Genomic DNA, 288358 nt, shown 5'->3' on the forward strand with positions numbered 1-288358 from the left:
ATGTGATTCATTTATTGTTTACTTCTACTTCTTCAGCCAAAAGATAGCTTTCTTATTAAACAAAAGTATGAGTGAATGAGTCAAAAGTCATCACATTCCAAGAGGGAGATGCAAATCACTCAGGAGCCACCCAATGACTGGACAATGTCAAGGTTTTCTTACATGGATTTGGTATGCCCTCTAAAAAATGGGATGAAGCCACAAGCTGTGGCAGGTAAATTAACCCAAAACAAATTAGTCCAGGCTTCATTCTCAAGGGTTTATAGCTATCTAGGATGAATAAATTAAGATGGGCCTCATGGAAGTAGCTTGTATTAATTAGGTCTTTTGCTTATAAATAGACTACTTGTATTCTGTTTCTAGTACTGCTACTGGCAATAGCACCCAGAACACTGCGATGAATTTCATAGGTTTCAAATAGAAGTTTTGTGAGCTGGACCTAATATGGGAGTTGCCCTAAGCCATCTTATGAATGATACTGTTATAAAATGATACAAATATCATGCTCAAAAGTAATAAAAGTGCTTTGAATTTTTCCCACATATTGCTCAAATGTGACTCATCTTTTTCAAAAATGGCAAATATGTGGCACGAGGGCCAACTTCCCATGTCCATGGCAAGCATTATTCAATGTCTCTATGTCATTCTTTCCCACCATTTCTGACTGGGCCTCAGAATCCTTCTTAGCACAATGCCCTAGACATGATGTACCAAGTGATCAGAGAAACATGAGTTAGAACCTAAATTTCAATAGATTGGTGAGGTTTAAGGGAGAGTTGTTTAAGACAGAGTGGAAAAAGAAATTTTGGAGCCACATGCTTTCTCTATGATTGCTAGTATTAACTGAATGCTTATCATCAGCCTAAAATGTATTAACTCATTTAATCCTCACAAAAACTCAATGTAGGAGATATTAGTATTTTGTTTTTCACCTGTAGAATTGGGATAATGAGGTCGAAAGAGGTTAAGAAACTTGGTGAAGAGTATACAGCTATTGTCAGAGCTGGGATTACCCAACACTTCTGGCTGCAGACACTATACTCTGAACCATTGGGATGAAAAGAATTCAAAGAGATAAATAATACAGAGAGAATAGAAAGAGAGTAAAATCATTGAAATGAAAAAAAAAGAATGTAAAAGGATATGTGGGAAAAGAAAAAGATCCATATTTATAATTTTTGATAGAATTATAGATAGCTGTGTTTTGAAAAATGTCTGAGCATATATACAATTACATATATATGTGTTCTTTGGCTATTGGTTGTATATCATGGCAGACTTTATATATATATGTGTGTGTGTGTGTATGTGTGTGTATGTGTGTGTATGTATACATTTTTCTCAATGTTAACAAAGAGTAGCAACAACAGGACATGTTAACATTTTCCAGAATATAAGAAGACACTTTACAATTTGACCTTTTCCAATCATTCTGGTGAAAGTCCATTTTCTGAAGAAGAGTGAAGGGTAAATGTCACACGGCTGAATCACAGACTACTAAAAAGGTTAAAGCAAACACAGAGCATTGCCACAGTTATTTTAGCCTGAGACATAATAATAAGTAAACTTACTTTATTTTGAAAAAATTGTTCCTATGGTGGTATAACAGTATATTTTCATAGACAATAATTAGGACAAAAATGCAGGGACGTGAAATTCCAGACTCACTTCCTGAATGTCAGCATCAAGGTTTTCTTTCATTATTTAGGAAAAAAAAAGTGTGCTTTCTATGCATTTGCCAGAGGATATACCTCTCTGTCAACTTTTGATACACTACTCCATCAGTTTATCAGTGTGCAATGATGAAAGCCTTGTGACTTCCAGGGTGGACATTAGAAAAAGAAGAGTGGTTAAAAATTCATTTGATTCTATACAAACCAGTTGTTACGATCTGAATACTTGTGTCCTCTCCGAGTTTATATGTGGAAATCCTAACCCCCAATGTGATGGCATTTGAAGATGGGGCCTTTGGGAGGTGATTATGTCATGGGGCCAGAGCTCTCATGAATGGGATTAGTGCCCTTATGAAAGAGGCCCTCTAGAGGCCTCACTTGCCCCTTCCTTCATGGGAGACACAGCAAGTGGACACTATCAAAAACCAAAAAGTGGGCCCTCACCAGACACTGAATCTGCCAGCACCTTGATCTTGTATATCTCAGCCTGCCGAAGAGTGAGAAATAAATTTCTGCTGTTTATAAGCTACCAAATATGGTATTTTATTTTAGCAGCACAAATAGACTAGAATACCAATCTTTCTCCTGTTTTTTCTTCAGTGTTCCAGGTAACATTATACTTACTTAGGAAGTGTTACAGTCGTTATGAATATATGATCTCCTTAGTAGATATAATTACCTTTACCATTGAGTAAGGTGCCTTTTGATGTGTAATTTTCATGAGATTTTGAAAAATATGAGCCACTATTTCTATGATCTACTTATATTGGATAAATTGATTATCCATCAAATGGCACTAATATTAAAAACAAAAAAAAGAAATGATCATACAGTTGGTCAGTGTCTCTAGCTATTTACTCAGCTACACAAAAAGCTCTAATTTAAAATGAAATATTTTTGATAGGTCTTATCATTAAATCCATCCCAGGAAAGTGTTTTTGAAAAGTGCTTCTGGAAACTTTTATAGCTGTAGTTATGAACACAGAGTAAGGAATAAAATTCAAGCAATCATTCCAAGATTCATGAAAAGAAAAATGAATTTACTTTAATTACCAGGTCTTTTAGAGAGTCTCTGCTGTGTTGCTCACCTCAGCTAGCCACATATAGAAGTAAAGACTTGGACTAGCATTCCGTGTTTTGTATAACAACAGATAACAGCTGAAGTTTCAGTTTCCATCCATTTTAGGGTTCTGGGCTGCACTCCTGCACAACCTTGGATTAACTTGGAAACGTGCTGTCTGCATCAAAGGGTAGAGACTCTGAAGTGTAGGAATTCATATTCAGCACCATTCACCAGAGCTGCCAGGATGACTGGCATGATGCTCACAAACCTTGCTTGGCACATAGTGATGAAGGAGGGTTTCAGAGCCAAGAGGGAGATGATATTTACGTGTTCAAATCAGAACTGATGTGGGGCATGCTTAGATCGTGCCACCTGGAGAAACATCATCAGTGTCTGGGGCTCTTCCTTGGTCTGAAGCTGGTAATCGATCCTGACAGTGATTTCATTAGGGGACTGGCTGGCAGGCAAATACTGATATATAGTCTCTCCATTTTAATGGAAAATTCAGTTTATTTTCACTATTCACATGGCGATAAAATTCTTTCATACTGAAACAGTCCTGGAAGGGATAGACTGTCCAAATAAAGTGAAACCATTTGCTCCTGAGTCAATCCATTCTCCTCACTGACTCATAGCCATTGAATTTACCATTGCTCTTCGAAGAACTCCCTAAGTGTCCCACACTCATGGCCACCTCTTGGTTTTGCTCATACTATCCCTGCCAAGAAATATACATCTCCATCTTTTATTCTTTTTTATAACTATCACAGGGTTCAGGACATGCTACTTGAAAATATGGCACCCCAGCATATTGAATATTTTGAGCTGAAGGAATTCAAGAAACAGCAGAAGCAGGAAGGTTATTCTCACCTTCCCCTCACCCTTCTCTCCTAAAGCAGGTGAGAAATTCTTTCCCTAGAAAGAATTTGAAAAATATGAGCCACTATTTCTATGATCTACTTATATTGGATAAATTGATTATCCATCAAATGGCACTAATATTAAAAACAAAAAAAAGAAATGATCATACAGTTGGTCAGTGTCTCTAGCTATTTACTCAGCTACACAAAAAGCTCTAATTTAAAATGAAATATTTTTGATAGGTCTTATCATTAAATCCATCCCAGGAAAGTGTTTTTGAAAAGTGCTTCTGGAAACTTTTATAGCTGTAGTTATGAACACAGAGTAAGGAAGAAAATTCAAGCAATCATTCCAAGATTCATGAAAAGAAAAATGAATTTACTTTAATTACCAGGTCTTTTAGACCAGGTCTTTAGACAGGAAATTCTTTCCCTAGAAAGAATTTTCTGATCTTCCACTGAAGCAGGTCATGAGACCCTCATTCCAGAAGTGTCCTTCCTATACATGGAGGACAGGAACCTCCTTATTTCTGAAGACACGGGGTCACAGAGAGGAAACACACACACACACACACACACACACAGGCTTCACATCTCTTAAAGCCCCAAGCCTTACTGGCTTATTGACTGTAAATAGATTTCTGTACACTATATTTAATCACATCAGTGTTTTTTCAAAGATTCTCAACTTTACTCAGACCCTTAAAGGGAATGTTAGAGATAGACCATCAATGGTTAAAAGAATAAAAGACTCTTGTTGTAGAACCAAATAGTAAGAGAAGAATCTGAATAGGCCTCGCTAAGTTCCCACCGCTTCAGTACCATTACATAATACCCCCTTGTTCAATTCCACTCTTTGTCAAACTTAACATAAAAATACATAAGTTTAAGTGTTTGAGTCTTTCTGAAGTCTCACATGTCACATAAAACACGGTAAATAAATTTGTACACTTTTCTTTTGTTAACCTGTCTTTGGTTATAGAGGCCTCAGCCATGAACATAGGATGAGTGAGAAAGATATACTTCTCCTCCCCAATATCTACAATCCTTTTGAAACCAAATCCTCTCTTAACCCACAGCCTTCTTTGCCTTCTTTGCCTTCTTTGCATTAGGCAAAGTCTTTTTCCCTAGACTGGACATATAATGGAAGCTAGGGTGTTCAGGTACCACATAATCTTCCTCACCTAGAAACTTAAATATAAGCTACGCAATGAGACGACCACACTTCCATATGCTTCATCAAGACCTACAATAAATGCGAAGCAGGTATAGTGTTCATTCCTGGCTTTGACACTCCATTTATAAGTTACCTAGCCTCTAACTCCCTCAGTTGTCTCCTTTCCAAAATGAGAATAATGATAGAATTTACCTCATACAGTCATTGTAAGCATTAAGTTAGATTAAATTTGATAATTCATAGAAAATATTTAACATTTCTCATGCTTGTATTAAGGCCCATTACCCCGTTTGGTTGCAAGTACCTTGAGTTCAAACACTCATTTTCTTCTCCTTTCAATCCCTGGTAGTTTTAAGCAGACAGCAGATTCTGGTAATTTCTTTGATATGCCTCATAAAATCATACTGAGTTTGTGCTATTTCTCAGTTTCAAGTAATAAGAGCAGCAGAGAGGAAACCCAGGCATTGATGGACAAAAACAGGGACTTTGTTCTGTTCCTTGGTGGTCGATCTGTGGTGAGACGGTGAAGAGTAGGCAGGGCTCAGCCTTCGGGGAGCAGCTGTGTGGTCACAGTGAAAAGCAGCGCTGCTTCATCCTTCTCATGGGTGCATGAACCTCCAGAAAGCATCCACTCAGAGGGGAGAAATAGGACAGGAGAGCAACTGGGATAAAAATGTTTCAACTTATCATCTTAGTTTCAAAGATGAAGCTGACTGCGACGTGAAGGTAGGATTTAAAGCCAGTGGTCTTGAGACTTTTCCCATGCTTATGGCCATCTTTTGGCGATGTGCCTGTAATTAAGCTCTTATCAGAATTCTAAAAGCTTTCTTAAAATACGTTTTATTTCCTTTTTCATCTTCCAACTTAGAAGAAATGTCAATTATTCTAAGTTGGAAGATGAAATTCGAAGAGATGTCAATTCAGTTGCAGTTTGATGAAAATCTGACTTCAGGACATTAATTTGAAACATAAGAGTCACCAGGAGGGTAGTGCCTTTTGCTGAGGAACCCACAGTCATGCCTGTTGAGTTTCCCAAAACTTACATCTTGTCAAGTCAATCCAACTTAAAAGACACTGAGGAATCTGAGTATCTTTTCTTGAGTCTTCTGGAGTCAAGCCCATGTGCTGTCATAGAGCACCCTTGGGATGACGGTCCATCTCTCGCGTGGCACAACACACACTTTTTGTGGATGTTAGATTATTTTAATTTGCTGATAGTGCATTCAGTATGAGGTTGATTTTTTTACAACTGCTGATTCAAATACTGTCACAAAATATTTGAAAATCGATCTTTATGTATCACCAAGTAACTTCCATAAGTAGTATCCACAAATACAAAATCACTGAATATAAATTTTCAGCTGTATTTTCTGATCTGGTTACATAAATGTTCTTTGATTTAAATTAAGCCAAAGTTGGAGCTAAACAGATTTTCTACAACCATTTCATCTTTAAGATGAAGTTAAAGATTTGCATTTGAAATCTCCCATTATTGAATTGGAAGTAGCAATTCCAGTTAATGTCCAGCATCCTCTGAATGCCAATGGTCTTTGAGTAAACATATGAACCTTCATCTCTTTTAGTTGTTTAAGACACCACTTCACACGATCAGTAAGTAACAACAACAACCTCTTGGTAAATGCACATGAATGCAAATTCCTGTTTTATATATTTGGGTAGAAGAATAGCACATACTGAAAATAACAGATAAGTATTTACAAATTCCCATCTTATTTTTCCCCTTTACATTCAATGGCTAAGTGTGGGAATTCATCTGTAAATGCTCCCAGAAATGGCACAAAATTGTGCTATAATGGAATCAAATAACCACAGTGTTTGGGGTTTTGATTTTTCTCCAATAAAAGGTACTTATTTAGACAGCAATTTTTTAGTCACAATAAAAATTTATAACATAAAGAGCTTTTGTGTGTCCACATTAGCCACAAAATAAATAGGGCAAGTACTTTATGTATGTGTGTACACATTTACACACACACAAAACTGGACCATGTTTCCAGGGTTCAGTGGAGGAAAAACTTTTTTCATTGTTAAGTGTGATGTTTTCAAATAGATGAATCAGAAAATTTTACATAGATGTAAGCCCATTTTGTATGAACAGTATCAGTCATGTGCTTTGAGGGATAAGTAGGGTAAATGGTGTTTAAATAGCATTCTAAAGAAAGGACTAAAGCATTCTAAAGGCCCATGGACTACTTTTTCCCAAATTTCAGAGCTCGGCGTCCCGAGCAGGGGATCCACAGAGCAGGCAAGAAAGAACCTGAAATAAACTTCAGAGGAAAAACCGCATGGGGAGTAACGTGGGTCAGCCCCTGTCCGCTGGGACCCATTGTCAGGCAGACACTACATGGCAATGACATCATCACAACAGTTATATCCAAGAAAGCAGTTTATAAAACAAGCACCAAACAACTGGGCATAATTTTCCTCATTATCTACAGCTTTTACCCTGAACAATGGAGTTTAATCACCAAACAAATTAGATACTACGGCTCCAGATGATAGGATGGGCCAAGTTATTTAATGTTTTCTTGTTTAAAAGGTGGGCATGTTGGCACTTAAGAAAATAAATCAGAAAATAATATGGCTTCAAGTGGACAAATAAATATGAATTTCTAAGGAAGTCTTCGCATTATCTATTGGTTTCCTCTTGATTTGGTTCCATGGATAATTTCTCTCCAAGTTCTCTAATAAGTTCTGCTAGGTCTTCCGTATTCTGAGATTTTTCTTCAAGGAGTTCATAGCGGAGACTTGAGATGTCCTGCTTAATTTCCTTCAGTTCCCCTTTGAAAGCAAGAGTGATAAGAAGTCAACTATAAATACGCAATGCAGAAAAACTAGTGACTGTGGGACAGGAGGAAATCAGCTCTAATTTCACACACAATTTTATTTTGAATCCTTTGAAAGGAAATAACTTCCTAATTGAGCAGGTTTTTGTTTTCTTAGCTGAGTGTTTTGGTGAATGAAGAGATTATAGCAGAATGATAACAAAAGCCCTCCTAAAGTAAGTTAAAACGAAAAGGTGGTGAATGATTCAGGGGTTGAGGCAGCAGCCCCTTCCTTGCCTTTCCCACCCACTTCCTCCTCCTTCCAAATCCACCATAAGAATGAGAGCTTTTTATCTAGCAAGTGGCACCTGTCCCCACCTGTGGAGAAATAGCCTGTTCCCCACTCTTTAACAGAATGGTGGTTGGTGAGATCCTGTTCTACTTTTCCCCTTGAAGTTCACTCTCCCTGTGCGCATCTCTGCAGCTCTCCGGGCACTCTGCGTTAGGCCCCGGTCCTGACTCACATTCAGGGGCTGATTTGCTTCTGCATTCAACTCACCTTCGTTCACTTCATCACTCTCCTTATCTATCTGGGCCTGCAGTACATATCTTTTAATGAGCCTTTTCATTATTTTCTAGAAAACAGAGAAAAGAGAAATCTATGTCAGTTTCAGGTTCATAACAAATCTCTCATTTGGAACAAGTTGCAGAGTCTGCCTCCCTGTAGTGAGCCCTTTGGAAGTGATGACTGTCAAAGACTAAGATGATTCAGCCGGGATGCATGCGATCTCCACATTTTGCTTTCCTTTTTAAAGCAGTTTTCACATCACCTAGGCTAATGACTCAAAAGTGAGTTCTTAGAAAAGAATGTTTAGAGCAAGTATGTAATCCTTTATGTCCATTGCTTGTATTTTATTTGAAAAGTATTAGAGTAAGGCAGTCTTTCAGTGGGGTAGGTAAAAGATGTACACTACTGCTCGTGGAAATGGGAAATTAAGCTAATGTCCACTCATTTAAGCCCCACATCTGACCCACCAAAAAATGGAACCAATTTTTATTTTAAACTTTCTATTAATTTAGGAATGCTAGTTTCAATGTAATGTATTTTTCAAGTACCTGGGCTTCTATCATGCAAACATTGCTTTTACTATATATTTTTCATAAAAAGAAGGAGTCTTAGTGGGTGCTCAGAAAGTCTTGATGGATATAGAACTAAACAAAATTTTACACCTGAGCCAAGGTTAAATGCTAGATAGTAAAACTCTACTTTCAAGAATCTATTCTAAAGATATGATTTAGTACATTAACAAGTATGTTCATAGAACTAGCTAGATAATAGACAAAAATGAAACTTTAAATGTCTATCAATAAGGAATTATTTTTAGTAAATTATATATTTGTATGAATTATTTTTAGTAAATTATATATTTGTGTGAAGGAATATGATACATTCACTGAAATTAATAGGAATATATATTTTGTGGAGAGAAAATCACAAGCTAAAAACTATTACTCATTATATAAGTATTAACTCATTTATATAGTATTATATATGCATTTTATAATAATATTAAAATATATGTAAAATTATGCACATATAGACATATAATCAGCTGGCAGAATTTTCACCAAAAGCAAGCAGTCTTTGTTTCTCACTGGTGGAATGTGACATGAATTTTACTCTCTTTTTTATGTTTTTTGTAAGGTTTGCCTTTTTCAATGAACATGGAGACTCTCAGATCTGTGATTCCAAGACTTTATTTTTTTAACTTATATATCTCTATCACCTACAAAATGCCTGGTACATGGTAATTAATAAATATTTGTTGAATTAATGCATTATTTGATATTGAGAAAAATATCCTGATACTTTAAAGAATCACATAGTTCAAGAACCAAATATTACAAATAACTAGTCTTATTCCTTTAAAAATCCATGCTTACCTGATATTGTCTTGGAGGATTATTGAAACTATTTAAATGGAAGTCTTCTGAGCTCCTTATACTTGGTTGTTTATTGTGCCCAACCTGTAATTTGAAAAGATTTAGAAATGGATTCCTACTTAAATTTTCTTTTAAATAAGGTAGTGAGATTAGTTATCTAATGAACTAATAGTCTTATGTACACAAATTATCTATATGTGTAGTGCCATTTATCTTGCTTAATATTGTGTCTTCAAGACAAATCAGTGACATTTTAGGTGTGTTCGGTTTGTTAATGGCTATTAGAGGTTGTCTGAGGAGTCTCTTAGACTTTGTGGCTGCCAATCACGTTGTCATGAGAATCACGCGTTAACCTTCTCACAGATGGTAGAGAAAGAGTCAAACAAATTGAGGAAATAATGGTGGTGATCTCAGAAGTCCATTGATGAGGGATCAACAGTGCCACCTGATTAACTAAGACATCCACACCTGCAGCAGGGTCTGATGTGGATCCTGCAGAGACACCAGGGTAAGACTGTGGTGGAACAGAATTCAGTTGCGAATAAAGCTCTAATTAATGTTTGAATTTTAGGTACTGTATACTATCCCATTTGGGCAGCACTTTTCCAATTAAAATACATTTACCCAAATAGGCAAATAACAAAAAATTAAGGCAATCTGCAAGAAAGCATACCATATTAACATGCTAAGAGGATGATTTAAAATCTCCTTAATGCATTTTCTAAAGGAAAAAAACTGGTTTTACAAAGAAATAAGTAGAAGAACTGAGGCAAAACAAGCAACTCTACATTTGCATGTTTATGATACACAACTGTTTTCTAGGGGAAGAGACACCTCGACACTGTCTTCAAAGATACGCAATGATTCATATTTCCTGGTGACATCTATGTGGCTGTAAGTAAAGCTCAATGAGACTGAATTAAAATCCTTGCATTCACTTCAGTGCTTTGCTTTGATACTTTAAGTAGCCACATACTGAATTAAAACAGCTACTCAGACATTCATCTATATATGCAAGTATATATTGAGGGTCCTCAAAAATGTAAGGTGCTGTGCTAGGCTCTGTGTATAAATGAACATAAGCAATTATGGTATAGCTGAGTTACGGTAATAGCTCAATTATGAAAAATATGGCAAGATAAGATTAATAATAAACAATATATAAATTTGAAAATAGCATCTTTTTCATGTATCTATTTCCTTTTTCTTTTACTCTAAAAATGTCAGTGTCCATATATTTTTACTTATACTGAATTTTAAAACCACTCTGATAAATTATATAATTCATCAAATTAACCAAAGAGAGGCAGTTTAGGTTCTCAAAAAGAGCACTTGAAGGGAATCTGAAGGATAAATACCATCTGACTTTGCCACAAGCTAGCCATGGAACAGTAGGCAAGATGCTTCAACTTTCTATAACCTTGTCTGACGATGAAGGAAGTGGTCTACCTAGCTTCTGTCATTCAAGCCCCACTAATTTATGAATTTGTGAAATGCATAAAAACTTCCACATAACATCTTAAATAATATAATGGGAACCCTGGCTTTGAAACTATGATTTATGCCTTAAGAACATCATAAAAGGTGAAGACCAGTGTGAAGCTCCCACTAAGCCCATTATGATAAAGCATGCAAGTGAGGACAGGCTCATAACCATCATGTCTCTGATTTATTTACCATCTATTCATTAACTAACCATTGACATTTTGGGCTAGGTAATTCTTTGGTGTAGGTGGTCTCCTGTGCATTATGGAATGCTTAGCAGCATCCCTGGCCTCTAATCTACAGATTAGATGCCAGTCACAGCTCCCACCACCCCCTATTGTGCCAACCAAACATATCTGCAGGTATTATCAAAGGCACCAGATTAGGAGTGGAGGGCACAATCACCCCTGGGTGAGAATCACTGGTATAGTTAAATGGTATAAAACTAAATATCTATAAACTCGCATGAAGCATTTTTATGTGACTAGTTTTTTTCTAAGTATTAAATACCAAGTTTCAGATGCATATATAACATATTTTATTTTCAGAAAAAAATGCTAGTCAGTTTCTAATACATCATAGAAATTCAGTAAATGTTTCTTAAAAAACTTAATGATACAGGGAAGAGTAAACCTATCCAATGGTGCAAGGAAGTATTATTACCACTTGGTGGCAGAAAATCCTAATATATAATTGTTTCCATGTACAATTATTTAATGTCTGGAAATCCAAGTCTGCAACACATTTGTACATAAAAGAAAATTCAATTGGAAAACTGAATAGTATTTAAAGCTTAGGGATTTGGGTATTTACAGATGGTGCCAACACGTATACTGCCATAGAGGTTGGAAGTGGGAAGCTTGTTGACTATAAGCAAGAAGGACTGGATGCAAGCTTTGTTCCTAATATGGAAATAAACACTCTCTCCAATTGTGAATGAACCATTGCCTGCCCCCTTTGTTAATACCTTCTACCACATTTTATGCATTCTTTATTCATTTTCTTTTTCATTTCTTAATAATTAGTTTGATATTAACATTTCTCATCTTGTAGGTTCATTTAGGATTAGAGTGAGCAACACTAAGAACTTGTTTCTAGAATTCATTAAAAAGAACAAGTAATCTTAAGTCTTTAAAGTTTCTTATATTGCTGGATATAGGAACAGTTCATGGAGTCACTTATTTCTCACAAGCATTAAATGTCCTGCAGCCAGGAACAGAGCAATGAACTGAAAAGGTATGGACGATATATTCAGTCAGCAGTGAATGCAGATATGAAATGAAGCTGTGTTATACAGTGCTTATAAACATATTGCTCTGAATCAAGTGGATGTTTGGTTCAAATTCAGGCTCTGTCACTTGTTTGAAATGGGACTTGAGGCAAATCATTTCACCCCTATATCCTTGGGATCCTCAGATATAGAATAAGGAAAATAATATTACCTACCTCCCAGAGCTATTGCAAGAATTAAAGAGATGGGGTATAGAGAATATATAGTTTGAAATACACTGGACATTCTATAATTGTCAATAGGTATTATTTTACAGAAAGATAAATATCTACTATGTGGCTTTAGGTCTATTTCGTGGTTAACTTTAATCTACACATACCCCTTTACTTATGATGGGGTTACGTCCTGATAAATCCATTGTGAGTAAGTTGAAAATGCACTTAATACACCTAACTACTGAACATCATAATTTTGCTTAGCTGACCTTAACCATACTCAGAACACTTTCCTTAGCTTACAGTTGGGCAAAAGCATCTAGCACAAAACCTGTTTTATATTAAAGTTATTATACAAAATTTGAATCAACATTCAAACTTTGAAGTACAGTTTCTACTGAACACATATTGCTTTCACACCATCATAAAGTTGAAAAATCATTAAGCTGAACTCTGGTAAGTCTGGGACTGTCTGTAGTCAATTCATCCTAGAGATATTTTGCCAAATATTACTTTTTACTGATGTGCCCAAATCCATGACTAAGTCCTTCAGGGAATGAAATATTCAGTGATTCCCACATTCAGATGAGCATTAAAATCTCCTAAGCTCTACCCCACATGGTTTAAAAACCTGCCCTAAGACGACAACTGGAATGTGATCTGTTCAGAAGTTGGAACAGGGCAGTTATTCAAGAAGTTATCTGGCATTTTCAGGTTTACACATGTAATAGACTATGGAAGAGATCAACTTTTAATTTATGCTATCCTTTCAGACTGTATATCTGAAAAGCTAATGCTAGCAACCACCAAACTCAGTGACCTTTAGAGTTAAAGGATATGATTGAAGATAATGAATAGGTCTGCTTATTATCTGAAAAGCTAATGCTAGCAACCACCAGTCAGTGACCTTTAGAGTTAAAGGATATGGTCGGAGATAATGAATAAGTATGCTTACCTTGTTTCAAAATGTATTTTTATATATGGTTCATCCTACTGATATCTATGGTGCACCTGGAGCAGATGTGAAGGCAGTGTTTGTGCAGCTAACTAAATACTTTAAAATTCAAGAGGTCGGAGAGAGAAGACTTGAGTGAATCAGAAATTCACTTACCATCTTAGATGTAGATGTTATGAAAAAGATTAAGCACAAGCCACATGAGTTGGGTAGGAAAGAATGAACCATCCGAGTTTTTCTTAGTATGTATACACTAGGGCCAAACCATCTCATTAGCAGTGGGCAAAAATTATGTGAAATATAAATGATTGATTGCCTTAAAAAATCTTCTCAGGAATATAGTTTAATGTCTGTAGTAAAACCAAGCCATGTGAAATGTGTCTCAAGTTTTGTTCACCACAAGCTCATATGGCAAGTGGAAAAGAGATACTTGTGTTGATTTAAGCCTCCAAGAATCAAATGCCAAGACTGAGTTGGAAGTATTGAGATGTACCAAGGATTATACCTATGAGAGATAAAGGGAAGTGGGAACGGGAGAAGGTGGAGAAAGCCTCTCCACTGTGAGGCTCTGCTCACCTGTGAAAGAGGGAGAGGTAAGACGATTGTCTGGGAAAGTCAGTCAGCCCAACAGGGAACGGCACATCTCCATAGCTGCCACATTACACACTTACACAAAAGGCTCTCTAGATTGTTAAACTGACAGTGGAATCAACATTTTATTCCAGACTTCACAACTGAGGTCAGACATCACAGATTTAGTATTTCTAAAATACTAAACAGTTTTAAGCTATGATTAACATGTGTTATTGAAAAGTGTAACTCTCATTTACAATATATAATATACATTTTGCTGATGATTAAAATAAATTTTAATTTTCCACATTTTTAGAAAAGCTACAGGGAAAATAAAATTATTTGATTTGATAGATACCATAGTTTCTATCATAAAGAAAAGGCATTTTGATTTTATTTTAATTTTTCTCTTATCTGTCCAGTGACTTATTATACATCCTTCATGTTTTCAGGATGAGTATTTTCTTACTGGAAAAATATAAGATCCAATTACACTGACCTATCTTTGCAAAAAATTTATTGGGTTTTTTACAACCAAATAACAAAAAGAGCTATTTCTTTATAATATGAGTATATTACATTTGCGTAGTGTTTGTGATTTTCAAAGTACCAATTTAATCTTTCCAGTATGCTTGTGTGATGGGTTGTACAACTTGATTATTTCTGTTTTATAGATGAGGAAACTAAGGTTCAGAGAAGTTAAATGAATTGCTGAAGGGGCAGAGATGTACATTTATTATAAGATCTCAATCTTCTGAGTACTTAGTTCAATACTCTTACCGTATCAATTTCCAAAGTGCAGTTTTGATAAGGAAGGAAAGCAGTGAATATAAAATATTGATCAAACATAGTGAATTTTATATATTCATATTAATCCATTATATGTTATATGTAGTCAATTGTATATTATATGAAGTCAGTACATGTACCCCTTGGTATCCATGGGGGATTGGTTCCAAGACACTTCTGAGCACACCAAAATCCACTGACGCCCAGACCCCTTATAAAAAATGCTGTACTATTTGCATATAACTTACTCATAGCCACTGGTATAACTTAAATCATCTCTAGTACTTACAATGCTCGATATAATGTTATGTAACTGATAAATATTGTTATACTCTACTGTTTTTTAAATTTGTATTATTCTTATGACCATATTATTTTTCATGTTTTTATTTAATATTTTTGACCCGTAGTTGGTTGAATCTGCGAATGCAGAACATATGGACATGGAGGGTGGACTGTGTGTGTGTGTGATATTTAATTGAAATGCCCTTTGCAAAACTGGAAAACAATTTTGTCATATGACACATTTTGTAGATCATAAATGGGAGTTAGGTGGAAAGGAAAAGAGCCATAACCATCTCCTTGGAATATTCAATTAAGAAACAGTTGTCTGCATTGTGAATGTACTTAATGCTCCTGAACTATATGCTTAAAAATGGTTAAAATGGTAAATTTTATGCTATATATATTTTATAACAATGAAAATAAATATAAAAAAGAAGTCAGTTGCCTGTATATGCCAACCCCAAGGGTTGCTATGAATATTTAGGTTTTGGAGAGGGACACTGTTATTCTTGAGACTAATAATTCATAATCTCTTATCTGTAAGAAAACATAATGGGCCATATTGTCAGTTATAACACAACTCTCATAAGAAAGACTAAATAATATTACTAGCTGAAATGTCACCCCTTTCTTTTTCCTTTAAGCATTTCAATATTTAAAATACATAGAGTGAAGTTAAACTTGTAAGGTAGACTTAATTATATAATGCTTGGTACACATGTTACAAATGATTGGGACCAAACAGTATGTCACCAGGAATAATTGAATTCTTTTCTGAATATATCCACTAACTAGGGAAGGCTTTGAGAAATTAAATCATTTCACCTTACTCCAGTTTTCTTATGTGATATGTGCAGATAATTTAATTCACACAAACAAAAGAATTTACTAAAATGTCCTAGCAAATTATAAAATTGTTTGGGCCAGACACGGTGGCTGATGCCTGTAATCCCAGCACTTTGGGAGGCTGAGGTAGGTGGATCACTTGAGTCCAGGAGTTTGAGTTCAAGACTAGCCTGGGCAACATGGCGAAACCCCATCTCTACAGAAAATACTAAAAATTAGCCAGGCGTGGTGGTGCTCACCTGCACTCCCAGCTATTTGGGAGGCTGAGGTGGGAGGATCACCTGAGCCTGGGAGGTCCAGGCTGCAGCAAGCCATGATGGCACCAGTGCACTCCAGCCTGGGTGATAGAGACCCTGTCTTCAAAAACTAAAATGAAATAAAAATAAAATATTTTGAGTTGAATACTTTTTGGAGATAAGCTATTTCATATTCTTTCAGTAACTTTTTCCCCTTTATCTTTCTGTCTGTACACCTTTCCTTCTGTACATTCACGCATTCTTTCTTTCCACAGACACTTGCAGGTACCAAAACTATAGAAGTATTAAGGATCAGAGTTAAACTAAGACATGGGCTCTATCTTCCAGAACCCACACCTTCATCAGTTAGTTTGCCTCTTCCTGGTCTGGGAGATTGATTAACCCACCACGACCAATATGATTTCACCAAGGAAGAGGAATGGGAGGAAGAAACGGGCATGTGAGTAGCAAAATATACTTCCTACCATGTTCCTTGCTAGGTATGTCATTTCATTAATTTAATGACCCTTTGAGGCTGTAGTAACGACAAGTGAAGAACTCAGGCCTGAGAAGGCCATAAAACGTATCCATGTCCATTGCTGGTAAGTGGTGGGAAACCAACACGACCCTGTGTGTGTGTGTGTGTGTGTGTACTATGTATGTGTGTGTTGCTGCCAAACATACCTGAAAAATGCTAATTTTGTTGCCATTTTGCAAATATCTACTGACATTCAAATTCATTCTGATATTACAATTCTCCATTATTGTTTCTTTTTTTATACTTTAAGTTCTGGGGTACATGTGCAGAACGTGCAGGTTTGTTAAATAGGTATACACGTGCCATGGTGGTTTGCTGCACCCATCAACCCGTCATCTACATTAGGTATTTATCCTAATGTTATCCCTCCTCTAGCCCGCTACCCCCTGACAGGCCCCAGTGTGTGATGTTCCCCTCCCTATGTCCATGAGTTCTCACTGTTCAACTCCCACTTATGAGTGAGAACATGCGGTGTTTGGTTTTCTGTTCTTGTGTTAGTTTGCTGAGAATGATGGTTTCCAGCTTCATCCATGTGCCGCAAAGGACATGAACTCATCCTTTTTCATGGCTGCATAGTATTCCATGGCGTAAATGTGCCACATTTTCTTTATCCAGTCTCTCACTGATGGACATTTGGGTTGGTTGCAAGTCTTTGCTATTCTGAATAGTGCCACAGTAAACATACATGTGTGTGAGTCTGTATAGTAGAATGATTTATAATCCTTTGGGCATATATCCAGTAATGGGATTGCTGGGTCAAATGTTATTTCTGGTTTGAGATCCTTGAAGAATTGCCATGCTGTCTTCCACAATGGTTGAACTAATTTACACTCCTGCCAACAGTGTAAAAGCATTCCTATTTCTCCACATTCTCTCTGGCATCTGTTGTTTCCCGACTTTTTAATGACCGCCATTCTAACTGGCATGAGATGGTATCTCATTGTAGTTTTGATTTGCATTTCTCTAATGACCAGTGATGATGAGCATTTTTCATATGTTTGTTGGCTGCATAAATGTCTTCTTTTGAGAAGTGTCTGTTCATATACTTCACCCACTTTTGATGGGTTTTTTTTTTCTTGTAAATTTGTTTAAGTTCTTTGTAGATTCTGGATATTAGCCCTTTGTCAGATGGATAGATGGCAAACATTTTCTCCAATTCTGTAGGTTGCTTGTTCACTCTGATGATAGTTTCTTTGGCTGTGCAGAAGATCTTTAGTTTAATTAGATGCCATTTGTCAATTTTGGCTTTTGTTGTCATTGCTTTTTAAGTCTTTGCCCATGCATATTTCCTGAATGGTATTGCTTAGGTTTTCTTCTAGGATTTTTGTCGTTTTAGGTCTTACATTTAAGTCTTTAATCCATCTTGAGTTAATTTTTGTATAAGGTGTAAATAAGGGGTCCAGTTTCAGTTTTCTGCATATGGCTAGCCAGTTTTCCCATCACCATTAAATAGGGACTCCTTTCCCCATTGCTTGTTTTTGTCAGGTTTATCAAAGATCAGATGGTTGTAGATGTGTGGTGTTATTTCTGAGGCTTCTGTTCTATTCCATTGGTCCATGTATCTGTTTTGGTACCAGTACCATGCTGTTTTGGTTACTGTAGCCTTGTAGTATAGTTTGAAGTCAGGAGCGTGATGCCTCCAGCTTTGTTCTTTTTGCTTAGGATTGTCTAGGCTATGTGGACTCTTTCTTGGTTCCATTTGAAGTTTAAAGTAGTTTTTTTCCAATTCTGTGAAGAAAGTCAGTGGTAGCTTGATGGGGATAGCATTGAATCTGTAAATTACTTTGGGCAGTATGGCCCTTTTCATGATATTGATTCTTCCTATCCATGAGCATGGAACGATTTTCCATTTGTTTATGTCCTCTCTTATTTCCTTGAGCAGTGGTTTGTAGTTCTCCTTGAAGAGGTCCTTCACATCACTTGTAAGTTGCATTCCTAGGTATTTTATTCTCTTTGTAGCCATTGTGAATGGGAGTTCACTCATGATTTGGCTCTCTGTCTGTTATGGGTGTATAGGAATGCTTGTGATTTTTGCACATTGATTTTGTATCCTGAGACTTTGCTGAAGTTGCTTATCTGCTTATAAGGAGATTTTGGGTTGAGATGATGGGGCTTTCTACATATACAGTCATGTCATCTGCAAACAGAGATAATTTGACTTCCTCTTTTCCTATTTGAATACCCTTTATTTCTTTCTCTTGCCTAAATCCCCTTGCCAGAACTTCCAATACTATGTTAAATAGGAGTGGTGAGAGAGGACATCCTTGTCTTTTGCCGATTTTCAAAGGGAATGCTTCCAGTTTTTGCCTATTCAGTATGATATTGGCTGTGGGTTTGTCATAAGTAGCTCTTATTATTTTGAGATATGTCCCATCAATACCTAGTTTATTGAGAGTTTTTAGCATGAAGCACTATTGAATTTTGTTGAAGGCCTTTTCTCTATCTATTGAGATAATCATGTGGTTTTTGTCATTGGTTCTGTTTATGTGATGGATTACATTTATTGATTTGCATATGTTCATCCCAGGGATGAAGCCAACTTGATCATGGTGGATAAGCTTTTTGATGTGCTGCTGGATTCGGTTTGCCAGTATTTTAATGAGGATTTTCTCATCAATGTTCATCAGGATATTGGCCTGAAATTTTCTTTTTCTGTTGTGTCTCTGCCAGGTTTTGGTAACAGGATGATGCTGACCTCATAAAATGAGTTAGGGAGCATTCCCTCTTTTTCTATTGTTTGGAATAGTTTCCGAAGGAATGGTACCAGCTCCCCTTTGTACCTCTGGTAGAATCTGGCTATGAATCTATCTGGTCCTGGACATTTTTTGGTGGGTAGGCTATTATTACTGCCTCAATTCCAGAACTTGTTATTGGTCTATTCAGGGATTCAACTTCTTCCTGGTTTAGTCTTGAGAGGGTGTATGTGTCCAGGAATTTATCCATTTCTTCTAGATTTTCTAGTTTATTTATGTAGAGGTGTTTATAGTATTCTCTGATGGTAGTTTGCATTTCTGAGGGATCAGTGGTGATATCCCCTATATCATTCTTTGTTGCATCTATTTGATTCTTCTCTCTTTTCTTCTTTATTAGTCTGGCTAGCAGTCTATTTTGTTGATCCTTTCAAAAAACCAGCTCCTGCATTCATTGATTTTTTTGAAGGGTTTTTAGTGTCTCTAGCTCCTTCAGTTCTGCTCTGATCTTAGTTATTTCTTGTATTCTGCTAGCTTTTGAATTTGTTTTCTCTTGTTTCTCTAGTTCTTCTAATTTTGATGTTAGGGTGTCAATTTTAGATCATTCCTGCTTTCTCTTGTGGGCATTTAGTGCTATAAATTTCCCTCTAAACACTGTTTTAAATGTGTCCCATAGATTCTAGTACATTGTGTCTTTGTTCTCATTGGTTTCAAAGGACATCTTTATTTCTGCCTTCATTTCATTGTTTACCCAGCAGTCATTCAGGAGCAGGTTGTTCAGTTTCTACGTAGTTGTGCGGTTTTGAGTTAATTTCTTAATTTGACTGCACTGTGGTCTGAGAGACCATTTTTTATGATTTCTGTTCTTTTGCATTTGCTGAGGAGTGTTTTACTTCCAATTATGTGGTCAATTTTAGAATAAGTGCGATGTGGTGCCGAGAAGAATGTATATTCTGTTGATTTGGGGTGGAGAGTTCTGCAGATGTCTATTAGGTCTGCTTGGTGCAGAGCTGAGTTCAAGTCCTTAATATCCTTAATTTTCTGTCTCGTTGATCTGTCTAATATTGAGATTGGGGTGTTAGAGTCTCTCACTATTATTGTGTGGGAGTCTAACTCTCTTTGTAGGCCTCTAAGAACCTGGTTTATGAATCTGGGTGCTCCTGTATTGAGTGCATGTATATTTAGGATAGTTAGCTCTCTTGTTGCATTGATCCCTTTACCATTATGTAATGCCCTTCATTGTCTTTTGTTCTTTGTTGGTTTGAAGTCTGTTTTATCAGAGACTAGGATTGCAACTCCTGCTTTTTTTTTCTTGCTTTCCATTTGCTTGGTAAATATTCCTCCATCCCTTTATTTTGAGCCTATGTGTGTCTTTGCATATGAGATGGGTCTCCTGAATACAGCACACTGATGGGTCTTGACTCTTTGGCCAATGTGCCAGTCTGTGTCTTTTAATTGGGGCATTTAGCCTGTTTACATTTAAGGTTAATATTGTTATAGGTGAATTTGATCCTGTCATTATACTAGCTGGTTATTGTGCCTGTTAGTTGATGTAGTTTCTTCATAGTGTCGATGGTCTTTACAATTTGGTATGTTTTTGCAGCAGCTAGTACCAGTTTTTCCTTTCCATACTTAGTGCTTCCTTCAGGAATTCTTGTAAGGCAGGCCTGGTGGTGACAAAATCTCTCAGCATTTGCTTGTCTGTAAAGGATTTTATTTCTCCTTCACTTGTGAAGCTTAGTTTGGTTATGAAATTCTGGGTTGCAAATTATTTTCTTTAAGAATGTTGAATATTGGCCCCCCACTCTCTTCTGGCTTGTAGGGTTTCTGCAGAGAGATCTGCTGTTAGTCTGATGGGCTTGCCTTTGTGGGTAACCCGATCTTTCTCTCTGGCTGCCTTAACATTTTTTCCTTCGTTTCAACCTTGGTGAATCTGATGATTATGTGTCTTGGGGTTGCTCTTCTCGAGGAGTATCGTTGTGGTGGTCTTTGTATTTCCTGAATTTGAATGTTGGCCTGTCTTACTGGGTTGGGGAAGTTCTCCTGGATAATATCCTGAAGAGCGTTTTCCTATTCGGTTCCATTCTCCCTGTCACCTTCTGGTACACTAATCTAATGTAGGTTTGGTCTTTCCACATAGTCCCATATTTCTTGGAGGCTTTGTTCATTCCTTTTCATTCTTTTTTCTCTAATCTTGTTTTCATGTTTTATTTCAGTAAGTTGATCTTCAATCTCTGATATCCTTTCTTCGGCTTGTTTGATTTGTCTATTGATACTTGTGTATGCTTCACAAAGTGTTCGTGCTGTGTTTTTCAGCTCCATCAAGTCATATATGTTCTTCTTTAAACTGGTTATTCTAGTTAGAACTTTCTCTAACCTTTTTTCAAGGTTCTTAGCTTTTTTGCGCTGGGTTAGAATATGTTCTTTTAGCTCAGAGGAGTTTGTTATTACCCACCTTCTGAAGTCTACTCCTGTCAATTTGTCACACTCATTCTCCATCCAGTTTTGTTCCCTTGGTGGTGGGGAGTTGTGATCCTTTGGAGGTGAAGAGGCATTCTGGTTTTTGGAATTTTCAGCCTTTTTGCACTGGTTTCTCACCATCTTTGTGGATTTATCTACCTTTGGTCTTTGATGTTGGTGACCTCTGATGGGGTCTCTGAGTGGACATGCTGTTCCTTTGTTAGTTTTCCTTCTAATAGTCAGGCCCCTCTGCTACAAGTCTGCTGGAGGTCCACTCCAGACCCTGTTTGCTTGGGTATCACCAGCAGAGGCTACGGAACAGCAAAGATTGGTGCCTGTTCTTTCCTCTTGAATCTTCATCCCAGAGGGGCACCTTCCAGGATACACGGGGGTCAGGGACCCACTTGAAGAGGCAGTCTGATCCTTAGCAGAGCTCAAACACTGTGCTGGTAGATCCACTGCTCTCTTCAGAGCCACCAGGCAGGGATGTTTAAGTCTGCTGAAGCTGCGCCCACAGCCACCTCTTCCCCCAGGTGCTCTGTCCCAGGGAGATGAGGGTTTTATCTATAAGTCCATGACTGGGGCTGCTGCCTTTCTTTCAGAGATCCCCTGCCCAGAGAGGAGAAATCTGGCAGTCTGGCCACAGTGGCCTTGCTGAGCTGCAGTGGGCTCTGCCCAGTTTGAACTTCCTGGCCGTTTTGTTTACACTGTGTGGGTAAAACTGCCTACTCAAGCCTCAGCAATGGTGGATGCCCCTGCCCCCACCAAGCTCGAGTATCCCAGGTCGATCTCAGACTGCTGCTGTGCTGGCAGCAATAATTCAAGCCAGGGGATCTTAGTTTGCTGGGCTCCGTGGGGGTGGGACCCACCGAGCCAGACCACTTGTCTCCCTGGCTTCAGCCCCCTTTCCAGGGGAGTGAATGGTTCTGTCTCACTGGTATTCCAGGCACCACTGGGGTATGGAAAAAAAAAAAAAAAAACAACTCCTGCAGCTAGTTCAGTGTCTGCCCACACAGCCACCCAGTTTTGTGCTTGAAACCCAGGGCCCTGGTGGAGTAGGCACCAGAGGGAATCTCCTGGTCTGCGAGTTGCAAAGACCGTGGGAAAAGCGCAGTATCTGGGCCGGAATGCACGGTTTCTCAGGCTCAGTCCCTCATGGCTTCCCTTGGATAGGGGAGAAAATTCCCCAACCCCTTGCGCTGCACAGGTGAGGCGATGCCCCACCCACCCTGCTTCGGCTTGCCCTTTGTGGCCTGCACCCACTGTCCAACCCGTCTCTATGAGATGAACTGGGTACCTCAGTTGGAAATGCAGAAATCACCTGCCTTCTGCGTCGATCTTGCTGGGAGCTGCAGACCAGAGCTGTTCCTATGCGGCCATCTTGCCAGCAATCCTGTTTTTGTTTCTTCCACTCACTACTTCATTTATTTCAAGTTATTTTTTTTCTAGATATGCCCATTTATGATTTTTAACTGGACCCCTTCTTTATTTTTTGCATTCTTTTTATAGGGCTTTTAGGCCTAGTATTATTTCTCTGTCCTCACTGGATTAATATCACTACCAAATTATGTAGTATACTTACTCTTCCTGCTCTCTAGTAATAGCAATAAACATAATAAATAGCTATTACATACCCACTATGTGCCAGGCCCTGTTGTCAGAACTCTACGGTATTAAGTAATTTAATATTCAAAAGAACATTTGGATGTTGGTGTGATTACTGCCTACATCCTGTGAACAAGTAGAGTCTTAATGAGACAACATTCTAAGTACAACACACACAGGCATGCATTAGAATGGCAGAAATTGCTCACAAAATATTTGAACTTAATTCTGTGTTTCCTATGTATTCTATTCATGATAACCATCATCATGAGAACATGGGTGGTAGGCTTCTTCTGTAAAGAGCCAGATAATAAATATTTTAGGATTTGTGGGCCACATATGGTCTCTCTCACATATCCTTCTTTATTTTTTTCACAACTATTTAGAAATGTAATTTTTTAAAAATCTCTAACTCTTAGTCTGAAAACAGGCTGAAGACTAAATGTGGCCTGAGGCCTATGGCTTGTTCACCCCTAAACACTAGCCTCCTAATCACTAAACTATCCTTTCTAGAGTGAAATGACTTTGTAGCTCTGTTATATACCTTATTTTCCATTTCTTAAATTTCCTTTATTGGAATCATTTTTAAATGCAATCTAGATTCACCTGGATAGGCAAGCCAAACAAAACTTGTCTGAACAGCAAGAATGTGCCAATTTGCAATGACCCTAATCTGCTGACTCTCTTGGATGACCAGGGACGATTTCCACTTGCCTTCTTGTTGTCTTACTCTCAGCCCGTGCGGCCCCACTGCTGTGGCAGGGCTCACAGAATTCATGCACAGGTCTCTCACCCACGTTACCTCCCACTGCAGCCCTTCTCACCTGTGATATTGTTCTTTGGAAGTTCTTCGCAATCAAACTTCCTAATCTTAACGAGGGCTAATGGCTTAGGTTTCCCCTTACCTAAAGCTCTCCTTTGTTTTCTGATGTGTAATGGGTAATGGTTGACATGCTAGTGGAAGGGATGGTTAGAAAGGAAGCTGGGAGGTTGGATATCAGATAGGCCTTAAGGGGATTCCTATGTTGTTGGGGGCGGTAACATAACCAGCTTAACAAAAAAATGGTATCCCTGTCATTTGCGTTCCATGGGATGGCCATATATCATAGTTCTGGTCAATGAGATATAACAACAGAAATTGTTGGGAGATTCTTCTAAAGGTGGTGGCAGATTCAGCTAGCATCCCCTACTTTTCCTTTGCCCTTACTCCTACATGCCTGAAAAGTGGGTATAATAGCTGAAAGTAAAGCTGTCCTCTTGAATCTGACTATGACAAAGAATCCAGGAGAATCACAGAAACTCATGCCTGGTAACAGCCCCATACTGCCTAAATCTGGAGAGTTAAATGAGACAGGGAAAAAACAAGTGTCTTGTTTAAACCACCATGATTTGGATTTTATATTACTATGTGTAATTGAATGCAGGTCCTACCTGATACATTGCCCTTTTCCTAATCATTCCTTTATCATTTCCTTTTAGCAACAAGCATTTATCGTTCTCCTACTATGTACAGGCCACAAAAAAGAAAACGTCCTCATCGTTGAGGATTTTGCTACTCTCAGTTAAGTAGCTGATAGATCTCTAGAGTACATTGTTCATTATACACGGTGTCGACCACAATAGCCATTAAGGTCCCACAGTGCCTTTTTCCATCGCTTCTTGATTATTGACAAATTAGGAGGCACTGGGGACCATGCCTGCTCTCTACCTGAGCTGCAAAGAGTGAAGTTAATCATACCCTACATCAGGTTCCTGACAGATTCGTCTCTTAATATTCCCTTCTCTGGATCACTGGTTTTATATTCCATCACCATAAGTATATATAAGTATGTGCTTAGTATATGTCTTAAATATACATGCTATTCTTTTTTGCTTATCAAACATAGCTTACTTCTGCTTCTCAGTAATGGAATTGTTGAGAATTGTTAAAATAGTTGAATTATTTAATGTGTCTGTTCTCTGCTTCCTAAAATTGCTTCTGAACATCTGTCCCTTTCTTTGAAAAGATAAGCCCGATCATGTGTGTAACTTCATATTTTCAAATATAAGCTTACCTGTTTTTTGTCAAGAGATAATTTTGAAAGGTCTTCATGACTTCCTAAAATTCCAAGTTTCTTTTCTTCATTTATCTTTTAAAGATAGATAGTAAAATGAGTATAACTGCATAACCAATTTCACTCTTCATTCTGTATTTTAAAAGCCATTTCGTCTAATTCCCCAACAAGTTTTAATGAGAGAAACATATTCTTACGGGGTTCCTCCCTTTGCAAGTGCTTGCTTAGACATTTCCTTTGGACTCTGAATTCCCTCAGGTTGCAGTTCTAACCGGACCTGTAAACCACTCATTTAATTAAGTAAAATAAAGGAAGGGAAATTGTTGCCACTCAATCCACTGAGTTCTGTAAGTTATACTTCTGGAAGAATATCATAGATTGTATTTTTTCCAAAATTCCTACACAAATTAATCATAATTACATTTAAAGAAAGCTTTAAAATTCTCAAAGCACTTTTATATACTTATTTGAGTTGATCTTCAGGATGTAGATATAATTTTTTTCACATATTATAGTTGAGGAAACTAGGACTCAGAGAATGTGTTACTTACTTGAGCACCCCAAATAGTAAATGGTAAACAGTGCAGGAATTACAGCATTTTCCTTTTATTTAATGATAGAATCTTATTGCAAGGAAACTTTATAATCATTTGGCCCAATCGCCCACTCAGTGTAAGAAGGAAAAATCTTCAATACATTTCCACCGTCAGCCATCTGGCATTTATTGACTTCTTACAATGGTGGGAGGCTCACTACTTCTAAAGGCAGCCCATTCTTCTGTTGGGCAGATTTTCTTATTAAAAGTTTGCACTTATATCGAATTAAAATTTAACTATTTGAATTTTTGACCCATTGCTTTTCTTCCCATTTTTGAAAAACAAGTGTACTTCCTAATTAAAGATGGAAATTACAAAGATATTTTTAGTCACTTTCAATCTTCCTTTTTCAGAAGAAACAGCCAGCTCCTTCAGTTCTCCCTCATATGACACTTTATCCATATGTGTCCCATTCTGGTCCTCCTCCTCTGGATACACCTGGTATCTCAGGGCTCCTTCTGAGTATAGAAGTCTAAATGCTCAGCAGAGATCTTTGCACAGCATAAGCCCTCATCTTCCACCTCCAGTGAGATACAAATTCCACATGTTCCCTAAACATATCTGAACATGCTGCGATCGCCCTACTGCCTCATCTAAGCACTAAATCTTTTTAATTTTTTTAAAGATTGCATCGATTTGTGGGATTATTATTTTCAATCAATGTCCTTAGCTCTTTCTTTCTTGAACTACTTATTGCCAAGCCTGGTCTCCCAAATTGCATGTGAGCAACAGATTTCTGAACTTTTCAATGTGGAAGTTATCTAAGAGTTAATCAAGTTGCCCCCCAATCATAACAAGCTGCTGCCGATTTACCGGGCTATATAAATTGAAGGAAAAGTGAGGGACATGTAGCCACAACAGCAAAAAAGCAGCCCAGAATAGCTCTTCTTTCAGTACTCACTCCAGATAACATATTATTTTAGTTATATTTCATGAATTTTTCTTACATTCTTTTAAGTTGGAAATGTCCAGTGTGCTCATGTTGAACAGACACAAGCCAAAGGACTGTGCTGTGTGAAGTGACTGCATGTGGGAATGAATGGACATGTCATCAGGAACTGCTTCTCTTTAAAGGGATGTGGCATAATGGTTACAGCAGTCACAGAATTTAAGAATACAATAAGTTATCAAGCTAAGTTACCTTGTTCATCTCTGCATCTTCCTGGAAACCTTTTTTATGGCCCTGGAACAGCTCAGAAATCCATTTTTTAAGCTTCAGTAAGAGATAAAACAGGGACTTTGGACTTGGCACCAGATTGAAGGGTACAGGAAGTGTTCTCCCCTCCTCAAAGTAGGAAAACCAGAGTTTGGCCCTTGCAAATTTCCATTCCACATCAGCATCATCCTATACAAATACACATGACAGTTCAGCAAGGAAATGCATAAACAGAATTACTGGGATGCTTTTAACATTGTGTGGTTAGATGGAGGACAATGCCTATAAACACTCTCAGACCCCAATGATCGTTCCAAGATTTTTTCAAAATGTTAACATTCTATTCACATATTCTTTCTTAAATTTGTCTAAAATTTTGACAGTCTTGCAAGACTATTAATCTCCAAGTTCCCATGTGTTTATAAATACCTGATAGATATAAATGTATTTTCCTACTTTCTGAAAAACGCTATGAAAAATTATTCTCTCTTTCATTCTGAAATATACCACTCATTTATTTGGGACACAGATCAAGATTTCTGGAATAAAAATTTACACTATTAATCTCAACTTGAGAAAAGGTCAATTTTGAATATCACTCAAAAAAGACTTGGAGAATGATGGTATTCATAAGCAATAATTTTTTGAATAAAATATAAATTCATGCTGATATAGTATTTCTAAAGTTTTTTATTAAATCAATATCAAATCAGCATTTCTGCTTCTTGTGCCTTACAGCCCCATGACACCTTACTGATGTTGCATTTGGAAGCAAAGAGTTAAAATTTTCCAGATTACTGGTCAAACGAGTGCATAAAACAGGGAATGAACAAAGGGCGAAGAGCAGTCCATACTTTCATCCCCATTGCTGAGTTAGCCCTTGGAATAGTTAAAACATGAAGGCACAAATTATAAAAATGTGTTGAGATTATACCTCAATTTCCTGGAATGAACTGTTGATCATGGCAATTAACATATTTAGCAAAACAATGACCATTGTAACATTATAGACTCCATAAAGAACGTAACCAATGTTTTCAATGAATTTGTGGTTATAGTTGATGACCACTGATTTCACTTCAGAAAGTCCAAATATAGCCCAGAACAGTGTCTTAAAACTCTCTTCAACTCTGGGGAAAAAATAACAGAAGAAAAGAAATAAGAAAGTGTATAAATAAATAACAATATTACCATAATAAAAGTGAGTTGGTTTAGTGTCTGCAAATTAGTGAGTATAAAAAAAAATTCTTCACTTCTCTGAAGCTCACTTTTCTTTTCTGTAAAATGGTTACAATAGGATTGCTGCAAGGATGGGGTAATATTGTGCATATGAAGTACATAATCATAGCTCAATATCTAAATACATAAGCACTCAATAAGTGCTATTAACATAATTTCATAACCACAGATATGAACAGTTAACCCATAGCTTTGGCAATGGAATTGTTAGAATCCTTTTAGGTTTCCTCCTGATATCTATTGGATATGAGTAGAAGTATATAATAATCATATACATCTTAATGGAAAATACAATATAAACAGACAATGTTACCAAAATCACTGACATGTCTTAGGTAGGAATTTCAATGCTTTAGGCCTAATTATTGACCAAAGCTAAGCCAATTTGCTTAACTCAGGTGGTTTCATTTCCCTGGCAAACTGTATTTTAGAGAAATACGGAAAATAGTAGGCTTATGTTTCAGTTGTTGCTTCTTATTATAACACCGAAGACCTAATATTTAAATAATCTATTCCAAACACACTTTATTAAAAAAAAAACACATGTCCATGGTGAACATAAGTCAAAACTCTTGCCACTATTGATAAGTCAGATCTACTCAGTGATAAGATCTGAGAAATTCAATTAGGAAAGCAGCTGTTTTCATAGTTAGCATCCCCAGGAGTCCCCTGTAAGCAGGAGGGTAAGGGAGTTTAGAGCAACAGACCCTAGAGTCAGAAAGCAAGGGTTACACCCTGGCTGTTCCACACACAGCTATGGAATATTCAGCAAATTACTTAATTTTTGTGAATTTCAGTTTCCTCTTGGTGAAATAGAGATAATAAAGGCAAGCATGCAAGGTATTTACCTGGCTCTAAAAAGGTAAGTTATTATTTAATATTAGAAAGCTTCCTACATTTTAGAGTCCCTCCAACTCATTTGTAAAATCCCCTCATTTTGCAAAACAGGAACTAGAGATGAAGTCTTTACCAAAACATTATTTATCCCATGGACTTACATAAACACTGTTAAACTAATATTTATTTAATTTGCAATAACTATCATCAAAATATCTGAGATCACATACGTTGTGAAGGCTTCATTTTGTTTTGCACCAATGTAGTAGGAGTAGAGATTGAACATTCCAATCATAAAGGCCACAAACACCATAATGAATATGACCATGAACTTGAAGATGTCTTTGACGGTTCTTCCAAGTGATATCTGCAGAGGTCCAAAGCTTTCATTTGCTGGTAAAATATAAGCTATCCTAGAGAAACTTAAAACTACAGCAATTGCATAAAGACCTTCAGATATTATTTGAGGATCAGAGGGGTCCCACTTTATCCTGGCTAGGAAAAAGCAAAGACAAAGAGTTGTGTGAGTTTCTTCAAGTTGTTTATTTAGGTAACTTCTTTTTCTGCAAAAGAAATACAGTTACGTTAGAATCCAGTTTTCGAATGGAACTCTCCTATCTTAAAGGGCTTCTTAAGTGTCTGCTATAGTTGAGCTTCTTAGTTTATTGAGAACATGACTCTCCTGGTTGGCTAGCAATTTCCCATAAGGGGATAGCATAATAGTTAAGAGTTCAGACTATAGACTCAGTATCTGTAAAAATTCATGTATATATATGTACGCACACACACGTATAACAAAGAACTTATGCAAACTACTTCTCTTAGTTTTGTTCCCCCATTTTTGAAAATGAGATAATATCCCTTCTAACTCTCTTGTCTTTGTGAGAATTCAATAAGTCAACATATGTTCAGCATTTAGCAAGTGCCTGGCACTTAATAAATGGTAGCGTTTATTATTCAGTCTTAAACTATAATTACACTATAATATAATTTTAGGCTTGTGGCATATTTGTAGTCATTTAAATTTATTAGGAGTAACTTTTATTGGTCTCTCAAGTAAGTCTATTTTTACCATAAAATTTAGCAATTATTCACTTATGATATTTTCTGGCATTATTACATCAGGTTATCAAAAATGCAGTTAAGATACCATTATGAAGAAAAATACAAAACAGTGTGCAAGAAAGGGGAAAAACATAATTACAAATTTGTAGTTGCTTATTTGCTAAGAAGTGGAATTAGGAAAGGATAACAAGAAACTAATAAAAGCAGTTTCCTTTTTTATAGTGCTTTGAATATAAGTATTATCCACAAATAGCTTTGATTTTTTTAATTAAGTGCATTTTTAAAAATCTTAAAATTAAACATTAAAATAAACATTAATAATAATAATGGAGCCCTTATGTGATATTGCCAATAAACTCGCAAGTGAATGTTAACTACTTTCTTATCAGAGGGTTTGAAATGAGTATTCAAAGGGAATATATTTTCCCCATCCAGGTTTCTACGAGGTGGTAGTCTCCTTAAGTAAATAACCGAACCAATTTCCATCCCTTAGTCACTTTCTTCCTGGAAAGCTGGAACGACTTATCTGATTGCTAAACTGGGATGAATAACTGGACATAGCTGGCTCGGCATTACCTTCTCTCTCTTGGGGATTCTCTGGTCCTCCATGGAAGATCTCTCTTGATTGGACACTTGCTGCCATCCTCTTTTTGTGGGGAGGACTGCCCTGGCCCATTGCTATCTAGAAATTGGAGGATATGTCTGCCTAATTCTGGGGTTCGTTATTACTGAATCCATGAGCTAATAGAACTATGTCATCCACCCTGGATTTTATCAGTGTTAGAGGTGATGATCTGGCCTCCATATTAATTTCTTGTTTTATTCCTCAACTAATTCTAAGCCTGGTTGGGAAACAGTGGTGTTATTGATTGGGGAACCTCTCAGAGATCCCAACAATTCCTTTGTTTTCAAATACTTTTTATATATCTTAAATGAAAATGGCACTCAAATGTGAACTTTATTATATATATTTATGGTGCACAACTTGATGTTTTCATATATGTCTGTCTACATTGTGCAAAGATTAAATTAAGCTAATTAACATATTCATCACCTCGAATATTTACATTTTTGTGGTAAGAACATTTAAAATTTACTCTTTTAGCAATTTTCAAGTATACAGTACAGTACATGATTATTAACTCTAGCCACCATACTGTATATCTCCCTTATTACAAGCTTATTACAAGCTCCCTTATTATAAGCTCTAACTAATAAGTTAGAACTTATTTATCCTATCCGTGTACCCTTTGTAAACTTTGTACCTTTGACCAACATCTCCCCATTTTGTGCCCTTTACCCCAGCTCCTGACAACCACCATTACCTTCTACCTCTTTGAGTTTGACTTTTTTTAGATTCCACAAATAAGTAAGATCATATATCATTTGTCTTTCTGTGCCTGCCTTATTTCACTCAGCATGTCTTCCGAGTTCATTCATGTTGTTACAAATGACAGGATTTTCTTCTTTTAAAAGGTGGAATAGTAGTCCATTGCACATATGTATACACACACACACGTGTGTGTGTACATAGACATATATACACATGTATGTGTGTATATATATACACACATATACATATATACACACATACACGTATATACACACACACATATATGTATACAGAGAGAGAGATACAGAGAAATAGATCAAATGTGAACTATTCTTAATTTAAAAAGAGGGAAAAATAAATCCAGGACATAAGACATGTATGTATTCTCAATGAAGTTTGATAATTAGCCAATTGATCCAAGAGATAAAGGGAGATGAGTCTTGTGATTAAGAGAGTTTTCCAGCGAGTAGAAAAATCAAAAGAAGAAGCGGAAAGCATGCTTCCTCACATATAGATGCTCATTCTTCAGATACAGATGTTGGAAACTAACAAACAACTTTATGAGAATTGGGCAGTAACCGAACTACTACTGACATCTGTTTTACAAGAAAATTCTGCATTTTTATTTATATTGACTGTACTGTAAACTCACCCAAATTGTAGTATTTCACATTGTCTCCCAATGTTACTTTCGTCAAGTCTTTCAAAGTATCATTTGCGTCAATGATGCTCTGGGCTTTGGAAGCATGCCAAAATGCCATGAATCTCGCAATGAATGATGCTGCAAAAATTGCTAACATTCCAAAATCAAGCATATTCCACAACTCAAACAAATATTCCTTGGGGCCTTGAGTCCAGATTTCTTTACATTCAGCCCATATCATGCCTGCATCAGAAAGGGGTTAAAATATCAATTCAATTGCATTCAGTCTTAGCTGTTCTATAAAACAAAATATGTTTGAAAGGTCTCAGCCTGACATTACAAAACCCTTCAAAGTTTGGTCCCAGCCTACCATCCCACCATAATTCCCATATCCTCACAAATATCATAGTCCAGAAATATCAGTGCATACCTGAAAGCAATTTGACAAAGTTCATTGAACACCTTAAAATAACAAATGTCCTACTGATCAATTAATTCCACACATAAAAATATATTTAAAAGATGTTTATTGTAGGATACTTTATAATAACCCAAACATACCCACACACTCAAAATAGAAGTAAAATGGAAGTGGGACTTCCACAGATGGAGTATTATGAAGCCATTTGATATGATATTTTATTAATTACCATGGGACAGTGACCATGAGAATGTGTCTCAGTGACATCCAAATATAGGAATTTGATTGATCACAGGCCTCACCTACTGCCTTCTGAAAACAACTGCCACTTTTGTCCAAGGCCGTGTCTCCCCGTGGCTGCTCTCAGCCAATTACTGAGGGTGCCCCTTCTTAAGAGACATGGGACTCCTCTCATGGCTGACTTTGGCTCAAAGATTTCATGACAGCCTTGCCAACCTTTCCTTAGACTGTGTAAAGATCTAGGATGCTTCTACCCAACCTTCCTGCCTGCTCTCTGTCCCTTGGGGTTTGACTTGTATCCCTGCCTGAGAGCCTTTGAGACCTTTCTTAGCTCTCTTGCCATTTCCTCTCACAAGAAATGTTCCTTAATAGAATTCCCATTTCCCTTAATAAACCTGTTGAACATTTAATCTTTGTGCCTGCTTCTTGGAGGACCCGGACTAACATACACTGGAAAAATCTTTATATTGTAATGCTAAGTAAAAATGTTTAAAATGTTATGATGTATGGTTTATGTTTAAAACCAGCACAGTGAAGGCCTAGATGAGATGACAGGAACTTATTAATAGTAGTTGTCTTTTTCTGGTGGAATTATTAATAGTACTGCATATTTCTTCAAAATTTTAATGTAGCATTTAGGAACACTGGATTTGAGATCAGGCTACCATGGATTCGAGAATTTGTTCTTCCATTTGTCAGCTGTGAAGTCTTTGATAAGGTATTTAAACTATCTAAAACTCAGTTTGTAAAATGGGAATGATATTGGTTTATTCCCACTTCATTGGATTGTTATGAGCCTTAAATAAAATAGTTCATGTGAAATACACAGCTCAGTGTCTGGCACTCGGAAAAAATTATGACTAACATTTATTGAGTGCTTACTATTTAAAATTTTCCATGATTGGCACATGTATTTTTTTCTTAATTTGAAGAATCCCACTTTTTAATTAAAAAGAAGTTGCTGGTCTCGAACTATTAAGATACTCTACTCTACTCTGACATCCTGCCTCCTACTGGAGCCATCTGGAGAAATACAACCCAAACTCCAACAACCGATCAAAACTTGCCTCCATCAAGAAGTCCTTCACAGCCTCGAGTTGAAATTAATCTTCTCCTCTTACCCTCAGCAACCACCTGCCTCAAATTCTCACATTTGTCCTAAATGTCAATCAATCACAGAACCTGCTGTGTGAATAGCTGCAGAGCCCTGTGGGGATTAAGGAAATGCCCCATCTCTAATTTCCAAGAGCACATCATGTGCCTTTTCTTAAAGCCAGCATTAAATGCAGCATAGAGGACATGGATTTAAGAGAAGACTTCATTACTTATTTTGAGTTGTTTCAAGTTAAGAGGGGACTAGGATTGAATTCATATATAATCTGGGGGATCAAATTTGTAACAGGAAATATGGCAGTTTTATTCCCCCTACTGTGTTCCCCGGGTTCCTGTCAGCCTCACTAGGAGATGCGGATGGTTCAGAGTAACAAGCGTGGGGACTAAAGGGACATTTGAACTCATGCAGTCTAGTTGTTTTCAAAGCTTCCCCTCCTCTTGTTCCTCCCACTTTTCCATTTTCTTTTCTCTTTCTCTCTTTAAGAAATAGAATTCTTGGCACAAATGATGTCTTCCTGAAGCTTAAAAACTAAAACAAGTGAGCTATTCTGCTTGAAGGAAAAGTTCCTGTCTCATTTGTCCTGAGGACCCCTGAGAGCTGCCAAGGAGAGTTTGAAATCCCACATCAAGTCCAAGCTCGCCCCAAGCAGGAGACTTCACAGGGATCAAGCCTCTGCTCATATAGATCTTGCGATAAGGTGCTTAACTAATTCTGAAGGCTGCTCATGCCACTGTTGAATTTTCAGAATATTCCTTCAACGTGGATGCAGTGGTTCTATTTTTGCTCTCTAGAGAGGTAGCAAATGAGTCAGCTCCCTCTGCCTTCAAATTTCTTTTTACAAAAAACAACCAAAAAAACCCACCTGTGTGCTCAATAAATCTGTTTTTCTCTAGCAGAGGCAGGTTAACCATGAAACTGAAGCTTCAAGATGCCTTTACTTGCCCAGGCTCCTGCTAAGTCCTCACTTTGTCTTCTTTTTCTCTAAATGGGCCCCTCTGAATAAACAAGCCTCAGATTCCACTGGGTCTTACCCCATGCCTCACCCTCTAGGGTAAGCTTTCCCAGCCCCCTCAAGTGCTGTTCTGAAAACCACTCACTCTCCTAACTAACTGCTGTGCTTGAAACGCTCCTTAGTTTGCCAGTTGGCTGCATGGGACCCGGGGCCTGCAGATGTTGTCTCGCCATTGGGTAATTACTGCCCTCGACTGCCATCCTTTCCTTCTGTTGAAGAGTCAGCCCAGGACCGCATCTGCTTTCTCAGCAGCTCAGACTGGCCATTAAGTGACAAGTGCTCCTAAGGCCCTTTTCACCAGTGTCTTCAAGCACGTCCTCCTCCCTGTGTTCCTGCTACATGTCCTCTCATTGATTTGAGCTCACTGTTATGCCTTGTCAACATCTCCTAACACATCAGTTTTGTCATTTAGCCTTTCAACTTTTTGTCAACTAAAAATTAGATAAATTTGCTTTGTGACTAATAGTGTCATCCTCTCCCTCAAGCCCAGATAACACACCCAACATCTCATCTAAGTAGGCCACTTCTTATTAACATTTCCAGAAAGTACAACAACTTTCTTTCAAGAATAACTTCAAAAAAGAAAATAAATACCAATGTCAGAAACTGAACCAGGAATGTAACATAGGCTACAAAAGTGTCAGCTATCCTGAGTTGTTCATTATTTTCCCTTTAAATAAACACTGTTAGCTAGTCTCTGAAGTCAAATACAAAGGCTGGTGGGACAAAAGTTACAAGGAAAATGCTTTTGATTAAAGCCTCATTTAATATTCCTGTGTTCGGTTTCTAAGTGAAAAAGGAAAAAATATATATAAAGTTTAAAATAAAACTGAGACGGCTGGGCACGGTGGCTCACGCCTGTAATCCCAGCACTTTGGGAGGCCAAGGTGGGCAGATCACCTGAGGTCAGAAGTTTGAGACCAGCTGGACCAACATGGAGAAACCCCATCTCTATCAAAAATACAAAATTAGCCAGGCATGATAGTGCATGCCTGTAATCCCAGCTACTCGGGAGGCTAAGGCAGGAAAATTGCTTGAACCCAGGAGGCGGAGGTTGCGGTGAGCTGAGATCGCGCCGTTGCACTCCAGCCTGGGCAGCAAGTGTGAAACTCCGTCTCAAAATAAATACAATAAAAAATCAATAAAACTAAGACTAGTATGAGGAGAATAATTTATGGTCAAGAATAAAATGAACGTGTTATATAAAATATAACTCACTGAACTCATGCAGTCTAGTTGTTTTCAGAGCTTTTCATTCCTCCAGTTCCAGGCATGATATTCCTTCTATATTCTCCCTCTTAGAGACTGCAGTCACTACCTACCGGTCCAAGGCAGAACCCACAGCTCCTCCCTTCTGATGTGCAGTCATCACCAAGTTGGTTGGAGTTTACCTGTTAGGGTGCTCTCAAGTTTATACATATTTTATATATAAAATATAATATGTTCATTTTATTCTTTACCATAAATCGTTCTCTTCATACCCCTTTATATAAAATTTAATTTTTAAAATCCTTTACCCCTTACAGAAAATTTAATTTTTCAAAGTTTAATCTTGTCCTAAAACAGTCGTGTTTTGCCTGATAGGAAAATAGCACTTCTATGTAAAAGTGACATATAAATGCTTAGTGAAAAGTTGAATAATAATTGTAATTATCTGAAATTTCTTGAACATGTCCATTGTGCCAAGCACGGTATTATTTACCTTACATATACTAACACATAAATATAAACTATGAGACATGGGCTTTTAGTTTAACAAGATAAAGGCCATGCACAAGTGATTGTTTATTCTTATTTTAAATCAGATATTAGAAGTGAAATATAATTTCTTTTTCTAGTCTCATCAATTAAATTAGAAAAGAAGTAGAATAAAATCAAAGCCATCTTCTGTATCCAAGATTTATCATTACTTTGGTGATACAATTCACATTTTATGCCACTATCCATATTTTTCCCTAAAACATATTCAGGAAATGAAGTGATTTGAAAGTTTTGAATAACTCAAATGCTATTGAATTAAATTTAAAATATTCCTATGGTAATTTGAAAAATGCTTCTTAATATTTTGATTGATCATCTCATCAAGCTCCAGCATGAAGCCAAGAAGACATGACCTGCCTTAGAAGTGATACAAAACTGATTGTCAATGCTTCTCCAGGTCCCTAGAGAGGGAGGTGGGATGTTGCGGGGAGGGAATGGAGAAGCCTGTGGATTATTAAAGGATTTATATGAAAATCTCTGAGCCTAATTTTCTTTACATCTTGCATATATTAACCCTACATGATTTTATGCATAGTCAGGGCCTTAAGTACCATCTGGAATTGAGGATTGCTGGAACTTTATTCAAAACCCAAATACTCCCAGGGATCATACTTTTCTACTACTGAATGGACATTTCCGCCTTGAAATTCCATGGGCACTTCAAAGTCAGTCATAACCTAAATTTTATCAGCTTTTCATTCCTCCAGTCCCAGACATGATCTTCCTTCTGTACTCTCCCTCTTAGAGACTGTAGTCACTACCTGCTGATCCAAGGCAGAATCCACAGCTCTCCCTTCTGATGTGCAATAATCACCAAGTTGTTTGGGGTTTACCTATTAGGGTGCTCTCAAGTCCTTTCCCCTATCTCCTGAGTTCCAGGCCTCATCCTCCTCTCAGGGAGCACTTCCATTGAGTCTCAGCCTCTGGACTCTTTAAAGCCACCCTCTATCTCACAACCACTGTGACCTTTCTAAAACATGATCAGATCACATCGCCAGTTGCTGAAAAGCATCCTCTAGCCATTTCTCCACCCTTATCTCCCATCACTCACATCCATAAATGCACCTTGGCTCCTTCTCTGCCTAACTTATCATATTTTGAGTGTGCCAGGTGTTGCCATAGTCCTACATCTCTAATGTTCCCGTGCCTTGTAGTATCCTTGTCTCCCAAACAGGTCTGGTTAACATTCTTTTATCCTGAAAGTACCAAATTGAAGATACTGCCCAGGAAGGGCTTCTTGCCCCTTCCACTTCACATCCCACCTCAGATTTAGATGCCCAATCTGTGTATGTTCATAATATCCCAATAACTCAATTATAGCATTTGTCACATTGAATTTTAATTATTGATTTACTTACTGACCTGCCTCCCAGACTTCACTTCCTTGAACACAGGGACTCTCTCATCACTTTAGTATCCTCATTACTTAACAAAGGCACTTAACAGCCACTGGATTTATTTATTCATAAATATCTAATTGAAATATCTTTCCTGTTTGCATTGTATTTAATGGCAAGCTACATGTATGATTGATTCTAAAGACAAATAGTATAGCAACTAAGACCATATTCCTTCTATTCCACTTACCACCCAACAGGCCTAAAGAAAGTTACTTGATCCTTAGATAAATCCTATAAAACAGATGTGATTATACATTATAGATTAGAAAACTGAGGTGCAGAGAAATGATGTGATTTGATGTATATAAAGTGCTTGGAATAATTCTTGGCACATAATAAATGTTCAATAAATGCAAGTGGCTGTTAGCTTCAATTTCTATCAAATCTCAATGTAAAATTGTGGTTGTGTTTAAGCTTGAAATCACAGCTCTCTCTCAAAATATGAATAGTATAATAGCTTTGTGTCACTGGTGGGATGTGATTGACACCATCCCTGTTGGTTTTCTTCCTGGGTTTTTCTTGGAAATGCAAAAGGCACACAGCATGTGAGAAGACTATGGCACTGATAATGAACCCAAGGCAACTGTACTTTAAGAACACAAAGAAAATTATGATGTGCGGTGCATTGTCTCGTGCTGCATATATTTGTGTAACTGATGTGTGAAAGAATCAGTGTCATTCAGTCCAGCTGCTAAGACTGCAAAAAGAAAACATGACAGAAAATCAGTCTTTACCTATTACCCAGGATATAATGAGCATCTCCATCCATGAGAAGCAGGATGTTTTCATCCTGAACAGCTGTTTTGCATTATCTGTGCTGGTTTCATTAGGAAGGAGTTTTGTGCCTTCAAATCTGTCAGCTGCATTCATGACTAGCAGTCCCAGAAAAATGGTGAAGGAGGCTGCGTGTGCTACAAACTTCATGAATGGTCCACGCATTATCTTCCCCATCTGCCACAACACACACCAAAATAAAATCTTAACTTTGTTTTGTACACTTTGCAAAACACACATACATACATGCAAGAATAAACATCTGCATATTCCAATGATCTCCTGAGATAATTGTTTATATTTATGTAATTCGTGATAGAGTAATATCTTTATGCTGTTACAAAACTTTGTTCACATTCCTCACCTACATGTGCTGATGTTCTTGATTAATAACTAAATACATGTATTTTTCTAATAAAGGATATTTAAATTCTTAAAATATATAATATTGTTGACAAAATATAGAGCATAATAATATCAGCATTATTCATATAAAGCAAACTAATTTAGTGGGTCTGAGGTATTGAGGAAGTGGCAATGAAAATATGAAACTGAGTCTACTTTGCAAGGTATAGAACCTTGGTGGGTGTCCTCACATATGCTTCATTGACAGGCATGCAATTCAGGCCTGAGTGGATGTTGTTATTTTGGTGATCTTGTAAATGCAGTAAAAGTCATGAGTACCAAGAAGAGAACTCCCAGCTGAGGAAAGGGCAGCAGGGCAGTTCCTACAGTGTATTGGAACAATCTCCTGGAAAGACACTGGATTTAAAGTTCAACATTTTAGGTTCAGGTTCCAGTTTCATTCCCTCATTAGCTGAGTGACAATGAGCACATTTCCTAAATTATGTGAAAACCAGATTCTTTATATGAAATACGGGGACAATAAAAGCTAGTGTGCCTTTTATAGTACAAGATTCATTTCTGTCTAAGATGTACAGATCTTCACCTAGGCAGAGTGAGGATCTAGGATATGACTAAGGGGTCTGGACATCCTCTGAAATGAACAAAACTTAAGCTGTGTGTGCAGTTTCCCCCACCCTTTAGGAGATGGTCCATAGCTTTCAACTGCTTTTCAAGTGAGTTTATTATTACAGAAAACTTTACAAACTAATAAAATACAACCAACACTTAGTTGGCACTGTTTTAAGTGCTTTACACTGTTAACTTGTAATCATTATAACAATTCAAAAGTTGTGCACTCAAATGCCCACTACCGGTGCATTCAAATGCCCACTTTGGATGAAGAAACTGAGGAAGTGAGGTCAATAAACTTGTTCAAAGTCACATATCTCATAAGTGGTAGAGCTGAAACTTGAACCCAGGCATTCCTGTTCCTAAGTGAATACTTCTATTTGGTTTACAGAGTAATTTCATACTTTCTCATCAATAGGCCTACATATGTAAATTATTAGGAATTATCTTTTAAGAGTCAGAAAAGATAAATGCTATCATGGAAGGAACACAATCAGTGTTCTCTATTTCCATACCTTTATTTGTCTATATGGTTTTCAAAATCATAAAAATTAGAGCTGGAACCAATTAACTTCTCTTGACATTCTGAATGTTAGGCCAGACACAGAACATCAGGAGATATTGTATTGTATCTCCCTTTCTCTCTCTCACATGTGGCGTGTGCAGTTGTCCCTAGGTATCCATGAGGGATTGATTCCAGGTCCTTCCATGGATACTAAAATCTAAGGCTACTCACGTTCCTGATATAAAATCATAATATTTACATATAACCTAGGCACATCTTCCCATATACTTTAAATCATGCCGACATTACTTATAATACGTAACATCATGTAAATGCTATGTACATTTTTGTTATAAGATACACTTTTAAATTGACATATATTTGTACATATATATGGGGGGAACATAGTGATGTGTCAATACATACAACATATAGTGATTAGATTAGGGTAATTAGCATAGCCATCATCTCAAACATCTATCATTTCTTTGTGTTGAGAATATTCAATATCCTGTTTATAGAATAATGCCAAAAGAAGTCTGTACCTGTTCAACACAGACACAATTTTTTTCAAATGTTTTCAATCTGCGGTTTGTTAAATCCAGGGATGCAGATACCACAGGTACAGAGGGCCAAAGAATACACACACACACACACACACACACACACACACGAGCTTTAAAGCCAATAGATTCTAGGATTGCAGAGCCAATCCAAAGTTACTTTGTAAAAGCTTACTGTAAAAAAATGCTTAGATAAGATCACCTACTGAATTGATTCAAGGAATATTTTTTGTTTTTTTTTTTTAGATCCTTTTAAAATCAAACTCTCAAATAATCAAACGATGGCAAAATTAAAACAAATGGTAGAAAAAGTAAGTTTGGTTTTCTTCTGCCTATTGTCCTTTGCTATTTTTCTTTTTAAATATAAACAGTTAAAAATAAACATCAATGTTATATTTCCATGATATGTTTTACATAAAACTTTAATTCTATAATGTTTTATGTATGATTTATTTTAACCGTGTATTAAAGCAAGTGAAAATGTATTGCAAGAATCCATATCTTTCTCATGGGAAAATCCATTATAAATCCTAAACCATTTTTTTTTAAATTCTCAATTTATTTGACTGTTTGAGGAAACCTGGGATTAGAGGCAATGACTGTTAGTGAAATTCATGAAAAAGTTATTTATCACCTGCCTGGTTCCAGGAAGAATAAGAAGCAGCTTTCAAGGACATCATACAGTAGAGCGTAAATTAAAATAGAACCAAATAAATAACATAAATAGAAAACACAAGGTTGGGGACATAAAATGGAGTTGAAATAAAGCTATCTACATTAGAATGAGCCACAAATCTGAAAACTCTGGAACCTTAGTTTAACTGTCCTGAACACCTCTAAAGTCAATCTTCAGTTTTCGGGACAAGGTGTCTGATCTGTGTGCCTGGCCCCTACCTGGCTTCCCTTCTTTCTCCACTGGCCTACTGACCTTTACATAACATTACTCTTCCTTTAGTTTATTCTAAAGGCAGTATCAATCTAGCCATCTTCTTCTGCTTACTAAAAGTCTTAGGGTATTTCTTGGTTTGTTTGTTGGTGTTTTCTTGTTTTGTTTTGTTTTAGCAATCAAACAAAAAGCTGGTTGCCTAGAAACTAAAATGGGCATGTTTGAAACCTCATAGCCTTTATTTTTCTTACAAAAGTTGAGAACTGTATTTCTCTTTAAACTGAGGGAGATTTTGGCATCTCTCACTAGACTTTAGGAATTGAAGTGAGTTATCCTTTTTGGTAAAATTTGCCATCTATGTACTCTGGGATATAGACAAATTTCCAAAAAACAACTGTAAAGGAGGAGAGCTAGATGAAGAAATTGAACAACTGATGTACCTGGAAAATTACTGAGGGTAAGCATTGAAATAAATACTTGTCTTTAAATATGATATGTGATACTCTTTTTAGGTATTTATTGATGACTAAATACCTAGCTACTCAACACCACATAGAAATGAAAAAGGTTGAGACTAGGTTAAACTAAAATGATTTGTAATTGCAGTATGACTATTCTTATTGTAATGAACAAAAACAATTGATATTTGGATTACAGTAGAAGAAAGAGATCAAACAAAAGGGATTTTGGAATGGGGAAAAAAGTAAACCAACTTTTGTTTCCTATAGCAAAACCAACTTTAAACAGAAATGGGGACTCAGTCCCAGTGCATAGGCCTGCAGTTTGATCTTATTGATGTTCATGGATATATTAGAAAATCCAAAATATTTTAAATATATTTGAAATAAAAGCACCAATTTAGCTGAAGCAATCCCCTCCCACAAAAAATCCTGTGGCCTGTAAAGCATATTTATGTTCATTGCAAATGGAAAACTGTAAAATAGATTTTATCATCATGCTTCAAAGATAAAAACAGTAAAATAGGTTTTGGATAGGAGAAAAAAATACCTTGACAATGTCCTTTTAATTTGATTATTTGCCTCAGTGTTCATAAACAAGGATGGAAAACAGATGCCAGAAAGACATATGGCCAGGGAAGAAGAAATAGTAAAGGAAATCAGTTTAATTAGAATTCAATCAAAATTTAAGAAATGTGTAACTCTAAGGACTGCCAAAAATAGTCTGTGTCAAAGCACCAGACACTCTGGAATACATTATGCTTTCGAACACACTGCTTATGGAAAAGGAAAATTATTCAGTTTAGGAAAGAGATTATAATTTAACTGGTCACAGAATGAGAATAGGGATAATTCAAAAACTCCCCCCATCTTAATTCAGTTTAAATCTCAGATGACTCAGGAAATATAAGGAGAAGAACAACAAAGAGACTACCTACATAGATATAACTCATGTTCTAGGGAGGACAATTTAGAAATGTATTTGTCTAAATTTAAGGGGTACCAGTGCAATTCTGTTACACTAATATACTGCATAGTGGTGAAGTCTTGGCTTTTAGTACACCAGTCACTCAAATAATATGCACTGTACCCATTAAATAATTTGTCACCACCTGTCCCTCTTCTGAGCCCGCACCTTTCTAAGTCTCCAAAATCTATCACTCCACCCTCCATGTCCATGTACACACATTATTTTTCCAGGCAAAATGTCATTTTTAGTAAAAAGGGAAAAAAATTCAACTTTCTAGATGAAAATCTATACTATAGATGTCATTTCTAGTAAATAGCACTATTTTCATTTTATGTTCCTCATTTATATTATGAATCTGAGATACCAAATTTTGGCCTTATATATTTTAAGGGGAAAATATCTATGATGATGGATTTTACTTTCATGAGAAAATGTCCAGTTTCCTGTAATTCCTATCATCACTAGAAATAATTAGGATGTTTCCACTGTCTAAAAGGCTTTGCACAAGCTTTCTAGCATGAGTCATTTTGAACAGTCCTAATATGGCTAAAACACCAAAAATATGACAAAGTAATTAGAAAACAATATGTTAGTAATGGTGATGTTTGTGTTTGTGCCCACATATTACGAATGTTTGAAAATGAATCATGCCCATGTTTAAGCACTGGAAGTAACCCAACTGATAGTTCTTTCTACACAGCACATTAATAGATAGTCGAAAAGACATTTAGCCACTAAGCTTCAGAATTATTTCAATCTGCCTCTCAGAGTTAAACAGATCCAGAAATGTGGCTTCAAAAACATGAAGAACAGGCTTGTTAGCAATGCAGGACACAAATTTCTCTACTTGTTAACAGAATGATAGGTCAATATTTCTCAAACCTATCCTGTCACACTAATGAAAGGCTAGATCCATCTGAACATAGCATTTTTACCAAAGCTTGGGTAGACAGCTTTTGCTAAGAAAATAGGCTATTTTTGCTGTCAGGTTCTGGTGTACTTAGCCCCTAAAAAATATATATTCTTTACTGAAACAAGTATTACTTTAGTATTTACATGACTGCCTTTTATTTAAGATTTATCTGGTCATATTAGCTAAAATAAATACAAGACAAAACTTTCATCTCAAATTTTGCCAGAGGAGAAACAGAAAAAGTGCTCATCTTTTAGGATGTCATTTGAAATATATGCTCAATGGTACTATGACCTCATTAAGAGATATAAAAGTATATGCATAGATGTACATAGAGAAAAGAGTAAAAGGAAATTAATGTAGTTACTGAGTTTCCTTTCACACATTAACAGTGGTGATATTACAGGTGAATTTTATCTTTTCCATTTTTTTTGTTTCCTATAGCGAACATGTATTATTTTATGATAATAAAAGCAATAAAAATTATTTAAACCCAAACAGGAATTATTTTGTAATGTTAAAAACAATAAAGATTACTGAAACCCAACTATAATTCCCTGAAATTTTCACTTTGGAGATAAGATTTTTCCCCAGTTAAAACATACTTCTAGTAGATAATAGAGGTCCAGGCTTCACATACATACCTTGCTGCATGGAGCAAACCAGTAAATGAGAGCCAGGAAGGGCAGTCCAATGGCAACAGCAAGGACCACAAGGAACTTGACCGCCATTGTCTGCTGTCGTAAACCAGAAAGATTCTCATACCAAATGGAGAGAAGTTGCTGTTGGCAGTTTGGATGAGCTACAAACTAGCAGGGAATTGACAAAATATTTAAGTTTGATTAGAGAAAGGTTCAGCATAAACGATTTTCATGTGTTCTAATAGTTCCATGCTTTCCAATGAAATATATTGTTAGAATTAAAGAACAAACATAAAACATCAAATTAACAGGCAACAAACAAATGGCAAAAAGTTCAAATATGTTTTACATAAATTTGAAGATTTCAATTTATCAAGCTTTTCCTTTATGACAAACAAGCTTTCTTTCAAAGCACAGAAAAAATGTTAATTGAATATTATAAAAAGATTAATCTAAATTTTACATACGGCTTTTGTGATTATATAGTTTTTTCATCTAGAAAGAGATCAATATTAACTCAGTTGCCTAAATACTTTTTTAAAAATACCACCTTTCCTGCATTGACCTAAAATGTCACACAGTTTATACTAAATTCCCATTTGTATATGGATCTGTTTCTGGACTGCCTGTTTTATTCTACTGATGTCTCCTTTTATTCTTGTGCCAAAAACTCTTTCACTTAAGAAGACTTGAATTTTCAATATTTATTTTTTCAGGGAATCTTTAAATTTTCATGTATTTATTTTTACAACTGAACCATACATATGGCAGAGTTAATATACAAAAAGCAATATCCCAAAATAAAAATTGGTAAAGAATATTAAAAAGTTACAATATTTAATATTAATATTAAAATATTACAAAGGACAGGTTATATAAAAGAACTACAAGTGAATCTTAAGGGTGGTTAACCTCAAAGGTAGTTTGAGAGGTAGGTAGAAAATGGAGTTGAGTCTAAAACAAGATGGAATGTTTATCTACTCAGAATGGTAAAGTTGGATAAAACCCACTCCACTGTGGGTGGAAGAAATAAGCCCTGTCACACACTGTTGGTGTGTATGGAAACTGGCACACCATCTTTGAAGGGAAACCTAGCAAATGTTTGGAAACCTAAAAATAAAAATTTGACATATTAATTCCACATCTAAGAATTTTTGTTTACAAGTAAAAGTCATGCAAGTAAGCAAGCTATATCAACAAATATGTTTACTGTATAAAAAATAAAAATCTAATAACAAAAATCTGAAAATTATAATAAACATCCCTAAATAGTAAACAGATTATGTGAATATAATGAAATCACAATGCAGCCTTTAAAAAGATAAAGTGGACATTTATTGACTGTTATATAAAGTTGTCCAAGAAAGAAATTTGTGTATAGAAACATAACAATGGTTCATTATTCTCCATTCAGAACTGGAAAAATTGGGAGGAGACATGTTTATACTATTTGAAAACTTACCATAAGCACATAGTACTTTTATTAGAAAAATCTACCTTTAAAAGCTATCTATCTATCTATCCATCTATCTATTTATTTTGAGACAGAGTCTCACTCTGTCACCCAGCCTGGAGTGCAGGACATGATCTTGGCTCACTGCAACCTCTGCCTCCAGAGTTCAAGTGATCCTCCTACTTCAGCCTCCCAAGTAGCTGAGACTACAGGTGCACACCACCACACCCAGCTAATTTTTGTAGTTTTAGTAGAGACGGGGTTTCACTATGTTGCCTAGGCTTGTCTCCAACTGCTGACCTCAAGTTATCCACCCATCTCAGCCTCCCAAAGTGCTGGGATTACAGGCATGAGCCATTGTGCCTGGCCAGCTTTTTAAAAGATACCTCACATAATCTAAGAAAGTAGAGAATGGGGCCAATGCTTGAAGAGAGAGACTAAAAATATTTCACAAATAAAAATGCAGCTGGTGGAAAGTCTAATGCAGTGAATTGAAGGCATTATTGGAAAACAGCAACAAATGGGAAATCAGAGTTGAGTCTCAAATAGTGATGTTCCTGTCTTATAACAAATGTTTTAGAATTTGGATTCATAAAGTCATTGTTATATCATTAGCCCAGTAAGAAAGTGGCAATCCCTGTAAGATTCTATATAAATACGCCTAGATTTTAAAGACTGGCATTTAGTGTAGGTAAAGTGCCTCACAACTAGTACAGATGCTTATGATTTGTTAGAGAATCATGCCCAGTGCAACTGTTTATTACAAAATCCCGACTGGGCGCAGTGGCTCAGGCCTGTAATCCCAGTACTTTAGGAGGCCGAGGCGGGCGGATCATGAGGTCAGGAGATTGAGACCATGGTGAAACCCCTTCTCTACTAAAAATACAAAAATTAGCCGGGCGTGGTGGCGGGCACCTGTAGTCGCAGCTACTCGGGAGGCTGAGGCAGGAGAATTGCGTGAACCCAGAAGGCGGAGCTTGCAGTGAGTCGAGATCGCGCCACTGCACTCCAGCCTGGGCGACAGAGTGAGACTCTGTCTCAAAAAAAAAAAAAAAAAGAAAAGAAAAGAAAATCCCAGCTCAATCTAACAATATCAACCCTTTATCCTTATTTAGCACCAACAAGAACCAAAATAATGTAAACGGGCTTCATGCCTGACCTTACTTTTTTTACTTCATATTTAATGGCAAGTTTTAAACGGCTGAGATTTGGGCGACCATGATCACCACTCTGGAGCGTTTCAACATCCCCATTCAGAATGGCCTCAACTTCTTCAGTGTTTCTGCACAGATCAAGGAGTCCAACAACAAAGTCTTTGCACTGCATTGACAGTTTTTTGTAGTCATTCTAGGAAAGACAAAGCAAAACAAAAGCAATAATGGAGAATACCCCGTTTTACTATGCTTCAGGGACTTGAGGGATTTTACACTTCAAGACAAACATTCTTTTTTTTTTTTTGAGACGGAGTCTCGCTCTGTTGCCCAGGCTGGAGTGAAGTGGCGTGATCTCGGCTCACTGCAAGATCCACCTCCTGGGTTCACGCCATTCTCCTGCCTCAGCCTCCCGAGTAGCTGGGACTACAGGTGCCCGCCACCACGCCCAGCTAATTTTTCTATTTTTAGTAGAGACAGGATTTCACCGTGTTAGCCAGGATGGTCTGGATCTCCTGACCTCGTGAACCGCCCGCCTCGGCCTCCTAAAGTGCTGGGATTACAGACGTGAGCCACCATGCCCAGCCCAGAAACATTCTATTTTTAGTTTTACTGTTCATTTATCATATTTCAATTGCAGTTTCTGCTGACCTCTAAAATATTTTAGCACATGAAGATTTTCTTCATACCCTCAAAAAGGAAATTTATCTAAAGCATAATCAAAGTTATTTAAAAAAGAGTATGCTGGCCGGGTGTGGTGGCTCCTGCCTGTAATCCCCTCACTTTGGGAGGCTGAAGTGGGCAGATCGCTTGAGCCCAGAAGTTGGAGACCAGCCTGAGCAACATGGCAAAACCTTGTCTCTAAAAAATACAGAAAAAATTAGCCAGGAGTGGGGGTGTGTGCTGTCAAGTCCCAGCTACTCAGGAGGCTGAGATGGGAGGATCACCCCGGGCAGGTTGAGGCTGCAGTGATCCGTGATCGTGCCACTGTCACTCCAGCCTGGGCAACAAAGCGAGACCCTGTCTAAAAAAAAAAAAAAAAAAAAAAGAGTATGGTAGACCAAACTCACCTGTTGATTCAGAAGAAATATAAAATAACCAACTTTTTCCACAGCATGATCATAGGACTTTGCATAGATCATCTCCTTCATGGGCACAACTTCGTCAGTTAGGCATACAATATACATTTAATAGGTCTTTGGAAGACCTTGTAAACTGCGTTAGTAAACTTGAGAAGCATAGAACATTTGGAAAGTTTCCAGAGAAGAGCAAGTACATGTCTATTTAACAGATTTTAATTGAAGAACTTTATATGGCAGGCACAGGGTCAAAAGATGAAATCTAGACATAGAGTCTGCAATTTGAGATTCTTTTCTTTAGAGAAAAGAAAGTTTAATGAAACACTGTTGTAGTTTTCTAGTTTGTTGCTGATGATCTAATACTCTATTGGGAAGACTTAAATCATGCAGGTCACATTCAGATTACCATAAACTCATGTCATGCTTCTAGAGGGCATCATTTTACATCTTCATTCATGCTTTTCTAATATTTCCTCCCTCTATTTTCTTACACTAAGACCACCTATAACCAAATGCTAATCAAGAAAGCCTATTAGCAGGGGTGTTCAATCTTTTGGCTTCCCTGGGCCACATTGGAAGAAGAATTGTCTTGGGCCACACATAAAATACACTAACACTAATGATAGCTGATGAACTTTAAAAATTTTCACAAAGAAATCTCATAATGTTTTTAGAAAATTTACAAATTTGTGTTGAACTGTGTTCAAAACCATCCTGGGCCTCATGTCCAACCCACATGTCCTTGGCGTGTGGGTTGGACAAGCTTGAGCTAGAGCTTGTTGTATTACAGGTGGATGGTGTTATCTCATTTAATCTTTACAATTGCTCAGGTTGAATTATATGTCCAAAATCATGCAGCTAGTAAGCAGCAAAATCAAGCTTTAAACCTAAATCTGCTTGGCCCCAAGCCTTTTACCTTTGAAATAATGCCACTGTATCTCTCTTATTTGTAGAGTACTTTTCTACTTTGATTTTTGAAACAACGGAGGCGGCAAGCAGGGCAAATACTGTTCCCATTTTGCACATGAAAAAACTAAGGTTCTCACACAGCTTCAATAACAGACTTTTCTTTTAAACCCAGAACTGCAGATTTAAAGTTAGTTGTCTTCTCTTCCTGAAACCAGTGTGTTGTAGGATGAAAAGATTTCTTTGGAAAGTTCAAGAGAAATATATGTGATTCTGGATGTCAGTCAATAAGGCCATATTTGGGGGGTGTCTGTATGGAGAACAGCTTAATACTAGGTATGTGTAAGGTACCTACTTGGGCTCCTTTCTGTAAATCATGCCAAAAGTGAATATCAATGTAGTTTAGTAACTGCTAAACAGGCTACAATCTGCTAAACTGCAGGTCCAAAAAGATTCCAGAAAAGCAAATTAATAAAGCAAATTGTGTCTTACCTGAGAATGTCTAGCTGAGAATGGCTCAAACTACTTATAAACAGACATCTGGGCAGATATTATATAGAGTGTTACAAGGAAACGGCTTTGCCCATTTTATAAAATAGTCTGTTAGGGCCATGGGGACAAAGTCTTAGATACAGAGGTACATATTTGTCCGTGTTCACTATACTACAGTATAGTAGTTACGACTTGGTAGTTTAGAGCTGGATATACCTGTAATCAATCCCAACTCTTCTACTTAGGAGCCATGTGACCTTTAATAAGTTAGAACCAGTCTATGAGGTAGGGGTTCTTATTACTCTCATTTTACAGATAAGAACATTGAGGCTTAGTGAGATTAAATAAGTATTAAAGAGATTATGCATGCCAAGGACTTAGCATGGTTGTGAGCATTTAGCAAGCATTCGATAAAGTGTAACTACTTTATTTTATATCATCAAAGAGAAGATCTGAAAACAAGCCATTTCTTGACATTCAAAAAATACCATGGAGCTAAGACAAAATGTAATGCACCTCGCTTCTCTTGAATGTAGAGTTCAAGTATAGTGAATTCTTGGTCCTTTTAAAAGCAACAAAGTAATTGTCAAAATCAGTGCTCTCCAGAATTCTAAGAAAGCTCAGATATATTTAGATATTTGAAAAGAAAGTATGATCTTTCAAATGTAGGTAACACTTTTTTAAAGCAGAAACCACATGGACTGAAAAAGTAAAGTGCAAGAGCTTTGTGGTATTTAATAACCTTAATCTATAAATTTTTGTCCAATTCATCACTAATTCCTAAGACATTTTCTTAGGCAAAAATACCTATTTAAAAAGGAGAGAGAGAAAGAAAGAATAAGACTATGATTTTAGAAATATACACTTTTTCTACTTGGGAAATCATTTACAAATATTTTCATATTTTAAGTTATTGATATTACTATTAATTCATATTTTAAGTAATTGACATGTAAGCTCACTCAAATAAAATGTTGGTGGTAGTTCATTAGCCAGAATGCAGCACTATGATTTTGGTTCCTTGAGAGGAAGAGTGAAGCTGATGGGTTAACTTAATTCTGGGTCATGTCTTTGGATCACACACCTACACCATACATTCATTAATCAGATATGGGTACTTGCCTATTAATCTTTGAAAAGTTGAAAAGACATAACTCCTAGTGGGCTAATGAAACACAGTTTAGAAACTATAAAAAAAAACCCTGTTAAAATGGTCTTTTAAAGGTTCCTCTTAGTTGGATTTTAAATAATAGATGTTATGATTTGTGATTTTAATCTCTGGCTCTTCTTTCTATATAAAGAATGAAGTTTACTTCATAGAAATTAACAGGGTAGAGAAAAATGTGTGCCTTGATTCTCAGTAATCTACTAGGTGGGCTTTGGAGATGGCAGACCTGGGTTTGAAACTTACTAGCTATGTGACTTTAGATAAATGATTTAATCTCTTAAAGCTTCTAACCCTCATGTTTAAAAAGGGAGTAATATTAGTACCCATGAATTAGGGTTGCTGTGAAGATTACACAAGACAATGAATGCCAAGTTCCTGGCACAAGGTAGTGCAGATCAATGGTAATTATTACTACTATTGTTTTCATTATTTCACAAACAGTATCTAGCTCTTTGCAGTCCCCATCACAAAGCTATGCTATCAAATAAAAAGTCATGTTGGAATTTCTGGATATTATCTGCAAGTGTTGGAAATAAAACAATTATTCATATATTTTCACAACAAATATTTTACACACAGCACTGTGATAGATACCACTCTCTTACTAAGATGGGAGTTTATAAAATAAGATTATATCTGTGAGGAGTAAGCATGTTAGTCCCTTCCTCTTTCTCACAGTCAGCAATAGAAGCACTGACACTCAAGAACTACCTGAGACTGGGTAATTTAGAAAAAAGAGGTTTAATTGGCTCATGGTTCTATAGGCTATACAGGCTTCTGCTTCTGGAGAGGCCTCAGGAAATGTATAATCATGGCGGAAGGCAAAGGGGAAGCAAGCACCTTCTCCATGTGGCAGCAGGGGGGAGAGAGAGAGAGAGAGAGTGAAGGGAGAAGTGCCACACACTTTCAAACCATCAAATCTCATGAGAACTCACTCACCAGCATGAGAACAGCCAGAGGAAAATCCATCCCCACGATGCAGTCATCTCCCACCAGGTCCCTCCTCCAATTCAACATGAGATTCGGGCAGGGACACAAATCCAAACCATATCAGTAAGACAAGTGTATTATACTATGATATATACTGTGTTGCACTGGCCAGCCATGCTTCTTGGGACCAAGTGTAACTCTGGGGCTCTCCTGCTCCTCAGGATAACTGTCACCAAATGGCACATTGATCATGGAGCTCTGTGGTGATGATTAACAAGCACCTACAAAGCATCTACTATGTGGGGTTGTGAGGATATAAAAGTTAATCAGCCACTATTCTGTAGAAAGGGTAAAAAGAAATGGAATACAATTTTAAAACAAGAATTGAAGAAAAACATTTTCCTAGATATGTCAGCCTTTTTCTACTGATTGTTGCCATCAGCAGTGGCTGCTTAGTTAATATAGTGTTTGGTTATATACACTTACTATAATGTCTGGTTAGCTTTTACTCTTCCCTTTGCACAAGAATTTTCAGGTCCCATTGAAGCTACAAAGCTTGGAGAGCAGCAATGAAGGTAAACAGATTGTTTCAGGGGCTGGGGGCTGGGATTGCTCATCAAGCAAACTGTTGCACTTAACTCCCTCCCTAACTGTTGACTTGTCATAGACCTACAATCCTGTGAGAATGAAATTTTCTCTGCCCATCTGTTTCAAACTACAATAGGACATTCAAAGCCAAGAACACACATACACACACCCCCATATCACTTTACTGCATTTATTTGTTTATGTTTCTGCCTCTCTTGAATAGACTCAATATCCTTCAAGACAAGGATTATATCTTACTCATCTTTGAATCCTCCCAACCTAGCATGGTGTGAGGTATGTAGTAGGTAATCAATACATTTTGCTAACCGATGTAAAGAAAGGAACATAGCTGAATAGAAAGCATACCTGGATTTGAATTTATGCCCTGCCACTTAAATAACTATATGATCTTGAAAAGGTTATTTCATTTTTGCTGGCCTTCTCCTAATTTCACGTCATTATAGACAACTTAAATTCTGCTATAACATAGACTGTAAATAACAGAATAATTCATAAAGCTCAGCTAAGGTACACTTTCTTCTTCCTCTTTGGTCAGGATCCAAGCCCTGTTCTTCTGGAGCTGTGATTCTGCCTCGCAGACACCCTTTGTCACCCTGTTAAGGTCTGATAACACTCAAACCACCTTTGTCCCAACAAGAAGTACTTTTCAAAGCAGCCATTTTCTTGGAGGACAGTTATCTTTGAAACAAAGCCAGGCATTTTTTGAATATTATACACTAGAACATAGCAATGGTCTAAAAACAGACACGGCGGGAGTTTCTCTACCCTTCCTCTTTCTCAGAGTCAGCAGCAGAGGCATCTGGAGGGCCATGTGCACATCCATGCGCAGACCTCTAGGAAGATGTAAAGGAGCTGGAAGACCTCCAGAAAAACTCTCTATCCAGAATGACAGAGAAGAGGACAATTCCTGCTGTATAAAAGAGGGGATTTTTTTTTAACTTTTTATTTTAAGTTCTGGGATACATGTGCAGAACGTGCAGGTTTGTTACATAGGTATACATGTGCCATGGTGGTTTGCTGCACCTATCCACCTGTCATCTAGGTTTTAAGCCCCGCATGCATTCGGTATTTGTCCTAATGCTCTCCCTCCCATTGCCCCCCACCCTCTGACAGGCCCCGGTGTGTGATGTTCCCCAAAAGAGAGGATTTTTAAGGGGAATAAAAGGAAACATTGTGTGTTACTACAAACAACCTAAAAGGTAAATAGGTTCAAAAAAAGAGGGAATTAGAGACATAAGTCATAGGCACATATTGAGAACGAAAATGAAATTAAGAATGCTGGGGAATGTATTTGTGGACAAGACCATCCCTGGTATTGATCTCCTTGTCTTTAAGTCTGTTGTCCCTTATTTGAATTAAAACTCAAGTCAAGGACAGAAAGAAAGAGTTTTTGCTGTCCTTCTTTGGTATCAAAACCAGTCAAAGTTTTGGGTTTTCTGTTTTTTACTGACTTTGTGTTGCCAAACTTGTCTTAACTCAATTTTAAGCTTAAGATGGCTGAGGTCTCATGCTACCAAAGCCTAAAACTATTTATAAAGATTCAATATAAAAACTGAATTTGAATGGGTAAAAATTGTATTATGTTTTCCCCCATTTTCTTTAAAAACCTGCAACTCCCCAACATCTCTTGGTTTTCTTCTTGTTCCTGTGGCTCCATCTAATTGTTAGATTTCTCTGCTGAGGTCTGGGGCCACCTCTGCTTGGAACCAGCTATACATGTGGTGATACGAGTAACAAAAAACTTAGGCCTAGAAGGTTCTAGGCACAGGATAAAACTGCCTCAGAAACCCAGTAACATCTCCCATGGTCTCTTTTGTTAATGCACTATGGGTTATTGTAGTAGGGGACAGTTTGGAAGGTGCTTAGAAAAGCAAGCTATGTATTGGAGCTTACAAAATCGTTATGAAAAGTCACATTCTCTGTCATAAAATAGATTAATCGTCTTCAAACAGAGGTACATGAATACTTTCCAAGCGGCTGTAGAATATGGATAATTTTTAGGGAATCAATTTGCAGATCTCCACTTTCCTAAAATAGATTTCCTTGAAAATACGTCTTTTGCTCACCCACCCACCCATGTAGCAAGCAAGACAGAGTCCCCCTTTAAACAACAGAGAGAGCCCCTTTTATATTATCCAGCTACTATAAACCCTGAAGGGCTTCCTGTATTTCCCTGAATAAAGACACATTTCTGCTGAAGATGAAGCTTAATGATAGAAATGCAGCACCTTGGCTCATGTTGGGATGTTCTGATTTCAGACGGAGAGGGCAGGGTGGAGACAGAAACAAGGGCCATTTTTTATGACTTTGCCTCTTCATTTGCCAACAACTGTCAAAGAATGAATGCTTCTTGAGTGAGAGTCCAGAAAGAGTTAAGCAAAGACAGCATCAGCAGGGAATACTGAATACCAAACAATGCTTTGTCATATATTGAAATGTAAATGATGCCTTATATTATTCTTAATATCTTTCAGATGTATCATTCACTAGAAAAGAAAAGTATCTCAAACAGGCAAAGCAGAAAAGCTTAGTGAGAGTGATTCTTTTAAATGTGACTTGGAATGGTTTACAGAACTCAAAATTTTTACAGGAAAATGGTCTAAACCCATGGATGAAACTTTTATGTGATTTCTTTCTGATTTAGAATTTTAATCCAGTAAGATAGTTATCAAATCATATCTAGAAATATTTATTCCAACTACTATTTATCCTCTTTTAATTTTATTCCATAAAACCTTTAATAATTTATATATCCTATCAACAAAGACAAAAATAACATACTGGCTGCCATACCAACTAATTTTTAGCTACATATATATATATATATGGTGTATATATACATTATATATATATATACATTTTTCTTTCCTTAAATATATAGCCAAAGTGTGAACATGATGAGTACCACTAAAAAATACATCCAATAAGAATTGTGTCACGTAGTTAAAATTTATTTTTCAAAATGTGTATTTTTTTTTCTTTTTTTTTTTTTTGAGACGGAGTCTTGTTCTGTTGCCCAGACTGGAGTGCGGTGGCGCAATCTCAGTTCGCTGCAACCTCCGCCTCCCAGGTTCAAGTGATTATCCTGCTTCAGCCTCCCACGTAGCTGGGATTACAGGTGCGCGCCCTCATGCCCAGCTAATTTTTTTGTATTTTTAGTAGAGACGAGTTTCACCATGTTGGTCAGACTGGTCTCAAACTCCTGACCTCATGATCCACCTGCCTCGGCCTCCCAAAGTGCAGGGATTACAGGTGTGAGCCACCGTGCTTGGCCCATATTAATTATTTTTAACAGCTGGGTTGATTTTTGTAGTTTTTGATCTAATATACTAATAATAGATATAATGACAACTCTTTCCAGAGTATTTTCAATATCCAGAGTCTTTTAGCAAGAGGAAATGAAACAAATTCTAAAACTTCATATATATGTGTGTGTTATATGTATTTATATATGATACACATGTTGATATCTATATAAAGGGATTTTAAGAGACTTTACAATAATAAAAGGTTATAATATGAGGAATCACATTTGTGAAGGAAGTTGGACTGAAAATATAACCTCAAGGAGTAAAAGGAAAGATGCAGCTATTCTGAACATTAAAGAAGATGTTGTTCGCTTTGTTGATGGTTGGCATGAAATCACTACAGCATTTAGAGTCCTTTGCATATATCTGAAGGAGAATTGAAGAGTTCTATTCTTAAATGGCAATATGTACACCATGCAGAAATCATATCCCTTAAAAATATTTATACTTACAGAAGACAAAAAATAGATATCAATTTTAAACTGTGCGAATGAACACAGAGTTTTTCAAACATCTTTCAGATGGAAAGGGAGCAAAATACATACATACATACATACATTCATACATACATACATACCATGAACAGGGAGGATCTCCTGTGGCCAATACAATCTCTCAGGTCCCTGTGAGGCTGACCAGGCCTAAGCTATCCAGCCCTCAGTGACTTTTATTTCCTGAGACTCTAAGGGAGTTAACTATTTAAAAAGACTAAACAACAAAAAAAAAGACTGAAAGGATATGTGCTGGCATGTTTGTAGTGTATCAGTGTTTGTTTCTTGATGGCCAAAATTAGGAATGATTTTTTAAACTTCCTTCATTTTTATATTATTATTTTCTACCATGGCTATATATTACTTTAAAGTAAGAAAAAAGAAGTTATTTTTAAGGGTAGAAGCAGCAAACTCAGCAGCAAACCTCACCTCAGAGACATCAACTTCTCTATTCCTGTAAGGTCCCACCCTGCTATAAACTGAGACTGGGATGCTGGGACAAGAGTTAGTGTCCCAGTAGCCATGGGTGGTGGGGGAATGTTATTTCCCTGTGAGTTTACACACAAAGGCAAGGGAGGCTCACCCTTGTATGCAGCAGTTCATCTGCTGTCCAAACTAATCTCAGAGAAAAAGAATATTTGTTTTAATGCTTGATACCTGGCAAGGAAGAAATCTTTTCTTGTTTGTTTTCGTAAAAAGGCCTTAAAAATCAAGCCAATAACTGCCCTTTCTCCTTGTGCAGTAATTTTGAGTCGGGTTTCTAATTATAACAATTGTCAAGTTCTAGGATATACTTTATAAAAGCATTTTTTAAACTGCTACTCTTGTTTAACAGTAATCTAATTTTTGAAAGTGATTTTTAAAAGACATTAATAACATACTCCTAAATACATTTATGTTTTCAGTTAGATTTATCTTTTCTTTGCCTGGAAACCTTCACAGAGGCAGAGCATTAGCAAAAAGGTATGCATGTCCAGAGGTTCTAGGTAACTGCTCAAGACAATGGAGCAAATAGGGAAGCATAAATGGGAGGAAAGTGGCTAATCCATACACTTTCACACTGATGAGAGCAGAAAGAAGGGTGTGATGAACAAACAGAAGAATGTCCAGATCTTTACGTCTTCATCATCGTGTGGAGGCCTCAACATTTTGCAATGCATTTAGGGACCATGAAGAGTTTACAATCTGGTTAAATGTGATTCTTCCCACCTTTGAGCCACTAGCCCCCTCCTCACTCCATAAGGTCATGCCTAATATGATAGTTACTACACACATATCTTTTCTATCACATTGGATCATAAACTAATTGAGGACAGGATTGCTGACTGAATTGTTTTTGTATTTTGTACTACCTCACCATCCTCATCCTCAACTATCCCCAATAAAAAAGAGCAGGGACTCAAAAGATGTAGGCCAGTGAATTAATGAACAAATAAAGAATATAATAGTCTTCAGTGGTTTAGAGAAAGCATGTAAACAAGGGTACAGTAACAGAAATGTTGAAATTAGGCAAAATTAGTAATACAGATTTTGAAAATAATTAATATTAATCAGAGTTCAAAATGTTTTAATTTGAATCAGGTGAACATCTCTGTGTCCTAAGAGTCAAGCGAAAATTAGATTAGAATCTGAGACAGGGTTGGAAGGACCATTTACTTGTCTTGCCCTGTTAGCTGCCAGGTAGCTGGAGGAAAAGCACATTCCTCTACCTTGGGAGCCAAGCACATACTGAGCGTTTCAGTAGCCATTTTCCTCCTTCTAGCCTTTCTGGATAGACTGTACCTGAGGATAGATGGACACATGACATCTGATACTGGGGTGAAACATCAGTGACAGTGGCACCAAGAAGCTGCCCAGGAAAGACTGGGCTGTAATCCCTCAAGAAAAGAGTATAGAAACAAGCCTTCTCTCAGCGTATAGAATAGAAAAAAAATGAAACCAATATTCACTTTTGTAAAACATTGTAGTTGATGAATCAAACCTGTTTCCAACCTGCATTATTTAGAAAAGGAGATAAGTGCATCATAAGTAACAATGATCCATGGTAAAAGGTGACGGGCACTAGAAGATCAGAACTACGTCAAACAGGTAGAGGGAGTTTAGAGATACCTGTGGGGAAGATCTTAGCTAGGGATGCAAGCTTTCATCCTCTCCACATGGACCACAGCCCATATGGACAATGGCAGCATCTGACACCATTTATCTCTCCAGATACCTCTTATTAAGGGATTGACTGGTCAAAGTTCTAATTTCCTACTATTTCATATCTATCATCTTTTGCTTTTGCTGGTACACCTTGGCCTAAAATATCTTTTCCCTCATTCTCTGCCTTCCAAAATCCTACTTGTTCCACCATATACAGCTGAAATGCCATCTTACACATAACTTCCCTGCAGCCTAATAGGAATTAAATATTGTTTTCTCTGAACTTATAGAGTATGTTGCTTTTACCTCTACCTGGTAGTTTTGTTTATTTTTTATTCATGTGTGCATTTGTCTCTCAAGTCAACTGTGACTTCCTTAAGCTTATTTTTCTTTCTGACCTCAACAGCATCTATCACTGTGCTCTGAACATAGAAATAGTGTTTTATGGGAGGAAAAAGCCTAGGCTTTTCAGAGTGCAGTATACCTGGATTCTGAACCCAGCTGTGTCATTCCCCATTTGTTGATCTTGGGCATTAGTGAAACTTTCTATGCCTTCATTTACCCATCTAGACAGGAACTAATAATATCTTCTCAAGGGGGAGGAATAAAGATTAGACATAATAAATGCAAAATGTCTGGCAGACAGTAGAGCATCACTAAATGGTAGCGATCACAACTTTTGCTACAATGATTATAATAAAGAGCTTGTTGAATAAACTTATAAAATGACCTAGTGTCCACAGTAACTAGCACAGTGCTGAGCACATGGTGGAAGCTGGTAAATACACCTTGACTCTGGCTTGTGGAGGGTGAAGGCTCTATTGTTAGTGACCTACCTTGAACTCTTTCTCAATATTGGCCAGAACTGCCAGTTCATTGCTAAGTTCTAAAGCCGTCATGACTGGATCTTCACTAGACAATGACAGGTAAGCCGGACTTGCCAGGCCTTTATAGGCATTAATCCTAGATCTGGAGTGGCTAAACGAGTCATGCTTCTGTTTCTGGTTGCAGTCATTGCACTTACAGAAATAATCATGAGGCCGTTCAATCCTAGCACCCTTCCGCAGGAGGGTATGCACGATTTCATATTCCTGGCAGTGGGCAGCCAGAATGATTGGAGTCACATCATGGGAGAACCGTGTCCCATCTTCATCATAGGCATAAAAATCATCTTGCTGGAGTTCAGACTGGCTAGGGCTGGTTGCTAACCTCTTGCCTTCAGCAAAAGCTGGATGACTGAGAATTGCTTCCACAATCCGAACATAACCTTTACTAATAGCTAGAAGCAAAGCATCCCCAACTCGAGAGAGGTTTTCTTTCTTGAGAAGAAGTTCTGTAATTTCCAGATGCTCATTGGCCACTGCCAACTGTAGGGCATTCTGGCCCATGTAATCCACACAGTTAACGTTGAGTGAGTGGCATTCTTCTAACATCTTCCGCACCACTGGGATGTTACCATATTCAGCTGCATCTAAAAAGCGTTCCTCCTCTATTGAGAGGCTTGTTGAGCGATCACTAAACATGTATGCTGGTCCTCGATTAGCTAACCTTCTCCCCTTCTCACGGAGAACTGTCTGCCGCCGGTGAGCCAGTCTGTTGTCAGATCCCCGGCTGCAATAAAACAGAAAGATTGTAAGCAAATCACATTAAGAGCATTTTAGTGTGCCAAATGACTTGCCATTCATCTAATACAATCCTCAAGTATATTAGATGTTGTCTCATCATCTCTAGACCTACTATATTATAAAATGAAGACGCATTTATTTGTTAATGGATTCCAAGAACTTCACGTCTAAGAAAGCCAAGCATTTTGCAGATTTTAACATTCAAATTTGGGGTGGAGACTAGCATTTGCCATAATTACTCTGTGCCATTCAAATAGAAACTAATGTACTATAGATGGTGTAGACTTAGGAAAGATGGACCCTCTTATCCATAATCAGTCACAATGTGATAGAGAATATAAGACTACATTTTAAGAAGTAGAGACAATAGCAAATCCATTCAAGTTAACAAATATTTATTGAGTCCCTCTGATGCCAGGTCCAGGAACTATATTAGGTCCAAGAAGGCCAATAGTGAAAAAAATAAAAGATGCTTTTTCCTGTCTCTACAACTCTGATAGACTAAAGGGAGAGATGGGCAATCAGCATATTGCTTTGTTATCAGCTGCTTAATTATAATGATAAGTCTATAGTGGGGCATCTGTCCCAGATTCTGAGAGAAAATGACAAGCTGAAAATGGAAGGATGAGTAGAAGTCGGGTGAGAGTGTACTTCAGGAGGGTGAGACAGGGGTTGGGTATAGGTAGAAAGTTTTCTCTAGCAGAGGTATCAGCTAGATGTTAGAGTATAGGTTTCATTAATATGGGCAATAGATGCTTGAACTCTGCTGTCCTAAAAAATCACTGCAAACTGGAGAAAATTGTAATCAAGTTGTCAGGTAGGAAAAAACACTTTTGTGGTGCAGGCAGTGGTCAGAGCAGTGGCCAGCCTTCAACGTAATCCTTCAATCTGTGATAAGAAGGGAAAGTGAGCTAGGTGCTATGGCTCATGCCTATAATCCCAGGACTTTGCAGAGCCAATGTGGGCAAATCACTTGAGCCCAGGAGGTCAAGACCAGCTTGGACAACATGGCAAAACCCCATCTCTGCAAATAATAGAAAAATTAGTGGTGCATGGTGGCACATGCCTTTGTCCCAGCTACTCAGGAGGCTGAGGCAGAGTATCAATTGAACCCAGGAGGTCAAGGCTGCAGAGAGCCATGACTATGCCTCTGCACTCCAGCCTGGGTGATAGAACAAGATCCTGTGTCAAAAAAAAAAAAAAAAAAAAAAGGGAAGGGGGATGTGATTCTTCCTCTGATCAAAATGCTATAACAAAGATTTTTTCGTTATTAATTCATAACTTCGTGTCTTAAGGTCTTTTGAGCTTGAAGAGATCTCATTACAATTAGAGGTTCAACTCTTACCAGTATCACTAACTGAACCCAAAGAAGGCATGTTTTTGCAGAACTGGAACAGGGCCAGGTTATAGGGGAGGCTAAAGAGAAAGAAAAAGCTGTGATAAATGAGTATTGTTTCTTCTCTTTATGAATGTTCCAAGATTCATCCCTCTTTAAAAACGGTCACAAACTTCCCAGTATAAAGAGGACAATAAAAAGATCCAAGGGCCTCATAAGCTATCTTTCCCTCCAATATGTTCAGGTCTGGAGAATCTTAGTTGCTTTCCCTACTGGCCTTTATCACATCTCCAGACAGTGCTGTCTGTGGCAGTGTGATGGACAGGAATAGAAAGGAAGATAGTAAAGTTTCAGCAACTCACAAACAGATTTTGCTTCTTGGAGGAGGTTGAAGAGTATACCGCCATATTCACAAATATTTTTCATAGATTTTCATTCAACAGTGACTCCTTTAACTATCCAAGGCCTATTTAAAATCAACCAAACTGATGTTTTTTTTAAAGAGACAACTTTGTAAGTTTCAAAAATGACATTAAGGGCCAATATCAAGTTATACAACCTAATAATAATTTCTAAAATAGGTCATTAGATAATATATATGCAACTTTTATTATAAGAGAATAGCATCTGTAACTATTTTGTCCCATAGCTATTACTTTGTTTTTAATTCCATTTTTAATTTTAGTAAAGTTATACATGTACATATTTTAGTTTATTCTCTCCATGTCTTGATCTCCAGAGGTAATACATTTCAATTTAACTATTTTAGCTGGTTATTTTATAATTTTAAATGTTATAACCATATAGCTTTGGTTATATCGTTACTTCTTGATTTTTCAGGTTTGGCATTACCTATGGACTTCCCATTACACCATACCTTCATGTATCTCTCTCTCTCTCTCTCTGTCTCTCTCTCTCTCTGTCTCTCTCTCTCGTGCACACACACACACACACACACACACACACACACAGACCCCTTTCATGGTCCCTTACCATTCCAGAATTGTTATGAGTTTTTTTTAGATAACTATTTACTGTTTAAAACATGATAATTTAAGTGCTAATCATAGCTAAGTGCTATACTATAGTGTCTTTTCAGGTACAGCTTCCCTATAACCTCAAACCTAATAGATAAAAATTCTCTTCATTTTCTCAGTGCTCTATATACATATGACTAATTCAATCAAACTCTCTTCTCCATCAATATAAGTCTTATTTTAATACATTCTACATATTATGTGGGTATTTTCTTTTTCAATTTTGGAAAATCTGGACCACTTGCTGTCTAGACTTGATGCATGTATGTTATCTTTGAATATTCCTTTGGTATCATTCCAAGGATTCTCTTCACTTTGCTTTTGTATTGGGGTCCTTGTTTTCTGTATCCCAGATCTTCTTTTATCTGAGTTGACTTCTTTGTTCTAGTACAGCACATCTTCCAACAGCTGTCTAATAAAGCATGCATAGGTGAATTTTTAAAGAAGGTGTACATCTAAAACTGACTTTGTCCTAGCTCTAAACTTAACTGATAGTTTGGCTGGGTAGAGAATTCAAGGTTGAGGATAATTTTGGAGGCCTTGCTCTAATAAATTATAGTTTTGTGGCTACTATTGAGAAGCATGATGCAGTTTTGATTCTGGATATTGTCTTTGTCTCTGGTGTCCTAAAATTACATGGTTGTTTATTGAAGGGAGTCTCTTCTCCTCCACAGTGCTGCCCATTTAATCTGGAATAAAAAGTGTCCTTTACTAAGAAATATTCTTGCCCTATTCATCTGATCATTTTGTTTCTTGCTTTCAATGTACCATTTCTGGAACTCCTTCTTTTTGATGTTGGACATCCTGTAATTGTCCTTTAATTTTCTTATCTTTTCTATTTCCAATTATTTATGTTCAATATTATTTATTATATTCTGGGAAATTTCTTCAACTTTAGATTATATCTATGAAAACTGTTATTATATTTTTAATTTTCAAAAACACCCTTTATTTTCAAATGTTACTTTTTATAAGACTTTTCTGCTTTTAAAGGCACAAAAATTTTCTCTTCTCTCTCTGGGACATTAAAGATTGCACAGATCACAATTTAGAGAACTTATTCCTGAGTTGCTTTTTTGTATTTGTTTGCTTTGGTCTCTGTATTTCACAGTAGAATTTTTCCTCATATAGCTAGTGATTCTTAGTAGATATTCTTTGCTTCTTTTTAAAGAAATATTCCTTATAATGTCTAAGAGAGTATAATTTCCTCTTATAAAAACTAGAGTGAGCCTAATGTTGGTTTTGGCAAAAGGTGATGTCTGAGTTAGGGTGAGTTTCTAGAAGAATCACATTATTTCTGAGTTAACAAGATGGATGAGGTAGAAGAGACAGGAGATCATCAAGGTTTGTTACATGAGGAACCATCCATCATCTTCCTGCTGAAATTCTTAACCCTCTTCCTTCTCTCTGTCATTTTTTCTGGCTTCCACTAACCTCTTTAGGCTTTCACTTCCTCTCTCTTCTCTTCTGTATTTATTGCTTTGCATAGTTTCTATTGTAGACAAGAGGAAGTTCAAAGATTAGGGGGAGAGACAGTATCTTCCAAACATGGAGAATGCTTTGAAAAAGAAAAACTGTAAAATTAAGGGAGAAACAAAATAGGATCAGGGATCTATAAAAGTAAGATGAAAGCACTGAGAGTGAGAACTTGCAAGATAAGTTCTCATGTGACTAAAAAATGACACAAAACTGACACAAAATAGTGACATACGAAAACATCAAGAACAAGCCTCAATTTTTTTTCACCCATTAAAATGGGAGAAATAATTATTCTGACCTATCTTTTCACAGGTAATTGAAATTATGAATGTGGAAAGCATTTTAGTTTGGATTTAAATTTTTTTTACAGCCACATCCATAAAAATAAGCACATATATAGCACTTATAAAAATAAGAAAGACACTTGTACTTTATCATTTTTCAGCTTTCAATAAGAAGACCCATGAAAAAGACAATGACTGAGATAGTAATTGATATAAGTTGTTTTGTCTTTTTTTTTTTTTTTTTTTGAGACAGGATCTCATTCTGTTGCCTTACTATAGCCGCAACCTCCCAGGCTCAATCAATCCTCCTTCCTCAGCCTCCTGTCTAGCTGGGACTAAAGGCACATGCTACCTCACCCAGTTAATTTTTGTATTTTTTTTAGAGATGGGGTCTCGCCATATTGCCCAGGCTGGTCTCAAACTTGGGGGCTCAAGTGATCCTCCCACCTCAGCCTCCCGACATACTGGGATTACAGGTATGAGCTACCATGCCTGCTGTTTGTTTGTCTTTTTAAAGAAAGAAAAATAATAATTAGCAACTTTATTTATATCTCAATTTTTAATGTGGTTTACAACATTTTATTTTTTCATCCAATACTAAGTTTACATTGAGCTAAATAGAATGTCTGAGTTGTGACATCTTTTATTCTAAAATTTAAAAATAACAATCTATGATTTTCCTGCCCATTTATTTGAAAAATGACAAGTTCTACCCTGGCAAGCCACTAATCCTAATGATGTGTCTTATTTCCTTCTAAATTACTACGGCTTTTCTACCTATAACTTCTTGAAGGAACAGCAAAGATATTTCTGTAGAATTTTTTTTTTTTCAGTTTTAAAGCATCTTCTTAGTTGTTGTGACCACACATATTAATCATATGCAATGATATAATTTTCAGATACATTTTTATAAAAAGGCCTAGATTATCATAATCTCTTTAGCACTCTGTCAACTATACATGAGTCTGTGACAGAATTACAACTCAGTCATTCTGTATCTGAAAAGTCAGAATGTATCTGATACATTTTTGTTTGTTTTTGATTATTTTAGGAACATTACAACTGCAGGCACAATGAATTTTTATTTTTTAGGCATATTACAAATGCAGGCACAATGGATTCAGCACCCCTTGCATGAGTAGTAAGACACAGTAAAAGTTGCTTGTATGTTGTTGACAGAACAAAACGCATGCTTTGCTGGTCTCCTTATCTTTCTTAACTGCAGCCTGGAGAAGCAATAAAAGATTCTACTTGTATTTTTATGTCGCAAGTGGTGTTGCTTAATCCCTGCCTCTCCTATGCAAAAGCAAAATGTGAAACAACTTTTTAAGTAACAGGTATTTGAAAGCAATTCAGGAAAGATACTAGATGTTACTAGATTATATTACAAACCTCTCTGCAAGTGGTTTTTATAAAACTATGTTGTAGAATTTTACATTAATAGCAAATGAAACCTAGCAAAATCATCTATGAAAAAGAGGAACAACTCAGCCCATAGCTCCATAGCACTACTTCAACAAAAGACATTTTCATCTCAGCTAAACGGCACACTTTTCAAATTCAGGTCTTCTATTTACGAAAATATTTATTAAGAAATTTTCTTCACCCATTTAGCCACATTTAGCATGGTTAAAAGCTTAGTAACCTATATTTTCATGTCTGTATTTTTACAAGGTGTTTATCACAACATATAAATACTGGTTCTAAGAAAGAGTAATTAGCCACCACCCCTATGGCACTCAAATGTAGATTAGGTCATGAAAACCATGTTTTTACATACCTCATTTTCCTGATCCTTTTAGTACTTGTTGCCCCAGACAGTGAAAGGTGGAATAATCCATCTCTATTGAAAATGCCAGCAATGCAAATTAGCTTCTGAGTAGAGTGGATTGCATGGCTGAGTCCACAGCATGTGTAGTAATTCTCTCTACTTCCTGTTCAACTATGATACACTTTTATAACACAGAACTGCTTTTATACAAACTAAGCTCCATGTTAAGTACTTAGCTTAACTTTGACTTTGTGCTTTAAAAATCCTTACAAATATTTTAAAGCACAATTCTATTACAGCAGAAGTTCTAAAATTGTAAATGGAATGTAACTATTCCAGGCAGTGTGGTCAGCCACAAGAGTAATGTAGATTCATCCTAGGAAAGTAGAAATAAAAGAAATTCCAGAATTTGCATTTTATTACATGCACAATTATCAATGGGAATAATTAGACTCAGCTATTTAGAGATTAACATTATACACAACTAGCAAGTTTGCAAACCACTTTAGGGAGATGAATGAAAGAAGTCATTTGTTCTCATTTTACAACACTGACACTGTTTTTGCCCTGACTACTTAATCTCTGGGCACATACCCTATGCCCTTCCTCTGGAGTTGAGGAAGCAATAAACAATTAAAGTGGTTTTCATTAGTCCTACGAGAGCTATGATGATTTTGCCTTATTCACACTGAATTCACCCCTCTTTGCAGAGGGACACATTGTAAACTCTCAGTACATAACTGCGGAATACATTAATCCCTCCTGTCAAAGGAATAAAGTTTAGAGCCTGTTCGTTCCCTATTAACCTGACTGCAAATGACTACAATGTACAACCCTACACAGAAAAAAGGAACAAAATCTAAAGGTTGAGCCACAGTGTGTTCTAGTGTATATACAATATTTTATATTCATTTCAAATAAGTAGTGAGCTCAACAGGGGACAAAGGAAGTTGAAAGCCATGTTTTTAATGGCATCCTTGTGACTTGTTCCTGATCCAGAAGCAGAGATTTTCTTGACTTTAAAGACAGAACTAGGGCCGGGTGCGGTGGCTCACGCCTGTAATCCCAGCACTCTGGGAGGCCTAGGTGGGTGGATCACCTGAGATCAGGAGTTTGAGATCGGCCTGGCCAACATGGTGAAACCCTGTCTCTACTAAAAAATACAAAAATTAGCCAGGCATGGTGATGGGGGCCTGTAATCCCAGCTACTTGGGAGGCTGAGGCGAGAGAATAGCTTGAATCCAGGAGGCAGAGGTTGCAGTGAGCCGAGATCACGCCACTGCACTCCAGCCTGGGTGACAGAGCAAGACTCAGTCTCAAAAAACAAAACAAAAAAAATAAAAATAAAGGCAGAACTAATATTTTCTCACCCTGTTCTCTCTCCCTCTTGTTTGCATTGTACATAGAGTGTGAGCACCCATCTTCACAATGTACTACCAAATCCCTTGAACTTCCAGATAGTCTTCTAGATAGCAATTCTTCATTTTGATTCAATTAGTTTCAACTCTCCCCATGAACTCTTCTCATTTCTTCAAATACTAACTTTCTGTTTGATCAGTCACACTACATCACAACCTACCTTAGTATTCTATGAGTGAAATGATAAGAGCCTGAGCTGCTTGTCACTTCCAGTCGGGAGCCAGCAAAAGTGTGACTGAAAAATGTCAGGTGCATGTAACAAATTTTTGGTTTGTATCATCAATTGATATCTTGTGTGTGTAAATTAGAACTCAAACTGTGTGAGAGAATGAAATTGTGAGTAAATAACAGAAGTTATAGGAACTTGCCTTTTTATAAAACAACATCTGAAATGTCATTGTTCCCTTTTAGTTTCTCCTTGGTGGTTTAATTTATTTCATGTGTCATGTCTTCCTACTTTGAAATGCTCTTTGGAAGAGTTCTGGGGCCAGACATTTATGGTGAGAAAAATTAAGGACAAGTTGAGGGAAACTGAGAACTGAGTCCTTGGGGATCTGAACTTGAGAAAACTTTGGGGAACCTTGCAAAATATTTGGAAGAACAAAGCTTTAAGAACAAAATAGAGTACTCTTGGGAGTATTAAAAAGTTTCTTCGTAATACCAGCAAACTATATCCAAATTATCTCATCAAAGAAGAGGTTTCAACTCTTTGCTTCTATTATCAATGACTGCCATAATCATGTGTATTACACAAGCACGTTTTCCAATTCCACAAATATCCTCTGCATAAGATAGATTCTGGGGAGGAAAAAACACACTTCAATTATAAGACAATCTAAAAAATTTAATGAAAACTCTAGGAGTATGTGTGCAGAAGTTAGGGAAATCCAACGTGGCACCGTGCAGTGCCCACATCTAGGACAATGTAGGCTTAAGTCTGAAGGGGCATAAGGAGGGAACAGTTACCAGAACAGGATAACTATAAGACAAGGGACACTTGACAGTGGCCCTGACCTTTTATGAAGGGTGACAGCCTACCATCAAGGAGAGAGCCAAGGGAACTGATACTCTGACCTCACTCTCCTGCCCTCTGATATCCCACAAGTGCCTCTGATGGGCTGAACTCAGACCAGTGCTGGGGGACAAAGAAGCCCATTGATGCAGTCCACACAGGTCTGCATTGGTGTTATTGCTACAGTCAGAGAACAGTATGCAAAACATGAAGAGTAGGCCAGGAGGACCAAGCCAACAACACCCAGCATATGCTCTAGATACAATAATTTGACTTTGCCATAATTAACTCCTTGCTCGGGTGATGGGTACACTAAAATCTCGGAAATCATCACTAAAGAACTTATCCATGTAAAACACAACCTGTTCCCCAAAAAACCTATTGAAATAATTTTTTAAAAGATTTTAAACTACTAGAGAGAGAGAGGAAAAGAAATTACTGATGAAAACATATGCACCAAAAAAATGGTAAGTGTATTTTTGATGATGAGTAACTACGGCATCATCAGTTCATGCCTTTCTGAGCTTATTTTTCCCTTCTTTAAGCTGTCAAGAAAGACACCCACATTCAAGTTCATGCAGTCCATTATCTTAAAAAATGAACTTGTAACTAAGATTCATCCATAGAAATTCTAAGTTGATGTTCATATGAGGCTTAGGATGAACAACTCTGATGTGGAGGGTGAGAAGAAGGATAATCTGATGTCATAGAAACATTCAAAATGTGAAGAGCACAAGCTGAAGCTGCTGATTCCCAGAGATAATGGTGCTGAAGAAAGACTTTGATAATAGGTCTGGAACATGCTCTAACTCTCCACAATGGGGGATAGCTCCAAATGCTCACAGTACAGGTTTCAGTCTATATGACACTGCTATGTGTAATAGAGTACATGGATAGAGAAATTGGCAGGACCATGCAGCATATAGCTTTCATTTATTGAAACCAAAATTGTGAAATGCTTTTCTTTGCTGATGTGATATGATTTCAGACATCATTATCAACCCTCACACCCACCACCACCACCGGGATCGTAACAGTTCATTCATTCATTCATTCAATTCAAATATTTACTGAACCTCAGCTTCAACATGTTCTAGGGCACTGTGCTAGGCACATGGAGGTACAGCCACAAAAAAATAGGGTATGGCAGAAAAAAAGAGAATAAGCAAAAGATTACAGGGTGATGAGCGTTACCAAAAAGGAAGTAGTGTGGCATATAAATGATTAGCAAGCAGTTTTCAACCCAATCTGAAGGTCAGGGAAAGCCTTCTGAGGACATGTCACTTAGCCTAAGAATGAAGGAGAGTTAGCTGAGAGGAGTGAAGAGGAGACTCAGCCCACAGGCAGAGAAAATCACAGTTGTATAAGTCAGCAGCCCAGAAAAAAACCTGAAAAATGTTTATTATGGCTGGAACACATAAGAGTTCCCACCTCCAACATGACTTCTGGTTCCTGGCTCAGTTTAACTAAAGGTCTAGCACTCAGGTTTAGAAGCTAAACATCCAATGATAGTCACAGTTTAGCACTTAGCACTTCTACTGTAGGGCAGAAAGGTAATCATTAAGGTAATTCCTTAACAACTCAGGATTCCAATTTAGGAGATTCAAGCTTCAAAACTCGGAGACTGGATTGCCACCCCAAAAGGTTTTGTTCTGAAGGGTTTGGAGCTTATATAATTCAAGATCTCAAGTTGAAAATAACTGTGGACAAATTGAGGGAAACTGAGAACTGAGTCCTTAGGGACCTAAACTTGAGAAAACTTCGGGGGAACCTTGCAAAATATCTGGAACAACAAAGCTTTAAAGAAAGACAGGCTGAGTTGGGAATCCTTACTCTGTCAGTTACTACCTGTGTCATCCCTCTGAGCCTTGGATTCCTTAACTGTAAAAATGGAAAGGGAATAGCATCAAGGATAGCAGTTACCTGTTAGGGTTAGTATGAAATTGGTGATTTGTGGAATTCTGCTTAAGGTAATTCAATGCCTCATCTGTCACGGACTTTAAATCCTTCTTAATCATAATTATTCAAGACTTTCCAGTTTGAAGATGTTCTGCTTAATAAAGGAGATAGAAACTAAGAAATCATTAAATGGCTTCTCTTCGTTTAATGCCAGCTGTTAAATCTGCACCATGTGTCCAAAGAACACAGTTTGACCTCATTTGTTTTTTTTTTTGTTTTTTCCCTTGCTGTGATGTCAACATGGCCAAAAGGGCATGATGTTTTTAATCTTCAGAACACTCTGTGCTTTGTTTCGCTACCACTGTTCTTAAAGTGTGTTCTATTCTTATACCTTCATCTCTGACTATATATTTCCCTTTCCCTTCTTACCTGTATTCTTTAAACCTGAACATATCTTTGAATTCCAGTGCCAAGCACAGAGCCAGACACAAAATGTTTTATGAATCTACAAATGAATAAAAAAGCAATAGAAAGAAGAATATGAAAAGAAAAATGAATGGAGAGCACCCTAGTTTGTCACAGTTTTAGGAGTTTCTCAAACTATTTTACTCCATTTCAAGAACCTTTTTAAAAATTAGAATTTCACAGTATTTTAAACTAATTTTTACTTGTCATAAAGTGAAATGTACTTATCCACCCTAAGTAAAAATGAAATATAGCAACTTGATGGAGTTTGATTTTGAGCATACTAATTACATCAAGTAAATTATAAGTTTATTATATATTTACCCCTGTTTCTCTAGCTTTATCAATAAAAATATTATATAAACTGGTAGGTACACATATATTAAATTAATTGACTAAGGCTAGGAGGATGGAAATTGATATTTATTAAAAGTTTTTACTATGACCAAATAACTTTATAGGTGTCATTTTATTTAATTTTCATGGCATTTGGTGAGGTTGGCTTTGTTATTTCATTACATGAAGAAATGTTTGGAGATCACTCCTGAACAGGCATGGCATATATAAGGAAAAACGTTTGGGGGCTTTTGTTTTCTGAATTTCTTTTAAAATGCAGCTGGGGAAAAAAAAAAAAAGCAGAGTTTCAATATCCCCTCCCCAAGAACTGTGAAAATTTGTGGATTTCAACAATACCTAGGATTAGTTATGAACTGATTGATACATAGAAACTTCCCTAAGTTCATGCTAGCAATGCATGGTAAGGCAAGACTGTAAACCTAGGTTTGCAGATGTCCTATTTCATTTCTTAAATCTTATTTTTTATTATTGTGAAGCACACATGCTGAAAAGAACTACAATTTTAAGATTAATAACAAAATTAACACCATTTTCCTACCCATCCCACTTAAGAATGTGATCACTGATCATTTTAAAGACCTCTGTGTGCCTATTTAAATTACTATCTTCCCTGAACCCCAACCACCAACCATTATCTGGTTTTTATGTTAAGCACTCTCTTATTTTTTATAGCTTTTCCATCTTTGCATGCCCTAAACAATACAAATTAGCTCAAAAAAAGTAAGTACTTAGCACAAACTTGGTAGAATAAGGAAGGGAAATACTGCCACTGCTATACTCTTAGAGGAAGGCTCCTAACATGAGATAAGCAGAGCAGAACCTGTGGTTCCTTATCTGGCTCCAGCTTCCCTGAGAGTTTGCAAGAGCCCCTGTAGGTTGGTCAGAGGGTGACCATGAATTTCATCCTGGGAACACAGGGCTCCTCAGAGCTGCAGCAGCTGGCTGAGTAGCCAGCATGGCATCTGGCCATGCATCTGCTGCTCTCTACTCTCTTCTCTGCTACAAAAGAGCAGGTCAGAACACATTACCTCAGAGGTGAGAGAGGGCTCACCCTCATTGAACTCTTCCACATCGCGTTTAGGAGTAAGGCTGTCAATCAAGGTTTTTCACCATGTTTCCCCTTTTGCCCACATTTTTTTAAAACCAATTTTACAAAAGCAATACACTGAACTACGCTGAAAGCTACATAATATGAACAGCCAGTAGCTGGAAAGCTACCCATTATGTTGAACCAGAATGGAATTTGTCTATATCCATTTGCAGCTGTATTCAGCTTTCAGGGATGTGATCAATGTGCCTCTACTTAGAATAGTATGTTCAAGCTATAAAAGTTATATGACTTCCCTAAAGGAAGGTGAAAAGGAAAACAAATTCAGTGAAACTAGTGAAGCCATTGCTTTGGTACACCATAAAGCAAATCTTGTTGACTAAAGCCTTGGTGTTTTGGTATAACATCAAAGAAAAGTTCTATTTTCCACGGACAAGTTATTCTTATCTTACCCTTTTTCTCTTATGGTAAGAATGCTCATTTTCAGTCTTTACAGATATAACTCAAACCATTTTTACTAATTGTATTTTTATTCCTATGCTAGTAAATTTAAATTTGAGAACTCTGCTGAAGGCTCGTGTTGCCTCTATGCATCCTACTCGGTGATTCTTTATTACTGCCATTAGTCACTGACTGAATGCTAGTTATTGAAGCGTTTGCATGCATGGAATATATTTCTGCATTACTTCCACTTTACCCACCAAAATAATAATGATAGAACCACAAATTGTAAGTACCAGAAGGGTATTTAAAATTGTCTGTTTCAACCTTGTCACTTTTCAAGTACCTGCTTTAAGTTTTTCTAGAGGAGGGAATATATAAAAATTATTAATTATATAGTTAATTTCTACCTGAAGAAACCAAGATACAAACTAACTTGCCCAATGTTAAACAGCTGCTTAGAACCCTGAGCTGTTAAATCATTTTTATTTCAAAATGCTATTACCTAAAAACAAATGTTATTCAAAGGAAATTAATTTCTGGTCCTGTTAAGGAGAATTTTCTTATGATGAAGATCCAATACAATAAACAACATATTGTTCTCTAGATATTCCCATAGCTGGTGTTAAATCTGTTCCCATTTATACTGTGGCCAATGAAAGCAGAGAATTGGCCCAGATTAAAAAGTTGTTTGAGTCAATAATCCTCAGATCTTAGCTGGAGCCCAGAGTTGTGATATACCGGTATATCTGCTCATGAGATGTTATTGTGGAACTTAATCAATAGAATCAGCCAGATTTTTGCCACCATTTCAGTTCAAAGAAAAGCATCATTTGCCCTCTTTGGTCTTCTGTTTCCTTGCTTTTAAAGTAATCTCTCTCTGCACAGCAAAGGATATAATCAATAAAGTAAAGAGTCAACCCACAGAATCGAAGAAAATATTTGCAAACTGCCCCTCTGACAAGGGATTAATAACCAGAATATATAAAGTGCTCAAACAACCATATAGGAAAAAAAATTAATAATCTAATAAAAAACAGGCATAATGTTTGAATAGATGTTTCTCAAAAGAAGACATACAAATTGCAGATAGGAATATGAAAAGATGCTTAACGTCATTGATCATCAGAGAAATGCCAATCAATACTACAATGAGATGTCATCTCACCCAAGTTAAAAAGAATTATATCCAAAAGACAGGCAATAACAAATGCTGGTGAGGATGTGAAGAAAAGGAAACCCTTGTACAGTGTTGGTGGGAATGCAAATTGGTACTATGAAGAATAGCTTGGAGGTTCCCCGAAAAACTAAAAATTGAGCTGCCATATGATACAGCAATCCCACTGCTGGGTATATACACAAAAGAAAGGAAATCAGTATATCAAAGAGATATCTGCACTCCCATGTTTGTTGCAGCACTGCTTACAATAGCTAAGATTTGGAAGCAACCTAAGTGTCCATCAACAAATGAATGGATGAAGAAAACGTGGTACTTATACACAATGGAGGACTAGTTAGCCATAAAAAAGAAAGAGATCCAGTCATTTGCAACAACATGGATGGAAATGGAGATCATTATGTTAAGTGAAATAAGCCAGGCACGGAAAGACAAACTTTGCACGTTCTCACTCATCTGTGGGAGCTAAAAATTAAAACAATTGAATTCATGGACACAGAGAGTAGAAGAATGGTTACCAGAGGCTGGGAAGGGTAGTGAAGGTTTGGGAGGAGTTGGGGATGGTTAAGGGTACAAAAAAGAAGAAAGAATGAGTAAGACCTACTATTTGATAGCACAATAGGTTAACTATAGTCAATAATGACTTAATTGTGTATTTAAAAATAATGTGAAGAATGTAATTGGATTGTTTGTAACTTAAAGGATAAATGCTTGAGGGGATGGATACCCCATTTTCCATGATGTGCTTATTTCACACTGCATGTCTGTATCAAAACATCTCCTGTATGCCATAAATATATACACCTACTATGTACCCACAAAAATTTTTTAAAATAATTTTAAAAAATAAAATAAGATAAAAAAAGCAACCTCTAAGGACCCTTCCAGTTAATACAACATTTAATTCTATTTCTCTGTTTTAACTAAGTGGAATATTTACCTTCATTTTCAACAGCTTTGAGGACACAGACTAAGCTAAATAACCTAGTCAGGTGAGAACTTGGTGAAAACATGCTACAAAATGATGTTCTCTCCAATATCTGCTTCACCCATCTTGTTCCTTATGTCAGCTAGTGGCACCCCAATTTTCTAGTTACTCAGAAAAAAAAAATCATGGTGGTGTCCTGGGCTTCTTTCTTTCATACTCCAAAACCATTTAATCAGGAAATCCTGCTTATTTTTCAAAATTCTGAGCTGTATCTCAAAATGTATCCAGAATCTGAACACCTCTTGCTACCACCCTAGTCCAGGCATCTAGATACTAGATTTAGATTCGATGACCTGAAAGGCCTGGCACAATCTGATCTTTACTGAGTGAGGGGGCCAGAGAGTTAAGAGAATCAATACAATCTCACCTGTACTAATTCTCTTAACTTTCTGACCCACTCACTCAGTCTCTCTGCTCCAGCCACACTGATCTGCTTGCTCTTCCTCTACGTACCAAGCTTGCTTGTGCTTTTGCAGTTTTCTCTACCCTCTGCCTGGAAGCTCTTATCCTGATACCTGAGCACACACTCTCAATTCGTTCAGGTATTTCTTTACTTAGAAGTCACTTACATGGTTTGGATTTGTGTCCCTGCCCAAATCTCATGTTGAATTGTAATCCCCAGTGTTGAAGAAGGGGCCTGGTGAGAGGTGATTAGACCATGGGGGTGGATTTTCCCCTTTCCATTCTCATGATAGTGAGTGAGTTCTCATGAGATCTGGTTGTTTATAAGTGTGCCTCACCTCCCGCTTCACCCTCTTCCTCCTTCTCTGGCTATGTAAGAAGTGCCTGCTTCCCCTTCGCCTTCCACCATGATTGTAAGTTTCCTGAGGCCTCCTCAGCCATGTTCCCTGTACAGCCTGCAGAACCTCTTTTCTTTATAAATTACTGAGTTCCAGGTAGTTCTTTAGAGCAATGTGAGAACAAACTAATATAGAAAATTGGTACCAGAGAAGTACAGCATTGCTATAAAGATACCTAAAACTGTAAAAGCAACTTTGGAACCAGGCAACGGACAGAGGTTGGAATAGTTTGGAGGGCTCAGAAGAAGACAGGAAGATAAGGAAAGGTTTAGAGCTTCCTAGAGACTTGTTGAATTGTTTTGGAGGGCTCAGAAGAAGATAGGAAGATGAGGAAAGATTTGGAACCTCCTAGAGACTTGTTAAATTGTTGTGACCAAAATGCTGATAGCGATATGGACAATGAAGTCCAGGCTAAGGTAGTCTCAGATGGAGATGAGGAACTTATTAAGAACTGGAGTAAAGGTCATTTTTGCTATGCTTTTGCAAAGAGGTTGGAGTCACTGTGCCCCTGCCTTAGGGGACTGTGGAACTTTGACCTTCAGAGTGATAGATTTAGGGTATCTAATGGAAGAAATTTCTAAGCAGCAAAGCATTCAAGATGTAGCCTGGTGGCTTCTAACAGCATTTGCTCATATGCATGAGCAAAGGAATGATCTGAAACTGGAACTTGTATTTAAAAGGGAGGCAGAGCATAAAAGTTTGGAAAATTTGCAGCCTGACCCTGTGTAGAAAAGAAAAGCCCATTTTTCAGGAGAGGAATTAAAGCTGGCCGCAGAAATTTGTATAAGTAAAGAGGGACCAAATGTTAATAGCCAAGACAATGGGGAAAATGCTTCAAAGGCATTTCAGAGACTTTTGTGACAGCCCCTCTTATCGCAGGCCTGGAGAACTAGGAGGGAAGAATGGTTTCGTAGGCCAGGCCCAGGGCCCAGCTTCCTTGTGCAACCTCAGGACACTGCTCCCTGTTTCCCAGCCACTCCAGCTCCAGCTGTGGCTGAAAGGGTCCCAGATATGTCTTAGGATGCTACTCCAGAGGGTGAAAGCCATAAGCCTTGGTGGCTTCCATGTCATGGTAAGCCTGCAGGTGCACAGAGGCAAGAGTTGAGGCTTGGAAGCCTTTGTCTAGATTTCAGAGGATGTATGGAAACTATTCGATGTCCAGGCAGAAGTCTACTGCAGGGGCTGAGCCCTCATGAGGAACCTCTACTAGGACAGTGCTAAGGGGAAATGTGAGGTTGGAGCCCCCACACTAAGTCCCCACTGCAGCACTGCCTAGTGGAGCTGTGAGAAGACAGCCACTGTCCTCCAGACCCCAGAATGGTAGATCCATTGACAGTTTGCACCGTGCATGTGGAAAAGCCACAGGCACTCAACACCAGCCCTTGAGAGCAGCCATGGGAACTGAACTTTGCTGAGCCACAGGGGCAAAGCTGCCCAAGGCCTTAGGAGCTCACTCCATGCATCAGTATGGCCTAGATGTGAGACATGGAGTTAAATGAGATTATTTTGGAGCTTTAAGATTTAATAACTGCCCTGCTGGGTTTCAGACTTGTACAGGGCCTGTAGCTCCTCCCTTTGGCAGATTTCTCCCCTTTGGAACAGATGTATTTACCCAATGCCTGTACCCCCGTCGCATCTTGGAAGTAAGTGACTTGTTGTTTACTTTACAGGCTCATAGGCTGAAGGGACTTGCCTTATGTCAGATGAGACTTTGAATTGTGGACTTTTGAGTTAATGCTGAAATTAGTTAAGACTTGGGGGACTGTTAAGAAGGGATGACTGTATTTTGCAATGTGAGAAGGACATGAGATTTGGGAGGGGCTAGGGGCAGAATAATATGGTTTGGATTTGTGTCTTCACTCAAATCTCATGTTGAATTGTAATGCCCAGTGTTGAAGAAAGGGCCTGGTAGGAGGTGATCAAATCATGGGTATGGATATTCCCCTTACTAGTCTCATAATAGTGAGTGAGTTCTCACAAGATCTGTTGTTTAAAAATGTATATCACCTCCCCCTTCACTCTCTTCCTCCTTCTCTGGTCATGTAAGATGTGCCTGCTTCACCTTGCCTTCCACCATGATTGTAAGTTTCCTGAGGCCTCCCCAGCTATGCCTCCTGTACAGCTTGCAGAACTGTGAGTCAAACCTCTTTTCTTTATAAATTACCCAGTCTTAGGTAGTTCTTTATAGCAATGTGAGAACAGACTAATACAGTCACCTTCTCACTAAGGCCTCCCCTGGTTATTATTTAAAAGTAAAATCTCAACCTCTAACATTCCAGGTCTACATTCTCTTCTTTACTTTTTTCATCTTATCACTAACATCTGTACATTTTACTTATTTATCTTGTTTATTGTTTGTCTCTTTCATAAGAATGTAGGTTCTATGAAAGCATTTATTTTCCCCCAAAGTATTCCCAGTGCATAAAACAGGGCCTGCACCTGGTAGGTTCTCAGCACATATCTGTAGAATGCATGAAAGCATGCATAGAAATAACCTATGTATCTATGTCTGCAAGGAAATGTTAGGCATAGCTTCAGTGCCAGCATTATAATAGAATTATTTGAGAAAATCTATAAAATTTGTAAAGCTCTATCAGACTAAGTAGAAACAAAAATGATAGAAAACACAAATAGCCAATACCAAGAATGAAAGAGATGGTATCATTACAGAGTCTAGAGATGTCAGAAGGATTATAGTATATTGTGGACTAATTTCTGCCTATACATTTGACAGCTTGAATGGGCAAAAGACTTTTAGATATGACACCAAAAGTATGATCCCATGAATTTAAAAATTTGGCAAACTGGGCATCATCAAAACAAAGAACCCTTACTCTTCATGCTCTGATCTACCAAGGCACTTTTTTAGTATTCTTCAGATTTAAGGTCAACTGAGTCTTTCTGGCAGTGGTTTTAGATCAACCTGTGGCTGTTCACTAGCTGTCTTTACTTGTCCCAAAACAGGTCAGAGTGAAAGCAAGGAGCAGGAGGATGGAGACCTGCATTAGGATTTAGCAGAGTTTTTTCTTTTACTGGTCAGAGTTATTTTGAAATTGGTGATTCTCTGTCTTCAAGTTATGCCATGGGCATGACACCTGTGAAGTTTTATTTCTCCTTTCTTAGTCTATATCATTTCTAAGATATATGAGAAAATGGAACTGAACAGTTGCCATTGTCTTCAACTATCTGTAATTTTCTCTTATCTTTCTTATAAAACATTTTAAATCAATAATAGCAGAAATAAAATATAGATTACACTAAACTTTGTAGACTAAATCTTTGAAGAAACCAATTTCAAACTTCACTGGAGGGTAAAAAAGCAAGAATTCCACATTTTCTCTTAGTTTAGACAGGAGTTCATTTCACAGATACTTATTGTTAGCTGAAACTGAAGAGAGCAAATTGAAAAAGACTAAACCATTTCAGTGGTTCTACATTTGAGATAAAATATATCCAATCTCTACTCAAACACTTTGCTCCACTTACAGTGATCATTTAAGGCATGTACATACAAGTAGGAAACAAGGCTGTTTTAAAATTTTTCTATTATTGCATAAAATGATTCAGAATGGAGAGGGTGATTCATGTGAAATTTTCTGCTCTTTTCCCTGCCTACATTTTAGTAAAATATATTGCCCCCTATTATTCCTCTCACCCTGATTCTTCTGTGGTTTTAAAATTATAATAGCTGTTAATTTAGGAGGCATTCCTCTGAGAGGAACAGCCATTGTCTTTGTCAAAGTCAACACAGGATCACCCATACATACTCAGCTGCCTACATCCCACTGTTTAGTCCACATTCCTCCAATGTAAAAGTAGCCTCTCATTCATTTTACTTTTTGTATTCACAACAGCCTTCCATTTTCAAATTTGGGATTATAGGTTGATCAAGGTCCCTTAAGTGAATTTACCAACAAATGGAGAGGCAGGGGCTTCAGCCTCAACCAGGCCATTTTTTTATTTTTTATTTTTTTAGACAGAGTCTCACTCTGTTGCCCAGGCTGGAGTGCAGTGGCACGATTTCGGCTCATTGCAAGCTCCACCTCCCAGGTTCACGCCATTCTCCTGCCTCAGCCTCCCCAGTAGCTGGGACTACCGGCACCTGCCACCATGCCCAGCTAATTTTTTTGTGTTTTTAGTAGAGACGGGGTTTCACTGTGTTAGCCAGGATGCTCTCGATCTCCTGACCTCATGATCCACCCATCTCGGCCTCCCGAAGTGCTGGGATTAGAGGCATGAGCCACTGCACCCGGCCCAGGCCATTTTTATCCCTTAAATTTTAATGTATTTAAATCACAAATGTAATTCTACCATTAAATATAATTCTACCGTGCTGCAAGAGCTTTGATTTCAGCACTTTGTTTTTTCCATGTCAATATTCCCCATTTATCAAAACAGTGAGTAGTAGGTAGTAGGTGGTATGATATGTGTGTATACAATATGATACATAGACTTCATTTAAGAAAAGTAGACAGCAAAATTTGATGCAGTGTTATCCATGGAAGGAATAAGTACAGGTGATTTTATCTTTCACTTGTTTTGTGTCATTATTTTATGAATTTCCTACAGTTTGCCTGCAATACTTTATAAATAATACATTTTTCCTTGATACAAAATGTAATGCTGCTTCAATTCACTTTCCAACTATTTCTCTATTTCTATGCCTTAGAAATACATTAGCAACAATCAATCAAGTCTCATTGCCTCACTTGAAATAGCCTTTGCGTTAAGTAGACATCTTAAAGGAATTGTTGAAGAGATGAATATGTTTAAAAGTCTGGTGCCAGTTGCATTAGCCACTGATTTTTTCATAACCATGAAAGAAACAATTAAACAAAATGAAAAGTACCAAAGTACTATTGTTTTGGAACAAGCATGTAATGGTCATTAGCATATCTCTTGCAATGGAAAGGCAAGGTGGTAGAGCATTTTGGCTTTGGAGTCAAATGGACTTTGGCTCGAATCCTAGCTTATGAGTTATTAAGAGTGTGATCTTGAGTGACTAACTTAATATCTCTTAGCTTCAGTTTCACCACCTGTAAAAGAGGAACATGAATACCAACTGTGCGATTTTAATAAATAGGAGAAATTTTAAAAGTAACCAACAGCAAAGATGCTTAGTCTTAGAATTTTCAGGACATGGTGATGAATTGAATGGAAAGGAGGAAGTAAAGGGAAGAGACTAGGACAACACTCATAGTTCTGGCTTGGATGAACAGATACAAACTGAGACCTACAGGATGAGTATGAATTAGCCAGGTAAACGTTCAGTAAGAGGAAAGAGACTATTCTAGAACTTGGGAGTGCATGAACAAAAGGCAGAAGTTAAGAGAGAACATAACACTTTTTGGAACTCAAAGTATTTTGATACACTTTGACAGTCAAGTACAACAGGGTAGCTAGAAATTAAGATGGAGGGAAAGGGCAGCCAGTCATGAAGAAACTTTTGAGTTATGATGCAATGTTTGTACTTTATCCTGAGCATAATGTGGAGACATTGAAAACTTCTAAATCATATTTGAAGTTGAGAGGATCAGGGTCAGGAAGCAGGATGACCAGGCAAGAGACTATGGCTACAAGGCACAGTGGTGGCCTAAAGGAGGCATCACTAGCGGGAACTAAGAGAACACATCAGGAAAACCTTCCCTGATTCCATAGGATGGGCAGGGCAGCTCCTTTTCTTTGGGATCCACAGTCCTTTGTACTCATGGCCCTCATTGCAGAGTGCTTATCACAGTATATTTTAATTACACGGTAGAACAGATTCCAACAGGGCAAGAGATGTGTCTTGTTTCCAGTCCCTCATGCAATTTCTGGCACCTGAAGAGTTGCATATATGTACATTAATGAAAGGGTGTAAATATGAATCTCTCTTTCTTTGTCCCTCTCTTTTTAACAATGACCACTCATAGGCATGACGTAGACCCCTCTAATTAATGGAACTGTTTCCTCCAGCAGAGAGAAGACCACTGTTATTCTTACAGAAACTCTCAGTGCTAATATCCATGCGAAACGGTATTACATGCTGAACATTAAGTTAAATATGGCACATTTCCTGACCTCAGAAACTTTTATATAAGATATGTGCTTCGAACTTAAAAAAATAAATTTTGGCATAGTTTAGTTTCTCTTCCTTCTTGTAAAGTCAAGATCAATAAGTATAGTTGTTTTCTTACTGAGTGAATCTTTTCAGATGTGTTATTCCTAAACTGTCTCTTTATTTGTGTATATAAATCCTCTCCAGAATTTTCTGAACATTAGAGGATGATTTAATTAAATAGTCTTGGCCTGGCACAGTGGCTCACACCTGTAATCCCAGCACTTTGGGAGGCCGAGGCGGGTGGATCATGAGGTCAGGAGTGTGAGACCAGTCTGACCAACATAGTGAAACCCCGTCTCTACGAAAAATACACAAAAAATTAGCTGGGCGTGGTGGTGGGTGCCTGTAATCCCAGCTACTTGGGAGGCTGAGGCAGGAGAATCGCGTCAACCCGGGAGGCGGAGCATGCAGTGAGCCCAGATTGCGCCAGTGCACTCCAGCCTGGGTGACAAAAGGAGACTCTGTCTCAAAAAAATAATAATAATAATTAAATAGTCTTAGTTCCTGGACAATAGAAAATGTATTTTTAAAGTATAGCTTATCCGGTCATGTTTCTGGTGAGCAATACTATTCACTGTATGCATAAATGTTAAATGAATTAACAAGACTACAATTTCAAAAAATATTGTATAGCTGCAAGACTGTGTACTATTTTATAAAGCACACTACTAACACTGGAGAAGAAAAACATGCTGGCAATATGAACAATTTTAATTATTTATAACTATTCAGGAATAAAATTTCTATTTTTTTATCATTTACTGCAATGTATTATTTGCCTCTGAAATGTATACTTCCTCTTAAATACCAAATAGGGTTTCTTGGTTTGACAAGGCTCTGTTGAATTACTGCCTCCAAGTCTTGATTAAATATGTTTATGTTTTCACTAATTACTCCGAAGTTTGAAAAACAATACTTGAAATCACTATATTCAATTATAATAGAAACCTCTAGGACACTTAATAATTTAATGAAGCAAGTCTTTTGCTTGATCATTTTATGCCCATAATGATTTGACTGGGCTAGTAAGTGTTCTTACATAACATTCAAGGAAATATGGATTTCAAAATTTACATTTTTGATGACACAGTTCCAATACTGTATCCTAGGTTAACAGGAGATTATATGCATTTGTGAAGTGTGTGTGGTTGGGGGGTGGTGTGCACACATGCATGTTATTTAATTCTTTTCATGGACATTTTGAAGCCTTTATAAAAACAATGGTATAAAATTTGAATTTTGCTAATTGACTTTATAAAGTTATTTGCAGAAAGACATTTTAAAATAAAGCAACTAAATAATTGATTTTTTTTCTATAGTTCTGATAAAATTCATAATAGTACCTTTTCTGGAATGTGATGGAGTGTAAAATATTTTTGTCAGCCAGGCACAGTGGCTCACGCCTGTAATCCCAGCACTTTGGGAGGCCAAGGTGGGCGAATCATGAGGTCAGGAGTTTGAGACCAGCCTGGCCAACATGGTGAAACCCTGTCTCTACCAAAAATTTAAAAAATTAGCTGGGCATAGTGGCGGGCACCTGTAATCCCAGCTACTCAGGAGGCTGAGGCGGGAGAATCGCTTGAACCTGGGAGGCAGAGGTTGCAATGAGCCGAGATCATGCCACTGCACTCCAGCCCAGGTGACAGAGTGAGACTCCATCTCAAAAAAAAAAATATATATATATATATATATTTGTCTATGTCTATCTGTATATCCATATCTATAAACAGATTTATGTCTATCAATATGAATAAATAAATCTATGTTAAATTTACATATTCTTTATTATCTTAAAGAATGTGTAATGGGAAAGGTAAAAGTCAGATTAGTGGAGTATTATCTAATCATTAGAACTTAAGATACTGACATGGAAAATTGTCTACCACATGGGAACCGGAAAAACAAAGTAGATCATAAGGTGGTATATGCAATATGGGAAAAGTTTTCAATCAGCAATATTGTGCCTTGGATAAACCTCATTGCCTACACATTGCAAACCTCATTGCCACTGTCACTGCACAAAGCTTAATATATACAATATGATCTTATTTTTTGATATGATTATGAAATACTTAAAATTATCTTTAAACAGATATTACTTCAGAGGGTTGTTGGCATCTATATTACATGAGGCAACACATTATAAAGAGTTGCACATAATATGCACTCAATAAATGTGTATATTACTATTGTATTACTGTTTTTACTAACTCTTATGTGTAGTCTGCTTTCTCTTACAGAAATCTGTGCAGATGCAGGACCATCACCTTTGCCATGTGGTACTTTCTTAGCCAGTGCATATCTGAAAAACATAAACATGCTTAGCAGTATGAGGTAAGGATTAATTGCACCAAGAAAAATTCATTGGGCCAAACGTAATTTCAACAGACTGAAAGATTCTTAAACGTTTTCTGCAAGGCTAAGTTGACCTAAGAATGCATATGGAGAAATAATTTGTAAAAAATACTACAGGCCAATCGGCATCTGGAATCATGAAAATATTAATGATTCTTCCCAAGCCATATATTCTGGAAAATTCCAACTAATGAGTGCACAGCCGCATTAGCAAGCAGGAGACATGAACAGTGGATAGGCACCATTTTTCTCCTTTGAACAACTCATGAACTGAATGTGAGTTGAAAGTAAGAAATAATAAGTGCGTTTTCTAAGGAATTCCCACATACTTTAAATAAAGACTTCTGGATCCACAAGACTTCATTTTGTGACACACGGGTTCACAGATCAAACGGTTCAAAAAAGCTTCAAACTTCACTAAAAGCCTAGAAAGATCAGAAAGGATGAAGGGAGTTCACTGCCCAATACCTGCTCCTGAGGATGGGAGTAGGATAATGCATATATAGTCAATTAACTAGGAGGGATGGTGAGACATAGAAGAAATGAGAGTCCAGGCTAAATATCAGGGCAGCATCTTGGCAATGAAAGCTCCTGCCTTTGGAGCACTCCCCTAAGGGAAACAGTAGATGCTGCTGCTTCATAAAAGGAATTAAATTGCCTGGATAAAAGCATGAGCATGCACTGAGTGATCTCTTGCCCTTTAACTAGGACTTCGGACATACATAGTACTTCAAAATTGTTTGTTTTAATGCAGAATCATCTGAAAGCAAAGTAAACCAATGCTAAAGCCTGGCTAGAATAGATCGTCCTACAGAATTTGATAATCTTGGAATTAGGAGGGAACTTAAAAAAATGCACTTATTTATGAAATACAGATACTGCTTACTATGTACATGCCACGTACAATTTTAAACATGATTTTATAAATAATAAGTCAATCACGGTTGGCAGGATAATGGAATAGGAGGCCCCCTGTTCACATACCCACACAGCAAGAAGGATTTGGCAGCCATCCACTGATAGAAGTGCCTCAGTGGGAGCTTTGGGATCCAGGGAGGAGATTTTAAAATTCTGGTACAGGCCAAAACCAAGGAGGCTCGTTTTAAAAAGGCAGGCCCACACTTGGGTGGCGATTTTGCTGACTATGGAATAAGCCATTGATCAAAAATAAACCCATCTCCTGTGGACCCAGCTACAATCCTGTTGCGCCTTGGTCCTGCCACCAGAACCCTCCTCCAGGGAGAAGTCACGCTCACCCACGCCTAGGGTGACAGGTTCACCAACCACAGGCCTGGCAGCAGATGCTGAAGTACCCCTGTAACTCAGCTCCAGCCCCTCATCTACAGTCTGAGAATAATCATGCCTGCCCAGAGACCTGCTGGGAGACACACCCATCTGTGCCCTGGGAAGTAGGCTTGCTACCCTCAGTCCCATAGCAGACCCTGAAAAAGCTCTAACTTGGCTCTAGCCCCTATAAACTGCAGTCTGAATGCAGTCCTGCCCACCCAGGAACCTGCCAGGAGTCACACTGTATGTACCCTGGGAAGCAGGCTTGCTGAACTCCATCCCACAGCAGATCCTAAGACAGCCCAGAAATTTATCTCTGGTGCCCTTCAATTGCTATCCATGGTCAGTTCTGCCTGTCCAGGAACCTGGCAGGAGATATGCCCATCTGTGCCTCCAGAGGCAGGTCTGAGACATGAGGCTGGGCTGTAGACCCTGAAGCAGCCCTGCAACTCAGTTCTAGCTCCTCTTATCTGCAGTCTGGGGCCAGTCTTGCCCAACCAGGGACCCACCAAGTGACCCTTCCCAGGAACCAAGAAGAAGCCACACCTGTCTACAGACCTGGTAACAGGCCCATTGTCTACAGACCCTGAAGTGGACCCTTGTACCAGTACCAGCCCTACTGACCAAGATCCTGGAAGTCCAGTCTGCCCAGGGACCAGACAATATTCATGCCAGCTTGAGCCCCTGGTAACAGGCCTGCCAACCACAAACTGTGATCTGGAGGCAATCCCATCGGCCCTGGAACCCAACAAAAGCAGAAAACCAATGCATCCACAAAATAAGATATTTAATAAGTAAATAGAAATCATAAAAAAGAACCAAACAGAATGACAAATTTATTATCTCACTTATAATATAGAATCTTAGAAAGTCAAACACATAGCATTGCCAGGGCCTGGGGGTGGGGGATATGGGGAGGTGATGGTCAAAGGGTACAAACTTTCAGTTTGAGAATCTAATGTACAGCATGGTGACTATAGTAAGTAATACTGTATTGTTGACTTGAACTTTGCTAAGAGAGTAAACTAATGTGTTCCTAACGCATACACACACATACACACACACCGGTAACAATGTGTGGTGATGGATGTATTGATTACTTTGATTGTGGTGATCATTACCCAATGCATACATACATCAAATCATCATGTTGTATACCTTGAATATATACAATTTTTATTTGTCAATTATACCCTAATAAATCTGGGGAAAAACTCAATCCCCGTAAGAACTCTATGAGGTACATAATATTAGTACCAGCACTTTACAGGTGGGAAGACTGAAGAACAAGAGTATAAATAACTTAGTCTTGGTAGCACAGCTGCTTACTGGTGGAACAGAGACTTGACCCCAGGAAGTCTGGACCCAAAGTCTGCATCCTAAACCTTTCAAATGCATTGCCTTTTATCTTGGTAGGCATTCAGTATTACTTTTTCTAGATATGAAAGACTGTGTTAGTACGTATGAACAGCATGCATAACATTTATTCTAAAAAAGAATTTGACTCACAATCTTGATTCTGGGAATATCTGATTTTACTGAAAGAAGATTATTTGCTAATTACTCTTCCCAAATCTTATGAATAGGATGAATGAAGCAGGCACAATTTGAGGCTTTTTGTATTTAATACTATTTTAGTGCCTACCATATTTTTACCCAATCTAAATATGCAAGGCCCAAATCAGCAACTTTTCCACATCCATTGTTCCCACTTCCAGTTAGTATTGACATTATATATTACATTTTTTTGTATCTTCTATAACCAATCGAGTTCATTCTCTCTTCTCCCCGTTCTTTCTGCTCCACTGAGGTTCAAAAGCCCATTCCCAGGTTATTGCAGAACTGCCCTAAGCATTCTCTCCCTCTCCTATCTGCCTGATTTAGCCATAGCAGAGATTCCTGGTTAAGGAGACTTGGGAAGGTGTCGGCTCAGCAGTTTCCAGGCATGGCAAGAAGTGTCCTGAGGCAGAGGCACAGTTAGATGGACAAGGACCAAAATGAGATCACTCATGGTGCTGAAGCAAAAGCAAGTCCAAGGTTTATATCAAGCAACAACATTGTACAGTTGAACCCAAGGGCACATGTATGCTGAAGCTACGTAACTCAGTCTTCAGAGTATCTCAACGGTACAGGTCTCTTTCCAAGTCTTGGGAGAGACTCTAGCAAAGGTCCCTAAAATTATATAAGTGCAAGAATCCAAAACCTAAATCTTATTGAAGCTACGGCTTTAATCACACCTTCAAGGTGGAATTTGGTTCAGCTATTTAGAAAATTGGAAACCAGATAAAATGCATATCTGGTGTCCTACAGCCTGCCTCACTCCACCTTTGAGGAATTCTTACTTTGTTTTATAAATTACTGAAGCTAACCTGAGTTTGAGATAGATCTTGTTCTTTCCCTAAAAGCATCCAGGAATAAAAATGATTTGACAGGATTTTGAGTCCTAGCCTAGGGTCAGTGTGCATGAGGGTCACTCATAGCATGGCATGAGAACAACTGAAAGATGCATGGCCTGTTCATCAGGACTGTCCAAGAGGTGGAAGTAACTGGGAGTGGACAACGTAGTGAATTTAAGCAACTCCTGTAAAGAGAAGAGGTCTAATGAAAAGCATGACTCCAGCCCTCAGCCAACATTATTTTGCTGGTGAAATTCAGCTGATAAGAAGGATACTTCGAGGAGGAGAAAGAATTAGCCAAGAGCACCCAGTAGCATGACAGAGGAGTGTGGGAGAAAGGGAGAAGTTGTTCCCTTCCTTGTCACTTGGGGAGTTAAGAGGTTGAGGCAGTGAATGGGAAGGCACATCAGATTTCCAAGAACAAAGGTTCTTGAGACTATGTGGCAGCCTCAGATCCTTCTTCCTCCCAGCTGCCCCAAGGATTCATTGCCAAGCCAGCAGCCACTCTGAGCTCCTGAGAAAAAAAGCATCACAGAACCTCAGAGCTGGCTGAGCTGCATGGCTAGACATTCAACAGTGCCATGGTGAGCCACAAACCAAGAAGGTCAGGGTAGAGGAAGCACTTAGAAAAATGGGTTTGAGAATACAGAAAATGAACAATGAATAAAGCTCAGTCTTTGGGAGGTGATCAGGGATGAAAAAGATGGCAGTAAGAGTTTGTATTATGCTGTTCTTGCATTGCTATAAAGACATACCTGAGACTGGGTAATTTATAAAGAAAAGAAGTTTAATTGGTTCATGGTTCTGCAGGCTGTATAGGAAGCATAGTGACATCTACTTCTGGGGAGGCCTCACGAGGCTTCCAGTCATGGTGGAAGGCAAAGCGGGAACAGGCACATCACATGGCAAGAATGGGAGCAAGAGAGAGAGTTTGATTGCGGGGAGCGGGGGAGGGGGAGAGGGGGGAATGGGGATGGGGGGGCGGTGCCACACACTTTTAAATGACCACATCTCACTAGAATTCACTGTCACAAAGACAGTGCCAAACCATGAGGGATCTGCCACCATGACCCAAACACCTCCTGCCAGGCCCCACCTCTAGCATTGGAAACGACAATTCAACATGAGCTTTGGGCAGGGACAAATATGCGAACCATATCAGAGTTGTAGGTCTGAAATGCCAAGTGAAACTCAAGTGTCAGGTTCGGGGAGACATAGCAGAAAGAGCCTGACCATACTGGGATCTTGGTGTCACTCCTAAATTTAACTGGGGCTTTGCTTAAGTTTTGGCCGTTATTTTTTTTATGGTATTTCAGTTTATAAAGAGGGACTTCTATCTTTCTCCCAATTCCTTTATTCTAACTCGCTTTCTGCTTAGGATTCCATTCCCTTCTGGGACTTAATCGTACCCTGAACCTCAGCCCAATATCAAAGGCCAGCTTGTTTGATGTATTCACAGCCCCACTCAGGCAACTGAGGGCTCCATAATGTATTGGCTTATGGCTGATGATCATCCACTCCTGTAACTCCACATTAGCTATTAATAGGTTCCTTAATGCTGTGTGCTGTATGCCTGTCTGGAAGCTCCCATTCCATCTAGCTCAGGAGGCCACTCTTCCAAAATCAGGCTTTGCCATCAGGAAGTTCCCTCTGTTCTTATCCTTCCTCAATGATGGATACTGAACTGGGCCCCAATTCCTTCGTCCCTTCCCTTCCTTCCTTCCCTCTCTTTCTGATGGAGTCTCGCTCTGTTGCCCAGGCTGGAGTGCAGTGGCGCCATCTCAGCTCACTGCAACCTCTGCCTCCCTGGTTCAAGAGATTCTTCTACTTCACCCTCCTGAATAGCTGGGACTACAGGTGCCTGCCACCATGCCTGGCTAATTTTTGTATTTTTAGTAGAGGTGGAGTTTCACCATGTTGGCCAGGCTGGTCTCGAACTCCTGACCTCAGATGGTTCACCCACCTCAGCCTCCCAATATGCTGGGATTATAGGCATTAGCCACCACAACTGGCACCCCTTCACTTCTTATATAATCTGTACTACTACTGCCCACACTAAAGTATCATTTCAAGATATAACAGTAAGGATTTGGTGTAAACATAATCCTAAAACAAATGAATTCACCTAGAATGATGTTTTGATAATGACAAGGAAGTTTATTAAAAAAAAACCCAGGTCACTAAATAATACTATAGATAAAAGATTAATAACTCCATACATTCCTAATTAAAAGAAAGACTAAATAACAACTGATACATATTTAGAAGTAGTGGTTCATTTAGCAAGAGATGGTTCACATCTTTTTAACATAACTACTTCATAGCTGAGTGAGGTTTCAATCCAATCTGCATTTCAGAAAATTTTTTAAAAGGTTTATTAGGAGATTTCTACATATCAGAAACGTATATGGTTCATATACACCTGCAAGATTTATATGAGAAAATAAACACAAACTGGGCTGGGCATAGTAGCTTACGCCTATAATCCCAGAACTTTGGGAGGCCCAGATGAGCACATCACCTGAGGTCAACAGTTCGAGAACAGCCTGGCCAACATGGCAAAACCCTGTCTCTACTAAAAATACAAAAAAAAATTAGTTGGGCGTGGCAGCGTATGCCTCTAATCCCAACTACTCAGGAGGCTGAGGATCAAGAATCACTTAAACCTGGGAGGCAGAGGTTGCAGTGAGCCAAGGTCGCACCACTGTACTCCAGCCTGGGTGACAGAGCAAGATTCTGTCAGAAAGAAAAGAAAGAAAGGAAGGAAAGAAAGAAGAAAGAAAGAAAACACAAAGCATTTGAGGAGCCAAAGTGATTAAGAAATGTATAATAACATAAAAGTAAAGGTAAAAACTTTCCAGAATGCTCAGAAGTAGCATGTTCTAATTAACTTATTTTTATGGATATCTTAGTTACTAGCCAACTAATTCCTTAATCTTATTTTGTTTTGCTTTAACCTTTGTTACTGAAAGTACTCATAAAAGATATTTGTCTATTTCTCTTTCAAACTTTCTGAGTCTTTATAATGACACAGAACTTCAGAGGACTATAGAGCCATTATTCTGAACCTTTATGTTCACCTCAAATATAGAACATACAGAAAACTGGGCTGACTATGATATGACTTAACAGTTTTGTTTACTTGTTAGTAAAATCCCTGATAATAAACTGTTTCTCCTTTGTGATTTGTCTAGTCTGATAAAAGCAGAGCATAAAAGCATTATTGATTAGGCATACCAATCAGCTTTTATTGGAGTTAGAAGTTAGGATGGAAAGAATAAAATACTCTGTAGATAAATGAAATGACCTACCTGGAAAAATTTTAATAACAAAAAGTTGGTAACCAGATTAATGGCTATAGAATGTGAGAATATCCTTTAAATAATATTACTATAAATAAAATAGACGACATCACGCTTGATTTTAATTAATGCGAAGATTAACAAGGAAAATGGCAGACTGTTTAAAATGCTCCAATTTTGTCTATTTAGACAGTAATTCCCTTATCCATTCAATAAATATTTATTTAATCAGCATTGCTACGTGCTAGGAAACGGGGAAACTGTGGGAAATAAGCAGATAGACTTCTCTCTTCATGAAACTTCCATGTTGATGAGAAAAACTGACATTGAAAATGTAACTGCAGGCCAAGCTCAGTGCCTCACGCCTGTAATCCCAACACTTTGGGAGGCCAAGATGGGCGGATCATCTGAGGTCAGGAGTTTGAGACCAGCCTGGCCAACGTGGCAAAACTCTGTCTCTACTAAAAATACAAAAATTAGCCAGGCTTGGTGGTTCATGCCTGTAATCCCAGCTACTTGGGAGGCTGAGGCACCAGAATTGCTTGAATCCGGGAGGCAGAAGTTGCAGTGAGCCGAGATCACACCACTGCACTCCAGCCTGGGCAACAGAGTGAGACTCGGTCCCCCAGCCCCCCACAAAAAAAAAAAAAAGAAAAGAAAATGTAACTGTAAGTGCTCAGAGTGTGATAAGAACTGCAGAATGCGATACACTCCCAGGTATATTCTCTAGTCTAGGGTAGGAATCAGGAAAATCTTCCTGGAGAAAATGATTTTTAAGATGAAAACCAAAGAAAAAGTAAGGTGTAGTAGAGGGGAGAAGAAATCATTCCAGAAAGGGAAAATAACTAATATCATGGCCCTTAAGATACTGGCATGTTTGAGGAGCCAAAAGTCCAGTCGGGCTGGGGGATCAGAGAGCTGAAAGGAGAATGATACCTCTCTGGGCTCAGTCATTAGTCAGGGGCAAGAGCATTCAGGCCGCTGTACCATTCTTAGGATTCTGGGATGTCACTGATGAGTTTAAAACCTGGAGTGATGCAATCAGATCTGTTTTGTAGAGATATTTCGCAATCTGAGGAATAGATGGGAGGGTGGCAAGACTAGATGCAAGGAGACCAGTTAGGAGACTACTGCGGTACTCCAGGTGAGAGATGGCACCATTAGGATGGAAAGGGGTTGATGAATTTGACAAATCTTGGAAAGGTAGAATTGATAGGATTTACAGACTGGCTGTGAGCAAAGAGTTAAGGATGTAAAAGGTTAAATGTGTTTACCAAGTGTCTGGACTGAACATCTGGGGTTATAGTGCTGCCACCTACATTTGGAGTACTTTGGGATAAGATAATGCAGACTTTGAACCGCACTTCGTTTAGAAAATTTTAAGATAATATTCAAAATAGTACTTCCAATTTAAATCCAAATTCAAGACTACATTGTTTTTCACTTAACCTCTTTTATACCTTTTTTTCAACTACACCAAGAATCCTGACTCCCAAGGACACAAGGGATGATAGAATATGCCACATATATTCATTTACTTTATCCCACATTACAATCATTAACAGTCTCACTGTTACACTAATGCTACTGTTGCCTATGCAATTACTGAGAATGGGTTTATTTTTTTTCTCCTTGTATTTTTTTTTTGTAGTTACACCATATTTTGTCTGAACATCTGGCCATATATACTATACTCTCTCTCTTTCAAAAACACTTGTCTGAATTCTATAAGTAACTACATCTTTAATGCTACCACATGGCCTTATGTTGATGTTTCTCTAGTCATTTTGGTTGTCTAGGGCACATTTTCTAGAAGCTTCTTCATGAAGGGATCTTGGGAACTATTTCTCTGAGTTCTTGTATGTTGTTCACAGTTAATCTGCACCCTTTCTACTTGAATGTCAGTTTGCTGAATATAAAAATCATTGTCCAATATTTCTTTCCTGGAGTATCTTAAATATGTTATTCCATTTTCTGCTAGCAAAAAAACATTGCTGTCAAAAAAAAGTCTGATGATAATTTACATTTCTTTGCCTTATAATTCACCTACTGGCTTTGCTTAGATGCCAAATTATTTTTTATTTAAAATGAGTAATTTTACTAGAATGTGTCTGATGTTGGTCATTTGGGTTGATATTATTAGGTATTCCATGTACCGTCAATATATAGTTTTAAACGTATACATGTTTTTAGCAGTTTTCTTGGATTGCAGTTCTTAGTATATTTTTCTGTCCTCTTGCTTTGTTTTTAGTTTTTTTTTCCATAGATCTCAATTACCTTTATGTTGATTCTTCTTTGCCTGTTCACAATTGTTAACTTTCTAATTCTTTTTAAAATCTCTTTCTTCATTTTTAAAAATTTTTTACTTAGCACTCTCTAGTGTGTTTCTTCTCTCTTGTGTGGATTTTTGTTCTTTATTTCTAATACCTCAGTTCTGTTACCTCCTTTCTGAATTTTTCTCATTCTGGTGAATATTGCTCTTATATCATCTTTTTTAAGTATTTTAGCTTATTTTGAAAAAGCTATTTCTATACTTTTCTATTGCCTGTTTTTCTATGAAATTAGTTTCTTTGAATTTTTAGGAGGTACATAGTTCAGGGTAACTTTCTAATGTCACAAAGCTCCCTCATCTGTCATTTTTGTACAGCAGTTTTGCTTCCCAAGACTTCCTGGCTCTGTGGCCCCTTTCCTTACCCCCTCAACCAAATCCTGTGTGGGAGGCTGAATGGTCTCCCAAAGATGTCTGTGTCTTAATCCCTGGAACCTGTAAGTATGTTACATTACATGGCAAAAGGGACTCTGCAGATGTAATTAAGGTTACAGACTATGAAATAAAGTCTGGAGAGATTTTCCTGGATTATCCATGTAAACTCAATCTAATCACATGAGCCCTTAAAAAGAGAAAACTTTCTCCAACCGAAGGCAGGAGACATAAGGCAGAATGAGAGATCAGAGAAATTTGAGACATGATAAAAACTGGACCCATGTGAGAAGGCCACTGCTGCTGGCTTTGAAGATGAAGAGAGCCATGAACCAGAGAATGCTGGCAGGCTCTAGAAGCTAAGAATGATCCCCAGAACAGACAGCAAGGAAACAGAGACCTCAGTCCTTCAACTACATGCTACAACATTCTGCCATCAGCCTGAATGAACATGGAAGTGAATTATTTCTAAAGTCTCTCAATAAGAGCCCAGACAGCTGATACCTTGGTTTGTGCTTTGTGAAACTCAGAACAGAGAAATCAGCCAGGCCCACCCAGACTGCTAACCTGCAGAACCGTGAGAAATACATGTATGTTGTTTCAAGTCACTAAATTTGTAGCAGTGTTTTACACTAGTAATTTGAAAACAAACACATCTACTTTTATTTCAATATTTTTCATTTCTTTCCATCATCTTTATCACGCTCAATTTTGACTCCAACCCTCACTGTGAGGTCTAGTCCTAGAAAGGAGCCCTAAAGTCTCAGTTTTCAGATTCTTTAGAGCTAGACTGCTCCTACTCTGAGGCCAGACTGCTCTCATGTTTAGAATTGACCATAAGCCTTGTGCACTTTGCTATTAGAGTGAGGAAAACCCTCCCAGTTTCAGCTGCTGTTCTCAGACTGCCTGGGCCTTCTAGTAAATATCTATTGCTGTGAGGAGCTAACCTGTTCTCAGTTTCTCAAATGCCACACTGAGCTTTCCTCTGAAGACACTTATTCCAAGCAGGCCTTTTGGCTATTGCTGACTTGCCTCATCAACGTACATTTTGGGGTTGTGGAGACACCTTGTCACCAATTTTGTCATAAATATTGTCCATCATTTTTCGGTTTTACTAAAGAGTTGCCTTGGCTGTTTATATGAGAGAATTTGAAGACATTTTTAAAAACTATGCTTCTTTTACCATAAGCATCTTTCCAGAATCCTGGGCCTAATCTAAACATACTTTAGAAAAATTGCTCATAAATATTATTCTTAAAACAGGCCATATTTCAATCTTCTAATGGCAGTTGTCTTTATAAATAAATTTAGTAATAAGTTTCTGCATTAGGAGAATTACATTAAAATATATTTAATTAAATCCTAGACCATCTGTTTTATGAATTTGGGAGTGTTTGTGAAATGAAGCCCACCTGTCTAGACATGAATGCTGGAGAATTGGTAGGTGGTGAAGGAACAGCCATTCAGAATCAATCATGGAAGTTTCAATGGTAGCATTTGTTTTTATTATGTAATTAATTATAGATTTGAAATACTAAATCATTTTTAAACCTCTAGTTATGTCAAAATACAGCAAATAATTAAGTGAGTTATATAAGATTAAAAAGTTATTCAAAAGTTCTTTAGCTTCTCTTAGCTGTGAACAACACATATGTGTAAAATTCCTGTTCTCTAGGAAATGCTGAAACAATTATCACAGCAGTGGAAATGAGGCAACACCAATGGTGTAGACACATAGAAGACTGCCTGAGGCCTCTGCTCTTTAGCTGTGATGGGAAGGGCACAGGCAGAGCAAGAGCAGATGAGGAAACAAAACAATGCAGGGTCTAAGGAACATTGTGAGAGTTAAGCAGACTTAGGTACTCAGAGCAGGACATTAAATTACAGCAAATTAAGTTCTCTTCTGATATTTTAATTTTTCTTAAAGACATGGAGGAAAAGAACAATGTGATATTCTTCACAGCGTATTTTTAAAGTATTTTATCTTTTGCATTTCCTGGGCATATGTAGTGTTAAATGACTGCATCCTACATGCTTGGAGTCTATTGAATTTCATTCTTGTTTAACTGTGTTGTTATATGTAATGTAAAGAGACATCCATGGCAACTCAATGTATAATTCAGAGGTCACAGCCATTTATTTCATCAATGTGAAGATGTTAGAAAAAATATGTACACATAACTTAATATTAAAAATAATTTTGACGTAAGGAGTCCAGTTAATTCAGATATAATATTTTTTGTTCTGAAATACTGAAACAATTTGAGTATGAACTCTAAAGAAAGATGAGTTAAAAATCAAAATTTTTTGGTTACATTCCTTATTTGACCACCATTTTTGGTTTCTGTTGACTCAATTTTGTGAGTTTTTATTTTCTTTTCTGTGGAGCAGAGATAAAGGCACACAGGAATTGTGAGGATTAAATATAACCTACAAAAACCTGCAAGGAACTATAAAACCCTTTATATATGTAAACTTTTTAACTTTAAAACAGTATTTTGAAACTTGCTTAATGCATAGGAGAAACAAAATCAGGCTAGAAATGCAGCTACACAAGTCATCGTAGTCTAACAGATTCAAGATGTGAAAACAAAGACAAACATATTTTATGAATTAATAGAAAATGTATATTAATGTTCATAAGTAAAGAAATTTGGTTGGAACTTTTATGAGGCTAAAGGATTCTTTAGTTATACCAACCTTAGAAATAAGTCCCTTTGATAGATAAAAGCCAGTCGTTTTGGTTTTTTCTATGATGAAAACATATCCGAAATTTTTAAACTCATTCAGCTTGCTGGTTATCTATCATCCAATTATGTAAGGTTTTTGACAAAATGGGGTAGAAGAGTTATGATGCTTTAAACAAATAAATTTCTTCTTAAAATGACTGTATTTATTTGTTTGTGTTTTGAGATGGAGTTTCGCTCTTTCGCCCAGGCCGGAGTGCAGTGGTGCCATCTTGGCTCACTGCAACCACCACCTTCCGGTTTCAAGCGATTCTCCTGCCTCAGCCTCCCAAGTACCTGGGATTACAGGTACCTGCCACCATGCCCGGGTAATTTTTTGTATTTTTAGTAGAGACGGGGTTTTACTCTGTTTCTTATAGTCTGTATGAGACAGAAAGCTTAGGCCAGAGGCAGGCCGAGTAGATGGATATGGTAAGGGAATTCTCCACGGGCAATTTCTGATTAAGGGCTCCACACATGCCTACTTTTGCCAACGGCTGAAGAACACCCTGGAGGATGTCAGGCTGGAGGATGTCTTCTTCAATTGCTATGCAGTGCAAGAGAAAAAAAAGTATTACATTATTAATTTTCTTAAAAATTCAAGAGCTAAAGCTCAGAGCATGCTAATGTATATGCATGTTTAGCATTGGTAACGACAATGGGCTCTCAAGAGGCTTACAGGGAGGACTCAAGCAGAGAGCCTCCAACCAAGAACCACCCTATTATCTTGAAATATATACTATGTCTAGAAGTTTGGAATATCTGGAAAATATCAGGCAACTCTTGGACAATTCAGATTGAAATAAGCAATTGTCAGGTCTAAAATGTAATTGGTAGAATGGCTGGTGCATTCTCTACTGGAAGAGAAAAAGAGGTATTCCTAGATAAATTTTTTTAATAATTGGAAGAACTGAAATTAGAGCCATAATTGTACTTAGCGTATTTATTGTGTCTTGATCTATAGTGTTTTGACTATTGTAATTTCAAGGATAGAATCAGATGAGACACAGAGTAAAACAGAAGTGCAAGGTCTGTTGGACACCTGCCTGTGGCACCCCATCTAAATATGTAATAAATGAATACCAGGATCAATTATAAATAGGGTGTCAATTAACTCCTCATGACTGAAAAAATGTACATTGGCCACTCTATTCAGACCCACTGATAAAGATAGTTCCCTTAAGTAAAAATCTAAAATACATCTTTCTGGGACAGATCTAGCTTTGTTAGGTAGTTTTGCAAGTTTGTCTTGTGTAAATGCTGACTTCAACTAGCTGATAGTCACTACTAAAGTCAGCAGTCAAACCCAACTGATATGCAGAAACCAAATGATGTATTTAGGTTTTGCATCCTGCATTTTACCCAGAATGAGTAATTAGTTGTCTAAAGTTTAAACCATTTATCATGAATCCTAAAAAGCTACAACATTAAAAAAAACACACAAAAGAAAACTAAACAGAGAATAGTATCTACTAAAAAATAAGCATAATTTGCCATTATGAAAGCCAGTGAATAAAACAAATTCTGACTATCTTTATAGCTAAATTTATATAATCTATTATGCATAGTGAATGTGATATATATATAATTTTAAAATGAAAATAAAAGACACATCTAAACAGATTAAAATTCTATGAACTTCAGACTTCAACACAAGAGGAAAAACTTTAAGAAAACATGAGAAAATCTTTGTGACCTTAGATTAGACAAAGGTTTCATAGATAGGATATTAAAAATATTAACTATTTTCAAAATTGGTAAATAGTTCTTCATTAAAATTATAAGCTTCTGCTCTTTGATACTCAAGAAAATGCTAAAAACAGATTATAGACAGAAAATATTTACAAAATACATACACAGTAAAGAACCTCTATCCAGAATATATAAAGAATTCTTACAACTCAATTAAGACAAACAACCCAAAACAAAGGGCAAAAAATGAAAACATAAATATGCGAATGTCCTTAAGTATGTGAAAAGGTGCTCAACATAATTAATCAGGAAAGAGCTAATAAAGAAAGACTGACCACATCTAGTTTGGCAAGGATGTGGAACACCTAGAATTCATGCATTGCTGGTGGGAATGCAAAATGGTGTAGCCATTTTGAAAAGCACTTTGGCAATTTCTTATAAAGTTCAACTTGCATATACTCTATGACCATGCAATCCCACTCCAAGACAAATTGGAGAAAACTACTTTAAATTTCATATGGAACCAAAAAAGAGCTGGCATAGCCAAGATAATCCTAAGCAAAAAGAACAAAGCTGGAGGCATCACACTACCTGACTTCAAACTATACTACAAGGCTACAGTAACCAAAACAGCATGGTACTGGTACCAAAACAGATATGTAGACCAATGGAACAGATCAGAAATCAGATTAGAAATAACACCACACATCTGCAACCATCTGATCTTTGACAAACCTGACAAAAACAAGAAATGGGGAAAGGATTCCCTATTTAATAAATGGTGTTGGGAAAACTAGCTAGCCATATGCAGAAAGCTGAAACTGGATCCCTTCCTTACACCTTATAGAAAAATTAACTCAAGATGGATTAAAGACTTAAATGTAAGAGCTAAAACCATAAAAACTCTTGAAGAAAACCCAGGCAATACCATTTAGGACATAGGCATGGGCAAAGACTTCATGACTAAAACACCAAAAGCAATGGCAACAAAAGCCAAAAAGGACAAATGGGATCTAATTAAACTAAAGAGCTTCTAACAGCAAAAGAAACTATCATCAGATTGAACAGTCAACCTACAGAATGGGAGAAAATTTTGCAATCTATCCATCTGACAAAGGGCTAATATCCAGAATCTACAAATAACTTAAGCAAATTTGCAAGAAAAAACCAAACAAGCCCATCAAAAAGTGGGCAGAGGATATGAACAGACACTTCTCAAAAGAAGACATTCATGCAGCCAACAAACAAATGAAAAAATGCTCATCATCACTCGTCATTAGAGAAATGCAAATCAAAAGCACAATGAGATACCATCTCACACCAGTTAAGATGATGATCATGAAAAAGTCAGGAAACAACAGATGCTGGAGAGGATATGGAGAAATAGGAACACTTTTACACTGTTGGTGGCAGTGTAAATTAGTTCAACCATTGTGGAATACAGTGTGGTGATTCCTCAAGGATCTAGAACTAGAAATACCATTTGACCCAGCAATCCCATTACTGGGTATATACCCAAAGGATTATAAATCATTCTACTATAAAGACACATGCACACGTATGTTTATTGTGGCACTGTTCACAATAGCAAAGACCTGGAACCAATCCAAATGTCCATCAATGATATACTTGATAAAGAGATTGTGGCTCACATACACCATGGAATACTATGCAGCCATAAAATGGATGAGTTCATGTCCTTTGCAGGAACATGAATGAAGCTGGAAACCATCGTTCTCAGCAAACTAACACAGGAACAGAAAAACAAACACCACACGTTCTCACTTATAAGTGGGAGATGAATAATGAGAACACATGGACACAGGGAGGGGAACATCACACACTGGGGCCTGTTGGGGGTGGCGGGCTAGGGGAGGGATAGCATTGGAGAAATACCTAATGCAGATGACGGGTTGATGGGTGCAGCAAACCACCATGGCACATGTATACCTATGTAACAAACCTGCATTTTCTGCACGTATACCCCAGAACAAAGTATAATAAAAAAAAAATGTTTGTTCAGTGGTCTTCAAATTAATTGACACTTTTTGAACTTTTCTAGGAATGTACTTGGAGCACCAGTAGTGCTATATGTAGAAACCCTGCCCTGTGAAATAACATTGTAGGAATTTGTTCAATTTATGAAGATCACCTAGCCTTTAAGTATGAGACTCCTATAAGAGTTATTGTTCTGAATGAAAAATAGGTCTGTATTAGTCTTTACACACACACACATACACACACAAACACAAACATCATATACAGTCAGCCCTATGTATCCATGGGTCCTACACCCACTGATTCAACCAATTGTAGATCAAAAATATTTGAAATAAATAAATAATAACCATACAACAATTAAAATATTGGAAATAAACAATACAACATAACAACTATTACACAGTATTTACATTGTATTAGGTTTTGTAAGTAATCTAGAGATTATTTAAAGTATATAGGAGGGTGTGCCTAGGTTATATGAAAATACTACCCCATTTTATATCAGGGACTTCAGCGTCCATATATTTTGCTATCTGCGTGGGGCGTGGGGAACCCAAAACCAATCCCCTATGGATACTAAGGAACAACTGTATATCTATCCATTACATTGCCCCAACAATTGAAATAAACAAAACTTCTATTTTACAAGGCACATTGTCTAGTTTTGTAATCCATAAAATAGCTTTCTTGAGATTATTAGATCGTCTGGGTCTTTTGACTGCTAATCCAATACTCTGTTAACATTATTAAGTCTCCTGATAAAAACCAAATAGTCAGATAAAACACTCATCTGGATTCTGCCTTAATACATTTCTTATAATTACCTAACACATTAGGAGTTTCCCCCTATTTCTTAAAATAATTTTTAGGTAGATGATGGAGAGGGCTTTATCATTTACCTTCCTTTAATTAAGACATCTTTCCGCTTGCTTGAGATAGACTTCATTTTTCATATTAGCTACTAAACATAGGAATCAATTTTATCTGACCTATTTACACATGTAGCATTCCTGGTATTTTCTGGTTTTCACACAGACGGGCCCTTCATTTATTTGCTTGCCTATGATGCTCAACTTGTTCCATTCTGTGAATAGGGCTATAAAGAAGAAGAGAGAGTGAAGATAAACTGAGTTCACAGGAAATAAAAAAATAATGGATCTAGTATCACATTTACAACTCTTTATCCTCAGACTCATGTGATGAGATAAAGGAAACACTGCAAAGATTTCAAGATAACATGGAGGTTCCTCGGTAACAAGTTAGTGAATAAATACATGCATAAGTTAATGAATGAGTGAATGAAGTGACCAGAGAAACCTGACTTTGAATCTCAGCTTTTCCACTTAGTACCTACAAAATTGGGCAAACTACTTAGCCTTTCTGAGCTTTTGGCTTTTTCATGTACAAGATGAGAATTGTAATACTTACTTGTAACACTGATCTGAGTTTTAAACATGATGTATATAAAGCATCTATCATATCATTTGGGAAGCAGTGGATTTCAAAAAAAGTGAAGTGCAGCTGCAGGAAAATTGATGAAATTTAACTTCTATTCATGACTTTTTTAAAAAAGATGTCTTTTACCAAACAAAGACTGTATACATATAACACAAATATCTATCAATAATAGAATGGATAAATAAATGATGGTATATTTATACAAGGGATACTGTACAGTAATAAAATGAACTACAGAGACACTAAAATTTTATGAATGTCAAAATTATCAGGTGAACAAAATAAGCAAGAAATAAAAAATACAAATGACATCATCCACTTATAGAAAGTTCAAACACATTATACTGTTTAAGGATAAATACATAAGTGTTAAGTGATAATGAAAAACAAAAAAATGATCTTCACAAGAGTCAGGTCAGAAAGAGGTCCATGGGAATCTTCTGGGTTTGGTGGCATTTTGTTGCTTGATCTTGGCCATTGCTACATGGAATTCATTTTATCATTGTTAAACTTTATATGTATTATTTACTTTTCTATGTGCGTATTGTATCTCCCAATAAAGAATGAGAAAAAAAATGCCATTATTATTACAAAGTATTAATTATTTTTAGTTAATTAATGTTCCTTTTCTTTCACAAACACATGACATCTAAGTCTATATGGGCCCTGAGATTCCCATGTACTCACAAACATTAATGTAATATTTCCTTTTTGATATGAGAATAACAAAGCATCTCAAGTACTCTAAAGCACGAATAGGATGGATAGCATGGAACAAATACCCCACTGCCAAGAACATTTTGCAGGAATCTAATAGCTTATTTAGAAATTCGCAAAACCTTCTTGGTTCAAACTAAGGAGAACATACACTCCCTGTGCATTTAGCACAAACCCTATCAATTACGTCAACCATGCCCCCAGTATATCAGTTGAGACCATCGATTTCTGTTATATTTCTTCCTGTCTGTAATTTAGAAAGCAATAAGTTATCAGAAATTTTGTGTAGAAGGCATACTATGTTAACAGGTATCCAGGTAGTAATCTTTCTGACTTGTGTCCTAGAAAACTGCCTGAAGGTCCAGCATACTAACAAATGGACATGGAGAATGGAACAGGGGCACACAGGTGTGTATCTTCTTTGATCCCAGTAGGCACTATATGCTCCTAGCCTGCTGCCTATCTCCTCCTACTCATTAATTCCCAACATTCAGAATCATATAGCAAACTAAGGAACACTGAAATAAGACTACTAGACAATTCTGACACCAAAACGTAACTGTTATGTCAATAAATATGCTGCAAATATATTCACACATACTTCTCACATATAAACTGTCTCCAGGAGATGCCAACTATGACTTTAAGATTCCTTAAGGCTATTGAGAGTATGGAAGCCTTGCCATGTGCAGTGAATCTATTATTTCAGTAATGGGGCTAAAATAGGATTTCTATTCACCAACTATAATCTAAGAGAACTTCAACAAATAAGGTTTTCTAAAATATTCTCTCCTTTCACTTCTTGAACTGTATGCCAGGCATTGAAAATTTATCATCTCATTTAATCTTCCCAACAGCCTAAGAACTAGATCATATATATATATATGCAGTTATCCAAAGAGGCATCAAGCCATTTAACCAAAGTAAGAATCCAATTCTATTTTTTAATTGACACCAATTCTCTGTGATAGCAAAGCTCGTACCATTCTCACTTCAAGAGATGCTGCATCCATAAACAATCGTGCTTATTTATAAAAAGAAAACTGAGATGAAATGATTATTTAAAACTTTTAAGAACATTTCCACACAATGAAATACAGTGCAGCTATTAGAAAGAATACAATAAATCTATATTTGCTAAAATGCAAGATTTTACAAAATACATATACTATTGAGTGAAAAAAAATCATAGTGTAGAAGAGTATGAAGATGTCATATAATTTTGCTCTGTCAAAAAATATATAGGGTTACATATGCATTGACAAGTTCTGAAAGAATGTGCAAGGAAATATCAGTGGGTAACTCTGGGGGTAGTACCAAGGGTAGGGTTCATGCAGAGAGCCTGACATTTTCCCTTTGTATCCTTCTGTATTTTTTGATGTTTCATGTTCAAATATCACTTTTTAAAATTAAAGACAATCCAATTTTTAAAAAGATTTTGAGATGTACAGATCAGAACAAAGGCCTACTAACGGGAGGAGCTGAATATTAGACATGCCTGCTTTAATCACCTGAAGTGATTTAAGAGCAAGTGAAGTACAAAATCAAACACTTTTGTAAGTTGAACAGAACTCAAAACCTAGAAATACATCTAACTTATTCAATAGGTTGATTTAAAAAGGGATACATTATAAAATTTAAAAAATAGTTATTGAAACAATGTGAGGATGGTCAGCTATATGGAAAAATAATTATTTATATCCACACTTCATATTACACCATAAAGCAAAACAAACATATGTGAATAAAACATTTATACATGCTTTATTTAGCTAGCTAAATAAAAATAAATCCAAGAAAACAGCAAAAAGGCAAGTCAACATTTATCAGATCTTATATTGGTAGTTACAAACTTTGATGAGTTACAAGAGGCTATAATAAAAATAAATATTTAAATGTTTATGATAAAATCATTTCAATAAAAAGTGGCAGAGAGAAAAACATTATATTGAATAAGATAGAAAAGAGGAGTTATGTTTAAAATTGAGAGAAAAATTGACACAGAAAAAAGGGATAAAAAAGAAAATTCTTGTATGTAAAATGGAATATTTCAAAATAAATTAAATAATAAAAATATAAAATAAAACACAAATGAAAAAATGTCAAAAAATAAAATAAAATAAAATTGAGAAAGAACTATTATGGCCCTAATAGATAAATAGGTAAATTTCATGTAAATATAATACAATTTTTAAAATATAATTAATAAAGCAATACTTAGAAAAATATTTAGTCAACTAATAGACAAATAAGTGCAAATTAAAAACAATATGAGGTATTATTTTTTCCATACTGAGTTAGCAGTATAAAGAATGATATCAAAAGTATAGAAGACTGATACCAACTTATAACCTCCCTTTTTTCTGATGACACAGAAATTGGAACAGTCTTTTTGGAAATTATAGTCTAAGACTCATGAAAATAATTCTATTCAGTTTTTGTGCTTTGGAAATTATTATTGATGAAATTTATCAAATTTATTAAAAAAGAACCTAAATTTTTTTTAAAGTAAGATTTTTTTGCAACATTATAAGAATAAAAATTTAGAATCAACTTACACATGCCCAACAATTACAAAATCATCATATAATTAATTCCTCAACAAAAAGTTCCTTGATAGAATTTCATCTGCCTTTTATCATATTATTATGAAGAATACATATTACACATATGAAAATGCAAGTATGATGTTACATTAAATTTAAAAAGACGCGAGGATATAAGCTATGGATGTAAAATCATGCATATATATGGATAGGTATAAGAAGATAACTGAGAGAAATATAATTTGATTTGTTAGAGTGCAGATTTATTGATACTTTTTTCTTAATTTTAATTTTATTTCTGCTAATGCTATTATGCAAATATTTGTTCAACCGATAATAATTTTCATAACCTTAAAACACACAGTAGTGTTTTTAAGCAACAGAAATAAAGAAAAAATAATTTCAACAGCAAAATCTGTAATATTTGTCATAAGCGCTAACAAATAAGGATAAAGGGCAATTGAATAACAATATTATTCTTTATATATAAATGTTTCCTAAGGCCTTTGTAGTCTGATACATTATAAAACACAAACAGATTAAGTAAAAAATACACACAACATGGAGAGTATGTGGTATAACCTCACTGGACTGGAAAAATGTGCTCTTATCAAATGTAGTACTTTGAAATATTGCATATTTATATGTTTCATTTTTATTTTAAAAATAATATGTGCTTAACTATACATTCATTGAGCTCACCTAATATCATTGTGATATAAAAGATGATTCCCATAGTTTATTAGATCATAGTATTTAAAGTAAATTGAACCATGTGATTTAATAATGAAATATTTAATTTTGGTGCTGCATTGACCAAAATTAAAATAATCTTTTCATTAAGAGCAACTATACGACTACAAATACATAAGTACATAGGACAAAGTGGTCAGTATCCATAGTCTAGTTTGCTTAGAGAAAACGTTTCTGTACTTTAGGAATCAAAAAATAGTTTCTCCATATAAGAGCATATCTTCAAGTCAACATCCTTCTATAAATAAATAGTTCAATTTCAAACTTCCTGGAAATGAGTATTTAACATTTAATCATTAAATACAGTCAGTGAAACTATTAAAATGAATTCAAAGGACTAAATGAATATTATGAACTGGCAGTCATTAACTGCAACCACAAAGTATTAAAGAATAAACAGTATTGATGGCCAATCTGGAGTGACAATCTTAGTAACAAAATATTTTTATAAACTGTTTGTCAAAAAGAAGGCCAAAAAATATATCAGATTTGACCACTTAAAGTATTTTCTTTGTTGGCATAATTTCTCTTTTTAAAAAATAACAATACAAATTATTCTACTAAGTAATAACATTCTTTAGAAAAAAAAAAAACTTGATTCACCAGTGCTTCATGAAATTGCTTTTCATTACTCTCTCATACAGTCATAAAGCTGTACATTTTTTCTGTAGTTCTAAACAAGGTTTAAATCAACTCCCCCCTCCCCCACCAACAAATTGTCTCTGCCAATTGATGATTCAAAAACTTTCCTAAAATTCAATTATTTACAGATGGGTCTAGAGTTTCTACACATATTGTGTGCAAAGCAATGTTTGCCCTTTGATCCAAACTATATTTTCAAGGACATCTCTAAAGCAAACAAACAGCCTTGGAAGATAGAATGTCTCCCACCAGAGCCTCAGGGCTGTCATGGTTATTGCTCATTACAAAAGATTTAGGTTCTCTAAGCTCAGAGATCCTTTCTGTAACACAACTCACTGTTAGTGCAGGTACCATCCCATCCTGTTGTGTCTCCTTGTAGAAACTGGGGCTTGGGGAACTGATACAAAAATAAGAATACACTAGTTCCTGTTGTTGCTATGATTAAAGGTTGTCCAACTTTGCCCAGGAGGTTTGTGTCTTTTATCAGCATCCATGAAACTATGGCAGGCCATCTTGTAAGTTTGCAAGTAAAAATCTCAGACCCTTCACAGTTCTTTACACCAATAAGATCATATACTTGATGTATCCTTTATAAGTTATTTTCAGAACTTAGAAACTTAGTTTTCTTTTCTTAAGTGAAGCCAGGGCCATTCACTGCACATTTTCCATTGGGCAGCAGGTCACCTCTAGCTGTAAGAAACAAGAAAGATGACGAAGAGGAGAAATCAACGTAACCCATGTTTGAAACACACAGTGGCCTATATTTGAAAACATAATAACAAAGCCACATGAGGCTGGCTTTTCTAATCACCCAAAATTACTTGGCTCTAAATATTTTCATCACCTTCTGTCTCAGCAGTTTATATGTCAAGAAACAAAATGGTCCAGAAAGTATTTGTACCAAATAATAAAGCTTTTGTCAATCCATTCTGACACAAGGCAAACTAAGGAGGTGAGTCAGAAAGTTCAAGTTTTGCTCTTCAGACATCTTTCTTCTATTTAGGTTTGTTTATTTGTTGCCCAAATCAAAAAGTGAACACTGGTTTATGACCCAACAACAAATCCTAAAGGAAGTTTAGTCTTAGCTATTAGATTACCCATTAAAAAAAAATTCTCCATCTAATTAAGATGATAAATGTCTCAAACTCTGCATAGTTCCTCTATAATTCCTACATTATTATTTTTCAATTGGTACTAAATATACATCTTATAGCCGCTGAGGATCAGGTCTAATTCTGGGTTCTGGTTAGTGTTTGGAATAACACGAGTAAATGATATGGCATAAATATAAATGATAGTGACAAACACTGTCAAACTTTATCCAGTGTGGTTTTTCTGTTTCAAGTGGCAGAAATTAAGTGAAAATATCAGAACCAATAAATGTTTATTCTTTTATCAGATAACGGCAGAGAAATATGTGGTATTTGGCTAATGTGAAAAGAGAAGCTTCCTTGAAGTCTGGGTTTGCAGAAATTCGGGAAGTAGAGTATTAACGGGAAGTAAGATAGGGTGAGGTAGAGTATTAATGGGAAGTAAGATAGGTGATGTAATCAAAGAGCCAGTGCCAGTCCTCTCTTTCTGTCTGATTCAAGATCGTGAACCTGAGCCAGCTCTGATAAATGTAATAACTCTAGCCAGTGAAGTTTACCATTGAAACCATCGACTGCCATCGACTGCAGAAACCAAATGCTGTTCTAAGCTAATTCTTTCTTGTAACCTATCCCATCTCTGCCTACTCTGATACCAGCCTTATTTTTTTTTTTAATTTTGCTTTTGTTTCCTCCTGACTAGGCTTTGTAAACCTCTCGCTGAACCTTTATCACAGCTGGTATTCTATTTCAAACTGGATAAACAAAAGAATAATTGAGATGAAACCATAGGCTAAATGCAAATATCTCCCTGCCTATTAACTTCTATTGCCTTCCTCACCTATCACATCAGCCCCTCTTGGATGCCAATGTTAGTTTAAAGCAAGTAATGTTAGTCCCATGCCTTTGGACATTATACTCTGGATTGCTGATCAGTACTTTAGAATCCACCCAGGTTGTGTTTCTAATAGTTTCCAGCTTTCCTCCCTCTCAACCAGCTCACCTACTGAGAACTTAGCATACACTGGATCACATTCACTAAGAATTATAATATATTCTAGCACACATGTATGGATAAGCTCCTCTATTTTATTCACATCTCTTTTGGCTCCCATAGCTACATTTAGAAGAGTAAGTGCACTCATAAATCATTCTCTCCACAAAAAGATTCTTAAGATTTATCGTGTTCCAGGTACCAAGCTCAGTAATAGGGTATATGTAAAGGAAAATGAGACAATTGAAAAAAAAAAATTAAGTCCCTGCTTTATACTAGATGCCGTTGTAAGTGTTCATAGTTCTGTGGGGAAAACGTTCATGTGAAGACATTTCACACATGCTTTAAGTGCTATGCTAGAGGTATGTGCAATGCACATGGAAATACAGAAATAGACACACTGGACTCTGCATCAGTTGAAGCTGAATTCACTGGCCGGTGACTTTTAAAGAACACGTGGTCAGATGCAAAATGGTTCTATAAATAAAGAGGAAGGAGAAATCAGCGCTCCAGGGAGACAGACCAGCATATTCAGTGAAATGGATGTGTGAGACAGTATATTCTATACTATGTCTCTTCAATAGGAAGAACTGAAAATGAAAATTGTTCCTTTTCACTTCTGCTTTTTATTGAGGCCAGTAGCAGAGAAGCTGGAACAACAAAAAAAGTTTTAGATTTGCTTATAAACTTTTGTTTACATTTATGTTATGCTTGGTATATTAACTGGGCATCTAGGCTTATTTCAAAGTAGAACAATAGTAAAAAATAAATAAATAAAAAATAACCTGTTAAGAGAATAAACAGTAGCCTGATTATGTTGGAATCCTTAATATCTCCCATGTTTGCATGAATGTATGCATAAAACATACATATAAATTGGGAATATGGTGGGTTTTCCTGGTTTCAGTGTGAGACACTGACCTCTACAGTATCCTTCAGTGCCCTGGCCAATTTCAGGTGGTGGTTGCCCAGTGCCAGGCAATGGGAAGAAGCAAGTTATCAGCCTCACTATATTTCTTTCCCTGCATTACCCAAAAAGTGAGGAAAAAAATTTAAAAAACAAAGATGAAAAATAACCAATCAACAAAATTCTTTATTAACTAAAAGTTAATGAAAGTTATTGTAAACTCCAGCCTAAGACGGATAGCAGCTGATCTTCTTTCAAAGCTGAGTAACACCCTCAATCAATCTCAGCCCTATTTCCTTGCCCTACCTTGTCCTCCCACTGGGTGTAGGCACATCACCCGCTTGACTCCCTTCCCTCTCTGTCCTAAGTTTGTCTTGCTTTCTATACCTGAGTCTTAAAACAGGCCACAAAGATGCCACTCCATGGGTTAATGTTGTTCTGGGTTCCATTAGTGTTTGCTCTTTCTTCTTACCTAGATAATTTCAGTGCTACGACACTGCGGTCTGATAGTCACTGAGCCCTCCCTCTGTGGTAGGCCAAGAGACACTGCCATGAGAAGGAGAGTTTCAGGCTTTGGGAGCTCATCCTCTTGTGAAGTGTACATTCACTAGATGATTATACAACTAAATCCTTTTTGATGAAATCAGCCTTTACCTATTATTAAAAGGCAGGATATTTTAGGCTTGGTGTCAACTGGTCATGGAACATACGAGGACTCCACATTATTTCTTCCGTTCCAAAGGCTGTACCTTTCTTTTCAACTTTACCACATGGCATCCTACTCTTTCACCATTCTGCAATGGACTTCTATTATTTAACAATGACCACCAAAAGGCTTCCTTTTCCTGTCTAGGAAGGGTCCTGTGTACTCAATGTATTTGCTCATGACCTGAGCTTGGTAAGTGGTTGAGCTGATATATTCTGCTCATAGTTATCGATGTGAGTCATCTGCTTTTCCGCATCCTGGTATGAATACCCCTGAGCATGCAGTGTGACCTAAGGACATATGAAGTTATGGATAAACATATTTCATCTTTTTGGAAGAAAGGATGGTAGAAAAACAATTTTATTTTTAGATGAACATGGGAACATTATGTAAGAGAATGCAAACTTTTAATGTAAAACAGATGTCAAAGAATATTTGTGTTTATGGTGGACCGTACCAGATTTCTATGAGAACCAGTCATTTTTTTTCTGTAGTCAGGAACATAAAATGTGGAGAACTTTATATAAATAAAATTTATTTACAAAACTTGAAGAACAGTGCACACAAAACATTCTTCAAGACAGATCACATGTTAGGGCACGAAATACACCTCAGCAAATTTCAAAAGACTGAAATTACAGAAATCAGTAACAGGGGGACTTTAGAAAAATTTGCCAATGCACGGATATTGAACAGCATGCTCCTGAGCAACCAATGGGTGAATGGAAAATTAAAAGGGGGATTTTTTAAATGTCTTGAGGCAAATGAAAGTGGAAACACAATATACCAAAACTTACAGAATGCAGCAAAAGCAGTTCTAAGAGCAAAGCTTATAGCAATAAACACCTGTATCAAAAAAGAAGAAAGATCTCAAATTAACAACCTAATATTATAACTCAAGGAAACAGAAAAATAAAATAAAATAAGCCCATAGTTAGCAGAAGGGAGCAAATAATAAACATTAGAGCAGAAATAAATGAAATAGAGACTAGGGAAACAATCGAGAAGATCAACAAACGAAGAGTATGTTTTTTGAAAAGAAAAAAAATCAACAAACCTTTGGTTAGGCTCGCTAAGAAAAAAAAGAGAGATGATTCAAATAAAATCAGAAAAAGGAGACATTAAAACTGATACCATAGAAATACAAAAGCTCATAAGAGAGATTACTAGAAACAATTATATGCCAACAAATTGGATAACCTAGAATAAATAAATTCCTAGATACATAGAACCTGCCAAGACTGAATCATGAAGAAATAGAATATGTGAACAGACCAATAACAAGTAAGGAGATTGAATAAATAACCAATAATTAAAAGTCTTTCATCAAAGAAAAGCCTAGGACCTGATGGCATCACAGCTGAATTCTACCAGACATTTAAAGAAGAAATAATGCCAGTCCTTTTCAAACTATTCCAAAAAATTAAAGAGGAGGGAATACTTCCAAACTCTTTTTAAGAAGCCAGCCCTACCCTGATACCAAAGCCAGATGAGAGCTCTACAAGAAAAGAAAACTATAGGCCAGTATCCTCAATGAACATAGATCCAAAAATCTTCAACAAAATATACAAGCAAACAAAATTCAACAACACATTAAAAAGATCATCCTCCATGATCAGGTAGGATTAATTCCTGAGATGCAAGGATGGCTCAACATACACAAATTAATAAATGTGATCCATTACATTGAAAAACAAAAGGACAAAAAACCATATGGTCATCTAATTAGATACAGGAAAAGCATCTGACAAAATTCAATATTATTTCATGATAAAAACTCTTATCACATTACATACAGAAGAAAGGTACCTCAATAAAATAAAGATGGCTGGGCATGGTGGATCATGCCTGTAATCCCAGCACTTTGGGAGGCCGAGGTAGGCGGATCATTGAGGCCAGGAGTTTGAGACCAGCCTGGTCAACGTGGTGAAACCCTGTCTCTACTAAACATACAAAAATTAGCCAGGCACGGTGGCACACGCCTGTAATCCCAACTACTCGGGTGGCTAAGGAATGAGAATTGCTTGAACCTGGGAGACAGGGGTTGCAATGATCCGAGTCTGTGCCACTGCACTCCAGCCTGGGTGGCAGAGTGAGACTCTGTGTCTCAAAAAATAAAATAAAAGTCAAATATGAGAAGCCCACAGCTAACATTATACTCAACGGTGAAAAAAATGAAAGCTTTCTCTCTAATATCTGGAACAAGATAAGGATGCCCACTCTTACCACTTCTATTCAACATAGTACTGGAAGAGCTTGCCAGAGCAATTGGGCAAGAGAAAAAAATAAAAGGCATCCAAATTAGAAAGGAAAAAGTTAAATTTTCTCTGCTTGTAGATAATATAATTTTACATACAGAAAACTCTACTGATTCTACACACACACAAAAAAAACCTGTTCTAACAAATGAATACAGTAAAGTTGCAGGGTACAAAATCAACACAAAAAAATCAGTAACATTTCTGTACACTAACAAAGAACTATCCAAAAAAAGAAATCAGGAGAACAATCTCATTTACAATCGCTACAAAAAGAGTAAATTATTTAGGAGTAAATTTAACCAAGGAGGTGACTGTCTTCTACAAGGAAAACTATAAAATGTTGATAAAACAAATTGAGGAAGACACAAATAAATGGAAAGATATTCCATGTTCATAGATTACAAGAATTAATATTATTAAAAGTTTATACTAGCCGAAGTGATCTACAGATTAAGTGATCTACAGATTCAATGCAATCCTTTTCAAAATTCCAGTGTCATTTTTCACAAAAAGAGAAAAACAGTCCTAAAATTCATATGGAACTGCAAAAATCCTCAAATAGCCAAGGCAATTCATAAGCAAAAAGAATAAAACTGAAGTTATCATACTACCAGACCTCAAAATCTAGCACAAAACTATAGTAATCAAAAGAGCATAGTACTGGCAAACATACAAACACACAAATATATATAAACATACATATATATGTGTATGTACACATATATACATATATGTATACATGTATGTGTCTACATGTATAGATGTATACATATATACATATATACACACACACACATACACACACACACACACACACACACACATATATACTAACCAGTGGAACAGAATAGAAAGCCCAGGACTGATTTATGTATGGTCGATTGATTTTTTGTGTGTTTGTTTGGGACAGGGTCTTGCTCTGTCACCCAGGCTGGAGTGCAATCACAGCTCACTGCAGCCTTGACCTCCCAGGCTCAAGCAATCCTGCCTCTTCAGCTTCCAAATGTGCTGGGATTACAGGGATGAGCTACCATGCCCAGTCTATAGTCAACTGATTTTTGACAAAGGTGCCAAGAATACACAATGGTAACTATTAAAAGGATAGTCTCTTCAATAAATGGTGTTCAGAAAACTAGCTGTCCACATGCAGAAGAATGAAATTGGGCCCTTATCCCATGCCATATGTGAACATCAACTCAAAATGGATTAGAGATTTAAACATAAGATCAAAAACTGTAAAACTACTGGAAGAAAACAGGGAAGAAACTACACAACATTGATCTAGGCAATGTTTTTTTTGGATTTAAGCCCAAAAGCGCAGGCAACAAAAGCAAAAACAGACAAATGGGATTATATTAAACTAAAAAGCTTATGAACAGCAAAAGAAACAACAGAGTACAGAGACAACCTATGAATTGGGAGAAATATTTGCAAGCCATATATATAAGGGGTTAATATCCACACTATATAAGGGGCTCAAACAACTCAAAACAAAACACAGATAATGAATGAGCATGAGACTTACACAGACATTTCTCAAAAGAAGACATCCAAATGGCCAGACATATTTTTAAATGTTCAACATCACTAATCTGTTGAGCTAGTCTATTCAGTGATTAGACTAATCCCTAATTTCACACTGTATTGATAAATCATAACAACTCTTTATACCCCATAAAATTAGACAATTATAAATTGCCAATTTACAATTTTAAAAAGTTTGAGAAGCACTAGCCCAGCTATTCCCTAGGGAGTGATTTTCCATGAAGTTATCACCATAGGTTTTAACAAAACAAATAATGATCATTACATATCATGAATACACCTCTAAATAAAAGTTAACTTTTTTCGTAGGGAGCTAAGATAATTTATTGGCAATTTGAAATAATTTTTATTTCAGTGATTTTTCAAAATTTATTTTTCTCTACACCTAAAAGCATCTACTATAATGTCTTTTCTATTTTTTTGTTATACTTTAAGTTTTAGGGTACATGTGCACAACATGCAGGTTTGTTACATATGTATACACGTGCCATGTTGGTGTGCTGCACCCATTAACTCGTCATTTAACATTAGGTATATCTCCTAATGCTATCCCTCCCCACTCCCCTCACCCCACAACAGGCCCCGGTGTGTGATGTTCCCTTTCCTGTGTCCAAGCGTTCTCATTGTTCAATTCCCACCTATGAGTTTGGTTTTTGTGTCCTTGCAATAGTTTGCTGGGAATGATCATTTCCAGCTTCATCCATGTCCCTACCAAGGTTTTCTTACAGTTCATTTTTAAAGCAACAGCTGACCATCTGTCAGATCAAGTTCTGAAGTAACATCTGTCACATCAAGTTCTGAAATAAAAATAAAACCTGTATGACAACAAGATAACTTCAATTTTGTTTCGGATCAACAAAGTTTTAGGTTTCATTATGGTGGCATATGAGTGGGCAAAATCTATTCAATTTCCAATTAGAATTTCATGGAAACTGGCCTATTATTCATTCTAAATCTTTTAAAAATGATTAGTCTGTGGGTGAGCCCGTTATATACTTCTTTTGGACCATTTAGCATTTGAAAATATCAGAACACGTCACATATAAAACCTTAATTCTGGCTTCTCTTTAAAAAAAAAAAAAAACATAATTTTGGAACACAAGCCTCTAGAGCCTCCAGGCAACAACTGATCAGGGTTGAATGAACACTATCAATTTTATGTAAGGCTCCTCTCAAGGTCACTACGTCCCCAACCCTCCTTTACATCAGATTTGCTTTACTTGTTTTCATTTCTTGCACTTAAGCATTTGAGTTGGCAAAACTGATTCATTCAACCATCCTTCCATGCATTGAACATTTTTAGATAATGTGTGTGACAAACTGTTCTATAACTAACAGGTATATTACTAAGCCATAGCCACTGCCCTCAAATACCTGAAAGCCCCATACAGCAGACACAGAAATAAATCATACTACAATATGATAAAAAAAAAATAGCATAGATCTGCCCAGAACATTGTAAGAGCTCTGAGAAGCAACCCGGAGTGCAGAGGAAAATTCAGGGAAGGATTCTCTGAAGGGCTGTTCCTGAAGACAAAAGAATCAGAGTCAAAGGTAATCTAGGCAGAGAACAGTGTAGGAATAGCACAGCAGTCAGAAGCATTGATCATTTATTATTAGAGCACAAAGATGGCGAAGAAGGTAAGGAGAGTTAATGTTGGTGAGGGAAGGCAGAAGTCAGAGTGGAAGTCAACCTGAACTACCCACAATAGGGTCTCAGATTGTTGCCAATGAGTTAATCCATATAAAAGAGCATTCCAGTTTAATACCATGTCTTACAGCATGAACATTTTTGTTGTATTGGATTTAAAATCTTTCTAAAATATATCGGATACATCTCTCTTTTCTTAAATTATGTTCACAATGATCAGATTAAGTTTCTTTGACATTCATAATGTATCCTTGAGTCATCCAATCATTATAGCACGCTGCTGATAAAGTATCAATGCTATCAACGGGTTTGAGGGTTATGGGACTTTTCCTCCTACACTAATAATATTCCACTTGAGTAACTCATCTTTTTAAAATATAAAGCTGTTAGGCAAATTGACAGCAACAAAAACTCAGTCTCAAGTACTGTCCTCCGCTTCTCATTTGTTCTGATATACTATAAGCTAAAAGAGCAAGTTCATTAGATATATGTAAAGTAAGTCATTTATTTCAGTTAGAATAAGCACCCTTATAAATTGTATACATGAGCTCCATGCCAACTCTTTTATTTACTTAGAAGCCTCTCCATACTTTTTATTTTAAATTTTCATGGAAACTGTTGAGAACATTTGAGAACAGTGGTTCTCATCCTTTATATCCTTCTACTCTACATCTGACTCAAGAGCTCCCTTACTATATAGAGGCTATATAGAGGCTATATTGCTATGTAGAGGCACTGACAGTGTAGGCTGGGACTTTCAAAAGCCTTATTCCTCTCTCTTCTACTCAGGAAACATATGAGAGGGCATGCTAGTATCAGAGTTCTAGGGTCAAACTTAAACCCCCTAAAATTCATAATCATGTCAAATGGGAAAGAAAATCAATTACAATATAAGTAAGCATAGTATGACCCCATTGAAAATATATATAATATAGATAGAAAGACATTAAATAATATATATTATACACATATTCGTTTATATATTTCTACATATTAGTTTATATGTATTTATAAATACAAAGATATTAAAGAACATACATTAAAGTGCTTTTAAAAGTAAATCATTTTAAGAGTTTGGTTCTTTAGTTCTGATTACTAACAAATTGCCTGGGGCACAGCTTACAAATGCCTAAGATATACCACAGGATCACAAAAAGACGGTGCTGGTTGCCTGGGTGAGTGAAATGAAACTGTGGTAAATAAATATCCTGGGAAACTAAAAATTCAAACTACCTTTGATTGGGGATGGTTCCTATTTCTCAGTTCTTATCCTCTTCTAATACTCCTGAAAATGGATAAACCTGGTCATAAAATGGAAGAGAAAGAGACATAATTGACTTAAAAGTAAGGATAGTAACAGAAGAAAGGAATACAAAGAGGAAGATAAGAAACTAGGGGAAATAACTCAATTTCAGTGGGACTTGCAAGGATTTAAATGAGCAGTTATGTATTTAGTACATAATTTAGTTAACTATTTAGTACCTACGAATTTGGGACAGTCCCTAAATTCAAAAAGCTTATGGCTTCATCTTGAGTCCCAGAATAATTTCCAGGGTAAATCCCTTTGCAAATCCCAAGTTTTACAATTCTTTCTCTGTTCTCTTTTTCACTAGATATTTTTTATATATTATATGAAAATGCTTGTTTCTATAAAACTCAAAATTGTAGAACAAGTGATTTAAATTTTGCTCTACAGACCTCATACCAAAAATCCTAGTTTACATAATAAAATAATCTGAGCCTTACTCATATGTAGGTAGCTACCTACTGTTGTGAGCTGAAGCATAATAGGAAAAGTGCCTTCATCCTTCTTTCTGACCCCTGTGAAATATGACATTGAAAGTATTAAAAATACCTTGTCCAAGAGAGTAAAGAATAAGCCCCAAGAATATAAACTCTGGATCCAGACTGCTTGAGTTTGAACCTCAGCTCTCCAAATTACCTACGTGACTTTGCAAAGGTTAATTTATGTCTGGGCTTTCACTTCCTAAGCTGCAAAATGGAGAAAATAATAGGCCTACTTCATGGGGCTGTCGTGAGGTATTAATGGATTCCTATGTGTAAAACGCTTAGCATCATGCCTGGCAGATAGTATGTTCTTCATTAGCATTTCTTCTGCCAGTAATCTGAAAAACTAATCCATGTAAAGAGGTTAGAATTGTGTTGTCCAGTATATATGGTAACCTCTAGCCATATATAACAATTTAAATTCATTAAAATTAATTAATACTGAAAAGTCCGTTCCTCAGTTGCACCAGCCATGTTTCGAGTGCTCAATACCAGTGGTGGCTACATTGGGCAGAGCAAATAATGAACACGTCCACCGCTTCAAAAAGTTCTACCACATCGTGTTGTACTAGAAACTGATTATAAGATTGATTACAAGAATAACAGAGACCCAAGGGAATAGAATAGGATAAGAATGTGTTGAGTCAGGTAGCTGTGAAAATACTGAGTGAGGGTTTACTCTGGACCAGAAGCTGCGTGAAGTGCTGAGGATGCTTGTATGTGTATGTGTCTGTCTTTTCCCATGTGTCTGCAAGAGTGGGGCAGGGCTGATATGTTAGAAAACTGAAGCTTAAGGAGTCTTGAAGAGTGAATAGGTTTTAGGTAGGAAAACATTACAAAAAATGTTAAAGCTGTTTATTGTCTGTAGGCTGTGTATGTCCTGTAAATCTTTTTTTTTTTAATTTCTTCTTCCTAGTACAATAATTACTGCCTAATAGGTACTCGCCATACATTCATTTAATTTATAAATTTTAAAAGTCAGTATGAATGGAGTGAGGATAAAGAGGATGGGAATATCTGCAAATGGGGCTGGAGGGAGAAGAAAAGAGAGGGGCAGGATGGGAGGAGACACTGTGGGTTTGTGCAAAACTGAGTACGCAGAGCATGAAGGAGGAGGTGAACACACAGAGGGGCTATACAGCCAAGGTGAGGGCAGTACAGGCCTCTGCATCCGTCTACCCGAGAATCATCCAGCTAGTTTCATATTAAGTATTTTCCTTCTTTGTTCCATTTTCTACTTGTACATTTAGAGTGAGAAAGATGGCCAGAGGAAAACAGGGTTATATGTTTAACTGCGTGAAGCTACAGAAACAGAGAATGTTACTGCACGCATTGCAGGATTTAACAAACTTGTCCTTCTTCCTGCTCCCACATCCCCAATAAAGAATCCAATGTGAGACATCAGTTCATAAAGAAAAAAAAAAAAAGACTGACGTCTTTAATACTGAGTTTTATTATCTGTGAAGACGGCATATGCTTTTGCATTGTATGAATACTCTTTAATGTCTTTCAATACAATTGTAAATTTTATTCCATTAAAGCCATGTTTTTTGCTAGGTTTATTCCTTAAGTTTTGTTGTTTATGTGAACTGTATATTTATTGTGTTTTCTAACAGTTCATTGTTGATATAAATGAGTATGATTGATTTTATATAACAATCATATACATAACAATTTGCTAAACTCTCTTACTGTATCTAATAATTTTTCCATGGAATTTTTGAGCTTTATTATATAATCTTATGCTAATAATGGCACTTTTATTTCTTCCTTTACAAACTTATTATTTTTATTTCTTTCACTTTCTATTGTGCTAGTTAAGGCTCCAGTACATGCTTATGGAAGCAGCAGTGTAGGCATCATTGTCTTCCTCCTGAATTTAAAAAGAGATGCTTCCAATATAAAAGAAATTGAAGAAGGCACAAACAAATGGAAAGATATTCCATGCTCATGGATTGGAAAAATCGATATTGTTAAACCTTTCATATTACCCAAAGTGATACAGAGATTCAAAACAATATCAAAATTCCAGTAGCATTTTTCACAGAAATAGAAAAAAATTCTAAAATGTATACAGAACAACAAGAGAATCCAAACAGCCAAAGTAATCTTGAGAAAGAAAAACAAAGTTGGAGGCATCATACAACCTAATTTCAAATTATATTTGAAAGTTATAGTAATCAAAACAATATGGTACTGATTTAAAAACAGACACATAGATCAATACAACAGAATAGAGAGCCCATAAATAAACCGAAGCACATAGGGTTAAATAATTTTCAACAAGGGTACAAAGAAGACACAATGGAAGAAAAGATGGTCTCTTCAATCAATGATATTGGAAAAACTGGATAGCAGCACACAAAAGAATTAAATGGGACCCCTCTTACACCATACACAAAAATCAGCTCAAAATAGATTAAAGACCTAAACATAAGATCTTTGCCTAGAAGAACACATAGGAAAAAGGCTCCTTGACATTTGTCTTGACAATTATTCTTTGGATATGACACCAAAAGCATAGACAACAAAAGCAAAAGTAAACAAGTAGGACTTCTTCAAACTAAAAGCTTCTGCACAGCAAAGAAAACAATCAACAAATGAAAAGAAGTGTTCAAAACTACATAATATTCAGAAAAAGAAGAAACCAACCTAAGTGATAATGAGTTTAGTTAATAGCAAAATTTTCATCCTTTGGGGAAATTTTACCCTAAAAATCTTGGGTGATTTTTAAAAAGGACAAATTTCCTCAATACTTCCTGAAATTACAGACTTGAAGTTTACACTGAGAATCCAAATGAGGAAGAAAGTCAACATTCAGATAAAAATAAAATTCTGAGAAATTCTTTTATCCTGTAATTCAAATATAAAATTATTGCAACAGGCTGTTCTTTAAGAAACAAACTGGTAGGGGAATTTTTTTAATATACTTTCTCAAAAAACAACTCTTTGACATTACTCTCCTGACATCTTATCAAGCATATCATATAGACCCATCATTTCTGCCCCTAAAATATATTAAGAATAGCACCTTGTATATAATAGGTATTTGATGAAAACTTGCTAAATTAGAATATACTATTTTCTAATTTATTTGACAATATCTGATCATTGTACCCTAAATAGCATAATTTTTTAATCTCATATGTTTGTTCTTGGATAAATACACAGTAACAGTTTCATAGGGAAACCATATTTTTAAAAAATCATTTAAGTGATTCAGAAACATAACCAGATGTGAAAACCACTAATTAAAACATTTTTTAATCCCCATCATCTGGTGTACACGTTTAGACAAGGACTTGCTAATATTTTCTCTATGTTCATTCTTTCTTCAGTAATATCTTTTGCCATAAGTTTCTAGTAAATGGATATTAGATTCTTGCAGGTAAGAAGTGACATGGGGATAATTTCTAAGCCACTTTGGGTATATGGGGTATATTGTAATCTAATTTGAAAATGATTGACCTCATTTCTAGAAGACAGATTACAATAAAAATCAACTAAATGGTACAAATCAAAATTATATTATCAATAATGTGTAACTTTTAGACCATTTTTTACTTACCCATTCTTTTCTAACTTTCTTGATTTTAAGTTGAATTTCTTCATTTCAGTATTTAAGATTTTTTTTCTGGAGATAATGGGCTTTGGTCTCAGGAAGTTTAGTTTTCACAAATTCTTTCAACTTATATGAAAATTTATACCCCTTTCCTCTTGTTATTAAAATAAAAACAAAAAAGATGTATCCCCATCTATCAACATGAAAAGAAAAAATGTTTATATACATATCTTGTTTGTAGGATTGTTAAAAAATATTTAACAAGCACCATTTTAGAGATCAAGAATATATCACTGAGCTCTTATTACTCATCAAGGTTGTGGGCAACATGACCCAATAGGAACAGCTCTGGTCTGCAGCTCCCAGCAAGATAGACCCAGAAGGCAGGTAATTTCTGCATTTCCAATGAGGTACACAGTTCATCTCACCGGGACAGGTTGGACAGTGGGTGCAACCCAAGGAGGGCCAGCCAAAGCAGGGTGGGGTATCACCTCACCCGGGGAAGCGCAAGGGGTCGGGGAACTCCCTCTCCTAGCCAAGGGAATCCATTAGGGACTGTACCGTGCACTCCAGCCCAGATACTGGGCTTTTCCCACAGTCCTGGCAACCGGCAGACCAGGAGATTCCCTAGGGTGCCTATACCACCAGGGCCCCGGGTTTCCAGCACAAAACTGGGCGGCCCTTGGAGCAGACACCAAGCTAGCCACAGGAGTTTTTTTCATCCCCCAGTGGCACCTGGAATGCCAGTGAGACAGAACCGTTCACTCCCCTGGAAAGGGGGCTGAAGTCTGGCTCGGGGTGGTGGGGGGGGCGGCGCTCCAACCCCCATGGAGCCCAGCAAGCTAAGATCCTCAGGCTTGAAATTCTCCTGGCCAGCACAGCAGTCTGAAATCACCTGGGTCACTCTAGCTAGGTGGGGGGAGGGGCGTCCGATATTGCTGAGGCTTGAGTGGGCGGTTTTATCCTCACAGTATAAACAAAGCTGTGGGGAAGTTCCAAATGGGCATAGCCCACCACAGCTCAGCAAAGCCCCTCAGGCCAGACTGCCTCTCTAGATTCCCTCCTTCCTGGGCAGGGCATCTCTGAAAAAAAAAAAAGCAGCAGCCCCAGTCAGGAACTTAGAGACAAAACCCCCACTCCCTGGGACAGAGCATCTGGGGGAAGGGGTGGTTGTAGGCACAGCTTCAGCAGACTTAAACGTCCCTGCCAGGCAGCTCTGAAGAGAGCAGCGGATCTCCCAGCACAGTGCTCGAGCTCTGATAAGGGACAGACTGTCTCTGCAAGTGGGTCCCTGAACCCCGTGTATCCTGACTGGGAGACACTTCCCAGTAGGGGCCAACAGACACCTCATACAGGAGAGCTCTGGCTGGCATCTGGTGGGTGCCCCTCTGGGATGAAGCTTCCAGAGGAAGGAACAGGCAGCAATCTGGGCTATTCTGCAGCCTCCGCTGGTGATACCCAGGCAAACAGGGTCTGGAGTGGACCTCCAGCAAATTCCAGCAAACCTGCAGCAGAGGGGTCCTGACTGTTAGAAGTAAAACTAACAAACGGAAAGGAATAGTATTAAAATCAACAAAAAGGACGTCCACTCAGAGACCCCTTCCGAAGGTCATGGACTTCAAGTAAAAAAGGTAGATAAATCCACAAAGATGGGGAGAAACCAGCGCAAAAGGCTGAAAATTCCAAAAACCAGAATGCCTCTTCTCTTCCAAAGGAACACAACTCCTCACCAGCAAGGGAACAAAACTAGATGGAGAATGAGTTTGACGAATTGACAGAAATAGGCTTCAGAAGGTGGGTAATAACAAACTCCTCAGACCTAAAGGAGTATGTTCTAAGCCAATGCAAGGAAGCTAAGAAACCTGAAAAAAGGCTAGAAGAATTGCTAACTAGAATAACCAGTTTAGAGAAGAATATGAACGACCTGATGGAGCTGAAAAACACAGCACGAGAACTTCGTGAAGCATACACAAGTATCATACATGTCAAATTGATTAAGTGGAAGAAAGGATATCAGAAGATCAACTCGAAATAAAGCATGAAGACAAGATTAGAGAAAAAAGAGTGAAAATAAACAAACAAAGCCTCCAAGAAATATGGGACTATGTGAAAAGACCAAATCTACGTTTGATTGGTATACCTGAAAGTGATGGGAAGAATGGAACCAAGTTGGAAAACATTCTTCAGAATATGATCCAGGAGAACTTCCCCAACTTAGCAAGGCAGGCCAACATTCAAATTCAGGAAATACAGAGAATACCACAAAGATATTCCTCAAGAATAGCAACACCAAGACACACAATCATCAGATTCACCAAGGGTAAAACGAAGGAAAAAATGTTAAGGGCAGGCAGAGAGAAAAAACTGGGTTACCCACATAGGGAAGCCCATCAGACTAACAGCGAATCTCTTGGCAGAAACCCTACAAGCTAGGAGAAAGGAGGGGCCAATATTCAACATTCTTAAACAAACAATTTTCAGACCAGAATTTCATATCCAGCCAAACTAAGCTTCATAAGTGAAGGGCAAATAAAATCCTTTACAGACCAGCAAATGCTGAGAGATTGTGTCACCACCAGGCCTGCCTTATAAGAGCTCCTGAAGGAAACACTAAACATGGAAAGAAACAACTGATACCAGCCACTGCAAAAACATACCAAATTGTAAAGGCCATCAACGCTAAGAAGAAACTGCAACTAACGGGCAAAATAACCAGCTAACATCATAATGGCAGGATCAAATTCACACATAACAATATCAACCTTAAATGTAAACAGGCTAAATACCCCAATTAAAAGACACAGACTGGCAAGTTGGATGAAGAGTCAAGACGCATCAGTGTGCTGTATTCAGGAGACCCATCTCACATGCAAAGACACACAGAAGCTCAAAATAAAGGGATGGAGGAATATTTACCAAGCAAATGGACAGCAAAAAAAAAGCAGGGGTTGCAATCCTAGTCTCTGAAAAAACAGACTTTAAACAAACAAAGATCAAATGAAACAAAGAAGGCCATTACATGATGATAAACGGATCAATGCAACAAGAAGAGCTAACTATCTTAAATATATGTGCACCCAATACAGGAGCACCCAGATTCATAAAGCAAGTTCTTAGAGACAAAGAGACTTAGACTCGCACACAATGATAGTGGGAGACTTTAACACCCCACTGTCAATATTAGAGAGATCAAAGAGACAAAAAATTAACAAGGATATCCAGGACTTGAACTCGGCTCTGGACCAATCGGACCTAATAGACATCTACAGAACTCTCCACCCCAAATCAACAGAATATACATTTTTCTCAGCACCACATCAAACTTATTCTAAAATTGACCACATAATTGGAAGTAAAACACTCCTCAGCAAATGCAAAAGGATGGAAATCATAACAAACGAGTCTCTCAGACCACAGCGCAATCAAATTAGAACTCAGGATTAAGAAACTCACTGAAAACCGCACAACTACACAGAAACTGAACAACCTGCTCCTGAATGACTACTGTGTGAATAACAAAATTAAAGCAAAAATAAAGATGTTCTTTGAAACCAATGAGAACAAAGACACAATGTACCAGAATCTCTGGGACACAGGCAAATCAGTGTTTAGAGGGAAATTTATACCACTAAATGCCCACAAGAAAAAGCATAAGAGATCTAAAATCGACACCCTAACATCATAATTAAAAGAACTAGAGAAAGAAGAGCAAACAAACTCAAAAGCTAGCAGAAGACAAGCAATAAGTAAGATCAGAGCACAACTGAAGGAGATGGAGACACAAAAAACCCTTCAAAAAAAATCAGTGAATCCAGGAGCTGGTTTTTTGTAAAGATCAACAAACTAGATAGACTGCTAGCCAGATTAATAAAGAAGAAAAGAGAGAAGAATCAAATAGATGGAATAAAAAATGATAAAGGGGATATTACCACTGATCCTGCAGAAATACAAACTACCATCAGAGAATACTATAAACACCTCTATGTAAATAAAGTAGAAAATCTAGAATAAATGGATAAGTTCCTGGACACATACACCCCCCCAAGACTAACCCAGGTAGAGGTCAAATCCCTGAATAGACCAATAACAAGTTCTGAAAATAAGGAAGCAATTATTAGCCTACCAACCAAATAGAGTCCAGGACCAGACAGATTTACAGCCAAATTCTACCAGAAGTACAAAGAGAAGCTGATACCATTTCTTCTGAAACTATTCCAAACAATAGAAAAAGACAGCATCCTCCCTAAATCATTTCATGAGGTCAGCATCATCCTGATACCAAAACCTGGCCGAGATACAACAAAAAAGAAAATTTCAGGCCAATATCTCTGACGAACACTGATCCGAAAATCCTCAATAAAATATTGGCAAACCAAATCCAGCAGCACATCAAAAAGCTTATCCACTATGATCCAGTTGGCTTCATCTCTGGGATGCAAGGCTGATCAATAAATGTAATCCATCACATAAATAGAACCAATGACAAAAACCATGTGATGATCTCAATAGATGCAGAAAAGGTGTCTGACAAAATGCAACAGCCCTTCATGATAAAAACTCTCAAACTAGGCATTGATGGAATGTATCTCAAAATAATAAGAGCTATTTATGACAAACCCACAGCCAATATCATACTGAATGGGCAAAAGCTGGAAACATTCCCTTTGAAAGCTGGCACAAGACAAGGATGCCCTCTCTCACCACTCCTATTCAACATAGTATTGGAAGTTCTGGCCAGGGGATTCAGGCAAGAGAAAGAAATAAAGCATATTCAATTTTGAAAAGAGGAAGTCAAATTGTCTCTCTTTGTAGATGACATGATTGTATATTTAGAAACCCCATCGTCTCAGCCCAAAATCTCCTTAAGCTGATAAGCAACTTCAGCAAAGTCTCAGGATGCAAAGTCAATGTGCAAAAATCACAAGCTTTCCTATACACCAGTAACAGACAAACAGAGAGCCAAATCATGAGCGAACTCCCATTCACAATTGCTTCAAAGAGAATAAAATACCTAGGAATCCAACTTGCAAGGGATGTGAAAGACCTCTTCAAGGAGAACTACAAACCACTGCTCAAGGAAAAACAGAGGACACAAGCAAAAGGAAAAACATTCCATGCTCATGGATAGAAAGAATCAATATCGTGAAAATGGCCATACTGCCCAAAGTAATTCATAGATTCAATGCTATCCCCATCAAATTACCATTGACTTTCTTCACAGAATTGGAAAAAACTAATTTAAATTTCATATGGAACCAAAAAAGAGCCCGCATAGCCAAGACAATCCTAAGCAAAAAGAACAAAGCTGGAGGCATCACACTACCTGACTTCAAACTATACTACAAGGCTACAGTAACCAAAACAGCATGGTACTGGTACAAAAACAGATATACAGACCAACGGAACAGAACAGAGGCCTCAGAAATAGCACCACACATCTACAACCATCTGATCTTTGACAAACCTGACAAAAACAAGAAGTGAGGAAAGGATTCCCTATTTAATAAATGGTGCTGGGAAAACTGGCTAGCCATATGCAGAAAACTGAAACTAGATCCCTTCCTTACACCTTCTACAAAAATTAATTCAAGATTGATTAAAGACTTAAACTTAAGACCTAAAACCATAAAAACCCTAGAACAAAACCTAGGCAATACCATTCAGGACGTAGGCATGGGCAAAGACTTCATGACTACAACACGAAAAGCAATGGCAACAAAAGCCACAATTGACAAATGGGATCTAATTAAACTAAAGAGCTTCTGCACAGCAAAAGAAACTATCATCAGATTGAACAGGCAACCTACAGAATGGGAGAAAATTTTTGCAATCTATCCATCTGACAAAGGGCTAATATCCAGACTCTACAAAGAACTTAAGCAAATTTACAAGAAAAAAATAAACAACCCCATCAAAAAGTGGGCAAAGGATATGAACAGACACTTCTCAAAAGAAGACATTTATGCAGCCAACAAACATATGAAAAAAAACTCATTAGAGAAATTCAAATCAAAACCACAAATTAAAACCATCTCACGCTTGTTATAATGGTGATCATTAAAAAGTCTGGAAACAACAGACGCTGGAGAGGATGTGGAGAAATAGAAACACTTTTACACTGTTGGTGGGAGTGTAAACTAGTTCAACCATTGTGGAAGACAGTGTGGCAATCCTCAAGTGTCTAGAACTAGAAATACCATTTGACCCAGCAGTCCCATTACTGGGTATATACCCAAAGGATTATAAATCATTCTACTATAAAGACACATGCACACATGTGTTTATTGCAGCACTGTTCACAATAGCAAAGACATAGAACTGACCCAAATGCCCATCAATTACAGACTGGATAAAGAAAATGTGGCACATATACACCATGGAATACTATGCAGCCATAAAAAAGGATGAGTTCATGTCCTTTCTAGGGACATGGATGGAGTTGGAAACCATCATTCTCAGCAAATTAACACAAGAACAGAAAACCACAAAAAACCCTTCAAAAAATTAATGAATCCAGAAGCTGGTTTTTTGAAAGGATCAACAAAATTGATAGACCACTAGCAAGATTAATAAAGAAAAAAAGAGAGAAGAATCAAATAGATGCAATAAAAAATGATAAAGGGGATATCACCACCGATTCCACAGAAATACAAACTACCATCAGAGAATACTACAAACACCTCTACGCAAATAAACTAGAAAATCTAGAAGAAATGGATAAATTCCTCAACACATACACCCTCCCAAGACTAAACCAGGAAGAAGTTGAATCTCTGAATAGACCAATAACAGGAGCTGAAATTGTGGCAATAATCAATAGCTTACCAACCAAAAAAAGTCCAGGACCAGACGGGTTCACAGCCGAATTCTACCAGAGGTACAAGGAGGAACTGCTACCATTCCTTCTGAAACTATTCCAATCAATAGAAAAAGAGGGAATCCTCCCTAACTCATTTTATGAGGCCAGCATCATCCTGATACCAAAGCCTGGCAGAGACACAACCAAAAAAGAGAATTTTAGACCAATATCCTTGATGAACATTGATGCAAAAATCCTCAATAAAATACTGGCAAACAGAATCCAGCAGCACATCAAAAAGCTTATCCACCATGATCAAGTGGGCTTCATCCCTGGGATGCAAGGCTGGTTCAATATACGCAAATCAATAAATGTAATCCAGCATATAAACAGAACCAAAGACAAAAACCACATGATTATCTCAATAGATGCAGAAAAGGCCTTTGACAAAATTCAACAACGCTTCACGCTAAAAACTCTCAATAAATTAGGTATTGATGGGACATATCTCAAAATAATAAGAGCTATCTATGAAAAACGCACAGCCAATATCATACTGAATGGGCAAAAACTGGAAGCATTCCCTTTGAAAACTGGCACAAGACAGGGATGCCCTCTCTCACCACTCCTATTCAACATAGTGTTGGAAGTTCTGGCCATGGAAATTAGGCAGGAGAAGGAAATAAAGGGTATTCAATTAGGAAAAGAGGAAGTCAAATTGTCCCTGTTTGCAGATGACATGATTGTATATCTAGAAAACCCCATTGTCTCAGCCCAAAATCTCCTTAAGCTGATAAGCAACTTCAGCAAAGTCTCAGGATACAAAATCAATGTACAAAAATCACAAGCATTATTATACACCAATAACAGACAAACGGAGAGCCAAATCATGAGTGAACTCCCATTCACAATTGCTTCAAAGAGAATAAAATACCTAGGAATCCAACTTACAAGGGATGTGAAGGACCTCTTCAAGGAGAACTACAAACCACTGCTCAAGGAAATAAAAGAGGATACAAACAAATGGAAGAACATTCCATGCTCATGGGTAGGAATAATCAATATCGTGAAAATGGCCATCCTTCCCAAGGTAATTTACAGATTCAATGCCATCCCCATCAAGCTACCAATGACTTTCTTCACAGAATTGGAAAAAACTACTTTCAAGTTCATATGGAACCAAAAAAGAGCCTGCATCACCAAGTCAATCCTAAGCCAAAAGAACAAAGCTGGAGGCATCACACTACCTGACTTCAAACTATACTACAAGGCTACAGTAACCAAAACAGCATGGTACTGGTACCAAAACAGAGATATAGATCAGTGGAATAGAACAGAGCCGTCAGAAATAATGCCACATATCTACAACTATCTGATCTTTGACAAACCTGAGAAAAACAAGAAATGGGGAAAGGATTCCCTATTTAATAAATGGTGCTGGGAAAACTGGCTAGCCATATGTAGAAAGCTGAAACTGGATCCCTTCCTTACACCTTATACAAAAATCAATTCAAGATGGATTAAAGACTTAAACGTTAAACCTAAAACCATAGAAACCCTAGAAGAAAACCTAGGCATTACCATTCAGGACATAGGCATGGGCAAGGACTTCATGTCTAAAACACCAAAAGCAATGGCAACAAAAGCCAAAATTGACAAATGGGATCTAATTAAACTAAAGAGCTTCTGCACAGCAAAAGAAACTACCATCAGAGTGAACAGGCAACCTACAAAATGGGAGAAAATTTTCGCAACCTACTCATCTGACAAAGGGCTAATATCCAGAATCTACAATGAACTCAAACAAGAAAAAAACAAACAACCCAATCAAAAAGTGGGCAAAGGACATGAACAGACACTTCTCAAAAGAAGACATTTATGCAGCCAAAAAACACATGAAAAAATGCTCACCATCACTGGCCATCAGAGAAATGCAAATCAAAACCACAATGAGATATCATCTTACACCAGTTAGAATGGCAATCATTAAAAAGTCAGGAAACAACAGGTGCTGGAGAGGATGTGGAGAAATAGGAACACTTTTACACTGTTGGTGGGTCTGTAAACTAGTTCAACCCTTGTAGAAGTCAGTGTGGTGATTCCTCAGGGATCTAGAACTAGAAATTCCATTTGACCCAGCCATCCCATTACTGGGTATATACCCAAAGGACTATAAATCATGCTGCTATAAAGACACATGCACACGTATGTTTATTGCGGCATTATTCACAATAGCAAAGACTTGGAACCAACCCAAATGTCCAACAATGATAGACTGGATTAAGAAAATGTGGCACATATACACCATGGAATACTATGCAGCCATAAAAAATGATGAGTTCATGTCCTTTGTAGGGACATGGATGAAATTGGAAATCATCATTCTCAGTAAACTATCGCAAGAACAAAAAACCAAACACCGCATATTCTCACTCATAGGTGGGAATTGAACAATGAGAACACATGGACACAGGAAGGGGAACATCACACTCTGCGGACTGTTGTGGGGTGGGGGGAGGGGGGAGGGATAGCACTGGGAGATATACCTAATGCTAGATGACAAGTTAGTGGGTGCAGCGCACCAGCATGGCACATGTATACATATGTAACTTACCTGCACATTGTGCACATGTACCATAAAACCTAAAGTATAATAATAATAATTTTAAAAAAAAGAAAAAAAAAAAAAAAGAAAACCAAACACCGCATGTTCTCACTCATAAGTGGGAGACTAATAAGGAGAACACATGGACACAGGCAGGGGAACTTCACACACTGGGGCCTTTCACGGGGTGAGGGGCTATGGGAGGGATAGCATTAGGAGAAATACCTAATGTAGATGCCGGGTTGATGGCTACAGCAAACCACCATGGCATGTGTATACCTATGTAACAAACCTGCACATTCTGCACATGTACCCCAGAAGTTAAAGTATAATTTAAAAAAAAAAAACTCATCAAATGACCTAAGCTCCAAGAATATAAAACTCCAATAATGTATTTCTAAAAATGCTAAGATGAAAACTTGATACCCTAAAGGCAAAATCTAGTGATACCGTATGATGTCCATAGAGGAAAGAATTGTAGAGATAAGGCCAATACACTGAAATCATTTTGTATAAGGCAGGCATTGATTTATTCATTTCACAAATATTTCTTGAGTCCCTACCAGATGCTAGTCATTTTTTACAGAGTACATCCTTTCCTCATCGAACTGGTATTCTACTTGAGAGGAAGCATAGAACAGTAAAGGTAAAAGCAAACAAGCAAATAAACAAAACAGTCAAATATGAACCCAAATCCTGGCTGAGACACTTAAGAACCATTAATTGTTTGGAAAATTATTTTACCTTTCTGAACTTCTTTTTCTGCATTTACAAGTAGAAATAATATTACCAACCACACAGGTTTGTTGTGAGGATCAAATAAGCTAATGTAAATAAAGCAAGGGCCTGGCATACTCTTATCTGTGTTTTCAAGTCAGCTAGAGAATAAAATCCCAACTTCTTAGCTTTTGGACAGATCATAAACAATATTGCTTGCCTTGTAATCTTTCATGTTTCATCTTCCTTCTCATTTACAGTAACTCTAGCCCACTGAACATCATATTTCATTGATTCTAAGACACATATTTCTCCCATTTTAACTTCTCTACATACAACATGTCTTATAATCTAAACCTTCTTGCAATCTCTGTCAGTCAAGTGTCAGTCATTACCGTGACAGAGTTTTCATCATCAGTGCATGTGCCAACATTAAAAACAATGGCATCCAGAGTTTCAGAATGAATGGCATGGCTTGAAAAAAATCCTGGGAACAGTAGTGAAGCTCCTTTCAAGCCTAAGAAACAAATATGTGTGTGTGTGTGTGTGTGTGTGTGTGTTGAGAGGGTGGAGAGTACGTAAGGAACAGTGTTGAATCAGATTTGTTTAGCAACATTCTGGAACTGTTAGTCAAAACAGGCTACTTATATGTAATTGCAAAGTCAGTTTAATTGTCTAGCACCAAAAGCTTTTGGTCTATTATGGATTCTTCAGATTGTTTTAAAGGAATCCTTCATCACCAATGTCCTTTTAGCACAGAGCAGAATCCTGTGGAAAAAATATGGGCACTGAAGCTTCTGAGTTGAAAAGCGATTCTGAAGACTCCATCCCTAAATGTGAAAGAACTTAGGAATACCATAACAAATTTGTTTATTTTTTAATTATGTGCATAAGAGTTATATATGATCCAAATCTATATCTAATTGAGTATAAAGAACTGTTTTAAGAGGTATAAAATAAAAATCTAAGATATAATTTAACTGATAACACTTCTTTTTGCTTATTTCTTAAAGATACATAAAATGTCAAAGCAGGTTACAATTGATAGAAGCTTAGACTTCATGCTATATGGTATCCATTGGTTACCCTAAAATGGTGCCTAATGTACCAAAGGAACTTAAACAAATGTTTGTTGAAATAAATTAAGAATCTTTCCAGATGGAATACCGTGTCTAGCCCTGAATGCCCCTCCAAGAAAAGGGTTCCTGCAGAAATCCTTCCCCTAGGTAAGTGTGGGGATTTTCTTACTGCCCAGGATCAGCTTTTTATAGCTGCTTCTGCCACCCTTCAATCTACTCTGTACAAAATTCTGTTTCAAGAAAGCTAACTCAGTAATAACAAAAATGATTTTTATCTATAACAGTTTAACTCCCTAAAAGAATTTTTCAGTTACCTTTAGAAATTGCCATTTCTAATTCTTATTTTGACTCCTAACTATCAAGATAGTTTTATTAGCGATTCCCATGAAGAGAACTCTTCCTAGTTTTTTTGTTTTTTCTTTTTTTTTGTGAAGGTTTTGTGCTACTACAAGTCAGGACAAAATGCTTTTTGTATCACAAACCAAAGCTGGTGCAATTGAAACATGAACTCTGCTTTGAATAGGCAGTCAATCTTAACATGACTATCCACACTGTAATTGATTCCTGGCAACTTATATTTTTAGATGAATACCATGTAAATGCTTTAAAAATTATGCAAATCTTGTGGTTAAATCCCCAGTTTCACACTGTCATGTGAGTCAATGTCTCTAAAACAACCTGCATTACAGCATAGAAGCAGTTTTATCCACACGATGGCAATGAAAAGTAAAAGAAAGCCTTGCCTTTTGCAATCTTTAGTCATGATCAGTTTGTGGATCTTTGGTAACATTAGCAATCAACACACAACTTTGTTAACATTCATAGTCTTCCTTTGGTGACAAAGATTGGCAATTTTTCAAAACCTAGTTTCACTCTTTATTGAAATAAGAGATAAAACAAAATCCTTTGCTCTTCTCTTTCTTTCTTCCCATTTGTGCCAACGGCTAGCTGTGTAGCATTTGGCAAGTCACCTACCCTTTTACCGTGATTCTTTCTTCTTATCAGTAAAGTGAGTATTATAAAAATGCATATCTCATAGGTTTGTGATAAGGATTAAATGTGTTCATACCTACAAAGCACTTGGAGAAGGGCCTAGCACACAGAAGTCGCTAATAAATCTAGCTATATTTCTATTCTTGCTGGACATAATCATATAAAATCAATAGAGATGAATGAATAAATAGATTAATGAATTAATGAAAGAAGTGAGATATAAAGCTTGACCTTCAAAGATGGCTAAAATTTCAACAGAAAGAGAAAGTCGGCGTTAAACATACTTATTACTGCTATTTATGCCCTTTTCTTCCAGTCTTCTGCCTGCACCCAGGATATAACTTAGATATAATGAGCACAGCACAAGGAATGTTGGTTCAGTAGATCAGAGCCAACGTGTGGCTCTCCAAATTCCTATGAAAAGGGAGAAGAGAAGGAATGGGGGTGAGTACGCTTTTGAAGAGCATAATCCACCTGTATCCAGCTGTGCGTGGCTGAATACTGAGAGAATAGAGGACTGAGATATGGGATACTGAGAGAATCTGCCAGCCCCACAGTCCACGTGTTCCAGCCCCAAATATATTGGGTTTTGCCCACTTGAAAACAACCTACTGGCTGTGTAACTTTCTGCACATTGTTTAACATTTCTAAATTTCAGCATTGTTCTTTATAAAACGAATGCTAAAAATAGCTGAGTAGATGCTCTGAAGATCAAATTACATTTGTATGACAACTAGAAAAGAACCTGCTACAGAATAGGTATTCAAAAAATGTTAGTTGCCCCAAATATATATAAATATTTTGGATTAGTCCTCCGCAGAAACAGCAACTTACATTAAACTGTATATAATTCTAGTTAACATCATTTCTCCTCTTTGTCATGGCTGAGAGCTGAATTAGGTGGAGAACAGTTATGCTGCAATCATATAGGTTGTTTGAGTATGTGTAACACTCATTTCTGTATTCTGCTCTAAACAGAGATTCTATAAGAACTGTGATTCAGTCAGTTCCAATGGCTTAAAGTCTCTTGAGCAGCATACCAAATTTTAGATGCCAAAGTTTAATTGAAATTTGGCATATGGATGAACACTTCTGCATGTATTGAAAGCCATCAGAAGATTCCTAAACAAAGAGCAATCATGCATGGTAATTTTATCCAACTGGAACCAATTATATTTGGCATTTTTTATGAAAGAGGGAGAAAAATAAGAATGGACTCAAGAAAATGTTTTCCTTTTATGACTTTTACCCTCTTTAAGATGAATTGTCTTATGAAGTTACTTCTTACAACTCAAGGAGCATAACTGTCTAGAGAAAAAAAATTATGCAATGTCTTCCTGGAGGCAAACATTTTGTTACAGAATAAATGTGGACTTTTAAGCACATCTGGCAATCATTCCACAATCTACAATGCTGGCACCCTAAAAACGTTTCACGATAATAATATGTTACCAGTGGAGTTGATTACTTCAAGCCAGGGGAGGTTTCAACACAAAACAGGTCATTTCCATGCAGAACACAGAGCTTCAAAGTCATCAGCTATGAGACCCACCATTAATCCAAGTGGTTGGGGGAGATGATTACTCCTAATAGAAGGGGAGCCAGATTCGAAGGTGGTTTTTACACGTGCTTTTCCCCTGGAAGAGCAAGCTTCCACACTGCAAATCTTTCACCAAAGTCTAGGTCTTGGCTTTATGGTTATAGATGCTATTTCAAAGGGTATAATAGATTATAGGATTCTTTCTGCATTCTAAACCACTACATATGTATAAGAAATCATGGTGTCACACATGTTCTCTTTTATTGATTTCATTTATCATCTAATAAATATGTCTTGTAAGAAAATCAGTCCTTTAATTTTATTTGGAAATACCTTATACTGCTGCTGGGCTGTCGTGTTCTGATGTGACTGCCCCTTTGGGGTCAGAGAGTAAAGCCACACTTCTGTGGGTCAGTGGTGGTATCTTTGCTTAAAGGAGTAGACATATCTAATGTCAATCATCTAGGAAAGAAGGAGAATTTTAAAAAGAAATAAAGTTTAGAAAATAGATATTACACCAAAGAAAAAGGTTGTGGCGGGAGGTGGGGAGGCAGTCATTCTTCAGTCTGGGCTAGGACTAAGGACTAGATTGATTGAGCATGGTCTGCAGAGGGAAAGCAAAACGCTCACTGACAGATACATGACGCCTGGGGCCAGGCAAGGGTCAGTCCCTAGGAGACTCCATAAATGAGCTGGAAGAGCAGTTATAGCCAGCCAGTTTTTCCCTTTTTATTAATTCTCTTTGGTAAAGATATAGCTTCACCTCAGGTGTGCAGAGGGAACTTTAAGGGAAGAGCCTCAGGCTAGAGAGCTAAAAGAAGAGTAGTATGCTGGTGGCAGTAGTGATTAGTGAAAGATTCCCTGAAAGATGAGTCTTTGTGACAGGCAGCTGGAATATAAGATATAGGTATCTCTTTTGATATGGACATTCACTCTTCTGCCCAACTTAGCTGATCCAGATGCTATTTTATCAAAGTAGCTGGCATCATTTTATTTCTTAATTGAATAAATATCGAGGAGGAAATCTCTTTGTTGAGGAATAGATGAAATGGTACCTTCTCTCTGCTAGGCACTGTGTTAAGATAGGGGGATGAAGGACAGACCCACTTCTTGTGGCTTACATTCCAGTCAGAGGAAAAGGACGTGTGAACAAATAAATGTAAAAATGTGTAACAGATGTTTCAATGAACATGGTTGCCAAGAAAGAGGGAGAGATAACAAGGATATGATAATTTAATATGATGCATAGGCCTGAGTCCATGTTCTTCAATCTTAAACTTCTTTAAGAGACTAGTTACCCTATTGGCAAGTAATATCAGGAAAGGTTCTCTAGCCTACAGTCTGAATTTTTCATTCCCTTATTATCAACGTGTTCAATACTAACTTTTTTTTGCCTACAGAAAAGAAAGCAATATGTGGGGGATTTTACTTGTGGTCTCTAACATTACATTACCTTTCTTAAACTGGGAATTCAAACTCTGGATCTTGGGTTCATAAATGGGGTTCAGGTCATCCAAAACCCTCTTGAAGTCAATAAAAATTTTAAAGGATCTGTGACCCATTTTTTAAAAGCCACTTTTTGTTTTTTCATATGAAATAGAGGATAGAATTAAGAATCACTCTGAGTTTCCTCTAAGACTGTGAGGCAATAAGTCACCTTCTAAAAATATTTAGTACGTATCCATCGGAGACCTTACCAGCAGTGGAGCACTGACTCCATTAATAACAAGAGAGTAAACCTTTTACATAATGGAAAAGCCATAGTTCTTACAAGCTATACATTCTTTAACCAAGGTAATATCAAAGTATATTATGAGTGCATTTCCACTGTAAATACTTTGAATTTTAAAACTCTCTCATTCAAATCTCTATGTTTTCATTAATTTTTAGTATTTCCTCTTGTCTTTGGTGTTCTGCAATTTAAATGATATGTTTAAATGGGTTTATTTTTCTGTTTTACAATAATATTGGTATACTTCATAAACATGAAAATTCATTATTTCTGGAAAATCCTTACCCATTTTCTATTCAAGTGTTGCCTCTCCCACTTCTATATGTTTTCTTTTCCTGGAACTCTTACCTTCTAGCTCCATTACTCTTAACAATGTTCATATAAAATATTTTTTATGTCTCTGCATTTTGGGTATTATCATCAATTATGCTCTAATCTGGATTTAACCCTTCCATTAAATTTTTTTAAGAATTGTATCTTTTACTTATAGATGTTCTATTTGTCCTTTTCTTTAAAAATGTCATTTTTTTCTTAAGGTTTGATTTATTCTTTTATATTGTCAACATTTATATGTACTTCTAAATATTCTTTTTCATGTTGTTGTATTATCTCAACTTTTTAAAAAATCCACTCACTACTGCATGTCTTATATCGACTCACTCATGGTCGATGGAGTCCATGGTCCACTGACTCTCACTCTTGGTCGATTGTTTCCTTGTGTGTTTTGTTATTCATTATAGCAAGCGTATCTTTAGCAGGACTTGCTTTCTTCTTGAAAAGTCTAGGCAATCTAGATGCTTGATACTAGTCTTTCATAATGATTTTGTGTTTTACTCCTATAGGAGCCTCAGGAGTATTTTCCATGTTGAAAATTTCTAGGCTAGTTAGGTAGGTTATAAAAACAAAAACCCCAGAAACGATATTCTCAAGGGGGAGTGTTCTTTTCTTCTTACTATTAGAGTTTCCTGTTCTCACTCTATGCTGGTGGGCATATATTTCTAGTCTACATTTTTACTTAATGGCTTTATGCAGGGCACAGGGGTATCTCAGTTCCAGCTCTCTGCCTCATCTGGCACCAAGAGTTTACCTTCTTTCTGTCTCATATGGACATTAGATTCCAGGCTTCTTGGTCACTGGGACACATAACTCACAGGGCACCCACATCATCACTTCACAATCTATATTCGCTTCTAATGTCTTTGTTCTTAGCACATGGTAGATTACCCTTTTATTTTTCACAAAATTGGGAGATGTTTTAAAATCATTTAAAATCTTTTATCCAGTACTGCTAGGTGTCTGTAACCATAAATTTTTCAGATTGTCTCAGTCAGCTGCATTGCCCGTGCTTTAGTTTCCTGTTTCATTATTCATAATCAATCAATTATTCCTTCACAAGCAGAAAGTTTAGTTGGACTCCGTTTTCAGATCCTGAGATTTTAGAAATGCTTAACTTTTTTAAATGTCTGGGATTCTTCCCCAAGTTCAGCAGTGATGAACTGTAAACATATCTTTAAAGTTCTAAATAAAGGAAATCTGAAATGCTTCGGGGGACCTTGGCAGGACATGGGCCTTTCTTGCTAATCACCATTACAAATTGATCACAATAGAGAATATTAATTGACTTGCTATTGAGAGTTGAATAAAGAGAAAATCTGAGTCATTTTCTTCTAAACACTGTTTCAATTTATTACTACTTTAACTATTAAGGCCTTATTGCACATAATTGCTCACAAATAATTTACCATAATTTTCAGTAGTAAAAGCCCCATAAATATATGTAAAAAATTTTTCTAAATAAGAAAACTATGAAACAGAAATTTTTGGCAAGAGTCATAGAATTTATTCCACAGAAATGACAACTTACAAAGACTTGGGATCTTATAAGGGAAAATCTCAATGATTTGAGAAATGGCAATATTCATATCTAAAATGTACTAGTGATTGCCACTTTCAGAAATGATACACCTCCCACTCTGAACAAAAAATGAAACTGTATAAATCACAAGTCAAAAGCATATGGAAGAGTTGATTTCTACTCTACCAGAGGGAGTAATTTTGTTTAGCTCTTTCTCATACATCATAGGTGTGAAGTACTTTTGTTTCTTGGTTAAAATTTTTCCATTAGTTGATTATTCAACTGGAAAAACTTAAAATCTTCTCAGAGAAAACAGTGGATGAAATGTAACTATAGAACCTTTTGGAAATAATAGATTCATATAAAACCAAACTCAAATTCTAGAGCATGGCTCACTCTTACATGTATTATAGTACCTCTGACATCACGCAGAGGGTGGATGTTATGAATTGAAGCACATTAAAATATTTCTGTTCATCACTCTGCTGCTCAGTTCTATTTATTAAGAATAGTCCAGGATTCTTGAACTAAGGGAGAAAAATACATATTCACTAAATACTGCATGTTGAGGACAGCCGGGTAACACAGTGAGAACCTGTAGCTAAAAAATGTAATAACAATAATTAGACAAATTAGGCAGTAACCACATTTGAAGAAAGCACTGGGAAGAGTTTTCAGGACAACTTGGAATTATTACTTTATTTAGTCTCTCTCACTACTGATATATAACCACAAGGTTTTAATCAAATCATTTTTTGACAGACACAGCAACAAGTGATTATAGGGATTATAGAATGAAAAAAGGTTTTGTTCATGAAACAGTCTAATTTTTAAAAAGCCGTATAAATTTTTAGTCACCTAGTTTAGCCAGGAGGTAATGTTGCCAAACCTATAACCCTCAGACATCGGAGATCTCAAGTTTAAGCCAATAAAAATTCCATCTATGTCTTAAACTTACACCTTCAAAGTAAATTTTAAAATAGCAGCATTTCAGAATATCCAAGATTTATTTATTTTTCTTTCTATTCTTGTTTTTTCTTGTCATATATCACCTTGCTATTCAGAGGGTGGTCCACAGACTAGCAACCTTGTCATCATCTGAGGGATGTCAGAAATGCAGAATCTTGGGCTATACCTAAGACCTGCCTTCTCTAAATCTGCACTCTAACAAGGTTTCCAGATGATTTGTATGCTAGCCATTAAAGTTAGAAAAGTCTGTACTACGAGACATAAAAATATCTTCTAATTTAACACATCAAGTGTAAGATTTCTTTGAGGGATGATGAAATTGTCCTGGAATTAGATATCAGTGGTGGCTGTACAACTTTATGGATATATTAAACAATAGTACATTGTACAACTTAAATGGGGGAATTACATGGTATGGGAATTATGTCTTGAACTTTTAAAAAGAAAAATATATACATAATTGTAAATGCTCTTAACTTGCACAGCACACAGATGAATGAAACCAGTTCTAACTATTTTCCTTTATCTTTGAGAAAAGTTAGATGCTCCCTTTACTGGGGCTCACCTCTTACTTCGAAAGGGCACCGCAGCAGGCCTTGAGGCTGGGCAGCCCTGACATAGCACCCATCTATCAGGAAGGTCTGCCAGGAGCCTATGGGGTGGAATCCTCCCTCCAACTAAAGCTGTTTATAGAGCTGAGAACCTCGGGAAACCGCTTGCGGGTGGATGTGACAAGTCAGGAAACTTGACTACCCAATCACCCAAAGGGGCAATGGGACAAAAATGTTATCTGCCCGCTGCACATGTGGTCACAGTGGTGTCGGGAAAGCGGAGTGTTTTCTTCTGGAGTCCACTCTGCTTACTCCCTACCTCCCCTCCCGCCACCCACCCAGCTAAAAAAAAAAATACCCTAGATTCATAAACAAAAGCTTGTAGTTACCCACAGCCCAATACAAACGACCCCGACGCCCTCACTTCTATAGCCCGTGAGTCTCCCAGCCCCTAACAGGCTCGTCTCCCCAGACGCCCCTGGTAAAAGCTTCGCGCCGCCGGTGGAGAGGCCTATTGGTTCTATTTCTGTCTTCACTATTTCTGTCTTCACTCCAAGGCCCCAGGACCGGGGAGAGGTCCTGGTCTAACTTTGGCTGTCCCACGGTCCAAGGACCTGAGCGCTCAGCCCGAAACGCTAAGCCAAGCGTGGAGACCGCCGGGCGCACCCAGCACCCAGGCGGCTCCAACACTTGGAGTTCTAGTCATCTCTCCCACATAGGCTAAGAGTCACCCGGGCGCACATCTGAATCAGCCCCCTGTTCAGATCACGCCTGTTACGTAGCGATCCTGTCTGTTGGAGAGCATAGGATGAAGGGGTCTAGAGAAATCGACCACCCATCTGCAATGGTGTTGGTACTATGCGGTCTCACTCTCGTGGGCAAACATATCCATGCGTACCTACGAGGAGCAAACCTAGATACCCCCGCCTCCCCCACTCCCCGCGCGCCCCTCCACTCACTCAGGTCCCAGCCCCGGCTCTCGCGGACCTCCCAGCACCGTCCTAAGAGGTACACACGCGGGTTCAGAACGCGCACGGACCGGACTCGGCCACTCCTGCGAGCGCACAACCTCCCTCCGCGCAGCCCGCGCCCGATCCGCCCCGCGTCGCCGGCACTCACAAGCAGGGGTAGTAGCCGTAGCAAGGCAGCGGGGCTTGCGGGCAGCCGTCTTCTCCCAGCTCCGAGTCCATGAGCAGATAGTCCTGGCTCTCGTTGCGCCGCGCACCGGCTCCGACAGCGCCCCGGGGAGAACTGCCCCTCCGGGGCCCGAACGCCGGGCTCTGGCTCATGGCGGGAACGCCCGACTGGCCTGGGCCCCGCTCCCGGGGGAGCCGAGTGGGCAGTTCCAGCGGGGACCCGGTGCGGAGGGCACGCGTCAGCGGCCGAACTGGTCCTGGGCAGACCGTTTCCCAGGGGACGGCGATGAGGCGGGGGTGCAGACGCCCGCCGCAAGTGGCTCGCCCCCTGGCCCGGGGAGAAGTCACCACTTAAGGGGGTGCAAAGAGGACCTTGACCTGAGCAGGTCAGGCCGAGGAGACCCCGCGAGGATGCGTCCGGGGCTCCCGGGCAGAGAGGGCACAGGCGGGGCCGCTGGTGGTAGCGAAGCGTAAAAGCGGAGAGCAAGGGAGACAGCGCTGAAGAGTTACTATGTCAACAGAGACTCTCTCCAGCCCTCAGCTCCCGCCTTCATCCCCCGGCATTCTCCGTCAAGATCCCCACTTTTAAAGGGATCCGAGCGACGTTCTAGAAAGCAGCCAAAGCCTGTCCTGTAGCCACAACTTTCAGGAGGCGGTATGAGCCTGAACTAGGAGGAGCCAGGCACGCACTCTTTTTTTCCCCTCTACTATTTAGTTGGCTTATTTAGTAAGGATACCAACTGCGGACTTTCTAGGAAGCTTCCTTTAAGAACCACTCTCGAAGAGCTAAGGAAACCTGTTCCTTAAAAGGGACACGAGACTCTTCTTTCTCCAGACTGCCTTCATTTTCTTTGGGCATTTTCTCTCTTACTCTCAACTCATAAAATTATTATGACTCTGCTTTAAAAATGAACAACGTTCTATGTTCCCAACGCCAGATGTTCCCAGTTCCTGAGAAAACCAACAAAAATAGGCAAGCATTTTCCAATGATACCGATAAAGAGGCCGACAACCTGCTTACTTCAGAGAAAAAATTTTCCTTCCATCACTGCGAATGCAAGAATGTTTTCTCTGCCAGATGTTTCCCACGTTTCCAAGCTTCTTTTATTTTTAAGACTTAGTTTTAAATTCTGATTAATATGCATACGTGTGAGAAGTAAAAACTTGTCAACAAGGATGAATCAGTATTTGTAGACCTTTAAGCAGTAGTAGCCAATTAAGAATCCATTCATTAAGTCAACAAATATTTAATGAATGCCAACTGCGTTTCAAATCATTTCAGAATTCGGAGGCAAACAAGCAGATGAGGCACCTGTCTGCCCTCATAGAGCTTTCATGGCAGAAAGGGGGACCAATTAAATAAGCAACTGAAAAAATATCAAGGACAAATGCTACAATGAAAATAAAACAGGTTGATATGATGGCAGCTGGTGAATGACTACTTCAGATGAGATGGTTAAAAGAGGCCCCTCCAAGGAGGTGCTCGTTAATTTGAGACATGCATGGCAAGCAACCAGCCATGAAAAGATCAGAGGCCCATTGCAACTGGATGAAAGAAACCCAGACTGAAATCTGTCTGCAAAGGTGCCTTTGCTTCCCACGAACAGGTGGACAACAAAATGAATGTTCGAAGTGTGGGAAAAAGCAATTCATTTGATAGAGGGGAAAAGAGCTCACACATTTAGAAACTTCTGAGTTTGCCTTTAAATTTAAAACTGAAACTCTGAGAGAGCAGAAACCACTGTGTCCTGAGGATCCAGCTTTGTATTTGACACAGGTGTGTAGGGTGCATGCATGCATGCATGGGTGGATGGATGGATGGAAGGAATATAGAAAAAATAAGAAAATGCTCTTGGCCCTGGAAAGAACATTTTCCCTGGGGAAACAAACAACCCTGGATCATTCTGAAGTCTGTTCATTCTGATTTAAGAGCCTTCCTTTTTGATCTTTCAACATGTGGAGCCATGATTTAAAATTCTTATAATTTTCTAGTTACTATACCTAGCAATAAGATATTCTGCCTAAAATTTGTCTGTGGCAACTGCTATCTGTAAGTATTCATTAGCTTTGATGCTTGAATGAATTAATCAATAAATGTTTAGTTAAATAATGCCAAGGTAATCTCTTTGGCAACACCAAGTATGGGGAAAACATTCATGGGAAAAGTAATATTCAAAGGTTTTCCACCCAATTCAAATTCTGTGAGTTAAAGCCAAATTAGTAAACACTTGTAGTGTCAGTTGAAGTGTTAACCTTTCATGTAAAAAGAAAAAAAACAAAAATTGAGGCAGAATTTATTTTGCTGTTGTTACACTGTTTTTCATTCACAGGTAGCAACCTTCACACTGAAAAAATTACTACAGTAAACTTTTATTCTGACATCAATTTATCATGTGGTAAGATATGTTTTTCTCTGTTTTTTTTTTTTTAATTATAGTGAGTACTAGACCAACAAGCCCAGTCATTTATTGAGTACCCAGAAGGAATAAGGTGGTGTACAAATGTTAGAAGATTCTGAAAGAGCTTATGACATGATGAAGTAGGATCATTAGATCAGAAGTCTCAAAGCCTGGATTTTTATTTCGGTCACTTCCCTAACTGAAGTTACATGATTTCAGAGAGGTCATTAAATCTCTCTCTGCCTCAGTTTTTTCATCAGTAAGCTGGTATACAATTACGCCTCAATCTCTAACTTCCCACATTGTATAGTTATCTATGCAGTTTTATCACTTTACATTAAAAACATGGTGAAACCAATTTAAAAAAAGACAAAATACAATTAAATAATATATTTTTGAATCAACTCTGGAAGTATTGAGTAGATCTGGAGTCATGAAGAAAGCTGAGTGAACAAAGAAACAATAGTTTTTAAAGTTAAATTGTTGGGTGAGCGCAGGACTGATAGTTATTACGGAGTTGGAAATTGCTATGCAATTATAGGTTATGTATGTTTATGTAGTATGTTTATGCTATTGAAATAAAAAAACACTCAGTCATTAATTCTGAGATGTGAGAATGAAGGTGAGTTATGTGTCTCTGTGGGCAGAGGAAGAGATGTTAATGAAAGAGGACCTTTGCCTCATTATATATATCTGCACTGTTTGATTAATAGTTTGATTTTACAAAAACAGATATTTTACATATATACATGTGTGTAATATATATAATGTGTATATATATTATACATATAATATATATAACACAGTGTTTTGAAAAACTGATAGGAGAAAAATGAGTAAAGAAAAACGGTTGTCCTATAGAACAGTGGTCCCCAACTTTTTTGGCACCAGGGACTGGTTTCATGGAAGACAATTTTTCCACGGACCTGTGGGATGGGATGGATGGTTTGGAGATTATTTAAGTACATTAAATTTATTGTGCACTTTATTTCTGTTATAATTACATTGTTATATATAATGAAATAATTATACAACTCACCATAATGTAGACTTGATAGCATCCCTGAGCTTGTTTTCCTGCAACTAGATGGTCCCATGTGGGGGTGATGGGAGACAGTGACAGATCATCAGGCATTAGATTCTTACAAGGAGCACACAACCTAGATTCCTCACATGCACAGTTCACAATAGGGTTCATGCTCCTAGAAGAATCTAATGCCTCCGCTGATCTCGCAGGAGACAAAGCTCAGGCAGTAATGCAAGTGATGGGAAAAAGCTGTAAATACTAAATATAGGTGAAGCTTCGCTGGCTTGCCCACTGCTCACCTCCTGTTGTGTGGCCCAGATCCTAATAGGCCACAGATGGATAGCAGTCCATAGCCTGGGGGTTGGGAACTGCCGCTCTAGGAAGTCTCAAGCAAGGAGCCCAAAGGGAAGGGAAAAGAAATTGCCACTGGGAGCAAAAGGTTGAGAAAACATTAAATGCTTAATGACTCAAGAAGCTCAAAAGTTACACAAAGCTGCAGTTTGTGAGTTGCTGTTGCTGATGGAAAACCACTAACATAGGAGTCTCTCTGGAAAATGCAGTTTGGGGTTGGTTGGCCAGAAGTACAGACAAAAGTTTAGTCATGATTTCATCTGGATATTTTAAAGCATGGAAACCCTGAGCCCTGGCTCCTATAACATGTAGAATCAACCGGGTGAAGACAGAAACACCTCAGAAGCTTCAGAGGGGCTGCTGATTCTCTATGATTGAAAGTGCTCTGCAAACTCCAGTTTGAGTAAAATCTGAGCAGGTGCTGCTATATCTTTGAACCTCAATTTCTTAATTTTTAAAATAAAGGGGTTATAATAATTTACATTTAGTATCTCTCTTGCAGCTAAAATGTTATTAACCATCAGAAACAAATAGAAGAATCTACAGATTGCTAATTTCATTTTTGCTCTAATTTGAGCTTGACATAAATGTTGTCCAAAATTCCAACATTATCATATGCTTATTTTGTAAGCACTTGTGATTAATATGGTTTCACTTAGAGAACAAGTTATGTTAATATCTCTTTTGATAGAATTATTGGGACATTTTTAGTAAACTATTTACCAAGAGCATTGTGTGATATGTTTGACAGCACGATTGAAAAATAAGAACTGGGTAACAAAGGAGTGATTCATAAATAGTTAGAAGACAATTGAAAAGATTGTTGAATTATAGATCAATGTCACCCAAGTTTAGTAAATGAAGACATATCAAGAATGGACTGAGCTGCTTTTCGTTTTTTGTTTTGTTTTGTTTTTGCTGGTTTTTGTTTTGTTTTTGTTTTTGTTTTCTTTCACTGGACATGTTCAAATACAACCTGGACCTCAATTTTCCACATATACTACAAGGAAAATTAATATGCTTATGGAAAATTAAGTGAACACTAAGGTCCTTTAAGAAAAAGTCTAAAATTCAAAAACTAATCATCATCTCCATGGATCCAAAAAGTTAATAAAACTAAATATCTATTCTTCATTTTTTAAAAGAAAATAAGAAAAAGCTTAGTAAACTAAGAGTAACAGACACGTTTTTAACATGGCAGAGAAAACTATTTTAGATAAAAACAACATGGAGACACCAGAGATGTTTCCGTTAACGTAAGAAATCAAATAAAGATGTTTGTCATTATCATTACTATTTTTCATAGCTAAGAACTTCAACAATAAGTAAAATAAAACATAAAAAATAAGATGAAAAAGTTTGAAATAAGGACATAAATCTATTACTTCACAGGCTATATAATAGTCTACTATAAAAAATTCAAGATTTTTAGCTAAAAATAGATTCAGAAGTAAGAAATGTTTGGTACAGTGCCAGATAACAAAAGTAAATAATAAAAATTCAGTAGTTTTCCTTTATATTAACAATAGCTAGTCAAAATATAATAAAAGCTATAAAATATAAGTAGAAATATATTTAACAGAGAATTGTGAAACCTATGAAAAGAAAATTATAAATCTTCACTAAGACCTAACTGAAAAATAATCAAAGGTCTGTATCAAATTATATAATACATTTTATTGATAGTTTCATTATACTTGTATTAAATTTATACATTTAGTTAGAATGTAGTAGTTTCAATACTTATGTCTTCCTATAGAAGGACAGGTTTTTTTCTACTATTTATTTTTTCACATTTCTAAAAATAAATATCTAAAAGAAAGAAAAATCCAAAAAAGAAAAGCAATGAAAGAAACCTGGTGTAAAAAATATCGAATGATTTAATAAAACCACAAAAATAATATAAATTGGTACACACAAACTAGAAATATATAAAGAATTTAATGGAAAGAATAAAGGATACAAAAGATTTTATGGTATGATAAAGAGCACATCTTAAGTCAGTGGGAGATGTGAAGGAATGTGGAATAAATCAAACTGGATAACAGATTTCTATCTCGTACTTTTGCCAAAAATGGTATGCGTTAGTAAGTCAAATGTAATTAAAGAAGTTGTAAAACCTACTAAAGAAAGATACAGGTGAACTTTTTAAAGCATATAATCAACACATTTAAGAAGATCGTGCCACTGCACTCCAGCCTGGGCGACAGAGCGAGATTCTGTCTCAAAAAAAAAAAAAAGATTAATATCAAGTAATCTTTTTTGGCCACAATGGCATGAAACTAGAAATAAATAACAGGAAGGAGACTGGAAAATTCACAAGTATTTGGAAATTTTAAAACATGCTTCTGAACAACCAATGGATCACAGAAGAAATCAAAGGGAAAATAAAAAATTATATTGAGACAAATGATATGTAAACACAACTTACTAAATTATGGGAAGCAGCAAAGCAGTTCTAAGAGAAAAGTTTGTAGCAATAAACACCTACATTAAAAAAGAAGAAAAACCTCAAATAAACAACCTAACATCATTTCTCAAAAAAAAAAAAAAAAAACTAGAAAAAAAAAAGAACAATCTAAGTCCAGAGCTAGTAGAAGGAAGGAAATAACAAAGATCAAAGAAAAAATAAATAAAATAGAGACTTAGAAAGCAATATGAAAGAGCAACAAAATTAAAAGGGGATCTTTGAAAAGATAAAATTGATAAACCTTTATCTAGGCTAATAAAAAAAGAAGACTCTAAAATGAGAAATGAAAAGGGAAACATTACAACTTATACAGAAATACAAAGAACCTTAGAAGACTATTACAAATAACTATACACCAACAAATTGGATAGTTTAGAAGAAATAAATTCCTAGAAACTTACCATCAGCCAAGACTAAACTATGAAGAAATAGCATATCTGAACAGACCAATCACAAGTAGGAAGACTGAATCAGTAATCAAAAATATTTTTCAAAGAAAAGCCCAGGACCTGATGTCTTCACTGGTGAATTCTACCAAACATTTAAAGAAGAATTAGTACCAATCCTTCCCAAATTACTTCAAAAAACTGAAGCAGGCGAAATACTTCTAAGCTCATTTTATGAGTCTAACATTACCCTGATTCCAAAGCCAGACAAAGGCATTACAAGAAAAGAAAATTATAATATCCTCAATGACATTGATGCAAAAATCCTCAACAACATGCTAGCAAATTGAATTCAACAATACATTAAAAGGATGGTACACCATGATCAAGTGGCATTTTTCCCTGGAATGTAGGATGGTTCAACATGTGCAAATCCATAAACATGATATACCACATTAACAGAATAAAGAACAAAACCCACATGATCATCTCAATAGTTAAAGAAAAAGCAGTTTACATATCTCAACATCCTTTCATGATAAAAACCCTTAACAAACTAGATATAGAAGCAATGTACATCACAAAATACAGGCTATATGTGACAGGCCCACAACTAATATCATATTGAATGGTAAAAAGTTGAAATCTTTTCCTCTAAATCAGGAGCAAGACAAGGATGTCCACTCTTCCTACTTCTATTCAATATAGTATACTGGAAATTCTAGCCAGAGCAATTAGGCAAGAGAAAGAAATAAAAAGCATACAAATTGGAAAGGAAAAAGTTAAATTGTTCCTGTTTGTAGATGACATAATCTTATAGTTAGAAAATATTAATGACTCCACCAAAAAAAACAGTTAAACCTAATAAACAATACAGTAAAGTTGCAAGATACAAAATCAACATACAATAGTCAATTGCATTTATATTTAAAAAAAACTATTCAAAAAATGAAATCAAGAAAGCAATCCCATTTACAATAGTTAAAAAAAAAAAAAACTTAGGAATAAATTTAACCAAGAAGGCAAAAGACTTTGACACTGAAAACTATAAAACACTGAAGAATTAAAGTAAAGAAGATATGGATAAATAGAAAGATACTTCATGTTCAGGGATTAGAAGGATTAATATTGCTAAAATGTTTATACTCCCCAAAGTTATCTACAGATTCTCTCCATCAAAATTCCAGTGACATTTTCCCGGAAATAAAAAGAATTCTAAAGCATTCATGGAACCATAAAAAGCCCTGTGATGGTTAACTTTGGACTTGACTTGATTAAGGCATACGCAGATAGCAGGTAAGGCATTATTCTTAATGTTTCAGGAGGAACTGATCCCTCTTTTGCTAAAGGGAAGCCCAGGTAGTTGTGGTTTTGATTAGATGATCGGGCTATCTCAGGTGTGTCTGTGTGGCTGTTTCCAGAGGAGATTAGCATGTGAGTTGGTGGTCTGAGTGGGGAAGATGCACCCTCGATGAGAATGGGCATATCATCCAATCAGTTTTGGGCCCTAATGGAGCAAAGGCAGAGGAAGGGAGAATTCTCACTTTCTCTCCCTGAGACAGAACACCCTTCTTCTCCTGCCCTTGGATGTCAGAACTCCAGGTTGTCTGGTCTTTGAACTCCAGGACTCATACCAGTAGCCCTCAGACTCTCCAGCATTCAGGATTGAAAATTACACCACAGCTTTGTTGGTTCTACAGTTTGGACTTAGACTGAGACACATTACTCTCTTTCCTGGTTCTCCCACTTGATAAAGATGGTCTGTAAGATTTCTCAACTTCCAAAATCAAGTGAGCCAATTCTAATAAATCCTTTTCATATATCTCTCTATATATTATATTGGCTCTGTCTCTTTGGAGAACCCTGACTAAAACAACCCCAAATAGTCAAAGCAATCCTGAGGAAAAAGAACAAAACTAGAGGCATCACACTACCTGATCTCAAAATCTGCTATAAAACTATAGTAATCAACACAGCATGGTACTGACATAAAAACAGACAGACACCCAGACCAATGGAACAGAATAGAGAGCCCAGAAATAATAATAATATTATATATAATGTAATATAAAAATAATAATATAAGAGAAATAATCTGTGAATAATAAATATATACACACAAATATGTATAAATACATAACATTTATATTCATGAATGCATGGTTAGTGAATGAAAACTTTTTTCTTTTTCTGCCATTCATTCCTTATCCATGGATTCATGGACAGATATTTGATTGAAGTGGTTATTATCCACTATCATCATAATTTATTTTGCTGCTCAAATGATTCTAGATTTGGCACTTTTGATCAGCCTCTGAAAATCCCTCCATATCAGTTTATAGAGATCCTCTTCAATCTTTTTTAAAATTAATGTATTTTTGTATAAATCCATTGTGTAAATCAAGGATTTACAAATTAAGGCCCACAGGCAAAATCTGACCCACCATTTGTTTTTGTAAATGATCTTTGATGTGCCATGCACAATTGTTTATATGTTTTTTTTATGGCTGCTTTTGGATTACTACCACAGAGTTAAGTAATTGAAATAGAGACTGTGTGGGCCAAAAATTCCTCCCTCATTTTTAAGAAAATTTTGCTGTCCCTTAGTGAAAATTAATCGTAATTTGTTCAAACAATATCCAATGCGTGGATATTGAAACTGTACCCAATATTTTTATATATTAATAATGCTATAATGAATAATATTGTGCATGTGTGTTTTCATATCATTGGAGGTTGTGATATGGTTTTGCTGTGTCCCCACCCAAATCTTATCTTGAATTGTAGCTTCCAAAGTTCCCACATGTCATGGGAGAGACCTGGTCGGAGGTAATTGAATCATGGGGGAGGGTCTTTCCTGTGCTGTTCTCATGATAGTGAATAAGTCTTACAAGACCTGATGGTTTTATATAGGGGGAGTTCCCCTAGACATGCTCGCTCTTGCCTGTCTCCATGCAAGATGTAGCTTTGCTCCTCTTTTGCCTTCCGCTATGATTGTGATTCCCAGACATGTGGAACTGAGTCCATTAAACTTCTTTCTTCATAAATTGCCCAGGATGTCTTTATTAGCAGTGTGAGAACAGACTAATACAGAGGTACATCTCTAGGATGAATTCCTAGGAAGTGGAATTGATGGCTCAAAAGCAAGCACAGAGTTACTTGAATCTGAAAACTTGTGCCTAACTACATTTGGATAAAATTTTGGTGATTATATGTTCAAATATCTTTTTCTGGCCCATTCTCTTTTCTCTTTCTCAGACTCCAAATAAATACATGTATGTTATTTGTTTAGTTTATTTCAGTCTTATTTTTCTGGTTCTTCTTCGTATTAGATATTTTCTATTGGTCCGTCTTTAAATTCTCTGTTCTTTTCCTCTGCCATCTCGATTCTTCTAAGACGATGAAAAAAAATTTTAAATTTCAGATATTACATCCAAAATTTGGGATACTTTTTTATACATAAAGGATAAGATAATAAAGAATAAGGATAAATAAAAGCATATCTATTATTTCTTTTTTTTTTTTTTTTTTTGAGACCGAGTCTCGCTCTTTTGCCCAGGCCGTACCGCAATGGCGCTATCTCGGCTCACTGCAAGCTCCGCCTCCCGGGTTCACGCCATTCTCCTGCCTCAGCCTCCCGAGTAGCTGAGACTACAGGTGCCCACCACCGTGCCCGGCCAATTTTTTGTATTTTTAGTAGAGACGGGGTTTCACCGTGTTGGCCAAGATGGTCTCGATCTCCTGACCTCGTGATCCACCCGCCTCAGCCTCCCAAAGTGCTGGGATTACAGGCGTGAGCCACCGCGCCCGGCCATTTCTTTATTTCTATATATATGCAAGCTATATCTCCCTTTACTTTAGATATTTTCTATTAATATTTTCGTTTACTTCATTGCACATAGTTATAACAACTCCTTTAAAGCCCTTATTTACTACTTCCAACAACTGCATCACCATTGTTCATTATCTTTTCCTTTAACAATAGGTCGCCTTGGGGCAGTGTTGTCTGGTGGGTGCTGGAGACCTTCCGTGTCACTGCCGCTCTCACCATGGCTTGGGTCCAGACTGCGCCACAGCCTCTCAGGAGACGTGGGCCCTCAGAACCTCTTTAGTGCCAGATTCCAGGCTGCAGGCAGCCCCGTGGCAGTAGGATAACAGAACCTCTGGATGGATACTTCCTGGGAAGTTTTGCTAACTTGCAGCAGCTGGACCATGTTTCTCATTAACATCTGTCTGTCAGCTTAGTCATCACATCGTTTCACTGTGGTGGCAGGGACTCAGCTCAGAATTCTAGATAGAAAAAGCACCTGGATCCCAGTTTTTCAATGGCTTCAAGTCAACCAGAAGTGCCTGCTCTTGAGGCTAGTGGGCCTCTAGGCAAGATGTTCCTGCCCATCAGGATGTACCATTGGGCATCCAGCTACAATGATGCCCTCAAGGACCCTGCGCCCATGACTCTTCCTCCATCGGACATGGGCAGTGTCCCCTGGAAGCCAGTGATTCCAGAGCACAATGTCAGTGCCTCACCAAGGTGGAGGAAGATGAGGCCAGCCTACCCTCCCCAGCCATGACCCTGTCATCGGCCATCAACAGTGTGGACAAGGTCCCAGTGGTGAAGGCTAAGCTACACATGTCATCATGAATTATCTGATCACAAAACAGACCCAGGAAAGTATTCAGCATTTTGGGTGACAGGCAGGGCTGAGAGATGCTGGCTACACACCCCACAGGGGCCTCACCACCAAGGAGACCAAGTACCTTCCAGTGGCAGGAGCACTCCACAAACTAAAGCTACAGAGTAGAGAAATAACAAAAGAAGAGAGGCAGCCTACATCAGCCCAGTCACCCCAAGCACCACTCCTCATTCTTCCCCTAAGCAGAAGCCCAGAGGCTGGCTCACTTCTGGTTCTTCCACAGCCTTACCTGGCCCAAATCCTAGCACCATGGATTCTGGAAGTGGGGATAAGGACAGAAACTTGTCAGGTAAGTGGAGCCTCTTTGGACCAAGATGCCTTCAGAAGTATGATTCTGGAAGTTTTGCCACCCAGGCCTACCAAGGAGCCCAGAAGCCTTCTCCAATGGAATTGATCCATGCCCAGGCAAACTGAATGGCTGAAGATCCAGTAACCTTGAAGCTGCCCAAGATGAACATCCTAGTGATGGGAGGGAAGAAACAGCCACCACGGACCCATAAGCTCAAACCGCCTGACTTGAATGTGCTCACACCCACTGGCTTCTAGAGCCCTTTCTATTCTAGGGACTCTACCTTGGCTGTGACATAGGAAGGTTACACTTTTTAAAACCTGTTAAATTGAGACTAGCGCTGGAGACGTAATTGGTGTTTGAGAAACATTAGTACAAAGCTTGCCCTTGTTGGGAGCAAAAAGCCATTTTGTACCGCTTTGAAGTTGGACTAAATCATCTCAGCAGTGGTGTGTGGGGGATCTCATTACCTATTTTTTCATCATTTACCCTAGATAAGAACTTCGATCATTGCTTACTAGGTAAAGAATGTTTGTGCTGTTCTGAAACCCAGACTTCTTGATTCCTTTACCACTATCCATGTGAGCATTGACAAATGATGGCATAGAGGAGTTCACTGACTCATTGAGAGGACTCTGACCTTCTTGACTGCTGATGCTGTGCCCCAGCCTTGTCATTTAGGGGCCCCAAGATCTGTTTAGAACCTGGGTACAGGTAAAAGCCAGACTTGGCCCGGATCCCTCTTTCTAGGCTGAACCTTGAGTCCCCCTGCTTTTTGATAGACCTAATGGATCACTGTTCTGCAGCCAGTTCTTCATGTGGGGCCTCTTAGGCCAGTGCTGAGGGAGGCATGCTTCTCTTTCTATGCCACAGAACAAACACTAGTCTGGCAAAGCCTTTCTTGCGCTTTAAAGTGAGATTAATTTAATTCCAATTTGGTTGAAGACTTCCTAAGAGAGAAAATTCAGTCTACTGAATTGGCATAGGTAAATGGATGTTAAACTTTTTTAAAGTAATGTAAAGTAAGATGGTAGGTACAGTTAGATTACAGTCTTGAGGCTCATGTGAAACCAGTGTTACCTTATTTTGATATCCTTGTTCAAGTCAGGGTCTGAAACATCTGCACCGGGAGGTGAAATAATTCAAAATTTTTTGTACGAAAGCATTTTTCACCAAAACAAGCCTCATTCGTTTATGCAACACATAACTTTACTGAGGAAAAGAAATAGGGAAACTGCCTTTTTGTTTCTCCTCACTGTGTACAAGTTCAGTCATTGTCCTGAACACGGTCTCAAACACCCACTTTTGTTTTGGATAGTATCTCATCTGCATAAGAAGTTGACCTTTCCATAGAGAGGCCTGGAATCTAGAATTATCAGAACAATTAATTTATTTGCATCTTCTATTATGATCTCTTGTTTAACAAAAATTCTTACTACTTTCTCAGAAAAAAAATAGGTCACATTTCCCTAGTTATTTTTATTTATTTATTTATTTTTTCTGAGATGGAGTTTCGCTCTTGTTGCCCAGGCTGGAGTGCAATGGCACCATCGCGGCTCACCGCAACCTCCGCCTCCTGGATTCAAGCAATTCTCCTGCCTCAGCCTCCCTAGTAGCTGGGATTACAGGCATGTGCCACCATGCCCAGCTAATTTTGTATTTTTAGTAGAGATGGGGTTTCTCCACCTAGTTCTTTGTCAATTAATAAGAATGAGACTCTGTCATTTGCAGCAACATAAAACTGGAGGTCGTTGTGTTAAGTGAAATAAGCCAGGCACAGAAAGACAAACTTCCCATGTTCTCACTCATTTGTGAAAACCAAAAATTAAAACAATTGAATTCATGGAGCTAGAGAGTAGAATAGTAGTTCTAGAGGCTGGGAAAGGTAGTGGGCATGCAGCGGGGATGGTGAATGGCTACAAAAATATAGTTAGATAGAATGAATAAGATCTAGTATTTGATAGCACAATAGGGTGACTACAGTCCACAATAAATAAAATGGAATTTATTGTACATTTTAAAATAACTAAAAGAGTATAATTGGATTGTTTGTAGCACAAAGAAAGGATAAATGCTTGAGGCAATGGTTATTCCATTTACCCTAATGTGATTACTGTGCATTGTATGTCTGAATAAAAATATTTAATGTATACCATAAATACATATACTTACTATGTACCCACAAAAATTTTAAAAAATATGATATATATATGATTGTGTGTGTGTGTATATATGTATATATAATTGTGTGTGTGTGTGTATATATATATATATATATATATATATATGATTGTAACCTGAGCAAAGTGAATATAAGGTTTTGAAGACTCTGGAAAAGTCTTATGTTTTTATTTGGAAAGCAATTCATTTGATCGAACTTAAGTTGCACACTTTTCTTTGGGGTGGCCGCTCAAGGCAGTTCTTTTATTTTTAGTTGTGCTACTTTGAATCTACCCCCATGTATGCTTAGTTCCAGCCAGACTTGCCCAGAGTTGTTTACATAATTTGAAAATCACCCCCATTCTGGCTCTCTTCTTTTAGGAATCTTCCCTGACTACCCAGCAGCTGAGACTGCCCTGAATTTTGTCCTCTTTGTCTACTTGCCATAAAGGTTATGAGTTTTCTTTTTGTTTGTTTGTTTTGAGACAGAGTCTCGCTCTGTCGCCCAGGCTGGAGTGCAGTGGTGCCATCTCGGCTCACTGCAAGCTCCACCTCCCGGTTTCACGCCATTCTCCTGCCTCAGCCTCCCCAGCAGGAGCAGCTGGGACTACAGGCGCCCGCCGCCACGGCCGGCTAATTTTTTTTTTTGTATTTTTAGTAGAGACGGGGTTTCACCGTGTTAGCCAGGATGGTCTCGATCTCCTGACCTCATGATCCGCCCTCCTCGGCCTCCCAAAGTGCTGGGATTACAGGCGTGAGCCACCATTCCCAGCCAGGTTATGAGTTTTCTACTGATGATTTGGTGGCAATTTAGGCCTGTCCTCCCATAAAAGCCAAAAAAAGAGAAATGTACTCCAAATGAGATTCTTCTTTCAAGTTTTCACTCCCCTCAAGAATTATCCTGCTTTCATTCATTCTCAAGTGCCTTTGTGTAATTTTTTGTTGCTTTTTTCCCAGAATTAATAGTTGTTACATATGGCAGGTGTGAGTCTTGTAGAAACTTAATTTGCCGTATAGAAGCTGACATATAGTTTAACCACTGAAAACTGAAGACCATGAGATAATCTTGAAAGAAGCTAGTAGAAACATAAAATATACAAAGGTGAACAACAATTCAATTAGCCAATGATTTCTCTCTAAAGTACCAGAACGTAGTGATATAACTTCTTCAAATCTCATCTAATTAATCTGAATTTTGAGTCATAGTTAAATTTCCTTTCCCTACAGCCAAGGTGTAAGAGATGATACAATTTCCAGAGCTTATATGGCTTCGTTTTTATATCTATATACCTGATTCATTTTGAAATTTATTCCTATGTATGGTGTGAGTTATGGATTCAATTTTGTCTTCTTCCAAATGACTGCCCACTTATCCCAACAGCATTTATTAAAAACTTCACATTTGTCCTGGTATTCTTAGGTACCATCTTTTTCACATATTAAATTTCCACATGTACTTGGGTCTACTACTAGACTTGGTTTGCTATTTCATTTATATGTTTATTCACTTATGAGTTCCACATTGTTACAATTGTAGAGGATTTATATTTTAATATACTGTAAGACTAGTCTCTTAGTGTTTCTTTTCTGTATATTCCTAGCTATTCTTGTGTGCTTATTTTTTCATATGAATTTTAGTATCAATATTCCTGACACTAGAAAAAGTGCCTGGTGGTATTTTTATTGGGATCACATTTTTATGTGTTGAGTCATTATATCCAAATACAAGGGATGTCCTTTTTATTTGCTCAAATCTATGTCTTCATGTTTCAGAACTGTTTTAGTTTTATTCACACAGGTTTTGTATATTTCTTGTTAAGCACATTTTTAACTTTTAAAATTTTTGTCACTCTATTTAATTATAGTTTTATTTTCCATTATGTTATATACATAGTTATTTTTATTTATATTAAGGTCACTGATTTCTCTATGTTAATTTTATATCCTGTTGCCCTACCAAGTTCTTTGTTTCAGTTACTTCTGTCATTGATTATTCAGGGTTTTCTAGGAGTACCATCATACTATTTGCAACTAGAAACATTTTTTCTATGCTTTTCAAATTCTTATGAGTCTAATTGTTTTCTTTTGTCTAATTGCATTGGTTAATACAACCAGTATAATGCAAAATAGTAGTGTAGTATAGATAATATATTTTGAATTAGTAAAATTGATAAACCTATTGCAAGCTTACCAAGAAGAGAAAAAAACAAAAAAGCAATTTTAGAATTGCAAAATAGAATGTCACTGTACATCTTAGAGGTGTACAGTTCCATTAAGAAATAATGGAAAGATATTATAAACAAAGTTATACCCAAATGAAAGCTGAAAAATTCCTAGAAAAATACATCTTATCAAAACTAGCACAAGGAGAAATAAGACATCTTTCTAGTTCCTGATTAAAAGAGTGAATCAGTGTTTAAAACTGCCTCATAAAGAAAACAATGTTAAATAGCTTCACTCACTAGTTCTACTAAACATTTTAAGAGGCAATGAATACAATCTTATACCAACTTAGCCACAGAATAATAAAAGGGGTAATACTTGCCAATGATTTTTATGAGAACAGCATAGCCTTAATATCAAAGCAGACTAGAAAATGTAAGAAAATAAAATTATAAGCCAGTTTCACTCATTACCATGCACTACATAAATACCTAAAAATTATGCACATCAAGAACAAATTGATTTTATCTTAGGAACATAAGGGGAATTTAATATTAAAAAATCAAAGAAGTTATTTGTTACATTGATTGCATAAAGGAAAAAACTCAAAAGATCATTTGTCTCATAATTCCTACTTTTGATGTTTATTCCTTAGAATAAGTGGGAATGTGGGTAAAGATGTTCTGAGTCCCAGTTTTTCACCCATTTCTCTATGTTCTTTGCCATGTGACTTTGCAATTTTTCCTTTTAAAGATGAGAGTCGATTTTCTCACCCTTGACTCTGAGTTTGGCTGTATAACTTGCTTGGCTGCGGTATTAGCAGATGTGGACCCTACAGAAACTTGCAAACATGGTGGTTCTGCATTTCCACTTGTTTCTTGCTGTTTCTCAAACAGGCAGAGAGTGCTTCTGCCTTAGGGCCTTAGTTGTGTGTGCTCCCTCTATCTGGAATGATCCTCCCTGTGGTTATCAGCGCACTTGACTCCTTGCCTTCATTCTTGTCTCTGCTTATTGCTACCTTATCAGAGGAGCCTTCTCAGAATATATAAGCTAAATAATGTATCCTAGAAAAAGAAGTACAGGGCATCACTATCCTGTTTTCCAGTTTTCTTTTTTGCACTCATTACATATAGAATGTTCATGTATTAATTGGCCACCTTCCATGATTGGATTATGAGATCCACCAGTGCAGGAACCTTTTCTATTTTACCATTGAATTCTTAGCGCCTAGAAGAGTGCATAGCAAATCAGCATTCGAGAATTATTTGCCATATCAAGACTATGCCTTGGGTCTTACTGACTCAATCAATCTTATTAATTTAGCGAAATGTAAGGCACCAGAACCTTACGCATGCTGGGGGTGGAGGTGATAAAGTGGGGTGGGAGTTAGAAATTGCTGAAAGATGGAATAGTTATTCAATACTTTGAGAGTTCTTAACTCTCAAATACTAGAAATATATTGCCCTTGACATTGTTCTTTCCAGCAATCCCATACACTGAGAAAATCACGAACTGAACCTTCATAAAAAGCCACATGAAGGAACCAAGATGATAGATATACTTTGGAAAACATGAGGAAAATTTAAAGGAAGAACTTGAAAGATATAATGAGTAAAAAACATAAACATGGATAAAGCATTAATGAATGATGATCACAGTATGCAAAGAAGAAAATAAAGGAAATATCTTGACTTGAATAAAACATAAATATATACACACATATATATATATATACATACATATGAAAAAAAACACAAGGACTCGGGTACTCAATATAAAGTGACCTATGAAATCCAGAAGTCAAAGAGATGAAAATGTATAAAACTAATTTTCTCCTTTTATAACCAAAATATTTAGGTCTTGAGAATGTGGTTGTTTGCATAGTTGAATGTGTTGTCAATAATCAAGCAGATAATAAAGGATTTGTGGCTATAATATAGAAACATAATTTGTAACAAAATGCAACTGAAGAGAGAAATAACAGATGCTCAACAAAAGCTGAATTCTGAGAATTACTTTCAAGGAAGTGACTCAACATGTACAGCAGTCTTGTCGGTCTTGTTCATACCACATAGATGCTTTCATAGCACTAATAGAATTAACTAGATGTTTCAGAAGAAAAAAAACCCAACTATGTACAACAGAAGAAATAGCTTGCCTAACGGAACCTAAATTAGTCTAATCTATTTTTAGTCTGTGATTCTGCCCTAGTAGGCCCTTGAGAATTGGAGGGAAATATGGATAGAAAAAATTTGTTTTTTCCCAGCTTAATGACACTGAGATAGTCCTGAAATACATTTAAAAAGGCTTTATGTTCCAAAGATAACTCAGCTTCTGTCAGTCATAGAGAAAATAGGTGGAAAGTTTATTTTTATAACACATTTCCTCCAGTGGCCCTCTCCAGGGTAACTGCTTTGCCATACCACAGGCAATGGAAATAGAGAGGAGTATCAACTCTGTGAGTAAATTAAACATGTGTAAGTTACACAATGAATGTAGTGGAAACAACTCTTTTTATTAATTTTATTTTTCTGAATATTTCTGATCTCCCTGTCAAATCTAAGTCTAGATTACTCTCAGTCCAACATTTCTTCTTTAATATCTTTAAAAAAAATGTATTGAGTTCTACTTGGTGCTTGGCACTGGTGGAGGCACCAAGAATACAATGGTGAAAATTTATATGGCACCAACTCTAAAACCCCTGTCTGCTTTTTGTCTTGAGGGCACAATGGATGCACTGTGATAGCACCTACAATAAGGATAAACACAATGGTATGGAGGTGCTTGGGTTAGAGACTTACTTTGTTTTGAGCATCAGAAGAGATATCATAGCATCTGACATCAGGAGACTGATATCCCTAGGAGTTAGGGGAGAAGTGGTCATGTTCCAGGAAGAGGGAATAACCTGAATGTGAAAGGCAGCGTGGAAGATGCAGGGATGCTGCAGACTTCATGATTGGAACACAAAATTGAAGCAGGAAGTGGAGTGAGAAGAGGCTACCTCACTCCTAAGGGAAATCTAAGTTCTCTTTTCGAAGTATCTCCCTTCTCTTCTTAAAAGTTATTGTCTCTTCAGTGAAAGAGAACTGACCTAACCAATTCCACCTTGCTTCTAACTTCCAAGATGTCCTTGTTTGTTCCCGGGCATAGGGTGAACTAACTTTGGGAGGAAATTTATAGTTTATAATTTGAATCAAAGATGATAACAGCCCTTTCTCAAAACAAACCCCCTTCTTGCCTGGGGACTAGACTGCATTTGCAGAACTAACAAATTAGTCAAAAGATTAGAAATTATGGTTTAGGAGTCATGCAGCTGGAGGCTACAAGATTCTGACAGTCCCCAAATTGCTCCTGGGGATAAAATCACTATTGTAAAACCTAAGCCCAGTGCTTGAGATATTTTGCAGACCCTGCACTCGATGGATCAGCTGGCACCACTTAGAATGATAAACTGGCTCATTTGATCTTGGGGCGCCCACCCAGGAACTGACTCTGTAAGAAGACAGCTTCAGCTCCCTGAGTTCAGCTCTGACCTGACCAATCAGCACTCTTAGCCCACTGGCTTACCCCCACCCACCAAGCTGTCCTTGAAAACTCTGATCCCCAAATGCTCAGGTAGACTGATTTGAGTCATAATAAAACTCCGGTCACGCACACACACGCACACACACACACACACAAATTATTGTCTCTTTTTTTAATATTGTTGGGACTCAAAATCTCTCTTTCTTTCTTCCTCACACCCTCCTATGTGAAGTTTGATTCCATTCACTCTGTTTACCCTAAGATCTTAACAGTCTTGTAAAAACTAGGAAAATTTGTTTTCCACAAAATTGACACTCCATCCCACCCTCTCATCTCCTGCCAGTTAGCTTAACCTGAGGATAACAGATCCTCACACTGCCTTCCCTTCTCAAATACAGAAGATAACAGAGCATGCCTGCAAATGTATTCTCAAGATTTCCCTGGCTCAGCAGCAAAGAAGGAAGCATTTCAATGTGTGTGTGTATGTATAGCAAGGAGACCTCAAAGGACGTCAGATGTGAGATTAAGCCAAACTGGAGTCCTGAAATATTCTGCTGATATTCCTACATAATGTTCTTCTAATCTAGGGTGCATTTCCTAAAGATTGCTCTGTCCCCCACACTATTTAACAAAGTCTCTGGATGGGGAATGAATGATGCATTTCTCACAGCCCAGGCAGCTATTGTGTGGGCGGGAATTCACACTCTGTAAGTCTAAAGGAAGATTTACACTCTCAGAGAAACATGGCGCAAAGAACATGTTAGCATGGCTAAGTTCCAGAAGCTAACCATAAGGAAATTCTTGTGTAGGGCCTTAACTTTTGGTGTGGTTTTCTCAAGGACGATAGAGATTATCTCATGAAGCATACAGGGTAAAAACTATGGTGGCCCCTTTCCACCAAGCACACACCATATCATTGCTTTGTTAAGCTGGTCATTTCACCCCTATGTGAGGATAATGTGGGGAGCAAAAGGAATTGTGCCCTGATGCACATTTATGTCTCCACTGACTCATACCCAAGGGAATCAGCAATGCAGGAGTGCCCCTGAAGAGCCTTCCTCATCATGAGCTTCTCAGCGAGTTGATTCTATTTCCTAAAATATTTTCTCTTTTATATTACAGACCAAACATTTATGTTACAAAATATAAACAGGTAAAACACTGAAAATAAAAATCATACCACTTCTATCATTCCAAAGCAACCATTGTTAACATTTGATGTAGGTTCTTCTGAAAATTTTATCTTTCTATTTATACTTTTCTCTTTTACAAAAACAGCACATTCTATAAATACGACTTTGTATCCTACTTCTTTTATCTAACCACAGGTAGTAAATATTTACCTGTATACTTTAAATATTCTTTTATAATAACATTTTTATGTCTGTATAGTGTTCCATTGTATGGTTTCATTAATTTTGTATTGTTTGTTTATTCATAAGCTCAAACATTTAGAAATGTTTGAACAATGGCTATCTCAGAGTGCTTAAATGTTTGAATTTTGGTTATAGTATTTTCTTTTCATTCAGTAAACATTTAAAAATTTTTATCTAGGTGCCAGATATTATTTAGGATTAATGATAACAAAGACCAATAAATTTAATAAGTCTTCTGATTCAAAGTTATGTGATTGTGAAGAAATTTTAACCTTCTTAACTCTAACTCTAATCCTACTTGTGGAAGAAACGTTCAGAGATGAACCTTGATGAAGAATCACTTGAGTTGAATTTTGAGGGGTGATTTGGTGTTAGCCAGTTGAAGAGTGAGGGGAAGTGATGTTTCAGACAGAGAAAGCCATATGTCCAAAACTCCCAAACTGGTTAATTAACCTTAAAGTATAAAAGAGAGGACAGGGACAAGAAATATGAGACTGTGAAAATACAAAGAGTCAAACCATGCCTAGAGGTTGAATCATAATCCTAAAGTATATGATGAATCTTTGAAAAGTCTTAAAGTGGCAAGTAACAGAGTGAGGTTCTAGAAATAGTGCTCTATTTCTGTGGTAAGAGTGTGGGATGGAGATGGACTAGAAGGAAACAAAACTTGAAAACATACTGAGGAAGAATAGGAATACTCACTTTAATCTTTTGATTCAAGCCCATTCAAATTCATGTTGATGTTTCACATATTACCAGATAACCACCTTCCAAGGTGGCACCAGTTCATTTATGAGCACTGATTGGACATGAGTGCTTAGTTTTAAAACTAAGTGCACTGAACTCTTGCCTGTATTTCCCTGTTAACTCACAGAGCTATTATGGTGGTCTTACTAACTACAGTAATCTAAAGGATTCCTGATCTACTGGCAATCCCATTAGAAAGAAAATTAAATGAAATCTAATAAGGAATAATAAATTTCCTTTCTCCCAATATCTCCTCCCATGTTACCAGAAAACTCTCTGCAGAGGGTCAGATCTGCCTGTGGTTTCAAGCAGAACTTAAGTAATCCCAAAATATCATGAAATATTTAGGTCTCTGAAGGTCTACCTGTTTCCTCACTATTCCAACAAGGCAGAAAAACTCAAAAGTTATTAACTATATGCATTTTTCATCAGAAGAAGGAATTTAAGTGAAGACTTAGAGTATAATCATCCAAGGAGTTTTTAATACAGGATGTGGCATGAACCTCTTTATCCTCCACCTTCTTTGACCCACCTTGCTAAGTGCAGCTCCAGTGAGTGCTATAGAGAGAAGATATATTATTTGTCATAAATTAAGCTTATTTGATAATATGCGAATTTAAGCCATAACCTTTTTGCTTTTCCCATAAATGTTTTTTTATATTCTAACTGCTACTGATAAAACTTTGTGTACATTATTTTGAAAAGCTGAAGCTGGATCCCAGAGGACCGTGCTGGGTTAGAGGAGGTCATGAGACTTACCAAAATCTCCCTTTGTACATTTCTCACATTTGCTCACTTGAAAAACACTTTTGCTTTTTCATCTTGATCTTACATTTAATGGAATCCCATCTTCCCCATATGTAGTTAATAATAATTGCTTAATATATTATAGAAATTTAATGCTAAATTTTTAAGTTGCATATTGTATTAGATTTTGTTGAGAAATCTTTCAAAGCTATAAATTAATCTTGGAATTATTTGACAATATAAATTCCAACTCCTTACTGTGGCTCAAAAACTTTACATGTTACCTCTTACGGCTTCTTTGTTGTTGTTGTTGTAGCTTTGAGACAAGGTCTTGTTATATTGCTCAGGCTGGCGTGTCATGACTATTCACAAGTGCTAGCATAGCGCATTGTGGCCTCCAACTATCTTCCCGTGCCTCAGCCTCCTGAGTAGCTGGGACTACAGGCATATGCTACCATGCCTGGCTCTCTTCCTGCTTTTTTATACTTTTTCAACATCATATTGTATACCTTCCTTCAATCTGTGGCCCTTCCCACTGAATGTATCTATACAGGTCCCTCATAGCCCTTAGTCTCCAATGTAATGCATTATCTGCATCAAGTCTGTTTCACCCTGGATTTAGTACAGGAATAACAAAAATGCATATAACTCAAGGAATTGGCTCACCTACCATACAGTCAATCTGGGCCTAGTGCTATCCAAACTGGACAACAAACACTTTTTCCTAGTATCTACTATTGCCAAAGAGCAAATTTGATAAGGTCAGGGGAACTTCATATTGAATTGCAGCAACGTGGTGCAGGTTTTCTTTGACTTCTCCAATGGCCAGAGAGGAAGATCACAATTACTTGATTCCTTATTCATAAAAGAACTACTTGGCTCTATTTTCCTCTGAAGAAAACAGTATAACTGGAAAGATTTGGGGGCTTCATGGTGTACCCAGCACCAGTGGTTCAGTGGTGAGGCCCCTGGGATACAGCAGAGAATATCTGGGTTCTTGTCCTGATTTTGTCACTATCTGGTTCACATGCCTGGCCCATTGTAGACCATAAAAATACTTAAAAATAAATGAACGGGTTATGTGACATTGACTCTCTTCCAACCTTTTCATTCTTCTTTATCTCCATTTCCGAAATGAAAATGTTAGATTATCTGATGTCTAAGATCCCTGAAACTCTAAAATTGCATGATCTAAGCTAAGAATGCCTTCTAGAGCTCTATCCTTACACTAAACCCTTTTGAGCAAAGTGAAATTGATAATTAACCAACTGCCAAATAAAAATTTTTAATGTAATTTGTTATTACATGTGTACCACAAGCAGAGAACTCAGCTATCTAACCTGCCTTGATAACAAGTTCCCATTTTGCTGACACAGGACTCTCTCAAAAACTTTCTATCAAATTTTCATTCTGTAGTCTCCTATCCCAGGTTTTGTTTACTCTTTCTCTTAATAACTAAATTTTAGCATGAAAATATAGGTTCTCATTCCAAAGTGGAAAAGATGTAAGGATAGCCTTCACTGGCTCATGGGCAGGGATGAGTGTCTGGTGAGCAGAGTCCCCCATCAATGACCAAAAGTGATGGAGAAGAAGCTGCAAGACTGCTTTCAAGTCACCAGGGGAAACTATCCAGGGCAACTCAAACATCGCAAATGTTTTCTAACCCCATCCAGCCTTTCTGCATCACCCACAACTTCCTTGGGAGTTTAAAAATTACTTGACTCCAGCGCAATGTTCTCAAGTGTTTGTTGTTCTGTGTTCTTGTTGTTGTTGTTCCCTGCCTTCATTCTTCCTGAGTTTGACCTAGAACCCCATCTTTCATCCAAAGAACCTAGAGTTCCAGGACAGTAAAGGGCCAGGCATGAGCTACCTCAGCTCAGATCTGATCTGAGTGATTGTCCCTACTGGCCTTTGGTTTGTTTTTTACACCTGGCTGCTTTCCTGCTGGTGAGGAAACAAGTCAGCACTATCTCGCTCTCTTGCCATCCAGTCTTCACCATCAGGCACTTTAATAATGCATATGACACACGCACATTTAAAGAAGTATACAATTATGTAAATATGTTGAATATTGGATAAGTATATATTAGACAAATCAGTACTTGATTGGTTATACTAATGTTTCTTCACTCTAAAAAAAGAATTTTAAGTAGAAATTTGGTGTTATGTATCAAAATTCATTTTCTTAAATTTTGTGTCAAAGTTCACATATTTACAAATTTTTCAGAAAGAAAGTTAAACGAATTTCCATACAGTACTGGGGTCATGAATTAGTACCTTGTTTTATAATTATTTACAGGGGATATATGACGTGTGGAAGGTCATAAACCCTGCACATCAGCTCTTTTCAATATGATTTGTTTTCCAATGAGTCTTTGTGGTTCTATGTCCTCTGTTTTCTCAGTATGGATTTTGAACATTGCACACAGATGGATTCTGTTCAGAATCTAATGGAACTGAAAATGTCCAGCAGTCAGATAACCCAGACAGTCTCAACTTCATTCTGTCTTAAGCTCTTAAATATATTTAGGTCTGCCTCTTCTCTCCCTGAAGCAGCAAAAATAAGCGAGGGTGACCTTTACTATTCTGCTTAAACAGAACCTACTCTTTCCTTTGAGCCTCCCACTGAGGATTTATTGGACGTTCCACCACGGGTTCAATGATCCCTATTTCCTGGACTTACCTGCTCCCATACTCCTTTTCTTGCCTTTTCATATACATGGAATTAATACTTCAGGGAAGAATTTTGATTAATTTTTGTTTCTCTGAAATGATGTGACATATTCTATTAATAAGTTGAGCTCTGATGACTACTAATGTAGATCTTAGGAAAAATTAGGAACTCATTCTCCGCATATTGGTTAGAGGACATTCTGAGAAAAGCATCATTAGGTGATGTCCTTGTACAAACATCATACACTACACTTACACAAATGTAGATGGTATATCCTACTACACACCTAGGCTATATGGTATAGCCTGTGGTTCCTAGGCTACAAACCTGTATGCTATGTTACTGTACTGAATATTGTCGGCAACTGTAACACACTGGTTTGTGCATCTAAACATATTTAAACATAGAAAAGGTACAGTAAAAATATGGCATTATAATCTTATGAGACCACCATTGTAGACGCAGCCCCTTGCTCACTGAAAAGTCATTATGTTGCACATGACTGTAGTTTCTGCTCTGTACAATAGTAGAAAAAAGTGAATAGTGTTAAAATGGTTGAAGAGAAAGGAAGTAGATGACTCCGAAATTTTAATTCCATTTTATTCATGACTAAGAACCTACAAACAGTTCTGAAACACTTTAACCTTTTCTATTCTTGTTCTCATGTCCTAAAATAAAGTTAAAATGTAACCACTGGGTCGGTGGTGCAGGTGGCTCACACCTGTAATCCCAGCACTTTGGGAGGCCAAGGTGGGCGGATCACGAGGTCAAGAGTTCGAGACCAGCCTGGCCAACATGGTGAAACCCCGTCTCTCTAAGAATACAAAAATTAGCTGGGCATGGTGGCACGTGCCTGTAATCCCAGCTACTCGGGAGGCTGAGGCAGGAGAATCACTTGAACCCAGGAGGCAGAGGTTGCAGTGAGCCAAGATCACGCCACTGCACTGCAGCCTGGGCAACAGAGCAAGACTCCATCTTGAAAAAAAAAAAATGTAACCATCAATCATTGAGCAACTGCGATATATCAGGAACTATAATGTACCAGACATTTTTACACCAATATTTTTTAAAACTTGTCTGAGTTTGTCAAGACAGTTAAGCAGTAGACCTGAGACTTCTAATGCAGAGCTTCTTGAGTTCAAAACCCATGATCTGGTGTACATGGCCACTCTGTATTTTGTTACCCCAATCCAAGTAATGAGCTATGCAGGACGGGTGTGATCAGGGTTGTGAGGACTGAAACTCTCCCCAGTAGCAATGAGTGAATAGTGCAATGGGACATTTCATTAGGTTAGAGAGGTGAGTGGGGAGAAAGACAGCAAAGAGTCTAGTTTAGTAGAGTTAATGGAAGAAATTATTTCCATTCCTTATCCTGGCCTGTACTCTCACGTTCTCAACAACTCATTGGGGCTTGGTTTTAGAGATTGCTTTTGGCTCCAAACACCTATTAGAGGAGGTATATATTTTAGTGTTTCTGAATGCTTATTTGTGGTGAAATTTTTTTATTTTTATTTTTGCCAACGAATGTGGTGAAATTTTTAATGACCTCAGTTAAAAAGTAAAAATAATAACACTATCTAGTGAATTCTACATAAAGCTAAAAGTACCACATTGATGTAATAGCCTATATTCTAAAAGACATCTATTCTGCTATCTTCAAAATCATTGCATTAAAAAAGTTAAAGGAAAAGTAGGTTTTAGCTTTCATTTTGTTTTGCTTTTTGAGGCTAGTTGGAAATACTCTTTGAAATCCTGTTTTGTTATCACAATTCTAACTGATGCAAGGTTGAGAGGGGAGGACTCAGGAAGATAAATCCAGCAGGCGTATATAGAAATGGAGAGACAGAAATACAGGAGTTGAAGAAATGGTTAAGAAATTATTGCAGTAATTTATCTCGGGGTCTACAGCCTATAGGTATGGCAGCAATGAAAATAGAAGAGTTGGGATATAAGGCATATTTCAGAGGAAAAACCACAAGGACATTGTGCCATAGGAAATAGAATAGAATGGGTGTTAAAGGCATGTAATGATGATATGATTAGCTAAGCAGCTGGAATGCACCTAGCCAATTGTCTTGAAATTAACCTTATAGCTTCAATTCAATGAGACTTCACGTCACCATAAGGAAACTATCTGAAGTGCAGCCCCACTGAGAATAAGTAGTGTCCTAGCAGATTCGTAGCTGAGTGAAACCACTCCAGACTCATAGTAGGTAGCTAATAACTGTTATTCACTCCCAGCTACATGATTTTCTTTAACCCTCAGAACTCCCTGAATGTAGGTATGGGTAGTCTACCTTGCAAATGCAAAAGCTTATTTTCAGGGAAGCTAATTTCACATGACCCAGGACTGGTACAATGAAGATCTGAATATAGGTCAGAGAGCATCAGAGAAGGCCCAAGAAGTCTGCCCTTCATCAGAAGCATTACTTCAAGCCTCATTTGCATGACATTAGAGTAACAGAAGGGATAGAAATGGGACCCTTTTGCGGCCTCTTTGGTAAGAATATTCTGAAGTTAATTTAATGAGAGCAAATTGGCAAACATGAACTTTGCTCCTCCCATGTGCCAGGCAATGTGCTAGGTCCAGGGCATAAGAAGATACTTAAGAAACATAATGCCCCAGAGGAGATCAGTGCCTGGCAGCAAGTAAGCAGAGACAACATTGTAGGGTAGTTTCCTGGGGTATGAACTCACCACTGCCAATTTGCTACATGGAAAGAAAGAGATCTTTCTGCATCATAATCTGCATAGATCGCTAGATTTATATTACACAAAGGCTTCAAATAAAATTCATTACAAGAGTTGAATTTTATGAGACTATAAATTTTCAAAGAAGCTGTATAAACATTTTGCAAATAATCTTTTAATTAAAAATGATGATTAATCAGGCCAGGTGCAGTGGCTCACGCCTGTAATCCCAGCACTTTGCGCAGCCGAGGTGAGTGGATAACTTGAGGTCAGGAGTTTGAGACCAGCCTGGACAACATAGTGAAACCCCATCTCTACTAAAAATACAAAAATTAGCCAGTCATGGTGGTGCATGCCTGTAATCCCAGCTACTCGGGAGGCTGAGGCAGGAGAATTGCTTGAACCCAAGAGGCAGAGGTTACAGTGAGCCAAGATCATGCAACTATACTCCAGCCTGGGTGACAGAGCAAGACTCTGTCTCAAAAAAAAAAAAAAAAAAAAAAAAAAAGATTAATCTTGTTATATATGTTTTGGGTAAAATCAGGTATATTTTAATTACAACTAAATCATGAAAACACTTGAAATGAGTCTCCTTTGCATTCATATATTATTCCCATTAAAAGTATAAGTTTTAGTTTCTTACTATCCAGATAGACTAGCAGGTAGAATTATTAAGAATAGCCATCATTTAAATTTTAAATGCTGAATGTAAAAGTATTTAAAAGCAGAAATGTTGGTCAAAGGGTACAAAATTTTATTTAGGAGGAAAGTTCGGAAGATCTATTGTGAAACATGGTGAGTATATTTAATAACAATGTAATGAATTCTTGAAAATTGCTAAAAGAGTAGATTTTAAGTGTTTTCATCACCCCAAAGAATAACAATGCATGTTAGGAAATCCATATGTTAATTAGCTCAGTTTAGCCGCTTCACAGTGTATACATATTTCAAAACAACATATCATATATAATAAATGTATACAATTTTTATTTAGTAATTAAGTAAATAAAATGTTTTTTAAAATAATCTGTTTTGCTCTCAGTGCAATTGGTGCTTGTAAGGCCCTGGCTTAGATATTATACTTATCTTGCTATTACTCTTACTCAGAAATCCACAATGACTCCCTACTGCCTACTCCTTCAATCTGGTTTTCTTAAATGTGACCACTTGCCACTTTGGGAGGCTGAGGTGGGCAGATCACAAGTTCAGGAGATTGAGACGATCCTGGCTAACACAGTGAAACCCCGTCTCTACTAAAAATACAAAAAATCAACCAGGCATGGTGGCACACACCTATAGTCCCAGCTACTTGGGAGGCTGAGGCAGGAGAATCGCTTGAACCCAGGAGGTGGAGGTTGCAGTGAGCCAAGATCACACCACTGCACTCCAGCCTGGGCAACAGAGCGAGACTCCGTCTTGGAAAAAAAAAAAAAGACCACTTGCTTTCTGGCCTAGGCCTACTCTCTCTAGAACCCCTACATGATCTTCTCTCACCCTAGCCGTGTCATGCATCTCTCCAGCACAAACACCATACATCTGTGACCCTATCCCCCACCCCACCCACCCTATACCCCACCATACACACGCATACCCAAGGCAAGTGCTGTGCCAATGCTGGGCAGGCTTGTCCTTAAATCTTTTCCTTGTCCTCACCTTTGTGTGCCTGTATTGCAAGGGGAGCCAAGGAATAGTCGGTGGGGGGCAATAAATCTTTTTAGCCGCTCTCCCTATTTCTGAGTAAGCTGGATTCAGCTACTGAAAATTATCTCCTGAAGACTGTGGGTGGAGGAAGAAGGAGGAAAAGGAAAAACAAAGTATCTCTCCCTCCCTCAGTGCCAAGGGCTTGTTCTCCAGCAGTAGGGGCAGCTGTTCTGTGGCTCCTGCTCCTATTGCACATGCCACTGTGGTTCCAACTTCCGATGGGTGACCCTGCTTATTACCCAGATCTTCCCCACTCCCTCCAGCCTAAGGATGGTAGTGACTTCCTGCTGCTGCTAATCTCTGGGCTGCCTCCCTCACCTCCTGTGATCTTTGTAGATTTTCTACCACCTGTGTAACTAACTGTGAGCATTGCATTTCCTGTTTCAAATACTCAAAGTCTTTTCTGTTGACCCTATTGAACACTTATTGAAGCAGTGCTCAAAAAATGGGAGATTTTCAGTGTGTGCCATACATTCTATTTTCGTCTTCTTATTTGATCCTCACAATAATCCAAAAGGATATGTTTTAAATTCCTATACTATAGGAAGGGAAAGTGATTTACCTTTCTAAGCCTCACAGTTACACAGGTAGTGAGAAAGCCTAGATTGGAACTAGGGTCTAATCATTTACTATTTGTATTCACTTATTTATTAATCAACACGATTAGATCATACACTCTTTAGAGTAACCTTTTGCCTCCTCCATGCTGTTTGGCACAGTTGGGTACAGTATGGGTAGAGGCTCAATAATATTGATTAACTAATTAATTTATTGTATAAGAAGTATTCAGCCACCAGACACATGTCTTTTAAGAGCAAGCTTTAACCATTTCAGTTGTTTGCTCCCATCCATCTTCTGTCATCCGACACAGGAAGACATCAAGGGAAAGGTAATTCACAGGAGTAAGGAGGCACCACCAGGGGCAGAAATGTTTGATCCTAAGAAAGTGTAGCCACAAGATTTATATCAAGTGGCAGAGCCTCAAGGTTTGAGGAAGAAAACAAAAGTTTGATTCAGGAGGGCAGAGCAGAGACAGAAATGGCAACCGGATGTCAGAAATATGCCCTGGATAATCTCTTTTTGAGATGAACCATGGAATACTCAAAATAGGGCTGAGTCCAAAGAAGCAGAGCTGGGTAGGAATGAGAGAGGAATGCAGGTGCCAGCCAGCTGGCTTGGATACAGTATGAGAGGCCTGATAGAGTCCAAGGACCTAGCAGAGAGAGAGAAATCCTGGAACCCAAAACACTGGATAGACTGGACTCCATGAAGTGGCCATTTGTTAGTATTGCTGAAACTCACGCTGAAGAACTTAATTTTTCTCTATGTTTTAGCCCTCGGGTATGAAGCTATACAGGAGCCTTTCCAATCGCTGGTGAGGGTGATATTACCAGCTCAGCCTCATTGCATTATGAGGACAGCTTGCATATGGCAGCTGGCAGGTAGCTAGGCCTGAGGGTGGGAGCTGAAAGAATCCACTCTGCTGGGAACTATTTGAACTACAAGATTTCCTTTCCTTTTCAGAAAAATGTGGTAGTTTTACCAGGGATTTCACAGTTATTGGTATCCATTTAATTGGCACAAAATAGGGGGTTTGGCCAGGGAGATTGTTGGGGATGTTGAAATTTATCTTCTAACTTCTTCTTTCCAAGAGTCATCTATTATTTCCCAGCCTAGTGTTGCCTTCTCCCCGATTTCTTCTTCCCATGGAAAAATGTCACCCTTCCCTATTTAAGAAAGAAAAGGGAAAACTTACAGGAACTGGTCTCACAGAGACATGTTAGGAAACAATTTAAAGGAGTGAGAGATACATAGAATCAAATTCAGCATGAAAGTTTTATAAGGGGTAGTCCCATTCAATTTGGTAAAAGATGAGTTATTGGAAAACTTTGTCAGATTTAAAGACTATAACAGCAGAAATCAGATTGAAGTGAATAATAAAAAGTGTAAAAACCATGTATATGCTCTTTTGCAAAGAATCTTGGCTGAAAGAATAGAGAGGGACGTAACATATTTGAGGACACATGGATTAGTAGGTGGAACATAGTCATGGCAGGATGCCATGAGCCTAGGTGGATTATGATACTTAAGGAAGAACAGTTTTTTGATAAAGGAGGTAAGAGAGTAAGGATGTGTTCAATGAAGAGCTCAATAGGTTGGTGAAGGGTAGTGGGGAAAGTACATGACTAGCTTTCCTCTAACTACTTGTCCAGTGAAATTATATCTTTTAAGTTTCTTATTAGTTCAAATACAGATTATGAGAAGAGCATTTATGCATGTCAAAATTCCATTTCCTCTCAGATCCATTTCTTATCCTTTCTTTCCTATGCCCTGAATTATAGGAAGCTACATTCCCTAGGCCATTTCTTTTGGTCTGGTGGTGAGTTTGGGTACTTGGTGGCAATCATGGAAGATGGGAGGACAGGAGGAAGGGAGCAACCAGCGTAATTCTTTCCCTCCCTCTTTCTGTCTGCTTCCTATGGTGTCTGGCAGCAGTTACACTTTCACCATGGCTCACAATCTGACCCAGCTGGGTTCCCAACACCCACCCAGGTACCCACTCTTCTTCTAGCACCTTCCACACAGCCCTGGTGTCCAAGGTCTGGCATCACCCCGTTGTCTTACTGTTGCTGCTAAATCTCTAGGTTGCCTCACCACCTCATATTGGCTTTTCATACTTTCTATCCCAGTACCGCCATTTCTTGTATCAAATTAACTCTATTTGAAAGAGCTAGAGTGATTTCTCTTTTCCCACGTGGACCCTGACTGATAAAGTAACTATCCCTCCAAATCATTTATATAACCACATAGAAGGTGTGATTCCAGTAGATTTGCCTCAAGCATATGTCTACTTTCTGAGAAACATACTCAACTACAGCCAAAGTTTTCCAAAATACAGACCACTGACTATGATAAGATTTCCTTTTTCATAATTACTATTAATGACTAATGGTTTTAACATAGTAGACTAGCTTTTTTCCTTTTATAAAGTTTTATATTATTTTTCATTGACACATACTAATTGTATATATTTATGAGATACAGTGTGCTGTTTCAATGTGTCTATTTTTCAGTCATTAAATATAATTAATCAGTCATTCCACAGAAGAGTATAGAGCACTACTTTTAAATGGCCCTCTAATCTATAAATATAGAAGTCTGTAGTTTATTTTTATTTCCATTGTTCTAAATGTTTCAAAAAGAAATATCCTCACCTCTGTAGCATATTAACAGACACATAAAAATAAGAATATTCTTTATATTATTACATAATAAGGAACTGTGATATTTGTCTCTTAGAAGCTAGTATAAGAATTCCTCACACAGCAGGTTATCCTCTGTTGAGAAACTGCTTATAAGTTTCTTGAGATGGAAAATAAGTCCTCCAAAAATGACTGGGAAATTTCAAATTCCTGGAGGAAAATCTGGGGGAAAGGGAGCAAGCATCAATGAGGTGCCAGTGATTCTACTTTAAGAAAAATGTTCCTCTGTAGCCTAGCATCCCTGGCTAAAAAAGAACTTGGACAAACAAAAATCTATTGTCATGTCTTTTCTTCCAAAATTTTGGCTGTGGAATGTGTGAGGAGAATTTCCTCTGTCTCCTCTATGATGTCTTCAGAAAATTTTATGTATTTGACTCATGCTTTCATGTAAGTGAATTCAAAGAGGCTGATAGAAGAAAGTTGGTAAATGAGGGGATGGTTTTTAAGAGAAAAATGTGTCTAACTGAGCTTCCATGTATGTATTGTGCACTTTGTACTCTTCTGAATTTGAAGATACAAAATGCTGCATAAGTGGAAGACTTCACTCATTCATCCATATGGTCATCTCTTGTCCTGGGATGTGGTGTGAACATATGTGCACTAAGCATGTTCAATGTTCACACACTGCTAGAGATGGAAAATGACTAACTTGGACTAAAATATTCAGATGAATTTTGAATTTTATGGCATAAAGTTTTATTGCACTATTGAGCTTCAGTCTGGTTCACACAGATCTGAAGAATCAGGAAGTGGGAGCAAGGTCACAAAAAGGTTTGATGGTGAATGTTGGTATCAGTCACTTTCCATGACCTGCCTCAGGCGAAAAAAAAAAAAAAAAGACTACATTTATTTTTAAGAGCACATTCTCTTGTAATTTTATAGGAAATCACATGCCGATCTTAGTGTCCAAGATTCCCTTCCACGGCAGACAAGCAGGTATCTACATATGTTTATTTCTTTCATCTAAAATGGGCATGCTCTGAGTGTGAGAGTGTGCCTATACGCGTGGGGAAGCAGCACCTTCTGAGAAAATGTGACTGGATGTAGCCCTTTTCTGTGAAAGCTCAGAGACATAATTGGGTCAATGCCTCAAGGTGGTCAGATCCTGGGAACCTGACTCATGCTTACTAAAATGCACAAAAGAACTGGTGTTAGCCGGGGAAAAAAGCAACTGTCACAGCAATAAAAGATGTAGGACAAGCACATTCTTCTCCTGTGGTAAGCAACATGGGAAGCTGTTGAGAAACCATGAAAAGTGCCTGCCTCAGAGCCCAGAAATATCTGAAAGTCTTAATGTCCACACACTTCTCCCTGTAGGCAGATCTATGAGTGATTTGAGATGTTCCTTTGTGAACCTTGACTTACGGCAAGGGGACTGAAGTCTGCTTCTCAGAAAGCTCTTTCCCTGCCCTGCACTCTGCAAGGCAGCAGCTCCATCATGCAACGAAACCGACTTGGGCTTATAAGCACTGACATGCTGATGAAGCTAAAACTTGTCCTATAGCGTCTCATCCCGACAGAGTGTACTCATTTATGGGTATTTCACAAGTACGCCACACTTTGTAGGGGCTTTTGAGTAACAAATATTGCTCTTTAATCACATGCTTCAGATTACAACATATTTTCGATTGTGTTTTCCCCTTCATGTTGGCTCCACTGCTTCTCATGAAACAAATCCCAGTTCAACTTGGATATTTGGATCATAAAGTGTCTCACACTGAGGGGTGATTCTTTTTAACGCTATCTGTCTGGCAAAGGCTTGCAGACTTGCCCTGCCTTTCTAGTTATCTTCTTGGAAATCTTTGGCTTTTGACATCACCTTTTGTGCTTTCAGGTTAATGAAGTAATTGAAGTATAATTGTTCCCACTTTATGAATGAGGGAAATGAGGTATAGAATGCTTGCCCGCTAAAGCTGCAAGATGGCAAAGCTGGTTTCTAGTGTGTGAATCAAACCAGGAGCTCTCTTCAGTACCTGGCACTGCCTTTGTTGCAGGATTTTTCCTTAGTTCAGCTGAAGACAGGGTCCTTGTGCATCGCACGGCGATGAAAATTTAGGCTCGTAGACAGTTTGAAGGGTGAGTAAAGCAGGGTTTTATTGGGAGAAAAGGAAGAAAAGGGGGAAACAGAGACTCTCCACAAGGCCAGGGTCCCGTTAAAGTGCTTCCCTCCAGCAGTTTGAATTCCAGGTTCCACACACAGTAAGAGGAGGGGCCAGGCTCCTCCCAGCTGCAGACGGGCAAACTTCCCAAGGATCCACCTCAGTGAGCATTCCTCCCAGTGCGCAGGCCGGTAGGAGTTTGCCAAGGACCCACTGCCATCTGACTGGCTCATCTTCATCAATGCCTGAGCCCTCAATACTCTGGAAATGTATGTAACATTTCCTCTCCTTCTGTCTTAGCAATAGATCTTCCAGGATGAGTAGTGGCAAGATGTGCAGAACTACCCACAGCTCCTACTAATTCAGAAGGAAGTAATTTGAGAATGAATCATAGAGAAAATTTTCAAATGCCTTCTTACAGGTATTAAACATTCAGTTACATGATACAATTAACTGCTGCCATCATATCATATGGTAAACTAGTTTGAATAGGGACTTTCTGTACCACGTTACAGGCCATAGAGTAGCATTTTTAGGTCATGGAGTATGAAGACATATGTTGAAATCCCAACTCAGTCACTTAATGGCTTTTTTACCTTGAGAAAGTGACTTAAACTCCCTAAGCTTTAATTTCTCCAGCTGTAATTATTGTATGACAAATGTCAGTACATCAAGCATTTTGTGAGGTTTAAATGAGTTAATGTGTAGAAAACTCGGCATGGTTGTAGAAGTGTAAGTACTAAATATAGAAGTAGTGATAGCAGTAATAGTAATCTTTGGAGGACACTAACCTATTATTACAAATGTGTTTCATAAATTATCTCATTGTACCATTGTATTATCACCATCTTACAGGTGAGAAAACAGAAACTTACAGAACTTTAATCACCTGCCCAAGACCAGGTTAAGTGCCAGAGATGAGACTCACATGTCCTCAGATTCTAAAGTTTCTTTGCTTTCCCCCATAACAAGTGGCCCCAATGGGAAATGCGTTCAGCATTAGTCATGGCGTGGTTGATGAGGTCAGCTTATTGTTGGAGGGCTCAGGAAGGTCCCCAGATGCTAGTGAAACCCTAGCCCCAGCCAGTATCCAGGTTCTTGACACCATCACAAGAAAGAATTCGGGAATGAGTCAGAATGACGCGAAAGACAAGAAGCTTGTATTGAGAAGAGAAAGTACACACGTAAGAGAGAAGTGCAAGCATGCTCATGAGAACAAGTCACACACAAAGGAATTTGGGTTTTCTATGTTAATGTGCTCCTCTCAATTAGGGGGTGGAATAATCATGAGGTTTTCTAGGAAAAAAAGGTGGTGATTTCTTAGAATTGGGGTGGCACCTATTTTTATGGGCATGCTCGGATCTGTTGTGGTGCTGGTGGGTATGTAATTTAGTATGGTAATGAGCATATAATTAGGTCTGGATAGGGCATGGGTCAAATCCACTACCATGTTGGACTTAGCCAGTTTCGACCAGGTTATCCCATATCCTTTCTGTTGGGGTCTTATCAGCCTAGGCTCATCCCTATCATTGTAGCTAATTTTTTTTTTTTTTTTTTTTTTAGATGGAGTCTCACTATGTCACCAGGCTGGAGTGCAGTGGCATGATCTTGGCTTACTGCAACCTCTGCCTCCAAGCTCAAGCAATTCTCATGCCTCAGCCTCCCAAGTAGCTGGGATTACAGGTGCATACCACCACGCCCAGCTAATTTTTTTGTATTTTTAGTAGAGACAAGGTTTCACCATGTTGGCCAGGATGGTCTTGATCTCTTGACCTCGTGAAATGCCCACCTTGGCCTCTCAAAGTGCTGGGATTACAGGCCCACTGCGCCCAGCCTGTAGCTAATTTTAACAACTCTTTTCTTGCTGCCATATGAAATTGCTGCTTGACATCTCGCTTCTGTGACCACCCAGTATTCCTGTCTCCAGATGAAGTTGTGGCGGGCTGGGGACATGGGCTTCCGAAACTGGAGTTAATTTTACTATTGACTAGAATGATATTAGACTATTTCTATAATAATGTAAATCTGTTTAACACTATGTGCCTAACACTGTGCTAGTTGCTTTAACCCTTATGACCACTCTCTAAAGAAAGCATTTATTATTGCCATTTACAGACTAAAAAACAGAACGTTAGAAAAGGTAAATGGCTTGTCTAAGGTAATATCTTGGCACATGGTTGGGTCAATGCTTAAATCTAAAGCTGGTGCACTTTTCAATGGGTCCCATTGCTTCTAATGAATGTGGCTAGCCCCCAGTTTTCTTGTCTATAAATTGTACCTATATTGCAGTACTGTATGAATGTGAGATGAGATGACTCAAAGTAAAACACTTAGAATAAGGCCTGGCACATAACAGACAACAGAATCCTCATCTCTTCCTCTTTATTTACCTGAAGAGACAGTGGCCCAGAATGAAGAAAGACAGGTACAGAGACACTGGCTTTATCTCTGAGTGACATCTGCAGGCAGCTCAGTGACATTAGAATTGGATTTTTTTGTGTCAAAAGGGTTATCTCTCTGTGAGCTCTGTGCATAGATTGATGGATGTGTGATCTTTGCCGGGTGGAATTGAACAGTAGAGCTAATTGCTTTAGGAAGTTTAGTATATATAGAAAGTATAAATCTCATGAAAAACAACTGGTGGTGAGAGAAAAGAGAGACACTCTTAACCAGAAATCTCCCATATTCCACTCTCTAGCTCCAACATATCCCCTGTCTGCATTACAAGCAGGGAAAGAGGCAAAAATCTAGTATTTTGTACTTATTCATCTCATGCATCCATGTACCCATCCATTCAACCATCAATATTTATTCAGTAGTTACTCTGTACCAAGCTCTCCGTTAAGAAACAGGGGGGATGAACAATCAGATAAGACATGATCCATGACCTAAAGAAGCTCATGGTCTAGGAGGGAAACCAATAAATATACTAAAATCAAAATACAGAGCTCTGGGTGCTCGGATAGATAAAGTAATGCCTGGGTCCCACGAGATCACAGAAAAGGGGAATTTAAATTAACCAAAGTGTCCAGTAAGTATTCCTGAAGGAGGCAAGCCATGAGCTAAGTGTTGGACGAGAGTGTTAGACAAGGCTCTTGGCTTGAAATAACAAGTGCTCCATCTTATGAGCTGTCATGGAGGGAAGCAGAGGAATATTGGGTGGCTTCATCATAAACTTCCATATTTGGATGATGCATCATAACCTTCTCAACACTTTTAAACAAGATCATTCCTCCTATTCTGTTACTTTTGTCTTAGAAATTCTACATAACTCTCCAGTGTTTTAAAAACATATATAACTCTTCAAACTTTTAAAGATAAACTGCTTGTCACTATTTTTACATATCAAAATAAAAATAATATTCTATCTCCAGTGAGGACAGATTTGAGCTACTCCAAGATGCAAGTAATGAAGCGTACTACAAGTAATAAAGCTAGGCCCTATCAGATCCTCATTTAATTTCTCTGTGGTTGTAAAAATAGCACAAAGCTTTGAAATACAAAATGTATTCCCTTTTAAAAAATATTTTCCTTAAAGTATAGTAACTTTGTCAGCCCCTCAGTGCTAATATCACTCATGTTAATATTAAGATACTTTCTTAGGAATAGCATGTGATGCATCAGTGTCTAAGAAATAATAAAAGGATAAACACAGCATTAAGATTTCTGAATGCTTGCGTAGATTACTGAAAATTAGTATATATCAGTCTAGCCTCATTACATTCTTACACAGTGAATGTGTATCCATATTCAGAATTTTATTTTCATGTTCTTGGGAAATGATGAGTGGAAGAACATTTATGCAGTCCTGAATTAATATTAAAAAGGAATTGATTATATTTTTCAAGGATTTATTAAGCAATTGTTGTATTTAAGTCACTACGGTAAATTATATGCACATAGACATTAAACAAAAACAGAATCTCTGGCTTCAAGAGCCTCATGATTTAACTGTATGGGAGACCAGAAAATAAACTGGAGGAGTCATGCAGAGTGCTCCAGGAGGAAGCCTATGGGAGATACATAACTAAAAAATCCTTAGGGATGAGAGGAGCCAAGGAAGGTTTCCTAGAGAACATATAAGACATATGCTACATATGATGTATAGGACAGCTTTTTCTGGGAAAAGAAAGCAGAAAACTATGTATTAGACAAAGAGAGGAGCATGTGCAAGGACATTAAAATAGGGAGGCAGTAGTTTGGACAGTATCAATAAATGATTAAGGCTGAGTGCAGTGGCTCACACCTGTAATCCCAGCACTTTGGGAGGCTAAAGTGGGAGGGTTGCTTGAGGCCAGGAGTTCAAAATCAGCCCGGGCAACACAGCAAGTCCCCATCCCTGCAAAAAAAAATTATCTGGGTGTGGTGGCAAATGCCATGCCTGTAGTCAGTCCTAGCTACTCAGGAGGCCAAAACAGGAGGTTTTGAGGCTACAGTGAACTATAATTGTCCCACTGCACTCCAGCCTGGGTGACAGAGCAAGGTTCTGTCTCTAAATAGATAGACAGATAGATGATAGATAGATAGATAGATAGATAGATAGATAGATAGATAGATAGATAGATAGATAGAGTGAGTGAGAGAGAAAGAAAGAAAGAAAGAAAGAAAGAAAGAAAGAAAAAGAAAGAAAGAAAGAAAGAAAGAAAGAAAGAAAGAAAAAGAAATAAAGAAAGAAAGAAAGAAAGAGAAAGAAAGAGAAGGAAAGAAATTTAAAAATAAATAAGTAAAATGATGAAAGTTTGGATCTGGGCTGGATAGGAAGAATCTCATAGCTTGGGAAAAGATGGAGGACTTAAGTACTGCTAGTTTTAATGAGGTCTCCGAATATATATTGTGCAAATAAGGTTTATACTAAGTTCTTGAAATGAGCGGATGAAATGGAGTTAGAAGGAAGGTCATTGGAATGGAGAGGGTCAAGGAACTTTAACAATGGGATACTTTATGGCCATCAATGTGGACACTGATGTCCTCAAGATGCTAGAAGCTCTTGGAGCTACAGAGAAAACTGTGGTCCTGGTGTCAACACTAAGTGTCTACCTCCTCTGCTCCTGGGAGCTCCTCCTCTGCTCCTAGAGCAAATTGCACAATTAAGTTAATTGGACTTGTGAAAATTCATTATCTTGAACCTCATTTCCTCAGACCTGCTAAGGAAGTCTCATATGATTTCCAGTTTCCTTCACAACCATTTCCAACCTTCACAATTCACAAGCTGTATCAGCTTCCTCCTTATTCTCAGCAGATTTACTCACCTTCTGCCTTACAGACCAAAGTGAGGCCCACCAAAGCAAACATCTCAAACTTCTTTCTCCACCTAAAAACTTGCCTGGCATCTACACTACTCCTCTTTGTGTCTCACTTTCCTAAGCTACCATTAAAATATGGGATAATAATTATATACATCTAACAATGTTATGGGGGAGGTTAAATAACATATAATCCTTAGGCAGGTATAGCACATAGAGATCAATGCTTATTAGTTATCATTATTCCTATTACTCTGGTGGTTGTCGAAACCCATCCTCAACACCTATCTTCACAGTCCCATCCCAGGCTGCCTCATTTATCTCCTCATTCTCCTGTATTTTCTGCATTTTCCTCTCTAGTAGTTTTTTTCTTCCTCTCAGCATATAAGATCAATTATTTCACATCTGTAAGAAAGCTTCTTTCTCTGCTTTTATTCCTCTTCCCAAGTCACTGCCCTGCATTTTTCCTTTGCTTCACATTGAGTTCCCAGAAATCTACTCAGAGCCTGCTGTGTACCGTGGTGTGGTGGCACACGCCTGTAGTTCTTGCTACTCAGGAGGCTGAGGCAGGAGGATCCTTGAGCTCAGGAGTTTGAGGCTGCAGTGAGCTATGACTGTGCCACTGCACTCCAGCCTGGGTGACAGAACTTAAACAAAAAGACAAGCAAACAGACAAAAAACTCAAAGAATCTGCTGTGTCCACTTCCTTCTCTTGATGTGAAAATATGAACCCACTACATTTTGTCCTCTACCCTGCAGAAACTGCTTCTCAAAAGTTGCTTATAATGTACAAGATGTTAAATCTAATGAATGTTTTTTGGTTTTTATGTTATTTTAATCCTCAGAAATAGTGACACTGTCAAGAGTTCCATTCCTTCCTCCCCTTCTCCCTTTCTCCTGGAGTGCTTTTATTCTTTTATAACATTAGATCCCCTTGCTTAGTGTGTTATTTAGTACACTGTTAGTCCTCAATAAGTACTTGTGGAATAAAAATATATTTGATAAGAATAATATATTACACAACAATACATGTTCTTTGGAGAGTAGGTATATTTTAGTGTCTAAGGATTAGTGTGTCTGAGCTATGGACATACTTAGGGTAGGAAGCTGACTGCATTAGCGTAGAAATTAGGCCATCCCCTGAACTGTCTTTTATTAATGAGATAAAAACCCAATAAGCAAGTACCTAAATGACAGTATTTAAAATTGTCCAGGTCTTATTTTTGCTATGTTTAGTAGAAAGAGACAAATTATAACAGAACAAGCTCATTTACTGTAAAATTGGTCTTACCATCTTGTTTTATTTTTTACTAGCTCGTAAAATCAAAGTGTTGAAAAACAATTTCCTGGATGATTCACAGTTAACCAATACTTGGTGAAATTTCAGTGTGTCCTTTTATAAATCTGATACTTTAAATGCAAAACAAAAGGTCATTTCATGTTTCCCGGCTGGCAGTGGACTGTGGTAACATATACCTGTTTAGGATATCTCAAATTCCTGATTAGCATGTGTGGAACTTGCAATTGTAGTACAATAAATATCTCATTGAAAATGCTCTGTGCTGCTTTTCTGATCACAGTCTTTGTATATACAAGTACAGCCGAGTCAGATGCGACAACATAGACAACCAGTTAGCTTCTCTATGGCTTGTTACTGTTGCCCTACAAACAGTAGAATAAGTATTTCTGGACCCACTCTATTCATGAGATGATAAATGAACTTAACACATCTGTTGCACTTACTAATCCATTCATGGATTTATTCTCTCATTCGTGTTTTCACATATGCTTTGAATGGACTAGGCTGAATCATTTCTGTAGTCACACAGACTTAGTCCTAGTGAATCCTAATTACAGAATCCCCAATAACACCTACATGGCAGCAAAGCTATACCATGGAGGAAATGATTCCTTTATATCTGAACTTTCTATTCCAGATGAGACAGTTCTAATTCAGGTCATTATTGCCCCTCACCTAGACTAAGATAATCATATTCTAACCAATGTCTCAGATTGGCTTCTCTGGAAAAGAGATGGAGATGTAGTTTAAGGTGCCAAATACTGATTAAAGTGTACCCTTGGAATCAACACCTGTGGAAGGGAGAAGAAGGAACCTGGAGTGCATAGAGATAAAAGTCAGGTCTAAGGTCAGCCCAACCCCACCACCCACCCCAGGGGAAGCTCAGAAGCTAGATAGACACTACAGGGTTGCCCGATTTGGGCCAGTATGTCCAGGCCTTTATACTTACACATACATCAGTGACCACCGGAGGTGAGCCACTACTCCAAGGGGTCTGCCACTGGCTGAGAGAACTCTCTGTAGGTGAGGCAATCCACAGCAAGTCTGACAACAGAAGGCCATCTATGATCAACACTCCCAGGAGCACTGCCCCACTTGGGGAGCACATCCCTCTGTTCATGACAGCTAGCCTTCCTCTTTTCACCTCTCCCTATTGTAATTTAGCACATACCTTATTCCCATATTAATCTTCTAACAACCCAGGTTTGGTAATGAAACTCCATTCCTCAAAAACCTTCACAGGCTTCCATCATACACACCACATTTAGCTAACTCTCCATTATTTCACCCAAGCCACCTCTCTAAGTTTTATCCACAGTACTCACTTACGCATCTTCCATTTAGCAAAACCACTATTCCCTAAGACAGTTCAGAGTACTGTCGTTGCCAGATGAATGGTGTGTATGTCAGAGTAGTGGTGGACAAGTAGGGAAGTTGTTTTTGTGAAAGATTTTTGTTCATGCCCCATCCTTGACTTGAAACTTTACTTCAAATGTTTCTTCTCTAAATGTCCCTACGCCCAACTTCTGACTTAAAACAATTCTGTTGTTCTTCAGGGCCCAACTCACGCTATTTCTTCCATGTAATTCCTCAGGTAGGGGATGTCCAGATGCTATTTATGAACCAGGATATTTAATATTAAATTGTACAGGTTTTGGCATGCTACAATGTATCTCTCCCTTTCCTTCCAAACTACAGACTGCCTTCTGTGGGTGGTGCTTCAGAGACATCACACACAGACAGAGACTATGATAAATGTCTTAAAGATCTCAGAGACAAGATGACAGAATGGCCATGGTGGGGAAAGACCTGAATAAGACCAAGGGTTCTTAGAAATATGAAACTGGAGTGGGATAGAACTACTAAAATTTAAATCTTTGCCAAATTGCTGACACTGTACAAGGCATTCTACTCCTCCAATACATGGAATAGGGCCCTCTAACAATTTAAATTTTAATTATTAAACTAATGAGTGACTCCATGAATTCAGACCTGGGAAGTGCATACACTAGTTGGGTTTATAGTTGGGTTTCATATATAAGATGAGGAGGATGGATTAGAGTTTTCAAAGAGTCCTTCATGTGCTACAACCTGGCGACCTAGGTCACACTTTGTATTTGTATGGTCACTTTATGTTCATGTTTATGACCATTCTGTGGGCATAGGCTGTACCTAGTTCATCTTCCTATGTTGACAGACAGTGTCTTACACATAGCAGATATGCAGTAAATGCTAATTAAAGGAATATTCCTCCTAAGTCACTTCACCATGAGGAAAATTCATCTATGTGTGCTGTTTCAGGTGACAGATTTAATTATAGAAATAAAATGTCTTCAATGAAGGAGATTTAGAGATATCTTGGTATATGCCCTTTCAACCTTTCATCATCTTGACAGCTGTCAACTAATGGGGCAAAACATTACAGTGGAGAGTTATATACTCAAATGTAGTAAAATCCCCAGAACCTGGGATGAGTTTTATTATGTTTTATTGGGGTAGTAGTGGTAGAAAAGTTATAATTAAATGACATAATGAATGTAAAGCAAGTATTCCAAAGTACATTAAGCATTTGATAAGTGCCAGCTATTTTTAACTATTTTTATAATATTTGTGTCCAGAGGTCCTTAACTGACATAGTTCATTGCATGCACCGTTCCTTCCAGGAGGAGGCCTAGCAAGTTTCCATACTAATGGTAATCCCAGGAATTTCTAGGTAATAGCAAGATTATGCCCCACACCTAATCTGTGTGACTCCTGAGATAATTTCACGAATTTAAGCATGAAAATCTCATGAGTTTAATCTTGATGGCTAGCTGGAAAAGTTAGCATATGTGTCCTCAGAGATGGTCACATATTCAAGCCTCATTTATTTATGTCAAACAGGAGTATCCATCAAAGTCTTGAGAGATGTCATACTAAAAGAAGAAAGCAAAGAGAATTTTTGGAAGAGATCATTTTGAAAAGCTGTAGGCAAGTTGTAGGAACACACAGGAAGGATTAAGAATTCTAGGACAAGAAATGGCTAGAAACTTTTGCACTCCTTTGGTCTAATGGGGTAAGAGAAGGTAGATACTAACAGAACTCAGCAAAAATTACAGTTGTGGACAGGAGTTACCCAATAATAATGACAATCTTAGAGAGAGGGTGCAACCACTGCAGAATCTCAAAAGCAAACACCTCCACCTTTCTGTACTCCCACTCACCAATATCTAGCCAATAAGAGTCACCTGCAAAAGCTACCCACAAACTAGAGAGTGAGGGAATGTGAGTGATGCAGTTAAAGAGGTCAGCCTCCTAAGGCACACAGCCCACTGGAAAAGGTGGAGTGTGAACTTGGAGAAGGAAACAGAAATTTCCAGAACATTCTGTGATTCTATATATATTATCTGTGAAGATGTGAACATACGAAGGACATAAGCAAGACAGATCAAAAATGCCAGCGAAAGGCACCAGTGGAAAATACAACAGGAAGTCATTGCCTTGAATGATAGAGTATGGCTGAGTGGATCGTGAAAAAAGTGATAGAGAAAAAAGTTGGGCAAATAACATCATGAGCACATAAAGGACACATGTGAAAAAGATGGGGAATAAAATGGGGATAATATTTAATAACATAGGTCATAATATAAGCTTAATTTAGTCCATTGAAAGGTCTGTCAATCTATAGATGTCATTGTTAAAACTAGAATCAAATAATAATATAGCAAAAATGTCACTTTACTGTATGATCTTCACTCCCTATGAGAAATGCTCAAGATCTTGAATTATGATGTGTTTCTGGGAATTGGGAAGAAGGGGGTGAATATGAGAGATACAGTGAGAAGAAAAATCACAGAATTTGAAAACCATGAAGAAGAATGTAAAACATACAAAGCATGGCTAATAAATGTGTTCCATTTTTGCTGCTATCTGAGATAAGCATTGTGTAACTTATTTAGGATGTTAAGCTGTTTGTCTCATGAAACCAGCAGGGAAAGTCATCTTGTTGTTAATTATAGGCTTATAACTGCTGTCCAGAGTATAATATCATCTGTTTTCAATAGTCTGACATTAGGGAAATTTCTGTTATTTGTAAAATTAAAATCATAGCTTTCTTCTTTCTTAAGTTAAACTTCTGGCTGGAAATTCTGAATAGCAATTTATATTAGTTCTTTAGCATATATAATATTTTAAAATAATAGGCAATATTAATAAGTCAAATAAAGGGAGATAAATGTAGTTCTGAAGGAAAAATGTATTACAACCTTCTTTGAACATTTATTTTTGTATAGTAAATAATTTCCCTGTTTTTTCATTCAACATATATTTTCTATTTTTGCTTAGTATAATTGTTAATGAACTGCAATTTAAATGTAGGAAAATGCACAAATCTTAATTGTATAACCAATACATATAAATTTGTATTAGCATTCTCTAGAGGGACACAACTAACAGGATATATATATATATATATACTTTGTGATTGTGTGAGTTAATACTCCTTAATAAACTCCCCTTTATATATATGATGATGTCATTATATATATTTTATATATTATATATAAATTATATATAATATATAATATTTTATATATTATATATAAATTATATATAATATTTTATATTTTATATTTATATATAAATTATATATATATAATATTTTATATATTATATATAAATTATATATATAATATATAATATTTTATATACCTCTCTAAGGTCATTATATATATAAATATATATATATAAAATATATTTATATTATAGAAAATACATATAATGACTACCTTAGAGAGAGGTCTATGTATATACATATATATATAATGACGACCTTAGAGAGAGGCTGCTATATATATTTATATATAAAGGGGGGTTATTAAGAAGTATTAACTCACACAATCACAAAGTCCCACAGTAGGCCATCTGCAAGCTGAGGATCAAGAAAGCCAGTCCGAGTCCCAAAGCTGAAGAACTTGAAGTCCAATGTTCGAGGGCAGGAAGCATTCTGCAAGGGAGAAAGATGTAGGCTGGGAGGCTAAGCCAGTCTAGTCTTTCCACGATCTTCTGCCTGCTTTATATTCTGTCCAGGCTGGCAGCTGATTAGATGGTACCCACAAAGATTAAGGGTGGGTCTGCCTCTCCCAGTCCCCTGACTCAAATGTTAATCTCCTTAGGCAACACCCTCACAGACATCCAAGATCAATACTTTGTATCCTTCAATCCAATCAAGTTGACACCCAGTACTAACCATCACAACATCCATGTAACTACCACCCCATTAAAAATAAAAATAAAAAATATTTGCATTACTTACTTGTGCACCTTCTCAGTCAATAAATAAGGGGTGAAGAATCACTTATTTCCATATTTCTTAACCGATCAGTTTTTTCTGCTGTTGACCTTCACATAAAAGGAATCACATAATTCAGGTGCGGTGGCTCACACCACCAACCCAGCACTTTGGGAGGCTGAGGTGGGTGGATCACGAGGTCAGGAGTTCAAGACCATCTTGGCCAATATGGTGAAACCCTGTCTCTACTAAAAATACAAAAAATTAGCTGGCATGGTGGTGCATGCCTGTAGTCCCAGCTACTCGGGATACTGAGGCAGAAGATGGCTTCAACCCAGGAGGCAGAGGTTGCAGTGAGCCAAGATCGTGCCACTGCACTTCAGCCTGGGCCACAGAGCGAGATTCTGAGTAAAAATAAATAAATACATAAATACATAAATAAATAAATGAATAAATAAATAATAAATGGAATCACATACTATTACTCTTCTGGCTTCTGTCACTCCACATGCTTTGAGATTCTTTCATATTGTTGCTTGTACCAGTTTGTAATGCATCCACATCACTATCCATTATCCTGATGATGAACATTTAGTGTTGTTTTCAGTTTACGGGCTTTTATTGAAAAAAAGTTTCTGTTTGCTCAAAATTCTAGAAAACACACTTGTGTTTTCAGCCATTTAAATATCAGTCATTTAGGGTGGATGTAGGCTGGTGTATTATTGTGTTTTTAATTTGTATATCCTTGATGGCTAATAATGTTGAACACCTTTTTCTATGTTTATCGGTTGTTTGGATATTTTATTTTGTGAAGTACTTTTAAAGTACTTTTATTAATGTTTATAAAATAGGATTGTTTTTATTTTTCTTTATATGTTCTGGATATGACACCCTTGACAGATATATGTATTATAAACATTTTCTTCCACCCTGTGGCTTGCATTTTCACATTCTTAATGGTATCTTTGATGAGCAGAAAATTTTAATTTTGATAATGTTTGATTTATTGTTTTTATCTTATAGCAAGTGTTTTTGGCTTCCTATTTAAAACATTTTGTATCCCCAGGTCTTAAAGCTATTCTCTTATGTTTTCTGCTAGAAGTTTCACAGTTCTAGCTTTCACATTTAAGTCTATGATTCATCTCATGTTAATTGTTATATATGGTACAAGTTAGGGGTAAAGAATCACTTATTTCCATATGAATTGTTCAGTTTCTTCAGGACCACTAATTGATAAAACATTTAGTTTGCTTTTAATTACATGGAGAGCTCTTCAAAAATCAAGTGTCTACATTTGCGTGTTCTATTTCTCGTGTCTCTATTCTGTTCCATTTATTTATTTATTTATTTATTCTTGTATGACCATCATGCCATCTTAACTATTGTATCTTTATTGTAATTTTATTCAATAAATATTTATTAAATACTTCATATCAGGAACAAGAAGCGAATATGGTCCACTGGACCCCTAAAGAAGCAGAGCAAATGAAACCGGCGGGACATGACCTATGATCTGTGTTGAGATACCCCTACAATCCATATTATATAGGAAATATATTGGAAGTGCCACAAATATATAGGAAGCACAAAACTCTGTCCCAGGTTCTTCTCTAAACTCTGTGAATATAGAAGTGAACAGCAGAAACAAAGTTCCTGCCTTCTTGGGATGCAAGTGGCAGCATGCAGGCATACATTCTGTAAAGTAAATGAATAACATAATTTTAGATAATGATAAGGTTCTGTGCTTGAGAGTAATGGAGGAGGAATTTTAAATAGAGTGGTCCAGGAAGAAAGCATAGAGCCACACCATGCTGTGCACTGCCGAATTCCAGTGCCATTTCCATAGTCCCTAATATGGATAATGTCCTCTCAACTGTGCTACACAGCAGCCCTAAGGGTTTGGGGAAGGGCCTCTTTGAAGAGATGACATTTGGGTGGAGTCCTGGTTAATAAAAAGTTATCATCCATATAACCCTCTGAGGTAGAAGTGTTCAGGCAAAAGGAACCAAAAATCCCAAGGCAGGTAGGAGTTTGGCGAGTTTGTGAACAGGAAGAAGACCTTGGTGGCTGGTGTAGCAAAACGTGAAGATCATGTTAGATGAGATTGGATGGCAAGCAGGAGCCAAACCATGTGAGGCCTTGCAAGTTATGGTAAGGAGTCTGGCTTTTACTCTAAGTGTTCTGAAAACCTTCCAGGGGTCCTACTTAGAAAAGTGATTGAAGTGATCTGTGAATTGAAAAGATCACTTTGGCTATTCTCTGTAGATAAAGGCTGGCTGGTAGGGATTTCTGCTTTTGTCTATGGAGGATTATCTTATATTAGACTTACCTTAAAAATAAGAACAACCCCACTTTAACAGTGATGAACTACTCTTAGCTATTATTTATACCAAACCATCCCTACGGGATACCAAACACTACCATGACCAATAGTCACCTTGGGATAAATCCCTCCAGGGGAACATATCAAAATGCACCTAAGGAGGAGACATCATCAATATCGTTGATGCACCCAGCACTATCCTCCTCCATAACAAAGAGCAAAATAGCAAGGAGATAACTGCACATCAAGTAGATGTTCTAGAGGGAAATGCTAGAATCCAGCAGGAAGTGACAGGTATCCTATGAGGAACAGAAGCTTGAGATGGCAGCATAGAGAGGGAAGCAAGGCCGCTGGCCAGATTGGCTCAGAGCCCGGAGGGACTCCCCATTGAAGGGAAAAGGTAAGAGGTCCTCAGCAGTCTACCTTTCCACTGCAGACTCTGACAGTTCTAACTATAGGAAAGCCCCTCAGCCCTCATAGTCCTTGAGCCTAGTATAAGGGGCTGCCTGGAGTCCACATGATGGTATTATTCCAGAGAAGGAATTTTATGTTGGGTTCTACCCCTGGTACTCAAGCTGCTGAAGCACAGCACCATTTTGAGTGTGGAGCCGACACCAAGCTACAACCTGCCTAGGGGTCCAGTAGCCCCTGCATTTCCACATCCCTGAAGCCACACCAACATCCCCCCAAATCTACCCAGAGGGTTACAGCATTGTGGTACCAGTTGGACCCAGTGGTACGATCACATCACCAGCACCCGAGCCAGCAAAGTGCCTGTACCCCAGGGAATATACAATCCAGTACATCAGGGAGGCTGCCCTGGGACATAGGGAACTAAAGCATGCACTCCTCAAATCCTGAGATCCACCTGCCCAAGGCTGTGGCTACCAACAGTGACCCCACTTGACTTCAAAGCCACAGCCCTTGCAGAATGACACAGCCCACTAGGAGTCTGGGCACTGGCCTGACGTGGATATTTCCAGTGTCTACATGCCCTGCCTATGGACTTGGGGACTAGTCCAGCTGACCCATGATCAATGCCATTGACACACACAGGGCCCACCTAGGTGCCTGATGACTGACACATTTTTGCTACTGTCAGTGCCCACATGCCCCATTCAGGGCCCAACACTACCACCACCACCAGTTACTGCATGCCTCACTTGAGGCCCAAAGAATGGCCTGCCAAGGGCATATTTCTACCACATCTGGTGACTGCACAAACCACCTAGCTAGGTACCTGAAGACCAGTCTGCCCAGCAACCCCATCCTCAGAAAAGCCTCCACAACCTACCACAGCCTAAGCCACTAAGGACACCACTGATACTTATTATAGCAAAAGTAATCATATGGAGACCACATTGTGTTGCCCACTCAAAATCAAAGCAAGAACCTTACCCAATTGACCTTATAGATACGTCTACAAGAAAAAGTCTTTCCCTATGAAAGCTACTCAATAAAAGTAAAAGAAGTGACAGTTACACCAGATATTAATATAAGGACACAGAAACATGAAAAATCAGGAACCATGACACCTCCAAAGGAACATAATAATTCTCCAGTAACTGACCCCAAAGAAAAGGAAATTTATTAAATAACTGAACAGGAATTCAAAGTATTGATTTTAAGGAAACTCAGTGCAATACAAAACAACACAGATAAACATTACAAAGAAATAAGGAAAATAATTCATGACCAGAAATTAAAAATCAACAAACAGGTAACATAAAAAAGAACAGAACAAAATACTGGAACTGAAGAATTCAAGTAGTAAAATAAAAAATACAATCAAGAGCATTAACAATAGACTAGATTAAGCAGAAGAAAGAAGTTCTGAACTTGAAAACAGTTCTTTTAAAATAACCTACTCGGACAAATAAAAGGAAAAAGAACGACTATAGGCCACTCTAAGAGTGACTATTGTTATCTATAAACTTGTGTGTATTTTAAATAGCTAGAAGATTTGGAATGTTCTCAACACAAAGCAATGATAAGTATTTCAGGTGATGAATATCCCAATTACCCTGATTTGATCATTACACATTGTATGCATATATCAAAATATCACATGTACCCCATAAATACAAATAAGTATTATGTATCAATAAAAATCTACATAGGAACATAGATAACATCCTGTATCTCTGCTCACCAACTCCCCCTTGCCCCAAGCTAACCGTATCAAATACACTATTATCTAATAAGAATCACTTACATACATATTTCTGGCTTGCCAGAACCTGAGGGAAACCACAAACTTTGAGGAATCCAAGGTCTGGCCTAGTGGTAAAGTTGCTAGTGACTTTTCTGGTGTCAGGTGGAGACTAAGAGGTACCATTTAACCATTTAACTCTCCTCCACATGTTTCACACACGTACATATGATCTGACTATATGAAATCTGAGAACCTGAACTCTGCACCTGGACCCTTTGGAACCGAGAAGCACCACAAGAATCTATGGGATGAGTATATGTATGAGGGTGTGTGTGTGTGTGTGTGAGAGAGAGAGAGAGAGAAAGAGAGACTAAAAATGACTTATACTTCCATCACTCTGAGACAGTTACTACTAATATCTTGGTATCCATCAGCCAGAATATGTTCTATGCACATGTTCACATATACATAAATAAACATGATTTCAAAAGACTAATAATTGTGACCACCGTGTAATCAAACCAGCACTCAGGATTAAGAAACTCACTCAAAATCACTCAACTACATGGAAACTGAACAACCTGCTCCTGAATGACTACTGGGTACATAACAAAATGAAGGCAGAAATAAAGATGTTCTTTGAAACCAATGAGAACAAAGACACAACGTACCAGAATCTCTGGGACACATTCAAAGCAGTGTGTAGAGGGAAATTTATAGCACTAAATGCCCACAAGAGAAAGCAGGAAAGATCCAAAATTGACACCCTAATATCACAATTAAAAGAACTAGAAAAGCAAGAGCAAAAACATTCAAAAGCTAGCAGAAGGCAAGAAATAACTAAAATCAGAGCAGAACTGAAGGAAATAGACACAAACAAAACCCTTCAAAAAATTAATGAATCCAGGAGCTGCTTTTTTGAAAGGATCAACAAAATTGATAGACTGCTAGCAACACTAATAAAGAAAAAAAGAGAGAAGAATCCAATAGACGCAATAAAAAATGATAAAGGGGATATCACCACTGATCCCACAGAAATACAAACTACCACCAGAGAATACTACAAACACCTCTAAGCAAATAAACTAGAAAATCTACAAGAAATGGATAAATTCCTCGACACATACACCCTCCCAAGACTAAACCAGGAAGAAGTTGAATCTCTGAATAGATCAATAACAGGATCTGAAATTGTGGCAATTATCAATAGCTTACCAACCAAAAAGAGTCCAGGACCAGATGGATTCACAGCCGAATTCTACCAGAGGTACAAGGAGGAACTGGTATCATTCCTTCTGACACTATTCCAATCAATAGAAAAAGAGGGAATCCTCCCTAACTCATTTTATGAGGCCAGCATCATCCTGATACCAAAGCCTGGCAGAGACACAACCAAAAAAGAGAATTTTAGACCAATATCCTTGATGAACATTGATGCAAAAATCCTCAATAAAATACTGGCAAACAGAATCCAACAGCACGTCAAAAAGCTTATCCACCATGATCAAGTGGGCTTCATCCCTGGGATGCAAGGCTGGTTCACTATACACAAATCAATAAATGTAATCCAGCATATAAACAGAACCAAAGACAAAAACCACATGATTATCTCAATAAATGCAGAAAAGGCCTTTGACAAAATTCAACAACCCTTCATGCTAAAAACTCTCAATAAATTAGGTATTGATGGGACGTATCTCAAAATAATGAGAGCTATCTATGACAAACCCACAGCCAATATCATACTGAATGGGCAAAAACTGGAAGCATTCCCTTTGAAAACTGGCACAAGACAGGGATGCCCTCTCTCACCACTCCTATTCAACATAGCGTTGGAAGTTCTGGCCAGGGCAATTAGGCAGGAGAAGGAAATAAAGGGTATTCAATTAGGAAAAGAGGAAGTCAAATTGTCCCTGTTTGCAGACCACATGATTGTATATCTAGAAAACCCCATTGTCTCAGCCCAAAATCTCCTTAAGCTGATAAGCAACTTCAGCAAAGTCTCAGGATACAAAATCAATGTGCAAAAATCACAAGCATTCTTATACACCAATAACAGACAAATAGAGTGCCAAATCATGAGTGAACTCCCATTCGCAATTGCTTCAAAGAGAATAAAATACTTAGGAATCCAACTTACAAGGGACGTGAAGGACCTCTTCAAGGAGAACTATAAACCACTGCTCAATGAAATAAAAGAGGATACAAACAAATGGAAGAACATACCATGCTCATGGGTAGGAAGAATCAATATTGTGAAAATGGCCATACTGGCCAAGGTAATTTATAGATTCAATGCCATCCCCATCAAGCTACCAATGACTTTCTTCACAGAATTGGAAAAAACTACTTTCAAGTTCATATGGAACCAAAAAAGAGCCCGCATTGCCAAGTCAATCCTAAGCCAAAAGAACAAAGCTGGAGGCATCACACTACCTGACTTCAAACTATACTACAAGGCTACAGTAACCAAAACAGCACAGTACTGGTACCAAAACAGAGATACAGATCAATGGAACAGAACAGAGCCCTCAGAAATAACGCCACATATCTACAACTATCTGATCTTTGACAAACCTGAGAAAAACAAGCAATGGGGAAAGGATTCCCTATTTAATAAATGGTGCTGAGAAAACTGGCTAGCCATATGTAGAAAGCTGAAACTGGATCCCTTCCTTACACCTTATACAAAAATTAATTCAAGATGGATTAAAGACTTAAACGTTAAACCTAAAACCATAAAAATCCTAGAAGAAAACCTAGGCATTACCATTCAGGACATAGGCATGGGCAAGGACTTCATGTCTAAAACACCAAAAGCAATGGCAACAAAAGCCAAAATTGACAAATGGGATCTAATTAAACTCAAGAGCTTCTGCACAGCAAAAGAAACTATCATCAGAGTGAACAGGCAACCTACAAAATGGGAGAAAATTTTCGCAACCTACTCATCTGACAAAGGGCTAATATCCAGAATCTACAAAGAACTCCAACAAATTTACAAGAAAAAAACAAACAACTCCATCAAAAAGTGAGCGAAGGATATGAACAGACACTTCTCAAAAGAAGACATTTATGCAGCCAAAAGACACATGAAAAAATGCTCATCATCACTGGCCATCAGAGAAACGCAAATCAAAACCACAATGAGATACCATCTCACACCAGTTAGAATGGCGATCATTAAAAAGTCAGGAAACAACAGGTGCTGGAGAGGATGTGGAGAAATAGGAACACTTTTACACTGTTGGTGGGACTGTAAACTAGTTCAACCATTGTGGAAGTCAGTGTGGCGATTCCTCAAGGATCTAGAGAACTAGAAATACCATTTGACCCAGCCATCCCATTACTGGGTATATAGCCAAAGGACTATAAATCATGCTGCTATAAAGACACATGCACATGTATGTTTATTGCAGCACTATTCACAATAGCAAAGACTTGGAACCAACCCAAATGCCCAACAATGATAGACTGGATTAAGAAAATGTGGCACATATACACCATGGAATACTATGCAGCCATAAAAAATGATGAGTTCATGTCCTTTGTAGGGACATGGATGAAACTGGAAATCATCATTCTCAGTAAACTATCTCAAGGACAAAAAACCAAACACCGCGTGTTCTCACTCATAGATGGGAATTGAACAATGAGAACACATGGACACAGGAAGGGGAACATCACACTCTGGGGACTGTTGTGGGGTGGGGGGAGGGGGGAGGAATAGCATTAGGAGATATACCTAATGCTAAATGGCGAGTTAATGGGTGCAGCACACCAGCATGGCACATGTATACATATGTAACTAACCTGCACATTGTGCACATGTACCCTAAAACTTAAAGTATAATCATAATAAAAAAGAATAGTTTTGTGTGTTTTCATGCCATTAAATATTGTTCAAGGAAAATAATCACAATTAATAAATGTGGATAAAATATTTTTAAATATATCTTTGAGGGCAAAAGAAAACTAACAAAGCAACCAACATTGGGTGAACAAGATTCAAAAGAGCAACACAGCAAGGAAAGGTGAACCAAACATTCTGTGTTGATTCTCTCCTCTAAGCATTTTGTCAGCCCACAAATGGCAATCTAGAGACTAACAGATCTTTTGGAGCTTTCAATAGTCTCACTATACTGGGGAAATAAACATTGATGTTCAGGGCTTGTTAAGGTGAAGACCTGTTGGTGAACATCTTTGGCTTTCAGTAAGAACACATAAAGGACTCTCTACCCCAGGAATAGCAATGCACTGGAAATAATCTGTACTCTTACTAACACTAAATTCCAGACTCAAATCAGCTTAATTCCCAATTGAATTAAAGTGATCTGCCACTAATGTCTAAAAGCATGCTTAAAGAAGTAAATTCTTTCTAGGTGTGTATACTATTACCAAAACCTCAACTGTTCCTATTTTTTTCACATAAACGCTGTCATTCAATAAAAGAAGAAAAATCAAGCATTGAAAAGATAATATTGGACTGATAACCAAGAAAAAAATAGACAATAGAAAAAAATTAAATTCAGCTAAAGCTGTGCTTAGAGGAAATTTTATTGCCTTAAATTCCATATACTAGACAAAAAGAAAGGCTAAGCATCCATGATCTAATTATTTTTCTCATGAAGCTAGACAGAAAACTGTAAAATAAACCTAAAAATACTAGAAAGAAAAAATGGTAAAATAAGAACTTAAAGAAATAGAAAATAAATGAACATTAATGAAGTCCTTTAAAAAGACTAGTAAAATTCATACACCCCTAGGAAAAAAAGAGAAAACACAATTTAGCCAATATAAACAGTGCAAAAAAGGAGTCATTCTCATAGATTCTACAGGTTTTTAAAAGAAAATACAAGAATTTTTTAAAATATGAAAATAAGAAGTCAGATCAAGGAGACAAGCCTTCTGAAAAACCTTAGGAGGAAATTGAAAAATTTGGATTGTTCTATAGTTATTAAAGATGTTGAAGTCTCTGAAAAACCACACTATAAAGAAAATTCTAGACCTAATGACTTTAAAAGTTAATTTCCCCAAACACTAAAGGAATAAATATTACCAACATAACCAAAAAAGAAAGGAAAATTATTATAGAGTGATTTTCTAAAATCCAAAGTCATAGATGTGGGAGAGGCTGAGATGGCCAATTAGATGTAGCTCCCATCTGCAGCTCCCACCAAGAAGAATGAAAATGGCAAGTGAATCCTGCACCTTCAGCTGAGGTATCCAGGTTCTCTCACTGGGACTAAGTAAGTGGTTGGTGCAACCCACGGAAAGCAAGGAAAAGCAGGATGTAGTGACAGCCCAGCCAGGAGCTACACAGGGTAAGGGAAACTCCCACCCCAACCAAGAGAGATGGTGAGTGATTGTGCTACCCAACCAGGGAAACCATACTTTTTCCACAAATCTGTGCAACCAACGGATCAGGAGATCCCCTGGTGAACTCGCACCACCAAGGCCTTGGGTCCCAAGCACAGAACCGTGCAGACTCTTGGCAGCTGCTTGGGTTTTGGGCAGTGGCAGCAGGCTAGAGACTGCCTAAGACCACTGATTCCAGAGGGGTGAGGGGCAGTAGCCATCACTGCAGCTCCAGTCAGCCATCTTCCCCTGCCAGTACCAGGGAGGCTGGATGGTTTGGACTGGAAGGAATTCCTCACAGCACAGCACAGCGGCTGTGGCAGATTGTGGCCAGACTGCTCCTTTAGGTGGAACCCAGATTCATCCCTCCTCACCATGCGGGACCTCCCTGTGGGAGTTGCAGCTACTCCAGCCAGGGGTTTATGGACAGAACTCTGATCTCCCTGGGATAGAGCCCTTGGAGGGAGGGGCGGTTGCAGTCTCTGGTTCACTGGACTTAGTCTTTCCTGCCTGCTGGCTCTGAGGTGTCAGGGCAGCAAGTGGAACTCCCCCCAGCACAGTGCATACAGTCTGCCAAGGGGCAGCCAGACTGCTTCTTTAAGCAGGTCCCTGATCCTGTGCCTCCTGACTGGGTGAGACCTCCCAACAGGGGTTGTCAGACATCTCATATAGAAGAGTTCAGGTGGGCACCAGGTTGGTACCCCTCTGGGACCGAGACCCCAGAGGAAAGCGCAGGCAACCATCTTTGCTGTTTTGCACCCTCCACTGGTGATACCACCAGGTGCAGGAGAGACCCAGACAAATAGGGTCTGAAATAGACCCTCAGCAAACTGTAGCATCCACGCAGAAGAGGGGCCTGAATGTTAAGAAAGAAACAAACAAACAAACATCAACAAAAAATGACCCCAAAAAACCCCAGCCAAAGGTCAACAGCCTCAAAGATTAAAGGGAGATAAACCCACGAAAATGAGAAAAAATCAGCACAGAAATGCTGAAAATTTAAAAAGCCAGTGCCTCTTCTCCTCCAAATGACTGTAACACCTGCCCAGCACGGGCACAGAATTAGGCTGAGGTTGAAATGGATGAATTGACAGAAGCAGGCTTCAGAAGGTGGGCAATAATGAACTTCACTGAGCTAAAGAAGTATGTTCTAACCCAATGCAGAGAAGCTAAGAACCATGACAAAACATTAGAGGAGCTGTTAACAAGAATAACCAGTTTAGGGAGGAACATAAATGGCCTGATGGAGCTGAAACACACAACATGAGAACTTCACGGTCCAACTGCAAATATCAGTAGCTGAATAGACCAAGCAGAGAAGAGAATCTCAGAGCTTGAAGATTATCTTGCTGAAATAAGACAGGCAGAAAAGACTAGGGGAAAAAGAATGAAAAGGAATGAACAAAACCTCCAAGAACTATGGAATTATGTGAAAAAGACTGAACCTACAACTGACTGGGGTACCTGAAAGAGATGAGGAGAACAGAAACAAGTTAAAAAACATATTTCAGTATGGCATCCAGGAGAACTTCCCCAACCTAGCAAGACAGGCCAACATTCAAATTAAGGAAATCCAGAGAACCCCAGTAAGATACAACATGAGAAGATTAACCCCAAGGCAAATAATCATCAGATTTTCCAAGGTTGAAATGAAGGAAAAAATGTTAATGGCAGCCAGAGAGAAAGGTCAGGTCACCTACACAGCAAAGCCTATCTGATTAACAGTGGACCTCTCAGTGGAAACCCTATAAGCCATAAGAGATTGCGGGACCAATATTCAACATTCTCAAAGAAAAGAATTTCCAACCCAGAATTTCATATCTGGTCAAACTAAGCTTCATAATCAAAGGAGAAATAAAATCCTTTCCAGACAAGCAAATGCTGAGAGATTTTGTCACCGCCGGGACTGCCTGGAAAGAGTTCCTGAAGGAAGCACTGAATATGCAAAGGAAAAATATTACAAGCTACTACAAAAAAAAAATGAAGTACATAGACCAATGACACTATAAAACAACTACTTTAACAAGTCTGTGAAATAACCAGCCAGCATAATAATGACAGGATCAAATTCACACATAGCAATATTAACCTTCAATGTAAATGGGCTAAATTCCCCAAATAAAAGACACAGACCGGCAAGCTGGCTAGAGTCAAGACCCATCGGTGTGCTGTATTTAAGAGACCCATCTCACATGTGAAGACAAACATAGGCTCAAAATAAAGGGATGGAGGAAAAATTACCAAGCAAATGGAAAACAGAAAAAAAGCCAGGGGTTGCAATACTAGTTTCTGACAAAACAGACTTTAAACCAACAAAGATCAAAAAAGACAAAGAAGGACATTACATAATGGTAAAGGGTTCAATTCAGCAAGAAGGGCTAACTATGTTAAATACATATGCATCTAATACACGAGCAACCAGATTCATAAAACAAGTTCTTAGATACCTACAAAGAGACTTAGACTCCTACACAATAATAGTGGGACACTTTAACACCCCACTGTCAATATTAGAGAGATCATTGAGAGAAAACAAAGATATTCAGGATTTGAACTCAGGTCTGAATCAAGTGGACCTGATAGATATCTACAGAACACTTCACTTAAAAACAACAGCATATACATGCTTCGTGGGCCACATGACACTTACTCTAAAATTGATCACATAATTGGAAGTAAAACACCCCTCAGCAAATGCAAAAGAACTGAAACTGTAACAAACAGTCTCTCAGACCACAGTGCAATTAAATTAGAACTCAAGATTAAGAAGCTCACTAAAAACCACAAAACTACATGGAAATTGAACAATCTGATCCTTAATGACTCCTGGGTAAATAATGAAATTAAGGCAGAAATCAAGAAGTTCTTTGAAACTAATGAGATCAAAGAGGAAATGTCCCAGAATCCCTGGGATGCAGCTAAAGAAATGTTAAGAAGGAAATTTGATGATGGCCGAATAGGAACAGCTGCAGTCTGCAGCTCCCAGCATAATCGATGCAGAAGATGGGTGATTTCTGCATTTCCAACTGAGGTACCTGGTTCATCCCACTGGGACTGGTTGGACAGTGGGTGCAGCCCATGGAGGGCGAGCCGAAGCAGGGCGGGGCATCGCCTCACCTGGGAAGCACAAGGGGTTGGGGTATTTCCCTTTTCTAGCCAAGAGAAGCTGTGACAGACTGTACCGGGACAATCAGGACACTGCCACCTAAATACTGCATTTTTCCAACCATCTTAGCAAACGGCACACCAGGAGATTATATCCCGTGCCAGGTGGCAAGCCTGGCAGGGGTAGGGGCATCTGCCATTGCTGAGGCTTGAGTAGATAAACAAAGTGGCCAGGAAGCTCAAACTGGGTGAAGCCCACCGCAGCTCAACGAGGCCTGCCTACCTCTGTAGACTCCACCTCTGGGGGCAGGACATAGCTGAATAAACAGCAGCAGAAACTTCTGCAGACTTAAATGTCCCTGTCTGACAGATCTGAAGAGAGTAGTGGTTCTCCCAGCATGGCGTTTGAGATCTGAGAAGAGATAGACTACCTCCTCAAGTGGGTTCCTGACCCCTCTATAGCCTAACTTGGAGACATCTCCCAGTAGGGGCCAATAGACACCTCATACAGCTGGGTGCCCCTCTGAGACAAAGCTTCCAGAGGAAGGATCAGGCAGCAATATTTGCTGTTCTGCAATATTTGCTGTTCTGCAGCCTCCACTGGTGATAGCCAGGCAAACAGGGTCTGGAGTGGACCTCCAGCAAACTCCAACAGACCTGCAGCTGAGGGAACTGACTGCTAGAGGGAAAACTAACAAACAGAAGGGAATAGCATCAACATCAACAAAAAAGACATCCACACCAAAACCCCATCTGTGGGTCACCATCATCAAAGACTAAAGGTAGATAAAACCACAAAGATGGGGAGAAACCAGAGCAGAAAAGTTGAAAATTCTAAAAACCAGAGTGCCCCTTCTCCTCCAAAGGATCGCAGCTCCTCAACAGCAATGGACACAAAGCTGGATGGAGAATGACTTTGACAAGTTGACAGAAGTAGGCTTCAGAAAGTCACTAATAACAAACTTCACCGAGCTGAAGGAGGATGTTCGACCCCATCACAAGGAAGGTAAAAACCCTAAAAAATGATGAATAGCTAACTACAATAAACAGTGTAGAGAAGACCTTAAATGACCTGATGGAGCTGAAAACCATGGCACAATAACTATGTGACGCATGCACAAGCTTCAATAGCCAATTTGATCAAGTGGAAGAAGGGATACCAGTGATTGAAGATCAAATTAAAGAAATAAAGTAAGAAGAGAAGTTTAGAGAAAAAAGAGTAAAAAGAAATGAAAAAACCTCCAAGAAATATGAGACTATGTGAAAAGACCAAATCTAGGTTTGATTGGTGTTCCTGAAAGTGAAAGGGAGAATGGAACCAAGTTGGAAAACACTATTCAGGATATTATCCAGGAAAACTTCCCCAACCTAGCAAGGCAGGCCAACATTCAAATTCAGGAAATACAGAGAACACCACAAAGATACTCCTCGAGAAGAGCAACCCCAAGACACATAATTGTCAGATTCACCAAGGCTGAAATGAAGGAAAAAATGTTAAGGACAGCCAGAGAGAAAGGTCGGGTTACCCACAAAGAGAAGCCCATCAGACTAACAAAGGATCTCTTGGCAGAAACTCTACAAGCCAGAAGAGAGTGGGGGCCAACATTCAACATTCTAAAGAAAAGAATTTTTAACCCAGAATTTCATATCCAGCCAAACTAAGCTTCATAAGTGAGGGAGAAATAAAATCCTTTACAGACAAGCAAATGCTGAGAGATTTTGTCACCACCAGGCCTACCTTACAAGAGCTCCTGAAGGAAGCGCTAAACATGGAAAGGAACAACCAGTACTAGCCACTGCAGAAACATGCCAAATAGTAAAGACCATCGATGCTAGGAAGAAACTGCACCAACTAAAGGGCAAAATAACCAGCTAACATCATAATGACAGGATCAAATTCACACACAACAATATTAACCTTAAAATTAAATGGGCTAAATGCCCCAATTAAAAGACACATACAGACTGGCAAATTGGAGAGAGTCAAGACCCGTCAGTGTGCTGTATTCAGGAAACCCATCTCATGTGCAGACACACATAGGCTCAAAATAAAGGGATGGAGGAAGATCTACCAAGCAAATGGAAAGCAAAAAAATGCAGGGGTTGCAATCCTAGTCTCTGATAAAACAGACTTTAAACCAACAAAGATCAAAAGAGACAAAGAAGGGCATTACATAACTGTAAAGGGATCATTTCAACAAGAAGAGCTAACTATCCTAAATATATATGTACCCAATACGGGAGCACCCAGATTCATAAAGCAAGTCCTTAGAGACCTACAAAGAGACTTAGACTCCCACACAATAATAATGGGAGACTTTAACACTCCACTCTCAATATTAGACAGATCAACTAGACAGAAGGTAAACAAGGATATCCAGGACTTGAACTCAGCTCTGCACCAAGCAGACCTAATAGACATCTACAGAACTCTCCACCCCAAAAAACAGAATATACATTCTTCTCAGCACCACATCACACTTATTCCAAAATTGACCACATAGTTTGAAGTAAAGCACTCCTGAGCAAATGTAAAAGAACAGAAATCACAACAAACTGTCTCTCAGACCACAGTGCAATCAAATTAAAACTCAGGGTTAAGAAACTCACTCAAAACTGCTCAACTACATGGAAGCTGAACAACCTGCTCCTGAATGACTACTGGGTACATCACGAAATGAAGGCAGAAATAAAGATGTTCTTTGAAACCAGTGGGAACAAGGACACAACATACCAGAATCTCTGGGACACATTTAAAGCAGTGTGTAGAGGGAAATTTATAACACTAAATGCCCACAAGAGAAAGCAGGACAGATCTAAAATTGACACCCTAACATCGCAATTAAAAGAACTAGAGAAGCAAGAGCAAACACATCCAAAAGCTAGCAGAAGGCAAGAAATAACTAAGATCAGAGCAGAACTGAAGGAGATAGAGACACAAAAAACCCTTCAAAAAAATCAATGACTCCAGGAGCTGTTTTTTTTAAAAGATCAACAAAATTGATAGACCGCTAGCAAGACTAATAAAGGAGAAAAGAGAGAAGAATCAAATAGGCGCAATAAAAAATGATAAAGGGGATATCACCACTGATCCCACAGAAATACAAACTACCATCAGAGAATACTATGAACACCTCTATGCAAATAAATTAGAAAATCTAAAAGAAACAGATAAATTCCTGGACACATACACCCTCCAAAGACTAAACCAGGGAGAAGCTGAATCACTGAATAGGCCAATAACAGGCTCTGAAATCGAGGCAATAATTAACAGCCTACCAACCAAAAAAGTCCAGGGCCAGAAGGATTCACAGCCGAATTCTACCAGAGGTACAAAGAGGAGCTGGTACCATTCCTTCTGAAACTATTCCAATCAATAGGAAAAGAAGGAATCCTCCCTAATTCATTTTATGAGGCCAGCATCATCCTGATACCAAAGCCTGGCAGAGACACACACAAAAAAGAGAATTTTAGACCAACATCCCTAATGAACATCGACGTGAAAATCCTCAATAAAATACTGGCAAATCAAATCCAGCAGCACATCAAAAAGCTTATCCACCAAGATCAAGTTGGCTTCATCCCTGGGATGTAAGGCTGGTTCAACATAAGCATATCAATAAATGTAATCCATCAAATAAACAGAACCAATGTCAAAAACCACATAATTATCTGAATAGATGCGGAAAAGACCTTCGACAAAATTCAACAGCACTTCATGCTAAAACCTCTCAATAAATTAGGTATTGATGGAATGTATCTCAAAATAATGAGAGCTATTTATGACAAACCCACAGTGAGTATCATACTGAATGGGCAAAAACTGGAAGCATTCCTTTTGAAAACTGGCACAAGACAGGGATGCCGTCTCTCACCACTCCTATTCAACATAGTGTTGGAAGTTCTGGCCAGGGAAATTAGGCAAGAGAAAGAAATAAAGGGTATTCAATTAGGAAAAGAGGAAGTCAAATTGTCCCTGTTTGCAGATGACATGATTGTATATTTAGAAAACCCCATTGTCGCAGCCCCAAATCCCCTTAAGCTGATAAGCAACCTCAGCAGTCTCAGGATACAAAATCAACGTGCAAAAATCACAAGCATTCTTATACACCAATAACAGATAAATAGAGAGCCAAATCATGAGTGAACTCCCATTCACAATTGCTACAGAGAGAATAAAATACCTAGGAATCCAACTTACAAGGGATATGAAGGACCTCTTCAAGGAGAACTACAAACCACTGCTCAACGAAATAAAAGAGGACACAAGCAAATGGAAGAACATACCATGCTCATGGGTAGGAAGAATCAATATCGTGAAAATGGCCATACTGCCCAAGGTAATTTATAGATTCAATGCCATCCCCATCAAGCTACCAATGACTTTCTTCACAGAATTCAGAAAAACTACTTTAAAGTTCATATGAAACCAAAAAAGAGCCCGCATTGCCAAGACAATATTAACCAAAAAGAACAAAGCAGGAGTCATCACGCTACCTGACTTCAAACTACACTACAAGGCTACAGTAACCAAAACAGCATGGTACTGGTACCAAAACAGACATATAGACCAATGGAACAGAACAGAGTCCTCGGAAATAACACCACACATCTACAACCATCTGATCTTTGACAAACCTGACAAAAACAAGAAATGGGGAAAGGATTCCCTATTTAATAAATCAAGCTGGGAAAACAGGCTAGCCATATGTAGAAAGCTGAAACTGGATCCCTTCCTTTTACCTTATACAAACATTAATTCAAGATGGATTAAAGACTTAAATGTTATACCTAAAACCATTAAAACCCTAGAAGAAAACCCAGGCAATACCATTCAGGACATAGGCATAGGCAAGGACTTCATGACTAAAACACCAAAAGCAATGGCAACAAAAGCCAAAATTGACAAATGGGATCTAATTAAACTAAAGAGCTTCTGCACAGCAAAAGAAACTACCATCAGAGTGAACAGGCAACCTACAGAATGGGAGAACATTTTTGCAATCTACCCATCTGACAAAGGGCTATTATCCAGAATCTACAAGGAACTTAAACAAATGTACAAGAAAAAATCAAACAACCCCATCAAAAAGTGGGCAAAGGATATGAACAGACACTTTTCAAAAGAAGACATTTATGTAGCCAACAGACACATGAGAAAATGCTCATCATCATTTCATCAGAGAAATGCAAATCAAAACCACAATGAGATACCATCTCACACCAGTTAGAATGGCAATCATTAAAAAGTCAGGAAACAACAGATGCTGGAGAGGATGTGGAGAAATAGGAATGCTTTTACACTGTTGGTGGGCCTGTAAACTAGTTCAACCATTGTGGAAGAGAGTGTGGCTATTCCTCAAGGATCTAGAACTAGAAATGCCATTTGACCCAGCCATCCCATTACTGGGTATATACCCAAAGGATTATATATCATGCTGCTATCAAGACACATGCACACGTATGTTTATTACAGCCCTATTCACAATAGCAGAAACCAGGCACCAACCCAAATGTCCATCAATGCTAGACTGGATTAAGAAAATGTGGCACATATACACCATGGAATACTATGCAGTCACAAAAAAGGACGAGTTCATGTCCTTTGTAGGGACGTGGATGAAGCTGGAAACCATCATTCTGAGCAAACTATCGCAAGACAGAAAACCAAACACCACATGTTCTCACTCATTGGTGGGAATTGAACAATGAGAACACTTGGACACAGGCCAGGGAACATCACACACTGAGGCCTGTTGTGGGTGGGGGGATGGGAGAGGGATAGCATTAGGAGAAATACCTAATGTAAATTACCAGTTAATGGGTGCAGCAAACCAACATGGCACATGTATACATATGTAACAAACCTGCAGGTTGTACACACGTACCCTAGAACTTAAAGTATAATTAAAAAAAGAGATTAAAAAAAGAAAAAGAAGGAAATTTATAGCACTAAATGCCCTCATCAAAAAGGTCTCATATAAAACATCCTAACATCTCACAAAAAGAACTAGAGAACCAAGAGCAAACAAACCCAAAAGGTAGTAGAAGACAAGAAATAACAAGGTCGGAGCCGAATTGAAAGAGATACAGACACACACAAAAAAAACCCTTCCAAAAAAATCAACGAATCCAGGAGCTGGTTTTTTGAAAAAATTAATAAAATAGATAGACTGCTAGCTAGATTAATAAAGAAGAAAAGAGAGAAAGTCAAATAGATAATAAAGAATGATAAAGGGGATATCATCATGGACCCCATGGAAATACAAACAACCTTGAGAGAATACTATAAACACCTCTATGCAAATAAACTAGAAAATCTATTAGTAGAAGAAATGGATAAATTCCTGGACACACACACTCTCCCAAGACTGAACCAGTAAGAAGCTGAATCCTTGAATAGACCAATAATGAGTTCTGAAATTGGGGCAGTAATAAATAGACTACCAATCAAAAATAGCCCAGGACCAGATGGATTTACAGCTGAATTCTACCAGAGAAACAAAGAGAAGCTGGTAACATTTCTTATGAAACTGTTCCAAACAGTTGAAAAGGAGGGACTGTTCCCTAACTCATTTTATGAGGCCAACATCATCCTAATACCAAAACCTGGCAGAGATACAACAAAAGAAGAAAACATCAAGCCAATATCCCTGATGAACATCGATGCAAAAATCCTCAATAAAACACTGGCAAACCAAATCCAGCAGCACATCAAAAGCTTATCCATCACAATCAAGTTGGCTTCATTCCCAGGATGCAAGGCCAGTTCAACATATGCAAATCAATAAACATAATTCGTCACATAAACAACTAAAGACAAAAACCACATGACTATCTCAATAGACACAAAAAAGGTGTTCAATAAAATTCAACACCTCTTTATGTTAAAAACTCTCAATAAACTAGGTATTGATGAAACATACCTCAAAATAATAAAAGCCATTTATCATAGTGAATGGGAAAAAGCTGGAAGCATTCCCCTTGAAAACCGGCACAAGACAAGGATGATCTCCTTCACCATTTCTATTCAACATAGTATTGGAAGATCTGGCCAGAGCAATCAGGTAAGAGAAAGAAATAAAGGGTATTCAAATAGGAAGAGAGGAAGTCAAATTATCTTTGTTTGCAGATGATATGATCCTTTATCTAGAAAACCCCATCATCTCAGCCCAAAAGCTTCTTAAACTGATAAGCAACTTTAGCAAAGTCTCAGAATACAAAATCAATGTGCAAAAATTACAAGTATTCCTGTACACCAACAACAGACAAGCAGAGAGCCAAATCATGAATGAACTCCCATTCACTATTGCTACAAAGAGAATAAAATACCTAGGAATACAACTAATGAGGGATGTGAAGGACCTCTTAAAGGAGAACTACAAGCCACTGCCCAAGAAAACAAGAAAGGGTGCAGACAAATGGTAAAATATTCCATGCTCATTGATAAGAAGAATCAATATCGTGAAAATGGCCATACTGCCCAAGGTAATTTATAGATTCAATGCTATCCCTTCAAACTACCATTGACATTCTTCACAGAAATAGAAAAAAACTATTTCCAATTTTACATGATGCCAAAATGAGCTGTATAGCCAAGACAATCCTAAGCAAAAAGAACAAAGCTGGAGGCCTCACCCTACGTGACTTCAAACTATACTACAAGGTTACAGTAACAAAAACAGCATGGTACTTGTACAAGAACTGACACGTAAATCGATGGAACAGAATAGAGAATTCAGAAATCAGACTGCACATCTACAACCATGTGATCTTCAACAAACCTGACAAAAGCAAGCAATGGGGAAAGGATTCCCCATCTAATAAATGGTGCTGGGAGAACTGGTTAGCCATATGCAGAAAATTGAAACTGGATCCCATCCTTACACCTTATACAAAAACTAACTCAAGATGGATTAAAGAGTTAAATGTAAAACCCAAAGCTATAAAAACTCTAGAAGAAAATCTAGGCAATACTATTCAGGACATAGGCACAGGCAAAGATTTTATGACAAAAATGTCAAAAGCAATTGCAACAAAAGCAAAAATTGACAGATGTGATCTAATTAGACTAAAGAGCTTCTGCACAGCAAAAGAAACTATCATGAGAGTGGACAACCTACAGAACGGGAAAATACTTTTGCAACCTATTCATCTGACAAAGGTCTAGTATCTAGAGTCTACAAGGAACTTAAACACATTTACAAGAAAAAAAAAACAACCTCATTAAAAAGCGGGCAAAGGACATGAACAGACACTTCTCAAAAGAAGACATTTATGTGGCTAACAAACATATGAAAAAAAGCTCAACATCACTGATCATTAGAGAAATGTAAATCAAAACCACAGTGAGATACCATCTCATGCCAGTCAGAATGGAGATTATTAAAAAATCAAGAAACAACAGGCCAGGGACAGTGGCTCACACCTGTAATCCCAGCACTTTTGGAGACCAAAGTGGGTGGATCACCTGAGGTCAAGAGTTCGAGACCAGCCTGGCCAACATAGTGAAACTCCATCTCTACTAAAAGTACAAAAATTGGCCGGGCATGGTCATGCACCTGTAGTCCCAGCTACTCATGAGGCTGAGGCAGGAGAATCACTTGAACCCAGGAAGTGGAGGTTCAAGTGAGCCAGAAGCCAAGATTGTGCCACTGCACTCCAGCCCAGGCAACCGAGTAAGACTGTCTGAAAAGAAAAGAAAAGAAACGAAAAGAAATGAAATGAAACAACAGATGCTGGAGATGCTGCAGAGAGATAGGAATGCTTTTACACTGTTCGTGGGAATGTAAATTAGTTCAACCATTGTGGAAGACAGTGTGGCAATTACTCAAAGACCTAGAACTAGAAATATCATATGACCCAGCAATCCCATTACTGGGTATATACCCAAAGGAGTATAAATCCTTCTATTATAAAGATACATGCATATGTATGTTCATTGCAGTGCTAGTCACAATAGCAAAGACACAGAATCAACCTAAATGCCCATCAATGATAGACTGAATAAAGAACCATGTGGTACATATACACCATGGAATACTATGCAGCCATAAAAAGGAACGAGATCATGTCCTTTGCAGGGACATGGATAGAGCTGCAAGCCATTATCCTCAACAAACTAACACAGGAACAGAAAACCAAACATCACATGTTCCCACTCATAAGTGGAGGCCAAACAATAAGAACACATGTACACAGGGAGGGGAACAACACACTACTGGGGCCTGTTGTGGGGTGCTGGTGGGGAGGGAGAGCATCAGAAAAAATAACTCATGCATGCTTGACTTAATACTCAGGTAATGGGCTAATAGGTGCAGCAAACCACCATGGCACATATTTACCTATGTAACAAACTTGCACATCTTGCACATGTACACCAGAACTTAATAAATAAAATAATTTTAAAAAGTCATAGATGTAAACTTGTAAATAAATATTAGCAAATAATATTCATATTCCCAAATTAAGTTTATTTCGTCAATGCAAGGATGGCTTAACATTCAGCAAGCAATCTCTGTGTTTGATCACATTAAAATAATAAAGGAGAAAAATCATACTTAGGGCTCCCAACTTATGATGGTTCACATTTAGGGTGATGCAAAAACAATATGCATTCAGTAGATGCCATACTTTAAGTACCCATGGAACCATTCTGTTTTTCACTTTCAGTAAAGTATTTAATAAATTACATGATATATTCAGGACTTTATTATAAAATAGACTTTTTGTTAGATAAGTTTTCCCAATTGTAGGCTAATATAAGTGTTCTGAGCACACTTAAGGTAGGTAGGATAATCTATGATATTCAGTGGGTTAGGTGCATTTTTGACTTACAATGTTTTTAACTTATGATGCATTTATTAGGACATAGTCCCATAGTATGTCGAGGAGTGTCTGTAACAATCTCAAATGATGCAAAAAAGTATTTGATAAAATTTAATACCTGTTCGTGATTTAAAGCTCTTAGGAAATTCAGAACATAGGGGAACATCCTAAATTCACATAAACCAATAGCAAAAAATTTTTTTACTTTTATTTTTTTTTAGATGCAGTCTCCCTCTGTCACCCAGGCTGGAGTGCAGTGGCACAATCTGAACAAAGTCATTCTTAATATGCACTGAAATCTTCCCATTGCAATCAGGAGTGACACAGAATACGTGTTATTAACACTTCTATTCATCGTTGTATTGGAGGTTCTAACCAATGCAATAGGCAAAAAAAAAAAAAAAAAAAACACAACAATTAAAATAAATGAAAGTTATAAAAATTGGAAAGAAAGAAATGAACTGAGATTGTTTTCAGATAACATTATTTTTGTCAATAAAAATCCAAATCCAAAAGACAATCCCATTATACTTAGCAAGGGAAGTTAGAAAGGTTGCTGGATGCGATGCCAATGTAAGACAATTAATTATAATTCGTATAATATCAATGCACAATTTAAAAATTAAATGAGGCCATTAAAGACAGCATTAAAACAACAATTACCCATGAATAAAAAAACAAAAGATGTTCAAGACTGCAACACCAAAACCTAAGAAACATTACTTAGGAAAACAAATATTTTATGAATTCATAGTTATAACATTGTCATAAAGTAGAAGATTCAATATTCTTAAGATGGTAATTCTCCCCAAACCAATACATACATTAGCTGTAAGCTCAAAATTCTGAAAATACCAACAGATTATTTTGAAGAAATTAACAAGCTGATTCTAAAATTTACATGAAAATGCCAATGGCCAATGGTAGTCATGATTTTAAAATAACATACCAAAGATGAAGGATTCAAACTCCCATATGTCAAGGCTTAATAAAAAGCTACTGTAATCAGATGATATAGTGTTATTGCTAAGATAGAGAAATAGCCCAGTGAAATAGATTAGAGTCCAAAATCAGACATAAATATATACATATAATATGTATATATACACATATATTTATATGTATATATACACATATATTTATAATATGTATATATACACATATATTTATAATATGCATATATACACATAGAGTTCAAAATCAGACATACATATATATCTATATATATCAGACATATATATATAGAAAGAGAGACTTGATTTATGATATAAATGGTACTGCAAAGCAATGGGAAAGAATGTTCTTTTCCACATGGACACATGGGGGGAAACACACACTGGGGCCTGTCAGGGGGGTGGGGGGTGGGAGGAGGGAGAACATCAGGAAGAATAGCTAATGAATGCTGGGCTTAATACCTGGGGGATGGGATGATCAGTACAGCAAACCACTATGGCACATGTTTACCTATGTAACAAACCTGCACATCCTGCACTTGTACCCCTGAACTTAGAATAGAGGTTGAAAATATTTTTTAAAAAGAATGCTCTTTTCAATAGGTGGTGCTGAGTTAATTGGATATCCATATAAAAATAGTACAGATATTGACTATTCTTCATACTAAGCATGTAAGTCAATTCCAAATGGACTGTAAATCTAAATTTTAAAGGTAAAACTATAAAACTTTTAGAGAAAAACACATGAACACCTTCATGGCATTGAGGATAGGCAAATGTTTCTTAGGACAGAAAAATAATTAACTTTTAATAAAATTTTGATGTATTCTAATACATTAAATGTAATAACTTGTTTATCAAATGACAATATTAAGAAAGTAAAGAGACAAGTTTATCAAATATAAAGAAAGTGAAAAGATGTCTTAAATACACATATATAACAGTGGTCTTAATTTTGTAAAAAAGATCATCCCTTATACAGCATGATTAGAGATCAACCTAGGAAAGTACAGATTCTCTGCATTAACTGAAGGCAAGAAAGAACATTAAGTCATTGGCATTGCAAGACAACAGTCCTAAAGGCCATAGGAAGTTATAGGCATAACCACCCCTAGAGAACTACTTGACTTGTGCTACACAGTCTGCAGAGTGGGTGATTACCCTCAGTTCCAGCAGTGGGGACATACAGGGTTAAGGATACCTATTGCCCTCCCTGATATATTCAAGTACTATAGACCAGAAGTGGTACCTTGGTACACAGATAGCAAGATCCCATGCACAAGCCTACAAATACAACTCAAACCCTTAAATTGTCTTGTGTCCAACATGAGTGAGAATCACTTCAAATCAATGTTTCAGCATGATTCTGGTGGCCCAATCTCTGGGCCAATGGGAGAGATCCATTCACTAGACTAGAATCAGAGGTAATCTACTGGAATCAGGGCCTGGCTGGGGACCCATGGAATAACCTCATAGGTGCAAGTTCCAGAGCTTCCAGGAGCAACTGATAAAGCCCATGTGTTTTGGGAGGTAAAATAACAGAAGAGCACAAGAGAGAGAAACAGGAACTGGGACCTATATGCCTCCCATTCTGGGCTTGGAATAGCCTATTAAAATGGTACTGCCAACCCAAACATATTTCAGATGTTGCAGAGAGACTTATAAAATTCCCCAGGCAATTACTTCTAGTGGGGTCCGCAAAGACAAAAGCCTATGGCAAGTGTCCGCACAAGTCTATGGGTAGTATTGGAGATAAAACTAACATGACTTACTTGTATACTGGATGTGAGAGGTGAAAAAAACTAGATTTTTGGCTTGAGTGATTAGATGAATGAGGTCATTCAATGAGATGGGAAGCCTGGGAAAGGAATAGGTTTTAGGGAACAAGTAAATAACAATTTTACATTAGCTAATGAGATTTGAGACTCCTACTAGATGTACAAATACAGATGTTTAGTAGGCTATTAGGCCCACGGTCTAAAATGTAGAGGACCTGTTCAGTGTGAGGATTTACCTTGGAAATCATTATAATATAGGGGTATTTGAAGTGAGGGAGTTTACTAAGACTTACTCCGGAGAGGATTTAAGTAAAGAGGGGAAGAAAGCTCATGACCCAGCCCTGAAGCACTACAATATTTAGCAATCATGCCAAAGAGAAAGGGCCAGCAAATGAGTTTGAGAAAGTTTAGTCCCTGAAGCTGTAGGAAAAACAGACAAATTTTACGACTTCACAGTTAACTACCAGCATAACTTATTGCTTGTGTAATCTAGCTCCTTGCTAAAAGTGTTCCCAGACATTAAATGTGAAATGAACAAGGCATGACTATTTACTTTAGTGGTATTATTTTGGGCCAAAGCTGCTGACACTGAGATAGTACCTATTAAGCTGATACTACCTTAGAAGGTTGATTTATTTAAGAAAAAATTTAGAATTAGTGTTCTCTTTATTAATATTTATGTTAATGTCAATTATTAATTAATAAGTATTCAGTATCTGTCACATATTATATTTAATGTTAAATATTTAATATTAGTATCAGGCATTAAGAAAAATTTACAATTCATATTCTTTTTATTAATACTTGATATTAGGATAAGTCATGTAAGCTCTGTATGTATTCAAAATATTCTACTCTAAGCTATTTATATTCTGAGAAGTATTTCTGCAACTTCTAGTTATAAAATATTTTGTCATGGCAATTTAAAAAAATAATCCCTGTAAGCATTCTGAAACCTTTGAAAATCTTTATTGGTATGAGAATTTAGATTGTATGAGTTAGTTTTGGAGTCAAATTTGATTATGCCCATGATTTCAATGTGTTTTCAAATTTATAGTATCATTTGAATTATAATGACTCTATAGTGGTACATTATATGATTCATTTCAGAGGTGGCACTTAATCAGCAATGCTGTCATTTCTAACTACAACACAAATATGTGTCTATTATTCACCTTACCAGCCAGTACTCAGGGCCCAGCTACCTAATGAATAATGCCTGTTATTGAGTAAAATATGAATGTGCTGGGCAGGCTCTAAAATGGCCTCCAGTGATCCCTACCTCCTGATATTCACACCGTTGTGTCATCCCCTTTCCTGGAGTTTGGGCAAGACTTAGAAACTGTCTTCTAATAAATAGACTATGACAGAAATGACAGTATATCAATTCCAAGATTTGATTATAAAAAGCCTGTGACTGCCATCTTGGGAGCTCTTCCACACACCTGCCCTTGCTCCCTCTTGGACAGCTCAGTCTGGGAGGAGTTAGTTGACATTTATAAAGACACTCGGGCTGCCTAATTGGAGGTTCATGTGGTAAAGAATTGGCCAATAGCCAGTGAGGAAGTCTGCCAACAAACACATAAGTGATCTTATAAGTGAATCCTTCAGCTTCAGTCAAGTCTTGAGATGACCACAAACCTGGCCAACAGCTTGACTGTAACTTCATAAGACAATTTAGGCCAGAGATGCTCACTTAAGTTATACCCAGATTTCTGAACAACAGAAACTATGAGATAATAAATGTTTATTGTTTTAAGCCACTTAAGTTCTGTTGCACATCTATAGATGATAACGAATATAATGAGTAAACATATTCACACTACAGTGCTATTAACTTCCAAAGACAGTCATTAAATAATGATAAAATTGTCAACTCATTAAAAAGATATAACAATTGAAAATATATATACACCCAACATATATATTTAGAAGCAGTTAAATATATAAGGCAAATATTAACAGAACTGAAAGGAGAAACAGACAGCAAGACAATAATAGTAAGGGACTTCAACGCTGCACTTTCAACAACAGATAGATTGCCCAGACAAAATATCAGTAAGGACTCATTGGACTTAAACTACACTTTAGGCCAAATCAACCTAACAGACATACAGAACATTCCATCCATAAGCAGCAGAATATACATTCTTCTTAAGCAAACATGGAAATTTTCTAGGACAGATCATATGTTAGGTCACAAAACAAGTCTTAAACTTAAGACGATTGAAACTGTGTCAAGTATTTTTTCTGACTGTAATAGTATTAAACTAGAAATGAGTATGCGGAAGAAAACCGTAGAATCAACAAATACGTGGAAATTAAACAGCACACTCCTGAACAACCAGTAAGTCAAAGAAGATATCAAAAGAGAAATTTAAAAGTTCTTGAAAGAAATAAAAATGGAAACACAATGGACCAAAACATAAGGAATGCAGCAAAAGCAGTGAAAGGGAAGTTTATGAAGATAAACACCTACATTAAGAAAAAAGAAAACTCTCAAATAAACAATCTAATATTAAACCACAAGGTACTAAAACGAACAAACTAAGCCCAAAGTCAGCATAAAGAAAAAATAATACATATCCAAGAAGAAATCATTAAAATAAGGTCTAAAAAAATCAAAAACAATAAAAAGATCAATGAAATTAAAGTTGGTTTTTTTTTGAAAAGATAAACAAAATTAACAAATCTTTAGCTAAAGAAAGAGAAGACTCAAGTAAAATCAGGAATGAAAGAAGAGACATTACATCTGATACCACAGTAAATTAAAAGATTATGAGACTACTATGAACAGCTAGATGCCAACAAATTGTATGACATCAGAGAAATGGATACATTCCTAGAAACTTACAAACTTCCAAAACTAAATCATGAAGAAATTGAAATATGAACAGACCAATAACAAGTAAGGACACTGGATTAGTAATCAGAAATCTCTCAACAAATAAAGTCCAGGACCAGATGGACTGGTGAATTCTACCAAATATTTAAAGAATAAATAATACCAATTCATTTCAAACTCTTCCAAAAAATTGAAGAGGAGAAATACTTCCAAACTCTTTTTATGAGGCCAGCATTACCCTGATAAGGACATTACATGAAAAAAAATATTACAGACCAATTTCCTAATGAAGATAGATGCAAAATCCTCCACAAGATATAGACAAACCAAATTCAACAGTATATTAAAAGGATCATACACCATGATCAAGTGGGTGCAGGATGGTTCAACATATGTAAATGTGGCACAACACATTCACAGAATGAAGGACAAAACCATGCAGTCATATCAATAGATGCAGAAAAAGCATTAAACAAAATCCATTTTCTATTCATTTTCATGATTTAAAAAAAACCTCTTAACAAATTAAATATAGAAAACTTCATAGCTGACATTATACTCCACACTAAAAAGTTGGAAGGTTTTCTTCTATATAAGCTACAGGACAAAGATGCCCACTTCTAAAAAACATAGCACTGGAAGTTCTACTTAGAGCAATTAGGAAAGAAAAAGAAGTAAAAGTCATAAAAATTAGAAAGAAAGAAGATGACATAATCTATATATTGAAAACTCAAAAGACTTTACCAAAAAATAGTTAAGTGAATAAATGAATTTAGTAAAGTTGCAGCATACAAAATCAACATACAAAAATCAGTCATGTTTCTACACAATAACAATGAACTATTTCAATAAAATAATTAAGAAAATGATCTCATTTAAAATAGCATCAAAAAATAAAATACTTAGGAATAAACTTAACCAAGGAGGTGAAAGATCTGTACACTGAAAACTTAAGAAATTGATGAAAGAAATTGAAGAAGACATAAACAAACAGAAAGATATCCCATTGTCATAGTTAATATTATGTGACAACTTGACAGGGATAAGAGATACCCAGATAGCTACAAAACATTATTTTGGAGTGTATCTGTGAGCATGTTTGCACTGAGAGCCCAAACAAAACAAAAAAGTAGGAGAAAGTGTTATATTATTTGTTTTTTATTTGTCACTCTGTTTCTCCCCTCCATCTCCCTTTATTTAGGATTAACAGAATAGTTGTATTCCTTTTGACTATTTGGGCATAACTCTTTTTTAAAAATCGCTGCCTTAGGGATTGCACTATGCACCTTTAACCTGTCACAATATTGAACTAGTTAACATTAATATTGTACCACTTTTTGTAACATGTAAGAATGTTACAATATTATCATTCAATTTACTCCCTTCTTTGTGTTATGGTTTTTATATATTATAGATCTTCATACATTATGAACTTTGTTTCATTTGATTTCATGTGTTTTAGGCAAATTAAAAGAAAAATAAGTTTCTAAATTTCCAGTGCTCTTCATTTCCAACTATAGATGTGATTTTCTCTGTTTCTCTGCTTAAGAAATCCCTTCAGTATTTCTTGTTGTGCAGACCTGCTAGTGAAGAATTTTCTGTTTTTACTCATCTGAAAATTGTTTATTTTACCTTTATTTTTATTTTGAAGTATATTTCCATGGGATATAGAACTCTTAGTTGACCTTTCTTTCTTTTTCTTTTCTTTCAGTACTTTAAAGATGCAGTTCCTGATATTCTGGTTGTCCATTAGTTCTGAGAAAGCAGCAACCATTCATATTACTGTTACCCTTTATACAACAAATCATTTTTGTCTGCTTTCAAGATTTTCTATTGTTAGATTTCAGCAGTTTAACTATGATGTGCCTAAGAATAATATTTTCTTTTTTTTCTTTCTGAGACAGAGTCTTGCTCTGTCACCCAGGTTGGAGTGCAGAGGCATGTTCTCAGCTCACTGCAACCTCTGCCTCCCGGATTCAAGCAATTCTCCTGCCTCACCCTCCCGAGTAGCTGAGATTACAGGCACACCCCACCATGCCTGGCTAATTTTTGTATTTTTAGTAGAGACAGGGTTTCACCTTGTTGGCCAGGCTAGTCTCAAACTCCTGACCTCATGATCTGCCCGCCTCGGCCTCCCAAAGTGCTGGGATTACGGGTGTGAGCCATTGTGCCCGGCCAGAATGATATTTTCTATGTTTACCTTCTTTGGAGTTTGCTGAACTTCTTGAACCTGTACATTTATATGTTTTCAGACATTATTTTTTAAAAAAAATTTTGGTCCCATTTTCTCTTTCTTTCTCCTTTCTCTGTGAGACTACAATTACATGTTTGTTATATTTTTGTCACATTATTCCACAGGTCCGTAAAGCCCTGTTAACTTATTTTTTTTCATTTTCTATTCTTTCCTTTCTTCTGAGATATACAGAGATACTAACCAACCTTTAAGTTCATACTTGTTCTTTTGTCATGTTTAATCTTCTGTTAAGCCCATGCCATGCATTTTTATTTTGGATATTTTATATATTATTTATATTATTTTCATTATATGTATTTCATATTTCAGTCCATTTATTTTTAGCTTCAGAATCTCTACTGAGATTTCCCACACAAGTTTTTATTTTTAAAATTTATTTTTTATTTTTATGTGTACATAGTATGTGTATATATTTATATGGTACATGAAATATTTTGATACAGACATGCAATGTGAAATAAGCACATTATAGAAAATGAGGCATCTATCCTCTCAAACATTTGTCCTTTGCGTTATAAACAATACAATTATACTCTTTCAGCTATTTTAAAATATACAGTTAAATTATTTTGACTATAGTCACCGTGTTGTGCTATCAAATATTAGATATTTATTCTTTCTATTTTTTGTACCCATTAACCACCCCTACCTCCTCTCCACTGCCTACTACCCTTCCCAGCCTTCAGTAACCATCCTTCTACTCTCTATCTCCATGAATTCAGTTGTTTTGATTTTTACACCCACAAATAAGTGACAACATGAGATGTTTGTCTTGCTGCGCCTGGTTTATTTCACTTAACAGTTCCATCTGTGTTATTTCAAATGACAAGATCTCATTCTTTCTTATGGCTGAATAGTATTGTGTATATTTACCACATTTTCTTTATTTGTTCATCTGTTGATGGACACTTAGGTGGCTTCCAAACCTTGGCTATTGTGAACAGTGCTGCAACAAACATGGGAGTGCAGATATCTCTTCTCTTCAATAAACTCATTTCCCTTCTTTTGAGTATATATTCAGCAATGAGATTGCTGGAACATATAGTAGCTCTATTTTTAGATTTTTTAAGGAACCTCCAAACTGTTCTTCATAATGTTTGTAATAATTTTAATCATCATCAAAGGTGTACGAGGGTTCCCTTTTCTCCACATTCTTGCCAGCATTTGTTATTGCCTGTCTTTGGATATAAGCCGTTTTAAGTGGGGTAAGACGATATCTCACTGTAGTTTTGATTTGCATTTCTCTGATGATAAATATTGTTGAGTACTTTTTCATATACCTGTTTGCCATTTGTATGTCTTCTTTTAAGAAATGTCTTTTCAAATCTTCTGCCCATTTTTAAATTGGATTCAATTTTTTTCCTATAGAGTTGTTTGAATTCCTTATATATTCTCCTTATATAATCCCTTCTCAGATGGATAGTTTGAAAATATTTTCTCCCATTCTATGACTTGTTGATTGTATCCTTTGTTGTACAGAAGCTTTTTAACTTGATGTGATCCCATTTGTCCATTTTGGCTTTGGTTGCCTATGCTTGTGGGGTATTACTCAAGAAAATTTTTGCCCAGACCAATGTACTGACAAGTTTCCCCAATGTTTTCTTGTAGTAGTTTCATAGTGTGAAGTCTTAGATTTAGGTCTTTAATGCATTTTGATTTGATTTTTATACATGGCAAGAGATAGGGGTCTAGTTTCATTCTTCTGCATACGGATATCCAGTTTTCCCAGATCATTTATTGAAGAGACTGTTTTTTTCCCCAGTGTATTTTCTTGGCATACACTGGGGAAAATAAGTTCACTGTATGTGTATGGATTTGTTTCTGGGTTCTCTATTCTGTTCCATTTGTCTATATGTGTTTTTATGCCAGTACCATGCTGTTTTGGATACTATAGGTCTGTAGTACATCTTGAAGTCAGGTATGTGATTCCTCTGGTTTTGTTCTTTTCACTCAGGATAGCTCTAGCTATGATGTATCTTTTCTGGTTTCATGTAAATCTAGGATTGTTTTTTCTATTTCTGTGAAGAATGTCATTGGTATTCTGATAGGGATTGCATTGCATCCATAGATTCCTTTGGGTTGTATGAATATTTTAACAATATTGATTCTTCCAATTCATAAACATGGAATATCTTTCCATTTTTGTGTTTAATTTATTTCCATTTCAATTGTCTTTAATTTATTTCATCAATGCTTTATAGTCTTTATTATAGAGATATTTCACTTCTTTGGTTAATCCTTATGTATTCAATTTTGTTTGTGGCTATTGTAAATGTGATCACATTTTTATTTTTTTCAGATTGTTCAGTGTTGGCATATAGAAATGCTACTGATTCTTGTATGCTGATTTTGTATCCTGCAACTTTACTGAATTCATTTGTTATTTCTAATAGTTTTTCTGTGGAGTCTGTAGGTTTCTCCAAATATAAGATTATATCATCTGCAAACAAGGATGACTTCTTTCCAATTTGGGTGCTCTTTATTTTTTTCTCTTGTCTAATTGCTCTACCTAGGACTTCCATTACTATGTTGAACAACAGAGGTAAAAGTGGGCATCCTTGTCATGTTCCACATCTTAGAGAAAAGGCTTTCAGTTTTTCCCCCTTCTGTATGATATTAGCTGTGGGTCTGTTGTATATGGCTTTCATTGTGTGGAGGTATCCCTTTTTAAGGGATTTTATAATGATAGGATTTGAGGGATTTTATCATGACAAAAAGCAGAATGATTTTCACCCTTCATTCTGTTGATATGATGTAGCACATTGATTGATTTGCATATGTTAAAACAACCTTGTATTTCTGGGATAATTCCCATTAGGTCATGATGAATGCTTTGGTTTGAATTTGGTTTGCTAGTATTTTGTTGAGGATTTTCACATCAACATTCATCAAAGATACTGGTCTGTAGTTTTCCTTTTTGTTTGTTTTTGATGTGCCTTCATCTGGTTGTTATATTGGGGTGATACTGGCCTTCTAGAATGAGTTTGGAACTATTTCCTCCTCTATTTTTTGGAATAGTTTGAGTGGGGTTGATACTAGTTCTTCAAATATTTGGTAAAATTCAGCAGTGAAGTCATCAGATCCTGGACTTTTCTGTGCTGAGGGACTTTTTATTATGGCTTCAATCTCATTACTTGTTATTACTTTGTTCAGGTTTTGGATTTCTTCATGGTTCAATCTTAGAAGGTAGGAATTTAGCCATTTTCTCGAGATTTCCAATTTATTTGCATATACTTGCTCATAGTAGCCACTAATGAGCCTTTGAATTTTTGTGGTATCAATTGTAATGTCTCCTTTTTCATCTCTGATTTTACCTATTTGGGTCTTCTCCCTTTTTTCTTTATTAGTCTGGCTAAAGGTTAGTTAATTTTGTTTATCTTTTCCAAAAATCCCAACTTTTTGTTTAATTGATCTTTTGTATTGTTTTCATTTCAAATTCATTTATTTTGGCTCTGATCTTTATTATTCCTTTCCTTTTACTAATTTTTGGCTCAGTTTGCTCTTGTTTTTCTAGTTCTTTCAGAGGCATCATTAGGTTATTTATATAAAGGGTTTTTTTTAATTCTTTTTGAGACAGAGTCTCACTCTGTCATCCAGGCAGAAGTGCAGTGATGCGATCTTGGCTCACTGCAACCTCCACCTCCCAGGTTCAAGCAATTCTCATGCTTCAGCCTCCCAAATAGCTGGGATTACAGGCATGCACCACCATGCCTGGCTAATTTTTTGTATTTTTAGTAGAAACATGGTTTCACCATGTTGCCCAGGCTGGTCTCAAACTCCTAAACTCAGGCGATCCACCTACCTCAGCCTCCCAAAATACTAGGATTATAGGCGTGAGCAACCACACCCAGCCTGAAAGTTATTTTTCTTTCTTTTTTTTTTTTTTTTTCAGTTGGAGTCTCACTCTGTCACTCAGGCTGGAGTGCAGTGGTGCAATCTTGGCTCACTGCAACCTCTGCCTCCTGGGTTCAAGCAATTCAACTGCCTCAGCCTCTCAAGTAGCTGGGATTGTAATCCCAGATGCCCACCACTATGCCCAGCTAATTTTTGTATTTTTACTAAAGACGGGGTTTCACCATGTTGGCCAGGCTGGTCTCGAACTCCTGACCTCGTGATTCACCTGCCTCAGCTTCCCAAAGTGCTGAGATTACAGGCATGAGCCACCGTGCCTGGCTGAAGTTTCTTTTTTAATGTAGGCACTTATAGCTATAAATTTTTCTTTACTGCTTTCACTGTATCCCATAGGTTTTGTTATGTTGTTTCCATTATGATTTGTTTCAAGAAATTTTTCAGTTTCCTTCTTAATTTCTTCATTAACCCACTTGTCATTCATGGGTCTATTATTTAATTTCTACGTGCTTGTAGTTTCCAAAATTCTTCTTGTTGATTTCTAGTTTTATTCCATTGTAGTCAGAGAAGATGCTTGGTATTATTTCAGATTTGTTTAATGTTCTAAGACTTGTTTTGTGACCTAACATATGGTCTGTCCTTCAGAACAATCCACATGCTGAGGAAAAAAATGTGTATTCTGCAGCCATTGGATAAAATGTTCTGTAAATATCTGTTAGATCCATTTGTTCTATAATGCAGATTAAGCCCAATGTTTCTTTGTTGAGTTTCTGTCTGGAAGATCTGTCCAAAGCTGAAAGTGGGTGTTGAAATCTCCAGCTATTATTATATTGAGATCTATCTCTCCCTTTACCTCTAATAATATTTGCTTTATATAGCTGGGTACTCTAATGCTGGGGACATACATATTTACAATCATTATATCCTCTTGCTCAATTGAAAATTGTAACATTATATAATGATCTTGTCTCTTCTTGCAGGTTTTATATTGAAATCTATTTTGTCTGATTTAAGTACAGCTATTCCTGCTTTTTTTGTTTTCCATTGAGATGGAATATCTATTCTCATCCATTTATTTTCAGTCTCTGTGTGCCTTTATAGGTGAAATGATTGCTTGTAGGCAACAGATTATCGGGTCTTGTTTTTTCATCCATTCAGCCATTGTATGTCTTTTGATTGGAAGGTTTAGTTCATTTACATTCAATGTTATTATTGATACCTAGAGACTTACTCTTGCCATTTTGTTATTTGTTTTCTGATTGTTTGTGATCTTATCTTCCTTCTTACCTTCCTTCCTGTCTTCCTTTTAATGAAGGTAATTTTCTCTGGTGGTATGATTTAATTTCTTGCTTTTTGTTTTTTGTGTATGCATTGTATGATTTTTAATTTGAGGTTACCATGAGGTTTACAAATACTAGCTTATAATCCATACTAGTTTATAACCTCAAATAAATTTATTGATAATACTGAATACAAATATAGACAATTTTTTAAATTTTATGTTCAGGGGTACACGTGCAGGATGTGTAGGTTTGTTACACAGGTAAATGTGTGCCATTGTTGTTTGCTGTACAGATGGACCCATCACCTAGGTATTAATCCCAGCATCCATCAGCTATTCTTCCTAATGCTCTCCGTCCTCTCCCTACCAACCCCCCAACAGGCCCTAGTGTGTGTCATCCCCACCCCAACCATGTATTCATGTGTTCTCATCATTCAGTTCTCACTTATAAGTGAGAACATGTGGTATTTGGTTTTCTGTTCTTGAGTTAGTATGCTAAGGAAAATGGCCTCCAGCTCCATCCATGTCACTGTGAAGGACGTGATCTCATTCCTTTTTATGGTTACACAGTATTCCATGGTATATATGTACCACATTTTGTTTATCTAGTCTATCATTGATGGACATTTAGGTTGATTCCATGTGTTTGCTACTATGAATAGTGCTCCAATGAACATGTGTGTGCATGTGTCTTTATAATAGAAGGATTTCTATTCCTTCAGGTATATACCAAGTAATGGGATTGCTGGGTCAAATGGTATTTCTGCCTCTAGGTCTTTGAGGAATTGCCACACTGTCTTCCTCAGTGGTTGAACTAATTTACACTCCCCACAACAGTGTAAAAATGTTCCTTTTTCTCCACAACCTCACCAGCATCTGTTGTTTTTTGACTTTTTAGTAATAGCCGTTGTTAGTGTGAAATGATATCCCACTGTGGTTTTGATTTACATTTCTCTAATGATCAATGATGTTGAAATTTTTTTCATGTTTATTGGCTGTATGTATGTCTTCTTTCCAGAAGTGTCTACTCATGCCCTTTGCCCACTTTTTAATGGTTTTTTTGTCTTGTAAATTTGTTTAAGTTCCTTGCAGATGCAGGATATTAGACCTCTGTCGATGGACAGATTGCAAAAACTTTCTCCCATCCTGCAGGTTGTCTGTTCACTCTGATGATAGTTTCTTTTGCTGTGCAGAAGCTCTTTATTTAGATCCCATTTGTCATTTTTGCTTTCGTTGCAATTGTTTTTGGCATCTTTGTCATGAAATCTTTGCCCAGGCCTATGTCCTGAATGGTTTGCTTAGATTATCTTCTAGGGTTTTTATAGTTTTGATAACTCATTATTTTGATCTGATGACAACTTAACACTAATTGCATAAACAGACAAACATGCAAAAAGAAAACTAATAAAACTCTGTACTTTCACTTCATTCCCCTGCTTAACTTTTTGTTTTCTGTTTATGTTTTATTATACTGCCTATGTCTTGAAAAGTTGTTGTAATATATTACTTATGATTGGTTGATTTAGTCTTTCTACTTAAGATAAAGATAGTTTGCACACCACAATTACAGTGTTATCATATTCTTTGTTTTTCTGTGTGCTTACTATTACCAGTGAGTTTTGTACCTTCAGTTGATTTCCTTCTTGCTCATTAACATACTTTTCTTTCAGATTGAAGAACTCCCTTTAGCATTTCTTTTATGACAGGTCTGGTGTTGATGAAATCCCTCAGCTTTTGTTTGTCTGGGAAGATCTTTATTTCCCCTTTATGCTTGAAGAATATATTCACCAGATATAGTATTGTAGGATAAAAGTTTCATTTTTTCCCCTTTGGCACCTTAATTATGTCATGTCACTCTCTCCTGGCCTGTAAAGTTTTCACTGAAAAGTCTGCTGCCAGATGTATTGGAGCTCCATTGTATGTTATGTGTTTCTTTTCTCTTGCTGCTTTTGGGATCCTTTCTTTATCTTTGACCTTTGGGAGTTTGATTATTAGATGTCTTGAGGTAGTCTTTTTTGGGTTAAATCTTCCTAGTGTTCTATAACCTTCCTGTGGTTGAATGTTGATATCTGCCTCTAGGTTTGGGAAGTTCTCTGTTACTACTAGAATTTCTGCTTGATTCTTTTTAGTTATTTCAATCTTTATGTTAAATTTATGTGATAGAATTCTGATTCTTTCTCAGTGTTTTCTTAGATATAAGTTTCCTCAGCTATTTTGAATTCTCTCAAAGGTCACATGACTCTGTTGCTCCAGGATTGCTCCCTGGTTCCTTAGTTTAGTGAGGTCCTGTTTTTCGGGATGATATCAATGCTTGTAGATGTTCATCAGCATCTGGGCGTTGGAGAGTTAGGTATTTACTGTAGTCTTCAGTCTGAGCTTGTTTGTGCCCATCCTTCTTGGGAAGACATTCCAGGTATTTGAAGGAACTTGGGCCAATATCACTGTTGTTTTTGCAGACTCAAAGAAGTACCATCTTAGTGGTTTTGGATAAGATAGGAAATAATTCTCTGGATTACCATGCAGAAACTCTTGTTCTTTTCCCTTTCTTTCTCCCAAACAAATAGAGCCTTCTCTCTATGCTGAGCTAACTGGAACTGGAGGTGTGGTGATGTAAGTAACCCTGTGGCCACCAGCACCGGGACCGTGCGGGGTCTGACTTAGAGCCAGCACAGCATTGGGTCTTGCCCAAAGCCTGCTGTAACTACTATCTGGCTACCTCCTATGCTCACCCAAGGCCCTAGTACTCTATGATCAGAAGGTGGCAAAGCCAGCCAGGTTTGCGTCTTTCCCTTCAGGGTGGTGAGTTCCTCCAGGCCCGAGGCAGGTCCAGAGATGCTGTCTGGGGTCCAGAATTTGAGTCACAAACCTTAGAAATTTGCCTGATGTTTTATTCTACTGTGGCTAAGCTGGCACTCAAACCACAATACTAAGTTTTTCCTACTCTTCTCTTCCCTTTCCACAGGCAGATAAGCCTCTTTCTATGGCCACTACCACCCTCACCCCATGGGAGAATTCTACCAGTCCACCACTGATGTTCACTTAAAGCCCAAGGGCTCTTCCATCAGCTTGTGGTGAATGCTGCCAGGCCAGGGACACACCCTTCAAGGAAGTGCAATCCCCTCTCACCCAGGGTAGGTCCAGAAATGCTGTCTAAGAGCCTAGACCTGGACTCAAGACCCCAAATCTCTGCTTGTTGCTCTACCCCACTGTGGACAAGCTGGTACCTAAGGTGCAAGACAAAATCTCCTTTACTTTTCCCTCTGCTTTTCTCAAACAAAAGGAGTTTTCACCATAGCCACCACATCTGGGAATGTGCTAAGTCAGCATGTCTCAGAGCCCAGAACCCATGGGGTATTCCCTGGATATCGCTGCTGCTTATTTAGGGCCCAAGGGCTCTTTAGTAAGTAAGCGATAAGTCCTTCTGCCAGGTCTGGGTCATTCCCTTCAAGGCAGTGGGTTCTCTTTTGGCCCAGGGTGTTTCTAGAAAAGTCATCCAGCAGCTAGGGCCTGAAATGGGGACCTCACCACTCTGCCCAGTGCCCTATCCTATCCTAGAATCCAAGATGCAACACAAAGTCCTCTTCACTCCTCTCCTTAGACAGAAGGAAGGAGCTACTTTCATTGCCGTGAGCTGTGTAGCCTGTGGTTGTGGGAGGCGTAGCACAACCACTCCCATAGCAACCCTGCCTGATGTCTCCCTAAGTAAAATGCCACCCTCTGAGCCCAGCCCAGCACTAGGAGTTGCCTAGAATTGCAGTCCTTGTGTCCTAAACTGTCTTTACTAGGACCCTACAGCACTTTGGCCTGCAGCGGTGACGCTTGCCAAGAAACTCGAGTTCCAACCACTGGGATGGGTGATTCCCTTCTGTCTAGGTCTGATTCAAGTGCTGCTTCTTTGCACAGGTGCTGGCTGAGCCCAGCATGGCTTTGCTCTCCACTATGAGAGGACAGCACTGAGTTCAATATAAATCCTTGCATCACCGCACTCTCCCTTTCCCAAGTGCACAGACTCTCTGTGCCACATGGCCACTGCTTAGGGGTTTGGGAGTGTGTGTCGGCAATTCAAGACTAAAACTGGAAATTGTAATTGCTCACTTGATTTTGGATTCTTGTGGTGGTGCTTTTCTACGTACAGAGTTGTGAAAATTCGGCATTCCAGCAGTGGGGAGTGGGGGACAGGATGAATGGTGTAGGCTTTTATTCTGCCATCTTGCTCTGCCCCAGATTTTCTATTCATTTGGAAGATATCTTATTGCTGTATTCTAAGGCCCAGTCAGGAAGTAGAAAACTCACCAAAAATTTGAATAGGAAAATGTAATTAAAATAATTATTAACTAATAAGAAATAAAGAGAATTCCAAGGCATATTTAAATTGCAGATATAGAGAATAGCTACTGTTTCTAGGACAGAAGTAGAGTAACTAAGGAATAAATAAATATAGAATAAGTTACCTCTATTCCCAGGGCTGAGATTCAGATGTGATTGGAGGGAGTATGGCTATGGCTCCCCGGATGGCAGGAAAGTTAGTGATGTGCTTAATCTAGGGATGGCAAACAAAAACCACCTGCTGAAGTGCCCAGCCCAATGATACACTACTGAGAAGCTGCCTGATGAAGTATTGCTGAAATTCACTGGAAAGCCACCTTCTGGGTGTCATATTCTACAGGCTACCTCACACTCAGCAACCAGAATTTTCAAAAAATAAAAAATAAAAAGCATATCAGAATGAAGAAGAGAAAGAAGCCCCTTTCTCCTGCAATGTTCCTTCAGCACCTCCTATTACCAAGTCTTAAGGGCTCATGCCAAGCCTGGGCAACATAGTGAGACCCTATCTCTACCAAAAAAAATTTATTAGCCAGGCATAGTGGCACATGACTGTTGTCCTGGCTATTTGGGAGGCTGAGGCAGGAGGATCACTTGAGCCCACGAGTTTGAGATTCCAACAGGCTAAGGTCATGCCATTGCACTCCAGCATGGGTGACAGAGTAAGACCTTGTATCCAAATAAAATTTTTAAAATCTTAATATTGTGCTGACAAAAGAGAAAAGTTTATTCGCTCTAGCTATAAATCTTAAAGTAGGGAAAAGAGAGGTAGACTTGGAGCTGAGAGACAATAAACCGACGACATAGTTACAATAGCTGCTTTAAAATTGCTGTCTGCTAGTTCCAACATTTATGTTATCTTAGGGTTGATTTATTTTGACTCATTTTTCTCTTGACTATGAGTCACAGTTTTCTGTTTCTTTGCATGCCTGCTAATTTTTAATCTGTACTGGACATTGTGGATAATATTTTGCAGAGACTCTGGATTCTGTTATCATCTTCTGGATAATGTTGGTTTTTATTCTAACAGGCAGTTAAATTATTGGATGATCACTTCAAACTTGTAGAGGTTTCATACTTTTTGGAGTGTGTCTCATGGTTTATGCATAGATCTAGTATGAATCCTTAAGGTTTATATTTTGGGATAGTCTACTCCTGCAACATGAAATTCATGGGGTTTCCATGAAGAACTTGAGTTTACCAAACTGTTTCAATATGGCCAGACTCGAATTCCAAATTCTGTCTCCCTTATGAAGGGCAGCAATTGAAATCTCTCTCAGGATTTCAGCTGTTGCCTTCTGCTGGGTTCCTTAGAATCTCCCCCCTTATATGCACATCAGAGAGTAGCCAAGATTTGAGGACTGTTTATATAAACATTTGGGGGTTCTTTCTTCTATGGATTCCTCCTTGCCAGGATTTCCCACTCCATTTCCAACTTCTCAGGCAGCCCTTAATTCTGTTCTCTGGCACCTTAAGTCAATAACACAACAGCTTTCAACTTATTTCTAGCTATTCTGTGCCTTTCAGGCTAGATAGTTCCCACAGAGAAAAAGCCAATTTAAAGTGTACCTTATCCAGTGAAGTTTTTCCTCCTTTAAGGGTCATATCCTTCACAGTTTCTGGCCTGCTTTTTGGTACTCATAAGTTTCTGAAACAAACTCCTCCTCCTCGACGGTACCAAAAATAGACAAGATGATTTCTAACGGACATTCTTACTCTAAGAACTTTGGATACGACTTTGAGCAGTAGGTAGATCACAACACACATAGAAATGAATCTGTTTATTTTAATTAAAAGTGTTATAAGTTGTCATGTTAGTACAATTTGCACTGTATTCAATACATACTGACTATAGTTATAGATAGCATATTAATTATACTGGGGTATAATAAAGTAGAAAAATAGGACAAATGTAGCTGCATAATAATTTATCTGATTCCTTCTTTCAGAATCAGCTGTGTGTCTTCATAATAAATGACTTTATTTAGTTAATGAAGCATGCTTATAAAATGTGTTTGTATATGAAAAAGGATCAGCACAGTGTAGAATTTATATTGTTCCTGAACTTTCACTATGCTTCTCTTTGGAAACATATTCATGTTTCTGTATGGGTAAACTATTGCTCTAACACAATCTATTGAACATGGATGGTCTCCTGGGCAAAGCGTCAGGTCACATAGCACAGCTGGCTTAAGAGAAGTAATTGGAGAAAGGATTTATAGCTCAGTAACAAGCAGACATCTTCAGTGGCCTGTTTCTTTCTTTTCTCATTAACCTGTCTGAAGTTCCATTTCTTTGCAACTACCAGCTGCACATGGCTTCATCCTTGTTCAGCTGGATCTCAAATAAATCTAGTCTTGGGTAGTAATTCATCTTGTGTAAAAGAAAAAAAAAATGTGAAGAACAATAAGAAGAGTAGTTCCTCGGTGTAATGATGAAGAGTCACTAATCTCTGACTGCAGAGGGGAGATGCTTAGGGACAGCCTGTCTGTATTCCTTTCTCTCTATTTTATTAAGTGCTTCTGTGCTTTTCTTAATATAAGAGAAAATATTATACACTGCAAAAAAAACCAACATAGCACATGAAAGTAAAAAGGGAAAAATTTTTAGTTCACTATTAACCTGACTACATACTATAAAAAATGTTTATCATTATTATAAACATTTTGCTGTATAAACTTGCACAAAGTAGCACCATTCACTTCTTTACCTAAATGCACATCTATATTATTCATTTTAGTTGCAGTGTATTGTATGGATGTACATGCTTTTAAACTTCAGCTTTATTTTATCAATCTTCTACTAATAGGCGCTCAGTTTATTAGTTTATTTTGTTCTTGATTGATATTATGATGAGTATCCTTATACATGTATTGTTTTGCATTATTTCTACAAGTTTACAGAAGAAAGATTGTTGCATCAAGGGCATAGACATTTTTAAAGCTTTTCATGGACATAAACATGCATCCTTCCAGATAGAACATACCAGTATCTACTCCCACTATGATGTGAGAATTTTCTTCACCCTGAGACACATATTATGTGACTAAAAATTTGAGTACAAGTAATACCAAAATCTAACTTTTTGAAACATTTGCTACATAGCAGCAACTGTTCACAAGCATTTTAGATTCATGATCCCATTTACATCTAAAACACTTCTATAATGTAGGGGCTGTGATTATTATTCTCATTTCACAGGTGAAAAACTGAAGCATAAGGAAACAACTAGTCAGGTCAACATGCAGTAGAGGTAATGCCAAGATTTAATCTCAAGCAGTCTGATTTCACAGGCTGAACTTTTAATGGAGTCTCAGGAAAAACAGTTTGGTATAACTAAAACAATGGCATAAAGTCCTTGGTGTGAGAACAGTTGCAACTTCCCTTCTTGCCTCTAGAACACCACACTTTCTTGGCATCCATCCTATTTCATGGACAATTCCTTCCTAACTCCTTTGCTGGCCCCTCTTCCATCTGATTCCTAAATGGTGCAGTACTCAAAGCTCAGTCCTGGGCTTTAATCTCTTCTCTTTTTACACTGTGTCTTAGGTGACCTCCCGCAGTCTTCTCACTTTAAAGATCACATAAAAAAACAATGATTCCCATACTGTATTTACAGTCCTGACCTTTCCTTGGGCTCATATATCTAATTGCCTTCCCAATACCACTGCAGGGTCTAATCAACACCTCAAATTTAAGATGGCCGGAACAGAATTCATAGTTTCCTGAACTTGTTCCTCATTTGTCTCCCACATCTCAGTAAATGATATCACTAGTAGTAGGTTGCTCAAACCAAAAATCTGAGTTAACGTGGTTTCTTATTTTTCCTTTTATCTCTATATCCATTTTATGAGTAACTTCTCTCTACTGTACCTCCGAGATATGTCTCAAATCCATTCTTTTTTCCCTGTCTTCACTATCACTCCCTTAGCTCAAGCCACCATCACTTCTAACAGCCACTCTAACTCTCTCCATAACCAATTCTCTATACATTAAGAATAATCTTTGAAAATATAAATCTGATTATATCTCACCATAATTTGAAATTTTCAATGACTTCCCAGCAGATTTAGGAGAAAATTCAAATCCTTATTCTAGTTTACAATCCCCTCGTTACATGGATCTTGCCTATCTTTCTTTTACATTGGGTACCACTCTCTCTTGACCACCATGCTATAGATATACTACTTTCCTTTCTGCTACTTGAAAACATCAAACTTGTCTCCAATGATGTAATTTTTTACTAGCTGTTCCCTTTGCTAAGGAATGCTCTTCTCTTAATCCGGTGGTTCTCAAATCAGAGGCTATTTTGCTCCAGGGGTATATTTGGCAATGCCTTCCCAGACATTTTTGTCACAACTAGGGAGGTGATACTAGCTTCTTATACTAGAGACTAGGGATGTTGCTAAGCATCCTCTAGTGCACAGGATAGCCCCCCACAACAAAGAATTATCTGGTCCAAAATTTCATTAGTGGGAAGGTTGAAAAACCTCACTTTTATCAACACATAATTAGCTCTTTTTTATTTTTTGGATTGCAGCATATATTTTAATTCTTCAGAGGCCTTTCTTGATCACTTAAACCCAAGTCACCTATTATCACAATAGTTTAATTCCCTACAATGTGTTTGTAATTCCTTGAATTTTTTCATGTTTATTCATTTAGTTTGCTTGCTCTTTGTCTGTGTATTTCTCTACATTATAAACAACATGAGAGTAAGAATATTCTCTTATTAAACATTGTATCCCAACCACCAGGAACAGTGGTTCAAAGAAACCACAACTCAAAGAAGAGTTACATAAAGATAGTAGAGGGGATGAAAAACGGAGACTGTGATGTTCTGTTTTTACTAGAGAGGTGAGAATATTGACCACTGTACTTGCAACTTCATACTAGAAACGTAGGGTTCAAAGTAGGTAAGACACTAAGGCAAAAAGATGAGCTTGCAGGGTGGGTGGGATGATCTAGGGAAATCACCTGACAAAAGCATAATTTTTGTAAGACATTACTAACATTTGTAAGGTCTCCAACAACAGTGGTGGAAGTGGAAGAAGGAGGAAGGTTTTAGGCAACAGTGGCAAATATAAAGGTGGCAGCCAAAGCCCCAGAGAACTTAGCAGAATTCTGATCTACCTTTCCTTTCTCTCCTTCTCCTGACAATCCCAACCTTAGTATCCAGGTCACAGGGGCCTCAAAGCACTAAAAAAGCTCTCAAATATTTCAAATATTTTACCACTGAGTAAAATTCCCACCCAAATTACCTTTGGCACTGACAAAGATAGGACCCAAGTCTACTCCTGCAACTTAAATGGTCTTAGACCTGTACCAAATTGTTCTCTGGGAAGAGCATGACCTGAGTATGCGAGGGAGATTGACATCAGTAAGATCAAATAATCTTTTTCTAAAATACAGTATTCATTAGGCCCAGTTTAAATAATATGTCAATCAAATCAATCAGTCAAATATTCACCAAGTACCTACTATGCACCTAAACTAGTATCACCAGCTGTTCTACCTCTGGCATGGCCTAGATAATTGTCATAAGAAAGGTAGACTAAGGCTGAGGGTAGATAAAATGTGAACAAGGTCCAGACAGTGAGAGATGTCAAGCATGAAGTTAGTTCCAGTCATAGATCGTAGAGAAGCTCATAATCAGGAGCACGAGGACAGAGAACAGGATCTGCTCCAAACAAGGACTTGGCATCAAAGATGCAAAATATAATCTGAAGTCCCGAAATGTAGAAAGTGTACAGTGATGGGGATTCCAAAACAGGCAATAAATCACCAAGTGGAAAGGAGGCAGGCACTGGTCCAGGACTCTAACCCAAGAATTTGGGGATCTAAAGGGTGGAGATGATAGGTAGGATTAGTAAAAAAACAAAGCACAGCCCAAGTGCTGTTGAATGATTCCCAGCATGTTACCAATGCAGGAACTCTGGCAAGGATGGAAAACTCAATGTGTGGGACTTTCCCTGGTAAAGACACTAGACTAGCACAGGCAGGGATCAACATATTGTTTTTCTGTTTAGGGTAGAGGTGGGTCCAGGTGAATAGTTTCCATAAGAAGGTCAATATTGGACAACAAGAGTCAGCATTTAGTCAGGGCAAGATTGTAAGGGGCTCTGAATGCCAGCGTGGCAGAAACAGCAAGTTATCATCTAATATTTATTCTTTCCTTTCCTAGTAAAAGATTCATGGTTTTATTTTCGGCAAGAATACCTTTAGTTAAAAATCATGTTTCTCTTTGCTTCCCTCTAAGCTATGTGTAACTAAGTTGTATGTAATCTTCAGCTATATGTAACTAAGAATTGGCCAAAGAGATGGAGTGTTCTGTGGGGTATCCAGGAAGACTAAGGGAGCTGCTTCAGCCGGTGTGAATTTCTTTATGTCTACTGTTCCCCCTTCTGTCGGTGATGACTATAAATGCTAACAGTCATATTAGACCATGAGGTAACCTTGAGTGAGATCAGATGCCATGACTAGAAGCCATTAACTAAAAATTGCACATCACAAAGATAGAAAAGGTATTGGTCCCAGATGAACAAATGAACCTGACGTACCAGTCATGGCATGCATTCTTCAGGATTTTTTTTTAAAGCAGGGTCCCTTTCTGTCACCCAGGCTGGAGTGCGATGGCACAACAATCGTGACTCACTGCAGTCTCAACCTCCCAGGCTCAAGCAATCCTCCTACCTTAGCCTCCTGAGTAGCTGGGATTACAGGTGGGTGCCACCATGCCAGGCTAATTTATTTTATTTTTAGTAAGCTAATTTTTAATATTTTATAAAGACAGGGTTTCCCTATGTTTCCCAGGCTGGTCTTGAACACTTGGGCTCAAGCAATCCTCCTTATTCAGCCACCCAAAGTGCTGGGATTTCAGGTATGAGCCACTGCAGCTGGCTGGATTTATCTTTTTTTTTTTTTTTTTTTTTTTTACACACAAGAGAGAAGTAAAGATCTATTTTGCTTTAGTCACCATTAACCTGGCATCTGCATTATATGCAGATTCCCTTCATCTCAGTTGGTACAGTGGAGGAGTCAGGTGGACAGACTCTAGGGCAGTCCTCCATGATTCCACCTCCTACTGCTCAAGCCCTTGGGCAATTGCCTTCCCCTCAGCATGGGCAGGGCCTGTCACTTGCTTCTCACTACAGGAAATGGCAAAGACAAAGAGGTGTCACTCCCGTGTTTACTTTATGTATGTAAGACTATGTCTTCTTAGCAGATTCTAGAGACTGTCTTCCTAGCTGGCTTTGAAGAAATAGCCAGGTTGAAACGTCCACATGACAAGAAGTTGAAGGCAGCCTTTAGGAGCTGAGAGTGGTCTCTCTATCCAACAGCCAGCAACAAACCAGGGTCCTCAGTTCTATGACCACTAGGAAATGAATTCTGCCAACAACCTGAAGAGGCTTGGAAATGAATTCTTCCCAGTCAGCCTGCAGATGTGAACACAGCCCAGCAAACACCTTGCTTGCAAACTTTTGAGATCCTAAACAGAGAAATCAGCTATGCTGTGCCCAGACTTCAGACCCACCGAAACTGTGAGATAATAAATGTGTGCCATATTAAGCTCCGGCATTTGTGATAATTTGTTATGCCAAGGTAGATTGCTGACACAAGGAATCTGAACTTAATCTCAAATTTTCCATGGCTGTAGTTCACCTTATCCTACAAATTTACCATTCTGTTATTCTGTGGAGTGTGTACATGTGGAGTTCATAGTTACCTGATTTCACCTATAATGCAAAATACACTGAATGATTTTCAAAAAGTATAGGTATAGTCTTTACCTCCAAGAAGTCTGTTAAGTATTTTTGCATGCTAACTAACTGCCTTCACTGGCACCTTCATCAAAGACAGGTGGGAGACTAGTTAGGGCTCATTCAGGCTCCTTGAACACAACAACTGATTGAGACCCTCCTTTTACTTGTACAATGAGCCACACAAAGTGGGTTAATACACTTTTTTATATATAAAAAGAAATAAGCAGAAAAGATTCCTATCTGCCCAAAAACATGATGAAGATTAAATAAACATGAGATTAATACACTTTTTTATACTTAAAAAGGAAGAAGCAGAAAAGAAAATATTGCAGATTCACATATGCCCGAAAATATGATGAAGATTAAGTAGTGAGATTTTCAGACAGAAGAGTGCCACGGAACTGCAAAACATTATTATTAATTAACATAGTTGTAAAATCTCAGGTTCCAAGAAGAGAAAAATCTTGGAAGCAATTATGAAATTCATTGTATGACATTTAGATTAAATAAACACTTCTCTTAAGAATACAAAACACTGAATACGTTCTTCAATCTACCAAATATGAATAATCCAATTTGATATCCTTCCACCTATCAGCCAGGGGTATTGAAAAACAACAGATGACTTAACAAACATAGAAAGCTTCTAACAATGTCAATGTGCTCAAATGCATTATATTATATCAAACATAATTGTTCTCTGTGTCATAACTAGATAACATAAATGTCATAGAAAGGGTCAGAGAAAAAAGAGTTTCATTAACTTTCTTTTGTATTAAACAATAGATTAATACCAGTTAATAAAGCAGTTGTGAGTCAATGTTTTCCCACAAAGTGCTGTTTTTGGGGGTGGGGCATGGATTAGAATAATGAGAGCTTATAACTTACTTTTAAAACTTTTTTCCAGAAGTAAAAGCTCTAAGTATGTTAATTACTTCTACTATGTCCCCATTACAGACAAAATGTGTGATGTACTGCTTTTCATTCCAGTACTTAAAACTGAAATAAATCTTTTGATATGTGGCTTAATTATCTGGATATAAAATTCTTTTCAAACTAAGAATTCTATCAACTATAAGCTTGCCCCAAATGTATGACACATGACAGTCTTTGATATTTCCTTCATGACCCAACCCCACCAAAACCAACAAATAACTAGAAAAAAATTGTATTGTGATCCTTAAATATTCCATATGACTTTTGGAAATGAAATATTCAGATGGAAAATTACTTTGGCCAGCAATTGTAAATCTTAATTCTGTTCAATAAGCCTTATGGTTAGTGGAAATCCCTCCATATTCTGGCAATAGAATGACAGTCACTCCTAGTTGTTGGTAATGGTATGAGTTGATAACATTTTATGTCTTCCAAGGAAGTTGTATATTGGAAAGCAGACGGGAAAGAATTTGGCGGACTGAATTAGTTGTCGTTTGTCACATACCAATGGGATATAAGATTAATATTAAACAAATTCCCACATGCGTCTGAATTTCAAACAAATGATATACATATAATCCTTACATATTTCATGTCATATTACTCTAATTTCCTAAGTTTAGGTGTTTGATCACCTTTTGGTATGACTGTTTAAGTAAGTATTCATATTACTGATAATAGTTCACTGTTAATTGAAAAAGATTGAAAAAATGATAATTCTGGCTCTTTTAGGAGAGGCAGAGACTCAGGAGTTCTAGAGTAGAATAAAGAACAGCAACAAAAATAAAAACACCTCAAAAAAAGAATTCAGGAATAGAGATCAAAGAGTGTATCTTTATGAGAGAAAGTGTTGTCAGCCAAGCAGAAGCTGAGAACTTAAAGAGATCTTCAGGTTGCATTTTATTACACAGATCATCCTGAAGTTACACATTCTCCATGAAAAAAATTTCTAAAAATGCAGATAACTTTCATCTGTATATCATTTGGTAGTTCATAAAGAGTTTTCATATCCATGATCTTGAATTTGAGTCTCATGGTAATTCTCTTAAGTTGATATTAGTCATTCCCATCATATAGTAGCTCATGGTCATACACTCAAAAGTGGCCCCAAAAGAACTAAGTCCACGTGTTCTTGAGTAGTGCTTCTCAAAGTTTAATTGAGATTTGTTAAAACACAGATTGCAATGTAGTAGATATAGGGTAGATTCTGAAACTCTGAACTTTTAACGAGCTCCTAGATGGTGCCGAAATAGCTAGTTCATATGGACCACAGATTGACTAGCAATGCGTAAGGCTAGATATAGTGCTTTTTCTATTACAGTACACTCCCCTCTCCTCTTCCATAGCTACTGACATCTGTACCAAATATTTTATTTAAATATATCATATTTTGTGTACATTCATTTTTTTCCATTTTCTCATGTACAAATATATCAACAAAGTATATGGTAAAGTTTTGTTAATGAGTAAGCAAAATACATTGTAAAAATCTGAAGGGCATAGTCGATGTCAAATAAGCTTTTTATTTCCTAAATAGCTAGGAATATAAAATATATGCAATCTGAAAATTGAAATAAAAATGTTCCAAATAAAAATTGAGCTGATTGTTTTGACTATCCAGAGAACACAGCTGGTATCTATGCTGTACCATAGTGGAGAAGTAGGATGGAATTCAGGAAAATAGGAAGCAAGTTCTGAACTGAGAAGAGGCTGGGGTTTGAGGCAGAATTGAAAAGACCTGAGAGCATCTCTAAGTAAAACTCAAGATTCATGACTCATGTGAAGCTGAAACTCTCTACCTCTTATTACCCACCTTCTATAGTTTGTCACCTTTATCAATCCTGACATCTGTAATAAAGCAGTGAAATAGATGTTAACATCAAGGTTTCCACCAAGACACAGTGATTCAATAGAAGCTGCATGCCCAAGTGAGTGGGCCCATCACAGTTTTCTGACCCTGGGACTCCTCACCCAGGGCTCCTGACACTCCCTCAACGCTCCGGAACAGTATGGGGCCCGCCTGAGACAAAGATTTCATCCTGACACAAAGACAAAATCCACCCTGCTGAATACAATTTAAAGGGGGTAGTGAGAGGCATAAATTATGTTTCTATTAGAACTTATGAGCCGTGGTTGTTTAAGATATGCTTTATGTAGTCTGGTTGTTTGGGTTGAACTTAGAGGGCTGTTTTGAAAGTACCTTCGACTATGCATAATGAAGACAAACAGGAGACGACGGGAAAAAATGGTGATGTTGTGGCCACAGGCACAGGAAAGAGCTTCACGTTTTAGTGAAGTCAGAGAACCAAGTCATGCTGCCATCATCTCACACCACAGGGCATGCAGAACTGGTGCGAGAGCCCACAGCTCCTGCCTCTTAGTCTGCTAAGCTAATGTTATTCAGAAGTTTGATTTTAAAATGTTCTAGTAGCTAATAATTTTTAAGTTTATGACCCAGTTTTTCTACTTAGAATGGAAATCTGACTTGTTTAAAATGAATGTACACTTCAGCTCACAAGATAAATTAGCCTTAAAAAGAGACGTTGCCTAAAATGGAGAAATGCTAAAAATATTTACATTTTATGCTTGTATAATCTAGTAGGTACATTGTTCAGAACAATATTATTCTTTCTCTTAGGACAAAAAAAAACCAAAACATTTTAAAAGCAAAGCATTGATAAATAGTTATTTGACAATAGTGAAAAAATAAATAACTGATTCATCATTATAGATGCTTTTTGGACAAACCCAACTGTTCCTTTCTGTGGTTCCAAGTTGTTACTTAAAATATTTATATATTTATCAACTTGGATTTAGAATTAAATTTAGAATTAGGTCCAAGTTGATAAATCTCCTTTTAAGCTTCTATTTTCACACAGATATATGAACAATATAAATGTCAAGCAAAGAAGTATTATTTTCCTAAAGTAGACTTTTTCCATATGTTTAAGGTATCAATCAGCAAGATGATTAAATGTAACAAAATTTTCTAATTTTCAGAGGAAATTTGACCGTTCATGTCACTTTCTATTTTTATGTTATCACTATGAAATGCAATATCTATTTGACATGTTGTAACTTATTTTCACAGCAATAAGCCATTTTGGGGGAAGGACCATTTCAAAAACATATTTCAACAAATATAATGATGAAAATTCAAAGGAATAAAAAAGACAGACTTAAGATTTAAATTATCAATATTTTAATTAAAGAACACTAGGAAAAATTAACTACACCTTTTCTACTTTTATTTGAGGTAGCAATATTAGCATAAAGAGGTTTCACTGTGTAAAATGTTTTATGAATGAGAGCAGATGGCTGAAGATAACTCTTGTGGACAGCTTTACTTGAAATTTTCTCTTTATGTAAGAAACAAAATAAAATATTAGATTTTATTTGATCTTTTTTCTTGAAAGAAGTTCTTTTGAAAAAAATTTCAACCCATTTTAATTAAAATAGGTACTTCTGAATTTCTTTATGTAAGCCCTGCTAGATATTATCAGGCATTCATAAAAAACATTTGTCACATCATTGACATCAAGACAAATATCTAGGGAAAAAAGAGTAACATAGGAAACTACAAAAAAATACTGAAATCTAAAATGTACATTTAATAATTCATATAGAAAACAAGAAAGAAAAATTAGTCTGAGCTACTTTGCTTGAAAATAGCCTCCTTCTATTAGTACTCAGTCACTGAATTATTCTACCTCTGATCTGTTCTTTTTATAGATATGAATAATATATTAAACCTACTTTAAGTTAATGTTATCTTTCAGAGCTAAAGCTATTCTATCTTGATCAAACATCATCAAACAGCACAGAGTGAATCTTTTGTATAGGTGATACCCAGTTAATCATCTGACAAATATGCCTCTCCAGCTGTTACTTATTAATTCAAACTTCAATATGAATGACAAAGGAATTTCTATACTGACTCAAACATTTTAATATGTGGGATTATTTTACTTTTCACTTGCTGCTTGGAAGGGCAATAACAGAAGAGTATATGGAAGAAACTTATAGCTCCTCTTTAGTACCATACTTAGCACAGGTGTCTTATACTTAGCATAGGTGTCTTCAACCTCCTGACTCAACTTCCACCTCTACATTACATTTCTTCCTTCCTTCCTTCCTTCCTTCCATCTTTCCCTTCTTTCTCTCTTTTTATCTCTCTCCTTCCCTTCCTCTCTCCTGCCTTCCTTTCTTTCAAAATCAAATACTTGGCTGAGCACTTTCAGAAACTTGACTTTGGAATTAGAAAGGTAGCAAAAATGTCTTGAAAAGAGCGCTGGGTTTAAAAATCACAAGGAGATACCAATTGAAGTTCTATATTTACCAACTGTGTGATTCTGGCCTGGTCCTCTGTTTCCTCATGTGTAAAATGGAAAGAACAAATTTTTGTCATAAATATTAAATAAGCTGTACCTGAAAATACTCTTGAAACTTTTATTATAATATTTAGGGTGTTGCATTTGTCCACCAAAATGCCTGCAGTTGTCACTATTAAAACTTATTTTCAAATAAAATCAGAAGGGGAAAATGTATTTTGAGATTCATAATTAAAATTTCTTATATGTCTTAACGTATTGTCTGGGAAGGGTAAACTATTCACTTACTAACATGTTAGGAGTGACTTTTTATCAGTTTAGAGTAAAGAGATTTTGGACGAATAAAACAGAAAGAGTGAGTGTTGATGGAAGAGTGGAAAGGAAGAAAAAGAGAAAAGTTAAACCAAGGCAAGAAGTTTGAGCACCATGAGAATACTCAATTAAGGAAACCTGGGAAGAAAAACCGAAAGCGGGGGGGTCCCAAAAACTTACGCCTTGATTACATGTCACCTCTCACAATATGCTGTAGTTTCTTGTTTATGTATGTGTCTTCCTGATTAAAATATAAGCACTTGATTGCAAGAATTATATTTCCTAACCTTGTTTTACTGTACATAATTGGCTAACAAAAACTGAGTAAATCAACGAAGAAAAGTCTGTTTCAATTTTTTTGAGACCTGTCCTTTCATCCACCTGTCCATCCTTTCATCCTTCTTCCCCTGTTGCCTTCCAACCTTCAGACACTTATTGAGCAAGTACTAAGAATGGGCACTGCAGGTAAGTGCCGTCAGTTAAGAGAGAGGAAAGTCCTATATAAATTTGAAATTTTCAATATCAGATAACAGCATTTTATCTGAATTTTATTGTAATTGTTAATATGGATTGCATTAAAGATTTGTTATCCCGTGATGCAAAATTGAAGCTGTAATACAAAAGAATAATTTGCTCCAACAAGTTATACAAGTGTAGATAAGTATTAAAGATGATTTGAGAGTGACAGTTTTTCTCTTCCAGTTAATAGTTTCAAAAGACTCATCTCAGGGATTTCTGAAAGTTGAAAATTTCTGACCTATAATGTCAGATAGTTTACTTCCTGGGGCCATGGGAGACACGTGTGTGTGTGTGTGTGTGTGTGTGTGTGTGCTTGTGTGTGTTACATTTTGCTTTCTTGGTGGAAGGGTAGGTTGGTGTGTTTGGCTGCTCCCTACAGTTCTTTGGATGATATTTGTTAAGTGTGGTTAGGAGCCCTTCGCAGTGAAATTTGTTTCCAGTGACTGTGATAGATGGAGAAAGGTCTGCAGCTTGGACAGATGCCAACATTGTGCCTTTCTTTAAGACAGCAATGAATGACTCTGGGTCTGAGTCAGTTTAACTGGTATGCCTGGGAAAATGTTTGAACAAATTATGATAAAATCAATCTGCAAATGCTTCTAAAAGACTATGGCTTTTTGAAGAACAAAGCCTAGAAAACTAATCTCTTCTGCCAATTCTGAGGTCAGAGTGACAGGAGCTTAGCAGATTATAATGATACATTAAAATTTGACTTTATAAGGATTTTGATTCTTCGTGCATGACACCACCAACCCGTAGGAAAAATAATGGAGGTGAGCCCAGGAAACAGAGGCATGTCTTCCTACACATGGCTCCAGTCAAATTATACTGTGATATCAATGAAGACTGCATGTGGGACATCTGGCAGTAGAGAAAATGGGTCCCAGTCAGCCATGACTCTCTATTATTACATAGTAAGCACCAGACTAAAAAGTAACCATCCTAAATTTAAAAACTCTCCTTTGACCCCACTTCCTCCTCTGGCTCCATTTTTCTGATTCCATTTATATAAAATTCCTTAAAAGAGTTATCCATAATCACTGTCTCCAGTTCCTGTTCCTCCATTGCAGGACCAGTTGCATAATTTACAAGGTCCAGTGCAAAATAAAAGTGTAAGACCCTTGTTTAAAATTGTTATGAATTTCAAGAGAGTGAGAGCAGAGCATTAATCTCAGTGTGGCCTCTTCTAAGCATGGGGCCTTAGAGCTGGCCCTGCTCCATTGTCTTCTGAGCCCACCCCAATCAGGCATTCATCCTCCACCAATTCTACTAAGTAAAATGATTTTTCTCGATGTCTGCAGTGATTTCCATAGAATAAATCTAACAGTCAATTATCCCCTTCATCATACTGGATCCATTAATGATATCTAGCAGTGATTACTCTGTTTTTGTTGAAGCACTGTCTTCACCTGGTTCCAGAACTCACTTCTGTTCTCCATCTACCTCACTGGACACTGCTCCCTTTAGTCTTATCTTCCGGTTCCTCCTTGTGGTAGGTTGAATATTGGTCCCCCAAAGATGAGGGGACAAGAAGCTGTGATTGTGTTACCTTACGTGATAAAAAGAGGTTTGTACGTATGGTTCAGTTAAGATCTGGGGATAGGGATTATCCAAGTGGGCCCAATGGAATCACAAAGTGGACAAAGTCAGTAGTAACAGATGTGTTGACAGAAACAAGAGATTGGAGTAACATGAGAAAAGAGCCATGAGTCAAAGATGCAAGCAGCCTTTACAAACTGAAAATGTCAAGAAACTAAACTCTCCCTTGAAGCCTGTAAAAGGCACACCATTCTGAAGCCCTGATGAGACCTTGATTTTAAACATCCGACCTCCAGAATTGTAAGAAAAAAAAAAAAAACTGGTATTGTTTTAAGCCACTAAATGTATGGTAATTCGTTACAGAAGCAAGAGTAAACTAACATACTCCTCACCAAAGAAACTCTACACATTGGCTTGCCCCAGGGCTCATCCCTAGGACCTCTCGCCTTCTCTATATATGCCAACCCCTAGGATACCTCACCAATTTCAAGGCTTTAAGATGCCAGCTAAACACTGATGACTCCCAAATTTATATTTCTGGATCAGGGTTCCCTAAACTCCAGATTCTGTTGGCTATAGCCAACAGCTCACTTGCCATTTTCATTTAAGTGTCTAAAAGGCATCTCAAATTTAACATATCCTCCAATGCACTGTCCTTCTGTTATCTTCCCTATATCAGTAAATGGCAGCTCCAGCTCAACTCTTCCAGTTTCATGGGCCAAAAACCTCAGTTATCCTTGATGCCTCTCTTTTTCTCACACTCCACATCATATCTGTCAGGGAATCCTGTTTGCTGAACCTCCAAAATAAATCCAATCTGATAATAAATCTGACACTTCTCACCACTTCCCCGGCTACCACGCAGGGTAGAGCCACCATCATGACTCACCTAGAATATTTCACCAGCCTCAAATTGTTCTCCCAGCTTCTAACCTTGGCCCCCGACAACCTAGGTTCAACCCAGCAGCCAAAGTGATTCTCTTACAATATTTTCCATGTCATATCCCTTCTCTGAAAACCCTATAATGACTTTCCATTTCACTCAAGAGGCATAACCCTTACAGTGACCTAGATGTTCTTTATAATCTGGCTCTTCTGCTACTTCTATGACCTCCTCTCCTACCACTCTAACTCACTCACTCTGCTCCCATACCAGATTCATTGCTCCTTCTAGAACATTCTCCAGAAAGCTCTTGCCTCAAGGCCTTTACAATTGTTTTTAATTCTACCTTAAATGGAAACACAGATTTCTACATTACTCACTCCTTCACTTCTTTCATGTTCTCAGCTCAAATATTATGTTATTATTGGAATGGTCCCTGAATACTTTCTCCCACTCAACTCCCTGTCTTTCTTACCTTGCTTTGTTTACCTCCATAGCTCTATCACCCTGTAACATATACATTTAAACATTTGCTTATTTATTGTTTGATTCCTACTACTAGAATGTGAGCTCTATTAAGGTAAGTACATTGTTTTGATTCTGTAATAAGTTCTCAGCGCTGGAACAGTAACTAGGTAATACTAGGCACTTGATAAATACCTGTTGAATGAAATTAATGAATAATGGCACAAGACTAGGAGTGTTGGATGCATCATTTGCCAATATCTAACTAATGTATCAATGAAGATCCATGAATAAACCATAGCCCAAGCCCACATTTTGAAATGAAAATTAAAAAAACTATTAGTAAATTCCAAAATGCCCCCTAATCAACGTAAGTGTCCATCAACAGATGATTGGATAAAGAAAATCTGGTATATCTTCACAATGGAATACTATTCACCCATAAAAAAGTATTCTGCAGTGACATGAATGGAATTGGAGGCCATGAAGTGAAACAATTCAGAAGCAGAATATCAAATACTGCTATTCTTGCTTCTTAGTGGGAGCTAAATAATATATATGCATGGACATGAAGTATGGAATGATAGACATTGAAGACTCGGAGGGATGAGAGGGTGCGAGGCGGTGAGGGGTGAGAAGTTATTTAATGGATACAATGCACATTATTTGATTATAGTTATACCAAAAGCCCAGACTTAACAACTACACAGGATATCTATGTAAAAAAAACTGCACTTGTACCCCTTAAATTTATATCAAAAAAAGGCAGTGTGTGATCACTGTGACCCAGGGATTGTCTTAATTAGAAAACCAGCTAGTCTTCCTTTTCCCCCAAACACACACTTCACGGCACAGCTGTCTTCTAAACCCAGGTATTTTCAACTGGGGATGATTTTGCCTCCAAGAGGACATTTGCAATGTCTGGAGACATTTTTGGTTGTCACAGCCAGAGGAAAGATGTTACTAACATCTAGTGGATAGAGACCAAAGATGCTGCTAAGCATCCCACATTTCACAAGACACCCCCTACGAGTAATTATCCAGCCTAAAATGTCAACAGTTCAGACTGTGTATTCTACTATTGTTGGGTTGAGTGCTTTTAAAATGTCAATTAGGTCACTGTATTAGTCCATTTTCACACTGCTGTTAAAGACATATCTGAAACTGAGAAGATAAAGAGGTTTAATTGGACTTACAGTTCCATACGGCTGGGGAGGCCTCAGAATCATGGCGGGAGGTGAAAGGCACTTCTTATATGGTGGTGGCAAGAAAAAATGAGGAAGATTCAAAAGCAGAAACCCTGATAAAACCATCAGATCTCGTGAGACATATTCACTACCACAAAAACAGTATGGGGGAAACTGCCCTCATGATTCAAATTATCTCCCACTGGGTCCCTCCCACAACACGTGGGAATTATGGGAGTACAAGTCAAGATGAGATTTGGGTGGGGACACAGCTAAACCATGTCAGTCACATTGACAGATAGTGTTACTTCAGGCTTCTATATGCTTACTGATTTTCTTTTTACTGCACTTTCAGCTATTGAGAGATGGGTGTTAAGTTTTTCAACTATAATTAGAGATCTATTTTTTTTTGTAGTTCTATTTGCTTTTTTTTCCCCATATCTTGAAACTCTTAATAATATATAAACATTTAGGATTTTTATGTCTTCTGGATGAAGTCACCCTTTCCTCATTATCAAAGGATTCTCTCTACTGTTGGCAAGATTCTGAAATCTACTTTGTCTGTTATAAATATAAGCCACTCTAGCTTTCCTTTGATTAGTGTTAGGATGGTTTATTTCTTTATATCCTTTTACTTTTGATGTTATTTGCATTTATATATATAAAGTGGGTTTATTAAAGATGGTATATAGTTGGGCCTTTTTTTCTTTTTTCTTTCTCCAGGCTAATAGTCTCTTCCATTTAATTGTGGTACGTATACCATTTAAAATTAATATGATTATCAATATGATTAGGTTTAAATCTGCTATCATGATATTTGCTTTCTATTTGCCTCATCTCTTCTTTAGTTACTTTGATCTTTTTCTATCTTTTTGGTGGCGGCAGGTGGGGAAGAAGGATGAGTCTTCTTTATAGTCCCATGTGGTGGGAAGGATTCTAAGATGGCTCCCAAGACAGCTACCGTCTAGCATACATATGCTGCACATTGCTCTTCCTTTGAGTGGAGGCAGGATTTGTTAATATGATGGAATTTCAATCTCGTGACTATGTTATACAACCTGGAAAAGATAAAGAGGTTTTTCTGTAATTAAGGTCTCTAATCAGTTGACTGAACTAATTAGAACGATTATCTTTAGTAGAACTGACCTAATCAGGCTAGTGTTTTGTAAAAGACCCAGGCCACCCTTCAGAAGGAGACTAGAAGTAAGAGGGATTGTCTTGCTGGCCTTGATGATGTAATCTCAAATGATGTGAGAGGGCCTATGAGAGACCAACACAGCAAGGATGTGAGGGCAGCTCTAGGAGTTGAGAGTAGTCTGCTATAGTCTGACTGCTATAGTCTGTTTGTGTCCCCCTAAAATTCCTGTGTCAAAATTCTAACACCCAAGGTGTTGGTGTTAGGAGATGGGGCCTTCAGAAGGTGATTAGGTCATGACAGTGGAGCCCTCATTTATGAGATTAGTTCCCTTATGAAATAAGTTAAAGAGAGACTCTTCGCCCCTTCCACAATGTGAGAACACAGCAAGAAAATGCCGTCTATGAACCAAAAAGTCTCACCAGGCACTGAATCTGCCAGCAACTTGATCTTGGACTTCCTGGCTTCCAGAAATGTAAGAAGAAATTAATTTCTGCTGTTTATTAGATACCCAATTTATGGTGTTTTGTTATAGCAGCTCAAACTAAGATACTGACCAATAGGAACTAAGTCACACAACTGCAAAAAATATAAGGACCTTAGAATATAAATGAAATCTGCCAATAATCTGAATGAGCTTGGAAACAAACCTTCCCTAATCAAACCTCCAAATGAGAATGCAGCCTTGCCAGCCCCTTGATTTCAGCCATGTGGGATCCTGAGCAAAGGATTCAAGCTAAGCTGTGCTCAAATTACTGACCCACAGAAACTATGGGATAATAAATGTATGTTGTTTGAGGTACTAATACATTAAAAACTCAGACACAGAAAGGCAGAGCTACTTGCTGCAGTTTACAGGTCCTAACGACAAAGCCAAGATTGAAACCCAGGCTGTCTGTCCACAGAGGCCTCATCCTTAACCATTAAGGTACACTCTCTCTTTGTACCAGTTATCAATAGATTAATCCAATTTTGTAGAGAGTTCAGAAATATACCTAAGTGTTACACAGTTATGAGACAGAAGTGGCTTTTGAATTATTGGGACATCAACTTGTCATCTTTTGTCCAATCAAAAGATAAGCCCCTGTCCTGTACAACTTTGGCTCTATCTCCAAGATGACCTGATTGCTCCCTTCATCTCAGACTTTTTCAAAATGACTTCTAAAAACCTAAGTCTACAACAACTCTCAGGTCATTATTCTTCATGCCCCAGCAAATACTTGTCTTTATGCTATTTTTGAGCCTTCTATCCCTCTGTATCATTGTCACCTGCCAAAAATCTAGTTACTATATCCATCTTCCCATTTTAGAACATGCTACTTTAACTTTCTGGCTGAACTCCAGACCCTCAAAGGTGGGATCCTTGTCTTTATAACCACAGTCCCAGACATAATATAGATGTTCATAAACATATGTCAACAGATTAAATTAATGGCTTAAAAAATTAATTCCCCCAAGAGTCACAAATTCTACTAAATATACTGCATATCTGCTATTACCTTTGAACAGCATCATCCTTATCTGCTGAACTGAGAGTGATTTCTTCCCACAGACAAAACAAAGCAGCCTTTTGGGACACAAACCAATGGAAGGCTGTTGCCTTTAGGTGTCTTGGCTCCAGATAATAATTTGCTGATTCATTAACAAATTATAATATTCATTAGAATGATTTTTTTCTTCTATATCTTGTACATTCACACAGAGGGAAAATTGTTACAGTAAATGCTGACACAGATAAAAACATGGATGTTTCAAGCAGTAAGGATGCTTACACTCAGAATAAAATACAGTTTTTTTGTTGTTGTTTTCTTTTTTTTAGAGACGGGTCCTCACTCTGTCACTCAGGCTGGAGTGCAGTGGCACAATCATAGCTCACAGTAACCTTGAACTCCGGGGCTCAAGTGGCCCTCCCACTTCAGCCTCACAACTAGCTGAAACTACAGGAACACACCACCTCACCTGGCTAATTATTATTATTATTTGTAGAGATGGGATTTTGCTGTGTTGCCCAGGCTGATCTAAAACTCCTGGCCCCAAGCAATCCTCCCACCTCGGCCTCCCAAGATTACACGCGTAAGCCACCATGCCTGGCTCAGAGTACAGTTTTAATATCCAAATTTCCAAGCATTCACCCATATACTCTAAGATAATAAGAGGGTAATAGTGAAAGTGTTTAGGTATTACTTTGTCCTTATTCTGTAAGTCAAGTAATACATTCTAATTTCATATTACTTTTGAGAATAAGAAAATATTTATAAAGTTCCATAAAGCAGACTTTTTGAGGTAAATAAATTTATTAGCATTTTACAGATGAAGAAACCTAGGCTTATAGAAGAGGTGTGAATCCAAGACCACACAGAAAACAGCAGAACTGAGACTAAGCCTAGATCTAACACCATATCCATAATCGATTGCAATTTAGCTGTGCCCTGTCCCCACATCAAGAAAATAGGAACACTGGAGCAGGGTCTGGACTACAGGGCTGCCCTCTGGGGAACCAGGGAGAGCCTGGTGGTAGGGTGTCTTTGCACGGCTGTGCCTTCTAGCCTTGAGTGCAGCAACTGAGAGCTGGCATCATTAAGAGAACCAGAGACTGAAAGTTGGGCAGAACATCCAATCAAGTTGTGGGTATGGAAGGGCTCTACAGAGATGGGGAGCAGGGCAAAATCTGGAGAAATTAGGTAAGAATAGAAGTTCCAAGCATGAAATATGAGGCCAAGCCTAGAGAATATCCTAGGCCTAGAGAACATGGCACTTCACTATAGGCAGTTACCTCCCACACCAGTGAGGAGATAGTGTCAAGGATCAGCTACAGCTCAGATTGGCTGCTCCATCTCTGCCATGGCTCCCCATGCAGGGGAAATGCATTCCTCTTCACAGCCTCAAGAAGCCCACACTCCCTAAGGCAGGAAATGGGGAAAGTCAGATTTTTTTGTCTGTGTTTGGCTACCATAGAGAAAAAGGTAAAAAATTATAGACTGAGAAAGGAGGGGAAGTAATACTCTCAACACATATTTACTGGCAAATTGTAAATGAATAGTTGGTGAACTCATCAACACAGGGAATGCAGCTCTGAATCTTATGTCAATGTTTTCCCCTAAATCAACTCTCATAACTCATCGCATATTACATCCTTCCACCTAATGAAATTGAACTCATCAAGAGTGAATTCAAGTATTTTAGGGAGAACCATCCAATTCATTTGCAATGGTAAATTGGTGTGGGATTTAATTGCATGGCTACCACTCAATTTCAATTTGGGTATCACTGGCCTGCAACCAGCTTTGATTCAAAACATTGTTTGAAACTAGGTTAGATGAGATTTCATGGCAGTGGGGTCATCGTCTACCTGTCTGTTTGGGGATTTTAAGTTTTCTGATTAGTCGACAAACATTTTATGTCTAGTGTATCTGATTCTCACCCTTCTGCATAATATACAGTTCCCTCAGTTAGAACAACATGGCACTGTCTTTGTGCTAGGCAGGTTATATAACCATTAACATTTCATTTTATAAATAAAAATTTTGCTAACACTCTAGCTCAACAAACACTTCCATGCTCAGAAAGGAAACATAATAGGATAATATACACTAGATGTGGAAGAACTTTGATATTGTGTTTCTCCAGCAAAATCTTTGTCAGAAAAACAATAAATACAATTTGTAAAATTGTAAGTGATTTTGCCAGGGATGGGGAGTTGACAGGTTAATGAAGTAGAAGGGAAAAAACTTAGTAAGTCCAGAACTCTATAAACCTTTTCTGTTTTACGGTTGTTATTGCTATTCTCATTTAATCATTTCAATAACCCTGAAAGGTACTGATATCCACTTTAAGGATAAAAAAATCCTGAGCCTCATAAAAGTTAAGTAACTTAATCAAAGTCAGCTGGAGAGACCAAGGTTTCTTTAGGGCTTGAATCCAGATCTGCCTGATTCCACAGCCCAGGCTTCCATGCATAACATAGTAAGTGGTACAAAGGGACATGGCAGGTTCTATAGGGTGCCTACCCAGCATCTTTTGTCCCTTATTTCATCTTAATAAAATCCATATGTTGTTAAGATAACCAACCTCCCACACATCACTATGTATTTCAGAGGATGAGACCTCATCCCCTACTCAAGGGGTGCCTGATGGAACAGTCATTACCATTCCCTTTGCCATGAAGGCTTTAGGGTTCAAATGTAACTTAACTCTAGCCAATTTCATATGAGGGGAAATCTGCTGGTGGAAGGACAGATGGTGGACAGCGCTTCAGGGAAAAAAAAAAACAATTTTCTCTCTCTTTAGAGAGTACATAGTAAATGCACCTGATAGCAATAACTTAAGCATGCCCTGAGAATTGCCCTGTATGGCTGACATACCTGAATATGTGTTCTGAGCTAGGGAATCCAGGAGTTGCCAACCAGCAAATTTGTTCATTGTCTATGGGAAACTCTGAGCCCTTAGCCCACCCTGTGGCATGTGGGCCACACACGGGATCAAGGCCCACGTTTTGGATTGCATGAAGGTCACCTGGTGGAGGTTGTTAGGGAAAGAGTGTTATGAGAAAATACTATGTAAACCTCACGTTTTTTGCAAGTGGTTGTAGTTCTTCTGCCCAGTCTGCTCCCACTGGGCTGTGCAATTATTCTTTCTAGCCTGCCACCACTGGACTCTCTCCCCTGTATGTAAGGCCCCAGTGAAACCCCATGTCTTGTTTGCTGGTTTTGGGTCTCTTCTTCAGCCTCTTGAACCTGATGCCATCCCCACTGGAGTCTATAGGGGTTCAGCATGACAGAGAAAAAAAACAAGCAAGAAATAATTCTCTTCATCTTGGGGATATGGTTATATTTGGAAATGATGCCTGGAGCTGCTACCAGCAATCTGGTATCAGCCTGAGGATAAAGCCTCTGCCCAAGAGGACATAACAGAGGAACAAAAGAACCTTGGCTCTTGAATAGCTAGTGGAATTCACCAATTAAGTAATCCTGGAGTTTGCTTTCCCCCCAGAATTCCCCTTATAAAATAACATATGCCTGTGTTGACCCCAGTTTAAATTCTGGTTTCTTTCATTGGACCCTAAAGCATCCTAATGGTATAACTGGATGCCAAGACTCCATGAAGCAAGATTAGACTGCCTTTGCTCCTTGTAGATTTCAAGGTAGCTGTAACAAGAGATCCTAAACTGAAATAAATTCATCCAAACAGAGCAGATGAAGGGGTCAAAGTGGCTGAGACTTACCACTATGATTTCTAAGGCGGGGGGTTAGGAAACCAGGGGCCAGCTGTTATGGAAGGAGGAAAATTTGCAGGAATGAAACGTGGGACTCATATCAAAGCAACCTGGCTAGTTTAATAAGCTGAAGTTGAGCCCTGTAATCGATATATAGAACAGGTGGTCAAGTTCTATCAAGCTGAGGTCATTTACAAGAAAAGTAGAAAGGGATTGCCTGGCAAGAACCAAGTTAATTAAATTATCTCCTAAGAATTTCTTCTGGACAGTGATTATTTTTTAATTTAAGGGACAATTTTGAAACCTAATTATCCCCACAATCACCTTCAATTCATTGACTTAGTGATTTAAATTTAACATGTTAAAAGTTTTTATGTTAAATATTTAAAACACATTGAATTAGCAGTAATTTTAATAAATCTAATATCTCAGTGAAGATTCTAAGTATATAAGCTATTTAAATTCTTAACACAATATTTGTATTTATCAGGGGAGGAGAGATTGAAACGGGAGAGAGAGAAAATATTAAGAAACGCAGACCTTGGTCATAGTTCTTGTCATTAGTCATATTGCTTATTTTCTGTTACTATGCATAACAGAGAAACGCTCCAGCATTTGGTGATTCACTGCATTTTATTTGTTAATAATATAATGCCTCCTAAAGAACCATATGTAGAAAAGTACTGAAATTGCTTCCCTGGAAAAATTGAGGGTAGTCTCCATTTAAATATAGAATCACATAAACTAATGAACACTAAATTACCATTTATCTTCTTCCACATTCCTGGATTTTCTTCAGTGAATTTGACTACAAAAAAATATGCCAGCTTCACAGTAGACCTTTTTCTTTCATAAATTGCCCAGTCTTGGGTACGTCTTTACTAGCAGTGTGAAAACAAACTAATACGGTAAACTGGTACCAGTAGAGTGGGGTGTTACTGGAAAGATATCCGAAAATGTGGAAGCGATTTTGGAACTGGGTCACATGCAGAGGTTGGAACAGTTTGGAGGACTCAAAAGAAGACCGAAAAATGTGGAAAAGTTTGGAACTTCCTAGAGACTTGTTGAATGGCTCTGCCCAAAATGCTGATAGTGATATAGACAATAAAGTCCACGCTGAGGTGGTCTCAGATGGAGATGAGGAACTTGTTGGGAACTGGAGCAAAGGTGACTCTTGTTATGTTTTTGCAGAGACTGGCGATATTTTGCCCCTGTTCTAGAGATCTGTGGAACTTTGAACTTGAGAGAGATAATTTGCTGTATCTGAAGGAAGAAATTTCTAAGCAACAAAGCATTCACAGGTGACTCGGGTGCTGTCAAAGGCACTCAGTTTTATGAGGAAAAAAGAGTATAAAAGTTTGGAAAATTTGCAGCTTGACAAGGTGATAGAAAAGAAAATCCCATTTTCTTAAGAGAAATTCAAGACCACTGCAGAAACCTTGCATAAGTAACAAGGAGCCAAATGTTAATCCCCAAAACAATGAGGGAAATGTCTCCAGGGCATGTCTGAGGTCTTAACAGCTAACAGCAGCCCCTCCCATCACAGCCTGGAGGCCTAGAAGGAAAGAGTGGTTTCATGGGCCCGGCCCAGGGTCCCAGTGCTGTGCCAGCCTAGGGATTTAGTGCCCTGCTTTCCAGCCACTCCAGCCATGACTAAAAGGAGCCTAGGTACAACTCAGGCCATGGCTTTAGAGGGTGCAAGCCACAAGCCTTGGCAGCTTCTAGGTGGTGTTGAGCCTGCAAGTGCATAGAATTCAAGAATTGGGGGTTGGAAACCTCCGCCCAGGTTTCAGGAGATGTATGGAAACACCTGGATGCCCAGGGAGAAGTTTGCTGCAGGGGCAGGCCCTCATGGAGAACCTCTGCTAGGGCAGTGCAGAAGGGAAATGTGGGGTTGGAACCCCCACAGAGAGTCCTTACTGGGGCACCACTTATTGGAGCTGTGAGAAGAGGGTCTCTGTCCTCCAAACCCCAGAATGGTAGATCCACCAACAGCTTGCACCACATGCGTGGAAAAGCCACAGACACTCAACACCAGCCCATGAAAGCAGCCAGAAGGGAGGCTGTGCCCTGCAAAGCCACAGGGTCAGAGCTGCCCAAAACCATGGGAACCCACCTCTTGCATCAGTGTGACCTGGATGTGAGACATGGAGTCAAATGAGATCATTTTGGAGCTTTAAGATTTGATTGCCCTGCTGGATTTCAGATTTGCAAGGGGCCTGTAGCCCCTTGGTTTTGGCCAATTTCTCCTATTTGGAATGGGTGTCTTTATGTAATGCCTGTCCCCCATTTTATCTAGGAAGTAACTTACTTGCTTTTCATTTTACTAGCTCATAGGCAGAAGGGACTTGCTTTGTCTCAGATAAGATTTTGGACTGTGGACTTTTGAGTTAATGCTGAAAAGAGCTAAGACTTTGAGGGAAGGCACAATTGGTTTTGAAATGTGAGGACGAGATTTGGGAGGGGCCAGGGATGAAATGATATGGTTTGGCTGTGTCCCCACCCAAATCTCATCTTGAATTGCCATGTGTTGTGGGAGGGACCTGGAGGGAGGTAATTGAATCATGGGGGCAGGTCTTTCCCATGCTGTTCTCGTGATAGTGAGTCTCATGAGATCTGATGGTTTTAAAAACAGGAGTTTCCCTGCACAAGCTCTCTCTTCTCTTGTCTGCCACCATGTGAGATGTGCCTTTCACCTTCCACCATGATTGTGAAGCCTCCCCAGCTACGTGGAACTGTAAGTCCATTAAATCTCTTTTTTTGGTAAATTGCCCAGTCTTGGGTATGTCTTTATCAGTAGTATAAAAATTAACTAATACAACAACCATATTCAAGTGCTTACTAGTAAAAGCTGGGACAGGATTTACATTGTCTGCTATTGCCAATATTTTCTAGAACACTGTATTAGTCAGGGTTCTCTAGAGAAAGAGGACCAAAAGGTAAGTATGTAGATAGGTATTTACTTATTAATAAGAAATTGGTTCACATGGTTATAGAGACTAAATCTAGAACCAGGAAAACTGATGGGATAGTTGCAGTCTGAGTCCAAAGGCTTGAGAAGCAGGAGAGCTGATGGTGTAAACTCCAGTCTGAGTTTGAGGCCAAAGGCAGGAGAAGACTGATGTCCCACCTCAAAGACAGTTAGAAAGAAAGGCAGAATTCCTTCTTATTAGTCTCTTATTCTATTCAGGCCTTCAACAGATTGGGTGAGGCCTACCCACATTGGGGAGGGCAACCAGCTTTCCTCAGTCTATCAATCCAAATGTTAAATGTTCTTCTCATTCAGAAACACCCTTACAGGCACACCCAGCCATAACGTTTAACCAACTCTCTGGACATCCTTTGGCTCAGTCAATTTGACACATAAAATAGCCATAATAAACACTTTTCAATTGTTTTCACCAGCTGATGCAGTATAAGGTGGCTAAAAAAAATGGCAGGAAACAAGCCTGACTTTTGAGGCAATAAAAGACTATTTTGTTTAAAGATACCATAGAGATTTCTACTAGCAATAAGGAAGATTAGATCTAAAGGTCTTTCTTCTACCAAAAAAAAAAATTAGATATAGTGTAAATTTAGAAAAGTTTTCTAATACGTGTTATACTCTCAAGTAAATAAAGAAAATATGTATGAACTAGTAAGGTTAATAATAACAACAGTAAAGATCATAATAGACAGTAAACTGAAATCAGAAAGGTAAGCTCTAAGGATTCCAAGGACAATCGCCTTACCATTACTGAATCACTGGGACTGGAGGACATAACCATAGGCTCTATGCAATGTCAAGGAGCTACACCTGAGGCACATGAATTTGGCAGCCTCAGGGGGAAAGGAATACTAAGTCAGTAGTACTCACTGGAAACAAGAAGAAACTAACATAAATCCTCTTTGGAGAAAATTCATTTCCATAGACTAAGTTTAACCAAACATAAAATCCCAATCAAAATTATTAACTCTACAAAGAAAAAGCCACAATTAGTTAAAACAAAACAAAACAACTGCGGAAAAAAAAATCATCAATGATACAGATAATGAAAATTAAAATTATTAGAAAAGTAACATTAAAAACTAAGTATGAAATGTTAACAAATTAAAATCTGACATGAAAATAAGAGACAAAAAACTATAAAAATGACCAGGTAAAAAAGAATCAAACAGAATGTAAGAAACAAAAAATACATAGTAATTAAAATGCAAATTCAATGGAAAAGAAATTACCAAGAAAGGCAAGGAAAATAAAATCACGGAAGACAAGATAAAAGAAATGAAGAATAAATAAGATTTAATCAGAACCCTAGAAGAGATAATAGAAAGAATGGAGTAGAGGCAGTACTGAAGGAGAAAATACCTATGACTTTTACAGAATGACACAGTTAGATTTACAATGGAAACAAAGGAGAAGATCCAAATAAGTGCAATCAGAAATAACAAAGATGGCACTACAACTGATTCCACAGAAATACAAAAGATCCTCAGAGACTATTATGAACACAAAACAGAAAATCTAGAGGAAATGGATAAGTTCCAGCAAACACACAAACCCCCAAGATTAAACAAGGAAGAACATGAAAACCTGAACAGACCAACAACAAGTTTTGAAATTGAATCAGTAATAAAAAGTCTACCAGCAGAAAAAAGCCCTGGATCAGATGGATTCACAGGCAAATGGAATCTACCATATGTCCAAAGAACTGGTACCAATTCTACTGAAGCTATTCCAAAAAAATCAAAGAGGAGGGGCTCCTCACTAACTGATTCTATAAAGCCAGCATCAGCCTAATACCAAACCCTGGCAGAGACACAAAGAAAAAAGAAAACTACAGGCCAATGTCCCTGATTTTAAAGATGCCAAAATCCTCAACAAAATACTAAAAAAAAAAATTCAGCAGCACGTCAAAAAGTTAATTCACCACAATTAATTAGGCTTTATTCCTGGGATGCAAGACTGTTTCAGCATGAGCAAATCAATAAATGTGATCTACTACTTAGAATTAAAAGCAGAAAATGTAGGATCATCTCAATAAACACAGAAAAAGCTTTTGATAAAATCCAACATAATTTCATGATAAAAGCCCTATACATACTAGGCATTGAAGGAACATACCTCAAAATAATGAGAGCCATCTATGACACACCCAAGGCCAACATCCTACTTAATGGGCAAAAGCTGGAACCATTCCCCTTAAGAATTGGAACAAGACAAAGATGTCCACTTTCACCACTCCTATTCAACAAAGTACTGGAAGTTCTAGCCAGAGCAATCGGGCAAGATGAAGAAATAAAAGGCATCCAAAAAGGAAAAGAAGTCAAAGTATCTTTCATCACTGATCGTATGATTCTACACATGGAAAACCCTAAAGACTCCACCAAAAGGCTCCTAGAACTGATAAACAACTTCAAAGTAAAGTTTCAGGATAAAAAAATCAACGTACAAAAATTAGTAGCATTTCTATACACTAATAATGCTCAAGCTGAGAGTCAAATCAAGAACACAATCTCATTTACAATAGCCACAAAAAATACCTAGTAATACATAAATCAAGAAGGTGAAAGATTTCTATAAGGGTGTGAAAGATTTCTATAAGGAGAACTACAAAACACTACAGAAAAAAAATCAGAGACAACACAAATGGAGAAACATTCCATGCTCATGGATCGGAAGAATCAATATCATTAAAATGGCCATACTGCCCAAAGCAATCTACAGATTCAATGCTATTTCTATCAACTTACCCATGTCATTTTTCACAGAACTAGAAAAAATATCTAAAATTTATAAGAACCAAAAAAACAAGCCAAATAGACACCAAAGCAATCCTAAGTGAAAAGAACAAAGCCAGAGGCACCACACTACCTGACTTCAAACAATACCATAGGGCCACACTAACCAAAACAGCATGGTACTGGTACAAAAACAGACATATAGACCAATAGAAAAGAATAGAGAACCCAGAAATAAAGCCACACACGTTTGACAATCTGATCTTCATCAAAGCCAACAAAAACAAGTAGTAGAGAAAGGACTCCCTATTCAATAAATAGTGCTAGGATAACTGTATAGCCATATGCAAGAAAATGAAACTGGATCCCTACCTTTTACCACTTACAAAAATCCAACTCAAGATGGGTTAAAGATTTAGGTGTAAGACCTCAAAGTATAAGAATTATGGAAGAAAACCTAGGAAACATCATTCTGGACATCTGTCTTGGGAAAGAATTTATTACTAAGTCTTCAAGAACACTTGCAAAAAAAAAAAAGACAAAAATTGACAAGTGGGACCTAATTAAACTAAAGATCTCCACAGCACAAAAACAAATAAATAAACAAAAAACTATCAACAGAGTAAACAGACAACCTACAGAATGGGAGAAAATATTTGCAAACTACACATCTGATAAAGGTCTAATATCCAGAATCTATAAGGAACTTAAACACATCAACAAGCAAAAAACAAATAACCTCATTAAAAAATGGGCAAAGGCCATATATTAGTTCATTTCACACTGCTATAAAGAACTGCCTGAGACTGGGTAATTTATAAAGGAAAAGGATTTAACTGACTCACAGTTCAGCATGGCTGGGAAGTCCTCAGGAAACTCACAGTCATGGCAGAAGGCAAAGGGGAAGCAAGGCACCTTTTTCAAGAGGTGGCAGGAAGGAGAATGAATGTAGGAGGAACTACCAAACATTTATAAAATGATCAGATCTCGGGAGAACTCAGTATCACAAGAACAGCATGGGGGAAACCACCACCCTGATTCAATTACCTCCTCCTGGTCTCTCCGTTGACACGTGTGGATTATAGGGATTATGGAGATTATAATTCAAGATGAGATTTTGAGTGGTGACACAGCCAAACCATATCACGATAGGAATACGAACTTCTCAAAATAAGATATACAAGCACCAACAAACATGAAAAAAAAATGCTCTTATCACAATCATCAGAGAAATGCAAATCAAAACCACAATGAGATACCATCTCACACCAGTCAGAACAACTATTAAAAAGTCAAATAATAACAGATCCTGGTGAGGCTGTGGAGAAAAGGGAATGCGTATACACTATTGATGGAAATGTAAATTAGTTCAGCCACTGTGGAAAACAGTCTGGAGATTTCTCAAAGAACTTAAAACAGAGCTACCATTCAACCCAGCAATCCCATTACGAGGTATATACCCCAAAGAAAAGAAATAATTATGAAAAAAGACACATGCACTCATATGTTCATCACAGTGCTATTCACAATAGCAAAGATGTGAAATCAGCCTAGGTGCCCATCAACAGTGGATTGGAAGAAAATGTGGTACATATACACCAAGAAATGCTACACAGCCATAAAAAAGAATGAAATCATGTTCTTTGCAGCAACATAGATGCAGCTGGAGGCTATAATCTTAAGAGAAATAATACAGGAAATAATACAGAAAACCAAATACTGCATTTTCTCACTTATAAGTGAGAGCTAAATATTGAGCACACAAGGACATAAACATGAGAACAATTGATAGTATAAACTAGTAAATGGGGGGAGTGAGGGAGGGAAGCACAGTGTATTAGTCCATTTTCACAATGCTGATAAAGACATACCCAAGACTGGGCAATTTACAAAAGAAAGTGATTTAATGGACTTATAGTTCCACGTGGCTGGGGAGGCCTCATAAATCATGGTGGAAGGTGAAAGGCATGTCTCACATGGTGGCAGACAAGAGAAGAGAACTTGTGCAGGGAAACTCACCTTTATAAAACCAACAGATCTCATGGGATTTATTCACTATCACAAGAACAGCACGGAAAAGAACTGCCCTCATGATTCAATTACCCCCCACCAGGTCCCTCCCATGTGTGGGAAGTGTGGGAGTTACAATTCAAGATGAGATTTCGGTAGGGACACAGCCAAACCGTATCACATCGGTTGAAAACCTACCTATTGGATACTATGCTCACTACTTGGGTGACAGGATTTATACCCTCAGTATCACATAACATACCCAGGAAATAAACTTGCACACGTACCCCCGTATCTAAAATAAAAGTTTAAGAAAAATCCACCTGTATCTTCTTTAAATATGCATGCCAAAAATATAGAATGTACAATGATAAAATTATATACTGTCAAACACTAAACCAAGTAAAGCCAGTATAGCAATATTATTGTCAGCTAAATTAGGTTTTATGTCAAAGCCCCTACAACCCTAATAATTTGGTTTAAACTCTTTGGAAAGCAATTTGACATTACAATATAAATTTGAATGTGCACTTACCTTAGCACTCAGCAATTCCACTCCACTTTCTAGAGAAAGCCTTGCACATACACCCCAGTAGATAGGCAAGAATGTTTATATCAGCACTGGTCATAAAAGCAACAAACAAAAACAAAATTATCTAAGTGTTTAAACATGGGATACTAAAGGATATGGCATAGTCACACACTCGATTATTGTAGAAAACAAAAATTAAGGAACTCTATCTATATGCCACAATATACATGAATCCTATAAAAGAAATAATGAAAAATGGAAAGTCACAAAACACTTCATATAAGATGACACCACTTTTACAAAGCTCAAAAACAAGCTGAACAATATATTGTTTAAGGACACATACATATGTGGTAAAATATGTTTTTAAAAGCACACATTTTAAACACAAGATACTGGGAATTAGTTATTTTGGGGAGTGAGTCAGTAGCTTGAGATCTAGAAGACCCACATGGGGTAACATCAGTGATTAAGACAATGTTTTCTCTCTCGATGTAGGCAATTGTTTCAGAAGTGTTCACTTTATTGTTATGCTTTATAATTTAAAAATATACTAGACAAATTAATTTGTATCAAATATAATAACAAATGTAAAAATACATACAGTCTTGCTAGCACCACTCTAAGTATTATCACTCTTAGATACTGTAATGAAACACAATTAAAACTCAAAAAAGAACACATCTAATATTGAACCCTTGCTCATACAACAGTTCTTAAATAGCAGATCTTGAACTTTATCTCTGAAAAAGAGACCACTACAGTGCTCTTTTCCCTGCTTGGGAAATATGTTCATGTCAAAGGAACAATTTCTGCCATAAAGTTGTGCTTTCATATAAAAATGTATTTTTCCACCTTATAAAATGGCTAGAATCAAAAAGCTAGATAACAAATGTTGGTGAAAATGAAGTGAAATCAGAACCCTCACACACCACTAATGGAATGTGAAATGTTACAGACACTTAGGCAAACAGTTTCTCAAACAGTTAAACACAGACTTACCACATGACCTGCCAGTTTTGTCTTAGGTAATATACCCAAGAGAAATGAAAACATATATCCACAGAGAAACGTTTACACACGTTTACAGCAACATTATTCATACTAGCCAAAGATGGAAATAACCTCAATCAACTGACAAACAGATAATAAAATGTGGTATAGCCAATCATACATGGAATAATAGTCATAAAAAGGAATGAAATACTGAGACATGCTACAACATGAATGAACCTCAAAAACATTACACCAAGTGAAAGAATGTTAGAAAAAACTGTATGTTATATGATTTTATCCATATGAAAGTCCAGAACAGGGAAATCTAAAGCGACAGAAAGTAGATTAGATATTTCTTAGGACTAGGAGGTGGGGCCAATGGGGGAGTATAGGGGCAATAACTAAAGAGTAAGGGGTTTCTTTACGAGGTGATAAAAATATTCTAAACATTGACTGTGGTGATAATATCACATATCTGTGAATGTGCAAAAAATGAATTGTGCACTTTAAATGAGTGAATTTTGGCTGGGCGCATTGGCTCACACCTGTAATCCCAGCACTTTGGGAGGCTGAGGTGGGAGAATCACCTGAGGTCAGGAGTTCGAGACCAGCCTGGCCAACATGGTGAAACCCCATCTTTACTAAAAATACAAAACATTAGTCGGGCATAGTGGTGCATGCCTGTAATCCCAGCTACTCAGGAGGCTGAGACAGGAGAATCGCTTGAACCCAGGAGGTGGAGGTTGCAGTGAGCTGAGATCATGCCGCTGGACTCCAGCCTGGGCAACAAGAGTAAAACTCTGACTCAAAAAAAAAAAAAAGAGTGAATTTTACAGTATATGAATTATATCACAATGAAACTGTTTTTAAGATGCATTATTTACAACCTCATAATGGCCACTAGAAAATGGGGCTAAAGTGCATAATAGCAGTATAACATTGTAATCAGTAGGGTCTAATAATATTTTGTCTAGACTTAGCAACCAGCTAATCCAATACCTCAGCCAATCACAGGTCTTCCGAATATCTCAAGCTTAAATGATCCATAAGATGTTAGGAGCCTGTAGATTCGGGCACTAAATAATAAATAATATGGGTACCAGTACTGGCCTATGTGATCTCATATTCATTCCTCTCCCTTCTCCTCTACTCTGCATCATAGAGGTCACCCCTTCAGGCCCTATCTTACAGGCATCCAACTGGGTTTGTGCACTAGGAGGCACTGTCAGGAGACTGCAGGGTGGAAGGAAAGAAGAAACCAGGGTACTTTTTCCTTTCCCCTCTGACTCAGTCTGTGTCCACTGTGTAGCTCCAGCTACTAGTAGTTAGACTGTAGTGGTTCCAGTGCTGGCTGCAGAACCCTGTCCTTGGGCCTCCAAAACATCCTTCTCCAGCCAAGGAGTGATAGCAGCTCCTGCTTTTGCTAATTTCTGTGTTGCTTCAACATATCTTTTATAACTTCTTTGTTACACACCTGTGTAACTAATGCCTTATTCCATTCTCTTGGTTTAAATATGTAAAGGTGATTTGTGTTTTTCTGGTTGAACCCAACAAAGCTTGACTCACTGTTTCACAAGTATAATAATGCTATAATAGTTCAGTTTATCTGTGATTATCTTTCTGTCCACCGTTTCTATCCTACAAAATCAAAGTACTTTATGAGATAATTATATTTCACTGTTGTGGCATTCAGAGCAACTTCAATTTGTTCAATTTAATATGAAAAGAGAACTGATATAAAGAACATTAATAAAATTTGAACCATGAAACAAAAAAATAATGTTTTAGAAAGTAACGATTGGGATTATTTTCAGAAAATTCACAATCTAAAATCATAGGAAAACAGCCTTCCACTCTATATTGTCAGATGGTAGGGATATATGAAGAAGAATTAAAAATCATTATGCTAAACATCTATAAAATATCAAACACTGAGGTTAAGAAAGCTCTCCCTAAAGATAATAGAGTTGATTCTCAAAAATATCAGTGAACTAATAAATTCTTTAAGATATACATTTTAAGCACAGTCATAGAAGTAAAAAATTGAAATTAATTTGTGATCTAAGTTTTAATCATCCAACTACAAATAAAACTCAATAATAAATTAAGAATCACTATTTGTAAAGATAGAGACTCAAAACCACAGCGTTCCAGGGCAAACTACATGGCAGAGGCAATGTAATTAAACAAGATTAAATAATAGATTAAATAATGTAATTAAACAAGATTAAATAATAGATTAAATAAGCAAGTTTAAGTACATTAACACTTACAATGAGTGCGGTTTATACTCAATGCCCTTTATAATCAGTTAATTTGACAGACATTATAGAAGCACCATGCCATGCTAGGGACAGAGCAAAACACTAAGAGTACAAAGATGAACAGGACATGGTGTTTGCCCTCAAGAAATTGTGTGTAACTAGGAAGACAAACACATGAATGACTATAAGACAATGCAATAAAAGTTGTGACACATTCCCAACAAAATGCATTGTGGGAATACAGATGAGGGAGCAAGCAATTCATCCTGCCTAGACCAGTCAGGGAAAGCTGCTGAAAAGAGGGGACTTTGGAGTTTGTTTATTCTTGGATTCATTAATTAGGCCAAAATCATTCCAGCCTGAGGAAAGAAGATGAGCTAAAGCAGAATGAAATGAAATTGTATCCTGTGTTTGGGAAACTGTCTAATGTGTTTAAAGTCTAATGTGTTTTAGGAAAAAATAATAGGAAATAAGTCAGAAAGGTAGGCAGGAGACAGACAATAAAGAGCGTTTCCTGAACATGCAAATAGATGTGGACACTGTTCTGTGCCACTGCAGTACAAACTTGCATCAGAGGATGGACTTCAGGATATAAGCTAGATTATAATCTTTAAGTGCTTGGAGATTATTACCAGCAATAATTAGACAATAAAAGTGTTCATTTCTTAGTCATGTATGTACCTATTTATGAGTTAATGTTAAGTGATTAATAAAAACCTTCTGTATAAAGCTCAAACTAATAAAGCATAGTGGAACTAAATTTGGACTCTGAAAATTTAGAGCCAAGGTTGCTAATTACTATATGAATAACCATGAGCAAGTGATTTACAGCCCCTGAACTTCACTCCTCACGTATAGAGACATATTGTCTGTTCTTTCTGTCTCACAGGATCGTTGCAACAGTCTAATGTAGTTGTACTCATGAAAGCGTTTTGCAAAACACTTGTGATGTACTGCTATTGTCAAGGCAAAATTTCCATTTAACGTCTTCAGTAGATGAGTCATAATAGTGAAAGAACATGACATGCATAAAAATGCAAACACACACTCAAATACTTATACACAGAATTTCACATATTTCACAAATATCACAAACAACAAGAACTCTGCTCAGTGGACACAAAATTTTTAAAGAGTTCATGCTAGATCCTTGTACTGTACCTGGTACATGGTAATGGCTAATAAATATTTGTCGCAACTACTTTAGGACATGATTTTATTAAGTCTCCAAAACTAAGGAGGAAATCCAATAGCTAAGCCACCAGGAAACACCTTCAAATGTTGAAGATGTTCCCCAACGTAACCTCCAGGGAAAGACTTCAGTCTACTACCCCTCTGCACCTGGGACTCCTGTACCTACTTGCACTTCTGACAGGCCTCATATTATTCAGTCTTTTATCCCACCGTCTTTTAGGGAGTAATCTACCCTGTGGCAGAAACCGTCCTAGCTACGGGGAAAGTAGAGATAACTATAAGGTACTTGCTCTCATTATAGTTTCATTACACTCTAGTTGGGAATGCAGACAATTAAACAAAGGACCATCGTAAAGTCTACCAGGTAGACCAGTCACTATGTAGTCCATACCCTTTGGACATGCTCCAGGTGACTTAAGCTGCCTAACCCTAACCCCTGGGCGTAATCTGCATCTCTGGGCCTGATTGCTTTACTCTAAACCGCACAACTCTGCTCTGCCCAAAGAACAGTAATCCCCTCAAATCTGAGAAGCAGCACCTTCCAGACACTCTTAATTTATACACAAGTGCTGGTATATAAATATTTCAGCTCCCTCCCACCTTGGGTGGTTTAATTCTGAATTGCGTGTTTCATGCCAATTCCTAAAAGTTTTCTGGTAGGATTTAAGATCAACTGTCCCACTGTGTTTAATCACACACCCTTTTGTGTCTGATTTCTCTTCCCTGTGTCACTGCCCCTCTCCCTGCCAGTGTTCTATGCACATCCCAAATAAACTACTTATACTTGAATCCTTGTCTCAGGGGTTTGCTTTTGGGAAAGTACACGTGAAAAAAAGAAGTCCCTAAAATGGAAGCATGCACAAGTCATCACAGATAAAAATGAAATTGTCTAAATAAAAGACAGACTTATCAAAGCAGACTTCTTAAAGAAGGTAACATGAGCAAGCCTTGAAGACATTGGTCTGGCAGAGAATGTGGGTTGAGGGCACCCAGGTAGATCAAAAAGCACATGAGAAGGTATTAAATTATGAAACAGCATGTTGTATTTGGAGAACTAAAAGTTGCTTCTGTGACTAGAGGGAAGTGTGCCTGTCCTTGATGAAATGGCAGACAATGAAGCTAGAGAGGTAGACAGAGGTCACCTCATGAATTATCTTGTGGGCTAAGCCAAGAAGTCTGGGTTTTATCTTGAAATACAAGAAAGGCAGAGACACGGAAGGATTTTTAAGGATAGGAGTCACACAATTGAATTTGTATTTGAGAAAGATTACTTTGGCAGCCATGTAGAAGTGAGATTAGAGGAAAAACATGTGGAAGCAGGAAAACCAAGAGAATACTTTCAAGAATTCTCATGAAAGAAATTGATGAGAAAGTTGAAAATATGGGATTTGGTGAAAGTGTGACATGAGCTTCAATCCTGGTTTCATTGGATAACAGCTACGTGACCTTGGGAGAATTATTTTACCTAATTGAGTGTTACTTTATTCCTAGGTAACATTAGACTGGTATTACTTTCCTTCAGTTTTAAGAAGACTAAATAAGAATGTATGTGAGAAGTCTAGCACAGTTCCTGGCAAACCACAGCTCTCATTTGCTGAGAACCATTATTATTAAGGCACTGAGATAGATGCTGAAAAATACTGAACAACTATGAGAGATTCCTGATTAAATGAATATGGACTGTGAGTTCAAGATGACTCATGCAATTTGCAGGTTTTTGTTTTGGGTGATGGAACGAGTGGTGGGATAATTCAGCAAGGTAGAAGAGGGCTAGGTTTTGAACATATATACCTCAGTTACTCAGGTGAACGGAAGATGAACAGATATTGAGCAAAAAAGAGGGGCCAGAGCTGGGGATATTGACTCAAGAGTCATCAGTGCTCTGGTGGCTAGTGAAATCCTACATGTGGAGGAGTCAGGGCTGGGGAAGAGGGAGGCTTGGAGAATATGACCTTTAGAAGGTGAAAGAAGAAAGAGCAGCTTGAAATACAGGCCCCCACTGTCGACTCTTGCCCTGGAAAATGTAATGCCTATCCAGTTGGAGAAAAGTTCTGCAGTTTCACATGTGAGGGAGGGATAAGAAATCAGATCTGAATTTCACCTAAAGAAAAAGGAGACAGGAGCTCAGACCTGAAAGAAGCTGTTTGTATAGAAACACTCATTTGTCTGACTCTCTATAACATGAATAATAACCCAAATTGGGTCAACAGAACAGGCCATGTTCTAGACAGGAAAACAAATAGTGCTAGGAAGCACTCCACATTAATTCAGTTCCCTCGTTCTCCACTGGGCGCTGCAGGCAGGGAGGCATGTGTTCGCTCTATGAAAGGACTTTCTAAAGGTATGATTCGTTAAGAGTGGATGGACTGCCTTTGAAGTTACTGGGCCTTTAGTCCTCAGAAAAATTAGTTAGAAACTGATTTTTTTCTCAGAGCGGTTTGTGAAGGTGCTGTGTTCACTAATTAGGAGTGAGATTGTAAGAATGCAAGATACCTTAAAATCTTTTCTATTGGAATAAATTTGCAACCTCATGGAATAATTTATTTCAATAACCCCAAATCAATCTTTCTTAATGATTTTGAAAATGTTGGCTTAATGTTACGTAGCCCAGTGACTTTTCAAGGGAATGATGCTTCCTCCTAGTGGGGGGCATTTTGGAAACACGTACGAGTGTTTCTGCATGTCACAAAGGTTGGAAAGACACTATTGGTTTTCAGTGATCAGGTACAATGGATGTGAGAAGTCTCTGAAAAATAGTTCAAATGATTACAAAATATGTTAAATCATATGATTTTGTATAAAAACTTGTCATACCAGCTTCAAAAGAAATTAGTGCAATAATGAAAAAATTTCAATAAATTATCTTTTCTATGCCATTGAACAATGGTGACATTTCCAGAAAAATAAATGATTTGGTAAAAGTTGCCAAAAGCAACTGAAAATGAGTTGCAGTCAACTGAGTTTTCATTTCAATAGGATGAATATGTTCTGTGGAATAACAGTCTTACTATACACATATGTTGATTCTTTCCAGTGAAATGAAGAACTTACTGAGATAATGCTATTTTCAAAATTACTGGAAATGAATACAAAAGAGTCATCAAAAATTAGATGCTTGAAACCACTATAATTACTTCAGAGAAAAAAATATTTTTCTAATGCCTTTACATTAGAAAAACTTGGAATGTCATCAACATTTAGCAATGTGCATGTATAGCCAACTTTTTTAAAGTAGCACTAAGTTCTTTAGAAATTCATCATATTGTTCTTCGGCCACATTTGGTCACCAAGTATCTTGGCAGAAATCTCCACAAATCACTGAGGGCCGTTCAGTGCTATTAATACAATTAAGAGTTATCTCCGAAACTATGCAATAACGATGAAGAAGAGTTTGAATGTTCCATCCTAAACAGAGAAGATGATGGCTTTCTAAAGGAAACTATTTAAAAATATTTTGTTTACTATTTGATACTATTAAGTTTTCAAACAGTGAAAATTAAATATTAAAAATTGAAATAGTATGACATGATATACATCTTTCATATATATTTTAAAAGCCAATGAGGGTCTTATTAAGATGCAAAGATCAAATCAATATCAAAAAGTGATGAGAATTATTATGAGACTTAAGCATAGACATTATTACTTTGGACAGAGAGCATTTTCGAGTTTCTATTTTTACAGCAGCTAGATAAGAATACATTTAAAGAAACATATTTGAAAATATATTGCTCTTGCAATGAACTGCATGTTTGTGCTCCTCCACAACTCATATGACATCTTAACTCCCAATGTGATAGTATTAGCAAGTGGAGCCTTTGGGAGATGATTAGGCCATGAGCATGGAACCCTCATGAATGGGATTAGTACCCTTATAAAAAGCACCCCAGAGAATTCTCGTACTCTTTTTCTACCATGTAGGGACAAGAACGGAAGACAGCAGTATGCAATCCAGAAGAAGACCCTCACCAAATTCTGCTGTGCTGGCACTCCGATCTCTTCCACCCTCCAGGACCGTGAGTAATACATTTCTATTGTTTATAAGCCCCTCAATCTGTGGTACTTTGTTATAGCAGCCTGAAGGGACTGAGGCAGCTCTCACATGGATGTTTTTATGAAAGATCATTATTTATTCTGTCACCTAATGACAGATATAGTCTCTCCTACTATATAGGGCCCCAGCCAGTATAAATATATGCACATTCAAATTAAGTGATGTAAGGAACATCCAATAAATAAATAATTTTCTAAGACATCATTAGGGAGTAGAGAAACCACAAATGGTGATGTATACACTGACACGAATAAAACTAGGGCACCGGATAACTAACTCCGCAATCATTGTAGTCATATTTGTTAACTTAGTGACTAAATTCTACAGACATTTGACAGCCAATGACTTGCCCTCCACCCCATGCCAACACCAAGGACCACTGAAGTAAGCTTGGTATCACCACATAACATGTCTTACTTGTGCCTTATTTCTCCCTATCAGGAAGATTTTCCCTGCTCCTTAATTATACGAGCAATCCACGCCCACTTTGAGAGTTTCTTTCATGGAGCCATTGTGAATACCGAGTACTATATTACTCAGTGCTCCAGTGAGAAATAAATGGCACACTCAGATTCGGTAACTTAAGGAGAATTTAGAGGGACTGTTTGTAAAGGTTTAGGCAACAGGCAAGAGGGAGAGAATACTAAGAAACTTGCATCCAAGGCCTGAAGTGGGTGGAGTAAAAGAAGGCTGAGCTCACTTACCAGACTAGCAAATGTCCATCGGTTTCCACTTTAAAATCTGTAATTAGTTTCTACCTATTGTTTCCTTTTATCTTTTTTCCTTATGTATAAATAAATCTGGCCAAGTATTAACTCTAGTTTTTAATCTTCTTTTGTATCTATAGTCTTCAATTTTCCCACTTTGGTATGTTTTCTGATCATTTTGTTCCCTTAAATTCACACTTATATTTTATAAATAGGTGAAAGCATTTGACTACTTCATTATAGTTTTGATCTGCCTAAATATTGAAATTGGTATTTTTTTGAAATATATATTGTTAATGTATAATTATATGAATATAATTTTCATTTGGGAGCTAAAGGCTTATTCATTATAAAAGAGACATCATTGGTCTGACAGTGTTGAGATTCATTGTTATGATCTCATTAGTCAGGTACAATATGGCTACAAAATTGAGATGATTATGAAAATGTAGACTTTTTCAATTATGGGGAAAACAGTCTAGGTAGTGGTGTCTTTATTAAATTTTCCTAGTATGGACATTCATTTCTTCTATTCTTGGACTTTTTATTAGTCTACATTCAACTGAAATGAACAATTGTGTTGAATAGACCTTTGAAAGCCAACAAATTAAGAAACTCTTAGGACTAAGAACAGAGTTTAACAGCTCTAAAATTTAGTGAATCAGAATGTAATAGTAAAGGAAGATTGTCTTTACAATAATGACAGAAATATAAATACCAAGAAATAAATTTTAAAAGAAATATGCATCACCTATATCACAGAAACCACAGAACTTAATGGAGGGACCTAAAACAAAACCTGAAGAGATGAAAAGTTGAAATGTGTTCCTTGATGACAAGTCTCAGTGTAATATACCTGACAATATATTATGTCCTATCAAACTCATTTATAAGAATAATACAAATCAATTACTACTTAAAGTACAGGGCTGGGAAAACTATATAAAATATCACACACATACACAGAATCAGAAGTTTCTTTAAAACATAAAAATAAGGAAAACAAATTGCACTGCTAGATATTTATCACTGATACTTTTAGATACTATGTGCCATTTTCTATAATTAGTAGAGGCTGACTATAAAGTTCATGTTTGTATTCACTCTGGTATACAACTTCTCCTTTAAAAGTGGAGAAGAGGCTTAGAAATAATTAAACATACAACGATAGGCAATTATGTAAATAATTTTAGTAAATTTATAAGATGAAATCCTGTGAATCACTGAAAATGTACATTTTGAAAGAATATTTAATATGGGAAATACTCATAGCGTAAATCAATGATAAAAAGTACAAATAGTAAACTAAATCTCCAACATGATCCTATCTATAAATAAAAATATATATGACCACAAAAGACTAGAAGGTACTGTATTAAATTATTAATGGTAATGTAATCTCAAAGTAGTTTTACTTTTTTTGTTTAATCTTTTTGAAAACATATTTTTCCCATCAGAAAAACTTTTAAAAGCTATTTTAATCATTATTTGGGTGCTGTAATTATGTTGAGTAAAAGCTCTCTTAATGCGCCCTCCATTTCTTCTCTAAACCTCTTCTGATTCCCGTCCATGCTGAGGGCTTGCAGTTAAGATGATGCTCTCCGAGTCATTCCAGCACTAATGCTCCAACAGTTAAATCATGTTTATCAAGGGCCTATTATTGTTTCCCAAGCCTGTTTACGCCAGCTACACTTATTATTGTTATTCTGTAATTTAATTAACTAGCATGAAAATAGATGGAATAGGAGCAGGGAAACAGATATTGTTTCTAAGAACCAAGTTAAAGATTAGAAAAGACTCCATAAAGTCCAGTCAGTTAAAAAGAAAGAAAGACAGAGATAGGAGACAGACACAGAAAGACAAAGATAGGGAGAAGAATGAGAGAGTAGGGAGGAGAGGCGAGGAAGAGAAGGAGAGGAAGAAGAAGAAGAGGACGAGGAGAAAGAAGAGAGAGGAAAGGGAGGGAAATAGGAAGGTGGGAGGCAAGGAGGGAGGGAAAGAAAGAGAGAGACAAAGAGAGGAAAAGAAGGAAGAGAATAAGGAGGAAGGAAGGGAGGCAGGGAGGAAGGGAGGAAGGGAGGAAGGGAGGGAGGAAAGGAGGAAGGGAGGGAGGGAGGCAGGAAGGATTGCCTATATGTTTGCTGGACTAAAAAATTATTTAAATTGGAAGAAATGATAAAAATCTAGAAAGATTCAGGACTCAAATTACTTTGCAAGTGTTTTTAAGTTCCCTAATAACCTAAAGAAATTGATGCTAGAATAGTAAATGCTGTACTGTCAGTGTGATTTATGACAAAAAAAAAAAAAAAAAAAAAGCAAAGCATAGGTAACCTAATCAATGGGCACACACCAAAAGATATGACCTGGATCCTACACCAAAAGATGGTGAAAAATGTCTATTTATGGTTTTAATTTAAAACAAAATATTTAAAATCTGTGAGTAGTTTTTTTTTCTGAGTCCCCTAATCAAACTTTTCATTTAATCGTCTACCAATACTGAAAGAGTAATACGACCATGACCATGTTGTGGTATTGTTTGAGTTTTAGGTTTGATCTGCATTGCGGCAGAGTAGAAAGAACACAGGATGGGGTCTTGTGATCTAAAATTACAGTACTCAGTTGCTAACTAGCTATGGACTTCTGCGCAAGTCTCTTAATCTCTCCACTTTAATTTCCTTATTTGTAAATAAGAACATTTGGCTAGAAAATTGGCTCTAAAGTCATTTGTACTTTTCATAACAATCTATTATTTGTGAATAAACATTTATAAAGTAACCACTAAGCTTACAACAGTAGAAAACAGCCCTTTTTTGGAGAACATAGGGAAAAAATGGTGTATAAATTTAGCTCTATCTAAATTTTTTTCCAGAGAAGAAAAGGAGAAAATCACTCTTATAAACTTGAAGAAATACAAATTTATATATTTAGTATTTAAAATCATTGTTAAGATTCTGAGAAACTATCTTAAGTTAAATCTGGTCTGAAACTATTTTATTGTTAAAGAACTTAACACAACTGAACTACAAGTCTAGACCTATTATCCTGGTAAAAGTCTGGTCTCCTGGAAAAGTTACCTAATCATAACTTGCCAAGAAAACATCTATTTTGTCATTTACTCCCTACCCAACCCTATCCTAGGGCATGAATTAAACCACTAATATTCTGAACAATTGAAGAGTAGGCAGAAACATGTTCCATAAATTAACAGCTAATAGTTATAATCTTGGCAAGGAAACTACAATGCCTGAAACTACAATTGCCTCTCTGTTCACAGGCCCACTGGCCACAAATTGTCCAGAGAACTGCAATTAAAATTCCTGGTTTGTTTTTAAGGCCTCTACATCCTGCTGAATTGCATATTCACAAACAGATCACAAACAGAAGATTTCAAACATTCACCCCAAATTAGTTCATATGTCCTAGGGGAAAAAATGCCCCAAATATATCAATAACCAAGTTGTGTTTTGTATAAAAATCCAATAAAAAGGAAGTCACTCAACCAGCTGATTAGTAACTCTATTCAGAGCTAAGTTTAGCCTTAAAACTGAAAGGGCAAAGAAAAACACATTGCAAGTAAAATCAGTTCCATTTTCAGTAAGTTCAGCTTATCCAAATCCTTAAGATAAAAACCAATAAAAATATGATAAAGAGGCAGAAACGACATATATTTCATTTTAACACTTAACTTTTTGATTCTCATATAACATCTTTCATCCTCTGTATTTTGAGAGATGACAGCCACAAGGGAAATGACCTAGGAACCTAAAGTGAGGATTTGAGCCAAGTTCCTTATTTTTTGGATGTGTTACTTTGAATAAATCACTTAACCTATCAGAATTCTAAGAAAACTGGGATTATAGTACATATTTCACCTGTATTATGGTGTGATTCAAGGAATCATATGAAAAATATGTGTTTTGTAAACTCTAAATTCTGCAAATTATTTTTGTGCTTGAACTTAAGAATTCAACTATGTATATTGCTTATACTCTTTACAAGAGTATAACTTTCATAATATCTTACACATCTTAGTATCTTTCAGAAAAGAAACTTCATTTCTTTAGGTATTCATGTGCTTATTTATTAACATCATGAATACTATGAATCTGCTGTTTCAGAGAAGAATTGGCACATCAACAATTACTGCACTATAATCCCAGCACTTTGGGAGGCCAAGGTGTGAGGATTGTTTGAGGCCAGGAGTTCGAGACTAGCCCAGGCAACATAGTGAGACCCCATTTCTACAAAAAATTAAAATATAGCTGGGCATGGTGGGGCACACCTGTAATCCCAGCTACTCGGAAGGCTGAGGTTGAAGGAATCACTTGAACCCAGGAGTTTGAGGTTACAGTGAGCTAGGATCATGCCACTGCACTCCAGCCTGAGCGATAGAGTAAGATCCTGTCTTTGAAAAAAAAAGCAATTACTGCATCTGTGCCTCTGCCATCTGCCTCCTCCCCATCTCATCTGAGCATCTCACCATTTAATCATCCCCTTCTGCTCCCTTCTCAAGCTTTTTTTTATTCTTAACACAATTTTATCACGTATATATTTCTTAGGAGTATATTGTTCAAGTGGGTTTTAATTTCTTTTTAAAAAAAAAAAAACATGATTATAACAAAAAAATTAGCCAGGCATGGTGGTGTGCACCTGTAATCCCAGCTACTCGGGAGGCTGAGGAAGGGGAAATGCTTGAACCAGGAAGATGGAGGTTGCAGTGAGCCAAGATTGTGCCACTGCAGCCCAGCCTGGGTGACAGAGCAAGACTCCATAAAAAAAAAAAAAAAAAATGATTATATCACAACCAGCTATAAATAGGAAGTAGGGCTCTACTTGAATCAGAATGATACTCAAGGGTACTGAGGAAAGTCAAGAGATTTGGCATAATCCTAGTTCTTGAGACTGAAAAAAATAAATTTCAACTATGCTTTGTGAAACAATGAACAGCTTACTAACTTAATGAAAGTATATTCTACTACATGCAATCTTCTGACACTTGCTCAGAGAGCTACAGGACTGATTTTGAACCTGTGGTAATTAAAATAGCATAGGAAGAGCAAAATTGACCAATAGTAGAATAGCGAGCTACAGCAGACCTATGTAAAAATAAATTTTAGCTTCTTCATTTATAAAGTCAGTGTTTTAACTGGGTAATCTCTGAGCTCCCAACAGCTGAAGTAATCAGCCCAAGGTTAAACGCATACTGAAACGCCCATTTATGAGATTCATGCTTTGCATTTGCCATAATTTTTATTATAAAAATATATCTGATTTCCAAGGTCTATTTTGTTGTGGCAGAGGTTATTTTAACATCTTTATTGAGATGCAATTTACATATCATACAATTCACCCATTGCAAATTTAGAGTTCAATCATTTTTAGTAAATTCATAGAATTGTGCAATCTTGTACCTCAATGCACTTTAGAACATTTCATCACACTTCCCCATAAAGGTTCCCTTGTGCTTGTTTGCAGTTAATCCCCATTGCCACTCTTAGGTAATCATTGATTTGATTTCTATCTCTATAGATGTGAATTTTCTAGAAATACCATATAAATGAAGTCACAGTTCATAGACTTTTGTGTCTGGCTTTTTCACATAGCATAATATTTTTGAGGTTTTTCCATGTGGTAGCATTTATCAGTAGTTTGATCTTTTTTATTTCTAAGTTGCATGCCGCTGCATAGATGTAACATATTCTATTCACTAGTTGATAGACATTGGGTGTTTCCAGTTTGGAGCTTCGAGGAATCATCTGCTATTAACATAGTATATGAGTCTTTGGAGGGACCTATGTTTTTATTTCTTTTGTGCAGATACCTTGGAGTGGAATTCCTAAGTTATATGGTAAACTTATGTTTAACATTTTAAAGAAACTGCCAACTGTTTCCAAACATGGCTGCAGGATTACATTTTCCCAGTATTGCATAAAGGGTTCCAGTTGTCAGTTGTGTTCATTTTAATTGTAGCCACTGTAGTTGATATGAAGATGTACTTCATTATGGTCTTAATTTACATTTCTCCAATGACTAATGATGTTAAGCATCTTCTGAGTTTGTTAGTCATATCTCCTTTGTAAAATGTCTGTTCACATTTTTTGCCTACTAAAACAAAACTTATTTAATTGGGTTGCTTGTCTTTTTATTCAATTGTAAAAGTTCTCTATATATTATGGGTACAAGTATCAGTTATATCATTTGCAAATATATTCACCCAGTTTTTGGCTTTTCTGTTTTTAATGTTCTTAATGGTGTCTTTTAAAGAGCAAAAGGTTTTCATTTGCATGAGATACAATTTATCAATTGCTTGCTCTTATGAATCATGCTTTTGGTGTCATATCAAAGAAATCTTTGCTTATTCCAAGATCACAAAGATCTTCTCCTATGTTTTCTTGTAGAGTTTTTATTGTTTTCACTTTCACATTTGAGTCTATAATCAATTTTGAGTTACTTTTGTATATGATGTGAGGAAAGGTGCTAAGTTTTCTTTTTTTAGCACATGAATACCCAATTCTTTAAGTACAATTTTTTGAAAAGATTATTATATCCCCATTGAATTTCCTTGGCAACTTTGTTGAAAATCAGTTGGCCATAAATGTAAATGCTTATTTCTGGACTTTGTATTCCATTCTATTGACATAAAGGTGTATCCTGATGCCCATACCACATCTTGATGTCTGTAGTTGTATACAGTAAGTCTTCCAACTCTTCCTTTCCATATTGTTTTAGCTAATCTAGTTCTTTGAATTTTCATATAAATTTTAAAATCCACTTGTAAATTTCTACCAAAAATAAATAAATAATCCTACTAGGATTTTGAGAAGGATTGTGTCAAATCTACAGATCAATTTCAAAGACTTGCCATATTAAAAATATATCTTTCAATCCATTAACATGAAATGTCTCTATTTATTTAACTCTTCCCTAATTCCTCCCAGCCGTATTTTGTAGTTTTCAGTATAGAGGTCTTCCCTTTCTTTTGTTATATTTACTCATAAGTATTTTATTCTTTTTGATGCTATTGTGCATAAAATTGTTTTCTTAATTTCTTTTCAAGATTTTTTCATTGCCAGTATATAGAAATGCAATTTTTCTTTGTATATTTATCTTGCATCCTCAAAGTCTGTTTTGATGCATTACATGGTTCCAATTAAATTATATTTTATCCATTATTTTTGTATTTATTTTACTGCCAGTTTTTGCCACAGATTTTTTGTCATATAACCACACTTTGTTTTATTAGAACTAAGTTAATGTACTTCCATACAATCATACAATATTTTAATATATTATGCTTTTAGACAAATGTATGCTTCTTAGTGGCTTTCTCCTTGTTTTCTCCAAGAAGTTCACTTGAAATTATGTGGAAAAAATGTAAAAGTTTATTCCTATCAATTTTGTTGATCCTTTCAAAAAAATTGATAGGAATAAACTTTTACGTTTTTTCCACATAATTTCAAGTGAAGAATCAAATAGATGCAATAAAAAATGATAAAGGGGATATCACCACCGATCCCACAGAAATACAAACTACCATCAGAGAATACTACAAACACCTCTACGCAAATAAACTAGAAAATCTAGAAGAAATGGATAAATTCCTCAACACATACACCCTCCCAAGACTAAACCAGGAAGAAGTTGAATCTCTGAATAGACCAATAACAGGAGCTGAAATTGTGGCAATAATCAATAGCTTACCAACCAAAGAAAGTCCAGGACCAGATGGGTTCACAGCCGAATTCTACCAGAGGTACAAGGAGGAGCTGGTACCATTCCTTCTGAAACTATTCCAATCAATAGAAAAAGAGGGAATCCTCCCTAACTCATTTTATGAGGCCAGCATCATCCTGATACCAAAGCCTGGCAGAGACACAACAAAAAAAGAGAATTTTAGACCAATATCCTTGATGAACATTGATGCAAAAATCCTCAATAAAATACTGGCAAACAGAATCCAGCAGCACATCAAAAAGCTTATCCACCATGATCAAGTGGGCTTCATCCCTGGGATGCAAGGCTGGTTCAATATACGCAAATCAATAAATGTAATCCAGCATATAAACAGAACCAAAGACAAAAACCACATGATTATCTCAATAGATGCAGAAAAGGGCTTTGACAAAATTCAACAACACTTCATGCTAAAAACTCTCAATAAATTAGGTATTGATGGGACGTATCTCAAAATAATAAGAGCTATTTATGACAAACCCACAGCCAATATCATACTGAATGGGCAAAAACTGGAAGCATTCCCTTTAAAAACTGGCACAAGACAGGGATGCCCTCTCTCACCACTTCTATTCAACATAGTGTTGGAAGTTCTGGCCAGGGCAATTAGGCAGGAGAAGGAAATCAAGGGTATTCAAGTAGGAAAAGAGGAAGTCAAATTGTCCCTGTTTGCAGATGACATGATAGTATATCTAGAAAACCCCATTCTCTCAGCCCAAAATCTCCTTAAGCTGATAAGCAACTTCAGCAAAGTCTCAGGATACAAAATCAATGTACAAAAATCACAAGCATTCTTATGCACCAATGACAGACAAACAGAGAGCCAAATCATGAGTGAACTCCCATTCACAATTGCTTCAAAGAGAATAAAATACCTAGGAATCCAACTTACAAGGGATGTGAAGGACCTGTTCAAGGAGAACTACAAACCACTGCTCAAGGAAATAAAAGAGGATACAAACAAATGGAAGAACATTCCATGCTCATGGGTAGGAAGAATCAATATCATGAAAATGGCCATCCTTCCCAAGGTAATTTACAGATTCAATGCCATCCCCATCAAGTTACCAATGACTTTCTTCACAGAATTGGAAAAAACTACTTTCAAGTTCATATGGAACCAAAAAAGAGCCCGCATCGCCAAGTCAATCCTAAGCCAAAAGAACAAAGCTGGAGGCATCACACTACCTGACTTCAAACTATACTACAAGGCTACAGTAACCAAAACAGCATGGTACTGGTACCAAAACAGAGATATAGATCAATGGAACAGAACAGAGCCGTCAGAAATAATGCCACATATCTACAACTATCTGATCTTTGACAAACCTGCCAAAAACAAGAAATGGGGAAAGGATTCCCTATTTAATAAATGGTGCTGGGAAAACTGGCTAGCCATATGTAGAAAGCTGAAACTGGATCCCTTCCTTACACCTTATACAAAAATCAATTCAAGATGGATTAAAGACTTAAATGTTAGACCTAAAACCATAAAAACCCTAGAAGAAAACCTAGGCATTACCATTCAGGACATAGGCATGGGCAAGGACTTCATGTCTAAAACACCAAAAGCAATGGCAACAAAAGCCAAAATTGACAAATGGGATCTAATTAAACTAAAGAGCTTCTGCACAGCAAAGGAAACTACCATCAGAGTGAACAGGCAACCTACAAAATGGGAGAAAATTTTTGCAACCTACTCATCTGACAAAGGGCTAATATCCAGAATCTACAATGAACTCCAACAAATTTACAAGAAAAAAACAAATAACCCCATCAAAAAGTGGGCGAAGGACATGAACAGACACTTCTCCAAAGAAGACATTTATGCAGCCAAAAAACACATGAAAAAATGCTCACCATCACTGGCCATCAGAGAAATGCAAATCAAAACCACAATGAGATACCATCTCACACCAGTTAGAATGGCAATCATTAAAAAGTCAGGAAACAACGGGTGCTGGAGAGGATGTGGAGAAATAGGAACACTTTTACACTGTTGGTGGGACTGTAAACTAGTTCAACCCTTGTGGAAGTCAGTGTGGCGATTCCTCAGGGATCTAGAACTAGAAATTCCATTTGACCCAGCCATCCCATTACTGGGTATATACCCAAAGGACTATAAATCATGCTGCTATAAAGACACATGCACACGTATGTTTATTGCCGCATTATTCACAATAGCAAAGACTTGGAACCAACCCAAATGTCCAACAATGATAGACTGGATTAAGAAAATGTGGCACATATACACCATGGAATACTATGCAGCCATCAAAAATGATGAGTTCATGTCCTTTGTAGGGACATGGATGAAATTGGAAATCATCATTCTCAGTAAACTATCGCAAGAACAAAAAACCAAACACCGCATATTCTCACTCATAGGTGGGAATTGAACAATGAGAACACATGGTCACAGGAAGGGGAACATCACACTTCGGGGACTGCTGTGGGGTGGGGGGAGGGGAGAGGGATAGCATTGGGAGATATACCTAATGCTAGATGACGAGTTGGTGGGTGCAGCGCACCAGCATGGCACATGTATACGTATGTAACTTACCTGCATGTTGCGCACATGTACCATAGAGCCTAAAGTATAATAATAATAATAATAATAATAATAATAATAAAAAGAAAAAAAATAAATAAAAAATAAAAAAATAAAAAGACCAAAAAAAAAAAAAAAAGTTTATTCCTGTTCTTTGACATTAGATATCATTATAAAACTTAAATATATACCTGCTGTATTGTCAAAGCACACTGTGTTCTAATTTAATATAGTATGCATTTGTTCTGATAACCTATTTGTTTTTCTCTAGTGTTTAAATTGATATCAAATTCAATAAATCAGTTTAATTTAGGAGTTACAGTCAGACATACCATGTCAGTCAATACATATACAAATTTGACATGATGTACTCAATGATAGTATAGTTCAGCATTTTCCAAACTGCATTCAACAGAATGTTTTTGTTATGAATAAAGAACCTCTTTAAAAAGCTTGAAAAAATTATAGGATAGCAAAGTTAAATGGCTTTTGTTTCTGAGAGACTTCTCAAAGCATTTAATTTGCTACTACATATCATGACTCTTGAGAGAAAAATATATTTCCTCTTGCCATAGGCAATTTCAAAATTCAGCAAAAGTTTTTAGGCAAAAAGTAGTTAGACTTTAGAGTCCCTGCAATACTCAGTTTTGTGTCTTCAACCCCCACAATATATTTTGATTTAAAATATTTACGGATTTTTCTGCACCTAGTAGCATTTCTCTTCCCAAAGTCCAGGTTCTTAGTTTCTTGCCATATATCACAAATCAGTTTAAAAAAGGAAAGGCATAAAACACCTACAAAACATCAGCTTACCTCTCTATGACTCTCCCCTCATTGAACTTGTGCCCTCATGGCTTTAGCAGCAATCCAGTGTTGTAATTTTTAAAAGTTTATTCATCTTTCCCAAGTGTTTTCATCAAAAACATTGGAATATTACAAGCTGTTGCATCCTACTCAGAATTGGAAATCTGTTCATGAATTTTTAGCCAAAGCAAATAAGAAAGTAAGACCAGTAGATACTGAAAACTAGTAGAAAACACTTAATTTCCAAGGGTATTAATACATTTAAAAGTCAATAGATTTAACTGGAAAACAATTATAAATAATATCAGTATTCAGTATATTGGCCAGTTAGAAATTATCATCACTAGCTAGTAAGAAATCTTAAAGGAACTAAGTCCATTAATAACACCAAAACAACAATGAAAAAGTCAATGTATCGTGTATGTAATGATTAGAAATGTCTTAATAAGACACATATAAAACCTTTATGAAGAAAATTATAAAGCTTCACTAAAAGAGGTAAGGTGGTAAATGATCAAGTAAAGCTAATGAACTTCCTAATAGAAAGAGTAATAATAAGCAAATTGCGTTATCAAATGTTAAAATACATTTAAGTATAATGTAATTTAATCAGATATTACTAGGCTACATATGTAACTAAGAATTACACCTAAGTATATAGAGAAGTTAAATGTATGAAAAGGGTGGTAAAATTAGTGAGTAAAACAGATTCTTCATGAATGTTGCTGTGCCTCTCCATCTTGAACTTGTTACCTCAAAGTACAAATGGATTCAGATGTGAACAGATGTTTCATGTGAGAAAAAACAGATGTGGACAGATGTTTCTATATATAAAAATAATTATATAGTTAAAATTTTTATCAGTTATCAACACTTATAAATTGAATAAATAAGATACCATTTATCACCCATCAAATTAGCAAAATTAAACATACACACAATATTTCACATGCATGAGTATGTGTGTGTGTGTAATATCCTGGTAAGAATTTAGGGAAGTTAAATAGGTTATAAAAATTTATATAACCTATTTAAAAGGAATTTACACATCAAGGGCCATATAAAAATCCTCCTAATTATCTTGGGGAAAGGACTAATTATTGTGACCACTGCATGCAGTTCTGTTTTTTATATACTTATGACATATTAGAAAACAATATCTAAAAAAATTTTAATTTTTTGACATTAACAAACTGCCTAGTTTAGGGCTATATTCTCAGTGCCTAGTACCTGACATATTATAAGGGCTTAATAAATATTTTTGAATAAATGAATTAAGGGTCCCTCATGAAAAAGATGTGAAAAGATTCACATCTTTTTAATAAAATATTACACAGATATTTAGGATAATAACTCTAAAAACAGAATGTCAAAACATGAATATATGCGGTAATAAATAAGTAGGATATAAATTTTATGTAGATTTTATGTATATTGTGGTAAAACTAAGTAATACATATGCATATAAAAATAGCAGAAGAAACTATATTAATGTAAGTCCAACTGTGAGAGGATGATGGTGAGTTATTAATCATGAAATGCTGGAGAAGTCATAACCCAAACAGGCCTAATTTTCCTTATCATACATGCATATGACTTTATAGGGAGAGGTAAGTAAGATAAAACCATTTTACAAGTTAAAAAGACCTTCATAAATGTTAAGTAGTAATTATCACGATTCACCACAAATTATGATCTTCCCTGATTACTGGTATTTATATGTTGTAAATTAGTGACTATTTCCTCTCTGGCTTAATGATTTCCCTGGAAAAATATGAGCGAACATTTATAAGAAAGAAAAGGAAGATTTTATACCCACACACGAGAGACAGAGAGAGAGAGAGAGAGGTGCCATACAACGACCTTTGGTCTGCAACAAATCACACATACAGTGGTAGTCCGAGATCATAACAGGGCTGAAAAATTCCTATTGCCCAGCAATGTCATAGCCATCATAATGTCACAGTCCAATTACTTTTAAAAAAAATAAATTTAGTGTAGCCTAAGTATACTTTGTTTATAAAGTCTAAAGCAGTGTACGGTAATGTTCTAGGCCTTCACAATTCACTCACCACTCACTCCTGCAACTTCCACTCCTGCAAGCCACGTTTATGGTAAATGCCCTTTACAGGTGTAGCATTTTTCATCTTTTATATTTTTACTGTTCCTTTTCTATGTTTATATATGTTTAAACAAATACTTGCCATTGTGTTATAGTTGCCTACAGTATTTAGCATAGTAACAGGCTGTAAAAGTTTGTAGTCTAGGAGCAATAGGTTATACCCTATAGCCTAGGTGTGTAGTAGGCTATACCACGTAGGTTTGTGTAAGAACACTCTATGATTTTCATACAATGACAAAATCACCTAATACCACATTTCTCAGAACATACCCCCATCATTAAAAGACACAAGACTGTGTGTGTGTGTGTGTGTGTGTGTGTGTGTGTGTGTGTGACTTAACAATGTGGGATATGTTCTTATATGAGTGTCACACATATATATACACACACACATATATATAATTTTTTAGTTTATCATTTACCATCTTTAGTTTATTATTTACCATCTTTAGTTTATCATTTACCATCCTCTATTTTCTCCTTAAATGTAAGTAAGAAATTTAGACTACATTAGTCATGGCTGTATCTAACAATGCATTTCAAGTCAAAGTTTAGTCATAACCCTGCTGCCAAGTGGAAAGAGAGCAAACTGCTTTAAGGAAAATCAGATATTTCCTCAAGTGAAACAATCCAGTGTTTCATAGACTGCATGTCATTTAATTCTCATCACCAATAATATTTCAGAGACTATAGTTTATAATAAAATATCTTGAGCATGTCTATAGTAAAGATAGACAAATTAGACTCTGTTGGCTAAACTCTGGTTATCACATAAGCAATGTTTTCAAACATTACTTGAGCTTTGGCCATTCAATTTGATCACTAGATATTGAACACCATTGTGTTGGCTTAATATATTTTCTATTGGTTTTTATAATTATTATTTAAAATGTGTGCAATAGTTCATAGAATTAGCACTGTGTGCTAACACATTTATAAGCAACAAGAATAAAGATGTGAAACAAAGGAAAAAGAAGTTTCTACTAATTACAAATCTATATCTGACTTCAGTGAATAAATTTTAATATTAACAACTCTAATTACTCAAAGCAAAAAATTATAGAGTGAAAGATCCAATATAAATTGGATTTTCAATTTATAAATACAACAAGAAATAAGTTTTTCCAAAGATAGTTCTCTCCCAAAAGTTATGACAATTTTCACTCAACATTTAATGTTCTACCCTATGAAGTTCATCATTTATTACAATATAAATTTCTTCCCTTGCTCCACAATACAGAACACGGCTATGTACAGAATGGGAGCTTCTGCTAGCTCCCATACTATCTGGTGCAGGACAATGCACGTTGGTACATGCTCAAAAAACATAATTTTGCAGACTGGGTAATTGTAACTTATTCAGCCGTATTACCTTTTCCAAATGATAAGAGTATGAAATTTAACAACTTAGATTTCAAACAAAAGATTGGTGATTTGATCAGTTCAAAAGCATGGACACAGCATTTGAGGGGTTAATCTCTGCATGCAAGCAGAACATCAATAGTTTCTTACATAGTAGGTCTATTTTCTGGTAACATTTACAACATGTAGCTTTGTGTCTGAATCTAAACAGTATGAGCAATTTAAGAATCTGGATTATAATTGGAATCTATTGGGAAGTAATCTTCCAAATGGATCAGAAGACTTTTAGGTCAGATTAAAACTTATTTAAAGTATATAGATTCTTCTCTAGTCAAAAATTTCCAATTTGTAGCAGATGTATAAAAATATCTAATAAAGATGTGACTATATATAATTAACTACATGAATACTTTTTTCTTACTATATATTTGGATAAAATACACTTTTAGCAGTAAATCACACCAAACTAAGATTTCTTTTGTACTTCCTGCAATAGACCAGCACATAACATACAGAAGGATACATTTTGCAAAACAAGAATATTCTAGAAATAATTAACTAAACACGTTGAGTTCATCCTGTATCAAGATATTCTCCATATCAGTAGAAATGATAGAAATATTGTTTCCCATTTTATTTTCTCAAAATAATACTTCTGCTTTCAGGGGATTTCAATGAAGTAGCTCTTGGGAATTACAAAGTCTTCAGGACTTCTACTTATTCTATATTTTTGGAACCATTAGAGTTTAGACTTTTATTTTACAGAGTCATCTCTCAAAGACTTTACCCAGTAAGTGACCTTTGTAGACCATATACTGTTCATCAGGAACTCAGTTATAACTAGCAAAATGTTGTCTTCACTGGAATTTGCTCCTTAACAGATATTCAGTCTCCAGGACATAATACTAAATAGAAAACAAGGTAAGTAGTTTGAATTAGGTTAACTTTGGGTTTTCATTTCTGGTTCACCCAGGAAATAAGGTGATTGCCTTTTTAAATCACTGGGCATTATCTTGTAATGTTGAACAATCACATAGCCTTCATCCCAGCGATTCTAATTACAGGTATATGCCTGAAGGAGGAGGTTCTAGCTCACGTGCTAAAAGATGTGTCCAAGAATGTGGATAGTATCACTTACACTAGCAAAAAGGCAAAAAAAAAAAAAAAAAAAAAACGGGCTCTGAAAATCCACTGACAGGAGAAGAAATTTTTAAATTGTGGTTTATTCACACAGTTCAATATTATACGTTTATAAAATGAATGAACTACAGCTGCAGGCAACAACATAGATGAATTTTAGGAGCATAATGCTACGTGAAAGAAGCATGTTTCTGCAGACTTTGTAGAGTAGGACACCGTATTTTATAAGGTGCAAAACTAGCAAAGATAAACAATATATTCTCTAGACACACATACAGATATAAAAATATTTAAAAAAACAAAAATGGTGAAATGATGAGCAAAATTTTCAGAACAGTCATTACCCTATAGTAGGGAAGGCAGTGGGGGTGGGTGAAGGAAGGAATACATAGGAAGGTAATTGGTAATAATCCAGGATCTGATTTGGATAGTAGGTCATGATTAGTCTTTATATCATGCTTTATTTTGTGTATGTATATATATATATATATATATATATATATACACATACATGTATATATTCCTTAGTATATATCAAATATTACATTAAAAGTAAAGGTAAAATAAATATAATTTTAAAATATTATTTAAAAAATTGACTACTATGAGTGATCTAGTAATTATTATCCTCCTCTAACATTTTAAGTAATAGTTTTCTTGTTCATTTATTTATTACTTATTTATTCTCCCCTTACTGAGAAATATAATGAGCTGGCACTATGTTAGATACTAGAAATTCAGAGCTAAATAAGATGGCCAGTGCGCTTGAAGAGCTTACAGGCAGGCCAGTGGAAGAATTTTAACAACTGATTACAGTTCTCCAGGAGTAGGAAGGGCAAATAAGATATTATGTGAAAAGCCACCAGCACACAGTGAGTGCTTAAAAATTAACTCTATTTTTTAATATTACTATTATTATTGTTATTTGAACATAACCCTGAGGACATGGACACGGGGCACTCAATGTTCTTCAAGAGGTAAATTTTCTTTCTTGCTAACCCAACGGGTACACAATAATGGATGCTTCTGCTTCACACGGCGCCTCTGAGTAAGCAAAATTTGAAAGGTAAGAGAACAAAGCAAACCAAATATTATTTAATCTGAGCTCTACACCATACTGCCTGTTCTATTAATATTTACTCTCTTTATAAATGTTTGCCCTACACTTTAGTCTAATAATTCTAAGAATGCAATTTCCTCACCGAGTTCTACATATCTTTAGAAAATCAAAACTAGAAATAGTTTATGGTACAAATAGAAGACCTGAAAAGCAACCTATAACATAAGAGACTTCAACTCTGTTTGTTGAGTCAAATGGCCTTTGAAATCCACTAGCCCACCTATTAAAGTGGGGTAAGGTGAAATAGCTTGTTAGATAAAGTGACTCCTACATACATAAATTGATGATGCTTTGTTCTGGGATTAAAGCGTAAGAACAATCTATTAACTGAGGAGTATTAAAGCTACAAAAAATGAAATTTATCAGAAAAACTACACATTTTTGTACAATCTTCAGGAAATAATTACCATCACTGTATAGATAAACCTGAATTAGGATTAGGCTCATGCCTGTAATCCTAGTACTTTGGGAGGCCAAGGCAGGCGGATCACCTGAAGTCAGGAGTTCAAGACCAGCCTGGACAACATGGCGAAGCCCTGTTTCTACTAAAACTACAAAAAAATTAGCCAGGAGCACCTGTAATCCCAGCTATTCGGGAGCCTGAGGCAGGAGAATCGCTTGAACCCAGGAAGCGGAGGTCGCAGTGAGCCAAGATCGCACCACTGTACTCCTGCCTGGGCAACAGAGGGAGACCCTGTCTCAATAAGTTAAATAAATAAATAACTTAAATTATGAATTATTCATTAATGGCCAAAAATATTTTATTCAGGTTTCAGTGAACAATAATACACAAAGCCTGAAATCATATAAAAGCAAAAGCTTAGATGCTAGATATCCCACACAAGCCATGCAGGTTCCAATCATATCCTCAGCCTAGTAATGCTCACTGCTGGAAATTCCAAAAATATCTCCACCAAATGGGTAATTAGAAAAGAGAAACAAATGCAGCCCTTGGCATAGGTTTCTCCCATAAACAGAGCCCTGTAGGCACATTTCACACCAGGCCATCTGTTGTTTCATGATGGTGAGTTAATAGATGGTTGAGACAAGCGAGAGCAACTCATTATTCAAAGCTCCCTCTCAAAACGAAGTTCTAATTGAACTGTGTGTGCTCTATATTCTGTTTTACTAGAGTCATGGGAAAAGAAGGATTCTTATCTAATCCTTTTTGTCTTTTGGCTTTGCTTTCTACAAACAGCCAAAAACAAAAGTGAAATAATCCTTCTTGTGGTAAAACCGATCACAGACCAAGGTGGCCAAGCTAAAGTTGCTTGATGTGGATTTTGAAAAGGTAGAAAACATTCAGAACTATAAGATAAACAGTCAGGAAATTCAGCTAGTAATTATAGTTGCCAGATAAAATATAACTGTTTAAATTTTAATTCCAGATGAACAATGATTTTTTAGTATAAGTATGACCCACACAATATTTGGGATATATTTATACTAAAATATTAGTTGTTATTCTTCTGAAATTCAAATGAACTGGGCATCATGTATTGTATCTGCTAAATTTGGCAACTCTATGAGTAATGGATTCCAACAATTATAGCAGCAGTGTCTGACTGGGCTCAAAATAGAAATCCTATGATCGCCACACAGTAAATAACAATATACTCACCACAAAAAGGGTATGGTGCAACAATAAACAATATAGGGTATAGGGTGATAGAATGAATATGGCCATCCTAACATAATCAAAATGTATAGACTATTGGAACGTATTCAGTTAAAAAAATATGCTGAAACTTTGGGGGTTATAGCATAAGCTCGTATATTGAAAAATCTCATTTCTATTGCTAACACCATTCAGATGATTTTTCAACATATAGCTGTTAAACATGCCATTACTTCGTTACTTTTTCATTAATGTCTTCACTCTTTTATGCACTTTGCCAGGTACTTTTTAAAGCACTGGAAATAGACCAGAGAACAACATAAACTTTATCCACATGAAGCTTACCTTCCAGTGGAAGAAGACAGAAATCAAGTGAATAGATGGAAATATAGTACCTCAGAGAATAAGTGAATCAAAGAAAAATAAATCCAAGTAAGGGAGATAGAGAGTTTTGGGAGATTCCGTGAGTTATAGTATTTACATTGGGTAGTAAGGGAAGACCTCTCTGATAAGGTGACATTTTGAGCAT

General features: G+C 37.2%; 1 protein-coding gene and 1 pseudogene across 3 annotated transcripts; one reads left to right on the top strand and one right to left on the bottom strand.

Moving 5' to 3' along the window:
- Nucleotides 1-3954: 3954 nt before the first annotated feature.
- Nucleotides 3955-141650, bottom strand: TRPC6 (transient receptor potential cation channel subfamily C member 6). 3 transcript variants are annotated; one of them, XM_063671375.1, is made up of 14 exons: nt 135082-135118; nt 66241-66303; nt 59536-60310; nt 47585-47767; nt 44971-45135; nt 39017-39233; nt 32344-32577; nt 29524-29788; nt 28152-28347; nt 27203-27406; nt 25466-25540; nt 9504-9587; nt 8119-8194; nt 3955-7575 (listed from the first exon to the last, which is right to left on the bottom strand). In XM_063671375.1, exons 2-14 carry the CDS (start codon nt 66243-66245, stop codon nt 7424-7426), a joined length of 2631 nt encoding a protein of 876 aa, XP_063527445.1. In that variant the 5' UTR covers nt 66246-66303; nt 135082-135118; the 3' UTR covers nt 3955-7423. The 3 variants fall into 3 exon arrangements, with proteins under 3 accessions (XP_063527445.1, XP_054296811.1, XP_063527446.1); XM_054440836.2 differs by lacking the exons at nt 66241-66303; nt 135082-135118 and adding an exon at nt 140975-141650; XM_063671376.1 differs by lacking the exons at nt 66241-66303; nt 135082-135118 and adding an exon at nt 140815-140901.
- Nucleotides 141651-151949: 10299 nt separating this feature from the next.
- LOC129008523 (putative monooxygenase p33MONOX) lies at nt 151950-152864 on the top strand (annotated as a pseudogene).
- The last annotated feature ends 135494 nt before the right edge of the window (nt 152865-288358 follow it).

Source organism: Pongo pygmaeus, chromosome 9, assembly GCF_028885625.2.
Source record: "Pongo pygmaeus isolate AG05252 chromosome 9, NHGRI_mPonPyg2-v2.0_pri, whole genome shotgun sequence".
In the NCBI taxonomy this organism is placed as follows: Eukaryota; Metazoa; Chordata; class Mammalia; order Primates; family Hominidae; genus Pongo; species Pongo pygmaeus.

What these genes read in the sequence shown, in the direction of transcription:
- TRPC6 (XM_054440836.2), bottom strand. Translation starts at nt 141,144, where the DNA reads ATGAGCCAGAGCCCGGCGTTCGGGCCCCGGAGGGGCAGTTCTCCCCGG. An exon ending in TGTGAAATACTACAATTTGG is followed by an intron (nt 29,789 to 32,343) that starts GTGAGTTTACAG and finishes GCTTTTTCCTAG; the next exon opens with CCAGGATAAAGTGGGACCCC. An exon ending in CAAAATGAAGCCTTCACAAC is followed by an intron (nt 28,348 to 29,523) that starts GTATGTGATCTC and finishes TTTTTTCCCCAG; the next exon opens with AGTTGAAGAGAGTTTTAAGA.